This window comes from Xenopus tropicalis, chromosome 9, assembly GCF_000004195.4.
Source record: "Xenopus tropicalis strain Nigerian chromosome 9, UCB_Xtro_10.0, whole genome shotgun sequence".
NCBI lineage: Eukaryota > Metazoa > Chordata > Amphibia > Anura > Pipidae > Xenopus > Xenopus tropicalis.
This window is the reverse complement of record NC_030685.2, coordinates 58,798,318-59,012,606: the sequence shown is the minus strand read 5'-3', so window position 1 is coordinate 59,012,606 and position 214,289 is coordinate 58,798,318. Positions and strand designations below refer to the sequence as shown.

Sequence of the window (214,289 nt, the reverse complement as noted above, 5' to 3'; positions counted from 1 at the left end):
TGTATTAAGCTCTAAACATCTGCCCCTGTGTGTCTCACCCACATTATATTCATTCCTATAGGATTGTTAGAAGCGTATTTATCAAATGATGAATGAGTTCGAACATTGATAAATACAGTTTTAAGAATCCCACAGGAATGAATAGAGCATGGTGAGTTTTTTTATGTCTCTTTGGCATCATTTCCAGTGTTCTGCGTGTCCTCTGCATCCTATTCTTTAGGTGCAAGTGTGTTGCTCCTGTTGACGCAGGCAGTAGCTTCAGGGTTCTCATGTGTCAATAGGTGCAGCAGCTCCCTATTTAAAACTAACAGCAGGAAGGAATGAGCAGCACCGAGCACAACTACATAAAAGTGCAAGAAACATTTTCGCTTTCATCTAGAACACTGGATACGACACCAGGTCGACTTCAGTGCAATTGCATTGATTTGCGAAGACGTGCGCAGGCAGTTGCATTAATTTTGATGAAACTGACCCCTAGTCCTGCAACAGTGTTGGAATTCTGGGAAAAACATTGTAATGTGGGAAAAAAACATCAATTGTGATTGAAATTGCATTTTGTTCACTGTGCTTGCAGTTGTATATGATCCCTATTGTCTGTGCATGTGTTATTTACTTGAACTTTTGGTACTTACTGGGATGCTTGGGAGGAAGCTATTGAGTTGCTCATGCATTAAATATACATTGATTGAAAAATGAAATGAAACCATACATTTTTGAAAAGTACACATCTTGGCAAATCTAAAACGGGATTCTGCTGAATTTAATTTGGGTAAATATGTCTTTGTATGGCAAAGCTCAGATAAATGTAGTGATTTTTATTAAAAAAATTGTCTCAAAGCTTACAATTTACCCCATTACCCACATTTCGTAACTTTCCAGAATAAAACATCGTAAATAGGAACGCTACCGGCCTACTGAACAGTTTGATGCCAAGTATGTGCAGATTTAGAAAACTATGTGGTGTGCAATAGAAGCACCCGGTATGTGTATTATGTGCACAAGACCCCTGACATTAGGGAGACCCTATAAAACCATATATTTTCTGAAAGTACACAGCCTGACGAAACAAAAATGGGTACATCTGTCTTTCTACTCCAAATTACCAACCTACAAAGCTAAGCTAAATGTGGCAGTTTTTATTAAATTTCTTTGTCACAAAGCTTGCATTTAGTGATTTTGTTATTTCTAAAAATTGTCTCAAAGCTTGCAATTTACCCCATTATATACCCCACATTTTCTAATGTACCGACATAAAATAAATATGAACGCCAGCGATTTGCTGAATGGTTTGATGCCCAATATGCATAGATTTACCAAACTATGTGGCTTACAGAGGCACTCAATAAAAATAGTGCACATGAATTTTCATGTCCTTAAGCTTTCTACTGCAAATTACCAAACTGGAAGTGCAGGCAACAGCAGACATCTAGTTTGCACATGCGTACGTTGCCTAGGGGCCCCTGGGTGATCGTGACTGAAGAATGAGTGGGCAGCAAAGGAGGGGTGCAGCAGAATCTACAATGTGTGGCACTTAGATACTTTTATCCACAGAATGTAGATTCTATGTTCTCTGACACTTAAAGGGTTAAACTGGAGGTTTGCACCAGATCACATATAAAATACTTTTCTCACACAGCTATAGAAATAGCACCAGTACATCTAAAAGTTTTACTTTATGCAAATAAATAGTAACTTATGCAACAACAAAAAAAAGATTAGATTTTTCTTAAAAGCAGTTAGTTGCTTCGACTTGTCCTTAGGCTAATACCAGGCGAGGCGTAGGGCGGATATTTTCGGCAAGCGGAAAAGTACTTGCTGAAAATTCCACCCTACGCCTCCTACATGTGCCTGCACCCAAATGAATGAGATACGCTCGGGTGCAGGCACATGTAGCCAAAATACGCATAAAAACGCGAGATAATGCAAAGTCTTTTATATGTATATTGGCTACATGTGCCTGCACCCGAGCGTATGTCATTCCTTCGGGTGCAGGCACATGTAGGAGGCGTAGGGCGGAATTTTCGGCAATCACTTTTCCGCTTGCCGAAAATATCCACCCTACGCCTCGTCTGACATTAGCCTTATATTAAAACTCATACTAAAATAACAATGAACTGAATACCAGACAGCCTGCACGTTTAATCCACTTTAAGTTTGGAATAAACCAATGAGTGTCGAGATGAGCATAAATCAGATCCACAGAAGCATCTTCCAGTAGCATCTTCTCAGCTGAGGAAATCCTGTGCAGCAGAGATTATTTTTTCTTTATGCGATATTAATCCTAGACATTTCACTGGATTTTTCACTTCATTTTTTTCCACAGCAAAATTGTATTTTTGCTCAAAAAATATGAATCAAGAAAAATAAATGAAAAGTAATAAGTAGTAGAAAATGCCCTCCTAAATTTTACTTGCATTATGGTTTGTTTTGCTAGCTGAACAAACCTAATCACTGATTGGTTGCTGTGGGTTATGGCCCAGCTTTACATTTGCTCAATGTTGTTGAATGTCCTACAGTGAGGGGAAACAGAATCAGAGGTTATAAAACCTTTTTTTCAATGTGTGTATATACAAACAAAAGACCCATAGTATTTAATGAGACATTGGGCCATAGATCAGTTCCAACTAAACAACCCAACTAGATAGGGTATAAAGTTTAAAAATTAATGCTGACCCTATGCTTTATTTAATGGTATTGGTTTTATGATTTACACAGTATTTCAGGTGACAAGGACGTGTATCCGGTAGGAACTAGCAGGGCTGCTATTAATGATCATAGGCGCTGATGTCAAAATGCAAATATTGAGCTCTTTTTGTGAGTTATTTGTTGTTCTTGGATATTTGTTCTGAATTTTCGAAAGCATCCAAGAACATTTTGAGAACAGCCCTAGGGTTATGATTACATTGGAAAAGTAAATGAAAATTATCAACAACTGCTATGAATTCTTGAGTAGGAGGACAAATAAAATAATTTTCAAACAAGTGAACAACCATTTGCCAACTGGTTTAAAAGAGTTTAGACAGTTTTAAGCTCCAGAATTATCTAGAGGCAAGAATAACTGCTAAATAGGAACCTTGGAGCTACCCTGGTAATGCCAAGGTTCTTACAGAGGATTGCATCAGTAGGCAGAGCAGACTTGCGCCAAAAGAATTACAATCTCGTGCTATTTTAACACTAGAAGTAACTTAAATATCTATTAATTCCAAAAGGAGGTTGAACTCCTCAAGAAACACATTCAGTCAGTTTCTTAGGTTGAGGTATACTGGCTCTAATATTTGATGACTTTGTAGTAAAGTCTTATCAGCATGGACGTATTTAGGATTGGTGCTGCTCTAGGCACCGGACCTAAATACGTCGCTATGTTGTGCATGAAGTTTCTCATATAAAAAAACACAAATCGGGGGAGCATGCGCGTCATGGAATAGACAAGACGCACCTTACCTGAGCTCCGGTACGCAACTATCTATAACCTGCCCATACGCATCCATTTCGCAACCCTCAGGAAGCAGGTTACAGAGGGAGATAGCCCGCAAACATGGGAAAGAGAAAACCCAAAGAAACAGCGGGAACGATGTCTCCGTACATCAATAAATACTCGTCAATTGACAAACACGCAGTCTCCCAAGATGGCGGCGAACAGGAAGACGAGCTAACGCAAGTCCCAAATTCACCAGCCACCGCCTCAGAAGGGAACAGCAACAGCCCACCCAGCTCTACACAGCAGGTAAAAGACTCCCGGCCACAATATACAGCTGACGATACTGACCCAGTTACGGAGAAAGTCCTGACCCAGCACTTAAACACATTACACAATGCACTAACCGCTACCATCACCGATACAGTGGCACAGGCATTAGCCTTAGTCAAGGCTGAGATAGCTGAATTGGGAGACAGGACGGACAAGTAGAGACTGTTGTAGATGACCTAGTAACTGGTCATAATAACTTGATGGAGGAAAATAAAACCCTCCGTACAGAACTGAACCAAATAAAGCTACTATGCGAGGACCTGGAGAACAGAAATCGTCGGAGTAATATTCGGATAAGAGGCATACCAGAGGCCGTTAAACAAACGGACCTAAAGGCCTACCTCCGAAATTTATTCTCTACGTTAGTCCCAGAACTACCACCAGAAGCATGGCGCCTAGACAGAGCGCACAGAGCCCTGGGCACCCCACAAACAAACTCAAAACTACCAAAAGACGTCATCACAAAACTTCATTATTTTGAAAGCAAAGATAGAGTGATGACAGCTACCAGAATGCGACAAACGATTGAACACCAAGGAGCGACGCTACAATTATATAATGACATTTCCTCCATCACATTGGCTAAAAGAAGGGCACTACGCCCGCTTACCCAACAGCTCAGAGATAATAAAATCCTCTATCGTTGGGGATACCCCTTCAAACTCATCATCAACAAAGACAGCAGGCAATATACACTCTCTGATATCTCACAAAGTGGCCGGTTGCTGACAGCATTGGGCATAACGGAAACACTGCCCGCCACATCTCCCCCATCTTCCCCTAGACGGGACGTGATACAAACAATTTGGGAAAAATCTACCACAAAAAAGGCGACGAACACAAATAAACCCACATCTCCAATAGGAATTGGAAACCCATACGACTTACTGGCAACCTAAAGAACTATCTCCACGGAACAAATAAACAAACCGGATAAAACTCAGGACATTCTATGCACTACCTAACAACCAAGACACAACGGTGACCCCCAACTACTAGTGACTGTGGAAATCAATCCCTGCGTATACCCCTGGGAAGGAGCCCGAGAGGGGGAGAACAACCAAAGTTTCACGCATCAAAGCTAATTCAAAACGAACCAAACATGAGAACTCCCTCCCCACCACATAAGTGGCGATGGAACGGGATGAGTATATTGATGCCTAACCGTTTACTATATTTCTGTTTTACAGTTTTACTGTTAATGTTTTTAAGTTCATTATTATACTGTGACCTAATTACCAAAATTACTGGTACAAACTTGAACTATTTATCTTTAAGTACAAACATGAATGTAACTGTATATGATATATTCTGCACTGCCAAACAGGGTATCCGCATAAAGGTAAGGCCAATCGATTCCACCTCTTTTGCCAAACACACAAACAAACATCATAGCTACTTATTTTCTCAATAACAATGGTCAAACTACTATCCCTTAATGTAAAAGGATCGAACTCCCCAACCAAAAGAAAATTAATAATGACCGAACTTAGGAAACAACATGTAGATATCGCATTTCTCCAAGAAACACATCATGCAAGTGATGAGGCATGGCGGCTCCAAGATAGAAACTATCCCCATCATTTCTACGCCTCAAGCAAAACTAAGAAAGCAGGAGTAGCGATATTATTTAACAAAACTTTAACCTTTCAACACAGGCAAAAAGAGGTGGACCCGAACGGTCGATATATTATATTAGAAGGTATATTAGAAGGGGTACAGATAGTAATAGCTAACATATACGCACCAAATGTCAGGCAGATTCATTTCCTACAAAGAGTCCTCAATAAAATAGCCACATATCAAAACCACAAAGTTATATTGGGGGGAGACTTTAACATGGTCTTTTCCCAACTGAGAGATATCTTGAGACCCCATACAGCCCCACCCAACAAAGACACAGCGCTTTGTTCCCAAAACTTTAGGAAACTGATGAGAAGGGCTATGCTCCTAGATATATGGAGGATCAAACACCCAACCCAAAAGAACTATACCTTTTATTCCCACCCACACAAGACATACAGCCGAATTGACTATTTTTTTATATCACCCAGACTAAGCTCCCAAGACCTAAAGACACATATTGACCAGATTACATGGTCGGATCACGCCCCAATTCTATTAAACATACCACTACAAATAGACCGTAGCCCAGTAAACAGTTGGAGGCTCAATGAATCACTAGTAACTCATAGGGATACCCAACAAACTCTCAGAAAAAATTAAGGATTATTTCACACTGAACAAAGGCACCACATTAGACCCAGCTATACTTTGGGAGGCCCATAAAGCTTACATTAGAGGAGAATTTATCTCGCTAGCTAGTGCAGCCAAGAAAAGGAGAAACAACACCCTACAGGAACACAAAAAACGCCTCCACTATCTAGAACATAATTACTCCCAAAGACCTACTAAACGTCTCCTGCTAGACATTATCCAAACCCGCAACAACATAAAGGATATGATGCTCCATACAGTAGAAAAAGCGCTTAGATGGACACAACAAAAATACTACCAATATGCTAACAAATCACATACCTTACTGGCAAACAAACTAAGGGGAGAAAGAGCCAAAAACACTCCAACAGTAATACAACACAAAGGAAAACTAGAATCTAATCCAGGAAAGATAGTAGAATGCTTTAAGGAATTTTACAAACAGCTATATAACCTTCCCCCACATAAAACACCCCGGGAGACCCTAATCCAGTTTCTCCAAGACTCTAAATTACCAACATTAACCACGGCAGAACTAAGGGCTTTAAATGCTACAATAACAGCTGAGGAAATAGCAGAAGTGATTAAACACCTCCCCTCAAATAAGACCCCTGGCCCAGACGGTCTGACCTATAAATATTACAAACTATTCTCAAAGGAACTACTTCCCACTATGTTGGATCTTTTCAATGGTTACCTACAAGGTACTCCAATTCACAAGGAAACACTGAAATCCCACATTACGGTAATTCCGAAGGAAGGAAAAGATCCCACATCTTGCGCAAATTACAGGCCTATCTCCCTTCTGAATTCAGACCTAAAAATATTTACTAAAATTCTGGCAAATAGGCTGAATATAATCCTACCACGGCTAATTCACTTAGACCAAGTAGGGTTTGTGAAATATAGACAACCTGGAGATAACACCCGGCGGGTTATTGATCTCATTGATAGTCTAAATAGAAAAAGGGAAGAGGCTCTAATACTAAGCCTAGATGCCGAAAAGGCATTCGACCGTCTGGACTGGGGGTTCATGTTTGCCACTCTAGAGACCATGAAATTCCAAGGCCCATTTCTTCAAGCACTCAGAGCATTGTATTCCCACCCCACGGCAATAGTCAAGACAGCAGGTCTTCTCTCACAGCCACTATCCATAACAAATGGAACACGACAAGGCTGCCCATTATCCCCTCTTCTGTTTGTACTATGTATAGAACCCTTAGCTGCTCAGATACGACACAACCCAGATATCAAGGGAGTGACAATAAAACAAAAAGAATATAAGATATGTCTATACGCAGACGATGTACTTTTAACACTAACAAGGCCACTACTATCCCTCCCCAATCTACATCAAATAATAACTACATATGGGAAACTGTCAGGATACAAAATCAATAACGCTAAAACTGAAGCTCTCCCAATGCACATCCCAGCCTCGAAATTGAAACTGCTTCAACTTAACTTTAATTATAACTGGCGAAAAGACACGCTCAAATACTTAGGCATCCACCTTACGACCAACTATGATACCCTATATAAACACAACTTCACTCCAATGTGGAAACTTTTGATAACCGAACTTGACACTTGGCACAACTATAATCTCTCATGGTTTGGTAAAGTAACTGCATTAAAAATGAATCTATTACCTCGCCTATTATACCTCTTCGAAACCTTACCGATACCAGTACCCAAAAGTGCATTTAAACATTTTCAAAGTAAATGTCTCAGATTTATGTGGGGTAGGAAAAGGCACAGAATACGGATACAAGTGCTGCAAGCTAAACGTACACAAGGGGGCATAGGATTCCCTAACTTTTATAAATACTACTTAGCCACACATTTTAGACAACTAACCTACTGGAACCAAAAAATAGCACACACCAAATGGGCAGAAATTGAAATGCTGCAAATGAACCCAATACACCCTGCAGCCTTACTATGGTCCGAAGGACTGAAAGGGGACATAGGATCTTTACACAAACCAGCTCAGTTCAATCTTAAGCTATGGTTCGCAAAAGACAATTTATTAAAACCCCAATCAGCAACATCCCCGCTGACACCTTTTCTAAATAACCCAGGATTTAAATTAGGAATGGGAAAACATTTTATTAAAATCTGGGAACATACCAAAGCATTTCAAATTCAGCAACTATTTGATTGGAAAACACATAAGTTCATAGATAAGGCAGAATTGATACGACTCTATCAACTTCAGGGTCTGACAGATTATATGTACTACCAACTGCGACACTATGTTGGCTCCCTATGCCCAAGGCTGCTAAAATGAGATCTGACAATGTTTGAACATATATGCTCACGGTCAACATCACAAAAAGGCCTGATCTCTACACTATATAACATCCTCACGGATCAAGACATAGAAAACTCACCACATCCCTATATGCAACATTGGGACACAGAACTTGGCATCCATATAACACTAGAACAGTGGGAGAAGATCTGGAGAATAGCATCTAAAACCTCTATATGCACCACCCTAAAGGAGAACCTATACAAAGTGTTCCTTGAATGGTACCACACACCGTTTCTCCTCCAAAAACTTTTCCCAGGGACAACGTCCGCATGTTGGCGCTGCAACCATAACCCAGCTACGATATACCACATATTTTGGACTTGCCCAGTGATATCAGCCCTATGGGACAAAACCTCAGAAATCCTCTCCAAAATCACTTGCCTTTCCCTACAGAAGGATCCATTAACCTACCTTTTAGGACTACCATTACAAGGCATCGGCAAACGGGTACAAAAAGTAGTACAAAGTGTACTACTAGGAACGCGCTGCCCCATAGCAGCACACTGGAAATCTCCAACAATGCCACCCATACCCGAACTGATCAAAAAGATACAATTCATACGGAGTATGGACTATCTCACGGCTATATTACAGGATAAGGCATTACCCTTCGCAGAAGACTGGTTCCTATGGGACTCATATTATGGACAATTACACAACCATGTAGATACAATTTGACCTACAGCTTGGGCATAGAGTAGCATCAATAAGACCACAGACCCTGAGGTCGACCACTGCCACCTGTTGAATATGTACTAAGTAAAAATGCGGAACCCTTGGCAATATTACCCATAAATAACAAAAGCAAACGTCTACATATTCTGCTTTTCTTTTCTTTTTCTCCCCACTGCCTGAACCACATAGCTAACATAATTGTGGAGAACAAATGTACTTAATTAAACTTAAGAACGAATAATGTACCACTACAATGACTGTATAATGTCTTAACTTGTTTATTTTGAAAATAAAAAAATATATAGTTCAAAAAAAAAAAAAAACACATATCTATATAGGCACCCAGTGCCATATTATAAATGTGCCCCTGCTTGTGAGTTGTGATTTCTTACAGCCATGTGACTAATCAGGAGCCCAGCTCTGTCCTTACCTGCCTTGGGGGGAGGGAGGTAAGCACCGGGCCCCAATACAGGCTGCACCTACCTTCCGCCTCTGAGCCAAGCGCAAGGTAGTGGCCAGGTGGACACCTATGTCCCTGCCCCCCCCCCCCTTCTAGAATTGAGCACTGCCTAACGAAGGTCTCCGTTTTCCAAAAAGGAGTGCATATGCCTGCTGCTACTAACATAATGTACCCAAAGTGTGCAACGTGCAAAAAAGTGGCCGACTGCAGCCTATGTTGCTTGTGGCACAGGTTGCGAATGCAGCAATACATCATGAGGTGAGTGGGTGGAGGATGGGGTGGTGCAACTGCTGTGGGCAGTTCTGCATAAATTGCAGCACAGCAGATTATTCAAAAGTTGCCATGCCATAAAGGGTGGCAGCATACATAAGAAGACAGGTTAATTTATTACTCTAGGTGCTAAACTTCAAAGTTGCAACTAGCAGCAACTGGATATCACATAGTTTTACTATGTACCCGGACGACTCTCTCGAATTAACTCCACATCTTCACCCCTCTACTTCAGGAACTGCACCACACGAGGCATCATGCGGCATATATGGTGCCCAACAGTGCAGGAACTTTGGACAAAAGTAGCCGCGATATTAGCGCATGCTATTACGCACGTAAGCATTACTTTCTGAAAACTACTTTTCTGAAAACTACCATTTTCCTGAAAACTGGAGGATGCCCTCTAGGGCAATCATATACTTGAAAAAATCTTACTGCAAACTCCATCTTGTCACCACAGACAATCACCAACTGCAATTTTGTTTAGTAACGCCTACTCCTGGGAGGCGTTAAGTTTCACAGTAATTAGCACCACATTTTATGCTTTTAACGCTTCAAATATGTTTGTGAATTATGCGTTAGTAATATTTCTGTTCGATAATTACGTCAATGCGATGGAAATAACGTTTTGCGATAATGAGGATTTTTGCGCATGCGATATGAGTAGTAACACATGCGAAATGACTTTGATGAATCAATACTTAATTATCGAACACTTTTCAACGCATAAAACTATGCATTAAGCGTTAATGACCTAGTGAATCGGCCCCTATACACTGCACTTGCAGTTGTAAATAACTTTTAATAAATGTTTTCAAATGTAATGATTGCCAGCAAGGGTGTTGAGCAAATAGGATCCAGTGATACTATATAATATAGATTTCCAATAATTATTCAATTTCCCTTAATTATTAATTGGGTAGGTGTTCATGTAAAAGGGTAGTGTCTAAATAAAAAGAAATTCTTTGGGAAGATACAGTACCTGGCCTGAAAAATAAATAATTTGTGGGCAGTATTACAGGAATGATATTCATTATCTCTTTCCACCTTTGGACAAATAAAATATAGCCCTTCTTTCAAATATGACATAACTAAATTTATTTTAAAGCAATTGAGTCCGCAACAATCAAAAAAAGTTATAATCCATTAAAACCAACCCCATGTACAAAGCCTAATTGGCTTTGTACATGGGGTTTGTTTTAATGGATTATAATAAAGATGTCTAATTCTAACTTTTTTTGATTGTTGCGGACTCATTTGCTTTAAATTGTATTGTTTCCCTCTTTTGGTCACTAGAGGGCTGAGTCAGCATGTCTAAATAACTTTGTTTATAGTTTTTTTTTACTATTTACCTTTATTTGGCTGTTTTGCTACATATAACCAAATTCATAACTTTTGGAGACTCTATGATCATGCCAGTTTGATAAGCTTCAGAGAATTACTTGCCTTGAAATATTTTTACAATAATACATATAGTAGGTAGTGCACACACAGAAGGCAAAAGTGAAGTTCACGTTCACCTGAGGCAACTGATTCAATGGCTCCAGTAATAGAATATTAATTCAATAGGGGCCGAACATTTAAATAGTATTAAAAAAGGAGACTATTTATATGGTCAAACTAAGCCTAACTAATTGTAGCAAAACTAAATGTTAGGGACCCCCTAGTGATTATAATAGCTTACCTGATACCCCTATTTCCGTAGAAGCTCCTCATTACCATCTGCTAGGGCTTCTTCCATCTTCTCTTTGTTCTGCACAGTAGAGTGAAAGCCAAAAAGCCTTGTCACTGTACAGCACATGGGCCTGCTCTGGCCTGGAGAAAAGAAGACGAATACTGCAGCAAATTAACTTCTACAGAAATGCCACAGGCCAGAGCAATTTTTATCTAACAGGAGCACCAGCCAGGGGTTTCAGGTAAGAGATAATCACTGTAAAAAAGTGATTATACCTTTAGTTATCTTTTAATCGGAAATAAACTTTTCATAAACATGATAGCTGAACAAATAAATCAATGTGTGTTTTTTTTAATACTTTTTCATGTTTAAATATTTACCAGCAAAATAGCCTACAGTTCCCTCTGACTTTCCTAAAGGGATTCTGTCATGATTTTTATGGTATATTTTAATTCTACATTACACTGTTTACATAGCAAATAATTAATTCTACAATTTCAAATTCAATTCTTGAACCAACAAATGTATTTTTTTAGTTGTTATATTGGTGTGTAGGCGCCATCTCAGTGCATTGTGCCTCAGTCGGAGCTTTCTTAAAGAGCCACCACTACACATTAGAACTACTTTCACATAAGCTATTGTTTCTCCTGCTCAATATTACTAAAGGAGTCGCAAACCGAACTTGGATTTTTTACTACTAAGTGCTATTCTGTATCAGGTAGCTGCTATCTTGCTACCATTGTTCTGCTGATTGGCTGCTGGGAGGGGAAGGGAGGGGGTGATATCACTCCAACTTGCAGAGCACAAGTCACACTTTGGAACATTGGAAAATGAAGAAAAATATGGCTAGCCCCATGTAAAACGTCAAAATTAAATATAAAAAAATCTGTTTCTGTTAAAAAAAAATGGATTTCAATGCAGGATTCTGCTGGAGAAGCTCTATTAACTAATGATTTTTGGGAAAAAAACATGTTTTCCAATGACAGTATTCCTTTAATTTAAAAAGTAATAAAGAAGGAACATGTGAAAAACTTTAGTAGATATTGGGGATGGTTAAAATGTGAGATTATAGATTAAAATATAGGTTTTTGCGCCTGATTTTGGCCAATTGTGTTTTTTTTTTTTAAGGGCACCTCCATTCGTTTTCTTTACATCATTGGTTCTTGCACTGTGGGGCTGGCCAGTTATGTAATTACAATTTCGCACACTCTGAAACTGCAGGGGAGCCCAGTATGGTATATGCATAGGGTGGGGCATGGAGCTCTGAGGGGAGGTCCAGCCTGAGGGTAAGTGAGAGTCAGATTTGGCAAGGCCAGCCTAAATAAACAACTTATTTGTTGTTTTAATATTTTTAACAGCAATATTCTCATAAATATTTACTTTAAAAGGAAGGGGGGGGGGCTGATTTCTTTTTTGTCCGGCACAAGGAATTTCTGGTGCATTAAAAACTCAAAAATATTTAAACAATACAACACAGAAACTGGAGAGTTCCCCAGTGCTAGTGCTGCTTTGGAGGCCCCTAATGTCATTGAAAACTGTGTATCTTTAACCACCTTAGTGGTCCTATAGGTACATACATAGTAACCCACCTTGTTATGGAGAGACACTGCAACCCAGTATAATTAGGGGGAAGAAACTGAAAGGTCTACTGTAAGTGGTATATTCATAAAAAGGTGTTGGACCCTTGTATCTAAATTTCAACGCTATGGGGTCCCTTTCTCACTGTCATGAAATACGTTTAATGCTGTTTCTTATTAAATAGAGTTGACAATCTTGGCAAACAAGGGTGAATTTATATGACAAGCTCCCACTTCTAAACAATCTCTTGGTCTAGGAGGAAGTACAGTACAGTATTTTCTGAGAAAATGGAGATAAAGCTAGCATCTTGTCTCTTTATTTTAATGTAGGGGGGGTAATTTATTTAATACCTCCATTTCATGTATGCTTACTCCCTCCTACTGCAAAACCAATTGTGAGCACTTTGACAGGGTGTGGCAGCATCTTTTGCAATTCCTTGGATAGTGAATTTTCCTTTTTTGGAAATAGGGGATGCCATTTCAGAAAATGTGTATTGAGTTTTATTAGTGTTTATTGTCCAAATCCATTATATAGAGGGGCAATATGAACCCCAAACTCATTTTTTTATTAACACATCCATACCCATTATAAAAGCATTTAAAAATCCCAACTGTCAATCATATATTGCCTGCCCAGCCTCTATGCCTTAGGCATAGAGGTGGGGCTGGCAGTTACTTTCACTTTCAATTCAGAACTTCTTAGATGTTGCTGCAATCCTCACATTCCCCCTCCTTCCTCACAATCTAATTTTGTAACCAGTGCATATACATGGGCATCAGGTCCCCCCATACTGGCACAGAAAAAAGATTTTGGCAGGATGCAAAGCTTGCCTTAATAACAGTGTCCACAAAATGGCACCTGCCTGCTTGCTGCAATTGGGAATTCCAAGACTGAAGAAAATAAGATTAAACTAATTTATATGGTGTAAATTAGATTTATTTTGCTTGACAAACACAAGTGAAAACAATTATTTCTTAGGGTGACAGGCCCCCTTTAACCCTTTAAGTGCCAAGGGACGTAGATTCTACGTCCCAGGTACCAAGGGACCAAAGTGCCATGGGACGTAGAATCTACGTCCAATGGCACTGTCGGGTTTACAAGCGCTGCGCTCGCTTTTAAAGCAGCGCAGCGCTTGTAAACCCCTCAGATCCCCCTAGGCAACGAGCAATGAAGAACATACTCACCGATCCGGGTCCCCCAGCCGCACCGATCGCGTCGCCAGCCAATGACAGCAGTGGACACGCGTTGATGACGTGTCCACTGCTGTCCCTTTAAATAGCGCCGCCTACTGTCGGCTCCCTCACTCCTGCTGCGCACTTCGGACGAGATGGAGCTCCCCTGCTGCCTTCCTGCTGGATTGATCGCCCCTGATCGCCCCTGATCGTCTGCCTGCCTTGGGTAAGCTGAACTACAACTCTCTACCACTGTTTATTTTGCTTATTTCTATCTCAACTGTCTAAAAAATTTTTTTTTTTTTTTTTTGCATTTTTTCTTCTATCTTTGTCATTATTACACTTTTGTACACATACACACTTATTTACAACTTTCCCAAGCACACACAGACACTTACACACACACTTACACTTACACTTTTTTTTTTTTTTTTTTTTTTTCTTTCTTTCTTTTCTTTTCTTTCTGTCTTTGCTTTCTTTGGCAGTCTTTTTTTTTACTAAAACTTTATTTCTGATCTTGCTCTATAATTATCTGATTTATTTGGTTGCATTTTAGTGTTTTTTTGGCATTTTCATAATTGATTTCTGTTTTTGAATTATTCTATTGCACTGTAACTTTTTTTATTGCTATTTGGTGCTGAATTTGCAGTGACGTTGGTGGATCCAGGGCTCTGACCACCGATTTCATTGCAATTATTGTTCTTCTGTTGGTTTAGGTGGTTTTATTGGATTTTACGGTGTTTTATCTTTGCATTGTTCTTTATTGTGTGTTTAGTGCCCCCAAAAAGGTTGCTTTTGCAGTGACATTGGTGGATCCAGGGCTCTTACCGATTTCATTGCAACTATTGCAACTATTGCTTTTAGTGGTTTTATTCCATTTGATTTCAGTTGTTCTAGAAAGGTCCAGAGGTGCTAAGATTGTTCTGGTAGTTTCTATTGCCAAGGGTTAGGCTGATGCCACACGAGGCGTAGGGCTGATTTTTTCAGCAAGTGGAAAAACGCTTGCCGAAAATTCAGCCCTACGCCTGCTACTTGTTCCTGCACCCGAATGAATGGGATACGCTCGGGTGCAGGCACGTGTAGCCGATATACGCATGAAAACGCGAGACTTTGCATTCTCACGCGTTTTCATGCGTATATCGGCTACATGTGCCTGCACCCGAGCGTATCCCATTCATTCGGGTGCAGGCAAAAAAAAAGGGGTGCATAGAGTGCAGCCCCAATATTATGCATTTTCAGGTTTGGCGGCCATGTACTTATGTGCAACCAGACATAGGTATCGTTTTATTCAGGGGAACTTGCAGATTGATGGTTAGTAAGTTTTTGGTAGTTGCCATGGAGATTTTGGGGAGAAATCTAGGTTTTTTATCTGGTTTTTCCTTGATTTCTGACCAAAATCTAGGTTTGTATCTGGTTTTTCCTTGATTTCTGACCAAAGCGCTGACTTCTGCAAGGGACTGCGGCCACAATTTTCCATGTAGAAAGAGAAGAGTGGCGTCTCTGAATAGCTGAAGGTGTGCACTTTTCGTAAATATATAGATTGTGGGGGTTATCTCACAGGTAGGGGGGGTTAACACTGAAAAACTGCAGGTAGTGCACATAGAGCGCAGCCCCCAAAATTTCAACTGAAATTGCCCTTATGCATTGCCCCTGTTTTGGGGCATTTGGTGGCCACGTCTTTATGTGCACCCATACATATGGGGTATCGTTTTATTCAGGGGAACTTGCAAATTGAGGTTTAGTAAGTTTTTGGTAGTTGCCATGGAGATTTTGGGGAGAAATCTAGGTTTTTTATCTGGTTTTTCCTTGATTTCTGACCAAAATCTAGGTTTGTATCTGGTTTTTCCTTGATTTCTGACCAAAGCGCTGACTTCTGCAAGGGACTACGGCCGCAATTTTCCATGTAGAAAGAGAAGAGTGGCGTCTCTGAATAGCTGAAGGTGTGCACTTTTCGTAAATATATAGATTGTGGGGGTTATCTCACAGGTAGGGGGGGTTAACACTGAAAAACTGCAGGTAGTGCACATAGAGCGCAGCCCCCAAAATTTCAACTGAAATTGCCCTTATGCATTGCCCCTGTTTGGGGGCATTTGGTGGCCACGTCTTTATGTGCACCCATACATATGGGGTATCGTTTTATTCAGGGGAACTTGCAGATTGATGGTTAGTAAGTTTTTGGTAGTTGCCATGGAGATTTTGGGGAGAAATCTAGGTTTGTATCTGGTTTTTCCTTGATTTCTGACCAAAGCGCTAACTTCTGCAAGGGACTGCGGCCACAATTTTCCATGTAGAAAGAGGAGAGTGGCGTCTCTGAATAGCTGAAGGTGTGCACTTTTCAGAAATATATAGTTTGCGGGGGTTATTTCACAGGTATGGGGGTGTTTAGACTAAATAACTGCAGATAGAGCACAGCCCCCCCTTATGCATTGCCCCTGTTTGGGGGCATTTGGTGGCCACGTCTTTATGTGCACCCATACATATGGGGTATCGTTTTATTCAGGGGAACTTGCAAATTGAGGTTTAGTAAGTTTTTGGTAGTTGCCATGGAGATTTTGGGGAGAAATCTAGGTTTTTATCTGGTTTTTCCTTGATTTCTGACCAAAATCTAGGGTTGTATCTGGTTTTTCCTTGATTTCTGACCAAAGCGCTGACTTCTGCAAGGGACTGCGGCCACAATTTTCCATGTAGAAAGAGAAGAGTGGTGTCTCTGAATAGCTGAAGGTGTGCACTTTTCGTAAATATATAGATTGTGGGGGTATCTCACAGGTAGGGGGGGTTATCACTGAAAAACTGCAGGTAGTGCACATAGAGCGCAGCCCCCAAAATTTCAACTGAAATTCCCCTTATGCATTGCCCCTGTTTTGGGGCATTTGGTGGCCACGTCTTTATGTGCACCCATACATATGGGGTATCGTTTTATTCAGGGGAACTTGCAGATTGATGGTTAGTAAGTTTTTGGTAGTTGCCATGGAGATTTTGGGGAGAAATCTAGGTTTGTATCTGGTTTTTCCTTGATTTCTGACCAAAGCACTAACTTCTGCAAGGGACTGCGGCCACAATTTTCCATGTAGAAAGAGGAGAGTGGCGTCTCTGAATAGCTGAAGGTGTGCACTTTTCAGAAATATATAGTTTGCGGGGGTTATTTCACAGGTATGGGGGTGTTTAGACTAAATAACTGCAGATAGAGCACAGCCCCCCCTTATGCATTGCCCCTGTTTGGGGGCATTTGGTGGCCACGTCTTTATGTGCACCCATACATATGGGGTATCGTTTTATTCAGGGGAACTTGCAAATTGAGGTTTAGTAAGTTTTTGGTAGTTGCCATGGAGATTTTGGGGAGAAATCTAGGTTTTTATCTGGTTTTTCCTTGATTTCTGACCAAAATCTAGGGTTGTATCTGGTTTTTCCTTGATTTCTGACCAAAGCGCTGACTTCTGCAAGGGACTGCGGCCACAATTTTCCATGTAGAAAGAGAAGAGTGGTGTCTCTGAATAGCTGAAGGTGTGCACTTTTCGTAAATATATAGATTGTGGGGGTATCTCACAGGTAGGGGGGGTTATCACTGAAAAACTGCAGGTAGTGCACATAGAGCGCAGCCCCCAAAATTTCAACTGAAATTCCCCTTATGCATTGCCCCTGTTTTGGGGCATTTGGTGGCCACGTCTTTATGTGCACCCATACATATGGGGTATCGTTTTATTCAGAGGAACTTCCAGATTGATGGTTAGTAAGTTTTTGGTAGTTGCCATGGAGATTTTGGGGAGAAATCTAGGTTTGTATCTAGTTTTTCCTTGATTTCTGACCAAAGCGCTAACTTCTGCAAGGGACTGCGGCCACAATTTTCCATGTAGAAAGAGAAGAGTGGTGTCTCTGAATAGCTGAAGGTGTGCACTTTTTGTAAATATATAGATTGTGGGGGTTATCTCACAGGTAGGGGGGTTAACACTGAAAAACTGCAGGTAGTGCACATAGAGCGCAGCCCCCAAAATTTCAACTGAAATTGCCCTTATGCATTGCCCCTGTTTTGGGGCATTTGGTGGCCACGTCTTTATGTGCACCCATACATATGGGGTATCGTTTTATTCAGGGGAACTTGCAGATTGATGGTTAGTAAGTTTTTGGTAGTTGCCATGGAGATTTTGGGGAGAAATCTAGGTTTGTATCTAGTTTTTCCTTGATTTCTGACCAAAGCGCTGACTTCTGCAAGGGACTGCGGCCACAATTTTCCATGTAGAAAGAGAAGAGTGGTGTCTCTGAATAGCTGAAGGTTTGCACTTTTCGTAAATATATAGATTGTGGGGGTTATCTCACAGGTAGGGGGGCTTAACACTGAAAAACTGCAGGTAGTGCACATAGAGCGCAGCCCCCAAAATTTCAACTGAAATTGCCCTTATGCATTGCCCCTGTTTTGGGGCATTTGGTGGCCACGTCTTTATGTGCACCCATACATATGGGGTATCGTTTTATTCAGGGGAACTTGCAGATTGATGGTTAGTAAGTTTTTGGTAGTTGCCATGGAGATTTTGGGGAGAAATCTAGGTTTTTTATCTGGTTTTTCCTTGATTTCTGACCAAAGCGCTGACTTCTGCAAGGGACTGCGGCCACAATTTTCCATGTAGAAAGAGAAGAGTGGTGTCTCTGAATAGCTGAAGGTGTGCACTTTTCAGAAATATATAGTTTGTGGGGGTTATTTCACAGGTAGGGGGGGTTAACACTGAAAAACTGCAGGAAGTGCACATAGAGCGCAGCCCCCACATTTTTAGCTGTAATTGCCCTTGTGCATTGCCCCTGCTTTGGAGTGTTTGGTGCCCATGTCTTTATGTGCACCCATACATATGGGGCATCATTTTATTCAGGAGAAGTTTGTCTTTCAAATATGCCTTTGTTAGAAAATTTTTATGAGATTTTTTTTTGTCAAATCCACATTTGATCATGCGTCCAAGTTTACGTTTTAGAAAGAAAAAAAAAATGTCATAAAAAGTTCCAAATTTCACAATGCACTGACAAAAGGTATTTGGCTTTTGAGTGAAAACTACATTGCACCTAGAAACCTGAAGGTCTGTAGTTTCTAAAGATACCAAACATGAGGGGATATTTTAGATTTACATATAAGTTATGCTGCATTAACTGTTACAAGCGCTTTTCTGCTTTGTTCTGGTGTGATATTGTACTAAGTATTGCCTTAGTTTGGGGGTTACTTCTGGACAGGAACTGTGGGGTACCACCACATATTTGGTATCGTTGGAATTGGGAGTATCAGGGCTTTTACAAACAATAAAAAAAAGTGAGTAAAATTAACTTTTCTATGGAAAAAAACCTCAAAATATACAGAAATTTTTCATAATTTTATTTTTTTTTTACATATTTCACCCAAAATACACATCATATCTCCAGAAAAGTTATAAAATTTGGTATGTATGTCGAAGCCCAATTAGTGACGAAAAAAACGATATATAATTTCCCTAGTTTCGTGGAGGTTTTCCTACCAAAAAACATTGTTAAAGTGAATGAGTACAAAATGCTTAAAAAACGTCTGGCACTGGGGGGAACCGAAATGACGAATTCGGCTGGCACTTAAAGGGTTAAACCTTTCCAGATCAATGGCAGATGTCCCTTTTACAACTGGAAGATCGTTCTTTGCTTCATGGTTTTAGAGGTTTGCAGGTTTTTTTTATGCTGGCTTTTCTACATCAATACGAAAAAGTAAGTCTACAATTGCATTCATGCTTTAAAAAACATTCCTCTGGTGTACCATATTCACTGGGCCTTCACTTGGCGAATGACAACCTTGCCTTGGGCTCCAACGCTCACTGCCCTTGCTCTGCTTCTCAGGCTATGAATGCTGGTAGGTAATGTGGTTCCATTATTTTATTCAGCAGCAACTGCCAGACATTATCTAGAGCTACCCTTTAGGACTTCTTTTCTAGTAGTGGCAGTTAATCTATGAGCTGTTTCTACATTATTTTCCATTGTCTACATTTATCCATTTACTCAGTATGTAGTGTACTTGTTACTGCAGCTATGGTTCATAATCTCAATTTTATCTGCACTAAATCTTGTCTACTACTTGCTACCCAGTGATTTTGCATTCTTTTCATTTACAGTATTCTCAAATGTATCAGTTGTTGGATGAACTTTGGTTAAAAAATTTTTTGTTAAATGTTTGATGAATGGATGAACTTTGGTTAAATTTTTTTTTATTTAAATGTTTATTTTTGCTTATTTTAACAAAACAGCCAAAAGAACGGAAAAAATAAAAAGTAGAAATGCCTTTAAGGGTCATGGCACATTTTAAGATTTATGGGGCACATGTGAGGGACAAACTGCGGGCTAACACTGCAATTGCTGCAAGTAAAACCTATTGCTCAGGGCAATCTGGCTTAATCACAGCAAACTGGCTCCCTTTACTTTTCAAATCTTACTGCCATTACCCCAAGAATATTAGATAAAACCAAGGATACTAATCCAGTTAATGATCTGATACCTTTATCTGGTATATTGCTTAGAGTCAGAGGTTTTTATGTTTAGTTTTCAACAAAGAGAACTGAAGTGGACACAGTTCTGATACATAGTGGAGAGGCTGTAAATATTGCTAATAATAAGTCTTTCAATGTTGCTGGTTTGACAGTTCGAGGCAGTTCAAGGCTTGGAGGCAAGAAGGCAGAAATAATATGCATGAAATTCTAGAAGAACATTAGAAGCGGATTCACCCAAAATGTCAAAAAACCTAAAAGAAAGAATATGAAATTAGAGTCACAATCCAATTATTAGACACTTTAGACTGCATAAAGAGAAACAAATTATACAATAGTTTGCCATTTGCTGATTGCATATATGTGTATGATTCTCTTTATTCCAGTTGTACCATAGTAGAAAGGAGCTAAAATGCTTCAACTGTAATTTTGCCTTTCCATTGACTCCAATACATTTTTGGTGACATTTTGCAATTTTTTTTTAAATTCTTTGCTGTTTCATGACCTTTTACAAGAATAGACACCCCAAGTTTGCTCATCACTAGTGCAGGGTTTCATGTGAGCTTATAAATGGACTTATTCAGCAATATGTATATGCGGAGCGCATGTGTAAAGAAAAAAAAAATATACAATAGTGCAAAAGAGTATAAATAAAGGAGATCCTTCTCCAAAACGTAACTAAACAATGTATCAGTTTAAAAGTGAAAGTATGTGCTCATTAGATTACACTAACACCCAAGTGCAGTACTGCAAACTGCTTACCAGATGGCAGTATAGATGTAGCAGTCGAATTTATGTATCCAATATCGGCATCTGACTAGATAGATGAAAGTAGCATTCTTGATGAACCTCGCAACTGTATCCTCATGTGAAACGAATCTGATTGCAGAGCGTCGCTGTATCCTCAGTGAGGCACAAAAGGGAAGACGGCAACTGGTGCAATATTATTTATTATAAAAGCTCAAATAAAAGAATAAAACTTACAAACAACGAGGTATCACAAGCTCTTAAGATAGCCCAACGCGTTTCATGTACTTAGCGGTACACTTCCTCAGGAGCAGGTATCAATACCTGCTCCTGAGGAAGTGTACCGCTAAGTACATGAAACGCGTTGGGCTATCTTAAGAGCTTGTGATACCTCGTTGTTTGTAAGTTTTATTCTTTTATTTGAGCTTTTATAATAAATAATATTGCACCAGTTGCCGTCTTCCCTTTTGTGCCTCACTGAGGATACAGCGACGCTCTGCAATCAGATTCGTTTCACATGAGGATACAGTTGCGAGGTTCATCAAGAATGCTACTTTCATCTATCTAGTCAGATGCCGATATTGGATACATAAATTCGACTGCTACATCTATACTGCCATCTGGTAAGCAGTTTGCAGTACTGCACTTGGGTGTTAGTGTAATCTAATGAGCACATACTTTCACTTTTAAACTGATACATTGTTTAGTTACGTTTTGGAGAAGGATCTCCTTTATTTATACTCTTTTGCACTATTGTATATTTTTTTTTTCTTTACACATGCGCTCCGCATATACATATTGCTGAATTCGTTTTTGGGACCCAGTCAAAGGGGTTGATTTGAAGCGGAGCTGCAGGAAGTTTTCGACACACTTGATTGGACTTATTATTCACACAGGATTGGAGAACACATCAACTTTAGAGCGCTGAGGACTGTGGTATTGTGTATATATACCCTTACACAGAATTTTTTATAAATGGACTTAGTAGTTGATGCATGGATGGCAAAGAGGTGCAATTTTAAATCTGATTTTGTTTTATATATCTAAAAAAATTTGATTTTTTTAGATATATAAAACCAAATTAGGTTAGAGTTTGTCACTTTTAAAACTGCACCTCTTTGCCATCCAAGCATCAACTACTTAGTCCATTTATAAGCCCACGTGAGGTTAAGCACGTGCTTGGCCTTATAGCATGATAGAAAAACATCTAGTGGGTAATAAATTCAATCTAATGTACATGCTAGCAATAACTGGACCTCCAAATCAGAGATTTATAATTGCATATGAATGTCTTTGTTTAATTTTAAAACAATATACATTTACAGATGAAGAGAACAAGGTTGCTTATTGTTTTCTAATTTGGGTTATATTCTGTTTTCTGTATCGTGCAATATTTGCAGCTTTGGTCCACATACTTTTTTTCTAAGTCTTGTAGAAATGCTGTGGCCTTATCTTTGTCTTGCTGTAGGAAGTCCCTGTACACATACATTGACTTAAAGAAACTCAGTATTTTGGAGACTGTTAATGGAAATACATCATGGATGTCCCTGATCCTGAAAAATAAAAAATAAATCACCCAGAATTTTGAATACTTGTGATCTGTCTAGCTTCTTTAACACATAATTGGGCTGCATTTATCATACTATGTAACAGCACCCTAATACAGTGGTGTGAAAAACTATTTGCCCCCTTCCTGATTTCTTATTCTTTTGCATGTTTGTCACACAAAATGTTTCTGATCATCAAACACATTTAACTGTTAGTCAAAGATAACACAAGTAAACACAAAATGCAGTTTTTAAATGAGGGTTTTTATTATTTAGGGAGAAAAAAATCCAAACCTACATGGCCATGTGTGAAAAAGTAATTGCCCCCTGAACCTAATAACTGGTTGGGCCACCCTTAGCAGCAATAACTGCAATCAAGCGTTTGCGATAACTTGCAACGAGTCTTTTACAGCGCGCTGGAGGAATTTTGGCCCACTCATCTTTGCAGAATTGTTGTAATTCAGATTTATTTGAGGGTTTTCTAGCATGAACCGCCTTTTTAAGGTCATGCCACAACATCTCAATAGGATTCAGGTCAGGACTTTGACTAGGCCACTCCAAAGTCTTCATTTTGTTTTTCTTCAGCCATTCAGAGGTGGGTTTGCTGGTGTGTTTTGGGTCATTGTCCTGCTGCAGCACCCAAGATCGCTTCAGCTTGAGTTGACGAACAGATGGCCGGACATTCTCCTTCAGAATTTTTTGGTAGACAGTAGAATTCATGGTTCCATCTATCACAGCAAGCCTTCCAGGTCCTGAAGCAGCAAAACAACCCCAGACCATCACACTACCACCATCATATTTTACTGTTGGTATGATGTTCTTTTTCTGAAATGCTGTGTTACTTTTACGCCATATGTAACGGGACACGCAACTTCCAAAAAGTTAAACTTTTGTCTCGTCGGTCCACAAGGTATTTTGCCAAAAGTCTTGGCAATCATTGAGATGTTTTTTAGCAAAATTGAGACGAGCCATAATGTTCTTTTTGCTTAAAAGTGGTTTGCGCCTTGGAAATCTGCCATGCAGGCCGTTTTTGCCCAGTCTCTTTCTTATGGTGGAGTCGTGAACACTGACCTTAATAGAGGCAAGTGAGGCCTGCTGTTCTTTAGATGTTGTCCTGGGGTCTTTTGTGGCCTCTCGGATGAGTTGTCTCTGCGCTCTTGGGGTAATTTTGGTCGGCCGGCCACTCCTGGGAAGGTTCACCACTGTTCCATGTTTTGCCATTTGTGGATAATGGCGCTCACTGTGGTTCGCTGGAGTCCCAAAGCTTTAGAAATGGCTTTATAACCTTTACCAGACTGATAGATCTCAATTACTTTTGTTCTCATTTGTTCCTGAATTTCTTTGGATCTTGGCATGATGTCTAGCTTTTGAGGTGCTTTTGGGCTACTTCTCTGTGTCAGGTAGCTCCTATTTAAGTGATTTCTTGATTGAAACAGGTGTGGCAGTAATCAGGCCTGGGGGTGACTACAGAAATTGATATTGAAATTGAAAATTGAAATTGATAAACCACAGTTAAGTTATTTTTTAACAAGGGGGGCAATAACTTTTTCACACAGAGCCATGTAGATTTGGAGTTTTTTTTCTCCCTTAATAACGTAAACCTTCATTTTAAAACTGCATTTTGTGTTCAATTATGTTATCTTTGACTAATAGTTAACAGTTTTTGATGAGCAGAAACATTTAAGTGTGACAAACATGCAAAAGAATAAGAAATCAGGAAGGGGGCAAATAGTTTTTCACACCACTGTATGTGTTTATTCAGTTTAATGTTCCAATCAATAAGGTGCAAAATAATGCTTTTTGTGTAATAGTTTAGTTATAAAGGTATCACGGCATGAGAAAACTAGTTTTTATTGTAGAGATGCCCATTTAAATTTGGATTTGTATATGTGTGGATAATGGAGCAGTATAGGCTGTTAAAAATGGTTTTAAATAGGAAATTACAGCAATCAGACCTTAATAATTATAAGTCTTCACAGCCATGCATCAAATTATGTCATGCTATACTCCCTGGGCTGCAAGGCATTGCAGAATTCTAGTTTTTTTTCATTATCCACACAAATACAAATACAACCCCATCTTGATATTTGTACAGCAAAATAAAAACTTAGATCCTCTGTTTGAGCCAAACTTAAATTGGCATCTATACAATAAAATCAAGTCTGGTTTTCTAATACCAAGATACATAAGTAAATAAATAAATAAAACTTACACGGCTATGGAGGAAGGAAATGCAAGTTAGAACTTGGCTTCCTATCAAGGGCATAATTTTTGCCCACACTAAAAATAATTTCAGCTCCCTCAACACGATGAGCAGGACCCCTGATCACCTTGTGTTGTTCCTGTGTTTCACAGCTTCTACTCCCCCTGTTGTTACCCCACTGCTGCATTTGTTTAACTGTGTCTTTTCCCTGGAGCCACTGGTCTCTGAATTACAGTTTTTTTCATTTTTTTACTATTGTTTACTTATTTGAGAATTGAATTGTGGATTGGCAGGGGTTTTGAACAGCTCTGGTATTTTAGTTCTCTCAGGTTGGTTTAATATCTGAAAGACCTGTGACATTTTTTGTAGGGATTTCTTGTATGTTACAGTGTTAATATGTGAACACTTTCTGTGTATAACCAAGTCAAGTTAAAATTATTATTATAAAAATCCCCAACAGGCCATATTCAGTTTGAAAAAATTAACTCTTAGTTCAGTCCCAGTCCTATAGACATCAATGGCGTTTTCACATAATAAACCATTAAATTAAGTTTTCTCATCATTTTAAATCTGGCCTGATATCAGGGATAGGAAATAAATATCAAATTATATCATATAATCTCTATATTAACAATGTATTCTATTTAGCTTTATATTTTAATTATAGCTTCTATATTTGCATTTGTTTCTCACCTCTGCTTATCTGTAAATGGTAAGGCTCTGAATAATTCCGGATACATAGCCTTTATTTTATCAGCAACTTTCTTATCAATTTCCCAAAGAGTTTCACAAGCCTGTATCATGAGAATTTGAATTAATAAATATGGCTTAGCAATTAAAAATATATAAATATGTATATATGTTATATTTTGTTAATTATAGTTATATAATCGTTATTGAGAGCACTATTTCTAGGTTCTCAGCACATTCCCTTACTTTGGATTGTCCGTATGGGCCATTAAGTTCTGGACTTGGTGAGCAGGGCCTTTTGTGTAAGAATGGAAAAAAAGCTTAAAGAAAGAATGCTTTCATAAGGCCAGTGATGCTTATGATCCCTCATTTGCACAGCTACCAACAGCTGTTGTCTATCTGTTTGTCACTTATGCTGAGAGGTCCTGCATCAAGCAATGTCCAGTGCTATTCTGTGCATAAATCAGCTTCTGGTTTAAAATTTGTTATGAAAAATATTTGGGGTTTGACATGAGTTTTTCAGATAAGAGGATATCTATAATGTAGAAGGCTGTCCTGTGGCAAGTTGTTTAATTGTAGTGAGAATGATAGGAAGCTCTCTCTGAGCAAGGCACAGGGCAGGAAGGCTACCTGTCTGTGCGAGGAACTGCCAGACGGTCTGGGGGTCTTGCCTGCCACTGCAAGGAGCAGAGGGAGCCTTTGACCAAGAGACTGAGAGGCTGAGTCAATAAGAAATTGAGAAAAGCCATAATGCTGAGCAATCTCATAAAGGACTTTAGAGAATACAGGGGTGACCCCCAAACATTGGTGTTTTCTTTCTGGTACTCCACAAGATGCCCAGTTTAATGATGGAACTTATCAAATATGTAAAGTCAGTGCCCAGTAAGCAGAAGTTATGATTTGTGTTTTCTCTTAGTGAAATGGTCATCCCTGTGTTTGAATAAACTGCCTTAAAGAGAAGAAAGTGGGGCCGATTCACTAAGGTGCGATAAAACGTGCGCTATTTATAGCGTGCGGTAAAAATGTTATCGCGTCTTAATTTTCGTGACTTTTCGCACGATTCACTATAAGCATACTTGCGCTATTTTACGCGCGGTATTTCATGCGATAATTTTGTCGCGATAAATAGCGTGCACGGTATTTTTCGCATGCACGCTATTTATCGCAAGCGCTAATTGTCACGACATTACGCATGCGACAATCGGCAGCATAAAACTGCCGACATTTTGCCCTGGGAGAGCACAGAGTGCTAGAGAGGTGCTGTTTAAATGTTTATTTGCCCAAAAAAACTCCCAAAAACAATAAAAATCTAAGTAAGAAAAAAAAAAAGAAGTGCTAGAGATAATAAAATAGGGGGGGGGGGGCATTTAAGAATATTTAGCCAAATACTTAGGGGTCCGTTTGCTAAAGTGGCTTAAATTAAGTGGGAGATTTTAGACACAGAATAAATGGCAAATATGTTATGGGCACTTTATTAAATGGGGACAAATATAATATTGCAATTATTCTGGCAACAAAACATTTGATTGGCAGTTATCACACTCACCAGAAAATACGCTACGTACTAATTAACGCAAGTTTTACTATTCAGCAAAATGGGCTAAAGATTAAATTGTTGGCAGAATATTTGCAAACATTTAAACCATATAGCATATTGATGCTGTTACTGATAAATGTAAGAGTGTAGGGGAAACTACATGAAAGTATAGAATACCATATCAAGGAAGGAAAAATAATTAGACATTACTCAGTTCAAATGTAGAAAAATAAAAACTTTTAATTTAACAAATAAAGGGGAAAAAATAGAGAAAATAAAACTTAGGGCTTGCTGCCCTTGAGTTCTCGCATGTCCCTCTTTAGTTCGTCCACTTCCCCCCGGAGCTGGGCCAGCTCAGCCTGGATGTTGGCCTCCTGCACTGATGGTCCCTCGTCCGCAGGAGAACCTGGCGCCCAGCGCTTGGCCTGGGGGGAGTCCGGGGCCTGGGGGGAAACTGGGGGAGGAATCAAGGGGGGGTGTCCGGGGCCTCGGGGGCCGCTGGTCCTGGGGCCGGAGGTCGGGCCTCTGGGGCCGGTGGTTGGGCCTCTGGGGCCGGAGGTTGGGCCTCTGGGGCCGGTGGAGGTCGGGCCTCGGGGGCTGGTGGAGCCTGGTGGGCCAAAGGAGCCTGGAGGGCCTTTGGTTGTGCCTGGGAAAGAGGCGCCAGCTGAAGTTCTGTGAGATAGTATTGCAAGATGTTATTTTGTGTAATATATTATACATATATATATATATATATATATATATATATATATATATATAGATGTGTATATATATATATACAATACGAAGTGCTGGGAAGCTGCACACCATAAGGAACAATAATACCTGGGTGCCTGTGGCAAAACAAAATCTAGACAGGCATGGGGTGACAGCACACACAGGATTTTCACAAGGAGTCACGAAGATGTGAAATAATATTCAGAGGTTTATTGTGACCAATGTTTCAGTTCCTCACTGGCATTATGGTTGAACGTGATGGACGTATGTCTTTTTTCAACCCAACTTACTATGTTACTATGTTACTTTCGTCATCCCTGACATTTCTTACATTTGTACCTTTAGTTCAAATTACTTGCTAAATCTTTTACTGAACGTATACTGTAAAAGCATAATAAAGTAGAATAATTACCTTCCGCTATTTCAGCCACCAGGTCTGAATTCCTGCGCTTCAGGTCAGACCATAGGCGCTGGAGCTGGCGGAGGTCCACATCAAGGGCAAACCCAGCAAGCAAACCTTCTCTAAGCTCGCGCAGGATCGCCCTCTTCCTCTCATGGACCCCTAAGGGCCCCAGCGGCGGGCCGTCATATCCTGAGTGCAGGAGCATGGTGATAATATAGCCCCTCTCCCCTGGTAGCAGATAAGAAACCCCAGGCATGATCCTCTCTGTAGTGTGACTGCAGGCTCAATGACACAAAATGGCCCCAAGTCGCACATGTCACGAGATTACAAAATCGCCACAAAATGTCCGCAAATCGCGAGATTACAAAGTCGCGACGAAATGTATTTTGTGCGACTAAATATTTACCGCTATAGTACTGTATATTATCGCGACTAAATATTTACCGCTATAGTACTGTATATTATCGCGACAACATATTCACCGCTATATTACTGTATATTATCGCGACTAAATATTTACAGCGATAGTACTGTATATTAGTAGCGAAATTCCATACATGCCAAGACTTTAGTAAAACTTGTTTATTAATGACCTGCAGGAGGGCATAGAGAGTACTGTTTCTATTTTTGCTGATGACACAAAATTATGCAAAACTATAAGTTCCATGCAGGATGCTGCCGCTTTGCAGAGCGATTTGACAAAATTGGAAAACTGGGCAGCAAACTGGAAAATGAGGTTCAATGTTGGTAAGTGCAAAGTTATTCATTTTGGTAGAAATAATATAAACGCGAACTATCTACTGAATGGTAGTGTGTTGGGGGGATCCTTAATGGAGAAGGATCTGGGGGTTTTTGTTGATAACAAGTTGTCTAATTCCAGGCAGTGTCATTCTGTGGCTACTAAAGCAAATAAAGTCCTGTCTTGTATAAAAAAAAAAAAGGCATTGACTCAAGGGATGAAAACATAATTTTGCCTCTTTATAGGTCCCTGGTAAGGCCTCACCTTGAGTATGCAGTGCAGTTTTGGGCTCCAGTCCTTAAGAAGGATATTAATGAGCTGGAGAGAGTGCAGAGACGTGCAACTAAACTGGTTAAGGGGATGGAAGATTTAAACTATGAAGTTAGACTGTCGAGGTTGGGGTTGTTTTCTCTGGAAAAGAGGCTCTTGCAAGGGGACATGATTACTCTGTACAAGTACAGGGGATTATAGGCAGATGGGGGATGTTCTTTTTTCCCATAAAAACAATCAACGCACCAGAGGTCACCCCTTTAGATTAGAGGATCGGAGCTTCCATTTGAAGCAGCGTAGGTGGTTTTTCACGGTGAGGGCAGTGAGGTTGGGGAATGCCCTTCCTAGAGATGTGGTAATGGCAGATTCTGTTAATGCCTTTAAGAGGGGCCTGGATGAGTTCTTGATCAGAATATCCAAGGCTATTGTGATACTAATATCTACAGCTAGGGGCTGATTTACTAACCCACGAATCCGACCCGAATTGGAAAAGTTCCGACTTGAAAACGAACATTTTGCGACTTTTTCGTATGTTTTGCGATTTTTTCGGATTCTTTACGAATTTTTCGTTACCAATACGATTTTTGCGTAAAAACGCGAGTTTTTCGTATCCATTACGAAAGTTGCGTAAAAAGTTGCGAATTTTTCGTAGCGTTAAAACTTTTCGCGTAAGTTTTAACGCTACGAAAAATGCGCAACTTTTTACGCAACTTTCGTAATGGATACGAAAACTCGTGTTTTTACGCAAAAATCGTATTGGTAACGAAAAATTCGTAAAGAATCCGAAAAAATCGCAAAACATACGAAAAAATCGCAAAATACCGATCATTACGAAAAAAACGCAATCGGACTCCATTCGACCCGTTCGTGGGTAAGTAAATCAGCCCCTTAGTGTTGGTGGTTGTATGTGTGGTTTGTGTATGTGGGTGTATGGATTGGTTGGTGTGGGTTGTGTGTGCTGGGTTTACTTGGATGGGTTGAACTTGATGGTCTTTTTTCAACCCTATGTAACTATGTAACACATACTTGAATAAATAACACTGTAAGTCCATATTTTATTGCCAAAAACTCATTTACTGTACTTTCTATAATTTTTCGCCTGCCTGTAGTAGGTGTTAATTTTCGCATAGACCAATGCGATATTTAGCGCGCCTAAGTGTTTGTGAATCATGCGATCGTATTCTTTTCAGCGCAAATGGCGACTTAACGCACGCGATAATACTATGGTGAATCGCGCGCTAATTATCGCGACTTATTTAACGCAAAAAAGCGTGCAGTAAATTTTATCGCACTTTAGTGAATCGGGCCCAGTGTCTGTTGTGAATACCTCTACCTTACAGAAATAAGAAAGGAAGCAGTTGTCCAGTTCTCCTGCTGAAGGAACCCTGGCAAAATCCCTTGAGGGCCCCTTTAATAGTATTTCTAGATTATTTTTCAAAATGAAAAAGTTGCATAGGAAGAATTTGCACAGTATAAATGGGAGCACTAATGCATTAAGTAGGACTTACTGACATACTGTACATCAATCTGGTAACTGCTGTTTATCCTGTTTATTCTGTTTTTGCATCAACACAATAATAAAAAGTTTACCTATCAAAAGTGATATACAAACCCAAAATAATCATTAGATTACATGTAATGTAATGAAATAGAAGTCATAAAGTTTGCACTAGGTCTCTTGTTTGAAAGCAACATCTTTTGCTGTGGGTTACTAGATCTGGTGCAAACTTAATGACTTGTATTACATTACCATTGTATTTTTATATGACACGGAATTTCATAGAGCAGGGCTGCCCATCTAGTGGCCTGCAGGTAGATGTGCCCAAAACAAATATCCATGCTGAGGTTTTTTCAGATTCTTAGATTCAAAATGAAAAAATTATTTAAAGACCCAAGGAAAATGGAGTGGGAGATTCAAATCCGTTTGCTGCTATTTTATAGTAACCAAGCCAGTGACATCTAAAGGGTGTGCACATTTAGAAAGTTGCGTAATGTGAACTGTTTTACTGTTAATTTACAAATAAGTTTAACCACTGCATTTTTTCAATGAATGTATATTGGAAGGTTGTTTAGAATCCAGGTGTATTTTATTATGCAAAAGCAGTTTTTCATTGGACATCCCTATTAATAACGTACTTAACCAAAAAAATTGCTTTTTCTCACCTCGTTAAAGACAGCAGTTAGTTCCTTTGACTTGTCCTTATACTGAATCTCAAATACCAATGCGAAAGAATTTAAGGCCAAACAGCCTCCATTTTTAAGAACTCGAGCTGCTTCCTGTACAAATTTCTCTGGATTGAACCAATGGGCAGCAAGGCCCGCATTAATCAGATCCACTGAAGCATCTTCCAGAGGGAGTTCTTCGGCTTGGGCAATCCTATTGAAAAGAGATTCATTTTTCTTCAGTGGGACAGAATGTGGTATTAAATATGGACATTTCAGTGAATTTTTCACTGTAATTATTATGCCACTTGGCTAGCCTAGTTTTTTACATACATGTACTTATTACGCATTGAATATTAAAATCAGCCCTCTGTCCTGCCCTGATTTCATTTTTCTCTGTAATAATAAAACAGTACCTGTACTTTTTGGTAACTAGTCTGCATAAAGCCACATAGGTGTCAAAACAATTCTATTTAAAAAAAAAATTGATGCATGATAAAAAAAGCATGTGCGTTTTTAAAATTGTCATGTGCATCATTTTTTTGACGCATGCAACAATATTTTTGAGGTGCATGACAATTTGTTTTGACATATATAATTTTTCGCCATTTTGCTAATTTTTTTCGAGTTTTTCGGCGAAATGGGACAGATTTGCTCATCACTACTAACCACCTAAGGATATGCTTGTGTTACACACTTCCCTGAAACATTGTGTATGGGTGTGAATATGGTGTCAACTGTACAAAATAAACTTTGACTTTTGATTTCATATTTTTTGACATTTATGGGGTAGAAAGTACCAGAATTTTCCACTTAACTCCCAGTTCTCGATTTTGTTTAGCAGCACTAAAAATAAAAAAAGAAAGATGGGAAGATGTCCTACTGGTAAGAGATGTTTTCATGTGAATTAAATCTTCTGGCCACACATAATTGAGAGTCACTTATATCTATTCCAATCACTTTCTGAAAATGTGGAGCCAGAGCCTGTGTGGACCTCCCTGTTCCACAGCCAACATCAACTGCCAGCTCAAATGGCTTCCCTTTCTGTGTTGAAGAAAGCAGAATTATCAATTCATTGTCAGACATGAAATAAGAAACAAGCTGTTCTTAAATCACCATTTAGGAACTGGTTAGTGTTAATGCATTTCAAGCTGGGACAAGCAAGTTCTCAATCTAAAGGTCCAGCGGCAATGAACTTGGCAGCAGTAAAACCAAACTCCTTCATACTGTTTGGTCTCTATCATCTTAAGCCTGGCTATGATTTGCCATTTATTACTGTATAAATAAGTAAAAATTATTAAAACAGCTAAACATTTAAAAAAAGCAGGTGTGCATGTAAGTAGCTAAGTGTAGTGTCTAACTTTATAAGCTGTGAAAGCTTATTCTCTAGAAAGATACAGTGGACTGTGAATATATTGATTATCTATTTCCTTCTTTGTGTGGATAAAAATACAACTTCTTACCTTTTCTTCCAAATACGACATAACCACATTCAAAACTTTTGAAGATTCTGTTATCATGCCAGCTTGGTAAGTTTCAGAGAATTCCTTGTCTTGAAATATTTCTACAGCCATCTGTAAAAGGTTAAATATGTTTGAGATGAAGAGTTACAGTGTTGAAGCAGTGGAGAGATAATGATGAATAAATTAGGCCAGAAGTGGTGTAGTTTATGCTAGTGTTAATAATAACAATACTAACGATAACATGATTGCTCTCGCTTATGTTAACAGGGGATCAGTTTTGTGGACCTGTGAAGCTGGTCAGTAAAATCTTGACTATAAACGTTTAAAGTTGATAAAGAAGCCCATGTAAAATAAATATATGAATAATGAAATAAATAGTACCTCGGTGGAGATTTCGCTTGTGCAGATATTTCTCTAAATTCTAAAGGAGCACAAGGTGCTTTTATATAATCCTTTGTATACCCAAGAAGCACAAGGTAGAAATGTGATTTTCGGCTATTTGCTTATTTAGTGTGTTGCCGCTTACAGCAAAGCCCAGAGCTGTTTGTGGTTAGTACGGGTACTATGAGTGTACAACTTAAATTTTAATCTTTATTCAGTTACTTTTTAATTATTAGAGTAATTAGCAGTTTTTTATGCAATTTTTTAGGGGCATTTTCTTGGGGAAAAATTTAAGGGGTCGTTAACTAAATTGCACAAGAACAAAAAAGTTATCACAGTCAGTTGCACAACTGCCCATCCTTCTATCTGTTACTAATTGAGCATAGTGAATTCCAGGGGAACCCTGGAGCTACCACCACCTTGAAGTTGGGGGTAGTCCCATGGTTGCCACTTGGTCAGTTGCCATAGTGAACTTGCACTTAAAAGAATTGGGCAAACATCGTTTTGAAGGTAATCGCCAAAGGATGACACAGTTTGGGTGGCAAGTGTGCAGATTTAGTTGACTGTAATTGCTACAGGCCCTGCATTTTTTGGACGCAGTGGTGCTGGAATTATGGGGAAAATGAGGCATTGTGGGTAATAAACACAACAGTTGGGTCTGAAATGTGCATTTTGTACACTGAGGATGTAAATGACTCCTTTTATATTTCTGTCTTGGGCCTTGGGAGCCAATTCTTTTCTAAAAGAAATATACAAATATGCAAAGAATTTATAGTGTTGGATTCAGCATGATACAAAATCCTCTACAAAAGGTTTGCTGAATACCAAGTTGAATCCAAATATTCACATTTATATTTCAGATTAAATAAATAAAACAAAAATAGCATCAACTGTGGCCAAAAATGGTTGCATTCTACTTTCTATAGCTTTATAGAAAGTCACATGGCTCCCTATGTGCATGAGAGTGCCACAACATGGCCGCCTGAACCAGGATCTCCCTCCCGGTGTGAGCAGTCTAGCACTGTAGGGGCCTAAAAAGAAGACTAAAAGAGGGAGCTAACCAAGAACCCTCTTAGGTTTAACTGTTAAACTGAATAAAAGCATTGCATGAGACTTGAAGCTTGAATCATTTAGTGTGTTTGTTTTATAAATACTTACATTTTTAAATATTTACCAGCAAAACAGCCTACAAAGTGCCAACTGGTTTTTTTAATTTTAATAGGTAATGAAGAAGAAACATGGGAAAAGAAATGTTTGAAGAAGCTTCCAAAAATTCAGTAGATATTGGGAGTTTACAAAGTAATACAAATTAAAATATAGAATAGGATTATGTATAGCTGAGGGCATGGCACTCTAAGTAGAGGCCCATCTTGAGGGTAAGTCAGTTTTGGAAAGACTAGCCATAACAAGCAACTTATATATATATATATATATATATATATATATATATATATATATATCAATAAACAAACCAATGCGACAACTATGAAACTGGAGAACTTGAGTACTAGAGCACCTAGTACTGTTCATGCTGCTTTTGAATGTCCTTAAAGGAGAAAGAAAAGCAAAGTCACTTGGGGGTGCCAAAATGTTAGGCACCCCAAGTGACTTTAATCGCCTACCTTTTACCCCGGGCTGGTGCCCCTGTTAGGAGAGACCAGCACCAGCCCGGGGTAGCAGCGATCGCTTCCTCCTTCCTGGTTCCCTGCGTGCACATGCACAGTAGAGTGAAAAGCCGAACTTTAACAGAAAAGTCGGCTTTTCACTCTACTGCGCATGCGCCGACCGCTGGCATTTTCGGAAAGGGAAGGAGGAAGCGCTGCACTCCAGGTACCCCAGGCTGGTGCTGTTTTCTCCGTACAGGGGCACCAGCCCGGGGTACAAGGTAAGCGATTAAAGTCACTTAGGGGTGCCTAACATTTTGGCACCCCAAATGACTTTGCCTTTCCTTCTCCTTTAATAAGGACTGTGCAGCTCCAACCATTTCAGTGGTCCTTCATGGTTCTGTAGGAACACTACTAATGCAGTCACCCACAGGGGTATGTTCTAATAAAAAAGGTATTGGACCCTTGTATCTCATTATCTTAAATAAAGTTGGCAATCCTAATCTGGTTTGGCCTACATTAGAAGAAAGGAAAAAGTGAACAAGGATGGATTTATACAACAAAATCCCATTTCTGTCTAAAAAAAAAAGTTTTTTGCAGATAAAACATGAAACCCAAATTCTTTTTTTAATTAAAACATTCATACGTGTTATAAATGTATTTAAAAAACTGAGCTGTCAATCATATATTGTCATATATTGTCTGTCTCGCATCTATGGCTCAGGCAATTACTTAAATTTTCCATTTAGCACTTTAGATGTCATTGCATTTTTGTATCTTGTACATGGCCATCTGGTGCCAGATTGTGGAGCAGAAACAAGATTTTGGGACGATGCAAAGCTTGCCTTAATAACAGTGTTTACAAAATTCTAAAGGAGCACAAGGTGCTTTTATATAATCCTTTGTATACCCAAGAAGCACAAGGTAAAAATGTGATTTTCGGCTATTTGCTTATTTAGTGTGTTGCCGCTTACAGCAAAGCCCAGAGCTGTTTGCGGTTAGTACGGGTACTATGAGTGTAAATCTTAAAAACTAAATTTTAATCTTTATTCAGTTACTTTTTAATTATAAGAGTAATTTGACATGAGTGATAAGAAATACATCAGAATCTGATTTATTTGTTGTCAGTATCAGCAGTTTTTTATGCAATTTTTTTAGGGGCATTTCCTTGGGGAAAAATTTAAGGGGTCGTTAACTAAATTGCACAAGAACAAAAAAGTTATCACAGTCAGTTGCACAACTGCCCATCCTTCTATCTGTTACTAATTGAGCATAGTGAATTCCAGGGGAACCCTGGAGCTACCACCACCTTGAAGTTGGGGGTAGTCCCATGGTTGCCACTTGGTCAGTTGCCATAGTGAACTTGCACTTAAAAGAATTGGGCAAACATAGTTTTGAAGGTAATCGCCAAAGGAGATGACACAGTTTGGGTGGCAAGTGTGCAGATTTAGCTGACTGTAATTGCTACAGGCCTATCTGCCTTTTGTGGATGCAGTGGTCCTGGAATTATGGGGAAAATGAGGCATTGTGGGTAATAAACACAACAGTTGGGTCTGAAATGTGCATTTTGTACACTGAGGATGTAAATGACTCCTTTTATATTTCTGTCTTGGGCCTTGGAAACCAATTCTTTTCTAAAAGAAATAAACAAATATGCAAAGAATTTATAGTGTTGGATTCAGCATGATACAAAATCCTCTACAAAAGGTTTGCTGAATACCAAGTTGAATCCAAATATTCACATTTATATTTCAGATTAAATAAATAAAACAAAAATAGCATCTGTGGCCAAAAATGGTTGCATTCTACTTTCTATAGCTTTATAGAAAGTCACATGGCTCCCTATGTGCATGAGAGTGCCACAACATGGCCCCCTGAACCAGGATCTCCCTCCCGGTGTGGGCAGCCTAGCACTGTAGGGGCCTAAAAAGAAGACTAAAAGAGGGAGCTAACCAAGAACCCTCTTAGGTTTAACTGTTAAACTGAATATAAACATTGCATGATACTTGAAGCTTGAATCATTTAGTGTGTTTGTTTTATAAATACTTACATTTTTAAATATTTACCTGCAAAACAGCCTACAAAGTGCCAACTGGCTTTTTTGATTTTAATAGGTAATGGTCATCCCCTGCCCTCCTCTCAGAGCCTCCGTTTTTTTACACCATCCACACCCATTGCGCTCTCTCGTCTTAAACCTTTCTATCTAGCTGCTCCTTACCTCTGGAACTCTATCCCTGAATCTCTCCGTAGGGAAAACTCACCCACTCTCTTTAAGAAAAAGCTCAGCTGTTACCTTCTGGAGCACTAAAACACTATTTTGCCCAGTCCTGCGCTTAAGGGCAAATGCCCATACCTGGTGCACTCTTACCTTCCAGTTTGTGCCTGTATGTTACCCAACCACTCAGATTGTAAGCTCTACGGGGCAGGGACCTCCTTCCTACTGTGTCTCATACCACATGGCACTTATATATATATATATACATATATGTATTTATTGTATTTATTTATTATATCACTTGTCCTCCCTGTGTGTAATTTTGTATTCTGTAAGACTGTACAGCGCTGCGTACCCTTGTGGCGCTTTAGAAATAAAGTTATACATACATACATACATGAAGAAGAAACGTGGGAAAAGAAATGTTTGAAGAAGCTTCCAAACATTCAGTAGATATTGGGAGTTTAAAAAGTAATACAAATTAAAATATAGGATAGGATTATGTATAGCTGAGGGCATGGCACTCTAAGTAGGGGCCCATCTTGAGGGTAAGTCAGTTTTGGAAAGACTAGCCATAACAAGCAACTTATATATTATTATATATTTAGACAGGCATGGGGTGACGGCACACACAGGATTTTCACAAGGAGTCACGAAGATGTGAAATAATATTCAGTTCCTCACAGGAACTTACGTCATGGATACCACACCACAGTGAGAGACCAACAATTTAAGCCCAAAAAGGGCGGCAATGTTGTTGCTAGGCAACCCAAACAAGCAAAGAGAAAGGCTAAAGTGAAATGAAGCACAAATAGAAATCTTAATCATTTATATAGCTGATAAATGGCACTTCTTACACAGTGTGCCAGTAGAAGAATAAAATAAAATGAAGGTGTTGCTGGGCATTTAGTTGCACTGACCCCCAAGAGTAGCATAGACCCATATCCACAGCTCATGGCGCCCATACAGGTAAGAATGGCCGCGCTGTGCCCTATTATACGCTCTCAGTCTGATCAGCACATTTATCTGATACCTGATATAAACAAATTGCTGTATAATTTCATTAAAACTCAATAAAAAAACCAATACGACAACTATGAAACTGGAGAACTTGAGTACTAGAGCACCTAGTACTGTTCATGCTGCTTTTGAATGTCCTTAAAGGAGAAAGAAAGGCAAAGTTTTACCCCGGGCTGGTGCCTCTGTCAGGAGAGAACAGCACCAGCCTAGGGTAACTGCAGCGGAGCGCTCCCTCCTTCCTGGCTCTCTGAGCGCGCATATGCAGTAAAGTGAAAAGCCGAACTTTAACAGAAAAGTCGGCTTTTCACTCTACTGCGCATGCGACCGCTGGCATTTTCGGAAAGGGAAGGAGGAAGCGCTGCACTCCAGGTACCCCGGGCTGGTGCTGTTTTCTCCGTACAGGGGCACCAGCCCGGGGTACGATGTAAGCGATTAAAGTCACTTGGGGGTGCCTAACATTTTGGCACCCCAAGTGACTTTGCCTTTCCTTCTCCTTTAATAAGGACTATGCAGCTCCAACCATTTCAGTGGTCCTTCATGGTTCTGTAGGAACACTACTAATGCAGTCACCCACAGGGGTATGTTCTAATAAAAAAGGTATTGGACCCTTGTATCTCATTATCTTAAATAAAGTTGGCAATACTAATCTGGTTTGTCCTACATTAGAAGAAAGGAAAAAGTGAACGATGGATGGATTTATACAACAAAATCCCATTTCTGTCTAAAAAAAAAAGTTTTTTGCAAATAAAACATGAAACCCAAATTCTTTTTTTAATTAAAACATTCATACCTGTTATAAATGTATTTAAAAATTTGAGCTGTCAATCATATATTGTCATATATTGTCTGTCTCGCATCTTTGGCTCAGGCAATTACTTAAATTTTCCATTTAGCACTTCTTAGTCGATGTCATTGCATTTATGTATCCTGTACATGGCCATCTGGTGCCAGATTGTGGAGTGGAAACAAGATTTTGGGTTGATACAAAGCTTGCCTTAATAACAGTGTTTACAAAATGGCAGCTGCCTGCTTGCTGTGATTGTGTACTTGCAAGACTGAGGGAAACAATATTTATATTATTTATGTAGTGTACATAAAAGTTATTTTGCTCAATAATTTGATAAAAAATGTATTTGAAATTATTTCTTAATGTCCACTTTAAAAAAAAATGTTCCTCATGTATACCATATAACTGACCCTCATAAATGCACCAACACTTGTTTATTGGCAAATGCAGTTTATAAGGGTAGGTAAATGTGGTGCCATTTATCTGTACAGAAACAACTGAACATTATTTAGAGCCACCTTTAAAACTTCATTTTGCGATATCGGTCGCCTTGTGAATCCACCATACACGTACAGAATATAATGCGAAACCTCGTTTTGTGCGATAATATGGGTTCGTGTATGGTCAACTTTTAAACTTTTTTTCATTTTAAATATTCAAATAAACTTATTTCCATGAATATGGCATTTACTAAAAAGTCTGAACTGGAAAAGTACATGCGGCAAAAAGTCACCAAAAAGTTTTCAAATTGTCACACCGAAACCATTCCTTTTTCCATTTCTCAAACAAAAAAACAGCTTCAAAAATCCAAAAACCTTTAAAGTTTCGAAGCAAAGAAGGATCCTCCAGGGAATGGACATCTTCTATCTACATGATCTTGGCAAGTTTCAGCTGGTGAATTGTCGGATTCTGATTTTTAGCCATTTTGTCGCATAGTAAATATTAGCGCTAAAAAGTCGGAAAAAAGAAATCCTATGGCTACTAAATGGCTCCTAAACCTTGCTTAATACTTTGCTACCCAGTCTAACCAAGCTCTGATTCAGTACACAGTGGAGTCATTTTGCATCTGTCCCTATTCAGTTACAGTATTCACAAATATATCAACTGTTGGATAAAGTTTTTTGTCTACATTTTTACAAATTTGAACAAAATAACCGTAAGAATGAAATTTGCCTTTAGATTTTTCTATGGAATTACTGATCTTATATGATCTCAGGTTTTAATGTTTTTGTAAACAAAACACTGAAATACACATGGTACAGAACGGAGAGGCTGAAAATAACTTTTCTAAAATATTGTTAATAATTACAGTAGTTATAGTCTTCTAATGGTGCAGGTTTGACAGTTGAAGGCAGTTTAAGGCTTGGAGGCAAGAATACAGAAATAATGTACATGAAATTCTAGAGAATCGTCACAAGCTGATTCACCCAAAATATCTAAAAACCTGCAAAAAAAAAATATGAAATTGGAGTCACAATACAATTAATAGAAACTCGACGCTATATACAAAGACACGGATAAGACAAGAGTTTGCTATGTGCTGTATATTTGTGTATTTTAATCCAGTTGTACCATAGTGGAAAGGAGCTTCTCTTACAAGGTAGGGCAATGTATGTGCTACTGCAGAGCTAATAATGTTTTAACTGCAATATAATTTTGCCTTCCTTTGACTTCATTATATTTCTCCAATTTTTCTGCTGTTTCACAAACTTTTACATGAAGTGAAACACCCCAAGTTTGCTCATCGCTAAAAATATCAGTGTGTGCTTCATAAATGCTCCTTGTTCTTATGTCTATTGTGAATCTTATACTCCTTTGTAAAGTGACATGTAACAACATGCATTCTTCCATACATGCTTTGCAATGCCTAGGGGTCCATTATAAAAGGTTTTGGTTTATGCACAGGTTGTAGGTCAGGGAAAGTGAGCATAGCACATTCTTGGCCTGATAGCATGATAGAAAAAAATCTGGCGGGTGATAAATGAAATTTAATGTATGTGCTGGCAATAATTGGATCTTCAGATCAGAGATTTATGATTGCATAACAATGTTTTTGTTTCATTTAAAAAAAGAAATAAATTTCCAGAAGAAGAGAACCAGGTTGCTTATTGTTTTCTGGTTTGGGTTATTTGCTGTTTTCAGTATTGTGCAACATTTGCACCTTTGGTCTACGTACCTTTTCTTTAAATCTTGTAGAAATGCAGTGGCCTTATCTTTGTCTTGCTCTAGGAACTCATAGTACAAGCAAATTGTCTGAAGGAAACTCAGTATTTTGGGGACAGTTAATAGAAATACTTCACAGATGCTGCTAATCCTGGGAAAAAAGGGATCACGCAGTCTTGAGAATACTTGTGACCTGTCTAGCTTCTTTAACACATAAATGGACTGCATTTATCATACTGCAAATCAATACCTGCAAACAGCTAATGTGCATGTGCTTCTGTAAAATAATGTTTTTTTATTAGCTGTGATGGCATAGTTATATAGTATATATATATATAAAAGTAAGAGGGTTGTTTCAACTGTAGAGACTTCCAATGTCTTCCAAAGTAATCATTGAAGTTTGACTCAAACAGAGGATCTAAGTCTTTTTCCCTCAGCAACATGAGCAGTACCCATAATCACCCTTTGCTGTCCCTGTGCCATTGGTCTCTGATATATTGTTTTTTATTTTTTTACTATTGTTTACTTCTTTGAGAATTGAGTTGTTAATTGGCAGCGGTTTTTGAACAACTATGGTATTTTAGTTCTATGAGGTTGGTTTAACATCTGAAAGACCAATTAGGTTTTTTTTTAATGATTTCTTGTATGTTACGATGTGAATATGTAAATACAACTTTTTCTGTGTATAATCAGGCAAGTTAAAATGAAAACAGAATTTTGATATCCCTTTGCCATCTCCATGACCCAATATTTTGAGGCTACAGTCTCCAAAAATCCTAACCTAACTGTCTAAGGAGTGCTTTAGGCAGTCACATTGCCATACATTTTAATAAAGAAGAACAAGAGCAACTTCAGCTGCTCTGTAGTAACTGCCTCCTAGAGGTTTGGGAGCAATGTGGCATACTAGGGATAAGTTATGTGAAAACATTGGTGTAACAACCACTCATTCAAACAATCCACAATGGGCCAGATTCAGTTTGAAGAAAAACTTATTCCCTAAAATTCAGTTCCAGACTTGCCTATAGACATAAATTGAATTTTCATGTGATAAACCATGAGGAAGTTTTCTCATGAATTTAAATTTGGTGTGATATCTGGCATAGGAAATATAGATATCAAATGGTAAGCATATACACTCTATAATAACAACAAATACTATTTAACTTTATATTTAATTTACAGCTTACCTCTGCTTATCAGCAAATGGTATGGCTCTGAATAATTCTGGATACATAGCCTTCATTTCACCAACAACTTTCCTATTAAATTCCCAAATAGTTTCACAAGCCTGTATCATGATAATTTAAATTAAAAAAAATATGGGTTAGCAATGAAAATATATAGATATGTATATATGTTTATTTCACTAATTATAGTTATATACGTATATTATCTTTATTTGGCACAACATTCTTAGGTTCTCAGCACATTCTGTTAGTTTGAGATAAGTTTGATAAGACGTTATCTATTTGTTATGTATACTAAAGAAACATTGAAACCTTAAACGAACCCAGTAGGATTGTTTTGCCCCCATGTTGATTTATGCAGCTTAGTTACAATAAATACAAGTCACTGTTTTATTATTAGTCTTTCTCTTATTTTGCAGCTGAACAGTAAGAAAGAAAGTGGTTTTGCTTTAATTTTATATTATTCTTAGTTTCTTTTCCAAAATGAGAAAGTGTCACAGAAACCTATAGCAACCAACTAGAATTTTCTGGTCACTTGTGTGAAAGCAAACATCTGTTACTATGGGTTACTAGACATGGTGCAGACTTGTATTACATTACCATTGTATTTTCATACGATACAGCCTTGCATAGAGCAGGGCTGCTCAACTGGTGGTGCCCAAAACAAATCTCTTTGCTGACATTTTCTCAGATTCTTAGGGGAAGATTTATGATTGTTCAAAGCTACGGGCTCATGCAGGGTTTGGGGGTAAAAATACAACGTTAGTTGGGGTTTTTCCTGACCGAGTTCTCTTAAATAATAAAAAGTTTGTCAGTTTTCAGGTGCCAAACTTTTTATTATTTAAAAAAGCCTGAAAAAAACGCAACCAACAAGGTATTTTTGCCCGAAATCCTGCTTTGAGTTCCTTAAAGGAAAACTATACCCCCAGATAGTTTATGTCATATTAAGTGGCCTATTAAAGAATCTTACCAAACCAGAATATATATATATCAGTAAATATTAACCTTATACATCTCCCTTGAGCCACCATTTAGTGATGGGCTGTGTGCTTCTTCAGAGATCACCTGACCAGAAATAATGCAGCTCTTACTAACAGGAAGGTGTAAGAGTAAAAGAACTTTGTCTATTACTTGGCAAATGTGAGCTAACATGTATGTGTGCCCTTGGCATGTTTGTGTGCACCGCGTGTCATATAATCCCAGGGGGCAGGCCTTAGTCCTTAAAATGGTAATTTTCTATTTAGGATTACCCAATGATACATAATGCTACAAAAGTATATTTTTTTTATTAAAAATGGCTTATTTATATGAAGCAACTATTTTATGCAATATATTTTTATAGAGACCTACATTATTCGGGCATGTAGGTTTCCTTTATGAGACAATATAACGTGCCCCTTGGATTCAAATGGAAAATTATTTAAATCTAAATTATTTAGCTTTAAATTCCTTTGCTTCTCATTTTATAGTAGCTGTTTATAACCAAGCCAGTGACAGCCAGAGGGGCGTGCCCCTGCTTCAGTGTTAGTTTACAAATCTCTTAAAGCCACTGCATTTCAATGAATGTATTGGAAGGTTGCTTAGAATTCAGTTGTATTTTATTGTGCGAAAACAGTTTTTGACTGGACATCCCTATTAACATTAACTTATTTAACCAAAATGATTTTCTCCTTTCTCACCTCATTAAAAACAGAAGTTAGTTCCTCTGACTTTTCCTAATACTGAATCTCAAATTCCAATGAAAAAGAATGTAAGGCCAAACAGCCTCCATGTTTAAGAACTCGAGCTGCTTCCTGTATAAATTTCTCTGGATTGAACCAATGGGCAGCAAGGCCCGCATTAATCAGATCCACTGAAGCATCTTCCAGTGGGAGCTCTTCGGCTTGGGCAATCCTGCAGAGAAGTGTTTCATGATTATATGCTGGCACAAGAATATATTTTGGAATGTAAGGAACAACATTGGTTGAGAGGAAATGATGTAAAGACTTTGAGCTACTTTTTATACTTGGATTCAAAACACCTCTATATAATGTATATATTAAATATATTAAATGGAATGCATAATACCAGGTGACAAAACATGCCCAGAGTGAGAGAGAGATAGGTCTCCCATTCCCATAGGTGCTTGCACCTGCTGAACTGTACGGTGAAACAAGGGAGAGCATTGAGCTAAAAGGGGTAGTGTTGATGGGACTGCCAAGAGTGTGGAGGTGCAGTAGATGCCTTGGGAATCTATTGCGTAGCTCTTTGCCAAATATACTCAGTTTAGTGTCATCTTAAATATAGAAGTTCCAACACATTTTGATCTTGTATCAATCATGCCTTTTGGGATGTAATGAACATAACACTTATAGTAATCTGCAGTTATAATATTTACATGTATATTAGACAACAACAGCCATACTTATGTAGCCCAGAAGCTTATTCACTTATTTAATTGCACCAGTGCAAATACCAGTTGGAAACACTTAGCAATTAGTTTTGTTTATGCACTGCAAGTTAAAAGATTAAAGTAATGATATGATTGGTTGATATGGGTAACTGCACTGGGCACTTTCTAAAAAAAAAACTGTTAATGGCTTTAAGTATGAATGAAAATGATAAGAAAGATATGAAAATTACTCACTGGTAATAGATGTTGTTGTGTGAAGTACATTTTCTGGCCACATTTAACTGGGATTCACTTACATCTATTCCAATCACCTTCTCGAAATATGGAGCCAGAGTCTGAGTGGACCTCCCTGTCCCACAGCCAACATCAACTGCCAACTGAAATGGCTTCTCATTCTATAAAGAATAAAGCAAACGTATTCATTAATCATCAGCAGTTACAATAACAAACAAATTTTATTTCATGGCTGTCTATCTGATCACCATTTAAAGAAACTGGTTTCTGTTACTACATTTCAAGATGAGTTATACTTACCCTGTTTCCCCGAAAATAGGACATCCTCCAAAAGTAAGGCACCCCCCCGATTTTTCACCCCCCTCAGAAAATAAGGCACCCCCCAAAAATAAGACACCCACCCAAACAATGGAATAAATGTGTACTGTATTCTTCTTCATGGAAAAATAAGACATCCCCTGAAAATAAGACCTAGTGCATATTTTGGAGCTTAAAAAAATATAAGACAGTGTCTTATTTTCGGGGAAACACGGTACCATTTGAAGGGCTCATTAAAGACTCACAATTGTTTTTTTTTTTTAAAGTATTTACAAATGCATGCTGAGTTCAAAACACGTTTTTTTTTAGACAGCTATGTGGGTTTTTGTCAGTTCCAAGCATAACCCTTTATTCTACCAATTTACCGTATATACTCGAGTATAAGCCGAGTTTTTCAGCACTAAAAATGTGCTGAAAAAGTAACCCTCGGCTTATACTCGAGTATATGTGTCATGCATACCTGCAGCGCGCACTCAGACTCTGACTCTGGAGCTCGTTGGTCCCACCTCCCCCGAGAACGGAAGCGATTCCGTGTGAACCTGCACTTGCGTGCACTCTGACTCTGGCGCTCGTTGAACACGCACAAGTGGAGGGAGGGAGGTAGGTGTGCACGCAAGTGGAGGGAGGGAGGTATGAACGGACACAGAGGGAGGTATGTATGCACGCACGCAAGTGGAAGGAGGGAGGTATGAACGGACACAAGCAGAGGAAGGGAGGGTGGGTGCGCACAACGAGCGCGTTACATCTGCACATCCATCTGCACAACGAGCCAGATTAAGTAATTGGTACGATAACTTGTTATTTACAAAAATTAAATTTGTATTAAGTCCAAGAGTTATTTTGCCCTTGTAACTACTATTGTAGTACTATGGTGGGACTTGTACACTGGGGTCCAAGTACTTGATAATTAGTATGGTAGCTTCCTTAGCGTTCCCAAACTTGATTTTGTCTGCTGCTGTAGCATTTTTCTTTCCCTAAAGTTATCTATTTATTTGATTATTGAAACTTAGCTGTAGCGGTTGCATTTCCCACCCTAGGCTTATACTCAAGTCAATAAGTTTTTCCAGTTTTCTTAGGTAAAATTAGGTACCTCGGCTTATATTCGGATCGGCTTATGCTCGAGTATATACGGTATGAACGCATGTGAAGTGCAAGAAAATGCAGCATGTTGCGTCTAAAAAAATGCGGTGAAATGCGAATGCAGTAAAAAGCAACTCTGAATGCTTGTGAGTACAACCAGGCAGAGTATAATGAAATTAATAAGCAAATGCATTTAGGTGCGCCCAAACATGTCTAAAATGTGCATTGAATGCATAAAAACACTTGTGAGTATAAGCCCTTCCTTCTAATCAGCTAGGTGCTAAATGGGCACAGAATCACACCTATTAAAATGTATGTGTTCTATACTTTGTGCCAGAGTGGCATTTGCCAGCTGCTGTGCTCTTAAGTGCCACTGAGCCATGCACTAGCAGGCATGGCTTTTCATGTGAAAGCTCTTAACAAGGCATCTATTGTATCCTTCTTAAATATACAGATATTTGTATTATTCTGCTGGCACAGTCCTCAGACCAAAAACATTTTTCAGGGAAATAGGTTGAAGGTGTCCATTGCAGGTAGACATTGACCACTGGCTCTGCATTTTGTTGATGTGCAGCATGATGGCCCCCACAAACCTTTGTGCCTCCAGTGCGTGGTGCAATTGTCTGCATCTGACTGTGACTGGCACATTGCCACCACTATGTAAGGACAGCACATGACTAAAATGTGGGCATTTCTCACCTGCATGTAATGAGTTCTTGCCTTGTGCTGGATGTGCCAAAAAAAACAAAAACAAAACATGACCAATGCAGCTCACTTTACACTGGACTTCTGCTTGTCATAATTTCATGAATTTTGAGTGAATTTTGCACCCGTTAGTGCTAGGATGTCTATAATTTAACATAATGTACGTTTTGGGCCTAAAAAGTGTTGGAAACATATGGAGCAATATTAATGACGATGGTTAACTTTAAAAATGAGGATATTCAATATCTCTTTCTTCCTTAATCACTTACCTTTTTTTCCAAATATGACAAAACCAAATTCTTAATTTTTGGAGAATCTTCAATCATGCCAGCTTGATAAGCTTCAGAGAATTCCTTCTTATGAAATATATCTGCAGCCATCTACAAAAGGTTAACTATATTAAAACCAGAGATACAATGTTGACTTAATCCAGGGAAATTATTAACAAGGGGCAGTCATTTGTAAATATAACTACCAGTAACAGCAGTTTCTGTTTGTCCCTTTCTTATTCTGTGCCCTGGTGGTTCTGACTTTTGAAACAATTTAGTGAAGCAACTGGTTAACAGAAGTGTGAAGAAGCAGGTAACTTTAAACCACTGATTATTTGTAATGACTGTATATTTTGCTTAGAATTACATTTTCTTTTATTATGCAAAATTTTGGGGTTTACATATCTTTCAATTTAGGATTAAATGGCTCCCCCACACTCCAGGTAAAGTATGGCACCAGATGCTTGGGAAATTGGGTTTTACAGATAAGGGATTTTCCATAATTTGAATATCCATACATTAAGTCTATTAAAATATTATTGAACATTATTTAAACCCAATAGGATTATTATGCCTCTAATAAGGATTAATTATATATTAGATAGGCTTAAGTACAAGGCACTGTTTTATTATTACAGAGAAAAGGGTAATCATTTTTAAAAATGTAAATTACTTAATTAAAATAGAGTCTATGGATTATAACCTTCCTTTAATTTGGAGATTTTTGGATAGTGGGTTTCCAGATAATGATTTCATAATTGTGGGACCTGGGGTGGTTCCATGAAGCTTAGTTAAGATCAAGGACACGGTACTGTTTTATTGTTACAGAAAAAATGAAACATGTTTTAAAAATTGAATTATTATTCGCTTAAAATAGACTTATGGTAGATGGCTTTCCCTTAATTTATAACTCACAGGATAACAGGGTTCTAACAAGGGATCCCATATGTATATAGAATAAATGTGCAACTGATCTGACCAAAAATGCTTCAGACATAGAAAAAGTACTGATCAATGCACATTAACGTTTTTCTGTAAAGTGTAAGAATCTTAAAATAATCATATTTATAATATAATTACAAATATCTACATAGGAATAAATTATAAAAACAGAAAACTCTCTATATCATTCAGTAATAAGACCTTTATCTGAAAAAAACCCAGGTCCCAAACATTATGGATAATATGCACTATATAAGAAACAGTTGAAATGACACACACTAATATAAAACACATTGAAATAAAAAGTAACAACTAATTTAACAACTTCATTTGTATCTGTCCCTCAAAGAGATATAAGAAATAATTGTCCCACTACATAAAAAGATAGAAAGCACTACTCCGTGGCTCAAACAGCCTCATACCTCTCCTTTTTGATCCCGTGCCTGGTCTGTGTATCCTTCTAAAATTGAATCAGCACTGAACAGCACTCTGACTTATGTAGGTTTCTATTCGGGGTACAAGGTCCCACCTCTTCTGGGAGTGTCTTCTTCTGTCCTCACCTGGGTCCCATGCATCAAATTTGCCCCACAGGATTGTATTTGTGTCTCTTTTACTGAGTCAGACTCATATTGTTTGACCTTGGCTACAAGGTGTCACAACTGGTAGAACTGCTTTGACCTTCTAGAATCATCCTCTCTTCTCATGAAATCTTGATTATGACTACCAATAAAGCAAAGAATAACTACAGTACAGGTATTGGACCCATTATCCAGAATGCTTGGGACCTGTGTTTTTCCGGGTAAGGGATCTTTCCGTAATTTGGATCTCCATACCTTAAGTCTACTAAATGATTATTTAAACATTAAATAAACCCAATAGGAGTGTTTTGCTACCAATAAGAATTAATTGTATCTTAGTTGGGATCAAATACAAGGTACTGTTTTATTATTACAGAGTAAAAGGAAATCATTTTTAAAAATTAGAATTACAGGTATAGGACCCATTATCCAGAATGCTTGGAACCAAGGGTATTCTGGATAAGAGGTCTTTCCGTAATTTGGATCTCCATACCTTCTATTAAGTCTATTAAGTCTACTAAAAAATCAATAAACCATTAATCAAACCCAATAGGACTGTTTTGCCTCCAATAAGGATTAATTATATCTAAGTTGGGATCAAGTACAAGGTAATGTTTTATTATTACAGAGAAAAGGGAAATCAATCTTAAAAATCTGAATTATTGAATTAAAATGGAGTCTATGGAAGACAGGCTTTCCGTATTTCGGAGCTTTCTGGATAATGGGTTTCCTGGTAAGGTAACTAACTATTATAGTACAAAAGATTATGTATTTTGTTTTGTAACGAAAATATTTCTGATTCAAACTTACAATTTTATAAATACTGATTGATACAGGAGGTAAAGCTCTGCGCTTAATAGAGTTTATAATCTAAAAAGAGGGAATAGGAATAACAAGGCGCGGGGATGGAAAATAAGGGAGCAGGGAAATGAAGGATGTGGCATTGAGTATTGCAGATGCCTGTAGCATGTAGTGTATAGTGAAGGCTAAATATATCAGGCTAGATAAGAATAAACATTTCTGATCCCTCCGATATGCCATTCCACTGGGTTGAATGTAAATCGCCGGTGGGATGGCAAATGCGGCACCACAATTTCCCGAGATTGCGGAAGTTGCCTTGAGAGGAAACTTGAAATTGCGGTGCCGCATATTCCATCCCACCGGCGATTTACATTCAAGCCAGTGGAATGGCATATCGGGGAGATAAGTCGCCCGCAACAAGGGAGATTTGTCGCGCTCAACTAATCTCCCCGTCTTCCACAGCCATAAAAAGGATGAAAATCTCCCCATAGGTTGAGGCATTGTGCTACATTCCTTGAAAAGCAGCAGCGTTCCAATGAGATGTATTTATTTTGTTTATGTATTACTTAATACATAAAGAATAAAAGTCTAATGCCCTCTTCACATCTTCCAAGAATAATGCGGCAGATACTAGTGGTGAATTATGGAAAGCCTGCCTCCCATAGACTCCATTTTAATCAAATATTTAAGATTTTTAAAATTTCCTTTTTCATTGTTATAATAAAACAGTACCTGTACTTGATCCCAACTAAGATATATTTAATCCTTATAGTATGCAAAACAATCCTATTGGGTTAAATGTTTAATTGATTTTTTAACAGACTTAAGGTATGGAGGTCCAAATTACGGAAAGACCCCTTATCTGGAATACCATTGGTCCTGAGCATTCTGGATAACGAATCCCAGGGCCGCCATCAGGGGGGCACAGGGGGGACAGTTGTCCCGGGCCCGGGCATTTAAAAGGGGCCCGGCCGGGCTCTGTTACTGTTATAGCTGGTGTCCGCTGTGATGTCCCGAGCTCTCCGCTACATGTGCGCTTTTATAAGCTTGCGCCCTGTGCGTACTGACGTCACACGCACGGGGCGCAACCCTATAAAAGCGCACATGTAGCGGAGAGTTCGGGACATCACAGCGGACACCAGCGATAACAGTAACAGAGCTTGGCTGGGCCCCCTTTAAATGCCCGGGCCCAGGACAACTGACTGAGTTGATGCAGGGAAGTAGGAGCCGAAGGATGCTGGCGGCGGCGGGGGGAGAGGACTGGAGGATTCTTGGGGGGGCCCTGGGGGAAGGTGGAGGATTCTTGGGGGGGCCCTGGGGGAAGGTGGAGGATTCTTGGGGGGGGTCCTGGGGGAAGGTGGAGGATGCTTGGGGAGGGCCCTGGGGGAAGGTGGAGGATGCTTGGGGAGGGCCCTAGGTGAAGGTGGAGGATTCTTGGGGGGCCCTGGGGGAAGGTGGAGGATGCTTGGGGAGGGCCCTGGGGGAAGGTGGAGGATACTTGGGGGGGCCCTGGGGGAAGGTGGAGGATACTTGGGGAAAGGCCCTGGGGGAGGGGGGAAGGTGAAGGATGCTTGGGGGGGCCCTGGGGGAAGGAGGAGGGTGCTTGGGGGGGGGAGCTGGAGGATGCTTGGGGGGCCCTGGAAGAAGCAGGAGGATGCTGGGGGGAGCTGAAGAATGTTTGGGGGGCCCTGGAAGAAGCAGGAGGATGCTGGGTGGGGGCAACGGGAAGAAGCAGTAAGGAAGCAGCAGAGAGCAGGCTATTGTATGGGGACACTGGGGGAGGACCACCAATGTTTTAGGGGGCCCTGGGCTGGCTAGCAATGTTTTAGTGGGTCCCTGCCCTGGCACCAATGCAAAATGTAAACCTTGGCCACAAATGTTTTAGGGGGGCCCTGGCTACCAATGTTTTAGGGGGCCCTCGCTACCAATGCCTGTGTGTCCCTTGTATTGATGGGAGGGGCCATTGGGGGCATGGGAGGGTGGGGCCCAGAAAATTTTGTTGTGAGGGGCCCCGTGATTTCTGATGGCGGCCCTGACGAGTCCTATACCTGTATGTGCCATTGGGTACTCCAAAATAGAAAACTGCCATCTAAAGTACTAGAGACCGCCCTCTGGGACAGTATTTAGGTAGGGTGTGGAAAATGTAATACAAAAGGAAGAAAAAGAACTTACATGAAATATAATGTATATTAAATGCCAGGGCCTATTTGATTCTCAGTCCAGACATGCTTTGATCTTACTTTTGGAGGAATTAAGATTTATTTCCGCTAAGGAAATTTAGTAATAGTTATTGAATGAAATATGTGGAAAAAAATACAAATTCCTGTGCTTTTCTACACCTATCTCTTTTCACACAAATAGTAAATGTTTGCCAGCATTCTTTAGCATGGAAGTTCCCTTATATCCCTTGGACTTTTTTTACTTGGTTTTGTTTTCATACATTCTGAGGAGCTGCTTGTTTATTACACAGGGAGCATATGGTAGGCAGATTATGGCACATAGGCAGCATAGGGCAGGGAGGGTATGGCACACACATGCAGGGTAGGGCAGACAGAGCATGGCACACACAGACAGGGTAGGGCAGGCAGAGTATGGCACACACAGGCAGCATAGGTCAGGCAGAGTATGGCACACACAGACAGGGTAGGGTAGGCAGAGTATGGCACACACAGGCAGCATAGGACAGGCCGAGTATGGCACACACAGGCAGCATAGGTCAGGCAGAGTATGGCACACACAGACAGGGTAGGGCAGGCAGAGTTTGGCACACACAGGCAGCATAGGACAGGCAGAGTGCTGCCTGTGTGTGCCATACTCTGCCTGACCTATGCTGCCTGTGTGTTCCATACTCTGCCTGCCCTATGTTTCCTGTGGGAGGTGAACCTGGCAGGGGTTTGTTCTTGGGTTTTTTTTGGAAATAGCAATTAAATGGTCCCTAAGGTGTGTAATTATGTGCTGGGGGTTGCTGTACTATCCACTGGGGAGGAGGAGGAGGCATATGGATTTAAGGGTATATCTTAATATGACATAATATAATTCTTTCACATATGAGTGGCGGTTGATATCCCCACAGTAAGGACCAAGCATTTGAGTTTTTGCTGCACTACCACCATTGTGAAAAAATGGGTGTGGTTTAAGTGGGTGTAGTTTAAAAGGGGGAGTGGTCAAAACTGGCTTCCATTAGCGGCCCTCCACCATGTTTGCTAGAGAAATTCCGGCCCTCGGCACCGCAGAAGTTGGACAGCACTGATATCGATTACATACTGAGACCAACATGAAATATGTTTCTTAATAACATGTTTAGTATGGTTCCCTGGTATCTCCATCTCAGTGATTTTCTTAGGACAAATATAGACCTAGACTTCTTTCCAACACTATTCTCACTCTTAAAAAAGGAGTCTAGACTAGGATCTTTCTTAGTCTCCTGAATCTTCCTATGTTCGTGCCAAAATGTCTTTTAGGGCCCGATTCACTAAAGTGCGAATTAACGTGCGCTATTTTTAGCGCGCGCTAAAAATTTTACCGCTTCTTAATTTTGGCGACTTTTTGCACGATTCACTATTAGTACACTTGCGTTATTTTACGCGAGGTATTTCATGCGATATTCTTGTCGCGATAAATAACCTGCGCGGTATTTTCCATTTTGCGCATGCACTAATTGTCGCGACATTACGCGCGCGACAATCAGCAGCATAAAAATGGCGACATTTTGCCCTGGGAGAGCACAGAGTGCTAGAGAGGTGCTGTATAAATGTTTATTTGCAAAAAAAAACCCCAAAAACCAATAAAAATATAAGTAAGAAAAAAAAAGAAGTGCTAGAGATAATAAAATGGGGGGGGGGGCATTTAACAATATTTAGCCAAATACTTAGGGGTCCGTTTGCTACAGTGGCTTAAATTAAGTGGGAGATTTTAGACACAGAATAAATGGCAAATATGTTATGGGCACTTTATTAAACAGGAACAAATATAATATTGCAATTATTCTGGCAACAAAACATTGGATTGGCAGTTATCACACTCGCCAGAAAATACGCTACGTACTAATTAATGCAAGTTTTACTATTCAGCAAAATGGGCTAAAGACAAAATTGTTGCCAGAATATTTGCAAATATTTAAACCATATAGCATATTGATGCTGTTACTGATAAATGTAAGAGTGTAGGGGAAACTACATGAAAGTATAGGAAAAAGGAAGGAAAAATAATTAGACATTACTCAGTTCAAAAATCGAAAAATCAAACAACTTTTATTTTTACACTAAAATTCTTAAAATTTTTTTTTTAAAATCTGAAAAACTTCTGCCCATAAATAAGTCAACTTTCTGCTCCACTCTGGCCAACTGGGCCTTCATGGAGGCAAGGTCCTCTTGTATGGACCGATGAGTGAGGTCCAAGCTGGATGGTGATGTCTGGGTCCCCACTTCTTCGGTCGGAGGACTTGCCTCAACCCAGTCTTCGGCCAGGGGAGCAAAACTTGGCTCGGGTGCCTCAGGGGCCTCTTGGGCCTCAGGGGCCTGTTGGTCGGCCTCGGGTGGCTCGGGGGCCTGTTGGTCGGGCTCTGGGGCCTGTTGGTCGGCCTTGGGTGCCTCAGGGGCCTGTTGGGCCTCAGGGGCCTGTTGGGCCTGGAGAGCCTCTGCAGCCTGGTGTGCCTGGGGTTGGGCCTCTGGATGAGGCGCTACATCCAGCTGAAGGTCTGTGAGATAGTATTGCAAGATGTTAGTTAAATATATTATACATATATATATACATTCATACACAAAGGGCCACCATCATAAATAACGGGGCCCCTCACAACAACATTTTTTGGGCCCCCCTCCTCCCACGCCCCCAATGGCCCGTCCCCCTGTGAACCCTCACATCAATACAAAGGACACACAGACATTGTTAGCCAGGGCCCCCTAAAAGAGCTGTGAAGTTGTGGAATTCCCTCCCCGAATCAGTTGTGCTGGCTGATACATTATATAACTTTAAGAAGGGGCTGGATGGATTCTTAGCAAGTGAGGGAATACAGGGTTATGGGAGATAGCTCTTAGTACAAGTGAGGGAATACAGGGGTAGGGGAGATAGCTCTCAGTACAAGTGAGGGAACACAGGGTTATGGGAGATAGCTCTCAGTACAAGTGAGGGAATACAGGGGTATGGGAGATAGCTCTCAGTACAAGTGAGGGAATACAGGGGTATGGGAGATAGCTCTCAGTACAAGTGAGGGAATACAGGGGTATGGGAGATAGCTCTCAGTACAAGTGAGGGAATACAGGGTTATGGGAGATAGCTCTTAGTACAAGTTGATCCAGGGACTGGTCCGATTGCCATCTTGGAGTCAGGAAGGAATTTTTTCCCCTCTGAGGCAAATTAGAGAGGCTTCAGATGGGGTTTTTGCCTTCCTCTGGATAAACTAGTAGTTAGGCAGGTTATATATATAGGTATTATGGTTGAACGTGATGGACGTATGTCTTTTTTCAACCCAACTTACTATGTTACTATGTAATAATTTGCCTGGGTGCAGTATAAAGTAAGCAAGGACTTGATCCAAATAAAAATGTTTTGTTTTTTTTTTGCATCTAAGACCTGAGTGTGCAGCATATTCTTTCTAGTTTTGTACATATAGATATATATAGAATATACATTTCTTCAATTTTTAAAAGTTCAATAATTACCTTCCGCTATTTCAGCTATTAATTCTGGACTCCTGCGCTTCATATCCGACCATATCCGCTGGAGAGTCCTGAGGTCCATTTGGAGGGCATAGCGGTGTTGTAACCTCCGCATCAGCCTGCGGAGGATTGCCCTCTTTCTCTCGTGGACCCCTACCATCCCCAGCGGCTGCCTATCATAGGATGAGCGCTGGAGATAGCGGCAGATGTAGCGCCTCTCCACCAGTCGTAGCTCCGATACCCCAGGCATGTTCACTCTCTCAATCACAGCAGGCTCTGAAACAAAATGGCCGCAAGTCGCGCCTATCACGAGATTACAAATGGCGAATAGTCGCCAAAATATAACGTGTAGTGTATTTGTCGCGACAAAACGCGCAATATAATAAAGCGATTAAATATTTACTGCTATGGGGGGCGGAGCCGCATGCCGAGCTAGTAAGCAGCGTGGTGAGGTTGCTCCGCTGAAAGTCATCCTGAAACTACAACTTCGGACCCCGAGATCCACACCAAACTATCTCAGGGTGTTACCCCTAAACTCCTGGTGCCTCGAAGCCGAAAAGATGGGGAAACATACGCAGAAGACACGCTCAGACGCCGCTGCAAAACTAGAGCAGTATGCGCACACTATAATCCAAGATGGCGCCCGCAGCGCTCCTCCATCTCCCGACCGGCAGACGCAAGTGGAACAGGAGCCAAGTAACCCAAATGCCCTTACACCTAATGCACAGGACATCCTAAAGGCAATTGCAAATTGTCAAGCTACACTTACCGCCACGCTGACCACCAAGATAGAGGAGGTGAAGGTGGAGCTATCATTACTAAAACACAATGTCCAGAACATACGTGAAAGAACAGGTGCAATCGAGGGGCGGGTAAGCATCCTAGAGAATAGGACAACTCCACTTCCAAATGAACTCGCTCAGATACACAAAGCACTAAAGCAGGCCACTGAGCGCATGGAAGACATGGAGAACCGACAGAGGCGCTCCAATGTCAGAGTGGTGGGACTCCCCGAGAGGAGCGAGGGCCAAAACCCCGAGCAGTTTGCAGAGCAATGGTTCAAAGAAATGTTGGGAATGGACATATTTTTGCAGCAGTTTGTCGCTGAGAGGGCCCATCGGGTCCCTACAAGAGCCCCACCTCCAGGAGCACCTCCAAGGCCTTTTTTTATCAAGCTCCTAAACTACCGTGATCGGGACATCGCACTTCAGGCGGCGAGAAAGAAAGGAGACATACAATACCAAGGCACCCGAGTATCCTTGTACCCGGACTATTCTGCAGCACTCCAGCATCAACGTGGTACCTTCTATGGAGTCAAGAGGCGCCTATGAGACCTGGGAATCAACTACAGTATGAATTTTCCTGCCAAGTTGAGAGTCATGGATGGAGGCAGAGTCCACATCTTTGAACAACCTGCCGGGGCGGAACACTGGATCGAATCCCGCGCATCATCACCACAGCGCAACCCACAGCGACCCAGTCCAGTGCACTCTCCAAGGCAACAGGACACTTAGCAGCAATTCGATATGGTGCCGTAAGTAACCAGGCAGCTGGGCCGCCTAACTCTAAGAGCCCAGAAGCCACACATAAGACGCTGCTGGGGATACCGACAGCCTGCATTACTTTTTTGCCAGTACAATAGGTACCGCAACCACCGTACAGCAGGTGGAAAACGGGTACACTGAAGGGCCACGGCACTTAAAGTATACTCCACAAGGGGGCCCAAGCGAGGGAAACAGCGGAGTAGACCCTCAATTACCTTAATAGTTTGTATTTCACTTTGCCAGTTGAAAGCAACTGCAGAGAAACCAGTTCTTTAAAAGTTAAGTTGACACAGTTCACAGCCTGGTTGACTATCTGGCTATAGCTCCAGGCTCCTACTCCATGAAACCAGTTAAGGGATTAATGTATCTCCAGATGTTTTTTGGGGGGATACCGGGAGGGGGGACAGTTGGGGAGGGAATTGTACTCTCTCTTTCTTTGTTATTTCTTATTTATAAGACTGTATTCTATGTTGGTAGATGGGCGTCCACACTATGTATTTCTACAGTAAATGCGCCAGTCTGTGGGTTAGTAACTGTATGTAAAAGATGTGTACCATGGCAGGGCCGAATATCAAGCTAATCTCCTGGAACGTCAGGGGTATGAACGATAAAATCAAAAGGCCAGTAATATTAGATAACCTTAAAAGGCTGAAGGCTGACATAATATTACTCCAAGAAACGCATCTAGTGGGTCAAAGGGTAAGGGCTCTGAACAAGCGTTGGTTAAACCCCACATTCCACGCTGAATATTCCACATTCTCAAGGGGAGTGGCTATACTCTTTAGGAAAACAATTGCGTCCCAAGTAGACAGATATGGAAGGTTCATAATCCTAAAAGTCACGATAACCATGAAAACAATCATATTAGTTAACATATACTCTCCCCCACCTGGTGATTTAACTACACTGCAGACCATCCTAGAGAAAGTGGCAGAGCTGGGAGATTATCCCACCTTCTGGCTAGGTGACTTTAATGCAGTCCCTGACCCTGCAAAAGATAGATTAAAACCACTCATGGGAGAAACAAGTGCATTTGGTGATTGGTTGAGAGCCACAAACTTAACCGATATTTGGAGATGGCTGCACCCAACGCTACAGCAGTACTCATGTTATACAGTAACAACCTCTGCTCTTTCCCATATAGACCTGGCACTAGCCTCCCCGTCCGCCCTGCAGATGGTGGCTAGCACATCCTATGCCCCAAGAATATGCTCAGACCATGCTCCTCTTCAATTAGAATTGCGGCTGAGTGAAGGGAAAGGGCCAAGGCAGTGGAGACTACCTCCAAAATGGATCACACATTATTTTGTCCAAGGCGCCTTTAAATCCCAAATAAGAGAATTCTGGGAGATAAACGCAGAAACAGCCCCCCACGAAGTGGTATGGGACGCAAGCAAGGCCTACGCAAGGGGTGCATACATCTCACTAATTAAAGAGGCCAGACGCCAACAAGACTCCGAACTAGAAACTCTACGGGAAACTCAAGGGGAAGCCGAAAAGGCATATGTTAACGACCCGTCCGATACAAAAGGGGCAACCCTTGAGATTACCCAGCGAGACGTTAACTTAGCGTATATACATAAACACACTCAATGGGAACTCACAAGGGCTGCCTCCTGGTATGAAAAAGGTGACAAATGTGGTAAATTGCTAGCCATTCTTGCTAGGGAGCCTACGCAAATGACATCCATCCCAAGATTACTTACCCCTAACGGCCAAGAAGTGCTCACACAAGACCGAATCCAAGCTGAATTTGTTAGCTTCTACACTACCCTTTATCAGTCCAAAATAAACGACACACCCGAGACCCTAACCCAGTACCTAAGCGAAATACCAATCCCACAACTAAGTCACAGGGACGCTGAAGCCCTAAATAGAGAAATTACCCCAGATGAGGTCGCGGAGGCCATAGACAGTTTCCCCAATGGGAAGTCCCCCGGTCCTGACAGACTTCCCATTGAGTGGTACAAAGCAAACACAGAAATAGTAATACCACAACTATGTAATATGTTCAATAAAATCACGCAGGGAGCCCGTCTACCAGAGAGTGCCAAACTAGCCACTATTTCCCTAATCCTAAAGCAAGGGAAACCCCCGGAAAGCTGCGGATCTTATAGGCCAATCTCATTTTTAAATTCTGATATCAAAATACTGGCCAAAGTTTTAGCTAACAGGCTCAAGCAGGTCATAGAACTCCTAATACACCCTGACCAAACTGGCTTTATGCCAGGTAGGGCCACAGATGTTAACATCAGGCGCCTGTATACCAATATCTGGGCCAAACACGACAATATAGGGGAAAGAGTAGTGGTGGCTCTAGACACCGAAAAAGCGTTCAATACCATGGAGTGGCCGTATCTCTGGGCCCTACTTGCAAGATATGGGCTGGGACCTCAGTTTACCTCATGGGTAAAAGCCCTATATGACTCACCAGCTGCCAGGATCCTAATTAACGGGGAACTATCACAGACATTCCCCCTGGCACGGGGAACTAGGCAGGGATGCCCACTCTCGCCATTCCTGTTTGCACTGGCCATAGAGCCCCTGGCCATCAGAATACGCAACAATCCAGACATACAAGGTCTTAAACTGCGGAGAATAGAGGAGAAGATCCACTGCACGGCCCCCAACTTCAATGGGTCACCTCTTTCACTTACTTAGGCATAGTGATACACAGAGACTTAGCACAATTTGTAGAGCTGAACCTAACTCCTGTCCTGAAGTCCCTCAGATCCAAACTACACCTGGCCACATCAACATTCTAAAAATGGTCTGGTTACCAAAATTTCTGTATATATTCCACAACGCGCCAACTCTGCCTACAAAGAAATGGTTCAGGGAAATTGATGCATGTGTAAGAGAGTTTATTTGGGTGGGGGAACGACCAAGAATCAGTTTCCCAATGCTTCAGTCCCCGGATAAGAAAGGAGGCTTAGCCCTACCTAATTTTCAACTATACTTTTATGCAAGCCAACTGGTATATGCAAGGTGGTGGCTAAACCCAGATCCCAACAACCAAGCCACAGTATTAGAAGCTGCGGTAATCTCCTCATTTGAGGCGCTGGCTAACCAACTCTACAGAGGACTACCACCACTCTACCCCTAACTCCCCCAATGAAGACTGTTACTCAGGTCTTTGCCAGTATGGTAGGACTATTCCACCAAAAAGCAGGTAGCTGGTCTAAATAGACACCACTGTGGGGCAATAATGCCCTAGCACAATTCAAGTTCTTCCCAGATGCCAACCTCTGGGCCGCTGTAGGGGTAAAACACTTAAGTGATGTGGTTGAACAAAGAGCACTTAAGCAATTTGCCCAATTAAAACAGGAATTCGATTTGCAAAGTTATATGGTATTCAGGTACCTCCAGCTGAAACATGCATACCAGGTCCAATTTCTTAGGGAACCCCCTAACATAACGGAGAGTACTTTGGAACGGTATCTACATAGACCTGACCTCTCCAAACCACTCAGCTGGTTCTATGCTATACTTCTACAAAATAACTTTGATTCAGTAAACCACATTAAACTGAAATGGGCCCAGGACCTACATCAGCTAGATAGGGAAACCTGGGAAGACATACTTGAGCAAATTCCTGAAATAAATATAGCCACAAGGGACCGCTATATTCATGTTAAATTTCTTAACAGAGTCTATTTAACTCCCCACAGGCTGGCGCAAATGTACCAGGGTTACCCAGATGTGTGTGTGAAATGCAATCTAGCTCAGGGTAACTATTTACATGTGTTCTGGGACTGCCCTAAAATCCAACGTTTCTGAACTGAAATACTTACCTACCTCAGCTCTACACTGGAACTACCGAACATTCGGACAGCCACATTCTGCCTATTAGGCCACACTGAAGGCCTCACCATACCCCCCGGAGACAGACTATGTTTGCAACAACTTTTGCACTACGCCAGAAAAGCCATACTACTCACCTTGGAAGGCCACTGAGCCACCTACACTCAGATTCTGGACCAAGCTAGTAGACGATATACTGCCACGGCAAAAACTCACCTACCTTGCTCGAGGGTGTCCAACCAAGTTTGAGAAAGTCTGGAGCCGCTGGCTGGCGGACCCACGAACGCACAATATAGCAGACCAGAATGGCTAGCTTAAGGTATAAAAAGCTCTAACAATTAAACTGTATCTAACCTGCATAAATTGTGACCGAGTAATTATGGGCGCCCACCACAACCTTTATCTATCTTCTCTTTCTTTTCCTATTCTATCTCAAATTTTATTTTTGTGTAATGTTGTAAAAACCAATAAAGAAAAACTTACAAAAAAAAATATTTACTGCTATAGTACTGTATAATATTGCGACTAAATACTTGCCGCTATTGTACTGTATATTTTGGCGACTAAATATTTACCACTATTCTCCTGTATATTTTGGCGACTAAATTTTTACCACTATTGTACTGTATATTAGTAGCGAAATTCCATACATGCCAAGACTTTAGTGAATTTGAGTAAAAAGACACATACTTGAATAAATAAGACTGTAAGTCCATATTTTATTGCCAAAAACTCATTTACTGTACTTTTCTATAATTTTTCGCCTGCCTGTAGTAGGTGTTAATTTTAAGTAAAATTGAGTAAAAAGACACATACTTGAATAAATAACACTGTAAGTCCATATTTTATTGCCAAAAACTCATTTACTGTACTTTTCTATAATTTTTCGCCTGCCTGTAGTAGGTGTTAATTTTAAGTAAAATTCAGTAAAAAGACACATACTTGAATAAATAACACTGTAAGTCCATATTTTATTGCCAAAAACTCATTTACTGTACTTTTCTATAATTTTTCGCCTGCCTGTAGTAGGTGTTAATTTTAAGTAAAATTGAGTAAAAAGACACATACTTGAATAAATAACACTGTAAGTCCATATTTTATTGCCAAAAACTCATTTACTGTACTTTTCTATAATTTTTCACCTGCCTGTAGTAGGAGTTAATTTTCGCATAGCCGAATGCGATATTTAGCGTGCAAAAGTTATAGTGAATCATGCGATCATATTCTTTTCAGCGCGGAAATTAACGCATGCGGTAAAACTAGCGCGAGAAATACCACATGCGAAAATGGCGACTTATCGCACGCGATAATACTATGGTCAATCGCGTGCTAATTTTCGCATCTTTTTTACCGCAAAAAAGCGTGCAATAATTTTTATCGCACTTTAGTGAATCGGGCCCTTAATGTTTTATTTTTCTTGTAAATTAGTGGATTGAGTAATTTTTATTTGTTCTATTTGATAAATAAAAAAACTTTTTATGTTTAGGTCTGCCTAGAGACTTCTCTCTACTCTTATCCGCATTTCGATACATCTCTTCCCCTTTCCCTATTGATTTTTGGGTCATATAAGGTCTACCTAGTACTTTGTGATGTCTAGAGACTGGCATAAAGGTGTTCTTAAGTGCTCTTCCCTCAAATTCTTTCTCAACAAATCATGCATATCTTTCACAACTATTTCCCGATCATTAGATTGGGATACCAAATCTATTTGGTCCGCTCTATAATTGTCCCCCATATTAGGTAAAAATACAGAGAAACCTTTTCCTGCCACTCTTATAAACTCTTTTACTAGATGATCTTTGTCATATTTTTTCTCCCGGAATCTCCTATAAATATACCCACTCTGTTCTAAAAAATCAGAATCCTTAGTACAGTTTCTTCGTATTCTCATGAATTGTCCCCTAGGGTCATTATTAAGCCATATAGCCCTATGATGACTACTCCTCAATATATATGAACTCCTATCCACTTCCTTAAAAAAAGTTATGGTACACAATCTGTTTTTCTCCACGAATATTTCCAAATCAAGAAACTCTATATTAGATTTACTGCACTTATAAGAGAATCTTAAACCTTCTCCGTTATCGTTAAGATTCTTAAAGAAGATATCCACTGGAGAGATTCTAGCATCCCATATTATTAGTAGGTCGTCAATATAGCGACGATAGACTTTTAAAGCACGCGGGCGTTTCAAGCCCCGGATATGATTATCCTCCCAGTCCCCTAAATACAAATTTGCATAACTCGGGGCAAAACGAGTACCCATGGCGGTTACTCTACTTTGGAGGAAAAAATCTTTTCCAAATTTAAAATAATTATGTTGTAGTATAAATAGGATAGCCTCCTTTAGAAATTTTCTCTGTTTGCGTTCGGGAAAATGAAACTTATCCAGGATTCTCATTACCCTGAGATAGTGACGCCGCTGAGTGAGTCGTGTGAACAAGCGGCGCGGTACCTACATGCTGAACCACCCGATATTGAAAGTAAGTTCCCGGTCGGGACTCTGGTTTTATCTAGTTTTACTCCACAGAGGGATCTTCATCTGTGAAATCCTTTTAGCTAATGAATGGTATAATCTCAAGAATCTACACTCCCTGCTATTAGTTCCCCCCTTCTTTTTCCATACTTCACCACTGGAACTGGGTCGGTTACTATCATAACAGCTATAAGGAACCCCCTCATGTTGGGTTTATAATAATGTTTTTTTAATAATATTTTTTATATTTTTTAATACTATGGTCAATCGCGTGCTAATTTTCGCATCTTTTTTACCGCAAAAAAGCGTGCAATAATTTTTATCGCACTTTAGTGAATCGGGCCCTTAATGTTTTATTTTTCTTGTAAATTAGTGGATTGAGTAATTTTTATTTGTTCTATTTGATAAATAAAAAAACTTTTTATGTTTAGGTCTGCCTAGAGACTTCTCTCTACTCTTATCCGCATTTCGATACATCTCTTCCCCTTTCCCTATTGATTTTTGGGTCATATAAGGTCTACCTAGTACTTTGTGATGTCTAGAGACTGGCATAAAGGTGTTCTTAAGTGCTCTTCCCTCAAATTCTTTCTCAACAAATCATGCATATCTTTCACAACTATTTCCCGATCATTAGATTGGGATACCAAATCTATTTGGTCCGCTCTATAATTGTCCCCCATATTAGGTAAAAATACAGAGAAACCTTTTCCTGCCACTCTTATAAACTCTTTTACTAGATGATCTTTGTCATATTTTTTCTCCCGGAATCTCCTATAAATATACCCACTCTGTTCTAAAAAATCAGAATCCTTAGTACAGTTTCTTCGTATTCTCATGAATTGTCCCCTAGGGACATTATTAAGCCATATAGCCCTATGATGACTACTCCTCAATATATATGAACTCCTATCCACTTCCTTAAAAAAAGTTATGGTACACAATCTGTTTTTCTCCACGAATATTTCCAAATCAAGAAACTCTATATTAGATTTACTGCACTTATAAGAGAATCTTAAACCTTCTCCATTATCGTTAAGATTCTTAAAGAAGATATCCACTGGAGAGATTCTAGCATCCCATATTATTAGTAGTCAAGAATCTACACTCCCTGCTATTAGTTCCCCCCTTCTTTTTCCATACTTCACCACTGGAACTGGGTCGGTTACTATCATAACAGCTATAAGGAACCCCCTCATGTTGGGTTTATAATAATGTTTTTTTAATAATATTTTTTATTTTACTTTAATGAATTTCCAGATAAAACCACTAGCCACATTGGGGTGAATTGAATTTTAATTGAAATCATGTTGTAAGGATTCTAATAGAAGGGGTGATTTTGTTATTACGAATTCTCCAGATTACAGTCTGGGCTGTAATCATTGTCTGGTATCATTGAGTGAGACATTCGACTTTTAATCCTACTCTATCTATTTGGCTATATATGTGAATCAGCAAGATATTTGATTTTGAATTTCATTTTACTATCGTTTATGAATTAACATACCTATAATGTAGAATTGTTTGAGCGATAAATGGTCTATCTTACATCTGTATTTTTAAACCTTTTATCCTATTGTGTGAAATAAAATAAAGCTTTTTATGTTTTTTTGTAAAAGGCACGGGTTTTGAATTGATTTACTATGAGCGCCAACTCCCTGTGGTTAATTATTTATTAAGGCCCCCTTTAAAAAAATGTTCCTCATGTATACCATATAACTAACCCTCATAAATGCACCTACACTTGTTTATTGGCAAATGCAGTTTATTAGGGTAGGTAAATGTGGTGCCATTTTTCTGTACAGTAACAACTGAACCTTTAAAACTTCATTTCTATAGTACCCTACTTGCAATTAATCTATGGGCTAATTTATTTCTATGTTCTTTTCCATTTCCCAAATTTAGTCCATTTACTCAGCAGCTTTGGTTCAGAACTTTTTTTATCTGCACTATGGGGCAGGTTTACTTTAGGTGGCTATACATATTACAATTATGGTCGCAGGAAAGATTGCTCATACCCTTCACTACAGCTGAATCGTTAGATAACGAGGTAGAAACAATAGGAATTCTACCCCTCTCTGAGGATACAGCCCTAAACGCCTTCCTTTGCTCGGGTGCCTTCAACGCCACACTGATCAAAATTTCTGTCCTGCCCGATATCGGTCGCCTTGTGAATCCACCATACACGCACCGAATATCATGCGAAACCTTGTTTTGTGTGATAATATGGGTGCGTGTATGGCCAACCTTTAAACTTTTCTATTTTTTTTTTCCATTTTAAATATTCAAATAAACTTATTTCCATGTATATGGCGTTTACTAAAAAGTTTGAACTGGAAAAGTACATGCGGCAAAAAGTCACTGAAAAGTTTTTCAAATTGTCGCACCGAAACTACAACTTTTTCCGATTGTCGAACAAAAAAACAGCTTCACAAATCCGAAAACCTCTAAAGTTTTCGAAGCAAAGAAGGATCCTCCGGGGAAGGGACATCTGCCATCTACATGATCTTGGCAAGTTTCAACTGTTGAATTGTCGGATTCTGATTTTTAGCCCTTTGTCGCATAGTAAATGTTAGTGCTAAAAAGTCAGAAAAAAGAAATCCTATGGCTACTAAATGGCTCCTAAACCTTGGTTAATACTTTGCTACCCAGTCTAAACAAGCTCTGATTCAGTACACAGTGGAGTCATTTTGCATCTGTCCCTTTTCAGTTACAGTATTCACAAATATATCAGCTGTTGGATGAAGTTTTTTGTCTACATTTTTATTTTTGCAAAATTGAACAAAATAACGGTGAGAAAGGAAATTTGCCTTTCAGACCATTAGATTTTGATAAAAAACAAAGTTTCTATTGGAATTACTGATCTTATATGATCTGAGGTTTTAATGTTTTTGTAGAGAGGCTGAAAATAACATTTCTAAAATATTGTTAATAATTACAGTAATTATAGTCTTCTAATGGTGCAGGTTTGACAGTTGAAGGCAGTTTAAGGCTTGGAGGCAAGAATACAGAAATAATGTACATGAAATTCTAGAGAATCGTCACAAGCTGATTCACCCAAAATATCTAAAAACCTGCAAAAAAAAATATGAAACTGGAGTCACAATACAATTAATATAAACTCAATGCTATATACAAAGACACAGATAAGACAAGAGTTTGCTATGTGCTGATTGTATATTTGTGTATATTAATTCAGTTGTACCATAGTGGAAAGGAGCTTCTCTTACAAGGTAGGTCAATGTATGTGCTACCACAGAGCTAATAATGTTTTAACTGCAATATCATTTTGCCTTCTTTTGACTTCATTATATTTCTCCAATTTTTCTGCTGTTTCACAAACTTTTACATGAAGTGAAACACCTCAAGTTTGCTCATCGCTAAAAATATCAGTGTGTGCTACCTTCATAAATGCTCCTTGTTCTTATGTCTATTGTGAATCTTATACTCCTTTGTAAAGTGACATGTAACAACATGCATTCTTCCATACATGCTTTGCAATGCCTAGGGGTCCATTATAAAAGGTTTTGGTTTATGCACAGGTTGTAGGTCAGGGAAAGTGAGCATAGCACATTCTTGGCCTGATAGCATGATAGAAAAAAATCTGGTGGGTGATAAATGGAATTTAATGTATGTGCTGGCAATAATTGGATCTTCAAATCAGAGATTTATGATTCCATAACAATGTTTTTTTTTAATTTAAAAAAGAAATACATTTACGGAAGAATAGAACCAGGTGGCTTATTGTTTTCTGGTTTGGGTTATTTGCTGTTTTCAGTATTGTGCAACATTTGCACCTTTGGTCTACATACCTTTTCTCTAAATCTTGTAGAAATGCAGTGGCCTTATCTTTGTCTTGCTCTAGGAACTCCTTGTACAAGCAAATTGCCTGAAGGAAACTCAGTATTTCGGGGACAGTTAATAGAAATACTTCACAGATGCTGCTAATCCTGGAAAAAAAGGGATCACACAGTCTTGAGAATACTTGTGACCTGTCTATCTTCTTTAACACATAAATGGACAGTATTTATCATACAGCAAATCAATACCTACAAAAAGCTAATGTGCATGTGTTTCTGTGTTTTTTTTATTAGCTGTGATGGCATAGTTATATGGTACTGCATCTCAGTATGAGAAAACTAAGAGGGTTTTTCTACTGTAGAGACTTATAATGTCTTCCAAAGTAGGCATTGAAGTTTGACTCAAACAGAGGATCTAAGTCTTTACCCTCAGCACCATGAGCAGTGCCCATAATCACCCTGTGCTGTTCCTGTGCCATTGGTCTCTGATATATTGTTTTTTATTTTTTACTATTGTTTACTTACTTAAGAATTGAGTTGTCAATTGGCAGGAGTTTTTTTAACAACTATGGTATTTTAGTTCTATGAGGTTGGTATAACATCTGAAAGACCAATTCGGTTTTTTTTTATTATTTCTTGTATGTTACAGTGTGAATATGTAAATACAACTTTTTCTGTGAATAACCAGGCAAGTTAAAATTAAAACAGAATTTTGATATCCCTTTGCCATCTCCATGACCCAAAATTTAGAGGCTACAGTCCCCAAAAATCTTAACCTAACTGTCTAAGGAGTGCTTTAGGCAATCACGTTGCTGTACATTTTAATAAAGAAGAGCAATAGCAACTTCAGCTGCCTCTTAGAGGTTTGGGAGCAATGTGAGAAAAAGTGCATACTAGGGATAAGTTATGTGAAAACATTGTTGTAACAACTACTCATTCAAACAATCCACAATGGGCCAGATTCAGTTTTATGAGAAAAACGTATTCCCTAAAATTCAGTTCCACACTTTCCTTATAGACATAAATGGAGTTTTCATGTGATAAACCATGAGGAGATTTTCTCATGAATTTAAATCTGGCATAGGAAATTTAGATTATCAAATGTTAAGATTATATGCTCTATATTAACAACAAATACTATTTAACTTTATAATATAATTTACAGCTTACCTCTGCTTATCAGCAAATGGTATGGCTCTGAATAATTCTGGATACATAGCCTTCATTTCACCAACAACTTTCCTATTAAATTCCCAAATAGTTTCACAAGCCTGTATCATGATAATTTAAATTAAAAAAATATGGGTTAGCAATGAAAATATATAGATATGTATATATGTTTATTTCACTAATTATAGTTATATACGTATATTATCTTTATTTGGCACAACATTCTTAGGTTCTCAGCACATTCTGTTAGTTTGGGATAAGTTTGATAAGAGGTTATCTATTTGTTATGGATACTAAAGAAACATTGAAACCTTAAACGAACCCAGTAGGATTGTTACATAGCCTTCATTTCACCAACAACTTTCCTATTAAATTCATAAATAGTTTCACTGGCCTGTATCATGCGAATTTAGATAAAAAAAGATGGGTTAGCAATGAAAATATATAGATATGTATATATGATTTATTTGCTAATTATAGTTATATACATATATTATCTTTATTTGGCACAACATTCTTAGGTTCTCAGAACATTCCCTTAGTTTGGGTTGCCTCTATGGGCCATCAAGTTCTGCATTTGGTCAGCAGGACAAGAACACTTTGAAAAATCGTTTCCCTGTGACTTGGAAGATAAGTGGCCTTTTCTATAAAAATGGAGAGAAACTTGGGGAAAGAATGCATTCATAAGGCCAGTGATGCCTTATGAATTATGTGACAGCTTCACTAATTCTATTTGCGACATACAGTAGGTTTTTTCCAGATAAGAGGTTATCTACTTGTTATGTATACTAAAGAAACATTTAAACCTTAAACGAAGCCAGTAGGATTGTTTTGCCCCCATGTTGATTTATGCAGCTTAGTTACAATAAATACAAGGCACTGTTTTATTATTAGTATGGCCTGCTGGGGGAACCCTGACAAAGTCCCTTGTGGGCCCCTTAGAGTATGGAGCATTAACAGTGTAAATGGGAGAGCAAAAGCTAATGCATTAGGCAAGACTTAGAGATACATTAACCCAAAATAATAATTAGATTACATATAATGTAATAAAAAAAAAGTCAAAAAGTTTGCGCTTGGTCTAGAAACCCATAGCACTAGAATTTACTGGTCACTTGTGTGAAAGCAAACATCTGTTACTATGGGTTACTAGACATGGTGCAGACTTGTATTACATTAGCATTGTATTTTCATATGATACAGACTTGCATAGAGCAGGGCTGCTCAACTGGTGGTGCCCAAAACAAATCTCTTTGCTGACATTTTCTCAGATTCTTAGGCCAGATTTCTGATTGCTCAAAGCTACGGGCTCATGCAGGGTTTTGGGGTAAAAATACAACGTTAGTTGGGGTTTTTTCCTGAACGAGCTCTCTTAAATAATAAAAAGTTTGGCAGCCTGAAAAAACCCAACTAACAAGGTATTTTTGCCCAAAACCCTGCTTTGAGTTCCTTAAAGGAAAACTATACCCCCAGATAGTTCATGTAATATTAAGTGGCCTATTAATGAAACTTACCAAACTGGAATATATATATCAGTAAATATTACCCTTATACATCTCCCTTGAGCCACCATTTTATGATGGTCTGTGTGCTTCTCCAGAGATCACCTGACCAGAAAGAATTCAGCTCTAACTAACAGGAAGGTGTGAGAGTGAAATAACTTTGTCTATTACTTGGCAAATGTGATCTAACACATATGTGTGCTCTTGTCATGTTTGTGTGCACCGCGTATTGCCCGCGTATCGCCCAGAGGGCAGGCCTTAGTCAATTTTCTATTTTTTTCTGGCAATTTTCTATTTAGGATTACCCAGTGATACATAATGCTACAAAAGTATATTTTTTTTTATTAAAAATGGTTTATTTATATGAAGCATCTGTTTTATGCAATATATTTTTATAGAGACCTACATTATTCGGGCATGTAGGTTTCCTTTATGATTTTTTGAGACAAATGGTTCTAACAATCATAACTGTGCCCCTTGGATTCAAATGGAAAATTATTTAAATCTAAATTATTTAGCTTTAAATTCCTTTGCTTCTCATTTTATAGTAGCTGTTTATAACCAAGCCAGTGACAGCCAGAGGGGCGTGCCCCTGTAGAAAGTTGCATAATGTAAACTGCTTCAGTGTTAGTTTACAAATCTCTTAAAGCCACTGCATTTCGATGAATGTATTGGAAGGTTGGTTAGAATTCAGTTGTATTTTATTGTGCAAAAACAGTTTTTGACTGGACATCCCTATTAATATTAACTTACTTTTCTCCTTTCTCACCTCATTAAAAACAGCAGTTAGTTCCTCTGACTTTTCCTTATACTGAATCTCATATTCCAATGAAAAAGAATGTAAGGCCAAACAACCTCCATGTTTAAGAACTCGAGCTGCTTCCTGTACAAATTTCTCTGGATTGAACCAATGGGCAGCAAGGCCCGCATTAATCAGATCCACTGAAGCATCTTCCAGTGGGAGTTCTTCGGCTTGGGCAATCCTGCAGAGAAGAGTTTCATGATTATATGCTGGCACAAGAATATATTTTGAAATGTAAGGAACAACATTGGTTGAGAGGAAATGATGTAAAGACTTTGAGCTACTTTTTATACTTGGATTCAAAACACCTCTATATAATGTATATATTAAATAGTTGGAATGCATAATACCTGAGGTGACAAAACATGCCCAGAGTGAGAGAGAGATAGGTCTCCCATTCCCATAGGTGCTTGCACCTGCTGAACTGTATGGTGAAACAAGGGAGAGCATTGAGCTAAAAGGGGTAGTGCTGATGGGACTGCCAAGAGTGTGGAGGTGCAGTAGATGCCTTGGGAATCTATTGTGTAGCTCTTTGCCAAATCCAACTCATTTTGATCTTGTATCAATTATGCCTTTTGGGATGTAATGAACATAACACTTCTAGTAATCTGCAGTTATAATATTTACATAAATATTGGGCCCCTGATGAGCAGGTTCATTGGAGAGGGTGTGTTGTAGTTTCCAGGACCCTGCATTTTGCTGCTGTCCAGTCCTGCGCTTGACATAAGGCAACCTGAGGAACTTGCCTCAGATGACACTTACCCAAGGATAAAAAAATAAGAATGAATGGAGGGTGATTCTAAGCATTTTGTTGTCTGTCTGATGATTTGGAAAAATCTTGGGAGGCAAAATGGTTGGAATTGCCCCTTCTGCTATTACCATAAGGGGCAACGGCCATACTTATGTAGCCCAGAGACTTCACTTATTTATTTACACCAGCGCAAATACCAGTTGGAACCACTTAGCAATTAGTTTTGATTATCCAGCTGCAAGTTAAAAGATTAAAGTAATGATATGATTGGTTGATATGGGTAACTGCATTGGGCACTTTCTAAAAATAAAAACTATTAATGGCTAAAAGTATGAACAATGAAAATCATACGAAAGATATGAAAAATACTCACTGGTAATAGATGTTGTTGTGTGAAGTACATTTTCTGGCCACATTTAACTGGGATTCACTTACATCTATTCCAATCACCTTCTGGAAATATGGAGCCAGAGCCTGAGTGGACCTCCCTGTCCCACAGCCAACATCAACTGCCAACTGAAATGGCTTCTCATTCTATAAAGAATAAAGCAAACTTATTAATTAATCATCAGCAGTTACAATAGCAAACAAATTTTCTTTCATGGCTGTCTATCTGATCACCATTTAAAGAAACTGGTTTCTGTTACTACATTTCAAGATGAGTTATACTTACCATTTGAAGGGCTCATTAAAGACTCACACTCACAATTGTTTTTTTTAAAGTATTTACAAACGCATGCTGAGCTCAAAAAACGTTTTTTTTTTTTTTAAACACAGCTATGTGGGTTTTTGTCAGTTCCAAGCATAACCCTTTATTCTACTAAATTATGAACGCATGTGAAGTGCAAGAAAATGCAGCATGTTGCGTCTAAAAAAATGTGGTGAAATGCGAATGCACTAAAATGCAACTCTGAATGCTTGTGAGTACAACCAGGCAGAATATAATGAAATTAATAAGCAAATGCATTTAGGTGCGCTCAAACATGTCTAAAATGTGCATTGAATGCATAAAAAAAAACACTTGTGAGTATGAGCCCTTCCTTCTAATCAGCTAGGTGCTAAATGGGAATCACACCTATTAAAATGTATGTGTTCTATACTTTGTGCCAGAGTGGCATTTGCCAGCTGCTGTGCTCTTAAGTGCCACTGAGCCATGCACTAGCAGGCATGGCTTTTCATGTGAAAGCTCTTAACAAGGCATCTATCGGTAGCCTTCTTAAATGTACAGATATTTGTATTATTCTGCTGGCACAGTCCTCAGACCAAATACATTTTTCAGGGAAATAGGTTGAAGGTGTCCATTGCAGGTAGACATTGACCACTGGCTCTGCATTTTGTTGATGTGCAGCATGATGGCCCCCACAAACCTTTGTGCCTCCAGTGCGTGGTGCAATTGTCTGCATCTGACTGTGACTGGCACATTGCCACCACTATGTAAGGACAGCACATGACTAAAATGTGGGCATTTCTCACCTGCATGTAATGAGTTCTTGCCTAGTGCTGGATGTGCCAAAAAAAACAAAAACAAAACATGACCAATGCAGCTCACTTTACACTGGACTTCTGCTTGTCATAATTTCATGAATTTTGAGTGAATTTTGCACCCGTTAGTGCTAGGATGTCTATAATTTAACATAATGTACGTTTTGGGCCTAAAAAGTATTGGAAACATTTGGAGCAATATTAATGAAGACGGTGAACTTTAAAAATGAGGATATTCATTATCTCTTTCTTCTTTAATCACTTACCTTTTTTTCCAAATATGACAAAACCAAATTCTTAATTTTTGGAGAATCTTCAATCATGCCAGCTTGATAAGCTTCAGAGAATTCCTTCTTATGAAATATATTTGCAGCCATCTACAAAAGGTTAAATATATTAAAACCAGAGATACAATGTTGACTAAATCCAGGGAAATTATTAACAAGGGGCAGTCATTTGTAAATATACTGTAAGTACCAGAAACAGCAGTTTCTGTTTGTCCCTTTCTTATTCTCTGCCCTGGTTGACTTTTGAAACAATTTAGTTAATCAGCTGGTTAACAGAACTGGGAAGAAGCAGATAACTTTAAACCACTGATTATTTGTAATCACTGTATATTTTGCTTAGAATTACATTTTCTTTTATTATGCAAAATTGTATTTTGGAGTTTACATATCTTTTAATTTAGGATTAAATGGCTCCCCCACACAACGTGATGGATGTATGTCTTTTTTCAACCCAACTTACTATGTTACTATGTTACTACAGGTACAGGTATGGCACCAGATATCCAGAATGCTTGGGAAATTGGGTTTTACAGATAAGAGATTTTCCATAATTTGAATATCCATACATTAAGGGGCCCATTTACTTACTCACGAACCGGCCGAATGCGTCCGATTGCGTTTTTTTCGTAATGATCGGTATTTGGCGATTTTTTCGGAAAATTATCGCGACTTTTTTCGTTGCCATCCGAATGTTGCGCAAAATCTGGCGATTTTTTCGTAGCGTTAAAACTTGCGCGAAAAGTCGCGCCTTTATCGTAGCCATTCGGAAAGTTGCGCAAAATGTTGCTTCCAAAATCATGCTAAGTCTGAAAGTTTCGGCCGCCGCTTACGCTCAATACGAAAAAGTCGCGACAAGATACGAGCGAATCGTAATGGCTACGAAAAACTCGCGTTTTTTTGCGAAAATCGTATTGGTAACGAAAAAGTCGCGACAATTTCCGAAAAGTCGTAAAGGCGCCGAAAAAATCGCAAAAAATACGAAAAAGTCGCAAAATGTTTGTTTTCCAATCGGAATTTTTCCAATTCGGATTCAAATTCGTGTCTTAGTAAAGCAGCCCCTAAGTCTACTAAAATATCATTAAACATTATTTAAACCCAATAGGATTATTATGCCTCTAATAAGGATTAATTATATATTAGATAGGCTTAAGTACAAGGTACAGTTTTATTATTACAGAGAAAAGGGTAATCATTTTTAAAAATGTAAATTACTTAATTAAAATAGAGTCTATGAGTTATGACCTTCCTGTAATTTGTAGTTTTCTGGATAGTGGGTTTCCAGATAATGATTTCATAATTGTAATTGATAATAAATTTCATAATTGTATATGAAATGTGTGGGACCTGGGGTGGTTCCATGAAGCTTAGTTAAGATCAAGGACATGGTACTGTTTTATTGTTACAGAAAAAATGAAACATGTTTTAAAAATTGAATTATTATTCGCTTCAAATAGACTTATTGTAGATGGCTTCTAAAAATAATCATATTTATAATATAATTACAAATATCTACATAGGAATAAATTATAAAAGCAGAAAACTCTCTATATCATTCAATAATAAGACCCCTTATCTGAAAAAACCCAGGTCCCAAACATTATGGATAATATGCACTATATAAGAAACAGTTGAAATGACACACACGAATATAAAACACATTGATATAAAAATCAACAACTAATTTAACAACTTCATTAATATCTGTCCCTCAAACATGAGATATAAGAAATAATTGTCCCACTACATAAAAAGATAGAAAGCGGCTCAAACAGCCTCATACCTCTCCTTTTTGATCCCGTGCCTGGTCTGTGTATCCTTCTGAAATCAGTACTGGACAGCATTCTGGCTTATGTAGGTTGTTATTCGGGGTACTAGGTCCCACCTCTTCTGGGAGTGTCTTCTCTGTCCTCCCATGCATCACATTTTCCCTACTGGATTGTGTTTGTGTCTCTTTTACTGAGTCAGACTTATAGGGGCTGATTTACTAATCCACGAACGGTCCGAAGGCGTCCGAATGCGTTTTTTTCGTAATGATCGGTATTTTGCGATTTTTTCGTAAATTGTCGCGACTTTTTCGTAGCCGTTACGACTGTATCGCAAATTGTCGCGACTTTTTCGTAGCGTTACGACTTGCGCAAATTGTCGCGACTTTTTCGTAGCCTTCGCGCCGAGTACGAAAGTTTTGGATTCATTCAAGCTTCAGTATCGTGACTTTTCTTTGGCCAGGTTGGAGCTGCAGAGTGCCACTGAGTCCTATGGGAGGCTTCCAAAATCATGCTAAGTCTGAAAGTTTTGCCCGCCGTTTACGAGCGCTCAATACGAAAAAGTCGCGACAAGATACGAGCAAATCATAACGGCTACGAAAAAGTTGCGACAATTTACGATAAAGTCGTGACGGCGATGAAAAAAATTGCAAAAAATACAAAAAAGTCGCAAAATGTTCATTTCCAATCCGAATTTTTCCCATTCGGATCCGAATTCGTGGATTAGTAAATCAGCCCCCCATTGTTAGACCTTGGCTACAAGGTGTCACAACTGGTAGACCTGATTTAACCTGCAAGAATCGTCCTCTCTCCTCATGAAATCTTTCAGTAATTTGGATCTCCATACCTTAAGTCTACCAAAAGATTATTTAAACATTAAATAAACCCAATAGGAGTGTTTTGCTACCAATAAGAATGAATGATATCTTAGTTGGGATCAAATACAAGGTACTGTTTTATTATTACAGAGTAAAAGGAAATCATTTTAAAAAATTAGAATTATTTGCTTATTATGGAGTCTGTGGGAGACAGCCTTCTCATAATTTGGAACTTTCTGGATAATGGGTTTCCAGATAACAGATCCCACACCTGTACAAGAAAATTCTTCCCATAACTTTCAAAGCTTTTAATTCTTCTTTACCTTACTTCACTGCATTTGCAACTGCAGGGTTCATGAATTACCCCTAATAAGAAGAAGTACACCTATTGGTGTTGATTATAACTTTACTTGAATCAATGCCCAAATGTTGTTATTCAAAAGTTTTGGGCGAATAATAAATAACCTGCAAGGTTCAATGCATGACAACAGAGATTTGTTGTGGTGCGACTAATCTCCCCATCTCCCCATCTCCCCATCTCCCCGGCCCTAAATATATCAGACTAGATAAGGATAAACTTTTCTAAAGAAATGTGTTTTAAAAAGGATGAAATTCTCCCCATAGGTTTAGGCATCAGCAGCAGCGTTCCAATGAGATGTATTTATTTTGTTTATGTATTACTATTTAAGAATGAAAGTCTCATGCCCTCTGTTCACTTCTTCAAAGAAAAATGCGGCAGATACTAGTGGAGGCCGCCTTCTGTGTTGTTCGCTGGGAGCTAATAGGAAGCATGTAAATACCTGCATGTGCAGGTAGTCAGGCAGTTTCACGTAAGCCAGGAAAATGACTGACAGTGTCAAAAGTTGATGAGAGATCTTAGCTAAATGTTCTTTTTGGTTTTTGTTAGAGCAGTTTCTGTGAAATGTTGTAATTATAGGGATTAGGGAAGCAAGTTATAACCAGGGAGTACGCATGTCAGTCAGTTGTTTACTAAGCACTTGAGAAATTCAGAGCTAAAGGGAAACTATACCTCCGAACAATGTAGGTCTCTATAAAAATATATCACATAAAATAGCTCATGTGTAAAAACTAGCTTTATCTAAATAAACCATTTTCATAAAAATTTACTTTCTTAGTAGTACAGGTATTGAATCTGTTATCCAGAAACCTCTAAATTACGGAAAGCCTGCCTCCCATACACTCCATTTTAATCAAATATTTAAGATTTTTAAAATTCCCTTTTTCACTGTTATAAGAAAACAGTACCTTGTACTTGATCCCAACTAAGATATAATTAATCCTTATTGTATACAAAACAATCCTGTTGGGTTTAATTAATGATTTATTGATTTTTTAGCAGACTTAAGGTATGGAGATCCAAATTACGGAAAGACCCCTTATCCGGAATACCATTGGTCCTGAGCATTTTTAGCATGGAAGTTCCCTTATATCCCTTGGACTTTTTTTTACTTGGTTTTGTTTTCATACATTTTGAGGAGCTGCTTGTTTATTGTCTCTTTTGCAGTAAATCCACATCCAGACAGAATCAACAACACAGAAGCAATCTAGTAAATGAGAATATTGATGACTTAATAGGCAGTCAGCAGTCCTTCAGGTAATAAAAAAAAACAAAACAGCTTTTTACCTATTGATTCTTTATTGATTTGAGGTATCCCTGCAATGACTTGTCTCTCTACCAATAGCACACTTGTGATTCGTCAGAAGATGCGGGATGCTCAGTGCAACTATGCACAAGTGCAAAAAGTGTGTTTGGACACAAAGACATTTACGGAAATAAATGTACCGATTGGCAGCAGTTTAGCGTGACTTCACCCTTCTAATGTTTACTAATGTGACACAGTGTATTGGGTTTCATATAGCTGGAATTGCCTAAAAAAATTATTTTGAAGTTGAAGTTGTTGCTTTAACAATTTACAGTAAAAGAAATTATCATGATATGTTGGGTGAAGCTGCTAAAGTCTGTTATAAAGCAGCCAAAAGTTTTACTCTGGTGCTACAAACATAGTAGTTTATCTACTTTTAATATGACGTAGAGAGTGATATTCTGACAATTTGCAATTTGGCTTCATTTTTTCTTATTTGTGTTTTTAATTATTCGCTTTTTGTTCAGCAGCTCTCCAGTTTCAAGGAATTTCTCAGCTTTCTGGTTGCAAGGGTCCAAATAAACCTAGCAACTATGCAGTGGTTTGAATGAGAGACTGGAAGATAAGAGAGGGCCCAAATACACAATTAAGCAATAAAAATAAAAAACAATAAAATAGTCTTACAGAGCAATCATTTTTTTGCTAGTCTCCTCCATCTAAAACCCTGAAAAAATCACAAGAAGAAATCATTAAAAAATAAAAAAATTAAGACCAATTGACAAGTTAATTTGAAGGTGAACTGTCCCTTTAAAAATAGTGCACTGAATGCATGAAAGCATTCTGATCTGGTTCGAACTGTTGACTAGTGATGGGCAATTTGCAGCAAATTTGGCAAAGAAAATGGGAGGAATGTGGACTCAAGTGCACTTGTGTCTAAAGAATCAGGTAAATGCGGCACTCTCAGTTCAAACACTGGAATTGACATCATTTGTACTGGAAAAATGCAACTACTCCTTGCAACAACAATGCTGAAATGTTGGATGCTTACTGCACTTGTAGATGTAAAGAGGAATGTAGGGTGTCAGTTAACCAGATTACCTGGATTTACCTGGATTTTGAAACTCTGGGTAGTATAACAGAGAGACTTCCCAGAATCCATCACAATGAAAGGGGTTGAGAGGGTTTGTATTACATTGTATCACAGAAATGTAAGCTTTAAAAACATGAGAAATGAAAAGCACAACAAAACACAGATTATAAGTAACAAGGGATAATGTATTAGTAACAGGATTCCATTTGTCCCTATGATAAGTAGCCATGTGTGCCAAGTGATAAGGAGACACTGAGGATTTTGAAAGTGAATTAAGGCCATTTAACAAATCATTTATGACATCTGTTAGTTCACTGTTAGTTAAAGGAGAAGGAAAGGCTAAGTCACTTGGGGGTGCCAAAATGTTAGGCACCCCCAAGTGACTTAAATCGCCTACCTTTTACCCCGGGCTGGTGCCCCTGTTCGGAGAGAACTGCACCAGCCCGGGGTAGCTGCGAGAGCTTCCTGCTTCGCACACATGCGCACGCATGCACAGTAGAGTGAAAAAGCCAAACTTAAACTATAAAGTCAGCCTTTCACTTTACTGCACATGCGATTGTCCCGGGAATTTGCCGGCAGCGCGAATACGGAAGGAGGAAGCGCTTGCTACAGGTACCCCGGGCTGGTGCAATTTTCTCCTAACAAGGTAAGCAATTAAAGTGCCTAACATTTTGGCACCCCCAAGTGACTTAGCCTTTCCTTGTCCTATAAAGGGGTTGTTCACCTTTACATTAACTTTTATTATGTTATGTTATTATGGCTTATATCAGCACTACATAGGTAAGTAAGGTTCTGTGGACCTCATTCTAGTTAGCGAAAGATAGGAGAAGGCCAACTAGCTAAGCAGCTAAGGTTCTGCCAAGGAGGAAAAGGGGGATCAGCACCCCCAGACTAGGGATAGTTAAAGATACCACCAGACAGCCCATAGTCCAACAGTTAGTTATAACCTTCTGTTTTGTTTTTTTGTTATGATATAACTTTAATGTCATATTTATTGTGTAAAATGACTTTTGGTCATGAAAATTATTGAAAAAATTATTAAAAATTATAGTACAAAATAAAAGGACCGAATAATACAATATGTACATTTTAACAGTAGAACGCATCATATTCATCTGTGGTAGTCAGTTATTCATTATTTTATTAAAAGGGAGCATATTATAGGATAATCTTTACAGAGTTAACCATTGTTTCCATGTTTCCAGACAATCAAAAATGAACACAGAAGCAATCTAGTAAATGAGAATATTGATGACTTAATAGAAAGTCAGCAGTCCTTCAGGTAATAAAAAAAAACAAAAAAACAGCTTTTTACCTATTGATTCTTTATTGATTTGAGGTATCCCTGCAATGACTTGTCTCTCTACCAATAGCACACTTGTGATTCGTCAGAAGATGCGGGATGCTCAGTGGAAGAAGTGTGTTTGGACACAAAGACCTTTACGGCAATAAATGTACCGATTGGCAGCAGTTTAGCGTGACTTCACCCTTCTAATGTTTACTAATGTGACACAGTGTATTGTGTTTCATATAGCTGGAATTGCCTAAAAAAATTCTTGTGAAGTTGAAGTTGGAGCGATGTTGATGTTGTTGCTTTAACAATTTACAGTCAAAGAAATTATCATGATATGTTGGGTGAAGCTGCTAAAGTCTGTTATAAAGCAGCCAAAAGTTTTACTCTGGTGCTACAAACATAGTAGTTTATCTACTTTTAGTATGACGTAGAGAGTGATATTCTGACAATTTGCACCTGGGCTTCATTTTTTGTTATCTGTGTTTTTAATTATTCGCTTTTTGTTCAGCAGCTCTCCAGTTTCAAAGAATTTCTCAGCTTTCTGGTTGCAAGGGTCCAAATAAACCTAGCAACTATGCAGTGGTTTGAATGAGAGACTGGAAGATAAGAGAGGGCCCAAATACACAATTAAGCAATAAAAATAAAAAACAATAAAATAGTCTTACAGAGCAATCATTTTTTTTGCTAGTCACCTCTATCTAAAACCCTGAAAACATCACAAGAAGAAATCATTTAAAAATTAAGACCAATGGACAAGTTCATTTGAAGGTGAACTGTCCCTTTAAAAATAGTGCACTGAATGCATGAAAGCATTCTGATCTGGTTCGAACTGTTGACTAGTGATGGGCAATTTGCAGCAAATGTCAGTGTTTCGCCATTGGCGGAAAATTTGACACAGAAAATGGGAGGAATGTGGACAGGAATGTGGACTCAAGTGCACTTGTGTCTAAAGAATCAGATAAATGCAGCACTCTCAGTTCAAACACTGGAATTGACATCATTTGTACTGGAAAAATGCAACTACTTGCAACCACAATGCTTACTGTACTTGTAGATGTAAAGAGGAATGTGGGGTGTCAGTTAAACAGATTACCTGGATTTACCTGGATTCTGAAACTCTGGGTAGTATAACAGAGAGACTTCCCAGAATCCATCACAATGAAAGGGGTTGAGAGGGTTTGTATTACATTGTATCACAGAAATGTAAGCTTTAAAAACATGAGAAATGAAAAGCACAACAAAACACAGATTATAAGTAACAAGGGATAATGTATTAGTAACAGGATTCCATTTGTCCCTATGATAAGTAGCCATGTGTGCCAGGTGATAAGGAGACACTGAGGATTTTGAAAGTGAATTAAAGCCATTTAACAAATCATTTATGACATCTGTTAGTTCACTGTTAGTTAAAGGAGAAGGAAAGGCTAAGTCACTTGGGGGTGCCAAAATGTTTGGCACCCCCAAGTGACTTAAATCGCCTACCTTTTACCCCGGGCTGGTGCCCCTGTTCAGAGAGAACTGCACCAGCCCGGGGTAGCTGCGAGCGCTTCCTGCTTTGCTCACGCGCGCACACATGCACACGCATTCGCAGTAGAGTGAAAAAGCCAAACTTAAACTATAAAGTCAGCCTTTCACTCTACTGCACATGCGATTGTCCCGGGAATTTGCCGGCAGCGCGAATACGGAAGGAGGAAGCGCTCGCTACAGGTACCCCGGGCTGGTGCAATTTTCTCCTAACAAGGTAAGCGATTAAAGTGCCTAACATTTTGGCACCACCAAGTGACTTAGCCTTTCCTTGTCCTTTAAAGGGGTTGTTTACCTTTACATTAACTTTTATTATGTTATGTTATTATGGCTTATATCAACAAAATAAAAGGACCGAATAATACAATATGTACATTTTATCAGTAGAACGCATCATATTCATCTGTGGTAGTCAGTTCTTCATTATTTTATTAAAAGAGAGCATATTATAGGATAATCTTTACAGAGTTAACCATTGTTTCCATGTTTAAAGGGTTCCATTCTGCAGAGATGATATGCAGCCTGCAATTCCTACATTGCAAGGGTATTATCCATCGGTCAGGATAGACTTTTTTTTTATTTCTATAACATTCTACAGCAGAAGCTATACACAGGTTGCTTTGCAAATCAGCAGCTCTTGTCTTAATTTTGTAATTTCTTTATTCTCTAAATTGCAGAGACCACGAACCCCAGAACATCTTACTTGACCATGAAGGCCATGTTAAAATAAAGTTTACGGAGCAATACTATTGCTCCGTATACTTTATTTTTTCTGATGGATTCGTGCTGTCTGGGTGTCAGCAAATACGTTGAGCAAGACAGAGCTGACCGGTAAGTGCTCCCGTGATATCTATTTGTTGTAGGCCATGTTAAAATGTCAGATTTCGGTCTGGCAAAACAGAACATCTCTCTAGATGATACCACCACTGGCTGGGCCGGAACCCTGAAATATATGGCCCCAGAGGTAAGCCATTAAAATACAGTAAATTTACTAATTTATAAGAGAATGTGCCCAGGACAATAGAATAGAATCTATATTCCAGCTAATGCCTGTCAAAGAGATAGTGGTTCCACTGTTACGCAAATAATTATTTACAGCCACATTTTGATTTATATGGGCTGTTGTTTTTTTTAATCTGAGCCTTGGATACCTGACTGGCTAGATGATGACACATCTGGGAAAGGTTGGTAGCAACAGTAGGATAGAAATACTTAACATTCACAAATATACACTGTATTTTTCCTCCATTTCTGCTAAGTTGCTGGAATTCAAATAATTGTCCATTGATCCATTAGCTACTCAAAAAGAATCCGAAGCAACTACTTGGTGTGCGAAAAGATATCAGGTGGCAGCCATTTTATGAATCCATCGATTGGGTGTAACTGGAGGAGGAAAGATTACAACCCCCATTCTACCAAGAACAGTAAGTACATGGTTGGGGAATACAAATCAGGCCAAGGGTTTTTTTCCTATTAGGGGCAAATTGGCAGCAGCTTCAGATGGGAATTTTTAATCTTCTCCTTGAAGTTTAGTTGAAGTTAAATGAGCATAGTGTAGGACTTCATAGACATGTGCATTTTAAGCCACTTGTGTTGTCCTTGTTATTGTCCTGTTTGTCGTGTTTTGTGTTACAAGTGAGTTGGCATTTCGCTAAGGGGACCCAATGACAAATTATTCACATGGAATATCCCCTGGGGCGTTACACCCGGTGTGAATGGTGTGTGAATTGCCAGTATCAAGGTTGAAGCCTTGAAGTGGTGTTACTGCTCACAGGTATAAACGTGTGCTAATTCAACCAATGGTGAGACTATGAGTGAAGTAGTGTTTCATTGGTGCAATTTATTTGTCTTTGTTGAGGACCAGATGTTTTAGGTTCAAATTATTCCATTTGCATATACCATTATACCATACTGTTATACTGACATACAAACTAGTCACACCAACACACAACTTCTACACCATCCCATCAATTAGTAATCTCCTTTTTTCTCATTGGGACATGTAATGTGTTGTCAGGTGTTAAAACCAACCCATAAAATAACTTCATTTAAAAACAAAGAACTGAATAAATATCAACAAAATAAATTGTGAATCCAGATTATGACAAAATACAAATTTATTTAAACACGAAGTCATGATAATATTGAATATTGATCTTTTATTGAGAACAACAGAGGTTGAGGTGGTCTTACAACACCAAATAAGAGCCATGATGATAAGCGTTGTTCTATGCAGTGGTCCCCAACCAGTAGCTCGGGAGTAAAATGTGTGGCCTCAAAGCAGGTGCTTATTTTTTAATTCAGGGGCTTGGAATCAATAGTTATTGAATGAAATATGTGGAAAAAAACACGAATTCCTGCGCTTTTCTACACCCATCTCTTTTAACACAAATAGTAAATGTTGCCCAGCATTCTTTAGCATGGAACTTCCCTTATATCCCTTGGACTTTTTTTTACTTGGTTTTGTTTTCATACATTCTGAGGAGCTGTTTGTTTATTATCTCTTTTGCAGTAATTCCACATCCAGACAATCAAAAATGAACACAGAAGCAATCTAGTAAATGATAATATTGATGACTTAATAGAAAGTCAGCAGTCCTTCAGGTAATAAAATAAAACAAAAAAACAGCTTTTTACCTATTGATTCTTTATTGATTTGAGGTATCCCTGCAATGACTTGTCTCTCTACCAATAGCACACTTGTGATTCGTCAGAAGATGCGGGATGCTCAGTGGAAGAAGTGTGTTTGGACACAAAGACCTTTACGGCAATAAATGTACCGATTGGCAGCAGTTTAGCATGACTTCACCCTTCTAATGTTTATTAATGTGACACAGTGTATTGTGTTTCATATAGCTGGAATTGCCTAAAAAAATTCTTGTGAAGTTGAAGTTGGAGCGATGTTGATGTTGTTGCTTTAACAATTTACAGTCAAAGAAATTATCATGATATGTTGGGTGAAGCTGCTAAAGTCTGTTATAAAGCAGCCAAAAGTTTTACTCTGGTGCTACAAACATAGTAGTTTATCTACTTTTAGTATGACGTAGAGAGTGATATTCTGACAATTTGCACCTGGGCTTTATTTTTTCTTATTTGTGTTTTTAATTATTCGCTTTTTGTTCAGCAGCTCTCCAGTTTCAAGGAATTTCTCAGCTTTCTGGTTGCAAGGGTCCAAATAAACCTAGCAACTATGCAGAGGTTTGAATGAGAGACTGGAAGATAAGAGAGGGCCCAAATACACAATTAAGCAATAAAAATAAAAAACAATAAAATAGTTTTACAGAGCAATCATTTTTTTGCTAGTCACCTTTATCTAAAACCCTGAAAAAATCACAAGAGGAAATCATTAAAAAATTAAAAATTAAGACCAATGGACAAGTTCATTTGAAGGTGAACTGTCCCTTTAAAAATAGTGCACTGAATGCATGAAAGCATTCTGATCTGGTTCGAACTGTTGACTAGTGATGGGCAATTTGCAGCAAATGTCTGTGTTTCGCCATTGGCGGAAAATTTGACACAGAAAATGGGAAAAATGTGGACAGGAATGTGGACTCAAGTGCACTTGTGTCTAAAGAATCAGATAAATGCAGCACTCTCAGTTCAAACACTGGAATTGACATCATTTGTACTGGAAAAATGCAACTACTTGCAACCACAATGCTTACTGTACTTGTAGATGTAAAGAGGAATGTGGGGTGTCAGTTAAACAGATTACCTGGATTTACCTGGATTCTGAAACTCTGGGTAGTATAACAGAGAGACTTCCCAGAATCAATCACAATGAAAGGGGTTGAGAGGGTTTGTATTACATTGTATCACAGAAATGTAAGCTTTAAAAACATGAGAAATGAAAAGCACAACAAAACACAGATTATAAGTAACAAGGGATAATGTATTAGTAACAGGATTCCATTTGTCCCTATGATAAGTAGCCATGTGTGCCAGGTGATAAGGAGACACTGAGGATTTTGAAAGTGAATTAAAGCCATTTAACAAATCATTTATGACATCTGTTAGTTCACTGTTAGTTAAAGGAGAAGGAAAGGCTAAGTCACTTGGGGGTGCCAAAATGTTTGGCACCCCCAAGTGACTTAAATCGCCTACCTTTTACCCCGGGCTGGTGCCCCTGTTCAGAGAGAACTGCACCAGCCCGGGGTAGCTGCGAGCGCTTCCTGCTTTGCTCACGCGCGCACACATGCACACGCATTCGCAGTAGAGTGAAAAAGCCAAACTTAAACTATAAAGTCAGCCTTTCACTCTACTGCACATGCGATTGTCCCGGGAATTTGCCGGCAGCGCGAATACGGAAGGAGGAAGCGCTCGCTACAGGTACCCCGGGCTGGTGCAATTTTCTCCTAACAAGGTAAGCGATTAAAGTGCCTAACATTTTGGCACCACCAAGTGACTTAGCCTTTCCTTGTCCTTTAAAGGGGTTGTTTACCTTTACATTAACTTTTATTATGTTATGTTATTATGGCTTATATCAACAAAATAAAAGGACCGAATAATACAATATGTACATTTTATCAGTAGAACGCATCATATTCATCTGTGGTAGTCAGTTCTTCATTATTTTATTAAAAGAGAGCATATTATAGGATAATCTTTACAGAGTTAACCATTGTTTCCATGTTTAAAGGGTTCCATTCTGCAGAGATGATATGCAGCCTGCAATTCCTACATTGCAAGGGTATTATCCATCGGTCAGGATAGACTTTTTTTTTATTTCTATAACATTCTACAGCAGAAGCTATACACAGGTTGCTTTGCAAATCAGCAGCTCTTGTCTTAATTTTGTAATTTCTTTATTCTCTAAATTGCAGAGACCACGAACCCCAGAACATCTTACTTGACCATGAAGGCCATGTTAAAATAAAGTTTACGGAGCAATACTATTGCTCCGTATACTTTATTTTTTCTGATGGATTCGTGCTGTCTGGGTGTCAGCAAATACGTTGAGCAAGACAGAGCTGACCGGTAAGTGCTCCCGTGATATCTATTTGTTGTAGGCCATGTTAAAATGTCAGATTTCGGTCTGGCAAAACAGAACATCTCTCTAGATGATACCACCACTGGCTGGGCCGGAACCCTGAAATATATGGCCCCAGAGGTAAGCCATTAAAATACAGTAAATTTACTAATTTATAAGAGAATGTGCCCAGGACAATAGAATAGAATCTATATTCCAGCTAATGCCTGTCAAAGAGATAGTGGTTCCACTGTTACGCAAATAATTATTTACAGCCACATTTTGATTTATATGGGCTGTTGTTTTTTTTAATCTGAGCCTTGGATACCTGACTGGCTAGATGATGACACATCTGGGAAAGGTTGGTAGCAACAGTAGGATAGAAATACTTAACATTCACAAATATACACTGTATTTTTCCTCCATTTCTGCTAAGTTGCTGGAATTCAAATAATTGTCCATTGATCCATTAGCTACTCAAAAAGAATCCGAAGCAACTACTTGGTGTGCGAAAAGATATCAGGTGGCAGCCATTTTATGAATCCATCGATTGGGTGTAACTGGAGGAGGAAAGATTACAACCCCCATTCTACCAAGAACAGTAAGTACATGGTTGGGGAATACAAATCAGGCCAAGGGTTTTTTTCCTATTAGGGGCAAATTGGCAGCAGCTTCAGATGGGAATTTTTAATCTTCTCCTTGAAGTTTAGTTGAAGTTAAATGAGCATAGTGTAGGACTTCATAGACATGTGCATTTTAAGCCACTTGTGTTGTCCTTGTTATTGTCCTGTTTGTCGTGTTTTGTGTTACAAGTGAGTTGGCATTTCGCTAAGGGGACCCAATGACAAATTATTCACATGGAATATCCCCTGGGGCGTTACACCCGGTGTGAATGGTGTGTGAATTGCCAGTATCAAGGTTGAAGCCTTGAAGTGGTGTTACTGCTCACAGGTATAAACGTGTGCTAATTCAACCAATGGTGAGACTATGAGTGAAGTAGTGTTTCATTGGTGCAATTTATTTGTCTTTGTTGAGGACCAGATGTTTTAGGTTCAAATTATTCCATTTGCATATACCATTATACCATACTGTTATACTGACATACAAACTAGTCACACCAACACACAACTTCTACACCATCCCATCAATTAGTAATCTCCTTTTTTCTCATTGGGACATGTAATGTGTTGTCAGGTGTTAAAACCAACCCATAAAATAACTTCATTTAAAAACAAAGAACTGAATAAATATCAACAAAATAAATTGTGAATCCAGATTATGACAAAATACAAATTTATTTAAACACGAAGTCATGATAATATTGAATATTGATCTTTTATTGAGAACAACAGAGGTTGAGGTGGTCTTACAACACCAAATAAGAGCCATGATGATAAGCGTTGTTCTATGCAGTGGTCCCCAACCAGTAGCTCGGGAGTAAAATGTGTGGCCTCAAAGCAGGTGCTTATTTTTTAATTCAGGGGCTTGGAATCAATAGTTATTGAATGAAATATGTGGAAAAAAACACGAATTCCTGCGCTTTTCTACACCCATCTCTTTTAACACAAATAGTAAATGTTGCCCAGCATTCTTTAGCATGGAACTTCCCTTATATCCCTTGGACTTTTTTTTACTTGGTTTTGTTTTCATACATTCTGAGGAGCTGTTTGTTTATTATCTCTTTTGCAGTAATTCCACATCCAGACAATCAAAAATGAACACAGAAGCAATCTAGTAAATGATAATATTGATGACTTAATAGAAAGTCAGCAGTCCTTCAGGTAATAAAATAAAACAAAAAAACAGCTTTTTACCTATTGATTCTTTATTGATTTGAGGTATCCCTGCAATGACTTGTCTCTCTACCAATAGCACACTTGTGATTCGTCAGAAGATGCGGGATGCTCAGTGGAAGAAGTGTGTTTGGACACAAAGACCTTTACGGCAATAAATGTACCGATTGGCAGCAGTTTAGCATGACTTCACCCTTCTAATGTTTATTAATGTGACACAGTGTATTGTGTTTCATATAGCTGGAATTGCCTAAAAAAATTCTTGTGAAGTTGAAGTTGGAGCGATGTTGATGTTGTTGCTTTAACAATTTACAGTCAAAGAAATTATCATGATATGTTGGGTGAAGCTGCTAAAGTCTGTTATAAAGCAGCCAAAAGTTTTACTCTGGTGCTACAAACATAGTAGTTTATCTACTTTTAGTATGACGTAGAGAGTGATATTCTGACAATTTGCACCTGGGCTTTATTTTTTCTTATTTGTGTTTTTAATTATTCGCTTTTTGTTCAGCAGCTCTCCAGTTTCAAGGAATTTCTCAGCTTTCTGGTTGCAAGGGTCCAAATAAACCTAGCAACTATGCAGAGGTTTGAATGAGAGACTGGAAGATAAGAGAGGGCCCAAATACACAATTAAGCAATAAAAATAAAAAACAATAAAATAGTTTTACAGAGCAATCATTTTTTTGCTAGTCACCTTTATCTAAAACCCTGAAAAAATCACAAGAGGAAATCATTAAAAAATTAAAAATTAAGACCAATGGACAAGTTCATTTGAAGGTGAACTGTCCCTTTAAAAATAGTGCACTGAATGCATGAAAGCATTCTGATCTGGTTCGAACTGTTGACTAGTGATGGGCAATTTGCAGCAAATGTCTGTGTTTCGCCATTGGCGGAAAATTTGACACAGAAAATGGGAAAAATGTGGACAGGAATGTGGACTCAAGTGCACTTGTGTCTAAAGAATCAGATAAATGCAGCACTCTCAGTTCAAACACTGGAATTGACATCATTTGTACTGGAAAAATGCAACTACTTGCAACCACAATGCTTACTGTACTTGTAGATGTAAAGAGGAATGTAGGGTGTCAGTTAAACAGATTACCTGGATTTACCTGGATTCTGAAACTCTGGGTAGTATAACAGAGAGACTTCCCAGAATCCATCACAATGAAAGGGGTTGAGAGGGTTTGTATTACATTGTACAGGTATTGGACCCCTTATCCGGAAACCCGTTATCCAGAAAGCTCCGAATTACGGAATGCCCATCTCCCATAGACTCCATTTTAATCAAATAATTCAGAATTTTAAAACTGATTTCCTTTTTCTATGTAGAAATAAAACAGAACCTTGTACTTGATCCCAACTAAGATATAATTACCCCTTATTGGAGGCAAAACAATCATATTGGGTTTAATTAATGTTTTATTGATTTTTTAGTAGACTTAAGGTATTGAGATCCAAATTACGGAAAGACCCCTTATCCGGAATACCCTTGGTCCCGAGCATTCTGGATAATGGGTCCCATACCTGTATCACAGAAATGTAAGCTTTAAAAACATGAGAAATGAAAAGCACAACAAAACACAGATTATAAGTAACAAGGGATAATGTATTAGTAACAGGATTCCATTTGTCCCTATGATAAGTAGCCATGTGTGCCAGGTGATAAGGAGACACTGAGGATTTTGAAAGTGAATTAAAGCCATTTAACAAATCATTTATGACATCTGTTAGTTCACTGTTAGTTAAAGGAGAAGGAAAGGCTAAGTCACTTGGGGGTGCCAAAATGTTTGGCACCCCCAAGTGACTTAAATCGCCTACCTTTTACCCCGGGCTGGTGCCCCTGTTCGGAGAGAACTGCACCAGCCCGGGGTAGCTGCGAGCGCTTCCTGCTTTGCTCACGCGCGCACACATGCACACGCGCGCACACATGCACACACATGCGCAGTAGAGTGAAAAAGCCAAACTTAAACTATAAAGTCAGCCTTTCACTCTACTGCGCATGCGATTGTCCCGGGAATTTGCCGGCAGCGTGAATACGGAAGGAGGAAGCACTCGCTACAGGTACCCCGGGCTGGTGCAATTTTCTCCTAACAAGGTAAGCGATTAAAGTGCCTAACATTTTGGCACCACCAAGTGACTTAACCTTTCCTTGTCCTTTAAAGGGGTTGTTCACCTTTACATTAACTTTTATTATGTTATGTTAATATGGCTTATATCAACAAAATAAAAGGACCGAATAATACAATATGTACATTTTATCAGTAGAACGCATCATATTCATCTGTGGTAGTCAGTTGTTCATTATTTTATTAAAAGGGAGCATATTATAGGATAATCTTTACAGAGTTAACCATTGTTTCCATGTTTAAAGGGTTCCATTCTGCAGAGATGATATGCAGCCTGCAATTCCTACATTGCAAGGGGATTATCCATCGGTCAGGATAGACTTTTTTTTTATTTCTATAACATTCTACAGCAGAAGCTATACACAGGATGCTTTGCAAATCAGCAGCTCTTGTCCTAATTTTGTAATTCCTTTATTCTCTAAATTGCAGAGACCACGAACCCCAGAACATCTTACATGACCATAAAGGCCAGATTTCGGTCTGGCAAAACAGAACATCTTTCTAGATGATACCACCACTGGCTGGGCCGGAACCCTGAAATATATGGCCCCAGAGGTAAGCCATTAAAATACAGTAAATTTACTAATTTATAAGAGAATGTGTCCAGGACAATAGAATAGAATCTATAATCCAGCTAATGCCTGTCAAAGAGATAGTGGTTCCACTGTTACGCAAATAATTATTTACAGCCACATTTTGATTTATATGGGCTGTTGTTTTTTTTAATCTGTGAACTTCGCACCTCTATGTTGTGCAAGGCATTATCTCTTTTTACCTGTGGCTGGTATACCCATACAGCTCTTACTGGTCACATGCATTACTCACTGCACTCCATACACTCAGTCACCAGCTAAATCCTCTCAACTCTCTTGCTAATATTATCCCAGCAGACATTTTTAGAAGGTACCATTTCACAACTTTTTTCTTCCTTTTCAAGGCTTTTAATAACAACAATGAAAAGAAGCTCATTAAGTCCATCATCTCGGATGAGCCTGGGATACCTGACTGGCTAGATGATGACACATCTGGGAAAGGTTGGTAGCAACAGTAGGATAGAAGTACTTAACATTCACAAATATACACTGTATTTGTCTTCCATTTCTGCTAAGTTGCTGGAATTCAAATAATTGTCCATTGATCCATTAGCTACTCAAAAAGAATCCGAAGCAACTCCTTGGTGTGCGAAAAGATATCAGGTGGCACCCATTTTATGAATCCATCGATTGGGTGTAACTGGAGGAGGAAAGATTACAACCCCCATTCTACCAAGAACAGTAAGTACATGGTTGGGGAATACAAATCAAGACAAGGTTTTTTTTCCTAATTGGGGCAAATTGGCAGCAGCTTCAGATGGGAATTTTTAATCTTCTCCTTGAAGTTTAGTTGAAGTTAAATGAGCATAGGGTAGGACTTCATAGACATGTGCATTTTAAGCCACTTGTGTTGTCCTTGTTATTGTCCTGTTTGTCGTGTTTTGTGTTACAAGTGAGTTGGCATTTCACTAAGGGGACCCAATGGCAAATTATTCACATGGAATATCCCCGGGGGCGTTACACCCGGTGTGAATGGTGTGTGAATTGCCAGTATCAAGATTGAAGCCTTGAAGTGGTGTTACTGCTCACAGGTATAAACGTGTGCTAATTCAACCAATGGTGAGACTATGAGTGAAGTAGTGTTTCATTGGCGCAATTTATTTGTCTTTGTTGAGGACCAGATGTTTTAGGTTCAAATTATTTCATTTGCATATACCATTTTACCATACTGTTATACTGACATACAAACTAGTCACACCAACACACAACTTCTACACCTCCCCATCAATTAGTAATCTCCTTTTTTCTCATTGGGACATGTAATGTGTTGTCAGGTGTTAAAACCAACCCATAAAATAACTTCATTTAAAAACAAAGAACTAAATAAATATCAACAAAATAAATTGTGAATCCAGATTATGACAAAATGCAAATTTATTTAAACACAAAGTCATGATAATATTGAATATTGATCTTTCTTTGAGAACAACAGAGGTTGAGGCGGTCTTACAACACCAAATAAGAGCCATGATGATAAGCGTTGTTCTATGCAGTGGTCCCCAACCAGTAGCTCGGGAGTAAAATGTGTGGCCTCAAAGCAGGTGCTTATTTTTTAATTCAGGGGCTTGGAATCAATAGTTATTGAATGAAATATGTGGAAAAAAACACGAATTCCTGTGCTTTTCTACACCCATCTCTTTTAACACAAATAGTAAATGTTGCCCAGCATTCTTTAGCATGGAACTTCCCTTATATCCCTTGGACTTTTTTTTTACTTGGTTTTGTTTTCATACATTCTGAGGAGCTGCTTGTTTATTATCTCTTTTGCAGTAATTCCATATCCAGACAATCAAAAATGAACACAGAAGCAATCTAGTAAATGAGAATATTGATGACTTAATAGAAAGTCAGCAGTCCTTCAGGTAATAAAAAAAAACAAAAAAACAGCTTTTTACCTATTGATTCTTTATTGATTTGAGGTATCCCTGCAATGACTTGTCTCTCTACCAATAGCACACTTGTGATTCACATAGTTACATAGTTACATAGGGTTTAAAAAAGACCATTGTCCATCAAGTTCAACCCATCCGAGTAAACCCAGCACACAACCTATACTAACCAATCTATACACTCACATACATAAACTATATATATACAACCAGTAATACTAACTGTAGATATTAGTATCACAATAGCCCTGGATATTCTGCTTGTTCAAAAACTCATCCAGAAGATGCGGGATGCTCAGTGCAAGAAGTGTGTTTGGACACAAAGACCTTTACGGCAATAAATGTACCGATTGGCAGCAGTTTAGCGTGACTTCACCCTTCTAATGTTTATTAATGTGACACAGTGTATTGGGTTTCATATAGCTGGAATTGCCTAAAAAAATTCTTGTGAAGTTGAAGTTGGAGCGATGTTGATGTTTTTGTTGTTTTAACAATTTACAGTCAAAGAAATTATCATGATATGTTGGGTGAAGCTGCTAAAGTCTGTTATAAAGCAGCCAAAAGTTTTACTCTGATGCTACAAACATAGTAGTTTATCTACTTTTAGTATGACGTAGAGAGTGATATTCTGACAATTTGCACCTGGGCTTCATTTTTTGTTATTTGTGTTTTTAATTATTCGCTTTTTGTTCAGCAGTTCTCCAGTTTCAAAGAATTTCTCAGCTTTCTGGTTGCAAGGGTCCAAATAAACCTAGCAACTATGCAGTGGTTTGAATGAGAGACTGGAAGATAAGAGAGGGCCCAAATACACAATTAAGCAATAAAAATAAAAAACAATAAAATAGTTTTACAGAGCAATCATTTTTTTGCTAGTCACCTCTATCTAAAACCCTGAAAAAATCACAAGAAATCAGAAGAAAAAAAAAAAATCACAAGAACTCATTAAAAAATGAAAAAAATTAAAAATTAAGACCAATGGACAAGTTCATTTGAAGGAGAACTGTCCCTTTAAAAATAGTGCACTGAATGCATGAAAGCATTCTGACCTGGTTCGAACTCTTGACGGGTGATGGGCAATTTGCAGCAAATGTTTCGCCATTGGCGGAAAATTTGACACAGAATATGGGAGGAATGTGGACAGGAATGTGGACTCAAGTGCACTTGTGTCTAAAGAATCAGGTAAATGCGGCACTCTCAGTTCAAACACTGGAATTGACATCATTTGTACTGGAAAAATGCAACTACTCCTTGCAACAACAATGCTGAAATGTTGGATGCTTACTGCACTTGTAGATGTAAAGAGGAATGTGGGGTGTCAGTTAAACAGATTACCTGGATTTACCTGGATTCTGAAACTCTGGGTAGTATAACAGAGAGACTTCCCAGAATCCATCACAATGAAAGGGGTTGAGAGGGTTTGTATTACATTGTATCACAGAAATGTAAGCTTTAAAAACATGAGAAATGAAAAGCACAACAAAACACAGATTATAAGTAACAAGGGATAATGTATTAGTAACAGGATTCCATTTGTCCCTATGATAAGTAGCCATGTGTGCCAGGTGATAAGGAGACACTGAGGATTTTGAAAGTGAATTAAGGCCATTTAACAAATCATTTATGACAGTGCTGTCCAACTTCTACGGTGCCGAGGGCCGAAATTTTTCTACCATACGTGGTGGAGGGCCACTAATGGAAGCCAGTTTTGACCACTCCCCTTTCTGAAACCACACCCACTTCAAACCACACCTATTTTATCACAATGGTGGTAGCACAGCAAAACAAACTCCCACAACAAACCCCTGCCAGGTTCACCTCCCACAAGCAGCATAGGGCAAGCAGAGTATGGCACACACAGGCAGCACTCTGCCTGACCTATGCTGTCTGTGTGTGCGCCATACTCTGCCTGTCCTACCCTGCCTATGTGTACCATACTCTGCCTTCCCTATGCTGCCTCTGTGTGCCATACTCTGCCTGCCCTACCCTGCCTGTGTGTGCCATACTCTACCTGCCCTATGCTGGCTGTGTGTGCCATACTCTGCCTGCCCTACCCTGACTGTGTGTGCCATACTCTGCCTGCCCTACCCTGACTGTGTGTGCCATACTCTGCCTGCCCTACCCTTCCTGTGTGTGTCATACCCTCCCTGACCTATGCTGCCTATGTGTGCCATACTCTACCTGCCCTATGCTGGCTGTATGTGCCATACTCTGCCTACAGTACCTATGTCTGAGGTGTGAAGAAGTGAACAATGTGGATGATTACAGCCTGAGCCTGAGGTGTGAACACTGCAGGGGGTGAACAATGCAGGTATTAAAAGGTGTGAAAAACACAGGGGATTACATGTTTAAACAATACAGAGGGATTACAGCCTGAATCTGAGGTGAGAACCATGCAGGGGGGCAGGTATCAGTGATACTGATACCATTTAATGCTTACTCAAAGGTAAGCCATCAAAGCAGCCAGACAGGTGGGGGGCCACACAGAGGGGGGCCGCCAGTTGGACAGCACTGATTTATGACATCTGTTAGTTCACTGTTAGTTAAAGGAGAAGGAAAGGCTAAGTCACTTGGGAGTGCCAAAATGTTAGCCACCCCCAAGTGACTTAAATCGCCTACCTTTTACCCCGGGCTGGTGCCCCTGTTCGGAGAGAACTGTACCAGCCCGGGGTAGCTGCGAGCGCTTCCTGCTTCACTCGCGCGCGCACACATGTGCACGCATGCACAGTAGAGTGAAAAAGCCAAACTTAAACTATAAAGTCAGCCTTTCACTCTACTGCGCATGCAATTGTCCCGGGAATTTGCCGGCAGCGCGAATACGGAAGGAGGAAGCGCTCGCTACAGGTACAATTTTCTCCTAACAAGGTAAGCGATTAAAGTGCCTAACATTTTGGCACCCCCAAGTGACTTAGCCTTTCCTTGTCCTTTAAAGGGGTTGTTTACCTTTACATTAATTTTTATTATGTTATGTTATTATGGCTTATATCAGCACTACATAGGTAAGTAAGGTTCTGTGGACCTCATTCTAGTTAGCGAAAGATAGGAGAAGGCCAACTAGCTAAGCAGCTAAGGTTCTGCCAAGGAGGAAAAGGGGGATCAGCACCCCCAGACTAGGGATAGTTAAAGATACCACCAGACAGCCCATAGTCCAACAGTTAGTTATAACCTTCTGTTTTATTTTTTTGTTATGATATAACTTTAATGTCATATTTATTGTGTAAAATGACTTTTGGTCATGAAAATTATTGAAAAAATTATTAAAAATTATAGTACAAAATAAAAGGACCGAATAATACAATATGTACATTTTAACAGTGGAACGCATCATATTCATCTGTGGTAGTCAGTTATTCATTATTTTATTAAAATGGAGCATATTATAGGATAATATTTACAGCGTTAACCATTGTTTCCCTGTTTAACCCTTTTACTGCCAGCCATTTTGGTCAAAGCGGAACTTGTATTGCCAGACAGTTTTTGAACATTTTGCACTGTTTCACTTTAGGGGCCTTTCCTCGGGGGGACTTTTAGTTTACCCAGGAAAACAATATATCGTTTTTTTCAGAACAACCTAAGCTTTCAAAATATGGTAGAATTTTTGTGTAATTCTAATTCTGTAACAAGATATAGGCTTCTAAATGTCTAAAAATGCAAAAAATATCAAATTTTCCATAACATAATCACACATACTAGAAACAAAAATAATTTTATGCACGAATATACAACTGATTTGGAAAGTCCCATGTCTCCTGAACGTGCCAATACCAAATATATATAGCTTTATGGAGATTTCTCACTTGTATAGGTCAAAAACTCCCAGCAGTACACTACCAAATTTCCAAAGCACTGCTCCAGAAAGCTGCATACTTTAGATTTCAATGCCAAAAATTCCACTAACAGAAGTTTTATCCCAGAAAATTGTACATATTTGGAAAGAACAGATTCTGGGGAATACAGAATAGGCACAACTGTCTGTGTACTCCAAACTATCAAGTCGCAATGCTTTCCTAAAGTTATTGGTTTTTATGAAAATTTGTGATTTTTTTTAAAAATCGCTTCAAAGCTTCCAGTCTATAGTATCTTATCTCCTACAGGTCATAAAGTAACCAAATAAAACACCCCAAATTTGAACACCAGGGGTCCACTGAACAGTTTGATGCCCAATATGTATAGGTTTACCTAAGTATGTGGCATGTAGGGGCCCCAATGTGAACATACCCCCATATGTACTGTCATTTCTGTCATTTCAGCTCCTGCAAAATCAACACATGTACATCATTATATGTGGGATAAAGCTAGTAAACAGTACGCTCACCCCAGAAAGTCATATATTTTTGGAAAGTACACATTCCCCCGAATCTAAAATGGGTACCCATGTCTTTCTACTCCAAAGTACCAAGCCGCACAGCTTTTCTAAAGTTAGCAATTTTGATGACATTTCCAAAAATCCCCTCAAAGCTTCCACTTTGCAGCATCTTATATCCCACATAGCATTAGGCACCAAGATAAAACACCCTAAATATGAACTCCAGGGGTCCACTGAACAGTTTGATGCCCAATATGTTTAGGTTTACCTAAGTATGTGGCATGTAGGGGCCCCAATGTGAACATACCCCCATATGTACTGTAATTTCTGTCATTTCAGCTCCTGCAAAATCAACACATTTACATCATTATATGTGGGATAAAGCTAGTAAAAAGTACGCTCACCTCAGAAAGTCATATATTTTTGGAAAGTACACATTCCCCCGAATCTAAAATGGGTACCCATGTCTTTCTACTCCAAAGTACCAAGCCGCACAGCTTTTCTAAATTTAGCAATTTTGATGACATTTCCAAAAATCCCCTCAAAGCTTCCACTTTGCAGCATCTTATCTCCCACATAGCATTAGGTACCAAGATAAAACACCCTGAATTTGAACACCAAGGGTCCACTGAACAATTTGATGCCCAATATGTATAGGTTTACCTAAGTATGTGGCATGTAGGGGCCCCAATGTGAACATACCCCCATATGTACTGTAATTTCTGTCATTTCAGCTCCTGCAAAATTAACACATTTACATCATTATATGTGGGATAAAGCTAGTAAAAAGTACGCTCACCCCAGAAAGTCATATATTTTTGGAAAGTACACATTCTCCCGAATCTAACATGGGTACCCATGTCTTTCTACTCCAAAGTACCAAGCCGCACAGCTTTTCTAAAGTTAGCAATTTTGATGACATTTCCAAAAATCCCCTCAAAGCTTCCACTTTGCAGCATCTTATCTCCCACATAGCATTAGGTATCAAGATAAAACACCCTGATTTTGAACACCAGGGGTCCACTGAACAGTTTGACGCCCAATATGTATAGGTTTACCTAAGTATGTGGCATGTAGGGGCCCCAATGGGAACATACCCCCATATGATCTATCATTTCAGCTCCTGCAAAATCAACACATTTACATCCTTTATGTGGGATAATTCTACAAAAAAGTACGCTCACCCCAGAAAGCCATATATTTTTGGAAAGTACACATCCCCCCGAATCTATAATGGGTAAACATTTCTTTTTGCTCCAAAGTACCAAGCTGTAAAGCTTTCCTAAGTTTGCAGATGTATATGACATTTAGAAAATCGCATAAAAATGTTGCAATTTGCCGCATTTATCTCACAATTTCTTGATAAAGATCAGATAAAGGCAAATCACCCCAAATAGGAACACCTATGGTCTACTGAACAGTTTGATGCCCAATATGCATAGATATACCAAAGTCTGCGGTATGTACTGAACCCAAAATGAAAATAGCGCATGAGGATTTCTCGCCTGCCAGCACACAGAGCCCCCTGTCAGTGTATTATGTGCCAAAACTTCCCCTAACTATACAGTGACCCCCACAAAACCATATATTTTTGGAAAGTACACATTCTGACAAATCCAACAAGGGTAAAGAGTCCTTTCTACACCAAAGTACCAATCTGCAGAGCTTTCCTAAAGTTATTGGTTTTTATGACATTTCAGAAAATCACCTAAAAATGTTGCAATTTGCGCAATTTATCTCACACAATTTCTTGTGTACAAAGGCAAGTCACCCAAATAGGAACACCAGAGGTCTACTGAACAGTTTGATGCCCAATATGCATAGATATACCAAACTCTGTGGTATGTACTGACCCCAAAATGAAAATAGCGCATAAGGATTTCTCGCCTGCCAGCTCAGCTTTTGCACACAGAGCCCCCTGTCAGTGTATTATGTGCAGTAACCCCCCTAACTATACAGAGACCCCCACAAAACCATATATTTGTGGAAAGTACACATTCTGACAAATCCAACAAGGGTAAAGAGTCCTTTCTACACCAAAGTACCAATCTGCAGAGCTTTCCTAAAGTTATTGGTTTTTATGACATTTCAGAAAATCGCCTAAAAATGTTGCAATTTGCCGCATTTATCTCACACAATTTCTTGCGTACAAAGGCAAGTCACCCCAATTAGGAACACCAGAGGTCTACTGAACAGTTTGATGCCCAATATGCATAGATATACCAAAGTCTGCGGTATGTACTGACCCCAAAACGAAAATAGTGCATATGGATTTCTCGCCTGCCAACTCAGCTTTTGCACACAGAGCCCCCTGTCAGCGTATTATGTGCAGTAACCCCCCCTAACTATACACAGACCCCCAGAAAACCATAAATTTTTGGAAAGTACACATTCTAAAGAATTCAAAATAGGTAAAGTTATTTTTGTACACCAAAGTTACACCTGGCAAAGCTACGCTAAAAACAGATTAGGAACACATATACAGGGATAAAAATGCAATAAAACCACAAAAATTGTGCAAATCAGTGAAACAACAAAATAAGTCACATGACAGTGTAATTAGTGTTTAGAATATCTGATCCAATAGTCTCGCTGTCAAAATAAACAGTTTTTAGGTAAAAGAAACTAAAAACAAAGTGGTAAAATGAAAAAAAAAAAAAAAGTGTTTGTGTATACATGTGTGTACATGTGTAAAAGTTGTGTGACAGTGTGTAAGTGTGTATATGAGTGTAAATAAGCTCCTCGGCGAGATAGGAAGCAGGAAGCAGCAGACGCGATGCGATCGCGTCTGCTGCTTCCTGGAGGGTCCTGCGACACATTGGTTTGCAGGACCCTGATGACAGCCCTCCTGGCATGTTGCCCAGGGGGGCTGTCATCGATAGAAACTCTTTGCAGCGGCGGCACATGCTGCCGCTGCAGAGAGAAGACCTTAAATGCCAACGACGTAAGGGACACGTCGTTGGCGTTTAAGGCCTTTTACTGCCAGCACGTATGCCATACGTGCTTGGCAGTAAAAGAGTTAAAGGGTTCCATTCTGCAGAGATGATATGCAGCCTGCAATTCCTACACTGCAAGGGGATTATCCATCGGTCAGTATAGACTTTTTTTTTTATTTCTATAACATTCTACAGCAGAAGCTATACACAGGTTGCTTTGCAAATCAGCAGCTCTTGTCTTAATTTTGTAATTTCTTTATTCTCTAAATTGCAGAGACCACGAACCCCAGAACATCTTACTTGACCATGAAGGCCATGTTAAAATGTCAGATTTCGGTCTGGCAAAACAGAACATCTTTCTAGATGATACCACCACTACTGGCTGGGCCGGAACCCTGAAATATATGGCCCCAGAGGTAAGCCATTAAAATACAGTAAATTTACAAGTGTAAGAGAATGTGTCCAGGACAATAGAATAGAATCTATAATCCAGCTAATGCCTGTTAAAGAGATAGTGGTTCCACTGTTACGCAAATAATTATTTACAGCCACATTTTGATTTATATGGGCTGTTGTTTTTTTAATCTGTGAACTTGGCACCTCTATGTTGTGCAAGGCATTATCTCTTTTTACCTGTGGCTGGTATACCCATACAGCTCTTACTGGTCACATGCATTACTCACTGCACTCCATACACTCAGTCGCCAGCTAAATCCTCTCAACTCTCTTGCTAATATTATCCCAGCAGACATTTTTAGAAGGTACCATTTCACAACTGTTTTCTTCCTTTTCAAGGTTCTAGATCACAGGGAATATACTGCAGCAGTAGACTGGTGGTCATTTGGCATCACTGTCTGCAAAATGGAAACTGGAGAGACCCCTTTTAATAACAACAATGAAAAGAAGCTCATTAAGTCCATCATCTCGGATGAGCCTGGGATACCTGACTGGCTAGATGATGATTTAACACATCTGGGTTGGTAGCAACAGTAGGATAGAAGTACTAAACATTCACAAATATACACTGTTTTTGTCCTCCATTTCTGTTAAGTTGCTGGAATTCAAATAATTGTCCATTGATCCATTAGCTACTCAAAAAGAATCCGAAGCAACGCCTTGGCTGCGAAAAGATATCAAGTGGCAGCCATTTTATGAATCCATCGATTGGGTGTAACTGGAGGAGGAAAGATTACAACCTCCATTCTACCAAGAACAGTAAGTACATGGTTGGGGAATACAAATCAGGCCAAGGGTTTTTTCCCTATTTGGGGCAAATTGGCAGCAGCTTCAGATGGGGATTTTTAATCTTCTCCTTAGTTGAAGTTAAATGAGCATAGTGTAGGACTTCATAGACATGTGCATTTTAAGCCACTTGTGTTGTCCTTGTTATTGTCCTGTTTGTCATGTTTTGTGTTACAAGTGAGTTGGCATTTCACTAAGGGGACCCAATGGCAAATTATTCACATGGAATATCCCCTGGGGCGTGTGAATTGCCAGTAACAAGGTTTAAGCCTTGAAGTGGTGTTACTGCTCACAGGTATAAACGTGCTAATTCAACCAATGGTGAGACTGAGTGAAGTAGTGTTTCATTGGCACAATTTATTTGTCTTTGTTGAGGACCAGCTTTTTTAGGTTCAAATTATACCATTTGCATATACCATTATACCATACTGTTATACTGACATACAAACTAGTCACACCAACACACAACTTCTACACCTCCCCATCAATTAGTAATCTCCTTTTTTCTCATTGGGACATGTAATGTGTTGTCAGGTGTTAAAACCAACCCATAAAATAACTTCATTTAAAAACAAAGAACTGAATAAATATCAACAAAATAAATTGTGAATCCAGATTATGACATAATGCAAATTTATTTAAACACGAAGTCATGATAATATTGAATATTGATCTTTCATTGAGAACAACAGAGGTTGAGGCGGTCTTACAACACTAAATAAGAGCCATGATGATAAGCGTTGTTCTATGCAGTGGTCCCCAACCAGTAGCTCGGGAGTAAAATGTGTGGCCTCTAGGGATGAGCGAAAAAATTCGTCAGCGTCAGTTTCGCGGCGAACTTCTGCGTTTCGCCGCCGGCGAAATGTTTCGCGAAACGGCAGCAAAAATTCGCCGCGCGGCAAAATTTTTTGTCGCGCGCGGCCAAATTTGGTCGTGCGCGAGCAATTTTTGCCGCGAGCGCCCAATTTTAGTCGCGTGTGGGCAATTTTTGATGTGTGCGCCGATTTTTCCGCTGTGCGACAAAAAAAAAACGCGCAACAAACGGAAACGTCATTTTAGCCTTGCCCATTTCTTCCACATCAGCCAATTAGATTGGAGCCCTCCCACTGTCCATATAAGGAGGTGCAGAGGCGGCCATTACTCAGTGCGTTTTTGGTAGTGGATAGAGTAGGAGCTGAGGTGTGAGAGGTGTTGTCTGTTAGGTAGGATTTGTTAGAGCTTTCTGTGAGTCAGTGCAAGTGGAAGTTGTGGATTTCAGTTCACTGCTTTCCCTCTTCTGCTTGCCTGTTCCCCTGTGAGACCCAAGAGCCCTTGTTAGGGCTACGTTTGTCTGTCTTTGTTTGTGTGTGTGTATCCCTTGTGGGTGCACACTTCTGGGGTTTAGTCTTTTATTTATTTATCCCTACCTTCCCCCAAATATCCAACCCCCCCTATTTTTTTTTCTTTTTTAGTTGGTCCAGTATGACGGGCCGTGGGAGAGGGAGGAAGGGTGGGATGGGAGGCAAGGGTGGTGAGGGTGGGAAGAAGGGTGGTGTGGGTGGTGAGGGTGGGAGGAAGGGAGGTGTGGGTGGTGAGGGTGGGGTGGGAGGCAAGGGTGGTTTAGGTGGGAGAAGCCATGGTGCTGGCTGTGGGCAAGAGCCCAGCACACGTGCTATGCCCAGTCTGGGCAATATAGGGCAGCAGCCACAGCAGCAGTCACAGCAGCAGCAGCAGCTGCAACAGCAGCAGGTGGCAGGTCGCAGTGGGGCAACTGGCAGTCGCAAGACTTAGCCAGATTTCTTTGCCACCACTTCGCAGCAGTCGCAGCAGGCAGAGGCAGTTATGGACTGGCTCACCCAGGCTACCTCGTCTGCTGCAGACTCTAGTGAGCAGCAGGAGGTGGCATCACCTGCTAGCTCAGTGATAAGGGGCATGCTATCCCCCTTATTATTTGATCCTGAGGTGGACTTCAGCCCAGACACCCAGGATCTTTTTGATGATCAGACAGGTATGGGGGGGGCATTCCTGTCTGATGAGGAGGAGGTGTATGTGGCACAGCACACCACATCAGCTGTAGGGGATGTTGGGCAGGGTCCCCTAATGGCAGGGCAGCAGGCTGATGAGCCAGATGTGGATGTGGATGCAGGGTCTGATCTGGGGGAGGATGTTGAGGATGATGGGGACAGATCCTGGGTGCCGGCTCAGGAGGATAACAGCAGCAGTTCAGAGGGGGAGCTGTGTGTTGTTGTTAGTGATGCTGATGAAGAGCCGGCCCCAAAGAAGCAGAAGACCCCACCAACCACTGCTAGGGGGGGTAGGCAACAGGGCAGCACTGCACCTGGGTCCACAGGCTCTGGGCGTATGGGCAGGGACCTTCAGCCTTCAGGTCCCCAGCCCTCCACAGCAGGCAAGGTGGTGGCCCGCACTTCAGCAGTGTGGGCATTTTTTACGTGCCAGAGTCAGGACCCGTCAGTAGCAGTCTGTCACCTTTGCCGACAGAAAGTACGTAGGGGGCAGACAGGGTCACATATGGGAACATCAGCATTAAGTTCCCATATGAAACGTCATCACAGGATGACGTGGGAGCAGCACCAAAGTGGCAGGGCACCGGGTGGCAGCGGTGCTTCCTGTCCACCTCCTCCCATTCCCCAGGGAACAGGTGCTAGCTCCCCAATCCCTGTAGCAAGGGAAGAGGATTCTGAGGCTCACAGTAGGAGGCGGCCACTGTGCAGCTCTGCCTCTTCTGCAGCCCCCTCTGTCTCCTCCTCCTCCTTATTGCCATCTGCACAGCCCCTGTCCCGGCAGGTCTCCCTCCCCCAGTTCCTTGGCCGCAAGGCACCTCTTTCCTCCAGTGCAGAGGCTCAATGCCTGCCTGGCAAAACTTCTGGCAGTGCAGCTGCTGCCCTATCAGCTGGTTGATGCAGCCCCCTTCCGTCAGCTGATGGCCTGCGCTGCCCCTAACTGGCGGATCCCCAGCCGCCATTATTTTGCCAGGAAGGCCGTCCCTGCCCTCCACCAGCAGGTGGTGGATAATGTGTCCCTGTCCCTCGACTATGCTGTTGGGGGCAGGGTGCACTGCACCACAGACACCTGGACCAGCAGGCATGGGCAGGGGCGATACATTTCCTATACGGCCCACTGGGTCACCCTCATGAGTGCTGGGGAGGGTGCAGGCAGCAGGACTCCCCTCAGGCTAGAGGTGCCTCCCCGTGGGGTAAAGGGCAAACCCCACATGGCCACTTCCTTCTCCTCCTCCACTATGGATGAGCCACCCCTGAAGCGTCCCCGCACTTATGCTTCAGTGCAGTACAAGCGCTGCCAGGCTGTGCTGCAACTCCTCTGCCTTGGAGAGAGGAGTCATACTGCACCTGAGCTCCATGCCGCCTTCCAAACTCAGGTGCAGCGGTGGTTCACTCCCCGCCAGCTCCAAGCAGGGAATGTTGTGTGCGACAATGGTCGCAACCTGCTGGCCGCCCTCCATCTAGGCCGTCTGACCCACGTGCCTTGCTTCGCACATGTTCTCAACCTTGTGGTTCAGCACTTCCTGAAGAGCTACACAGGGTTGGGAGTTGTGCTGGAGAAGGCACGTAGGGTATGCGGCCACTTCCGCAGGTCCCCCACCGCCAGCGCGTCTTTGTCACGGATGCAGCGGCAACATAGTTTGCCACCCCACCGGCTGATCTGTGACCTGCCGACGCGCTGGAATTCTACCCTGCACATGGTGGAGCGCCTTGTAGAGCAGCGCTGGGCGGTCAGCAACTACCTGCTGGAGCACAGTGCCAGGGGTACTCAGGGGGCAAATTTGGGCTATTTTAGTACAGAGCAGTGGCAGCAGATGAGGCAGCTCTGCCGAGTACTTGCCCCCTTTGAGCAAGCCACACGCTTTGTTAGCAGGTACAATGCGTGTGTGAGCGACATTATACCCCTGGTTTTCCTCCTCAAGCGCACGTTGGATGGCCTGCTAGAGGAGGGTGACGTGCCTGAGGAGGAGGAGTGCAGGCCCCGTAGGCAGGTGGAAGGGGCTGCGAGGCATGATGAGGAGGACATGCCTAATGAGGAGGATGAAGGAGAGGAGGACTGGGTGCCTGCTGAGCAGGGGGAGCAGGGCCCACGCCACCCTACCACCCCAGCTGTTGTCCGCGGCTGGGAAGACACAGAGCAGGGGGAGGAGGCAGGAGATGACCTCTTCTACATGGCTGCCCATATGCAGACATGCCTCCGGAGTGATTCCCGGATCTGCGCCATTAAAGACCGGGAGGATTACTGGGTGGCTACAATGATTGACCCACGGTACAAGGAAAAGATGGCGCAGTTCCTTGTACCCAGCCAGAGAGAGAGGAGGGTGGGTCAATTGAAAAGGGCTCTGTGCGCCAAGCTGATGGAGGCCTTCCCCCTGCCTGACACTCAGGCCTCCACTACTCCACACATCCAGCAGAGACAGGAGTCTAGCAGCAGCAGCAGCAGCACAGCTAGAGGTGGTGGGAATCTAATGGATGTGTGGAGAAGCTTCTTCGAGCCTCGCCAGGCAGCAGCAGGCCTGGTTAGCACCCAAAGTCACCACCAACAACGGCTGGATAATATGGTGGCTGACTACATGGGGTCTGTGAGTGTGCAGGACGCCATGCACACTGATGATGACCCCATGAATTTTTGGGTGTCGAGGCTCGACCAGTGGCCAGAACTGGCACAATACGCTCTGGAGGTGCTGGCTTGCCCCCCTGCCAGTGTCCTGTCAGAGCGTGTCTTCAGTGCCGCAGGTGGGGTTGTCACGGAGAAGCGGACACGCCTATCCACTGGCAGCGTGGATAGGCTATCATTTATTAAAATGAATGAGGCATGGATAAGCGGGGATATCCATGTGCCCATTGCTGACATCAGGGACTAGCCTCCTCTCCTTCCTCCTCTCCTCCCAGATGTACCCTCCTCTCTCAATTGCTGCCTTATACTCCCCTAATAATTTAGCTGCTGCTGCTGCCACTATATCATCTCATATCATATTCTAATTTGTGGCCTATCAAGGGTCCTTACAATGTTGCTACTCTTTCTTAAATTCTAATTTCTTCTAATTTGGGGTCTGAAACGGCTCCTAATTATATTGTGGCTACTCCTGCAAAATATCATCTACTTTGGGGCTGGAAATGGCTCCTAATTATATTGTGGCTACTCCTACAAAATATTATCTACTTTGGGGCTGGAAATGGCTCCTAATTATAGCGTTGCTACTTCTGCTAAAATATGGACCAATGTCTTCTAATTTGTGGTCTGTTGTTTTCTAATAACCTGCTGCTGCCACAGTATCATCTAATTTCTTCTAATTATGGCCTATACTGGCTACTTGCAATGTTGCTACTTCGGCAAAATATCATCTACTATGGGGCCGGAAATGGCTCCTAATTATACCGTTGCGACTTCTGCTAAAATATGGACCAATGTCTTCTAATTTGTGGTCTGTTGTTTTCTAATAACCTGCTGCTGCTGCCACAGTATCGTCTAATTTCTTCTAATTATGGCCTATCAAGGCTACTTGCAATGTTGCTACTTCGGCAAAATATCATCTACTATGGGGCTGGAAATGGCTCCTAATTATACCGTTGCGACTTCTGCTAAAATATGGACCAATGTCTTCTAATTTGTGGTCTGTTGTTTTCTAATAACCTGCTGCTGCTGCTGCCACAGTATCATCTAATTTCTTCTAATTATGGCCTATACTGGCTACTTGCAATGTTGCTACTTCGGCAAAATATCATCTACTATGGGGCCAGAAATGGCTCCTAATTATACCGTTGCTACTTCTGCTAAAATATGGACCAATGTCTTCTAATTTGTGGTCTGTTGTTTTCTAATAACCTGCTGCTGCTGCCACAGTATCGTCTAATTTCTTCTAATTATGGCCTATCAAGGCTACTAGCAATGTTGCTACTTCAGCAAAATATCATCTACTATGGGGCTGGAAATGGCTCCTAATTATACCGTTGCGACTTCTGCTAAAATATGGACCAATGTCTTCTAATTTGTGGTCTGTTGTTTTCTAATAACCTGCTGCTGCTGCCACAGTATCGTCTAATTTCTTCTAATTATGGCCTATCAAGGCTACTAGCAATGTTGCTACTTCGGCAAAATATCATCTACTATGGGGCTGGAAATGGCTCCTAATTATATCGTTGCGACTTCTGCTAAAATATGGACCAATGTCTTCTAATTTGTGGTCTGTTGTTTTCTAATAACCTGCTGCTGCTGCCACAGTATCGTCTAATTTCTTCTAATTATGGCCTATACTGGCTACTAGCAATGTTGCTACTTCAGCAAAATATCATCTACTATGGGGCTGGAAATGGCTCCTAATTATACCGTTGCGACTTCTGCTAAAATATGGACCAATGTCTTCTAATTTGTGGTCTGTTGTTTTCTAATAACCTGCTGCTGCTGCCACAGTATCGTCTAATTTCTTCTAATTATGGCCTATCAAGGCTACTAGCAATGTTGCTACTTCGGCAAAATATTATCTACTATGGGGCTGGAAATGTCTCCTAATTATATTGTTGCGACTTCTGCTAAAATATGGACCAATGTCTTCTAATTTGTGGTCTGTTGTTTTCTAATAACCTGCTGCTGCTGCCACAGTATCGTCTAATTTCTTCTAATTATGGCCTATCAAGGCTACTAGCAATGTTGCTACTTCGGCAAAATATCATCTACTTTGGGGGCGGAAATGGCTCCTAATTATACCGTTGCAACTTCTGCTAAAATATGGACCAATGTCTTCTAATTTGTGGTCTGTTGTTTTCTAATAACCTGCTGCTGCTGCCACAGTATCGTCTAATTTCTTCTAATTATGGCCTATCAAGGCTACTAGCAATGTTGCTACTTCGGCAAAATATCATCTACTATGGGGCTGGAAATGGCTCCTAATTATATTGTTGCGACTTCTGCTAAAATATGGACCAATGTCTTCTAATTTGTGGTCTGTTGTTTTCTAATAACCTGCTGCTGCTGCTTGGTTGGTTTGAACCAAGATCAGCTGCTGGCGATAATTGCCATTTGAATTCTTAACTTGTGCTGAGGTAAACATCGTTGGTCTGTAGGCACAAGAATTTTCCGTGCTGCAATTTGCGCCGTCTGATCCCAAAAGCCTGTGCTGAGGTAAAACAGTGATGGTATATAGGCACAAGGTTTTAACCAAGATCAGCTGCTGGCGATAATTGCCATTTGATTTGAAAAGTGAGAGATCTATGCTGTTGTAATGGGAAGATCTTTTATTAGAGAACCGCCGTGGCATTGAAAAACTTATGCCGAGGTAAAAATCAGTGGTATGTAGGCAAAAAGCTTCAATTCCTAATATTTAATTTTATGTAAGCTCTAATTGGTAATTTAGTTTGGTCATTGGATGCTTTTGATTTTTACGGAGGAGGTGGGGGAGTTTGATGCATTGGTAAACTCCCTTCCCCCTCCTCCCCTTTTCGAATGTAGAAGCATTGTATTGCCAACTGCCTGTGCTGAGGTAAAAACGTTGGTATGAAAGCACAAGGCATAAAGTGATGATATTGTCTCTGCCTTCTAGGTGTTTAGTGATAACTGCTGTCGATCATTTTATAGGTGCTCAGTAACAGGCTGAGATTGACCATTGCGGCAGGAGTAACTGTACATTGAAACTTATTTAGTCCCTAGTGGACAATTATATGTGGAACATTTTGAAGCTAAGTAATTGCAATATTGATTGATGATGGCAAATAAATAAATAAATAAACAAACAATTAAAAAAAGAAATCAAATAAATAAATAATGAAAATAATTTACTTCACACAAGTTTATTATAAATAAGGATATATTTGGTGACATCTATAGAAATACATTTATAATACAATAATAATACAATAATTTACAATCCTTATGTTTTCATTCAGGGTGACCCCATTACTTCTAGTTTGGGGGGTGTAAGATTGGCAGCAGTTTCAGTTTCCCCATAAAAGTCAATGGGTGAAGTTTGGCTGTTGTTGACTTTAAGTCATTCAACAAATGTTGCTGTGTAATTCGGGGTGACCCCATGATTATGTTATTCAAGTTTGGGGGGTGTAGCTTCAAAGCTGTAAGAGTGGCACTAGTTTGAAAATCTTCCCTGTCAAAGTCAATGGGAAAATTGGGGGGTTCAGAGGGGCGCCACAAAAAGACGAGGGCGGGATCGCTTAGAAAAGCACAAGCAACCTGGTCCGCTATAGGGTGAGGAAGTGTGTGGAGTTTGGGTGTTGTACCCCTAAAACTGTAGGAGGAGTAGCGTTTAGAAAATGGGGGGCGCTAAGAATAAGAAGAAAAAGTGAAAGAATCAGCTGATGTCGAAGAACAACCCAACATAATAATAAAGTTCCTGCTGCTGCTGCCGCAATATCATCAAATTTCGTCTGGTTTGGGGTCTGTTAAGGCTCCTAATAATGTACTTGTATTGAAGGCTTGCATTTCATTATAATTAATTGAATTATTTAATGGAGGTGCAAGCCAAAAAAGCATAATGGTTCTGAGGCTCATTCAATACAATAGCAGAATAGTCAAAATTGTCACTTACGTGTCAAACTAGAGGCCTGTGCGTAAAAATTCACACGTGCACGTCAAAATATATGCTTGCGCGACCAAATGTACACCTACACGACGAAATATACGCTTGCGCGAACAAATGTACGTTTCGCGACGAAATATTCGTGCGCGCGACAAGCCCGGAGCGCGAAGAATTCAACACTCGCACGGTAATTTGCGCGCATGTGCGTTACGCGGCGCGCGCGTCAATAGGGTGTGTCCCTAGTATAAATACCTGGTGCCCTGCTCTGTGACCAGTAGGACTGGAAAACTTTGCAAGGCGTGGACATGGCTGGACCTGGGAACATGAATGAGGCGCAGCTGCGGTACTTTATATCCTTCCTGCACCGGGAGGGATATGACAATATCCCAGCAGGGACTCCTGGGATCCAATCCCTCCGCAGGGGGATTATTAGGAGACTGCGGCGGCGCCTCAGACGGGATCACCAGGTCAATCTTAGTGTCCACGTCTTGCAGCGTTTGTGGAGTGACGTCAAAAGACGTCACACAGAGCTTGTGGAAGAGCTGAGGGGAGAAGTGGAAGGTAGATTTTATTAAAAATTAATATAAAGATTTTTCTTCTAAATTACCACTCACTTGTTTCCTATTTAATTTGCTATTTTTGCCATAATTGCAGATTATTTAAATAGAGATTATCTCTTAATGGTGTTTCCCATCCCATAACTGCCATACTTATAGAGGCCCTACCCTATACCTGCCATGCTTATAGATACCCTGCCCCATACCTTCTGTAAGGTTTGGACCCACACATACACAGAGGCTTTTGCTATAGGCTTTATTTTACAAACTGTTAGGCTGCCAGCTCTGCTCACATGGCTATGACACCATAATGGCTCACATGACTGTCATACCATAGTGACTATGATACTATCTGGTTTGCTGGAAAGGGCGCCCTCTAATGTCAGCAGTGTTGCATAGCACTAAACATTAACAAAACATAACAAACATCTTAAAACAGGGTTGCTGTTGAACACTACACCTGCCATGCTTATAGATGCCCTGCCCCATACCTGCCATGCTTATAGATGTCCTGCCCCATACGTGCCATGCTTATAGATGCCCTGCCCCATACCTGCCATGCTTATAGATAATGGTTTTCCTGTAGTTACATGACACATCTCAGCCTGTATCATTTGTTCGGTACAAAAGCAAGTGCTGTTTTTCTCAAACTGAAATTCTTTCATTGACAGACGAATGGCTACAGGTGGAGCAGGGTGATAATGGGGCAGAGGCAGAGGCAGAGGCAGAGGCATCACCGGCTCCTGCACAGGATCCCCAGCTTGCCAATGATCAGGCAGAGCCAGCACCTCCAGCAGCACCACCAGCAGCGCCAGAAGCACCCCCAGGAGCACGGGATGCTGCCTCCCAAACAGGGGGGCCAAATTTATTTTTGGACCTCCTACAAGAGGTCCGCCAGGAGGTGGCCCTTATGAGACTCCACTCTTTGGGCTGCTGCTGAGGGAGAATGGCATAGCAATTGCATAGCAATAGAATGTAGTTGCCCCGAGTTTCTTAGCACAAGCATATCCCTTTGTGAGCAGTTTGGTTACTGCTGATTTCCACACATCAACCAATCAACGCACCAGAGGTCACCCCTTTAGATTAGAGAAACGGAGCTTCCATTTGAAGCAGCGTAGGTGGTTTTTCACGGTGAGGGCAGTGAGGTTGGGGAATGCCCTTCCTAGAGATGTGGTAATGGCAGATTCTGTTAATGCCTTTAAGAGGGGCCTGGATGAGTTCTTGAACAATCAGAATATCCAAGGCTATTGTGATACTAATATCTACAGTTAGTATTAGTGGTTGTATATATAGTTTATGTATGTGAGTGTATAAATTGGTAGGTGTGGGTTGTGTGTGCTGGGTTTACTTGGATGGGTTGAACTTGATGGACTCTGGTCTTTTTTAACTCTATGTAACTATGTAAGCTCAAATATTGGTGCTACTCCTAGGGCAGAGATTGTAATCAAGTCATTCTACTATACAGTATGTAACAAGTAGTATATACACAGCCAAAACGTCAACTTGACAGGTGGGCGGAGCTATGACGAAGACCGGTTAGCCCCGCCCACTGCGCATTATGGCCCCGCCCACTGCGCGGTGGCCATTTTGAGCCGCCATTTGGCCCCGCCCACTGCGCATTATGACCCCGCCCACTGCGCAGCGGCCATTTTGAGTCGCCATTTTGAGTAATACCCATAATGCCCCTGTGTTATGCTCCACCCATTGCGCAGCATTGCCCCTCCCACTGCGCAGCAGCCATTTTATGATAATGGTCCGCCATTTTGGGTGTTACCCACAATACCACGCGTTGGTAAGTTGGCGCCATTTTTTGAAATGGCAGCCCTCCCATACATGGTGCCTGTGTGAGCGCCACCATGTGGTTATAAAATGGTAATGCATTATAGATACATAATAACAAGAATATAAACCTCTATGTTAGCGGTACCTAGCGGTTATGATTAATATTACAGGATGATATCGAAGGCATGCCCAGACAAGTATTTTTGGAAATGGTACCGTGTCCGGACATGTTTTATAGCTGATTCCAACATGTCCAGGCTTGTTAGCGTGCTTTCATAGACATGCGCAGTCTTGTTTATGAAAGACCGCTTCAAGATTTATAGTTGCATACAGGAAAGTTTGTAGAAAAAACACACAGACTCACAGTTTTAAATTGACATAAATTATTTTTTTATTTAAGGAAGACAAAACATGAACATTTACCTTTACCATTAGAACATAGTAAATTCAGTAAAACATAACATTAATGCATTTTTAATTGTTGATATAATAAATATACAATCATATGAAAAGGTAAATACAATATCATACAATCAGAAAAATATACAATTATTAACATGTTTAAAAATTCAACCAATCAATAGATTGTATCAGAGCCCCAGAACGTTTTCTGGGTAATAAGTATCTGTTGGGCGTTATTGATTCAGTGGTACTTAAAGCTATATTACGTCTTACAGGGTGTTTAAAAGGCACCGGTGACTTATAGGTGTCTATAGATACATTTGCTGAATCAGACATTGTTTTTAATTGATTTAGATATTCTCTATGCAAACTATTCCCAACAACTGACGATGGTATATTCAACTGGGCTAGAATCTGTAGAAAAGTGGTCCAGCCATGAGGCATTTTACGTGCAGCAACATAATGGCTTTGGGTAACACAACGAACTAAATCCAGTATATTTGACCCTGGTATAGTAACGCTTTTATAAACAAGTTCCCCTTTTTCATTCCAATCCACAGTATGTTTAGACTGCGACATTTTACTGAGTAGCAATTCAGCATTTTTCCTAAAGCGGGGATTCACATTATTAATAACCTCCTGGGTCATAGCATCAGTTGTGCTAGATATATCAGCATTTCTAGGGTGATCTTGAGTTGTAGCTGTTGTAGATTCTCTAGGAGGCATTAAAAGTGTTAAACTTAGCTTTTCTCTCTCGTTCTGTTTAGCATGTACCAAGTACTTTTGTAAAATTGATGTATATCTATATACCTTTTCACCATCATTTAAATCTTTTCTTTGAAGAATATCAGCAATTTCAACATCGAGTTGGCTGGTAATAGACGATTGTTTATGTAAATTTCGCTCAGAGTTTTGCTGTAAACGGTCTAAATCCTGTTTAGGAACTAGGTACATTTTCTCAGCATGCTCCATTAGCGATTAGTAAAGAGCCCAGTTAGTAGCGGTAATGCAGCCGCCAGCAAAGGCCCTATGAAGCCCCCTGATTGCTTCACTAAGTGTCTCTTCTTAACAATGGAAGATTTTTTATTGCTTAGCGTTTTTATAATTTTACGCCACTTTTTAAGGACGCCAATCTGGTGTTTTGTTAATGGTATTTTCCCTTTAAGAGTGTTCAGTGCTATCTCACAAATGGTGGTGATCAAGTCATCTGATGCTGAACACAAAATTGCCTTTCTCTGATGAGGTGTAGCCATCATAAGAAGTTTTAAAGTTTGCCAATTGCGATGTATCCTCTTAGACATGTTAACAGAACATATAAAAACACATCTAATGACACGTCATTCTGAAATCACCTCTTTTTAGAGCCTTGCTTTTTAAAAATGTACACCAATGGCAGCTCAGGTGGAAAGAGACCAGCCCTTAATCTGTAATCTTCACGGGTTGTAGAGCGTAAATCTACAAGTAAATAGCCATAAGGTTTACTGGTGGCATCCTCAAAAGCCTCTAAAAAGAATTGCGATTTCCCAGGATACATTTGTCTAGCCAAAGTTGTAATCTGTAACTTATCCCTGGGGTTCTTAAATAGAACCATATATTTAGTATTTAAATTAATGGTTCTGCTTTTTTTACCTTGACAAAACACGTTTTGTACAAGGTACATGATGCTAAGATTTCTATGGTGTACGTACTTGGTGAATGCTTTCTCAATTTCAGAACTTTCGCTAGCAGCCTCCATGAGATCATCAACAACTGTTAAATTAATTTTATCAGATGGAAATAATACATCATCTGTAAAACTATTAGGTAAGCCTTCTATAAACTGTATATTGGGGAGTTTCTGCATCAATTCATCATAAAGCGACTGCCAACACGAATAAAACCAAATAATGTTATCAGGTTTATGCGATAATAGTGTATTAGCATTGTACAAAAGTTGTTTTACAAAAAAACTTTTTCCTGAATTAGATGGACCAGCTAATATACATGAAAAAGGGTGTTGCAACCTAGTGTCCATGTTTAGTAAAACCAAATGCTTCACTATTAAATCCGCCTGTCAGTCGTCTTTTATCATACACACACTTTTGTGTTTTCTGCAGGGGTCGGGTCTCTATCTGCCAAAGTTTTTTATTTCTAACAATACCGTTTTGACGAATCACAATCTTTTTTTGATAATCCGAATTTTGCGGATAGTCCAACACCAAATCCTTTAAACTATCAAAATTCATCAGCTGGATATTGCGGGCATTTAGGGTTATGCCTTTAACCTTTAATGACGTCTTACCCGTCGATAACTTATAGCCGTATGTTTTCGGCCCTGCAGATACAAATTCTGTAATGTAAGTATCAGGTGGTAACTCACTGGTTAGCTCCCCTAGATAGTCACCCAGAGGTGGGTTCCAATCACCAGGTTTGCTTACAAAAATAACAGAGTCAGTGTCATGATAAAGGCAACGCTCGTCCAATTTGTGCAAAAGATCGTACAACTCTAATCTAGCATATGCAGTTGTAAAACAGGCTATAAATATATTAGTGTTGCGTGAAAAAGTACCGCATTCCTTAGCATACTTCCAGTTAAGCATTACTGTGTCATCGTCTAGGAAATCTAGGGATGAAACCTCATACTGGGGTAAAAAGGCATATTTGAAAAGTACATCAGGATCAGTTATTATACATGTAGATGGCAAATTTGACTTTTGACCAAATTTCCCCCACAAAGAGTTCAGAAACAACTTTGCAATCTGTCTTTTTGCAGGGTTTTGCTCTATGTGTTCTTTACGCAGCAATACCCCTTCTTTTTCATAGTAATCGTCAATGTACTGTTGTTTTTTTTTCGCATCAGTACACCAACTGGGGTACCCTGAGGCTTCCTGCTTGTCACGGAGATGTACTTTTATATATTTCTCAAAAAGCTTATCAGTGGTGTTATCAAAGTGCCAGATTTCAAAAATCTCACCCAGTCTGTAGCCCATATCTAATGCCTTTTGAATTTCAATTGTGCACCATGTACCTGTTAAAGAACGATCCTCTCTGTTGTGTGAGCACGGCATCGTTTGGCATATACTGGCACATGTGCGACACAATGGAAACATTAGTTTTCCGTTCATTTTTACAGGGAGCACAGGAAAAAATAAGTCTTTAGGAGGATAGACTTTTACTTTAGCAATGCCAAAGTAATTATCAAAAGACTTAAAATTTTCACAAATAATTTTAGGGTGTCCCTTAGGATATTTTTTTGTTTTGTTCACAAAGGGATACAAACTTGTGAAATCATAATAGTGTATCTGCTCACCTGGTGCCGTTTTGTGGTACATCTTAATAGCATTTGTACGACCACCATAAAGGGCATCACGGGGCTGCAGTGGCTGAGGAAGGTTTTTTTCTAAAAGGAATGTCTTTAGATCAATGTCAGATTCTACCTGTGTATTCCAATCATGCTCCCACATCTCCCGGACCTCAAACCCCGCCGACTTTAGGTGGTGAATTTTGATTTGAGTTTTATGATTCAGTTGACCAAAAGTGGTTCCAGTTACTCTGTTAAAATCCTTTCCAGAGTAGCAAATATCACAGCCGTGATAAAAGCAGCCCTGGAATTCAAAAGCTACATGTTTACCGTTAATAAATGCATAGCCATCCAAGAAGTAATTGCCTACAGCTTTTTCACCACCATGTAAAGCATGCTGAATAGAAATGCCCTCTTTGTGAGCTGTGTACATCAGCCATTGTATTGCTGGTGTGGAGAAACGCTTCTGATTTTTGTTGTAGTTGTCAGGTGGTAAAATGGCAATGGTGTTTTTAGGTAAAAACTTTAATCTGTACATGGCCATACATACTGACGCCAGCGTAGTATATTCAAAAGGGTCAACTTCATATGTAATTTCAGTTGGCTCTACATTCTCATTTGAACTATATTTTGTCACTGTTTTTGTTGTCATCTCAATTACGCTATCTCTATAGCAGGCACAGGCCTGTTTCAGGATTTTAACATCCTGAATGCAGTACTTTTTAAGCTCGTATTGAAAATCAAACACATTGTTTTGGTTTGCTTCATACCAGGCTATAAAGTCAGCCTGTTCATCGGGCATCATATATTCATAACCATAAAATTCTTTGGATGGCATGGCACCTATATAATTTTGATTTTCTGCGGTATTAAAGAAATGAGGAAAAAAACCTTTACAATCCTGGAAACCTAATGCTTTAGGCAATTTACTGAGCTTCATTGGTAGGAAATTAAGAGAGTCTATAAACCTGATGCCTAAGTCAGTTACAGTTACACACAACAGTTTACCACCCTGAGTCAACAAATCTATTTTAATGTGCTCTTTCACCAATTGCTGTACCACGAAATATGAATCATACCGACCGGCATTATGAGCTGTGAATGTAAAACCACTAAATTTTTTATCTATGAATGTGGTGACAAAATCACTCAGACATGTGGGCCCTTGAAACTCCCAATACTCATCACCGTTAAGCGGTAGAGCATATATATAATTTGGGATATGAACGCCTGTTTCCTGCATGCATTCAAAATCATAAAAAATATATTTTTCTACAGCCTCAGCCTCAGGCTTGATTCGTCTCATGTAGCAGACATGACCATCATAGGTCTCTATGTTTGCGTAACAAACATTACATTTGAGACCCGGACATTTTGTGTGTTTTTCTCTAATGACATAATTACCGCATGAATCACAAAATATTTTAAGCCTACACTTTATTTTTCCTGCTGAGGCTAGACTTTTGTGTTGTTTTAAGCACTCTTTTGAACGACAAAATGTGCGACAACTGGGGCATCGGGGTATTTCAGATAATACCTCAGTGCAATCACGTCTAAGACACGATTTACAAAAGTAATGACAGGAGTGTTCATTTTTATGGTGGAATGGTGTGTGACAGTAGTCGCAAAAATGTTCATAGCCTAGGAATGCACTCATTTTTTTTAATTCCATAGTAGTGCTTACCCTCGTGGTATATAAAAATAACTTACTTAACTCTACAAGGCCCCGGTGTGTGGAAAACACGCCACTCTCCTTGGCTATGGTAGTATACCTTAATTGTAACATTGAGGTATTTTTCAAAAGCGGGTATATCACTAAAACTAACTAACTGGTCATCAGGTATTCCCAAGGCTTCATGAATTGCACGCGCTCTTTCCAACAATACAGAGTCTGCTGTGTCTTTTTCTGCTAAAATTGCACAAACACTACCAGCTAGACACAGGTTATTATTTTCATTGTTTAAGTCAAAAAGCCAGCGCCTTTTCTTAGCTATAATACGACTATAGGGTGTGGACCTCACACGCCTTCGAGATAACACTCCCCCAACTCTATTTTTGACAATCGACACGACTAGTCTTAATGTTCCATTTCCAAGAAGCTCAGCATTACTCTGTAATAATTTGGAAACATCATTCAAAAAGGATTCAGCATTTAAGCTGTCCTTGGATCTTTTGATAGAATACAAAGGATTGCTGAGGCCGTCACCATCAAGTCTCAACTGAATCAAATCATGATGCCCTATATCAGGCATCATACCATCTAATAAACCTTGGATAGCACCATGTACAGAATGAACAGCATCCTTAAATGATGGCATTTTCTCTAAATTTACAAATCTAAAATGTTCATAATATTCAAGAACATTAAATTTGTCGCGTGATTTTTGGAAACGATTAATATGTTCCAAATACACAGAATCTTCAAGGCCATTATTTTGGTCATGCGTTTCATTCTGTACAGATATTTCATTGGGTGTATTTGAAATGGCATTTTGATGGACCACTGGTGAGTATTGTATATGTGACTGCATTATTTCTTCGGCAGGTACGGTAGATGAACTACCAGGCATTACTGTATCGGGATTAACGTTGTGGTTTACAGTTGAGGCTATTCTAGATCCAGACACACTACAATAAGGTTTACAGTGCCGCCTTTTAACGGGGACTGTACGCCTTAATGATCTTAGTGTGTTTATAGCTTTTTTTACAGCCTTGGATCGATATTTTACATTTTTTTTGTGTTGTAGGTATCTAACACTTTTAGTTTTTAAACCTTTACCAATCATACATCTTAGACCACAACGAAACACATTGCTTACGGCATTGTATCTAGTTTTTAGTTTTGATGCCATTACAGACCTCATTCTCTCATTAGACATTGATAATAAACATTGAAATTCATTCAACACTGAATTAATAACGGACCTTAAACCCCAACAGACACTACACTGTGCTAAAAGCCATTTTACTGTGTCATGGGCATTATTGGTTGGTAATGGTGTAGGCACAAAAGAGTTGAGCAATGAGTGTGCATTATCGACAATAGTTTGTGGTAAACGTTCTACACCACGTCTAAATGCCTTATTCACATTGTAAAGTTTCTCACTCAATTCAGTAACTTTGGATAATAATTCATTCTCAGAGGGTAGGGCCAATAAGGCTGTAACATCTATTATTATATTCTTAATAGTACCCTGTAACTTGTGCCAAAAGTCAGTTTGGTGGGTGTACCATGTGTACCAGTTATGATTATTAAAGCTTTGCTTCTTAGCTGCTTTATTCAATAATGCCGTGTTAGTGTTTGCTATGGAATGGCCAAATCGTGGTTTTTTAGTTGTGACCTCTACAGGCTTTGATACATGACTCACAGATGGCTTAACACTTGGCGTTCTACATACATATAAATTATCACTATTTTGTTGCATAGTTGCTTGTTGTATTGGTGCTTTGCTTACAGACTCACCAACAACTTTACTGCTCCCCAGTGCCGACGTATGACTCTGTATCTTGATGGTTGCAAATGAGGATAATTGTGCTCTGGTATCTTTAGATGATGATGTAGATGCTGGCTCAAAATCGTAGGTGCGGTTGGTTGGCGCTTTCAGTACCTTATCATGTAGGGCTTTTGTTAAAGGTAATTTTGTATCTGTATGGAAACAAAAGAGATGTTATATGTTAAATAAAAAATATGTAATACATAGTAAAAATTTAGAGTTTATGTTTCGGCTTTACTCACCAAACCCTAATGTGTTAGGCTGTATAGGTATGTTTTCTACTGATGATAATACTCTGTGTTGAACAATATTCTCATTATGATTATTTTTAGCAGTCAACAACTTAGCAGCCCGTCTTCTTGTTAAGGATAGTTTTGAGACTATAGGGATAAAAAAACATGCTTACTATTTCATGCCGTGCAAAATGTATTAGCTAACTCAAACCGCTTATTTTCTCTGCTTACCGAAAACTGGTTTGTTGGATTGAGCTTCTAATGGTAAATGTATGTCTCCAGGCTGTGCGGATTCAAATGATCTGTGCACATCAACAAGCACGTGAATCACCTCTCTATGAGACGATTTGTGAGTACCTAAACAGTTGAATAATGAAATGTACGCTATAAGATATAACTAGTGACATATATAAATACAAAACACAGTAAAAACCGTCCAAAGGTTATATTAATTCTTATTACGGCATAAGGATTCATTTACATATATGACTAATACAGTTCGAATTTATTAATCTTTAGTAATGCTTACATACCGCCCCTCAACTGTCCGGAGGTCTGCCCGTCCTTGTTTTCAGCTAGTGTCTGACTGGTTTCATCCTGTCACAAAACAAGGATTAAAAACATTTGTGGCGTAGAAATCAACGTCATTTCCAGAATACATTTCCAGGATACTAATCATTTATACTATAACAAATAAATAGTACAATTTCCTCACTACGAGACTATGTAAAACCGTAACTACTATTTTAAAAGACAAAACAAAAAAAAAAAAAAATTGGGGCTATTAATTAGACTTATACCTTAACAATTAATACTGTATAAACAAAACTTTAATAATAACATTGAAGAAAGACACTAAAGAAAAACACTAAAATAAATTAAAAATCATGTAAAACTATATTAGAGATACTATTAATAGGCTGACAATACTAACTTAGGGGGAGTAGATAAGATAAGCGTCTATAGTAGATTTATCTTAGTATTTAGGTCAATAAATAAATGAATTAGTACTAAAAGAGACAGGAAAAAACAGTTTTCAAGAAAAATAAGAACGTTAGAATTATTTTACCTTAGTTATATTGACAGCGTCCATTCTTAGTCCGTCCGTGTGTATGCAGTCTTCTTATTCAGTTTTGTAATATACTGAAGATGTATATAGTTTCTCAGCACTTGAGTTGATCTTTTTTATACACCTATCTTTGTTCATCCCCCACTAGCCATTACACAGTCTTATCAGAAACAGATAACCAGCTCCATTAGCATATCCTGTAAGTCCTTTTTGTCCAGTAGGCTTTAAATTAGCATTTCCTGTAAAGCCTTTTGTCCACTAGACTTTAATGAATACACAATATAATTAAAATAATGAAAAAATTTTGTAATGTCTATAAAAGTTGATACTTTATTGAAACACAACCATGTGCATTTACAGAGTTCAAATCAGTTTTAACTTCAAAATGGTTTTAAATGCATGATACATACATTAGATTATTTTGTTACTGCCCTATTAGCTGTGTTTACAATACGTAGTACAACACTGTAAGCTTTTACATTGTACATTTTTAATTCTTAAACTACGCAAGTGTTTCCATACAAAACGTGAAACCAATTGATCGTTTTGTTTCAAATCATTGGTAAAATAACTCAGTACATTTTTAAACGATAAACCACTACAGATTTGATGAATAAAAAATATACAGAATTCCCCACACACAGCTGAGAGAGAACTTTGCAACTGTTCATTGTGAAATATAATTTTATCAGCATTTTTCTTTATGAAGCATAGAATTTCATCAGGGTACAATCCGCTCAGGGGTGATATTCCAAAAGAGTCAAAGAAAAGTACATGTCTTTTATGATCAATATAGACAGCTAGCCAGTGTTCACCAGGCAGTCTTGAATTGTGAGTGTTTATAATAAATGCAGCCGGTAAATCTTTCAGTTTGTGTATTGGTAAAAGATCACAGGGTAAAACTCCCGCAAATATATGCCTGGTGCAGGGGTCAGCAGTTAAAATCCGCGTTAGCTCCAATGTATTCATGGTTTTTTACTTAGAGAAAATCATACAGAACCTCACGTCTCTGGTTTACTTCAATAATATTATCAAACACTCCGTACACTATCATATTAACAGTCCTGTCCAAAGCTCTTGAAAAACGTATTTCAGCTCTTAGGTTGCCATTACGAATCAGAGAAAAATGGCTACTGCTTTCTTGGTCCGGAGTTAAATCAAAACCAAATAGAGTATAACCACCAAGAAATGACTCTCTGTCTATTAAAAAACCCGAATCAACGCTCTTTTTACCGGCTATTTGTACAAGTGACATATATTCCCTAATAGCGTTACCATTTTCAAACTCGGCGAGATAAGGCTTGCTGGGGATTTGAATTCCATCAACGTACAATGCGGCGAAACACACGTAGTTATGATAAAAGCATAACGGATTTCTATTATAAGCTCCAGAAAATGACTCATTATCAACAAAGCCTAATATTACCAATTTAGGAAGCTGTCCCAAAAACAGATTTTCTTGGTTGCAGACACGACTGCCTGCGGGTATGCTGAAAACTTTCATGCTAACACGATCAATAATGTATTTTGCATTACTTGTTAAAAGTCCTTGAGCATGCCCTATGCGCACTGCTGGTGATACCTGAACTCTTTTAACAAAAAGAGACGCGTTTAAAATTTGAACCTTAAATGGATCAACCTCTGACGACATTAAGCAAAAAAGATCCTTATTTCTGGTAAGTTTGATTTTCAGATCTAATCCACTCAATAATAATTTATCCTGTTGAAAAATGTCCCCGTGTAATATGCCTAGTAATTCAATAGTCTTTCCACGCTCCATCAACCGAGCACGTTTTGTGAAACCTTCATTATCTCCATCCAGAACACGGGTATGATGCTGGCCCGGTGTATCTTTGTAAAACAAACCAGCTGTGAACTGTGTGGATAAAGCATCCGTACTGTAATTAAGAATAGTCTCAATGTATGCCCGATAGGCGTACAAGTTGTTAGATTGCGATATGAGTCTGTCACCCAAGGTGACATCCAGCTGATTGAATAATGTTGCTATAGGATAATTGATTAAACTCACACGTGCACCATCAGCTGGTATTGTGTTATCATTTTTTAAGATTCGGCATGTGATGTAAAGCAGCGTATTGTTAAGGTCTAGGTAATGTTCACCACTACCGGCAATGTAAAACTCCAGCGGCGAGGTATCAGTAATAGCGGACAGCGGTTGAACTTCTACATAAAAGCTCTTTTCTACACTTGTTTGTGTGGGTGGGATTTCAAAAAGATCCAGTTCAGATTTTGCACATTCAACTGATGATGTATGGATAAATGCCATGATTTCGTTCAGAAATTTAGTTAGAGCTTAAAATATGTCACTTTTGTTCCGTTTCCCACAATGTTGTTTCTTACTGCCTTTGCATCTGCGCCTTTTATTTTGGTTTTGCGATACCCATGGCGGATGTGATGGGGCCCTTTTCCGTTTCTTAGTAGGTCTGTTTTTACCTATGTAGACTAAACCAGAACCAGCCTGTCCATCACTGGTTAATTTATTCATCACTGCTGTTGAAACTTTACCAAAAACATCTTTGGCTATATTTTTAGCCGCCGTTTTTACATGAGGTTTTACGATATCTATACCGCGTTTAAAGAGAGGAACTGCTTGGCGAATCAAAGCTCTAAATAATCCTCCAAGGCCCCTTCCATGCTGATAAGCAGTGCCATGAAAGCCAGCTATTCCGCTACCAGCTTGTGCCTTATAATATGAGCTGTAAATATGCGGCTCCCCATAGTTTTTAACAGCTACCATATTGTTTTTAATAGTAGGCCCGTCTCGGCCTAAAGTGAAGTTTAACGATGGCCTTCCCGTACTTAAATGACACGTTTCTGTTCTGATCACTCTTTATCTCGATTGTGATGTTATCGAAATGATGTTTACTGACAGGTAGGTAATCGGGCTTTATAAATTGCTGTGTAACAATCTCATTGTTACTGCCAGTTATGGGGACTGTACGAAGCAGAGGTGTGTAAAACTCACCAATCCTCTGAGGCCTGATAATATCAGTATATACAAAAAGTGTGTAAAAGCCTGCTTTTATATCCGCACATAATTGGCCGTTAATACTGTCATTGAAATTGTTAGAGTCAATACCTAAAATATGAGTCAGCTTGTCGCCGGCTAAGAAGCTGTGTGTCCCTTTTACAGTCACAATTCTTTCTAACTCATCGTAACGCAGCTTCACATCATAAGTAGGTGATTTGTAAGCTTCGATTTTATCGTTTATTGCTTTCACCAAATCTTTAACGCTGCTGTACAAACCTGGCTTCACATTTAGTTCTTTCAGGGGTCCACCGTGAATTCCAACATAGAATAGCCCTTCATCAGTCTCTAAAGTATTCCAGGTATGTGGGTACTGTATTTCTGTCAAACCGACCTCCCATTCACCGCGTAGCATAACCGGCTTGGATAATTTTACAGTATAGTTAGATATTTCATTTTGAGGAAATGTACTATGTGATGCGTTACTAGGCAGTGTAATATAGAATGCCTCCTCCTCCATTGTAGTATATTTTTAAACTGCCGTTAATTGTTTTTTTTCGATCCAGCTGTTGAATTTATCCGTGTATCCAAGCCACCGGACGTAATAAAAAATTTTACCTTTTACAAGCTTCTGCTTTAATATCTTCTCAATTCTGTAAACACGATTGTAATTTTCAGGTATTTTTTGAATTTCTTCACCATAAAATGTACCTTCGATTAGTTCGTCGTTGGTATCCTTCAAGCTATAAACCGGCTTAACGCCTCTAGTGTTTACCGCCGTAATGATAAAAATTTCATCTGTAAAGCTCTGTTCATAGCCTTTACTGAATATGTCTTTATATTTTGAAATTCTCACGTGATCACCAGGCTTGAGGATTGGTTTAATTTTTTTAGTTTTAAAGTAGTCAGAGTATATATTTCTCCAAACAGTAAGTGAATTAGCACTTGTTACATCGGTAGGTCTAGTATGTGTTGTGCTATGGACTGTATGGTTGTAGCTGTATGTTAGATCCTTTAAAACGTCTACATAACGGTATGTATTATTTGCTGTAAAATAGCGCCACATTTTTGATTTTAACGTTTTATTAAAACGTTCCACGATAGCTGCTTTTACAGTGTTGTTAGTTACAAAGTGGTCTACTTTGTATCTTTTAAATAATGCCTTTACACGACTGTTCAAAAATTCTTTGCCCCTGTCGGTTTGTAATTTTTGGGGTATACGGCCACTAATAAATATAGATTCAATAGCTTTTGAAACAGTGACTCCAGTTTTATTGGGTAACATAACTACCCATGCATATTTTGAAAGCACATCGATTACTGTGAGGATATATTTTAAACCATTATTATACTTTGCAAAATCAGTCATAGACACCAAATCAGCCTGCCATTGAGAATCTATATCTGAAACACAAATTCTGTTTCTCTTGAAATTCCGTCGTAAAGGTTTGTGCAATGTGTAAGGATCCTGTGTGGACAACCACTGTTTTACATCTCCTCGATTTATTCCTTTATTTTTTACATTTTGATACAAATTTTCCACACCACCAAAACTACCTATATTTTGCGGTGTATAGTATGCTTTTTTTAATACTTCATTAGTCATAATTAATATTGTTAGATAAAATTTAAACTTGCCGTCTCTCTCTTTTTAGAGCACCGGTAATTTGCTTATCTTATCACCACCATACCCAGTACACAGCAATGGGTCCTTAAGAGCTGTCTGTACTGTTTTAAGTTGAGGAAATCCCTTTTCACAAGTTTTGCAATTTGTTAATCCCCACTTTGAATCTCAGGGGATGCTCTTGTATATACTAAGATGTTTATCTTATCAACACCATACACGGCCCACAACAAAGGCTTCAGTAGAGGTTCCTGTATTATTTTAAGTTGAGGAAATGCTTTTCACAAGTTTTGAAATTTGTTAATTCTTTTACTTTGAATCCCTACTTTGAAATCCGATTGTGGACAACTTGTGAAGTTTGATCACGAACTATAATGTTTAGCAAGGTCATCATAAAGCCCCATATCCTGTGGCAAAAGAAATAAGGTTTACTCTACCACGTCTTATTACCAGCTGTATCAGCTCCTTGTCAAATTGGGAATGTTGTTTTATCTCTTATGAACTACTAGAGAATGGTAAGTGATTTTGTTAATCTAAAACTTAAAACTGAGAATATACTTTGTGCGTGTTGTTGTAAAACTGTGAGTCTGTGTGTTTTTTCTACAAACTTTCCTGTATGCAACTATAAATCTTGAAGCGGTCTTTCATAAACAAGACTGCGCATGTCTATGAAAGCACGCTAACAAGCCTGGACATGTTGGAATCAGCTATAAAACATGTCCGGACACGGTACCATTTCCAAAAATACTTGTCTGGGCATGCCTTCGATATCATCCTGTAATATTAATCATAACCGCTAGGTACCGCTAACATAGAGGTTTATATTCTTGTTATTATGTATCTATAATGCATTACCATTTTATAACCACATGGTGGCGCTCACACAGGCACCATGTATGGGAGGGCTGCCATTTCAAAAAATGGCGCCAACTTACCAACGCGTGGTATTGTGGGTAACACCCAAAATGGCGGACCATTATCATAAAATGGCTGCTGCGCAGTGGGAGGGGCAATGCTGCGCAATGGGTGGAGCATAACACAGGGGCATTATGGGTATTACTCAAAATGGCGACTCAAAATGGCCGCTGCGCAGTGGGCGGGGTCATAATGCGCAGTGGGCGGGGCCAAATGGCGTCTCAAAATGGCCACCGCGCAGTGGGCGGGGCCATAATGCGCAGTGGGCGGGGCTAACCGGTCTTCGTCATAGCTCCGCCCACCTGTCAAGTTGACGTTTTGGCTGTGTATATACTACTGTAACATGAACTGTGAAAGAACTGAACAGTGATTGTTACTGAACAGGACTAAACTGCTGGGGTGATCTATGAAAAAGAGTATCCCATTATTGGGCATGCATCCCTACAGAAGGATTGTGCTGAAATTGTTGTTTTTGGTCTTGTTACTGGCCAATTGATTCAAATTATATGTAGCATGAGGTTGAGGTTTATAGTGCATAAAAAGTAGGGGACATTTCACTATTCTGATACAGTTACACCCCAGTCCTTAATCATTAAATGGGGAGTGCCATAACTTTCTTTGAGAGAGGGGTGCAAGTCAGGCCTGCACTGGGTTACAAAATAGGCCCTGGAAATTCAAGTACACAGAGGATCAAACAGCCACCCCCAGCCCACTAAATAGTGACATGTATGGCATTTTTCAGCAGCCCCTTTGGCATATGCTAGAGAATTACTAGTGTGAAAATGCCTACATGCTGCACAGTGGTTTAATAAAGGCTACTATTAACATACTCTAGATTTAGGCACACCTGGGAAAAAGTAGTAATATTAGGAACCAAGGGATCCTTTCCCAAGGCTGAAGTAGAGCTGTCGCTACAGTATTATTCAACCCCGTACTAAACAGACAAATCAGTTGCCATGCAAACATTGGACCAGGAGGAGGAGGTTAATAATAACAGTAATATATTATATAAATTACCATATTGCAGTAATGATATCATCATCTTTTGCTCTGATGTTGCATTTAGCTCTATAATGTACTAAAAGAATATACAGATCAGAGGGTATAAGGTGGAGAATGTCTGGGTTCTCAGGCTGCGGGTTATCTTTTCTTTAGTACTAAAAGGTGCCACAAACTCTTCTAACGTTAATTAGAAACTGGCTTCAAGCATTGCAACTTGGTAATTTGGAGTAGAAAGACAGTTGTGCCTATTCTGGATTAACCAGAATCTGTTCTTTCCAAAAATGTAAAGTTTTATAGAGTAAACCTACTCTAAGTGGAATATTTGGCCTTGAAAACTAAAGTATGCAGATTTCTGGAGCAGTTAGTAGTGTACTGCTATGCTGACACCTAGGGCTTATTTATAAAATTGCAGATACAGCAGCTTTCTGATACCAGGTCATTCCGAAAAAAACCTGATGTCTGTTCTAATCTTAGAAAAGACAGGGTGCAAAACAGGATATTATTTAATACAGAAAATCTAAAGCTTAGATTATTAAATAATAAAATATAAGAAAACAACATATATTGGAATTAAATAAAAAAAAACAAGAGGGTAAGAAACTAAGAAAGTAAAACTATAGTTAAGTTAGAGTAACCTGCTACAAGATTCTACCTTGATGTGATGGCAGGCTTAAAGGACAAGGAAAGGCAAAGTCACTTGGGGGTGCCAAAATGTTAGACACCCCCAAGTGACTTAAATCGCTTACCTTGTACCCTGGGCTGGTGCCCCTGTTAGGAGAGAACAGCACCAGCCCGGGGTACCTGTTGAGAGCGCTTCCTCCTTCCGTCTTCGGTCGCGCACGCATGCGCAGTAGAGTGAATAGTGGAACTTTAACAGAGAAGTCGGCTTTTCACTCTACTGCGCATGCGCCTGTCGTTAGTCCTTGCAAAACAAAGGCCGAAGGAGGAAGCACTCGCTAAAGGTACCCTGGGCTGGTGCTGTTTTCTCCTAACAGGGGCACCAGCCTGGGGTACAAGGTAAGCGATTTAAGTCACTTGGGGGTTCCTAACATTTTGGCACCCCCAAGTGATTTAGCCTTTCCTTGTCCTTTAATAATCCTTTTGGCAAAAATATTTTGTCTTTTGAATAATGCACATGTGGTCTAAAACTTTTAACACAGTGTGTTGTAGATTGTAAGCTCTTTTGGGCAGGGCCCTCTTCACCTCTTGTATCGGTTATTGATTGCTTTATATGTTACTCTGTATGTCCAATGTATGTAACCCACTTATTGTACAGCTCTGCAAAATATGTTGGCGCTTTATAAATAAATGTTAATGTAATGTTTTTGGTCAACAGGTGGAGGGGGGTGCCCAAAAATATTACTTGTACAGGGTCCCAATATTTCTGATGGTGTTCTTGTTATTTCTTATGTTCTGCCCGTGCCCCGGTGTCCTCACCTCATTGATCTAAGGCTGAAGACATACAGAGCTACTTAGTAGCAGCTACTTGTCACAGCTACTAAAGGCCAGAAAATACCCTGCCATTGACAATGCTAAGAATTTCATCTGCTAAAACACACGTAGAGACAATTATAAGTAAATGATAAGCACTGTCTATTTTTGTAGCTGCTACTGGTAGCATTGTGTGTCTTCACCCATGAGGTAACCAGGGCAGTCCCTGCTACAGTACCACCTGTGGAAAAGCTTTATTTCGCCTTATGGCTAAACCCCCTGCCAGCTAGGATGGTTCTGATTTGCTGCCTACAAGAATTGTGCCCTACATGTTAGGATGGTGTTACAATCTTTATGTTACCTTCCAACATAGTACTATGCGCTTATCTGTTAGGTTACGCCAAATGACCACCCTAGAATGGTGTAACTCCTGTTGTGCTGCCTGCTAGGATGGTGTTACTCTTTATACGCCGCACCACTAGTAGATAGAGGGCAGTTGTGCTGTGCACACCATTTAGTTGTGTTCAGCCGTGATCAGTCCATCCTGCCTTCTATTCCCAATTAAGCACTGCTTTGTCTATTGATGCAAGGTTCTATGCAAACCGTGGAGCTACTGCCACCTCCTTACCAGGCAGTAGCTCCAGGGTTTTGCGTGTGCACTTATGAAGGAATTCTGGGGAAAACCAATGCATGTAGGAAAAACATGGTGACTGCATCTGAAAAATGATGCACCCTATAATCTCCAAGCCCCCTGGTGGCAGGAGTTTTTTTTTTTTTTCCTGGGCAGGAAACTTTAGGTGACTTCGGGAAAATGAAACGCCACTTTGACCATCCCACTGGTGATTCACTTTATTGCTTGTGGGAAGTTATTTCGGGGAAATTAGTCACCCGCGGTAGCCGAGATTTAACCTCAGGCGACTTATTTCCCTGTGTGTTACAGGTTATGGTATCCCTTTGCCTGGTGCCTGGGGTGCAGCATGTGCTTGGATTGCTCTGGGTTAAGGTGGCCACACACGTGGCGATCTGACGATCTTTCGTGCGACTATCAGTCGCACGAAACATCGTTAGATCCGCCACACACCGTTCAGGGCTGAAACAGCAGATAAGGAGGTAGAAACAATAGGATTTCTACCTCCTTCTGCCGATTCAGCCCTGACGGCAGATTTTGGTCAGGCGCCTTCTATGGCGCCCGATCAAAATCTTTTAACCGGTCCGATCGTACGCTGCAGGTTTCGTACGATATTATCGGTGCGTGTATGGCCAGCTTAAAAGAGATGCTGATCATAAATTAGATGTCTTTTCAAACAGTTACATTTATTTAATGCATTTACACTGTTAAAATAAGTAAACGCAAACAATTGACCAACACAACACACCCATGAAATGCAGGGCTCTTCCCTGTATTTACTAATCATATAAAATAAATATATATATCATTGTATATGACTAAATGTTGTATGTAACTGAATAAACACAGGGGAGATCCCTGCTTCGTGTGGCATGAGCCTTACATGCATCTAAATGACTTGCTTATTAGCCATGCAGGATTTTGCTTCAATATGTGGCCAGTATTAAAGGGGTTATGTGGCAACCCTAACTATTGCTCTAGACACAAGTGCTAAAGCACTCCCTTGCCTTACCACCTGCCATAGGGCAGATCATGCACAGATTAGGGATGGATAGGGAGCAGGAATACAACACTCTATTCATAGAGCACATGCAGGTCCCTCAATATTACTATTTCTTCCCTTCAGAGCTTGGCTGCACTCTAAAATTTCATTTTGTTAAGCCCAACTTGAAAAGTGCTTCCATAAAAATGAATTTTTAATATACCTCCGAGTGAGATTTTGATTGATGATGATGCTTCTTTGTTCAAAACAGACATGTTCATACATGCCAAAATTCCCCAATTTGCAGAGCTGTAGTGAAATCTATACAGCCACACACAAGGCACATCTCATCTACCTTCAAAGAGAATGTTTTAATAGGTGTCAATATATATAATTTCTTTATTGGTTCTACCAGTTAATATATATTTGAAACAAAATTGCCTAAGTAATTTTTTACCTATGTGCAGGGCATTCGGGGAACTCTGACTGCCATTCTAGGTAATTAATAAATCCCTCATTTACATCCGTGTGCCCAGGAAGTCATTTAACAGATCAATGATACAACTGTGAACATATGGGAACATGGCCATTGTATAATTAAGAGAAATGTGATTTCTTTATCATATATAGTGAGCCTATAAAGTCTGTTTTTATTATTATTATCATCACCACCACCACCACAATTAAGCAGTTTCTAAATGCTTCTTGTTACATTCTGATAAGGCATTGTATTCATTTACGTGTCTAGACGAATACAGACATAGAATAAAGAAGGTGTAGGAAGGCATGCACTCCTCAGAAATAGACCAGCTACTATTTTTTCATATAAGATTATACATTCTCCAGTGGAAAACCTTGATAGAAACCCAGAACCTAAATATCACTCTCATCCCCTGTAGGGCAAGTTGGGCTGAAGTGGCATTGCCCCTGGATACCAGTTGCCAGAGTGTGGCAGGCTAATGAGAAGGCAGCAGCTGCACTGCAATCAGTCAGACCGGCTGCCCTGCTGCATCCTTCAGCCCCGTCCCCACCTGTGTTGGTTTTAGCTGCTGCATGTGCAGCTCTGCAGGCAAACGCCAACAATCCACTGATTTCTCCACATTGGAATAATGAAGCAGCAGACTCAGAATGGAGAGAATCCTGTGCTAAAGAAGGAGGCTTCGGATGGCAAAGCAAAAGGTAGGCAAAATACAAGATATTTCTGTTCATACCAACATACATGCATATGCACTGTTCCATGGCAACATAAAGTAAGTGATATATAGGATCAAATCAGATCCTAATGGGAGAGGGGAAAATACTATAATATATGAACAAACTGAATTGCGGCTGTGGGAAGGTTCTATAACCAGAACAGTCTCCCTGCAGTAAGAATGGAATTCCTGCACGCTTTGGGGGACCCTGTCTGGTTAATGGGATTGCAAGCTCCTTGGGTTCTGCTGCGGTGATGTGCAGCAAATGGCACAGACAGTAGGCAGGTTAAAGGTTTTTTGTGCTAAATGCATTGAATTGGACAATTGAACTTCAGGCAGTAGTCCTATACATAATTACAGTGCATCAACTGTTGCTTTACTTGCAGTGAGACCCCTCTGATTACAAATTGCTTGGCTCTAAATACAACCATTAAGTGATGACTGTTTAGTCTTATACTGATTATAGCTATACAGTCGGGTAAAATGGAAGGTGGCTTGTTATACAGTATATATGTATATTATATATGATATTTTGTTATATATATATATATATATATATATATATATATATATATATATATATATATATATTGGATGGTAAGGATATTTTCTTTTTGAACTACAACTCCCAGCATGCTTTGAGAGCAGGAAGGCCCTGAGAATGAGGGTTGTCTATCCCTGTATGGACAGAGGATGTAGCACCTGTGTGTTGGTAATGGGGTGAATGATGCCTGTGTAGCAGTGTTCATGAAAGTGGAAGTAAAAGACTGAGGAGGGGGTTGAGGGGTTTAAAGACGTAACTGATGGAGTGTTGTCGTTGTGTGCGGGGGAGCTGCTGAGGGTGAGTAAGGAGAATTGACGTGATAATGCCAGGGGGGAGCAGTCCACTGTAACCTATATAGCTGCCAGTTGCCTATAGCGTCAGCATTGGGGGGGGGGGGGATGGGAGCTAGTGACTCTGTTCTATTTATATAGGAGAGAAAATAAAGGGAGGGGGTTACACAAGGAGAGAAGTGTCTGTTATTAGGACTGAGATATAGAAGAATTTACAAGAGGGAGACTAGGATCCAGGTCTGCAAAAGATGTAGGGAGAGAATGATATTGTTCATCCTGGGGTGAATGGCTGCTTAACTACAACACCCAGCATCCTCCTCTGAATAGTGTAGCTGCTGTCAGGGGACTGTGGGGTGCTGGATATAGAGGGAAGAACATCCCATAACTACTACTACAGAGAGTAACAGTTGGTAACCAGCAACAAAAATAGATTTGTTTATCTCAAACTATGCCAGGGTTTCAACTGTTGGATATTCAAGGGCTAAGAGCTTACAATCGGACTTCACAGTTCCATGTAACGATTAGTCGACACAAGTTCTTTAAAATAATGATCACTTTTAGCCACCACAGTACAGCTTATGTACAAATGCAGTGATATCTGAAAAGTGCAATTTACGGACCAAAAACCAACATGTTTTCTTTTTTTACCCAAAATGCAATATTTTCCCACAGTTTAGGAATTGATGCACTAAGGGAATCCTAGAATAACTTCCATGGTCCCATTTTCTTTTCAGGTCCATGTGTGTGATTTTCCTCTACCCCTCAGAGCAGGCTGGACAGAACATGGGTTTTTGATGCAAGATACTAAGGAGCATGTATAGTAGGGCTATATCACTTGAATGTTTAGGGAGCCCTCCATTAAACGCATGTTTTATGCTAACATTGCAGCCCTTGTAGCTGGATTTTCTAGATGTGTCCCTGAATTGCGATTTGGCAACATTAATACCTTAAATAGCATCTAAGCATTTTAATACTTTGCTTACTAGTATGTAAAAGCATCTAAGACTAAAAAACATAAAATACTGAGCCCCCTGCAAATCCCCCCCCCCCCCCCAAAAATGTCGGGGTCAACCAAGATTTCACACATTGCGTGCAAATTGGAGGCTCAACTGCAACCCCCCACTCATGGCCCACCTCCTGCCCCAGGCACTGGACTCTGCTTCCTTGATAGTTACACCACTGCAACATAATCAAACTTTAAAATTAAAACATATTCCCTCAATGAAATGTAGTGCTAGCGTTAATGGAAAGGTTTCTGTTGGGTGCAGGCATTTACATGCAATCATGGTGAACAAATACATCTTGTTTGGTGACTGTCTCATGTATGTGGTGTGAATATGTGTGTATTTGTGAATGTGTTTAGATGGGTAAATCAGCCCAGGAGTAAACACTGTAGGTATTTCATTATAGAACCAGAAACAAGGGTGCAGTTGAAAATCTGCAATGTAGATTTTTTGGTATCGGCAATCGGACAGGGTATCTGCATGTGTATAGGCTTGTGTATAGCCCATCTGCATAAGTAATGTAACCATAGACTTGCAACAGTTGCATGAGGATCTGACAAAAGTGTTTGAAGCAATTTTTTCTCTAAAGTGGCTAATGTTCTGAATTAATGTAAATTGCAAAGGTGTGCAGGAGAAATTGATGTAGTTTTCTAAAAATCTTTAAATTCCTTTTTAAAGTACTGGCTGAATATGATGTAGTCACTGGGCTACAGTGTCTCTTCCCTCAACCAGCATGCTTATACTGCCACCATTAGTGTCCCAGTTCTCTACAAATTTCTGTAATTTTTGATGCAGCCCATCATTTTGGAAACTCCCAGTGCAGGGCTGCAACCAGCACACTGATGTATTCCCCACTGGCTAAAGCTTGCCCCAGGCTCTTTTAAAATTACAGCAAACAGATGAGCTGTACTGGCACTGACCAAGGGACTGAACTGCCTGTTAACTAATGCCCATATTTACACAGCATTGCAGTCCATTATGAATAATGTTATACTTATGAATGGAGAAGAGGTTGGGCAATACTGCCCTGATTTTTACTGATTGCATCAAAGGGGGAAAGCAAGTATCTTCCCCTTTGTTGTGTTGTACCTACCAATATTTACATAGGACCTGAATACATTTGGGGCATATTTATTATAGTGTGTAAGTCACTTTTGTTTTCTAACTTGTAGGTGACTGTTCAAATCTAATTGCTGAGTGGTTGTTATGAGCAACATCACTGGTGATGTTGGTTTACACAATATAATAAATATGCCCTTTGGTGTTTCTTGCTATGGGACTAGTATTAAAAAAAATGTGTATGATTGGCTAAGTTTGCCCATGAGCCATAACAAATAGCAACCAATCAGAAGGTAGAATTTGCTGGTCACCTGTTTAAAAGCAAATAGCTTATTGGTTGCTATGGGTTACTGCTACTGGGCAGACAGTGCCTTTTATTACATATGGGTTTAAGAGTGTTAAGAGCAATATATTACGTTTTAAAAAGATTGACAGCACTGTTCCTTGATCATGAGAATTCATTTTCTAGGCCTCTGGGACACTGCAGTTCTCTGACTATGGAAAAAATGATTAGTTACCCTTTAAAGTGGTAAATTTTTTGAAGTAAATATTTTGTTCACCAGCTCTCCAATATGGAATTTTAGTAGGTGCCTTGCTGCTTGGGTCTCATTTACCCTAGCAACCAAGCAGTGGTTTGAAAGAGAAATTAAAAGATGAATGGGTAAGGGCCCGAATAGAAAAATAAGAAATAGTGATGTGTCGGTTGGCTGAAACCCACTGAATCCATGGGGCAAAAAAGTTCAGAATGCAAAACATATCTTTAGCAGGTTGTGGACAGGTGTCATTGGGAACTCTGCCCATAGCCTACCCCATCCTTGCATTAGCATGCCCCCATTCCCTCTGCCTGCAGTCAACTTATTTATTCACTTGTGTCTGTCTGGTATTCATCCTCTGGTAACACAGAAGCTCAAACAGCCCCCACCAGCCCAATAAATAGTGCCTGTCTATGGCATCTTACAACAGCCCCTCTGGCATTTGCCTGAATCCACAGATTGCCAATCATGCACTGGTGACAGCAGTGATGGCCAAGTTAGGTGTGCATTCATAAATAATGATAGTTCACTGGGAAAGGGTGGGTCATTAAGGTGTAGTTGACTTTTGTTGACAAGCACATCACTATTACATAACAATAAAATGTTAGCATTGCAGAGCATCAGTTTTTGGTTGTTGAGGTCAGTGAGTCACATAATTTAAAAACAACAGAAAATATCAGACCAATTGAAAAATTGCTAAGAAGAGAGAAGGAAGATGACTGGCACAATGAGTATAATGCAAGCGGGGCTTAGCCCCTGCGTGTTTATTAAAAGTGTAGCAGCAATGTTTCGGGGCGCACCCCTTTGTCAGGCCATACTATAAAATGCCTAAACTGAAAAGGTGATGCACCCATTTATAATCTAGTCAGGAATAAGCACTGGCACTCAAAGCAGGTACAAGCAGGGCAAGTTTATTGTGAACGTGTAACGTTTCGGAGCACAAAAGCCCCTTTGTCAAGCATACAGACAGGTGAAAGTAATTAGTACAATTAGCATAATCCCATCCCCACAAGGTGAATACAGTGGTAAAACAGCGCAAGCATCAAATAATTCAAGACGTATGTTTAATAAAGGTGATGATATCATAGGTAGTCCATCAGAAAGTCCAAAATTCGTGTCTCCTTAATAGGTAATGGAGTGAAATATCAAAGTTAAGATCCAATAGGCATAAATAGCAACATATTAGCTCAAAACAACAATGTTACCAGGGATTGACCAGAGAAAAAGTTTACATTTAAGCTGCAGCTCAGAAAGATACATTTTACATACATTACTTTATAAGCTGTTACTTTCACCTGTCTGTATGCTTGACAAAGGGACTTTTGTGCTCCGAAACATTGCACGTTCGCAATAAACTTGCAAGGGCTTGCCCTACTTGTACCTGCTTTGAGTGACAGTGCTTATTCCTGTCTATGATTGCCCAGGAGGGTCCGATCCCTCCAGCATTTGTGCACCAAGCTTCTCTTCACTGGAGTGCCAGGGTGTGTGGTTAAGACCTTCTCTTCTATTATGTACCCATTTATGATTTAGTCAGGTTGCAGTAAGTGGTGTAACAATCAAGCCCTTAGACATATGGCATATGGGGCTTGTTAATTTGCTGGTTTGTTTGGTATACAGGAAAGGTAGTGATGATAAAAAGCTGGAGGATCGAGGTCTGGACTGGGATTTAAAATAGGACCTGGCATTTCAGTACACAGAGGCCCACCAGCCCAATAAATAGCGACTGTCTATGGCATCTTACAGCAGCCCTTCAACAACAGCCAGTCCAGGCCTTTGAGAATCACTGTAACTGCTTTAACTTGGCTTATACAGGGTGGTAGCCATTTTAGTATCTTCTTACTGAATTGCCCAAGTACTGCTTCAGGAAACTTAAGTTATATGATTTTAGTCAGTGCCTTTTAATTGCATATGTAAGAGGTCATGGGAATACTGCAAGGTACAAGTAGTGTTTGTACTGTGTGATCAAATTGCACAAGACACACTTTTGTGACCATGGTTGTAGCCATGCTACAAAGCACACAAGGTTGTAATAAGACAAGCTTATGGAAGCATTGGTAAGTGAGGCGAGCCATATTGCAGGCGAGGAATTTTGATAAACTGTTGGAACAGACTAGATAATCTGCAGGCTGCAGGTCTTCTCTTGGCATTTTGGTGCACCACTGATCCTCACTTCAACACAGGTGGATCTTTTAAAACACTTTTGGTGGTACAAGTCTTGCCTCTACTGTGCTTCCTCGTGTTCTCAATCCTCACTGAAAATGAATTGGTCCTATACAGTGATGTCTAGAATAATGACTTCCCTCCAGATCTAAATCTGGTGTAGATCATTTGCCAACAAAACCCATTTCCTTTTTGTGAGCAGCCTTTCCTTTTTTCACTTCTTCCACATTTTTCCAGCTCTGCAGTTTTGAAGTGGGCACATTGCCAAGGACCGTGTTCTCTAATTAGGCTGGAAGCTGCTGTGATCCTGTGGAGCCGCATTGCTGGGATACACAGTGTCTTACAGAGGCTGAGCTTTATCCCCATGGAAACAGACTTTATCCTGTGTCCAACATTAGTGTATGTCCAGTCCTTCCCCACAATGGTTAACCTACATTCTTAACTGTCTGAAACAGTGCAGTCCAACTTTCTGATATTCAACATAGCAATTTTTTTCAAAGTTCACATAGCAATTTTTTTCAAAGTGATAATGTCACACAGGCTAGCAAGGCATACAATGCATTAAAGGCCAAAATCATACCACAGATATCTAGGTAGACACCTCAGAAATTGAATGACCACAAACTTTGCTTTGTCGCATCACATGACTTACTGTGTTGTTACTTACTGTAATTTTAGTTGCTTAATTATATGTCTTAATATGGTCATAAACTACTTTGTTACGAATACCCTTATATTTTACAATAGGGGGCACCTTATTCCCTTTATTATATTATTTTCCATATAACCCTTGATATTTATGACTGTCTAAATTTATTCTGCAATTCTTTTTGTTCTGTTTAAGATCCCTGTATTCATGAAGCTTTCCTTGAAGTGCCCAAGCAGATCATTAGCAAGACACTCTGTTCCCCTACTCCAGGTAACTCCAGATATTTTACAGATAAACACAGAATAACACGCACATTGCTGCAGGACTTAATTAAACCTTCTCAATTTTTAGGGAATATATGACCAAACTGTGTGTAATACATATAGAGGGAAACAGTGTTAGGGAGATGGTAGTATGTTTCTTCCAAGACGAAATGGTATGTTCGTTAACAAAAGTTGACAGTTTGAATAGTAATTCTTTGGGTTGGTAGTCACAGATCAAGCTCATTGACCTGAAAGTGCCCTTACAGAGGGGAACCTGCCAATATATGTTGGCAAATTCCATTTTTAACCTTCTACCATAAACCTATAGTTTACATTATTTATTTAAAGGGTATGTTTATCATTTGTTAATAAGGTTTCCAGCCTTTCTCTGTACAAGCGATACTGGTAGTTAAAATTCAGTTAAATGGTAGCAGGTTTGTTTTCTGTAGTGGGTAGGGAACTTACAGGAGACCTTCATTACAAGGTGGCTAACGTGGTATAGTGCACTGTGAGTTGAATAACCATTGGGCCAGAGATTATTTACCTAATTCAGTGTGTTCTATTTTTTCTCAGCTCTTCTGTCCTTACTCCCTCAATGTTATCACATTGTTGATGTAAGGTGGATACTGTCGCCATCATAGTGCTACCTTGTGACATCTGTGCAACTGCCCCTGCCTTACAGTATTTAGTAGAATTAAGCCTAAAGCAACTGGACTTTTTGAGTTGTCTTGAAAAAGTTTCACCACTCATCCGTGCGGCTTCTTCATTTCAGAGTGGTAGGGAATTCCCCAGCATTTAAACCCTTATGGGTAGTACGGTCACAGACATCCTGTGGAATATCAAGCCTGCCCAATCGACATCTAGCCTAAAATCGATTTTGGGCCAGATATTGATTGGGGTGGCCCGTCGGAAGGCCCCATACACAGGCATATAAGCTGCCGAATTGGTCTCAAGCACCCAAATCATGAACCTGTCCGTGATTGGTCACCTTTACAGAGAGGCACTGTCATGGTATGTTAAATGCCTGCTCAGGAATATTGTCGATATACTTAAGGGGGAGTTCATTTTTCAAATACTTTTTAGCCTTTCTGAACCTATTCCCTGAACTTTATTTAACGGATACATTTATTCCAGACATTGCTCTGCAGAAAAAATGTGTCAACTATCACAGCAAATTGTAACAGTTTAGAGAGCCTGCACCTGAACAATCCAAACAAAAAAGCAGCTACTAAAAAAAACAATGATCTGAATACAACTGAACTTAGTATTTGGAGGGTGAACTACCCTTTTAAGGCAATTGTGTATGGGGCCATTTTATTGTGTTGGTGGGAAACAGTGGCGTAACTAGAATACAGCACACCCAGGGGACCCACCACAACCTAGCTGTGGCAGGCAGGCGTGAGCAGGCATTTAGGGGAAGTGACAGGTAGGGGTGACTCTGTGCTCTGGGCCCCCAAAAGGTCTTTTTTTTTTTGCAGGTTGGGGGGTAGTGCCTTCAATTGCATTTCTAGCTGCATACAGAATACTTGAAACTGGCTGAGAATTCCCAGGGACCTTTTTTAAATGCAATTCAAATGCAAATCACTTGAATACATGCCTATTGAGAGAGGGCACCAGGCACTTTCAGGTAAATACTATTTAAGACAATTTTCAATATTTTTAGCCCATGGAGCTACAAAAGTCCGGACAGCAAATTACCATGTGCCATTGTACTTATGCATAGTGCAGAGAAGAGTCTGAATGATGCTTTTTCAAGCGTCTCACAAAAGTACCACGTGTACAGGCAATGCATGTGTCTTGTGTAATGCTTAGAGTTTCATTTAGGCTCTGTTCACCTCAGCACTAGGCAGTGCAGTATGCGCACATCCACTTCACATTGCTGGGAGATCCACACCCACAATTTTCTCCTAAACTCTCACAAACAAACCCTTTTTTACCTTTGCACTTGCATTTGTTAGTGTATGTGCTTTTTCTATTGTAAATCTGTGGTATATGTTTGGATATTATAAATATATTAATAATAATTCTGCTCTCAGGTCCTTATTTGCAGAGAAAAGTTTCCATTATACAAATGTTCCAATGTCAGCATCTTAGTGAATAATATCAGTATTTATTGATAGACAAGTCTAGCAAATCTAAAGTGATGTCAGAACATATCCCAACAGCAATGGAGCTGCAGGCCGGCACCTGTGGGCCACCAGAGTATTGAGACCTATCCATTTGCCGGCCCAGGTCTTTGTGGCCTTAGTGTAAATCTGCTCTGATATTTACCAGCTACTTTAAGCCTACAAGTTCCTGCAGTCTTTAGTAAAATGAAAAAACCTTGCATTGTGGGATTTTTCCATTGGGTTAGGAGGGTTTTTTTTATTCAGGCTTGTACAAATGTGCTAAAATATCTTACTGCAGCTTGGACACAATCCTGCATTTAAAATGGATTTTAATTATAAATTACAATCAGTTTCTATGAGCAACATGCTAAATACATGGCAGAGGGAAAAGTAACTTTAATATCTCTTGTAATATGTTAGCATCATCCACTGCCGCTATAGAAATGGAAACTCCTATGGTGCAAAGTAAGGTATCCATTCACATATGGGCAGAAAGTGGGAAATTGTGATCCACCAATATGCCCACAGCTCCAACACCTTTTTGTAGTATTTGCTTAGTACATTAATGAGAGGTACTGGTGTAATATAAATGGGACACTTGGGGAGGGGGAGTTGTGTCGCACAGCTACTTTGCGCCTGGTACTGCACATACTTACTGCTGATACCAGATCTGCTTGTTTGGCCATCTGGTTAATTGGCAGAATCTGCCCACGTGTAACTGAGGGGACCCAAGCAGTCCATTTGGGCAGTTACTGCCTATTTTAAAGAAATATTACATATGCACTTTCACATAGAAGCCACGTGTGTTTTTCCCAATTTCTTTTCTTAAATAACTGCTTGCGAGCAAGGCATCTCTTTTAAAGGATTAAAGTACTTTCAGTGCCAGGACTGAGGATTAGCATATGTTGCTCTACAGGCCTGGTGACCTGATTGTGTTGTTGTGGGAAAACTCAAGTCACCGCCCTGACTGAAGTGTTTAAACTGAACAGCTCTCATTCGAGATTGGAATGTCTGATCCGTGCCTTGAGCACAGCAGTTCAGGACTTTGCACTGTGTTTACCTCTCTGAGTGGCTTGCGTTAAAAGGAATTCTTGATTGCTGTGAGGTCAAGTTCTATGGGGATATCGTAGCTGCAGTACAGATTTACTTTCTCTCCTACCAGAATCCATGTGTTTAAAGGACTGGTTATGTGCCTTCTGCTGCCTGAGGCTGGGATGCCTAGAATACCCCAAAAATGAAAAGCAGCCATTAGTCAGGTAAGTCACAAAACTGACCTCATCATTTGACCTGCACTTTGTTGGACTTTTTACAACTTCTGACATTGTTCTCTCTTGTTACTGCTGCATTTGCTTTTCCTGTAGAGTAAATAGATTTTTTTTTTTTTTGCTATTTCTTAGTTATGAATGCTGTTGTCCTAATAAACCTGTTTGCTCAGCCATTTGAACAGGTAGTCGGGCAAACTCTAAGTAGAGAAATACAATGCAAGTTCAATTACTATTTTGATATCTGGTAGCAATTAAAATAATTTTTTCATTCCGTTTTTGTATAGTTTCTGTTTTGTAACTTCTAATCTACAAATATATGTTTTGGAACAATGAATATAATGACTTTAGGTACTTTTTTTAATTCTAACTTTGCAGTTTTAAATATGACCCACACAACATATCTCCAACCAGCTGATATGTGATGTGCTGTTTCAGGGTCTTGAAACCCTAGAATTACCTATTTTTTTATGAACACTTTATGGTACAAGTCCATGGCAAATAGCTGGGTGGTAATGGACATTTATATGCAGAACACTGAAGTAAAGTATCTTGGGTTACAGCATTCTACTCTTAGATACATATCCTTTCAGTGCTCAGGGGCTGGCTATAGAATGGATGGTGCCCATTGCAGGTTATTAATTTGGGCATCTTTAAAAAAAAATTGGGGAAGTGAGAAGGTACCACGCCAGTGCCAGGGAAACCTGTTCCTGACTATTTACTGTTGGGTATGTTTTTATAAACTGCCATTAGTTATGACCATTGGCTTGAAACAATGAAAAATAGAATTTATGAGTGGAAAATGCAGCAAATTTGTTTTTTTAAATATTTTTGTTGTGTTTGTGGCAATAAAAGGCACATGTAGCAAGTGTTATCTGTTATGCAACTGCTATGCAAGTTTAGACTTTATAAGGACGTTTAATTACCTTGTGGCCAACAAAAATGAAGTTCGTAATTCTAACAGGTCAGAACAGGATTATGATTTGTTCGTATTTTGGTATGCTTCCTCTTCCCTTATCTGTTTGTTGTTGTTGACCCAAGTTTAGCCATAGCACATTTATGCAAGACTTTTATAAAGGTCTCTGTGCTGCTTGTGGGCCTGTTTTTTTTAAAATCAAGCTCCTGGGTGTCAGTGTAAATATAAATAAGAAAAGCACTGCACTCTCAGGATTTGCACTACAACACTGAAGAAGGTTACATATATATGTGTGTCTATTTATATATAAAAATGTATGTATAATATGTGAGTTTGTATAAAACCCTTGCTATGTGCATTCATTTAGATTTTATTGCATATATAACACACAGCATTAAGATTTTAATGAATAGATATGGCAATGAAGGAAAAATGTCATTATATGAAATTAATATAGAATTACCGTTGAGGTATGTCTCTAGATATCATCTACGTAGGTTATTTCGTAAATATTTTATATCTATCACCATCCCATCCCCCCCCAAATAGTTCAGTATTCCTGCTAGGAAAGTGAAAATGTTGATAATCATTTATATAGCACAGTGTATGCTTCGTTACATACAAAACGAATGCAGCATTGTAGAGGAACAGCGGTAGGTCAGTTCCTGCTGACATGCCGTATAAAACTCCTTTCACTAATTGGCAGATGACTTATTGTTGGGATGTTGAGGAGTTGATGATCCAGATTTCTGGATCAAGAGGATAAGTAAAGGGGAATAAATACTGGCATCCAATTACTAAACATTATTAAAATCTTTAAAAGATTGATAAAATTGTCTATAACACATTGCCCATTAATGCTGCATTTTATTATGTGACATTAACACAGCACCAGTATTAACATCCTTAGAATGCTCCTAATATTCTTGTGATAGCTAATATCGGCATTAATTAGGTGGGTTTTTTTGAAGGTAAAGTTTCTTGTGTTTTATTTTTTGTGCTTAAATATTAAAAGACAACCGAATCAACAAAGAAATTATCTGTAAATTGTGGTGTTAATGTAATTGTCAATGTACAGGTATTGGACCCATTATCCAGAATGCTTGGGACCTGGGGGTTTTCCAAATAAGGGATCTTTCCGTAATTTGGATCTTCATACCTTAAATCTGGAAAAAAAATAATTTAAACAATAAATTAACCCAATAGGATTGTTTTGCCACCAATAAGAATTTATTATATCTAAGTTGGGATCAAGTACAAGGTACTGTTTTATTATTACAGAGAAAAAGGAAATATTTTTTAATAATGTGAATTATTTCCTTAAAGTGGAGTCTATGGGAAATGGTCTTTCAATAGTTCTGAACTTTCTGGATAACGGGTTTCCAGATAAGGAGCTCCACACCTGTATTACCAAATTCATTGTGATCATTTAAAATCAATTTTTCATTTTTAAAATGTTATTATTTATATTAATTATTTGTTTACTTATTTTTCGTTGTTGGAAATTGGTAAAAAAAAAAATCACATATAAACTGATATTTTGCTGTTTTTTCACATTTCGCCACTCTCTGGATGTCAGTAGAAATAGGAGTCAGTTTTGTCTTTAAATAGAAAAATGACCATGGCTGCTTAACTCTGGAGCTAGGCTCTAGTTAAACACGTAATCTCAGTCTAGTAAACCAGATCTGTCTGTAGTTTTCTTTTCTTTTTTTTGGCCCAAGTTATCACTTTAATAAATGGACCTCATTACTTGAGAACTTGAGTCTTATGAGCAAGTCACAAGAGGATTAGTTTTTTAATGATTAATAATGAGAACTGAGTAAATTGAGTGAGTAAATTCTTGGTAAATGTTGGGGTAGGGGGAAGTTAAGGAGGGTAAGCTGCTTAAGACATGTGTTGTTCTTTTCTGCTCTTACATGTTATTGTTTGTGGGGCAAATATGCAGTGTTGGCTATGTGTTAGCACCAGAAATGCAATTCAGCTACTTATGTACACATCTTTAAAAAAGAAACTAAAGCTTAACATAAGAAGTAGGCTAGAAATGTACATTATGTTTTAGGCTTCTGTACCAGCCCAAGGCAACTGCCACCCTATAGCAGTGCAGTTCTGTGCCTCCAAAAGATACCCCAGTACCTTTTCTTTTTCTTTGATTCATTGCATATGCATTGTGCTGCTACTTACTAAGGTTAGGGACCATCTCACAATATTCTGTTTATATAGAATATAAATGTCACAATACAAGGGTAAATAGCCCTGTAGCATCAGCATCTTAAACAGACAAACCTTATTTTATGTTTGCTAATTTGTGATGACCCCTAAGCTTAGCTTGTCAACAGCTGCCTAGAGCCCACTGAGCATGTGCCTGTCACTGACACTTCTGTCATTTTATTATTTCTGTAATAGAGATCCTTTAGGCTGGTGCAGTAAGTTCAGTATCTTAAATATGGTATGTATAGCCAAATTTGTTTTAGGGTGTTAAGCTGGTCACCCTGCAAGGTGACATGAACATAGCTATTACATTATCACTGCATCACAAACTCCTTCTAACATGCTTTTAAATGTGCCCCATTGGTAAATTGAGGCAATCCGCAAATGCCAACCTCTGTATAGCCCTAAAAATCCCATCCAGTTGTTTTGCAGTGATGCTGTTTGTTACATCTTTACTTTGGACAATAATGACTCAACAAATTTCCTCTAAGAAAGGAAAATGCAAAGGGAAAAGCAAATGTATTCATCTAAACTGCAGTAAGCTGATGTAGGTTGTACGTAATGCTTTTCAGCCTTTGTGAGAGTTTAACTGTGGTGCTTAACTTAACATGGTGGCCACACACTCACAAGTACCCTCAGCAGACTCACAAATGAATCTATTTAACCTATAAGACTAAGCAATATCAAAGAAGGCTTCCCTAATTGCTGTAAATAACCTAAACAGATTAACTTCAGAAATATTTCTGACAAAGAGATTTGTTTTTAGGGTTTAGTTCTCCTTAAGGGTAAAGTCTTATGGGAAGATTAGTCCCCCGCAATAAATCTCTACTAATGTGGGCAACTAATCTCTCCGAAGAGCCTGTCCACTGGCATTAAAGGTTATTGGCAATGGAAAGGCCTACGGATCGATTCAACTTTCCGAAGTCACGCCAAGTTTCCTGTTTGTGGGAAAACTGAAGCGACGCATATGCCTTTCTACTGTAGATTCCCTTTATTGCCAGTGGAAAGGCTTTTTTGGGGAGATTAGTCATCCACGATAGCAGAGAATTATTGCGGGTAACTAATCTTCCTGTGGGACATTAGCCTCAAGTGGCGTAGTGGCCTGTCTGCAACCCCAACAATTCATAACAATTGTGCCTCACAGCAATGGGGTTCTTGGCTTGATTGTTGTGGCCTTGCCTGTGTCTATAGGAATGGATGCAAATGAGTATGAGTACATTCTCTGTAAAATGCGAGGACCCTATATATATAAAGGCAAATAACAGTATTAATAGTAATGACATGATTATAAAAAAAATAATTGTCTGCCCTTGCTTCCAAAAGGTGTGTTCAAACACAGTCCTGTTGTAAAGGTCTTGTTTATTAGGCATATAATGCTGTGGCCTACACTGGTCTTACTTTGAGCTGTTCTTAAATGGCACATTAATCCCATAGATTCTATGGACATGTGGGTTTCCCCCCAACCCTTCTCTTTATGTTTTTACCTTTTATCACTCTAATGTTCTTGAAAAGGCCTCGTATTCTGACCTTTCTCATGACCCACCTCACCACATGTCTTCTTGCTAACTTTTCCACTCCAGTGGTGTTTGCCCTGGTCACTTGCATTCAAATTAACATTGTGTTGAAAGATGCCGCCCGTGTAGCCCACAATCTTTCAGCTATGCTCATACCATGTATAATTCAACAGAAGTTGGCGAAAAAACTGTGGTTTCCTAGTTGGAAATGAATTGTAACATTGTTATACGCACTATGCATAATATTATGTAGTATTGGTAGTTTTGCATTGACAAACATTGCACTGAAGCATGCTGCCTTTATCTGGGGAAATACCTCAGACTACAGCAAAATCAAACTGACTCATCTAGATCTCTCATATGAATGAATGCTTTACAGTACATGACAAGGTTTATAGTCTTTCTACTCATGGCAGTACTTTAAGAGAATACTGGTAATCAACATATCAAGCTAGGCTACATCAGAGCATCTGTTTTGTGTATTTATTGTGTGAGTATATTTAATAGTTTGTCATTATAACATAAAGTATAATGTGGTTTTAAGAAAGCAGTACTATAAGCAGAGATACAATCAGCTTTTATTGGGTTATTTTAGTGATTGATTTTGTTGTTCATGGGAGAAACCTGCATTTATGTTTTTTTGTAGCATTGATACACCACATAGTAAGGGGAATCACTTAATTCTTTTAATTTCTCTTACACCTTTGATGAAGGATAGCCAAAACTTGAAACAAAATCCTTTTCTGTTGTCCCATTGGAGTAATACTATTTGGTCTGCTTCATATCTACACTAGTGATTCCCAACCTGCGACTCCCATGTTGCTTGTCACCCTTTTTAATGTTGCTCCCGTGGCCTCAAAGCAGATGCTAATTTTAAAATTCCAGGTTTGGAGGAAAGTTTTGGAGGCATAAAGACACTGGTTTACTCTATGCAGAACCTCCTGCAGGCTACCAGTCTACATGGGGCTATCAAATAAATCCAAGCACAGCCCTTATTTAGCAGCCCCAGGTATATTTTTTATGCTTCTGTGGCTTCCCAACACTTTGTACATCTGAGTGTGGCTCATGGCTGAAAAAGCTTGGTGATCACTGATCTACACAGGAATTCAGCAAATAATAAACACTGTGGGTTCCAGTTTTGCCTATTAATCTTTTCTTTTAAGTATGGAAATTTGTATTGTTATATTTTAAATATGGCATGAACATACCGTAACTCTCTTGGACTTATTCATTCTGTGTTTTGCAAGCCCTAACCTGGTTCACTATCTTTCAGTGGTAATAATAATCAGTATAAAACCTATGCTGTAATTGATGATGATGAGAGAAACCTGTGGAGTTCCCCCCATGACTTGTCTCACACAGAGGCTGTGGATGATCGAATGCTGCAGAGTTGGATCCAGACAAGGAATCAGCTGGAGAAGGATTCTGAGGTGAGAGCTTGGAGAACAGAGTTTATTCTGGGCACCATTGGTCCTGTGGTATGATTTAAAGATGTATTTGTTCAACAAACTGACTAAAGGAGATAAAGCATTCTTGTTAGCCACATTATATTCATGAATATTGGGGGGGGGGGGGCATGTAAGCATTCAGATGCGCAAGTTAGGGAATGGCAGGAGATGCAGGCCTCAGTGAAGCCGACGATGCAGACAGGGCTGTCCTGCGTCTCTTGATGCCAGTTGAAAAAAACAAGCACAAGGATCATTTATCCCCGGGCACAATTGCTTCTTAGATGAGCATTAATGGGTGTGTTCTTGTGCCCCTTAGTGCTCTAGCACATGTATCCCAGGGAAAGGAAAGTGACCCCCAATTCCATGTTGCTGAGAAGACTCCATACTCTCTTATTGGATACTGACAACACAATGATCAAATGCACCATGAGAGTTTCTAATGCACCATGGGTTGTACCGAAGCACGAGTGTTGATACCCTGGTTCATGCTCAGGGCAAATAATGCTAATTTTGCAAATTATAGATTGCAGCTTACTGAGAGATTGTGTCCATCAACTTAGTGGTCTGGTCTTTGCATTGAAGCATCCTGCCATAATTAGTATCTGTTTTTGCATAATGGTGTAAAATGCACATTACATAACCACAGGCAGGTTTTTGTTGCACATTCGTGGTGCTGTGAGGCCATATTAGGTGAATGATAAATAGTGCCCTGTACAAAACATTTCATTATACCCACAACGATTACAAAGCTACAACAGAGTATTTGTAAGCAATAATTTCTCTTTTGACAGGGCAATATAATATCCATGTGACAATAACCTATGTCTATTATATTGCGAATAATACTCCCCATTGTTTATTTTAAGGCACAAAGTCACTTGTTTTAAGATTTAACAACTTTTGAGGTTTGGTACTTAGAGCTAGTGAGTGATACAAATGGGATTACAGATAACACATTTCTTAGTGTTCAGCAGCCATTGGACCCCTTATTGCATGTACAAGCCAGTGCTGTCGGCAAACTCTAATAACCTGTGCTACAGTCGTGTGATAGGCAAGGGATTACTGGGGTAGGAGCAGGTTACAATGAGCCAGGATTAGCCGACGACTTTGCATTCATTAGATACCAAATTCAGGATACAGACGAAAGAAGAAAAAGTCACAGGACTCTAAAATGGGACAGGCTTCTATTGTAGGGTAATCCAATTCTCAATGACCAATTAGCTCAAAGAACTTGTAGTGATTATATTTGTAACACTCTGCTATATGAACAGACATTCAGAAACTTACTGGAGTGCTTTGTTCCTTTCTGTGCTTAAAAAGCTGCAAATGGATTGGTAATTCTGTCTAAGGTTCAATTCTCAGGAGTTTTCACAGGGCCCACATGCGGGGGGGGGGGTTATATATATATATATATATATATATAATATATATCCTTGAGAAAGGTCCTAATAAGAACCAAAAGATCTGATTTTCTGTGCGTTTGTAATTATGGTGCACCGGTCTAAAAATAAATTTTATATATATATATATATATATATATATATATAAGAAGAAAAAGAAGCCGCTCTCTCAGGACTTAGGTGCAAAAATAAAAAGTAATTTATTGAGTAGACGAAGTTCGTCTACTCAATAAATTACTTTTTATTTTTGCACCTAAGTCCTGAGAGAGCGGCTTCTTTTTCTTCTTATCTCGGTTTCACTGTGAAGACTGCACCCAGGCGGATTTGAGATTTATACGTGAGTGCCAGTATTGCATTTTGACTATATATATATATATATATATATATATATATATATATATATATATATATATATATATATATATATATATATATATATATATATATATATATATATATATATATATATATATATATATATATATACAGTGGCTTGCAAAAGTATTCGGCCCCCTTGAACTTTTCCACATTTTGTCACATTACAGCCACAAACATGAATCAATTTTATTGGAATTCCATGTGAAAGACCAATACAAAGTGGGGTACACGTGAGAAGTGGAACGAAAATCATACATGATTCCAAACATTTTTTACAAATAAATAACTGCAAAGTGGGGTGTGCGTAATTATTCAGCCCCCTGAGTCAATACTTTGTAGAACCACCTTTTGCTGCAATTACAGCTGCCAGTCTTTTAGGGTATGTCTCTACCAGCTTTGCACATCTAGAGACTGAAATCCTTGCCCATTCTTCTTTGCAAAACAGCTCCAGCTCAGTCAGATTAGATGGACAGCGTTTGTGAACAGCAGTTTTCAGATCTTGCCAAAGATTCTCCATTGGATTTAGATCTGGACTTTGACTGGGCCATTCTAACACATGGATATGTTTTGTTTTAAACCATTCCATTGTTGCCCTGGCTTTATGTTTAGGTCGTTATCCTGCTGGAAGTTGAACCTCCGCCCCAGTCTCAAGTCTTTTGCAGACTCCAAGAGGTTTTCTTCCAAGATTGCCCTGTATTTGGCTCCATCCATCTTCCCATCAACTCTGACCAGCGTCCATGTCCCTGCTGATGAGAAGCACCCCCAGAGCATGATGCTGCCACCACCATATTTGACAGTGGGGATGGTGTGTTCAGAGTGATGTGCAGTGTTAGTTTTCCGCCAGACATGGCGTTTTGCATTTTGGCCAAAAAGTTCCATTTTGGTCTCATCTGACCAGAGCACCTTCTTACTGTTTGCTGTGTCCCCCACATGGCTTGTGGCAAACTGCAAATGGGACTTCTTATGGTTTTCTGTTAACAATGGCTTTCTTCTTGCCACTCTTCCATAAAGGCCAACTTTGTGCAGTGCACGACTAATAGTTGTCCTATGGACAGATTCCCCCACCTGAGCTGTAGATCTCTGCAGCTCGTCCAGAGTCACCATGGGCCTCTTGGCTGCATTTCTGATCAGCGCTCTCCTTGTTCGGCCTGTGAGTTTAGGTGGACGGCCTTGTCTTGGTAGGTTTACAGTTGTGCCATACTCCTTCCATTTCTGAATGATCGGTGGAACAGTGCTCCGTGGGATGTTCAAGGCTTTGGAAATCTTTTTGTAGCCTAAGCCTGCTTTAAATTTCTCAATAACTTTATCCCTGACCTGTCTGGTGTGTTCTTTGGACTTCATGGTGTTGTTGCTCCTAATATTCTCTTAGACAACCTCTGAGACCGTCACAGAGCAGCTGTATTTGTACAGACATTAGATTACACACAGGTGCACTCTATTTAGTCATTAGCACTCATCAGGCAATGTCTATGGGCAACTGACTGCACTCAGACCAAAGGGGGCTGAATAATTACGCACTCCCCACTTTGCAGTTATTTATTTGTAAAAAATGTTTGGAATCATGTATGATTTTTGTTCCACTTCTCACATGTACACCACTTTGTATTGGTCTTTCACGTGGAATTCCAATAAAATTGATTCATGTTTGTGGCTGTAATGTGACAAAATGTGGAAAAGTTCAAGGGGGCCGAATACTTTTGCAAGCCACTGTGTGTGTGTATATTACTGTATAAAAGGGCATAAGCCGGCGCTCACGTCTAGAAAAGACAATGCCTGGGTGCAGCGTCAAAATTGTAAGATTATTCACAGCACAAATGAAATCGCACTTGCAGGTCTTAATAGAAAAAAAGTGTGTTTATTCCAGAGTGGATCACCTCATACGTATGCAAATATACCAAAGGGATTCTGGGAACAAATTCCTTAGGCTAAAAAAAATCCCATTTACATGGGTTTATCCTATAAGCTAAAGCTCACCCACTGGGTTTCTGAAGAAAAAGCCTTCAAAATCCCAGTGGGTGAGCAAGTTCAACTGCTGTCTGGTATATGATACTACTGTAGAAAAGTTAACAATGCAAATAACGATAAGGAAACAGTATATGTAGCAATATTGTGTGCCAAAAAAGTGTATATGTATCGCCAGAATAAATGAATGCTTAGTGATGTCATCAGTTATAATCAGTACTTAATGATGTAATTTCTGTCACATGACTCACTGAAATAAATAATAATTAATGTACCCCTTTTGTAAAATATAAGGATTTTAGAAGTCACCTCTAAGTTCTATGACCCATATAAAAGCTTATATATCCTTATATTTTACACTTTGGGGTACATTATTTGCTATATAATATGTTTCTGATTTTAAATTGGGCCAAACTGTCCTTTACAACCTCAGAAATTGTCATTTATTATTCAAAGAAACACCCATGCTTTTACCTGAACATGCTATATTACAAATAGCTGGTGTAGTAGGTGGTCCACTTATTTGGCTACCATCTTAAGGCTGATGTCCCACAGAGCGAGTTAGTCACCCGAGATAGATCTCTGCTGCCGGGGTGACTTATCGTTTTGAAATGTCTTTCCACTGGTGGCCTGCGCATCGCTTTGGCTTTCTGAAGCCGCAAGAAGTTGCCTGCAGGCGAAAACTTCATGCAACATCGAAAAGCGAAGCAATGCATAGGCCTTTCCACCTGCAACTTCTATAAAAAGGGACTGTGAAATACAGGTAGTGTAAACAGCGGGGGGCAATGTGAGAAGAAAAGGGAGCACAAGGGGAAAGTGTAAAAGAGATTTGACTGTGTGGGGCAAAGGTGGCTGGTAGGGCCAGCACCAGGTAAACACTAGGAGCATGTGACTTTATGATCTATTCAGTATGTCCTGATGTCAGTTTTATGCACCTGTAAGGATATAACAGTTTGGGCTAAATGACTATAGTAGGTTATTCAGCCTCATTTTCTTTAACTATGTTTTGTTACTATGCAGGAATGGCAAAAACTCAACTATGAGATTTACACACTAAGACAGGCAAGGCGAGAGGTGAGGGCACGATGGAGGCGAATTCTTGAAGATTTGGGTAAGCATTGTTCCCAACTAACTTACTGTTTAACAATGGTAACCACCTGTATGAGAAGCACCAGCATATAGAGTCCTGCATACATCTTGCCTACCTACCTGCGTAGCTTCCCAGATAGTCAGGTGTGAAATACTATTTGTAAAAAATGGGAACCAAATAGCTTGTTCACATGTGTAGGACTTCCCAGATAGCCACATATGAGTATATTGGAAGCAGACTAGTAAAGCCTTGGAAGTAATGGACCATTAAAATGTAGAAGTTTATTGTATATCACTGCCTATTGTCTCCTGATGATGAACCTGAGATTTAGTTTCCCAAGACATTTGTTTTTATAACTTCTTCCTATGAATATTTGGGCTTTCTCTTTCCAAACAATAGACCTATAGCCTGGTTCTGTGGCCTCTTTGCTCAGCTGAAAGCCATGCCGTGGTCAGTAGACATGATAAGGATATTTATGAGGCTTCTACAGAGGAAAATTGCTGTACAGTAATTTTTACATTCCACATTCTAAAAGGTCAGATAGTAATGAGGATAGCAATGAGTCAGTAAAATGTACATTTTTGTATATCACTGTCCATGGTCTCATTATGTAATCTCAGATTTAGTTTCCGAAAATTTGTTTTAATAACTTCACCCCCCCCCCAAAAAAAACAATTGGGCATTCATTTAACTTCCCCTTTGTACCCTGCCCTAAAGGAGAATATTTTTATTTTGGCATTTGATCCACAATATCACAAAATCAAATAAGTGTTTATATTCATTCTTACTCAATAATGTGATGCTGAACTTTGCAAGGGACCTTGGTATTTGTTTGCTTTTCTTGATCATCTCGTTATTGTGTTTGGATACTATGTGAACACAAAATACATTTTAACAAAATGTCCATCCTGTGATACTTCTCTGTTGTTTCTTAACATAAGGCTTCCAAAAGGAGGCAGAAACACTGCTGTCTGTAACCAAGCAAAGCACAATCAGCAACCCAAAAAACATGAAGAGAGCAATGGAACTGCTTGTGAAACTGTCTGACAACACCACTATCTTCCCAGCCGGATGGGACCTTCCAGTGCGATATCTCTATATAATGGTAATTGAGAGCTTTCTGCTTACCTATTACCGATGGCTTCTATATGTACGGCTGGTAATATTTTCTATTTGTAATGTAGGATCGACTGATCTGTTTGGATGCAGTGGATGACTTTCTTAACATTGCCCAGAAGAAATACCCGAAAACAAAGATGGATATAAGTCAATAGATGAAGCAAAAACACAAGACCTTAATGAAGCCACAATTTGCCCACTCTCTGCTGGCTGCAAACATTTACCCTCTCCCCATGTCAAACTAAAATGTGATTTAATCATACACACAAATGAGAAACCTTAAGATTAACCCCCCTCCCCCGATTCCAGAGTATTTTGAATCTAACTTCACTCAGGTTGACCGGTCGGAAAAGGTGGTGTTTTTACTTTTCTTACAGCTGTTTGTAGGCTAATGCCAGACAGGGCTGATTCTCATCTTATCTGCAGGCCAAGAATCGGGCCCGTATGGTGTTTAAACCTAGGAAAGAGAGACCAAATCCTAACTGAAGCTGCTGCTGTATTAATTCCTTATATTGCGATATGTCAGTGTAAATAAAGCAACATCTGTGTGCATTAACTGATAATGACATGAGAAATTAAACTGGAAAGGGAAATGTAAACCCTCAAAAATAATCAAATTACTCTCTTGAATTTTTTTTCCCCAAATTTTCATGATATTAGCAATTTTGTCATTTCTAATATAATGAAATTAAAACAACACCATTTTGGTCTCTCTGACTGGTGTGACATTGGGAGAAAAGTTCCTGGGAAAAGTTCTCTAATGCTGTTCTGCTTAAAAAAAGAGTAGAGAATATCTTTTTCCTTTTTATTACTCTTCAATTCCATTTGTATATGTTATAGTTTACACGTCCTTAAGGACCCTTGTTCAGTGTTTTTAGAAAATGCTTTATATTTAGTATAGTATTAGTATATTTAGTACAAAGATTAAAAAAAAGTTAAAAATATTATCGTGGAGTTTCTCTACTCTTTTCTAAGCGGAGCAACATCAGTAGACTTTGCTCTCCTCCTACTAACATTTTCTCCCTACTCTCAAGCCATTCAGAAGACCTGACCAACAGGTGGCACTGTTGTTTTTAATTTGTTTATGTAATGTGAAAATTGCTAATATTCTGAAATCTAGAAAAAAAATTATAAATTGCAAAAGTGCTCAAGAAAGCACTCTTCCCAAATTTACATTAATTTGTTTTGAAGGTTTACATTTCCCTTAACTGCTGAAATCACTATTTATCTTCTAAATTTGAAAATAGCTAGGTCTTCCTGTAAAGACATAAGCCACCCAGTGCCCTCAATATAGGAATGGGAACTATAAAAGTTTTATTGTGTGTTGAATGGCCCCAGTATAAGAATGGGGGCTATAAAAGATTTATTCTGTATTGTACATGAGTCTGTAAATCTGTATAATAAAGTATTTAACATTTTGTGTTTCCTTATTTTTTTATCTGTAGATACATTAGAATTAAGGTTTGTTATGTGATTAGCAATTCTTTCAGCTATACTCGGTTCCACAAAACTTATGTATAAATGGCCCAGGGCTGGTGCAAATACATGCAAGTTATATGTCTTGGAGAAAGAGGCAATGATAGCAGGGAGAGGGCAGCGGTGTGGTAATCAGCAATGGGCAAGTATAGCAGGAGGTGCAGTTGGCAACACAAATACAGAAGTAGCTGAAGAAATATAGATGGGGAGAAGCACTGTTGTGGGTGGTAAGGAATAATAAATCATAAAAAACTGAAACTTTCTTAGGGTTTATTTACAATCCCAAACTCAAAGTACAAAACTACAAGCAAGTAAACACAAAGGTGCCTGCGCTTTTACATTTGTCTGGAAATATGCAGCTATTACCATTCTATTTGTTCATTTTGATCTGATATAGATTTGACTGGGAATAACCCTTATTTGCAGGACGTCTCTTGCAAGCTGCATGATCATACTCAACTGACTTACACAGAATGTATTACATGCATGTCTTTTCTGGTGACCTGGGCATTGCCATTGTAAGTGAAACCATTTACAACCACATTGGAGTAAAACAGTGCCAAAACTCGTGCATTTTCTAATGCAAATGTAAATTACAAGTAAAGAAATGAAAAATAATATAAATTCTGTTTACATGACGTGCTCTTAGCTACCTTCCAAAATGTTATTGTTTGCACTTGCACCTTGCTTCCTGCGGCTGTACTTTGCTGTGGAGCTTTCTGGCCACCCTCTTGGATCACTTCACTGGATTATGAGTGATAACATACAGGCATAGCAACTGGCCCAAGCCTTTAGCTTAAAGCAACTGCAAGTCTGGGGGTGGTTGGAGAACTCAACAGAAGTGGTGGTACTTTACCCAGGGCTCAACTACATTATGGATTAAACCTGTGAAGGAAGCATAAGTAAAGGCTATTGCATTATTTGTTTTGTTTTTTTTTGCATTAATTGGAAGCCTGTAACTTGGTGCTGCATAACTTCAGGGGATACTTGGCTGAGTAGCCAAGAATCAACCTTCACAGCATAAGGGACTTATAGTACATACTTTAGAAGGAAATATACTAGAGGTGCCAATGAAATCAGGAACACTTTTATTAACGGCCACAGCACAGCTTCTTTAATAGTACTTATTAATGCAAACAAGTTTTCCTCAACCATGAATGTTATTTACATAGTTAAGTAGGGTTGAAAAAAGACCAGGGTCTGTCATATTCAACCTTTCAAGTGAACCCAGTACACACAAACCTATACTGACCTATCTATGCACTCACATACATAAACCATATATATACCAACATCAATACTAACTGTAGATTTTAATATCACAATAGCCTTGGATACTATGCTGGTTCAAGAACTCATCCAGGCCCCTCTTAAAGGCATTAACAGAATCTGCCATTACCACATCTCTAGGAAGGGCATTCCACAACCTGTATGTATGTATGTATGTGAGTGTATAGATTGGTTAGTATAGGTTGTGTGCTGGGTTTACTCGGATGGGTTGAACTTGATGGACAATGGTCTTTTTTCAACCCTATAACTATGTAACCTCACTGCCCTCACCATGAAAAACCCCCCTACACTGCTTCAAATGGAAGCTCCATTCCTCTAATCTAAAGGGGTGGCCTCTGGTTTGTTGATTTTATGAGAAAAAAGAACACCACTATCTGTCTGTAATCCCCTCTAATGTACTTGTACAGAGTAATCATGTCCCCTCGCAAGCGCCTCTTTTCCAGAGAAAACAACCCCAACCTCAACAGTCTAACCTCATAGCTTAAATCTCCCATCCCCTTTACCAGTTTAGTTGCAGTCTCTGCACCAGGGCCGGAACTAGGAGTAGGCAGAAGAGGCAACTGCCTAGGGCGCAACAATTAGGGGGCGCCAGACATGAGCCTCTCCTGCCTACCCCTAGTCCTCCTCCTTTGTCATTGCCCCCACCGCTTGCCATTAGCAGTGGGGACAATGGAGCACTGACCGGGGAAGGGGGGCGAAGTGGCCGACTGGGTTGCCTAGGGCGCCCGGTTGTCTTGGCCCACCCCTGCTCTGCACTCTCTCCAGCTCATCAATATCCTTCTTAAGGACTGGAGCCCAAATACTTAAGGTGAGGCCAGGGCCCCTTTTTATGCAAGACAGCACTTTATTTGTTTTAGCAGCCACTGAATAACGTTTCCCAAGTTGCAGGGCCCAAATCTGCTGCCTGCCTTAAGTCAGGGCTGCCATACCTTGACAGACTTTCAGCACAGGGGTCAGCCTTGCGTTCAAGCCACTAAGCCCCATTTAATCTAACCCCCTCTTTCACTGGGTCCCTGTCTCATCGAGGTACTGCCAGGACTCTGGTCTCTTCCTTACTCCTCTTGGAGTATTAACTGCTTGACTAATTACAATTCCACTATCACCACCTACAGTGACCTCCACAGATCTAACCTATCTAACTCTTCTTGGTACTTTGCTGAAGTGGGCAACCTCCGGCTCCCTGGCATCATACACTGTCCCCTTTGATCAGGTACCCTGTTCTCTTCCTTCTTCTAAAGGGGATTCCACTAACCAACAGCACCACCTGGTGACTGAACCAAAAACAACACTATTTCCCTATAAAAAAAGCTCTTACATATTTGATAACTTAAAGCAAACATTATAGGCAACCAGTTAAAATAACAAAAAGGAAAAATCAGTGTTCTTGGACAGTAATTTTAATCAGCTGAAGAGACAAATGGACTGTAATTGCACTCAGAATCCAGTTATTATACAGCATGTAAAGGAATGGGAAGCAGAAGGTAAAGACAGTTATAAACTACATACTTTTAATTAATTTATTGCTTTCCCGGTATTTATATAACACTGACATATTTCTGCAGAGCTTTACAGAGATTATTCATCATTTGCATCAATCTAAGGTTCCTATCACATTCACACACAATGGTCCGTTTAGTCAATTAACCTGCCTGTATGTGGGAGGAAACCAAGGCAGACACAGGGAGAACCTGCAAACTCCTTGCACATAGTGTCCTCGCTGGAAATTAACTCAGGACCCTAGCACTGAAAGGCAGAAGATGACTTACATGTTAGCCTAATGATGGGTTTGCAGTGATTGTTTTAATGTTCGTTCTCTGGTGTCACTATGCTTTCCTCTTTAAACTTGTATGACCATTTTCTTTGTGATTTCTATCTACAAATAGACTAAGAAAGTCTTTGACTGTTCCTGCTGGCTGCTTCCATTCCTCAAGCATACAGGACTCTCCAGTTGGAAACTTGTATGCTCATCACTTCCAAACATGAAATCAAATCCATGTCTGCTCTCCTGCTGGCTTTGAACAGAGTTGGTGATACAGGGCAAGACTTTCTCTTTCTGCTCCCATCATGGTGCTTCCATCATTTCTGCCACGTAAAATGTTTTCACAAGAATTAATTAAACTACAGTGCCCACTCAATTTACTGGCTGCTGAACTCACAAGTCAAAGTTGGCATTATAAAAAAAAGAAGTTAAGTCCTCCCACAATGATTAGGGATTCTATAAGTAACCCTTAAGAAAAAGATACTTTAATACACATTCATTTTTTTCTATTGTTTACTAGACTTTAGGTCTGGTTTCAGCAGTAGCATCTGACTGGCTGCTCTCTGATCCTGCTGAAATCCCTGAGGTCTGTGGCCACTTTCTCTCCTCTCCGGGTTTCCACTTTACTCCTGTTGCAGAGAGGAGAGAGTGTGGAAACTTTGTGGGAAACCTGTACTTAGTTTAATAAATTATATTGTCAGGGTGTTTCAAGCAGAGTTAACAAAGCCCATTCCTTCTATTGTGACTGTTCCCACTGTATCATGCAAAACTGCCGAATGCAGGAAAGAAACAACATGCCATGTTTCACCAGCATTTTGTGGTTTAGTGCGGCGCTATGAGTACTATTACTATGGGATAGAAATGTGAGTTGAGTTACATATTCCCGTGCAGTGGAATCCATAAAAATAGCCACCATGTGGGGGTACATTGACAAACTCCTGTTAGTAAGAGCCCTTGTTATCAGCTATTCATGAGCCGATCTTACAGTGATTAAACTTCCTCTGAAGACAAGATCACTGTATAGTAGTGTACCGGCCCAGAAGGTTAGGCTCTAAGGCAGTTATCCCCAACCAGTAGCTCGTGAGCAACGTGTTGCTCCCCAACCCCTTGGATGTTGCTCCCAGTGGCCTCAAAGCAGGTGTTCATTTTTTGATTACTTGGCTTGGAGGCAAGTTTTGGTAGCATAAAACCCAGTGTAAAGACAAACAGAGCCTTTTTTAGGCTGCCAGTCCACATAGGGGTTTCCAAAAAGCCAGTCATAGCCCTTATTTGGCACCTCCAGGTACCTTTTTCATGCTTGTGTTGCTCCCCAACTCTTTTTACATTTGAATGTTGCTCACGGGTAAAAAAGGTTGGGGACCCCTGCTCTAAGGGGACCAGTACCCTTAGTGAAGTCGGGGACAGGGACCCTGTGAATGAGGTAAAGAAAAAACAGGTTAGATAAACTTTTAGCACTTTCTAGGAAAGTGAGAAAGTCAGTGTGTATCTAGGAAGAGCAGCTTTCTTGCTCCACCCAGGAGAGGAGAGTACAGGAGTAGTCTCCTAATAGGCTTACTTGCCTTAGATTAGGGACACAGAAGTGCCAGGGACTAGGCCAGTCTTTAACCCTGCCCACCCTCTTTATGAGAAGGGATAAACCGATGGACACCATACTTCTACTGCATACTTCTTATCTGCATTACCATCAGTTGTACTGCTGAATGTCTGTCTACCTGATAGGAGTATGAGTATCTTAACCCTGCACATACAGTGGCTTGCAAAAGTATTCGGCCCCCTTGAACTTTTCCACATTTTGTCACATTACAGCCACAAACATGAATCAATTTTATTGGAATTCCACGTGAAAGACCAATACAAAGTGGTGTACACGTGAGAAGTGGAACGACAATCATACATGATTCCAAACATTTTTTACAAATAAATAACTGCAAAGTGGGGTGTGCGTAATTATTCAGCCCCCTTTGGTCTGAGTGCAGTCAGTTGCCCATAGACATTGCCTGATGAGTGCTAATGACTAAATAGAGTGCACCTGTGTGTAATCTAATGTCAGTACAAATACAGCTGCTCTGTGACGGCCTCAGAGGTTATCTAAGAGAATATTGGGAGCAACAACACCATGAAGTCCAAAGAACACACCAGACAGGTCAGGGATAAAGTTATTGAGAAATTTAAAGCAGGCTTAGGCTACAAAAAGATTTCCAAAGCCTTGAACATCACATGGAGCACTGTTCAAGCGATCATTCAGAAATGGAAGGAGTATGGCACAACTGTAAACCTACCAAGACAAGGCCGTCCACCTAAACTCACAGGCCGAACAAGGAGAGCGCTGATCAGAAATGCAGCCAAGAGGCCCATGGTGACTCTGGACGAGCAGCAGAGATCTACAGCTCAGGTGGGGGAATCTGTCCATAGGACAACTATTAGTCGTGCACTGCACAAAGTTGGCCTTTATGGAAGAGTGGCAAGAAGAAAGCCATTGTTAACAGAAAACCATAAGAAGTCCCATTTGCAGTTTGCCACAAGCCATGTGGGGGACACAGCAAACATGTGGAAGAAGGTGCTCTGGTCAGATGAGACCAAAATGGAACTTTTTGGCCAAAATGCAAAACGCTATGTGTGGCGGAAAACTAACACTGCACATCACTCTGAACACACCATCCCCACTGTCACATATGGTGGTGGCAGCATCATGCTCTGGGGGTACTTCTCTTCAGCAGGGGCAGGGAAGCTGGTCAGAGTTGATGGGAAGATGGATGGAGCAAATACAGGGCAATCTTGGAAGAAAACCTCTTCTGCAAAAGACTTGAGACTGGGGCGGAGGTTCACCTTCCAGCAGGACAACGACCCTAAACATAAAGCCAGGGCAACAATGGAATGGTTTAAAACAAAACATATCCATGTGTTAGAATGGCCCAGTCAAAGTCCAGATCTAAATCCAATGGAGAATCTGTGGCAAGATCTGAAAACTGCTGTTCACAAACGCTGTCCATCTAATCTGACTGAGCTGGAGCTGTTTTGCAAAGAAGAATGGGCAAGGATTTCAGTCTCTAGATTTGCAAAACTGGTAGAGACATACCCTAAAAGCCTGGCAGCTGTAATTGCAGCAAAAGGTGGTTCTACAAAGTATTGACTCAGGGGGCTGAATAATTACGCACACCCCCCTTTGCAGTTATTTATTTGTAAAAAATGTTTGGAATCATGTATGATTTTCCTTCCACTTCTCACGTGTACACCACTTTGTATTGGTCTTTCACGTGGAATTCCAATAAAATTGATTCATGTTTGTGGCTGTAATGTGACGAAATGTGGAAAAGTTCAAGGGGGCCGAATACTTTTGCAAGCCACTGTATATGCTTTGTGTTGGACAACAAACAGTTGTCATTTGGTTCAGAAGAGCTCCTGGCGTCCATTCCAACATTTATTTAGCTTTGCACTACACAGTGGCAGTGGGCGGTATAGTTCTGCAACATAAGCACCTTCCATATAGCAGGTTGTTAAGTAGCTGTTGCTAATGGAGTAATTAAAATGAATATTATTATAGAGAATGTGCTAAATATTAGCCAATGTATTATGCATACTATCGATAATTTGCATTTACACTAGGTGGCGCACTTGGTCTGTCAGAGCTTCAAGGGAAATAAAATGTTAATGCTCTGCTTTTGAGTTGTATAGTAAGGAATGCCAAGGCTTTTGTTTGTGAATTTACAAATCAGTATATTACTTGGAAATAGAAGATTTGAAAAGGTAGAATTTATTTTTCAAACTTTTGTAAGTACCTGGGATTGCATTATTTTATACTAGGTGTACCTTTGCTATCTTCTTTGTTCAGTCCTAAGTGTGTCATGTAGTATGAGACACAATAGGAAGGAGGTCCCTGGCCCAAAGAGCTTACAGTCTAAGTGGGTGGGTACCATACAAGCATAAATTGGAGGGTAAAAGTGCGCAAGGTTTGGGGGTTGGCCCTTAGGTACAGGACTAGACAAATTATTAAGTAATTCTCTAGTGTTTCAGAAAGTAGAATCTGAGTATTTTCTTATGGTGATTGAGGGATGGAATTCCAGAGTTAAGGAGCGGCAAGGTAGAAAGACAAGAGAAGGCAGTGTGTATGGATGGTTAAAAATGACCGTGGCCCTGAGTGTCGCGGAGGAGATAGCCGAGAACATACAGCGAGCCAAGAAATATAGTGAGAGCAGGAGTATCCTAGCAGAAGAGTTTAAGATTGATCGCTAGTACAGTACATAATATATATGTATAAGAATAGGCACTTAAAAAACAAAACAGGTTAGTTGCTAATGGCTGTAGGTCTGTGGAATAAAACTATCCTTGCAAATAGAGCCACTGCTTGCACAAGGCCAGCAAGATGATACCGTGTTATTCCACCTTGCCCAATTATTGGGAGATGTTTGTTCATTTGATTTAGAGGAGAGCACAAGCAATTAATATATCCCTGGCAATAAATTGTTCCTGACCCAGAGTCAACACTTTGCTGCCCGTTAGGGGTCAGTTATGTTATCCTCCCATGTCTTTGCAGAAGAAAATATACCTTGTTGATCTAGAGAACTGAAGTGTGTAGAAACCAAACAACCTCCTTATGAGAGGCTTACATTTCAAAGGCTTGTCCTGTGACTGATTCCCTGTGCTTGGTGGGGGTTTGGGCAGCTTGGCCGATAGGGGAGAAGATGCTGAGCCCTTAAAGCTTGTAAAGTGGATCCCATAAGATAAAGAGCACTACCACCTCTTTGATGTGAATTATTATGCAACACAATCTATTTAACAAGTGGAAAGAATATTAGTTGCTCAGGATAAGGTTGAAGCCAAGAGAAGTTTTCAAAGCAAATAACCCTTGATGTTGTATATAATATCCTATTTAAGACTGTGTAAATTGCTTTGTTCCTCAGTATTTCATCCTGCTGCAAAGTGAAGGCTTAGTAACTAAGGCTTTCTTTCCACTTTAGCTTTTATTGCTGAAGGATCAAGAACCCTAAGTTATTAAACTAGGAAAACTTGGCAGTACATGATCTTGCTTTTGCATTGCTTGTTATCACTATTCCCAGGAGACTCACTGCAGTCGTCAGCTTCAAAGGAGAAGGAAAGGCTAAATCACTAGGGGATGCCAAATGCTAGGCAATCCCCAGTGATTTTAATCACTTACTTGAAACCCCTGGCCGGTACTCCTGTTAGGAGCCAGGGGGTTTCAGGTAAGTGATTACAATCACTGGGGAGTGCCTAACATTTGGCACCCCCCTTTCCTTCTCCTTTAATATCTCTAGATCCAAAATTAATTGTGAGCTCTACAGGCAATGTAAATCTAATGTGTAGACATGTATATCATTAGTATCCTTATATGAATACAATAGCATGCAAGTTAATACATGGTTTGCTCCTTTGGCGAGTCTCTCCCTCCATTTGCCCACCTTGGGTGGGTGATATTGTGCTAATGAATTGTGAAGTAATGAAGGTGATACAAAAAGCGAGAACTACATGAGATTCAGTTCTCGACTGCAAGCCTGGCTATAGACATCTGCCCAATTCTTAGCCAGATATCGGTCAGGGAGGCCTGCCGGAGAGCCCCATACAGGGGCAGGTAAGCTGCCAAATCAATCTAAAGGCCCCAAATTGCATCTTAAATCTGTCCATTTATATTGACTTTTACCCACCCGCCTAGCAGATGTTGGCTTTAACTTGTAAGTGACTTGGTTGAATAACAGTTCTGAATTTGTTGTCAGTTATAATTCTCTAGGATGGAAACCCCCTTTTCATGAAGTCAGTATATAGTGACTGCATTATTAAGAAAATATTCTTGCAGGGAGTGTTTGCCTAGCTTGAGCTAAATGGTACCCTGGTCTCTTAAATCCTTCCTAAAGATCATACAATTGAAAGAGATAGCAAAGAGAAGAAATGTAGTCATAAGTGATAGAAAAACATAACTTGAAATTAAAAGAAGGAAATTTACCTCCCTTTTATGTGCAAGATCTCCTTGCTAAAGAGAGTTGTGTGTGTTATAGCCTGAGGGACACAGGTAGGACCTTTCCGGTGAAAATACTTTTTTGAAAAAAGCACAATATACTGGCTGATTTTAGGGCCCTGTTTTAATATGTAGCTATGTTTCTGTGTGTGTGTCTGTCTGTAATGCATACCTAGGTGGGACTGTTGGTTAGAGTTAGACTGAATGCAGCATAGTGTTATTTATACACTACCTTGTGTGGATTTAGAGGTCCCACTGGGTTCCACCTGGAATTTACTTCCTTCTGTAAGGTTGGATTTGCTTGGAAGGGTTGAACTTAATGGTCTTTGGTCTTTGTTCAACCCAACATAACTATGTGACTATGTTGTTTTACAGTAAATGGAATTATTTCATTGTTTTTAGTGTACGAAAATACAATCTGTATTATTTGTTTCCCTGCTACCTAAAAATACCAATTACAGGTTCTGTGACTTTTCTCCCATTGGTACTAGCATTCATAGGCCGGGCACAAAGAACACAAGGGAAATGATTGAACCTGGTCACTCATAAATAACAGGACTGGGGCATAATGATGGGACCTTTCTTTTCCAAATAATATAACCTATTATTGTGTTATATATAGTGCAATACATTCCTATGATTTTTTCTCTCTACTTAAACAGTGCTCTTAGTTACACAATAATGGAAGCTGTAAACAACTTTCTGGTCTTTGTCAATAAATTATTTTCCTTCTAACCTGGCATTGTGGCCTTAGCCATGTCCCCAAACCAAATAGGTTATGCTCATATTTTTGGCAGCACGCTAAGGGCACCACTAATGCCCTAGGCTACAGCGTTACAAAGTTAGCATTTCTATACATTGCTTTAGGTTATTGACCCCCCTAGAAAATTTTCTGTGGACCCCCTTGGGGGTTTTGCCTTAAGACTTCATAAACTTCATGTTGACAATACACATTTGTCTCAGTTGTTTATTCCTTACTTTTTCTTTCTTATTGTTGGCAGGACTCTGAGGCTATCAAACAAAAGAACCTTCAGGACTAAAAAATAAAAGTTGGCAATAATTCCAGGACAGTTTGAACACGGCCAGTTCTAAATTTACACCACACGTTCCACAGTTCATCTGATTCATTTTAAAATGTTGCATGCAAATATACTTGGCCATATTAGGAGACAACAACCTCTGGTGGATCCCTAGGCTGGATTGGGATCCCTAGGATGTTTTAAATTAGGAATGGAGTATATTTATAAAACAGGAAACCACAAGATTGCAAATTATGCTATTATTTATCTACCATCTTTCTGTCTATCTATCCTCTATCATCTGTCTATCATCTATCTGTCATGCCTCTGTCAAATCAGATAATATTTTGCCTTGGCCTTCTGAAATGTGCTAATTAGCAGTCAGTACAGGTATGGGACCTGTTATCCAGAATTCTTGGAACCTGGGGCTCGTTATGCCTTAAGTCTACTAAAAAAATCAATTTAACATTATTTAAACCTAATAGGATTGTTTTGCCTCCAATAAAGTTTCACTATATCTTAGTTTGAATCAAGTACAAGGTACTGTTTTATTATTACAGAAAAAAAGGAAATCATTTTAAAAATGTTTAATTATTCAATTAATGCAGCTTTCTTGATAATGGTTTTCTGGACAATGCATCCCATAACCCAGTGTTTCATGAAAGGGTTAATTAATTAAATAGGAAAAACCTTTTATTCTTCAAATTAGGGATCCGCAACCTTTTTTCTATGAGCCACATTTAAACATAAAAAAAGTTGAGGAGCAACACAGGCATGAAAAAAAGCTCTGGGGTGCCAAATACAGGCTGTGATTGGCTATTGGTAGCCCCTATGTGGACTGGCAGCCTACAGGAGGCTTTGTTTGGCAGCAGACATGGTTTTTATGCAACAAAGCTTGTGTTTAGAACAAGAATTCAAAAATAAGTCGCTTTTTTGAAGCCACATGTTGCTCTAAATAAATAGGGAACCCTGCAGTCTGAGCAAAGCTACTCTAGAGAATGAGGAATAAAATAGGCTGCAGTCCTAGATATATATGCATAATATCTGTAGCTTATCATGAGAAAGGAGCTTCCTAAGGATGGTATCATGATCAACAGCTCCCCTCCCTTTTCTTGTCTTACACCCATTACCATCAGAATCTACATATAATAAAAAAAAATCCCTTCAGAGACTGAGGTGCAGCTGGTATGAATTACTCAGGCTCTCCCTCTGCATTCACCCCATAAGCTCCTCTGCCTTTAACTGTTTCCAGTAATGACAAACAGATGCTCTTTATTTTGTTCCATTGCTTCATCTAAAGTAATTTAACCCCTTCAGTAATAAGCAACCATGTTGCGTTTGCTGCACATTTCTGACAATAAAAAGTTAAACAGCAATTTCTTGTGCATTTGTTATTCATATTAGAAAACCACTTGAATACTGAAAACACATTACACTCAGGGAGGTCATATTAATTAAAAAAAAAATATTCTTAATTTTAGGGTAAAGCAATACTTTTTTATTTGAAGGAGCAGGAATTGTATGCAGTACACTTGACGCCACTCTTGCTTTATGCCATTTCCCTAATTTATCAACTTTAATGATCACAATGTGTCTCAGGAGTCAGTTGTTTCTTACCTTGGATCCCAGCATCCTGCAACATGTAATTTGATAAGTCTAAAGCACAGAGCAGATTTGTAAGTACCCTTCTCCCTGTCATGTTTTAGGTATCTTTCTGTATATCTCCATCCCTAAATAGGAACCTGACTGCTGTCTGCTGAGAAATCTATGTGGAAGGAACCACGAGTGCCTTTAAAATGTGAACTGGAGTCCTGTATGAAATGTACCAGCGATAAAGGGAAATAAGTTGCTATTTTTTTTATTACATCTGTTTTATGCAATGAAATCCCATGTTTGGTAAAAGAGAGGATACTTCCTTGAGCCAGATATTGGCAGTGTTGGGTATGGGCATTGCATCAGGAGGGTAATAATTGGATTGTGATAGAAGCCTCTTTCATCGCTTCCCACTTTAATAATGTCTGACATGTTAGGGTGGGCTGGGAACACCAGATATGCTGTTCTGTAATGGACACTCATAGTTTATGTAAACAGTGGATTCTTCCCAGGCTCTGTAACACTGACACCTACTCCTGATGACCTACCCTGGGTCCTCTCAGTTTTAAAACACGTTCTTTAATTCATATATTTCTTCATGTTTTGTAAAGTCTCATACTTTAGACCTATTGCATAAGAACACCAGAGAATATAGAATTCTGAAGGGTTGAACAATGATTTTTCAAAGGTTTGTATAATGTTTATTTATATTATCATAACTGATGAGTACAATTTTCTTTAAACGGGACCACTGCTGTGATTTAGAAAATGGCAATTTAATATTATTTCCTGGGCCCATCAGGGAATGAAGGTGTATCTGCTGTAATGACTGGAATGCCACACAAGGGTATCACGAGATGCTTCAAACTTTAGTGGGCAGCTAATCAGATGGACCTTCCCTACTTATATAACTTCTATTTACCATGACCCCAAGCTGCAAAGAAGGCCAGTAGCTGCTGGACCCTTTGTATCTACCTTCTAGTCATCAGAAAGTATCTTGAAGGAGCTAACCAGGCAGGTGAAGGTGTAAATGATGAGGGAGAAAGTTATGCAAAGGGCACTGAAAAGCAGATTCAGGTAAAATAAATAATAGCATAGAAAAGCAACATATTAAATGCCTTGGAAGTATAACCTATTTTAGATTGAGGCCTATTACTCTGTACAAGTACATTAGAGGGGATTATAGGCAGTTGGGGGATGTTCTTTTTTCCCATAAAAACAATCAACGCACCAGAGGTCACCCCTATAGATTAGAGGAACAGAGCTTCCATTTGAAGCAGCGTAGGTGGTTTTTCACGGTGAGGGCAGTCAGGTTGTGGAATGCCCTTCCTAGTGATGTGGTAATGGCAGATTCTGTTAATGCCTTTAAGAGGGGCCTGGATGAGTTCTTGATCAATCAGAATATCCAAGGCTATTGTGATACTAATATCTACAGTTAGTACTAGTGGTTGTATTTATAGTTTATGTATGTGAGTGTATAGATTGGTAGGTGTGGGTTAGGTGTGCTGGGTTTACTTGGATGGGTTGAACTTGATGGACACTGGTCTTTTTTCAACCCTATGTAACTATGTAACTATTTGCAGGAGAGGAAAATGTTACAGTTGTGTTGCAGTTGTGCCTTCATTTAAATCTCGTAACCATCATTTACAGCTATACCAACATAAAAGTGCAGCTTCTTGTTCATCTAATTATGAATTTGATGTGTTGTCTTTATGCAGTCACAATTCACAAAGCAAGGTAGTGGTAGTACTATATTTCCTTCAGCTACACAAGCATTTATATTATATAGTGAGGGTATGTAATAGGCAGTGGGTACTGAATCCCCAAGCACATTATACAGTGTAATAGTAAGTACTAGCCATACTACAGTAAGAGGCAGTGAGTCCTTCCCCCCCAAGCACACTATACATGGTTATTGGGAACTGGCACTTCCAGCACATTAATGGGCTTATTTATCAATTTTCTAGTTTGTAAATTCAAGTAGAATAAACTCACCTTTATTAATCTAGTAAACTGGCTTGATTAAAACTAATTTTTGAAAAGATAAGAGTGAAACTTTGGGTCCTTAACTAGAAATGTCCTTAATGTGACATTTCAAGAGTGGTTGGCGTAACTTATATGGGGGCAGTTGTATTGTGGGCAAATACATGCCTCTGATCCTGTTTTTTGCAATTTGCACCTTGCCACCCCATTCTGAGTAGTTAATGAGCCTTACCATCTGTAAGTAGACTACAAAGTCATCTGCGTAATGTTCCTATCACATGCACAGTTGCCTGGTGATGTAGAATAAACAATTACAACAAGATGAAATACTGGTTTAGAGAAACATTGCTCCGGGGTCCATCATATATTCAGAACAAGAAACTGCTGATAGATAAGAGCCATTTCACATCTGGTTGGATAATATTTTAACATCCATTAGGTTCCCATGGAAATAGTAAAGATAACATGAACTATTGCATGCCTGTGGTGGCCACACAAATATAAAGACAACAGTGACTGTAGAGTGGTCAAACATTGCACGGATGCTGACTGGGATATTTAGTATATTGTGTGAGACAGGCAGAAAGGTGGTCAGGCCAATAATATCAAGTCTGGCCACGTGACGTCATTGCTATGTGGTCTTTTTCCTATCCAGCTGTGAATCACAAGACCTTTGCTGCAGGTGACACAGCTGATAGAACAACTAAACATGCATGGCATGAAAAAGAACCGGATATTAAGTCAGTGTATGGTTACTTAGGTGCTCCTCTCTTCCCAATTCATAGGGCAAATATCACTTTATATATTATTGTAAGTATATAATTTATTAAGAGGAGTATTACAAGGAACCCCATTTAATGTTCTTGCCAAAGCTAAGAGATTTTTAACTGATATGTTATTTCACAATAAAAGCAAGCAATCATTTTATAATGACACAACTTCAGCAAAAAGTCTTTGAATGGGGTTTCCTCTTTACAACTGCCTTTATTTCCCACATAATTAATCAGAGGTATGAGAATAAACAGGACTCCACCTTGAGAACAACCTATGCCAATATGCTTAATTGAACATTTAAAGAAAAAATAAAGTGAATGCAGATGTATATGCTATCTATAGCTTGTTAGAAAGAAGCAGGTCAAAGAGCTACAATGACAAATGGTTACTAGTTGCTTAGAAGTTCTTTTTCCCATTAAACATCTGATGCATAAGAGCACAACTGGGTCAAATATAAGCCATGTATTTTGGTTCCTCTAAGTTAAGGGCAAGTCAGTCCAAAGGATTGCATCATCATTTGCATATGGCAGGGACAAACATATGGTATTCCTGCTGTTGTAAAATTTCCAAAATATAGCTGTAGATCAGCAAAAAACTCTGAATTGGTTATTACGGTTCTGTGTACGGTTCTGAAAAGCTAAATCAGGGCTGTTCAGCTTTAGGCCCATGGGTTAGATGTGGCCCTACCACTGATTTTCATGGCCCTAGTTTGCTCAGGGGCACTTCTCTGTATGTTATTATCATGTTAACATAAGCTGGCCCATATCAGCCCTCTAACATTGCACTGCTCCAAATGATGAATGTGAAAACCTAAGGGCTATTTATGGTTTTAAATATCAATGCCTTATATCTATCATCACCCCAAGAGTTGAGTAATGATGTATTGAAGTTCAAAACAAAATGCTCCCAACATTTTTCAGATTTATGTATTATATTGGCAAATAAGGGTGCTTAAAGCTTGTCCTGTAGTTGTCTCCTAACCAATATCTCCAGTGTGCCCACTGTCCTTGTGCTCCAGAACTAGCAACTACCTCTGAATAACATCTATCTTGTATGGATGCAACTCTGTGGGGGTCAAAGGATTCAAACTGCTATTTAACTAAATTAAAGTTTCAGCAAGTTCCGATTCTGCAACTTCATTTATGCTGGAATCTGTGGAAATATAAATACATGAATGAAACCATCCGTTTTAAACATTCAATAAAAGCTGACAGTTCAAATGCTTATGACCGCTTTACTGTATATACAGTTATTTCCCAATAATTAGAATTGTCAGAAATAATTATATTAAAACTCCATGCCGAAGTTGATGAAATGCTTTAGTGAGGTCCTTACTTGTGCAGTGAAATTGCTTGTCCCTGGGTAAACACTGAGCTGCCAATCTCCTACGCACATATATATATGAGCTAGTGAATCAAGTATAGCAGTACTACCAGGTGCTCTCTGGTAAGAGTGGCCATTCACTACATAGGCTTCCATGGTACAGTGGAAAGCAAAACATTTTATTACTGGTAATTACTGGCATATTACCCTACTTCTAAGTTAATCATCGTTAATAAATTGCTTTTCTTTTGAGGGTCCAGTGAGCCCTGAAACATAATAATTTCCCTTGCTTATCTACAAAGCAGCAGTATAGCAATATGTTGATTGGTTTTCATTCTAGTTGTGACATTAAACAATAAAATCAGAAGGTATGCCCTAAATCAGTGCTATCCAACTTATTACATGTAGTGGCTCAAGTATTTCTCATATGGCAAGTTTAAAGAACAGATAACATTAAAATCATGCTGTCATACAGTGAAGACTTTGCATTCTCACGCGTTTTCATGCGTATTTCAGCTAAATGTGCCTGCACCCGAGCGTATTCCATTCATTCGGGTGCAGGCACAAGTAGCAGGCATAGGGCTGAATTTTCGCCAAGCGTTTTTCCGCTTGCCGCAAATATCAGCCCTACGCCACGTGTGGCATCAGCCTTAAGCAGACTGGGTTCCATAAAAATCCTTTGGAGGCCACAGGCTTCCAGTTGGACAGTCCTGCCCTAAATAATCAGCTCCTCGTCCCTACACCCATGCAAACTGGTAAAAAGGTGTTGTTTGCCCTCAAGGCAACAACCATCATCAAATAGGGCTGTGTCTGATCACTACTGAGGCTGTAGGAAGTTGGATAATGCTAATAATGGGAAAAATCAAGTAAATAATAAGGCAGAAAGATTTTTTCTATTCAAAATTTAATTATATTTTATTCTTATTGCCTGCCAGCAAGCAATGCTTTTTCATGAAACGTAAAAGCAGTTTGCTTGCCAGAAAAGGGAACATGGTAAAAAAGTGGTTAATCAGCAGTGAGAGGAACCCAAAGGAGAAATGCCACAGCACTGACTAACTTGTCCAGCAGGGAGTTTTATGGCTATTTTAGGAAGTTTGCTGTCTCATATAGGGGTGTATCACAGGCGAGTTATAAAAACACTGGGATAGAAAATGACTTTGTAAAAGGAAACATTGTGCTCCCAAAAGAGAGAGAAAAGAGGCTTTTCGGTCTCTGGGGTCAAATGTGTAGGAGTGGGAAACAGTGGGTGCTGTTTTGTTGCACTCAGAAATAATGGAAACCTATAGAAAATATTTTTTTAATGGAAATGTATGGATCAGAAAGTTGAGAATGGGTAGACTGATAATGAAACAAATAAAAAGGCAAAATATTTAACATTATTTTTCTAGGCAGACAGTCATGCTGGCCACACCCTGGGATGTGTGACTGATCTAGCTGCATTACACAGTCTGTTGTTTTTAGTGCAATTAGTTCACATACATGGAGTGATCCCCCACTTGGTCAATCTGTTTCCATGCTGAAAGTCCAAAAGTTTGGTGGGAAATAGTATAAACTGTAAGATATTTTGGTGTATGTGTATATTATATTATTATATGATATACACTTGTTTTTGCAATAAATGTGTTAACGGCATTGCCGGTATATTGGTGTGCTTCTTCCCTTCACAAAGGTTTAATATATTATTCACATTAACTTGACATAGAGTGGATCAGATAGTGTTTGCTAGGGGGAAAATAAATGTTTTCATGTTATTTTATTCATAGAGCCCTAAACATTCCCCTTACAATAAAATGAACTAATGCAGCTCCTTTTGGCGAGGTTAGGAGAATGCAAAGTATTGTATGATGTCACAGGCACGACAGCCAATCACAGACCACTGGGGATCGAAATGAGCCAAGGACTGTGGGCTTAGGGGAGTTATTAAAATAAAACACATGTAACCACCCAACTAATCCCTGTAACTAGGCCTTGTAGTGAAAAGTAGAATCATTGTGTATGGGCTTTTTTTTCCATTTTTTAATTTATTGATAAATATATACAGGTATAGGACCTGTTATCCAGAATGCTTGGGACCAAGGGTATTCCGGATAATTAAACCCAATAGGATTATTTTACATCAAGTAAGGATTACTTTTATCTTAGTTGGGATCAAATACAAAGCACTGTTTTATTTTTACAGAGAAAAGGGAAATCAATTTTAAAAATCGAAATTATTTGATTAAAATGGGGTCTATGGGAGACAGGCTTTCCATAATTCAGAGCTTTCTGGATATCGGGTTTCCAGATAAGGGGTCCCATACCTGTATTGTGATTTACCTTTCAAAGCATTGCATTTCCAAATGGAACAACTTTTAAGTTTGAATACTTCTAACTGGTTACACACATGTACACAATCTATTTGTAAAGATTATAATGTGACAATATAAATCACTCTAGGTATGCAATTTGAAGAGATAAAGCCACTGAAAATGTAATGTATGTGTGTATGTATGTGAATAAGAAGGTAAAAACCTTCATTACATAAATTTCCATAGAGCAAAAATAAAAAAGCTTATTACAAGGGATACAGACGGGGAACTACTGAAAATGCAGGAAGAGTCGGGGGTTAAGCGAATAGAGAGAAAAGGGAGATTTTTAAATATTATGGTGTGGGACAGAGTTTAAAAGGGGGTGTTAATATTAGTGACTGGAGATATAGATCTAAAGCTATAGGCCAATAAAAGGAGCACCAAAGTCTAAAATATAATATATACAGGTATAGGACCCGTTATCCAGAATGCTCGGGACCAAGGGTATTCCGGATAAGGGGTCTTTCCGTAATTTGGATCTTCATACCTTAAGTCTACTAAAAAATCAATAAAACATTAATTAAATCCAGTAGGATTGTTTTGCATCCAATAAGGGGTAATTATATCTTAGCTGGGATCAAATACAAGGTACTGTTTTATTATTACAGAGAAAAAGGAAATCAATTTTAAAAATCCTAATTATTTGATTATAATGGAGTCTATGGGAGACAGGCTTTCCGTAATTCGGAGCTTTCTGGATAATGGGTTTCCGGATAAGGGGTCCGATACCTGTATAGAAGATGCTGTATTTTAAATTCAAAACTTATTGCACCAGCTAAAAGTTTAAGCATCCCTATAACCATAATGATCCAGGCCTTTAAGTTTGTTTACCGCAGCTCCCCATCTTGGATTTTGTTAGGTCATCTTTTGTGCAGTGTCAGAAACACTGCACATGCTCAGTATGCTCTGGGCTGCTGTTGAGAAGCTAAGCTTAGGGGTCACCAGAAATCATGAAAACGTTAGCAGAAAGTGAGGTTACATTATAAAGTTGACCCTACAGGGCTGATTATTCATTATTTCATTTGCAGAATATAAAGGTATCTTTGCTGCTATATTTTCCAAGTAATTCCCAATAAAGCTTGTACAGGTACTGTGAATTTATTGTATAAATATACAACATTATGTTTTGCCATGGGGTCCATAAACTCAGGTAACTGAAAGCAGCCCAGAATGAGCAGAACAGAACATTGTGGACTATTATTGAAAGATGGCTTCCTTGTGCCTCTGCAATAATGTAGTAATGTTATAAAGTTTAACACTATTTTAAGTCTAATTGGGGTCAGACCTAGAACCTAGAATCTGTAGGACAGATATGCCTCTGTACTAATGATGCTCTATTTGGCAAAATAGGTTTAAGGCTGGTTTAATTAAGATTTTTCCAGCAAAAATAGTTGTGTCATATCAGTTTGTATGTATACGCCCATATACTTGGATTGAGTTACCTAAACCACAGGATTTGTCACGAAAGTACCAGGCAAACAGTACTGATGTAATCCAGTTTTAAGGGCAGGGTATCTAACAAAGCAATGTATGTACTGCAGGACAGTATTAAGCTAGATAGCAAAATAAGTCAAATTTGTGCAAGGATCCCACATGTTGATTGGAATATTTCTATATTATTATCCAAAGATTATGAAAGATTATGAAATGTGTATTGCCTATGAGGAGTAACATAAATTATGGTGAATAGATATCCATATCAAATAGATATCCGTCTTTGCATTTTTGTCTTGAATATATGGACAATATGCAATGGTAATTTCTTCATTACAGACTTCTAACTTCCCCCTTGTCTGCCTCTGTATGTATATATGTTGTAGCTCAGATCATTCCCAGCTAAAGTCAGGTGATCCCAGTGGTGGCCAATAATAGAGCAAACATTTGGAAGTTTTAACCTTGAAAGCAAGCAAACTGAGGGCATTTTTAGAATCTTAATGCACAGAATGCATCAATGTCCAGCGCCGGATTTCAAATCTGGGTGCCCCCATTTGTGCCCTCAACTGCCCCTCCCCTGCCATGCTGCCACATGCGTGCATGCGCGGCCATTTAAACTCCGATATGGAGCAGTGGGGAGAAGTCCCCATTGCTCCCTTTGTGGTCTCGCCTTTGTGGCCTCGCCACAAATCTGGGCCTGTTAATGTCCTATATATATTGATGAGTGCAGAGGACCTTTTGTTGTTGTCTATATGAATTTTGTGGTCACAGCCTCATTTTGCCCAATGGTTTAAAATTTGTTGGTGAGCACAACTTTACGTTTTTTGCTTTTGGTTATACAAGAACAGTGGCCAGCTCCATGTTGTTGCTCCCATCATTCCTAGATACAGACAGGTAATGCCAGGGAGCCAATACATGGGCAACTATTTGGAGTTTTTAATCTTAAAAGCAAGTAAGTTGCAGGTAAAAACCAGTCCCTTTGTAAAATGTATAATGAAGCAGTAGAATTCTTAATGAATCAAATAAAAGTGAGTGTAGGACTGGCCAGTCTGGGGGTGATTTTGATGCAGTTGGGCAGCTTTATATTACATTACATTTACTGCATATACTAGAGTATAAGCCTAGTTTTTCAGCACCCAAAATGTGCTGAAAAAGTCACCATCGGCTTATACTCGAGTCGGGTGCTATGGGTCCCTCCAGACTAGCACCCTCTGTCCTTTGTGTGCAAATTAGGCCACCCGCAACCAGACCCTCCAGTGCCCTGGCCTAGGCTCCCACTAGCAATACTTATTTCCCCTTACATCTCCTCCGGGACTGGGTCTGCTGTCAGTTTGCCAATGTGCAATGAGCGTGGGGTAGTGCTCATATTGTTTTTGTCGACCCTCTTCTCCGCTTACAGAGCTAGTTTACTGTTTTTCTTTGAAATAAATATTGAATAACATATACCCCACTGATGCCTCAATTAATGTCATTTTATTGGTATTTATTTTGATTGTTAAAACTTAGCAGTAGCTGCTGCATTTCCCACCCTAGGCTTATACTCGAGTCAATAAGTTTTTCCAGTTTTGTTAAGTAAAATTAGGTACCTCGGCTTATATTCGGATCGGTTTATACTCGAGTATATACGGTATACTATATTTATATTGCACTATAAGGACAAAGAATCACTGTTTTGTTAAAAGGGGAGGGCAATTTGGTAGCTTAATACACAGAATGCGCACAGGGGCACATTTACTAAAACTCTAACATTTCTCATTTTTTTATTTTTAAAAATTTGAATAAACTTATTTTCACGAATGTCTGACATTTCCTTAAAAGTCTGAACTGAAAAAGTCTGTCCAGGAAAAAGTCACAAAAAAGTCACGAACATCTCAGAACATTTCAGAACATCTACTTTTTTATAATCGTTGCACAAAAAAAGAGCGTCAAAAATCCGAAACCTCTAAAGTTTTGAAGCAAAAGAAGGATCCTCGAAGGGTAGGGAAGGGACATCTGCCATTGACTTCTATATGGCAGGGTTTAAAAGGAATTTTTTTCAGATTCAGTGATGAGCGAATTTGTCCCATTTGGCTTCAGCGAAATATGTATTTGTAATATAGGTGTGGAGGTGCCATCTCAGTGCATTGTGCCTGAGTCTGAGCTTTCAGAAGGAGCCAGCGCTACACATTAGAACTGCTTTCAGGTAACCTAATGTTTTTCATACTTCCATGTAACTGGAGGAGTCCCAAGCTGGATTTCTTACTATTGAGTGCTATTCTGATATCTACTGGGAGCTGCTATCTTGCTCCCTTCCCATTGTTCTGCTGATCGGCTGCTGGGAGGAGTGTGACTGAAGTCTATCAGAGCACAGGTCACGTGGTTGTGGCACCCTGGGAAATGAAGAATATGGCTGTTTGAAAACAGATATCAATGCAAGATTCTGCTGGAGAAGCTCTATTAACTTATGCGTTTTGAAAAAAAACACGTTTTCCCATGACAGTATTCCTTTAAAGTTATCCAAACATTTAATAAGCCGTATGCATGTCAACATTTGACAACATGCATACTCCCTCTTGCTCTCGCTTCACAAATATATATAATTAAATCAGACAAAGCAAATCTTAAATCTTTTAGGTTCAATAAAGTTCATATAGTAGAGCTTATTACTATAGTGAAGAGTAGGAACAATGATGCACAGGCATTCAATATCTCCTTTACCGAATAGCCCCGTATTTATACAGTTCCTTTCTTCTCTCCATCAGCCTGTGGGCTACACAAAATATTTCATGTCCCATGGTTACAATCTGTCATTGTGTCATTCCACAATAGAAAACATATGGCTGCAGATTTACTAAAATGGAGACTAAGAAATATATACAATATATGGCACGTTTATTTATTTATTGGTGTACTTACATGTGTTAATGGTTAAAAAGCATATTCCATCAAATATTTTAAAGACAATTTCAAGCCAGGGGAGGAGGTTTTATGCTGACACTTAGAATGATAAAGTACTGTATTTGCAATATTAACTCTGTCTTGGAAAGGGTCCTCAGCAAATGAAAGGAAGACTAAAGTAAACAAAGCATGCAATGTTTTTGACATATCTGTTTTATATTAAATATAAGGTATTACTGAGGTATAAATAATTATAAAAAATGTTCATTGCTTAAAAACTTTCCATATAGTATGACCCAGAATTCGCCATACCTTGATAAGACTCTGAGCTGAACATGCAATGTATGAGTCTAGAAGGGCAAGCATCACATTTTCTTAGCGTATGAACAATTACTCTGCAGATATGAATAGAATGAGGGCTATTTTTTTTACCCCTTGGGGGACTCCCCTCGACACAGAAAAACCCACCCAACACCTGGTTGAGGGATAGTAGCTAAGGGGTCCTCTTAAACCATCATAAAACTGAATGATTAATAAGCTTCCACTGAGACACCACCTGCAGTCATTGGTTTTTCAAAGTATTATTTTACACAGATGCTCTTGTTCTCCATTAACACATCAGTTATGTCTCCTGGATTTCTATGGACCCTTTGTTATAGGTTGATTACTCTTTGCCCACTCTTCACTAAATTCCTTTCAGTACTGCTCACCAGCCTTATCCCATATGTTGAGATCCAAGTATACATAAAACATATTGGTGTTACTGTTTATACAATCACTAATATATTGCTTGTGTATCTCCCTACCTTTATAATGCTTTTTTATTTTTTGCATATCTAATTTTTAGATTAGTCGTCCAGGCAAAAGCCTTTTCTGCAATAATTCTCTACATTTAGACAAGTATTTTATTTACTTCTAATCCTATAGTTTAATTACACTACTTCTGCTCAGCTATTTCCATAGAGTGGTCCAATTACCCAAAATACAACGGATTATGGGCAGGTTATATTAAGAATATGATGCCATAGAAACAAGTCCATGGAATCCTTGGCAGACTTCAGCTCCTTCAAGCATCAAGACCTTTACGTTTACAACTGTAATATATAGAATTGTTATAGTGTTGTCTTAATGTAAACAATACTCTTTGTACCATATAACTTTACCCAGTGAATTCCTGCACTCCTTTTATGAGTATGGAGATAATGTAATGCATATTGCAAAGTTTGCATAAGATCTAATAACTGATAGCAATCAATCACATGTTCCCTTTCAAACAGGTGACCAGTAAATTGTACTTGCTGATTGGTAGCTATAGATTATGAGACGTAGAACTTTGTGACTTTTTTTCTTCTAACAAAGGGTTCTTGAAGCCACACCTTTGAAATAGTAGCCTGAAGTAGGAAACTCTCCCAGACAGGTCAGATTCAAAAGCAAACTAACTGAACAGTTATGTCCCATATGCCCCCCCCCTCAAGTCACTGATTGGTTACTGACTGCTAACAGCTTAGAGAGCTGTAAAGGAGGAAGTAGTGTTCTGGACATTATGTTAGACAACTGCCCGCTCCAGCCCTTAAAGATTACATTTTTGGCTAACTAACTATATTGAAAACATTTTTTATTTTGCGCCGTCTCTATATTTTACCCATATATATATCTATATTTGTCACTGAACTGCTTATTTAAACTAAGTCTACATTTCCGCAATGTCATCTCAGAGCACTGGGCATTCAACTCTAAATATATATAAGATTGCACCCTAGGAACCACTATAATAAATTATGTCTTGCTCTCACCATCACCTGTGACATGCTTTAGGTGGCCATGCTCACGCCAACTCTTGGGCCTTAAACTGGATATTTCTGCAACCTATTTGCTGCTTTGGCTTGATGTACTGGGGGGTTTATCGTGTTAGCACAAAACCTCTTTGCCGTATTTTTATTTTGAGTAGATTACAAGCACCATGCAACACAATTTCCATTTAAGATGCATGTTTAATGTACTTTAGTTTCATTCAATATCATAACATTTGTACTTTTTTAAATTTTTTTGACAAAGTGGGTTTTGGTTGAATGTTGGAAAGAACAGAAAAGTAAAATGGCATATTATATTCATAGCACAGCAATGCCAAAATTGGAAATCATTTGAAGAATACATGCACATGAGTTATCGAACAGATGGAAAGTTGGAAGTTGGAAGTTTATTTGGCGTTACCAAACAAAAATGCATTCCAGAGCGCCTATCCCAATGGACCAATCTGTCTACCTCCTGTCTTCTTTGTTCTGCTCCATTGGATGATTCAGGGAATTCATGTTTTCTGTTCTATCTCAGGAATATCTAGAAAACCTTTAGGTTGTATAATAGATCTATGAACATTACACATCTGCTTCCCATTGTGCCACTATCTGTTTTCACCATGGCAATAAAACACCTGGCACTTAATAAAGAACTTTTTTATGTTTCCCTCTACAGTTCTTCAGAATAAAGCTTCTCTCAGTGCACAAAGCCCTCTAAACCAATTTAAAAAGGGAATGACAATCCAGTAGACTACTGAGCATAAATCTTTAGAAACATGAAATATAATTTTATTTAGAATACTTTCTGCAATAATTTCCAATTATGGATACATTTTATTTTATTTCTTAGATCTTGGACCACTTTTAAACCAATTTGGTATCCCAATGTTCTTGCATTACCCATAATGCAAATCAACAACTGGGCTATGAAACATGGCATCCGGTCACAGATAGCAAAAACTGTGCTCTTACAAAATAAGCAAATATGGAGTCAATACAAGTAGGTACCTCCAGTCATCTCTAGGGTGGCATAAGGGCAGTGCAAACTTTCTGTTGTCATTTAACTGCATGCTATATACAAAGGATTATTATTTTGCTCCAAAAAAACAAGGGGACACTAATTCTGGTCTCACTTGTCCTTTTTTGATGCCAGCCTTACCACAACTGTATGCAACTTGCCTACTGATGCCCCTTATATGAGGGAATTAACTGCATACAGATACCATGCTGGTCCTCTTTACCCATTCTACAACTAGGGTAATCTAAAGTGGAATGTGTAGAACAGACATTTTAGGTTCAAGCCCGCCTTTTCTTTGGCTATGCCTCCCCATAGCTTAGAACAATGTTACAAATATATGTAAATAATTATAGCCATTGTTGAATAATTCCAAAATACCTAAAGCAATGTACACAGAGGTAAGGATCCACCTGCGTATGTGCATTTGTTCTGTGGTGCGGTTCTACACACTCACTGTATAGCAATGTGTAAGTACATTGCTCTCATATTTTTCAATGGGTTTGAAGATCAAGGATGAACAAAATAAAAAAAATAATATGGTCTTGTTCAGGGATGGATTGGCAATCTGTAGATTCTGGCAAATGCCAAAGGGGCTAGATGCCATAGACAGTCATTATTTATTAGGCAGGGGGGTCTGTTTGGGCCTCTGTGTACTGGAAATGCCAGGGTCTATTTTGAATCCCAGTCCTGACCTGGTCTTTTTTTTAGATTTTATTGCATTCAGTGTTGGTTTATTACATTCAGTGTTGGACAATAAGCTTGTGTTGTTGTTCGGTCAAAATTTAAAACCTCACCACACGGCAAATGGGCATAAACAGACAGATCTTAAATCTCAACTGATTTGTCTTTTACGCAGGTCTTTCAAGATATTCTATGGGCTTTTTAGTCCAATTTGGAAGTAAGACTTTTCATTTGTATCAATAGTATATGATTCTAACAAAAGTCATCAGAAAACCTTGGGCCACTTGGGTCAGTAGATGCACCATTACACAATGTATTGTGCTTCTTTACTGTTGCTGTGGGTCAAATTTTCAGATGAGCTCATGCTGTTGTGGGGCTTGGCTAGAGCTACTTTTCCATTTATTATCCACCATTCACTGAAGAATGGAGAGAAGCCTGAGAAGGAACCATGCACAGTCACTGCTGGAATTTGTTTGTTGGGTAACTCATAACAGATGGCTATAAATGTATTTTTTTCACAGTGTATTTTGGTTGATTAGTATTATATTGCATATTATATTATTGCATATTATACAACACCATTTACATTCCACTTTTTACAAAAAAATCAGTCTATTGAATCAGTTATTTGAGGGGAGATGGGCACATTTCCACAAGCAACAATGGCCAATGGAGTGCATGTAACTTGAAGAGCTGTACCATCATGAGGGAGTGCTCATCCCCAGAAAATCTAAAGCCTGCACAGAGGTAAGAGGTCTAAGCAGTTGGACAATGGGGCTACAAGTCATCAAAGTTTCTTTGCAACAATGGCACCCATTATCCATGTTAAGAGGTAAATAGAAAAACTCTGATGGCATTAAAAGAAAAATACATTTTACATAGATTGTTCATCATTGGCACGAGTCCCTGCATCATCAGGAGCTTACAATCTAGTCCCCAATCACATACTAGTATTAATTCCATCAGCAGCCAGTTAATTTGTCTTTATGCTTTTGGAGCAAGGGAGGAAACCATTGAAAAACCCACACAGACATAGGCCGAACATACAATTTTCTTGCACATAATAGGGTTGATTTACTAAGGTGCGTTAAAATGAGCGTTATTTATAGCATGCGGTAAAAATGTTATTGCGTCTTATTTTTTGCGTCTTAACACACGATTCACTAAAAGGATACTTGTGTTAATTTAGATGCGATGCTGATAACGTTATTTAAGACACGATATTTGACGCAACGCACGCTAATTAATGCAGCGCGCACAAATTGTCACCGCGTGCGAAAAAACGCACACCATATTAGCCTTACACGCCATTACTTTCGGAAAACTACTGTTCTGAAAATGCCCATTTCCCTGCAAACTGGAGGCTGCATCACTCTAGGGCCAAACATACTTGAATAAATCCCACTGCAAAGTCCATATTGTGTTGCCAAAAGCTCACGAACTGTACTTTTCTATAATTACCGCCTGCCCCAAGTAGGTCTTAATTTTCGCACAGACAAATGCGATATTTAGCGCATCTAAGTGTTTGTGAATCATGCGTTAGTATTATATCTGCGAGGTAATTAACACAATGCGTTAAAATTAACACATTTGGTTGCGCGCTACTTAACGCATGCAATATGCAACTTAATGCATGCGATAATACTTTAGAGAATTGCGCGTTTTTTTTTCACATCACTTTTAAAAAAAAAAGCATGCGATAACGCTTATCGACCTTTAGAGAATCAACCCTTATGTCTCAATGTCAAAGTTGTTATTGGAGTATTTCAGTGCTCTGGTCTTGGGTAACTTTCTTGTTCAAAACTATACCTGACATTGAAAATACTCTGAGAATGAGATTTGAGTTAAAGCAAGCATTGTAGATTCTGTGCATCCCTGAAGTAAACAATATTTTAGAGTAAACTTTTCCTTTAATACAGAAAAAACATGTCATTGTTTAATGGTGCCAGCGTTATCTCATGTGTTTGTTTTCCCACTGTGTTTACTGCAAGCTCTTGTATTCTGATGATATCAGCACCCATCTTTGTTTTATTTCTCATGGAGCAGCTGCCAAGCATTCTGATTGTGCAAGTGAGTCAGAGGTAAACTGGGGATGAACAGACATATACTGTATATACATATAAATACACACACACAACTCCTATGAGCTCAAGAAGAGCTGCCAGCTTTTATTATACCAATGTTCCCGCATTGCCCATCATGCAAACCAACAGCTGTGCTATAAAACATGGCAGCCAGATGGCAGAAACTGTGCGCTTATAAAACATGCAATATTGAAGAGGGTGCCAGTGTAAGTGTGTACCTCCTGGCAGATCTAGGGTGGCTTCAGTATAGAACACCTTTTCTGTTGTCAAAGATTCTGTAAGTAGAAAGTAGAGTCATCTCACAAATAATTCCCAAATTGGAATTAGGAATGAGTTCACATAAGGCATAGATTCCCAAGATGTGCAGGAGCGCTAAGCTTCCATTCTGAACTGAGTGTGTGTCTAGTGATGCTAGGGAACCATGGAACTACCACCACCTCAAAGGAGGCAGGAGCTCCAGGGTTCCCACAGCAGCCTGTGTCGATAGAGGCAGCATACTTGCTCCTAAAGAATTGGGTGCAGACGTCATTTTGACACTGATCACTGGAAGTGATTGCTGATGAAAATGTCATTATAATAGCGTCTGATTCGTGTCAATGTGCAAGCACAATTGTGCATGTATTTATGCATCTGCCACAACTGCATCAGGTGATTTTCCCCCTGCGGCTGCAATTATCCTGGAGTTTGGGGAAAACCCTGCATTATGTCCAAAATTGCACCCTGCATACTGCACTAGTGGTCAAAAATATACCCTATTATCCTTAACCTAAACTTTTTCTGGACAAATAAAAATACCTAGATTAAAGTGCACAAAAAGCTCACTGGTATTAATAATGAAATTATAAGAAGACCATAAATGTTACATTATTTATTTATTAAGATTCATTATGTGCCAGTTAGTTGGGCATGTTTAAAGTCAGCCTACCTGTGAGCTACCTGTTCAGCTCAAAAAAGAATAAGAACAGACTTGCCTGGCTCTGAGTATAAATAATATTATTTTGAACTTAATGGACTTGCTTCTTTAACCTCATCTATAAAGTTAAAAACCATGTTACAATGAGAAAAAGTCAGTAAATGTCTGTGAGACTTTATAGCTATAGTCTTGTAATTATTATAACTGAGTTTATAAAGAGCACAGGGAATAATATGTGGCAGAGCCCTGTGTTAGCACAAAGGTCATAACCAACGGATCAGTTGTATTTCCAATTTTTGTTTTTAGCCTGGTCTCTTTCCTAGCCGGCATACATGTTCCCCAAAGGCTGAATAGCAGCCAATGTCTCAATGATGTCACAGCTCCATCCAGGAACATGGAATGTTTTATCTGTGGAAAAACTCACAGCTTCAACTGAAAAAAGAGCTAGGAAGCACTGCAACCTCATTGCTGGCAGTAGGACTGGTGACCTGCTCTTACAGAATGTTGTGAAAAACATATTCATCTTCAGTTATGGCAGATATGTTTTATGAGAAAAAATACTGAAACTTCGCACTTACTAAAATAAAAAAAATAACACCTAACTTTCTTATTTCTTGCTGAAGAGACTTGTTCACACCCTGAAGAATCCTTTAGCTTTGAATTCCTAATTATTTGCTAAAAAGGGACCTAAAAAGCTGCATAATTTCAGTTATTTTTAAATTAACATAAAAATCCAAATTCCTTTTAAAAAACAAAAAAACATTAATTCACCTGTGGGGGCAGGTGCATCAGGGCCTCCTTTCTGGGGCATACATAGGGTTGCCACATTTTACCTTGGCAAAAACAGGGATGGTCCAATGACTTTGGGAGAGGGGCTGAGAAGTAATGTATTGGGGCGGGGCATTGACATTTAGGGAAGGATCAGTGACATATGGGGGTGGAACTGTGACTTCAGAGGTGGTTATTGGCCAGATTTTTGAAATCCAAACAGATGGCTGAGATCTGAATAGTCTTGAGAAAAATGTAACTGTTCATCTCAAAATCGGATAGGTGGCAACCTTATGCATACATGAGATTTAGGGATTATCCAAAGCTCGCCTAATGATAGTAAAATGGATCCTGATTATGGATTCAAAAAGACAATTTTAGTATAACTAATGTTTATTTTGCTTGATTAACTTGATAGGAGAGGAATTATTTTATATGTACCTTAGATTATAAGCTCCACCGGGGGCAGGGACTGAAGGGAATGATGTATAATCTCTGTAACACCCAGAAACTAAAACTGACCCTACTGTGTGTGTATTCTATAGGGGCCTTAGATTGTAAGCTCCACTGGGGGCAGGGACTGATGTTAATGATGTATAATCTCTGTAACACCCAGAAACTAAAACTCACCCTACTGTGTGTGAATGTGATAGGAACCTTAGATTGTAAGCTCCACTGGGGGCAGGGACTGATGTGAATGATGTATAATCTCTGTAACACCCAGAAACTAAAACTCACCCTACTGTGTGTGAATGTGATAGGGACCTTAGATTGTAAGCTCCACTGGGTGCAGGGACTGAAGTGAATGATGTATAATCTCTGTAACACCCATTAACTAAAACTGACCCTACTGTGTGTGAATGTGATAGGGACCTTAGATTGTAAGCTCCACTGTGGAATGTGAATGATGATTAATCTCTGTAAAGGTCTGTGGAAATGTTACATAAATAACAGGAAAAAAATAATACTTGGTGTGGACAAAAGCGATCACAAAAAAGAAAAGAAAAACAGCTTTGGATTCCTAAAGGCCCTAGGCCTCATGGGGGAGACAAGGACATTGTTTGTTTAGCTGATACCTGGAAGCTTTTGTCCCAGCGCATTAGTTGGCTGCATGTGCTGGAGGCAAACAGCAAGTTCCATGGTACATCTTGTTCTCTAACTAATAGTTCTGATAGGCAACAACAAAGAGGTGTCAGACTGACAACATAATCAGATGCATAGATATAGAACTTCTACATTATAATTAGGAAAAACATTATCATTGGAAGTGTTTTATTTATATTTATTTTATCATTATGCAGGGTGGGAACAAGTAGGGGTACAGAAAGAGTGAGTTTTACAGTTCTAGCAGAGGCTTGGTAACTGTATGATTATCTGCTAGCCAACTCTGGTACACTTTTTATGTGCATTATTAGACAGAATAAAGCTCATCTGCATACTTGTTCTTATGACTTTTCACAACTTGTATGTATAATATCAATTACATGGATAAGGTAATTTCTGCACACATACTGAACTATACACTCATACCATACTTTTCTATCTAAAGGAAAACACATGGAAGATAAACCATACTTCTAATGAAAGCATACATCTTTTCCTATTGAGGCAATTGCTTTTGCCTACACACAGGAATTCTAGACTGTATTTTTTTTACATTAACTTTAAACATCTACTTGCTAGAGAAACTGTTTCTTTGAAGTTGCAAATGAGATATTTCACACGTTGAACTTCTAAGTCACTTTTCAGAGCCCTGAGCATTACAGCCTACGTTTTGTCCACGGAGACCAGAGAGAGAAATTACCATGAGAAACAGAAAGGTTCTTCATGCTTGCAGAAACCATTTAAGGATAAATTCCTCTTGGGCTAGCTGCCTCCAAACATGATGCTAAAAGATAAATAAATACCAATTAACGTCAAGAATAATTGTTTGAATAAACCTGTGCGCAGACTTCATGACTCGGTGGCTACACAGAGCTGCTCATGTTCATGGTACCTTCAGATAAAAATAATGCTATTATACTGCAATAAAAATAAGCATTCTGAGTATAGATAATTATTTGTTTCTCAGTTTGTGCTTGTTTATTAAACATCGTCATCATTTATGGTATGTGAGGAGGTCCAGGAGGAAACTGTAGGTGGTGTCAGTCAGTGTCTGCTAAAGCTAGTGAAGTACTCTCCTTGAACAGAAAAGAGCATTGAACTGAGGGATCAAAGCATAGTTCTGTGTCTGCTAAGACCTGACCATGACTATGCAGAGCAGTTTTGGTTGCCGGCCTATCAGAACCTAAACTGGTGAGAGGAATGAAGCAAATGAGTTATGAAGAAGGACTATCAAATATGGATCTGCTTTCTCTGGACAAGAGGAGCTTGGGAGGGGACATTATGGAAACATCTATGGAGCATACTACATAGACCAGTGTTCCCCAACCAGTGGCTCGCAAGCAACATGTTGCTCCCCAACCCCTTGGATGTTGTTCCTCGTGGCCTCAAAGCAGATGCTTAGTTTTGAATTTCTGGTAAGGAGTTTTGGTTGCATAAAAACCAACTATAATGCCAAACAGAGCCTTCTGTAGGCTAGCAGTCCACATAGGGGATATAAAGTAGCCAATTGGAGCTCTTATTGCTACCTCCAGGAACCTTTTTCATGCTTGTGTTGCTCCCTAACACTTTTTCCATTTAAATGTGGCTCACGGGTATAAAAGGTTGGGGATCCCTGATATAGACCAACAGTGCCATACACAGTGCTATATCCATTTCTAATGTATCATTAACATTTCCTTTTAATTTTTTTACTTTTGTGGCCTTGTTTGGCATAGTTATGAGAATTTGCATTCTGCCTGTTTTTGAAAAGGCTTTTAATGTATTTAGTTTTTAGGTTTTCCTTTGGACCTCTATCCTGACCTAAATACTTTTCTGTTTGATCTCCCATTAGTATAAATTTACTCTATGGACTTGCAAATGACTTCAATGTTAGTTGTAGAGTTCTGACTCCCACCAAGTAAAAAAGCAGTCATAACGAGGCACGGGGAGAGACAAATGGCAAGGCTCTAGTAGGCTCTGTCTTTTGTTAAGTTACTGGAATTTGGAACAAGAAAGAACAGAGGATCATAAACCCTATCACTCCCACCCAATAATGTTTTCCCCTGTAGGGTAATCACTCAACTCATCCAGGGGGCCTGGAATCTAACATGTTGTGCAATCTCTGCATGGTATCTAAGAAATAAAAAAAAAATCTATATTTTTCTCATTTGAACAAAAGGCATTTTAACTCCTACAGAAAATGGTTTCCCTGATCCTTGTTTTTTTTTTTGGAGGAAACAGTTAAATCCACATACTACATAACTACATCTTCATATGTATTATACCTAAGAGTTTAGTGAATGTTAGTATTACAATGTATGATATTTTCTGTTGGAGGACTTCCCTGACCTCTGTAAATGTGTTACTAATTGGAGTTTACCTTGTTTTGTTACAAGGTATGTATCTTTCCTCTTTATGCTACCTTTTTGTCCAAAAGACCTACTGTAAAAATGATTATCCGCACAATTAAATACAGCAGGGGACATTGCTACTTTGTAAAAAGGTCTGTCCTCATGTTATTTAGGATGCTGCAAACCAATAATGGATGTTCATGGAAAAGAGTAGGTAAAGATTCAACAGAAACAGGGAAATCCATCTGAATATGTGATGTTGTTTACTCATATTTCTGTTGTGTAGCCCCTGGCATCTCATTATTAGTTGGGGAGCAACAGAAGCATGAAAAATGTTTATGGGGGTTCCAAATAAGGGCTGCGATTGGCTATTTGGTAGCCCCTATGTTGACTGGCAGCCTACATGGCACTCTATTTGGCAGTATATCTATTTTTTTTTAAATGGGAATTCAAAAATAAGGACCTGCTCTGAGGCCTTTGGGAGCAACATCCAAGGGGTTGGTGAGCAACATGTTGCTCATGAGCCATTGTTTGAGGATCACTGCACTACGGCCTCCAAAACTCTGGGATTAAGACTTTTTTTTATAAACACATATCGTAACTGTTTATCAGTCTATACCTAAGGGCCATGGTAGACGGGGAGACTAATCTCCCTGTCTGCCACAGGCCTTAAGCCTATACCTTTTGGGCCCCCCAGCAGTCAGCGAGTTTACCCTCTATAGTTGTATAGCTAATTCATATATCAATATTATCATGTTAGTTTGGTAAATAGAATACAGATTAAACCTCTCTATTCCATCTTTAAATACAATTTATGGACTAATAGCTGATTTGTATTTTTCCCCTAGAAAACAACTTTCTTTGAAGATTACGCTGTGAACATTACAGGGAGCAAGTCTTGGCTCAGACTGCCTGTTAGCCATGCTGTGTAAGACCAGACACATGGGTTTTATGATTTAGGATTAGATGAAAATCTCATCAGCCCCAGTACAAATGCTCCCCATAGCACAAATCTAGGACTGTAACTGAAATTGGATGAATAATGCACAGTCAGCTTTTTCTCAGTGTTTTTACAAGCTCTTGTCTCTATGTATGTGTCCTGGATAACTCTTCTCACTCTGCATTGTTATATTTGCCTCATTTTGTGTATCTAGTTAATGAGGTCTGTGCTTAGTTATACCAACTGATATTGCATGATCAGGGTTAAATGTTCTAGAACTACAGGTCTTTATCCTTAGAAAACCTGAATCCTAAAAAACATGCTGCAGCCAGCCAAGTTTATTTTACACAAATACCTTGGTGAAAACACAAGATTAAAGAGTAATGTAAAAAAAAAGAATAATAATAATTGTAGAGCTTTATATTCCTATACAAATGTACAATAACATACAGAAGCTACAGAAGAACAACTAAATCTGTGGGAACACTATCTTCCATGAGAATATACATAAAAAATATATCTTTATGCCAGACTTAACAAAACTAGCCAAGATCGCTTAGCATTAAAGGAGAAGGAAAGTCATTTTGGCATTTTACTGCCAGTAAATTTGCCACACTAGTGCCACCTAGAACAATGTATTTATTCTGCAGGAAGCTTTACCATACCTGAGTAGAGAGCCGAAGAAGCTTCCTCTGTTTGTTTAAGACAGCAGCTGCCATTTTAGCTTAGTCTTTATTGCTTCCTGCTTGGAGCTTAGCCCTTATAGCTCAGGTTACACATTCCTAAGGGTGGAGGGAGTAAGTTTTATGAATTCTTATGAGAGGGGGGAGCAGCAGAGAGAAGAGAACTGTGCAGACTCTGGCCCCAGGAATGAAGGATTTTTCTGAGAGAGGAAGTCAGATACCCTTAGAACATGTTTACAAAAAAGGAGACAAGAAATCCTGTGGTTTGTTTTTTAAAGAGGACTCAGTGCAGCGTTTCTGCGAGTGCTTATGGCTGTATTTACATAGAGCTTTCTGATAAAGCTAAATATAGATAAAGATAAATAGTTTTTCCCTTTCTTCTACTTTAAGGGGGGAAATTCACCTTCATAATAACTTTCATAGTAACTTCAAGTATTTGCTTATTCTGTTATTATTTCAGTTGGTCAATTAAATATTTTGCATTGCATTTAAATTAAGATTATATCAGAGCCAGGCCAAGTAGTACTAGTGCTCAAGGCAATACTATCGCACCCTGAATATGGTTACAATGCTTGCTTATCTCTATCAGTAAAATACATTTTCATGGCAAAACTCTTGGCCATGGGATAAGTTTTGTATTAACCCTTATGCTACCAGCATCTTTTGATCTAGCATCTCTGTGTTTAGGTTACTACAATCAAAGTGCAAACCCAACCTGTAGACTCTCTAATGCCAACAAAATGGATTTATCTTACATGGCATGTTTCATATATTTTACAGTATGTGGAGCTTTATGGGGTAGTTCACCTTTATGTTAACTTTTACCAAGTGATAGAATATCCTATTCTCAGCAACTTTTTAACTTGTCTTGATTTTTTTTAAATTATAAAATGATTTGATTATTTATTCTGCTTCTTTACAGCTTTTACATTTAAAAAGCGATATGGTTGTTGGGGGTTACTGACCCGAGCAACACTATTCATGTTCTGGGCTACAGATCTGTTTCTGATAAACACAGATGTTAACATGATAAACAAAATCACAGCAAACAGATTAGGCCAAATACTTTAATCACAAGTACAGATCACAGCTGATTTATAAAAGGTAGGCACTTTATCGCCAATATAACTAATGTTTTTATAGCAGAAATTAAAACCAGGGACTTTCCTTGGAATAGTAAGAAAATAATCAGGTCCAGAAAACCTGAGGTTTTGAGATTACAACATGGCCACACTTATTCCCTCCTCAAACTAGATTTGAAGAGCAAATAATGAGCTAATTAGAAAGTATATATATATATTTTTACTGATAGGTAACACTGTTTTTAATGCTGGTATTGAATCTGATCCGTTCAGCAGCAAAAAGAATGCGCAAAACAATATTAGAGTTATTTACCACTAGGGGGTTAGTAGCTGCTACTCCTTGGTTAGCATTCTATCTCTGAGGCATCTGAGCAAAAGTCAGTATGCCCACCACACCACACATCCTGAAACTTCCCTTATTGGCTTACCCTTTCATTATCTACTGGTGTGGCTTGTTAGTCCAGAGATCAATGGTTTACACCAGGGATGCCCAAACTTTTTCACTTGTGAGCCACATTCAGATGTAAAAAGTGTTGGGGAGCTACACAAGCATGAGAAAAGTTCCTTGGGGATGCCAAATAAGGGCTGTGATTGGCTATTTTGTAGCCCCATGTGGACTGCTGGCACTCTCTGTGCTTCCAAAACTTGCCTCCAAGCCATAAATGTAAAAATAGGCACCTATTTTGAGTCAACTCAGCTCACTTTTTTTATGGAAAAAAAATGGTCCAGCTTTATGCAGTTGACTTGAAATAAATGTGCTTGTTTTTTTTGTGTTTTTCTTCCACAGAAACAATGATAATGCATTTCTAGACAGCTCCAAGTACTCTGTGTGATATGCCACCCTCCAGGCTATAGCTCTGCAGCAGAGTAGACATGAAAACATCTGTGTGAGTGAATCCGTCCCATTTCGCTTTGCCAAATAATTCACAAAACGATTAAAAATTTGTGAAACACCTTTTTTTTCATGTAACAAATTTTTATGTGCTGAACATTTTTTAATTAGTGCCCTTACATGGGCCGATTAGCTGCTGAATCGGTCTATCGGCAGCTAGAATCGGCCCTTGTATGGCCACCTTTATTGTCTGTGCCACAGTTGCTTTAGGGCAAAGACATATGGAGATACCTAATAGCAGCTACTTGTCACAGCTACTAAGCACCAGAAAATCCTCTGCCATGGACAATACTGAGAATTGTCTCTGCTAAAACACACATAGAGACAATTATCAGTAAATGATCAGCATTTACTGTCTGTTTTAGTAGTTGTGACAAGTAGTTTCTGCTAGTAGCTCCATGTGTCTTCACCTGTAGGGCAAAGACACACGTGTCGATAAGTAGCTGCAACTGCAAAAGTCGTGGCGACTAAGCGTGGTGTATCTTCGCGAGTGATTAGTCACAGTAACTTATATTTTAACCTATGGTGGGAAAGTCGCTGTAATTAGTCACCACAACCATTTTTTTTAAAAGTTGCTCCGACTAATTGCCACGCGTGTCTTTGCCCTTGCAATAAATTCAGCATGGGCTATAAGGGCTGTGACACACGGGGAGATTAGTCACCGCGCGACAAATCTTCCTTGTAGCGGGTGACGCCGTAGTTTCCTCTCAAGGCAACTTTGGCAAATCGCGCCACCGCGTTTGCCATACAAGGAAGATTTGTTGTGCGGCAACTAAACTCCCTGTGTGTCACAGCCCTAAGTTGGTAGCCATATGATGGCTACTCGCTGGATCTTACTCCACTAAAAAAAACAGACCTAGCTTAGCAGCTTTATTCTCCATTCTGAATAATTTTTTTGTATGTACATGAGAAAAAAAATTCACAATGGTGGACAAAACTTCAACACACAAATGAATGAAAACCAATTTTGAGTTCAGCCACTGTTTGGCATTTTATTCTGCTTTTTAGCCAGTCTTGGGCATGGGCAACTAAACCAAAAAGTGGAGAGGAAACCACAGCTATGGGCCCTTTTGGAGTGTTGGGCAATAGGTCATATCCTATTAATACAATAAAATATTGAAGTAAAAGACATAATACAGGTACTGTACCTTGCCCTTAATATAATGTTGCTGAATAGGCAAGGGGACTAATAAAACTGGATGTGTGGGTGCTATACTCCAAAGAAGAAACCGGAAACATTGCTCATTACACAACAGATTCATACAATGAGCTGAAAACTCACACCTAATTTGAAGTATTGCAATAATGAAAATAAGACTAGCCTTTATCCCTCAATGCATAATTGCATTGTTGGGCAACACTTTACAAAATATATATTAAAACAGAAAGTGCAGAAACCAACAACAAAAATCATTAAAAGAGAAGAATGGGTTTCATTAGGGAAACAGACGGTCAGTATTTGGTTGGCTTTCATTTGGAAAAGGCTTGCTGAAAATGACTGCAATTAGTTTTGCCATCAATATAAATCATTTTCTGAAGAGCTTTTTTCCTGAGACCAAGAGGTCACTTATAAGAGGAAAAGAGTGTCTGCACATTCAGTAGTGATTCTAAAAAATAATTTCATAAAAGATTATATTCAACAACATTCTCTGTCAGGTTATGGAAAGATTTAAGCATTTGTCTGTAAATGCTACAACAGGCCCTTTCACTTAACCACAATTTGCTTTTGGAAAATGGTTTATTATATCTTGCTCAATCTTCCTACATTTAGGGCAGTTCCAGCCTTGCAGCTTCAGCTTTCCTATCAAAGGCTATTTACCCTTACCCTGTAACCTCCTTGTTTACCATGGCTCATACTCTCTTTCCAAAATATGTATGCTATTTTCTACCCAAATGTCTTTAACAAATGCTTGCAACAAGGTATCTTTAAAAGACCGTGTACATATTTTTGTAGCATACTGTATATGCAGAGTAGTGATCACTTATGGTTAGTCCATCATGGTAAGTCCATGCTGAGTTGAAAGAGAGGCAAAAATGATTGCCCTTTATTTATATAGCACCAACATGTTCCACAGTGCTTTACAAAGATTAGACATTATTCTCTGTCTAATTCCATTTTTCAGATTTTTACTCTGGTACACATTAGTGAGTCCTAACCTATTGACACATCACAGTGAATTGTCTTTCCTTGTCCTTTAACCTGTCTGTATGTATTAACGTGTGGGAGGAAACCAGAGTCCATAGAGCAAACCACACAGGCATGATGAGGAATATACATTCCCATTGCAGAATTGCAGATAGTATATTGGCTAGAATAGAACCTAGAGCCCCAGTAGGGCAAAGTATAAATGCTAAATGCTATAAAAAGTATGAGTTGCAAAATTAGCTGCTATGGGGCTGAGTTATCAATGTTCACATTTGTTTTTCTTTAATTATGTTTTTATTTAAAGTTTTTAGAAGTAACAAAACATTTAATTAAGTAACTGCATTCAAATATAGATTGCCAAGTGGGAAAAAGGAAAATAATGAAGGGTGCATTAATATGTGACCAAGGAAATAGGATCAAGTGTATCCAAAAGAAAAAAAAGTACTCTAAATCAGTATATAAAACAGATAATCATATTGCTATGGGTTGTTTTTTTCACATTTGGAGTCCAGTTCTACTGGTCATGGTAGATTGTTAATAATCTGTCAGCTTGGTGACTCCTGGGGGCCGACGTAGTTAGAAGGTGTCTTGGGGGATTGAGCTGTGAAAGTGCTCGTTCTGACTCATGTACAAGTAGGTTGCTCCGAAGAGATTCAGTAGTAGATTCAGTAAATACGGCTACTGCACTTTTTTTACACACAAGATTTTTTTGATGCAGCTGCGACATTTTTTGATGTGAATTTTTTCTCACTTGAATTTTTGGAGCAGTGTCGCAAAAAAAATCGGCAATGGTGAGATTTAGAATGTCACAATGAATCCTTGCCTTGCAGAAAAATTTGCTCATCGCTAGTGGAGAAATATATTCAGAAGTAAGCAATAACCCATGTGAGGAGGTTGTGATTATGGCTTCCTTAGCACTATGATTGCATATGTGAAGTAGCCAAGACATGCAACAGCTGTGGCCATATCTGTAAAAGCAGCTATCCCGCAGCCTGTAACTAACTAAACATTATGTAACAATATCATAATAATTCATCATTGGTTGGGTCACTTCTGCTATTCAGTTCCATTCCACCCTCTAGCAAATCCATTATATGGCACTAGTGATGATTTTCTAAGGGCTGCTGACCAAGATCTTTGTGTACGTGTGAAATTTGGGCTTAGTTACTCAGCACTGGGTGGGGTGGCTAATGCCATGGAAAATAAAGCTGACTATGTTGTGCTGAGGTCACTACCACCTACTCCTACAGTGTTTTAAGCAATAGTAGAAATCCTGTCAGTCTGTTATACAGCACAAGGGGTGGCATGATGGTGCAAACCGCATATTCCTTGTGCAACAGAAAAATATAATTTGTAATAAATGTATCACTTTTATATATTTTGCAAATAAGGATTTTTTTATTTTATATAACAGTATGTTTTTACAACATTTATATGCATGTTTGCAAATATTTTTAGAAATGGGCAAAACAATGATTTCTAATTTCTCTGTTCAGCAGGTAACAGTTCTATTTAAAATCTCTAATTTCATCTGTTTTATAATGTAACTTGTTTGGGGCCATGTATGGGGCCACAGTGAGGTTTGGATAACCAAGATATCAATGTTTCATTTGGCATTGAAAGTCAATATGCAACTGCAACTGTCCCACATGACCCTTTTTTGATAGGAATAATCTGCTCCTACCCCCTCTGCCCAAACTGTTAGGTGGCACGTATAAAGATCCTTGCATAAGGTTTGCTTCACTACTGGTACTGAGTGCTTCCCCTGATTGGAACTAATCCATTGCCACACAAATATCACTAACAGGGGTTCTACAATGTTAGCTCTTCACTTGCCTCTTCACCAAGTCCCAGTTTTGCCATCTCCAGTCTTTTGTACCCCAAAATCTTTAAGATAAAATTAAAACAGATCAGGTTCCCCCCACCCAGCTGGAGGGTCTGCACCCCTCTAGTTACAATACTGTTGAAAAAGTTTTATTGGGTGAACTTGTCATTGACAAAGGACAATGAAAGTGTGGGAGTTGCCAACAATTTGGGGGCAGTGGATGGGGCCTTAGAGAATGGAATATACCCCAGGCCACTCGCACCACCATTACTGGTTTTGTGTTAGTCATTGTAGACAATGGGGGGCACCAAAAAAGCTGGCACTCCTCCAATGCATATTGCACACAACTATAGAACATCACTCTGCAGTCCCTGGGACTAAAGGAGGAAGATGTTGGTATTACTACAAATTATGACAAGTTTCATAGGGATATTTTAATGAAATAAAACTGGGATGTTACCCTATGTCACTGCTATCAATAATGCAGATCATGATTCTATAGGATGAGTAAAGCCCATTCAACATCTGGCAATATATATCAATATCCCCTGGAGAAAATGTTCAAAGTACTCTCTTTGGCAAGCATTGTATTAGGGGGAGCAGCCAGAGAGAATAGAAGTTAGTAAAACTATATAATTATATTAATAAGATATTAGAGAAATGCTTTTCAGCCTAAACAGAATGAGGAAATTAGTTTTAGTAGCCCTGTAACTATCACAATCCTAAAACATATCAGTACTTATACTTAATATTTAATGAATGAAATTTTACACATTAAGTTTTCTTTTATTGAGAATTATTATGCAAGTTTTAAAGAAATGTTTGTATTTTTTTGGTTTACAGCCTGTATATGGTTTGTAACCTGTGCCTGGAGTTTGGCCCACATAAGCAATATACAGTAATCATAATTAAACATGTTAACATTCGGAGGCTGCTTATACCTATGTTTAATATGTCATTAGACTTTATTTTTGTTCTAAACAATTATGCTCATGTCTTAAATTTCAGGATATTGGATTTGCATCATCTTTTCTTAAAAGGATGCTATACTTTCCTGCAGTATTGTGCTCAGTACTGGGCAATGCCTTAGCTGATACAGATTATAGTAGTTCGATTACAGGTAAGCGACCTGTTATCCAGAATGCTCGAGAACTGTGTTTTTCCAGATAAGGGGTCTTTTCGTAAATTGGATCACTGAGTCTAATACAAAATAATTTAAACATTAAATAACACCAATACGATTCCCACAGCATGTCTTCAATAAGGATTAATTATATTTTAGTTTCGTTCAAGTACATTATTATTACAGAGATAAAGTGATTTATTTGATTAAAATTGAATATAAGGGAGATGGCCTTGGGGCTTTCTGTATAATGGGTTTATATTATTGTGTAGGTTTTGTTGCTAACTCTAAAGGTGGCCATACACGCACCGATATTATCGTACGAAACCTCGTTTCGTACGATAATCGGTGCGTGTATGGCATGTCAGCGAGCCGACCGATATCGCAGGAAGCTGCTGAAATCGGTCGGCTCGCCGATCGGCCAGGTTAGAAAATTTTGATCGGGCGCCATAGAAGGCGCCTGACCAAAATTCGCCCTTCAGAGCTGAATCGGCAGAAGGAGGTAGAAATCCTATTGTTTCTACCTCCTTACCTGCCGATTCAGCCCTGAATGGTGTGTGGCGGATCTGATGATGTTTCGTGCGACCGATGGTCGTACGAAACATCGTCAGATCGCCACGTGTATGGCCAGCTTAAGCCTAAACATCTCCATCTTGTGCTATATTGTCTGATCTACTGCTCACTGATTTCAATTCATTTTCCTAGGTAACAAGGCATCACCTCTTTACTGGCTTTATAGGGTATTTTGTACAGTAATACATCTATGGAAGGTTGTAACAGGCTAGAATGGAAGCTCTCATTTTGCTTAATCTATTATTCTCTAATAGAATATAACAGCATCAGCACTTTCACTGGGTTACATTCAGCAGTCTGCAGCCCTGTCAAAATATCTTTTCCTCTCCTAATCAGTGCCAGATTGGCAGAAGTTCCTTCTTTTTCATTACATTAAATAGCTTTCCTACAAGAAATGTTATAAACAACACAACTGCACAGTAACATCAACCAGATAAACAGCAGAATATGACCTATGCTATAACTTCCCATCCCCTCCATGGTGCAATGTATATTCAGTCTTTGTAGTTGGTTAGTCCACAATCCATCTCATATGACAATGCCTGCCCAGACAAGACTAATGCAGTGAGCTAAGCAAAAAATACTTCCATGTTTTATATATCGCATATGTACATAACATACAGCATTATCCCCCCTCAAGTTATAGGGCTATTTTTATTCAAATAAAGGCAACCATATCTGTCATATATCAAACGTTCCATCAGAAGTTGAGCTTCCAGGCAACGTATCATGTTACCATGCTGATTACAGACTGCCTCTGGCATATATCCAACGCCCTGGTTATGTTTTATGACCCTACCTTCCTTGCTGGTCTTGATGAAACCTCTCTTTATGAAAGGATTCAGCTTTATGAGGTTTATGTTCTCTGTGCCAAATCCTGTATCCGTTCATCAGCTCCTGCTGCTTCCACCCAACCCTATTAGGTTCATGGAAACTATCATCTCCTTCCAGGCTGTCAGCAACCTTTGTTTCCTTATTTAAAAAAAAAAAAAAATATTAAAAATATTGCAAATTCCATCCCTATAAAGTAATATCGCAATTTTTATCATAATAAAAAGCATCAGATTTGCTCAGCAGCCAATACGATATTTGTGACTAGTAAATACTACCTGATGGGTTGCTATATATAGCTACACCTGTTGCACCTTTATTACATAACCTCTCTTACTCCCTAAAAGTGTGGAAAAGGAAAGCCAAAAAAGAAATAGGAGATAAATCAGTGAAAGTAAAACAGCAGGAGGGTAAAGGGTAAGTAACAGTGGGAAAGAATACCCTTAAAGCTGATACATACTCACATTAGGAGCAGGTGCTGATTGGATACTAGTTACAAAATCAGTTCAGTCTTAGATTTTAAAGCAAACTGTGATTTTATTTAAAATATTTTGATTCTGAGAAGCTTGTTTAATCATATATACTGTCCCCCCCCAGTCATAGACCTGAGAGTATTTTCCAGATCTAACGGCTCTCTCATTCTATACTATTTCTGTTGTAAAGTATCTCATACAGGCAAAACGTATCTTTAAGTGATTTTACCTAAAGCACATAGAGAATGACACCAGGGGGCTGATTTACTTACCCACGAACGGGTCGAATGGAGTCCGATTGCGTTTTTTTCGTAATGATCGGTACTTTGCGATTTTTTCGTATGTTTTGCGATTTTTTCGGATTCTTTACGAATTTTTCGGATCCAATACGATTTTTGCGTAAAAACGCGAGTTTTCCTATCCATTACGAAAGTTGCGTAAAAAGTTGCGCATTTTGCGTAGCGTTAAAACTTACGCGAAAAGTTGCGCATTTTTCGCGTAAGTTTTAACGCTACGCAAAATGCGCAACTTTTTACGCAACTTTCGTAATGGATACGAAAAACTTGCGTTTTTACGCAAAAATCGTATTGGATCCGAAAAATTCGTACAGAATCCGAAAAAAATCGCAAAACATACGAAAAAGTAGCAAAATATTCGTTTTCAAGTCGGAACTTTTCCAATTCGGGTCGGATTCGTGGGTTAGTAAATCAGCCCCCAGGTGTTGGCAAACCACACCATACCAATTGCAAAAATAAAGAAAAAAATTGAAGAAGGTGTTTAATGGGAGTGGCAATAATAGTAAAGTGAAACATATATTGAAGTTTTCTGTGTGAGACCATAGAGTCCAAGGGCTCATCAACATAGGGTTCATCTACAAACCCCAGGGGTGCAAGAATGTGCCCTTTAGTGATCACTTACAAAGCATTTGCACTTCTGGGGCTGCTGCTCTCTGCACTGAGTGTTGGATGAAAAATAAAGAGAGCATCATCAGAAGGTGCAGTAAAAAAAAATTGGCAATTGTGGGTTGTTTTGTTTTTTTTGCATTTTTCACACTGTCTGGGACATTGTAAATGAGCCCTTATATGCTGCTAGGATGAAACAACAGATGGAAATATATGTTACTTTTCCATTTAGATATTAATTGATCTGGTGACTAAAGCAAATACAGACATGTAAGCTCCTCCACTTTCACCAGGATTTACCTTGGTTTTACAGTTCTCGGGCAAATTCAATGCGTACTTGTGCAGTGAACATTTAGGGGCCCATTTACTTACTCACGAACGGGCCGAATGCGTCCGATTGCGTTTTTTTCGTAATGATCGGTATTTTGCGATTTTTTCGGAAAATTATCGCGACTTTTTCGTTACCAATACGATTTTTGCGGAAAAACGCGAGTTTTTCGTAGCCATTCCAAAAGTTGCGATTTTTTCGTAGCGTTAAAACTTGCGCAAAAAGTTGCGATTTTTTCGTAGTGTTAAAACTTGCGCAAAACGTTGCGCCTTTTAAGTTTTAACGCTACGAAAAAAGCGCAACTTTTCGCGCAAGTTTTAACGCTACGAAAAAATCGCAACTTTCGGAATGGCTACGAAAAACTCGCGTTTTTTCGCGCAAATCGTATTGGTAACGAAAAAGTCGCGATAATTTCCGAAAAGTCGTAAAGGCGCCGAAAAAAATCGCAAAAAATACGAAAAAGTCGCAAAATGTTCGTTTTCCAATCGGAATTTTTCCAATTCAGTCGGAATTCGTGTCTTAGTAAATCAGCCCCATAGTACCATTAGATTCCCCATTGAGAGGCAAGGGTTAAAATTAATTTTAAATTTATTTTAAATGATATTAAATTGTTTTATATCCCTTTAGTCCTCTCACAAAATGTATAGTAGTAAAGCAATGCAATGTTCCTGAAGTACGTCTCTTTTATCTCACTTATGTCCCTACTTCCTTTATATATTTTTCTGGCCTGTGATAAGCAGGTTGCATAAGTTCCTTTTATAAACAACAAGTTCAGTACTCCATATTATAACAGATCAAAGCTGGGCATAGCATTTAGAGCTTTACTACACCTGGCATTTGCAACAAAAATGACAGTGCCAATGGTTTGTTTACATTACACTAGTAAGAGGTACAGCTCTGTATCCATGGTTAATATCAGGAAATACAGCAATGTATTTAAAAAAGTTAATAATTTCAGTAAATAATACAAAGGCAAGAACAATATGCATTTACCTTCATATAAGGGATCTTTGCAGAATTTTTGAATTTCCTGGATAATTCAACCAATTAATATATTGTATTTAATCAGTGTCGACTGGGATACCAGGGGCCCATTCCAAACTCTTCTCCTCACCTGTTTATTCTCCTAGTCTCTTTACTTACTATATTGGGTCATTTCATTTGTTTTAATATAAAATTAAGGAATGACCATGAAATAGGCCAAATTTTTACAAACAAAAGAACCCACCAATACATAGGCCTATCGGGAGTTTTTCTGTAATAAGCAATTACCAGTGAATTCAGTGGGCAACTAAGGAGACCGGGCAGTCTAAATCCTCATAACAGGATAGCACATATTGCAGTTAAACACCCACAAACTAAAACTGACCCTACTGTGTGTGGGAATCCAATACAGACCATAGATTGTAAGCCCCTCTGGGTGCAGGGACTAAAATAAACGGAGTATAATCTGTGTGAAGCACTGCGTAAAATGTTTTGGCACTATATAACAGATAATAATAAACAAAATTGCATAAATAATCATGTATGGCAGTTACACTGAAATTTCAGGGTTCCCCATTTGGTACCCCCTAGTCACTTTTATGATTTTAAGATGGGTTGTCTGAATTATAAGGAATTTAAAAGATCAAAAAATGTATAAGAGTGTACAAGCCATAAACTAAGATACAAGCCATAGGAGGGTATAGTGCCTGTGTAACAAAGCCATACAGAATATGATGATACACATTGTGGTCACATTGTTACCCACCCAACCAGTGGCCCCTGAGTCAGTGCAAATGAACCCATGCCCTGTGCAACCTGATGACTCTCCATGTCCTGTCAGCACAGTTAATAGCGTTCCTGGGAAAATTGTTGTGATAACATTTATATGTTGCTTAGTTACATAGAGCATTTACAATAAAATCCCTGGTTCAGTCACAGTGCTTGGTTTCTTAATTTCTGCAAATTATACATAGTGGGTAATTGAGAAATTGAGAATTGCTGATACTCATGAAGTCCTCGTCTGCTGGAAATGTCAGAGAGGTTTGCTACTTCTCTGGGTTTTGAGATCAGACCCAGGGATAAGTACTTAAATGCTGTGCAGTGTTTGGAGTGAAGCAGGCCTTAAACTGCACAGCCACTGGCACAACTCAGTTGTGCTTATTCAATGGTGGAAGCAGTTATTGACACCATTTATTAAATTGTATCCTCAGCCGCTCCTTGCACTCTGGTATAGATGAACTTATCATTGGTGTTTCTGTCCCATCTCCTGTTCCATATCACGTGCTAGTGTGCATATTGATGAGGGGGAACGCTGGTGCAACCGCCATCATCAATCTAGCTGCAGAATCAGGGTTCCCAAGCATCCAGGATCAATACGAATAGCTGAATTGCATTTTGATGAATCAGATGCATCAAAATGCAATGGCATTTTGATGCATCTGATGCAATTGCTTCAGGTGCATCTCCTTCTTGTGGTCACAATTATGATAGAATTATTCAGGGGAAATGCTGCAATGTGGGTAAAAAACATGGCAGCGTCTACAATTTTGCACCTATTTATTTTTGGCTTAATAGTCATCTTAGAAACCTGCTCCCAAAGCACCTCAAACATATCTTTAAACTGAACATCAATCAGAACCCTATTGGACCATCTACACCTCTGGAACTCGAAGCAGGATCTACTGCCCCTTTTTTGTTGGGCTTGTGTCATGCAATTTAGTTGGCATATCCGGTATTTCTCAACACTAGTACAGAATGCTCGGGACCTGGGGTTTTCCGGATAAGGGTTCTTTCCGTAATTCGGATCCCCTACCTTAAGTCTGCTAATATAATTATTTTAACAGTAATTAAACCCAGTAGGATTGTTTTGGCTCCAATAAGGATTAATTATATCTTAGTTGGGATCAATTACAAGGTACTGTTTTATTATTACAGAGAAAAGGGAATCATTTAACCATTAAATAAACCCAATAGGGCTGTTCTGCCCCCAATAAGGGGTAATTATATCTTAGTTGGCATCAAGTACAAGGTACTGTTTTATTATTACAGAGAAAAAGGAAACCATTTTTAAAAATGTGAATTATTAAATGATTAAAATGGAGCCTATGGCAGATGGTCTTTCCATAATTCGGAACTTTGTGGATAATGGGTTTCTGAATAAGGGGTCCGATACCTGTACTCCCATCCATAAGGATAATAATATCTAGACAACAGGTTGCTCACTTTGAAATATATTAATGTTTGGGCTGAGGGCAGATCAACTTGATATGACCCAGTTCAGTGTGGGCGTATCGGGGAGAGATCTGCTCTTCTTGCCACCTTAAATGCGAAGGTTACACATATTCAGCCCAACCTCCTATCCATACTTTCTTTATGTTACACTATAAGCCACTCTCACCTGCTAAAGGTCAATACAAAATGATTTTACCTATCTTACCCAAACCCATATGTATATCTCACCATCATTCTCTTTTTTGACTGTAAGCTTCAACAAGCATGTCCATTTTTACCTCTCAGTCTTTGAATATTTGTTATCTACATGTTTTAATGTCTATACACTTCTGCTATTGGTGGAGCTTTATACTGTACATATCTTATAACAATTATAATAATGATATTAGAATTTTACTGCTGGATCATTTATTTATAAATGATAGAATTTTAGAGATACTACTTTTACCCCACCACCCCTTGAAAGCCTTTTTGCTCATCATCATGCTTTGATGTCTACATAGAAATACAGATGTAAAGCTGATATAAGGAGTGTGTCAGGAGGGACTTTGCTGTTAGATGTCTAATTGATAGGTAGGCTGGAATATTTTGAGGCAAAGCTCATAACTCTTCCTTGACAATTCCCATCTGTCTGGTTCAGTGGGCAACATTCCCCAGATTCTGAGGTTAGTAAACATTGCACTGCGATGATCAGCTCTCCGGTATTAGAACGCACTGTGCACAATTTAGCCCACGCCCAGGTCTCTTCCTGACTGGAACACTTCTTGCTTTCAGACTTTGGTCAACATAAATGTAATTTGTAAGCTACTTTTAAAACAGGATTTAGCATGTCCTCTAATAAGTGAAAATGAGGTGTGCCAAAAAAATATTAGCGGAAACAAGATTCAGTCACTACATGACCAGAAATGCCACAACCCATGGTATGCACTAAAGCACTAACTAGAGGTTTCACACAAATAAGATAAAGTCACACACTAACACCCATCATTGCAAGACTCATTACAGAAAACTTAAAACAAAAGACACTTGTTGGATATGGATAAAAATCTTACACAAGCGTTGTCAACAAGGTAAAGGGCAAGGAATGACAATGGAACTACAAAGAACTAGAGGCCTAAGGCTATAGGCGTCTCTGCTGCTCTAAACTTCCCTTAAAGGCACGTTATCATAGATAATCATTATAATAATGTGTTAGTGTTCAATTGCTGGAGGGGCCACATTTAAGTATTAAGCAGATAATTACAATTGAGGAAAAAGGTCAGATTACTACATGCTGTTAAAATACTGTATCTGTATTTAGAATTGCCTCAGTCAGCTTGCATTCCCAGTTCTGGCGTTTCTCGAGAGTTTATGCCAAATGGTTTAAATATCATATGGTTTAAAGTATCAATAAACTTCATTAGGCTGATTAAAAAAAATACTGAAATGTTTTACATGCTGATGTTACCTTAGCAATTGATAGATAGATAGATAGATAGATAGATAGATAGATAGATAGATAGATAGATTGATAGATGGATAGATGATAGACAGACAGAAATGGTAGACTGATCAGGGGAATCAACTCTGACCTTAGAGTGGTGAGGTAGAAAAAAGGCTTTATAGAAGCATCTGATCTTCACAAAGGAATATAGCCTGATCTTCACAAGGGCATATAGCCTGATCTTCACAAGGGCATATAGCCTGATCTTCACAAAGGCATATAGCCTGATCTTCACAAGGGCATATAGCCTGATCTTTACAAAGGCATACAGTATAGCCTGATCTTATTCACCTATGTGATGCCATCAAACATACTTGATATACTGAATAGACTTTATACTGTTATTTTTTGCAGTATTTGTATTTGTCTAATGGGAAGAATTTGAGAGAAGAACAAAGCAATAGAGTAGCACAATTTATTAACCCCAGATGGGCATCTCATATAACTGAGAGTTGAGAACTGATTGTTGTGTACACTTAACGCCGGTGCACACTTATCAGTAATCCATGATGTTACATCCATGGAATGCAGCATACAAGGTTTACACCTTAATACATGGATAAACATCCGTTATACCCAGGGATTGCATTTGTATAGTATTTAGTGCTAGCTCTCCTCTTGGATAAAACTGGGCCACTAACAGGGGTAACTGACCCTAATGGGCACTGCAACCAGGGGCATTAACCTACTCTGGTCAAAGAAGGGGCCTGACTAATAACAAAATTCCCTAAGGCCTCAGATATCCAATGCCTTGAGTTAAGACCTTTGTAACAGGAACCTAATGGGCCCAAATTGCAAGGAGAGTAAGGTCCTTCTCTGACTGGCACTTACTGGCACACTAGCCTTATTGCTTTGGCTTCTTTTTTCCTATCACCCCTTACACAAACATATGGCATCAGCCTTGCTGTTTCAGGATAGTCTGCAGCCTGCCATCTGCAGGCTGGGGGTGATCTTTGAACAATGTATGTATGTATGTATATGTTTATTTATAAAGTGCTACTTATGTACGCAGCACTGTACATTAGAACTATAGATTAAAATAATAATAGATAAATACTAAGTATAACAATAAATACAAAGAAATACAAGTCACTGTCAAAACCTGTCACTTTTTCTTACGCAATATTGCCAAAATGTGTCCCTTTCTTTCTACTGCAACAGCTAAGCTACTCATCCATGCTCTCATCCTGTCACGACTGGACTACTGCAACCTGCTATTAACCAGCCTCCCTAACTCCCATCTTTCCCCCCTACAGTCTATATTAAATACTGCTGCCAGAATTCTCCTCCTCTCATCCAGGAGAGTTCAGGCCCTTCCCCTGCTAAAGTACTTATCGTGGCTTCCTATTAAAAAAAGAATATCTTACAAACTCCTTCTTCTAACCTTCAAAGCCCTCCATTCCTCTGCTCCTCACTACATCTCTTCCCTTGTGTCTCTGTACATTCCTGGTCGACTCCTTCGTTCCTCGCAGAGCAATCGCTTGGTTGCGCCCCCCACTACTACTGCAGTTTCCCGCCTTAAACCTTTCTGCCTTGCTGCCCCTTACATTTGGAATGCCCTCCCTGATTTCCTCTGGAGAGAATCCTCCCCCAGTCTTTTTAAAACTAAAGTTAAAGACTACCTTTGGGAGCACTCGCCCAGCACCTGATCTGGGAACTGGCACTTATATTGTAATGTCACCCACTGTGACCTACAGCACTTATATTTGCCTATTTGTGTCTGTTAGATTGTAAGCTCTACGGTGCAGGGACCTCCTTCCTCTTGTGTCCTCGACTCTTAACTTATTGCAGCTGTATTTATCTGTATTTATTGTTTATACTTTGTATTTATCTATTATCTTATTAACACCCCGTTTGTATTAATGTATTCTAGTGTACAGCGCTGCGTACATAAGTAGCGCTTTATAAAAAAAGATATACATACATACATATATACATACAATTGCAAAAAGTTAACAATCAAAGAGACAAGAGGATGGAGATGCCTGCCCTGTAGAGCTTACAATCTTCGTTTGTCTCCCTATTACATTATAAAAACCTATATGTGTCCTTTGCAGTAGTGATGACGCTATGCTTTGCTTCATTCTGTTTGTATGTCTTGTACACTTCCTCTCACTGACCTTTTGAAAATATTTATACAAAAACACTCATTCAGTTACCTGTAATCTTAATGCTACATTACAGAAGAAGCTGGCCTGTGAAGAAAGGCTTTCCATCCCCCATGTTTACCTAACAAGTGATGCCATCCCAGATGTGTTGGGAAGTCTTCTTTTATCTTTAAACTGATTAGATAACAATCCATCTGACAAACGGGAACAGCTGATGGTGTCTGTTTGATACCATGTTCAGGCCTGCCTGGCATAACCTGTAATAAATCTCATCCTCTCAACAGGGGTAATTAGCAGTGACTGACTGACTGTGTTCTACTGGAGGTGTTAAATGTGCCACTTATTGTATCAGGAGGCTTGCTGAAAGCTAAACCTCTCTGTGTTTTCATTTGCATGGTCTTCATTATCTAAAAACAACACTAATTGTGACTTCAGGCAAAACATTCCACTGGAATTTAGTAAATGAACTACTGTATTTCTACTGAACACTATAGGATTAGTAGTATACAGCTCCATACCATATTTGAGATTCGGTTAAAGTATTTCAATCAAAGGATTTAAATAGAACTGTACTGAAAAATGTTTTTCTCACCAAATTAAATCTGGGCAGAAATCTTTAGTCTCAGTGGAACCAAGATTGTAGAGAGTCAGCAATAGATGCAGAATTAAACAGCAATTAAAGTTGTATTTCAGATACTACGTTACAAGCTAATAGGATCTATTTGTGTTATTTGCCCTACTAATAAATAATGCAAGCATGAGATCTCTTATCCAGAAACCTGATATCTAAAAAGCTCCTAAATGACAGAAAGTGCATCTACAACAAGTCAGTTTTAATTAAATGAATCAGAATGTTTTAAATTATTTCCATTTTCTTTGTAATAATAAAACAGTACCTTGTACTTGATGGTAACTAAGTTGCATGAATCCATATTGGTAGCAAAGAAATTCTGTTTATTTAATGTTTAAATGTTTTTAAGTAGGCTTAAGGTATGGAGATACCATTACAGAAAATATCCTTATGCAGAAAACCCCAGGACCCATAAATTCTGCATAATTGATGCCATACTTGTAATACCTTTGTAAATCTAATGTTAACAGGGTTATCACATGTATACACATGTATTACATTTGAATATGACATAAGGTTTAGCAAAATATGGTGTTGCAAGACTACAGAAGGCCATAATCGGGCAAATTTAAGCTGCGATTCGAGTCCTTCATACCAATTTGGCAGCTTATCTGCCTGTGTACGGGGAACCCCAAAGGCTTCAGTCAATATCCGGAGGAAAACTGGCCAGGTGTCTTTCGGACCGGTTTGATTTTACCAGCGGATTGGGGACCATGTTGGGTCATTCATGTGGTCCTCGCTCCAAGGGCTGTTATAACCATTGTTGTAATTAGACCTCACCAGGAATACTGGGAAAACACATGGGAAAACACAATTTTTCAAAACACATCAGTTAATAGAACTTCTCCAGTGGAATCTACATTGCAATCTATTTTTGAAAAGCACTAACATGGGGTTAGCCATGTCCTTCATTTTCCAGCATGCCACATGCCACATGCAACTTGTGCTCTGATGAACTTCAGTCACACTTTAAGGTGGCCACCCCTTGCCCCTCTGCCCACACAGTGTAATTTAGAAATAAAAAGTACACCATACAAATTTTATTATTTGCGGATTGTAAATTATTTATCTTTTTTTTCAGCAGATCTCCAGTTTGGCATTTTAGCAGCTATCAGTTGCTAGGGTGTGATTTAACCTAGCAACCAAGCAGTGCATTGAAAGAGAGACAGGAATATGAACATAGGAAATATAAGGAATAACAATAAAATTATAGCCTCACAGAGCAATAGTTTTTGGCTCCTGGGGTCAGTGACCCCCATTTGAAAGTCAGAAGAAGAAGAAGGGAAATAATTCAAAAAACATAAAAAGACCAATTAAAAATTGCTAGGAATAGGCCATTCTATACCATACTAAAGGTTAACCTGAAGGTGAACCACCCCTTTAAGCTACTTAAAAGCTTTAAATCAAATAGGCTTGCTTTATGGCAGTCAAGGATTTATGCTTAGCTAAAGGTACAGTGTTAAGAAAAAAGTAAAAAATGTTAAAATAGGACACTATGGGAAATGTCATTGATTCATTTCTGAACTTTCAGAGTAATGGATTTCCAGATAACAGATCTCATACCTGTACTTTAGAAAAGAAAAACAATATATAGTGGTCTGTTGAGATCTGCCGGTATAAGGGTTTGTTTACTCAGTGCAGTGAGTTCAAAGCGCAAAACCTTAATACAAATCCCTATGTTTTTAATGTAATGCAACTTTCTTTCCCAGCATTACAGCATAATTGCATCCCCTGCAAACCTGATGCTGGAGGCCAAAGGACAGCAGTGGGCCAAGCCTTTCAGATGCCCACCTTGCCCCTCTGCCCATTCCCCCATGTGGGGAACATGCGCATGCACAGCAAAGAAGGAGAAAAATTGCTCGGTGACAGAGGAGGATGAGATCCTAAACTTTGAGTAGGCAGAAGAGGTATGTGCCTAGAACCCCCCCCCCCCACCATTGTGCCCTAGGCAAATGCCTCTTCTGCCAACCCCTAGTTCAAGTCCTGCATTTGGGTGCAATTTGTGCCAGCTTCATAAGGGGCATCGTTATCATTTATTTATATAGGACCAGCAAGTTACATAGTGCTTTACATTAATTTATAACAAAGTAAGGGGTCTTACAATAATTTACCAAACCAGGGTTACAGAGTAAAACATAGGATAAGCGGTCCCTACTCACAATCTGAGCTCTGTTAATTGATGTGATATCTATTGTAAAAAAAAAACAATCATAGCCCTGTACTTATCAGCTTCTCCATGCAGGAGTGAAGTACAGTGAGGTGTGTCTTAAGCTGGCCATACACGCACCGATAATATCGTACGAAACCTCGGTGATATCGGTCGACTCGCCAATTGGGCGGGTTAAAAGATTTGCCTTCAAGGCTGAATCGGCAGAAGGAGGTAGAAATCCTGTTGTTTCTACCTCCTTATCTGCCGTTTCAGTCCTGAACGGTTAGTGGCTGATTGAATGATCTTTCGTGCGACCAGTGGTCGCATGAAAGATCGGAAATCGCCACGTGTGGCCACCTTTAAGCCTGATGTTCCAAGGTAGGTAGAACCAGAAAACTGCTGCGGAACCTTTTAAGCAGAGAGCAAGTAGGCAAAAAGTTAGAATTCTGCCCTTTATTTCACCTTGTCCGATGCATGTATAATCCTAAATAAGCCCTATAATCTCTGTTTAACCAAAACTATCCTTTGCATTTAATCAAACATACATCATTAATCAAGCATTCATTTCATTAGCTGCAGTAATCACGCTGAGATTGTTTGTTGATGCTGTCATTTTTTATTGAAGGCATAATACACAAAGCACTCCAAAGTTTATTTATTCATTCACTGTTGTAAATAAAAAGCAGTAGATCTTGTTCTTTGTACTTTTGGAAGGCTGCTCAGACACACTCCCATCCTTACCCCCTGTCCAGTTTCAGCAGTTTACATTATAAATAAGTCAATACAATTTTGAAATGTTGAATAATATTAAAGGAGAACTAAAGGTTAAAGCAATGAAGGATGGCAATGTGTTGGGCACCCCCTGGTAAGGCAAATCACTAACCTTGCTGCAGAGGTTGCAAAGGTCAGAGTGCCATACAAATCACCCGGGACCAGGGTATATAGGGCTTTAGTAAATTGAGCAATAGTACAGCACTGCACAAGTGACTGCTCAGGGTGCTGAAGGCAAAACTTGGGAAATGGATCAATCATGGTGGCCTTGTGCCCTAGAAGCAATACCCCATATCAGTGTGATTTTTATGGAAGATTTGCTCAATATGAGTATGATTAAAATCAGAGCAATCTTCTTTTTTGTCATTTCCATTTATAGAACTAGGGCAGGTTAAGCCAGTCACAGACAACCTGAGAGTCTCAAGCTTGAAGGGAGACCAAACCTTGTTTTTACATTACATTTATCTTAAACAAATGTTAACAAAGGAGCATGTTAAGAGTCCAATTGCAGGCCTTTAACCACCATCATAAATAATATGAGAATTCCTAACTCATATTGTGCCCAGTACTAGTGTTGCAATGCCTGTTGTCTTCGTCCATTCATCTTTCTCAGAAGGCCCTATTCTTGAATTCAAAATAGGCCCTGGCATTTCAAGTACACAGAGGCCCAAACAGCCCCCCACCAGCCCAATAAATAGTGACTGTCTGCAGGGCCACCATCAGAAATCACGGGCCCCACACAACAAAATTTTCTGGGCCCTCCTCCTCCCACGCCCTGCCCCCCCCAGTGATCCCTCCCATCAGTACAAAGGACACACAAACATTGGTAGCCAGGGCCCCGTAATACATTGGTGCCCAACAGCAGTGCCCCCTAATACATTGGTGCCCAACAGCAGTGCCCCCCTAATTCATTGGTGCCCAGCAGCAGTGCCACCCTAATTCATTGGTGCCCAGCAGCAGTGCCCCCCTAATATATTGGTGCCCAGCAGCAGTGCCCCCCTAATATATTGGTGCCCAGCAGCAGTGCCCCCCTAATATATTGGTGCCCTGCAGCAGTGCCCCCCTAATATATGGGTGCCCTGCAGCAGCGCCCCCATAATACATTGGTGCCCTGCAGCAGTGCCCCCATAATACATTGGTGCCCAGCAGCAGTGCCCCCATAATACATTGGTGATCAGTGTGCCCTTCAGCCCCCCTAATACATTGGTGCCCAGCAGCAGTGCCCCCATAATACATTGGTGCCCAGCAGCAGTGCCCCCATAATACATTGGTGCCCTGCCGCAGTGCCCCCATAATACATTGGTGCCCTGCAGCAGTGCCCCCATAATACATTGGTGCCCAGCAGCAGTGCCCCCATAATACATTGGTGATCAGTGTGCCCTGCAGCCCCCCTAATACATTGGTGCCCAGCAGCAGTGCCCCCATAATACATTGGTGATCAGTGTGCCCTTCAGCCCCCCTAATACATTGGTGCCAAGAGCAGTGTCCCCCTAATACATTGGTGATCAGTGTGCCCTTCAGCCCCCCTAATACATTGGTGCCAAGAGCAGTGTCCCCCTAATACATTGGTGCCAAGAGCAGTGTCCCCCATAATACATTGGTGATCAGTGTGCCCTTCAGCCCCCCTAATACATTGGTGCCAAGAGCAGTGTCCCCCTAATACATTGGTGCCAAGAGCAGTGTCCCCCTAATACATTGGTGCCCAGCAGCAGTGCCCCCATAATACATTGGTGCCCAGCAGCAGTGCCCCCATAATACATTGGTGATCAGTGTGCCCTGCAGCCCCCCTAATACATTGGTGCCCAGCAGGAGTACCCCCATAATACATTGGTGATCAGTGTGCCCTTCAGCCCCCCTAATACATTGGTGCCAAGAGCAGTGTCCCCCTAATACATTGGTGATCAGTGTGCCCTTCAGCCCCCCTAATACATTGGTGCCAAGAGCAGTGTCCCCCTAATACATTGGTGCCAAGAGCAGTGTCCCCCATAATACATTGGTGATCAGTGTGCCCTTCAGCCCCCCTAATACATTGGTGCCAAGAGCAGTGTCCCCCTAATACATTGGTGCCAAGAGCAGTGTCCCCCTAATACATTGGTGGTCAGTGTGTCCCGCAGCCCCCCCTAATACATTGGCGACCTGCAGCAGTCCTCTTCGGCTTCTCCGATGGCTTCTCCGGTGGCTCCTCTGGCATCTTCGGCAGCATCTCCAGATCCTTCACGGGCGACGCCTCTGCACGTCTGTCTCCACGCGAATGGAGACAGGCCCTTTTATAAGGTTGCGCCCCATGCGTATGACGTCACCCGTACACGCGGAAGCAACCATCCAGATAACCAATGCCAAGGCCCGGATTTTATTAAAGGGGGCCCGAACGACTAAGAAAACTGTAGCACCGCCAGGCCCCCTTTAAAAGTAAAAATTACCTGGGCCCGGGACAGCTGTCCCCGCTGTGCCCCCCTGATGGCAGCCCCTCTGGCATTTGCCAGAACCCACAGATTGCCAGTCTGGGCCTGGTGGCTATCATAAATAAAGTAGTTAAAAGGATGTTTACATTCAGGTTAACGATAGGTATCTTATAGAATGACCTATTTTTTTAAAATTGGTCTTAATTTTTTATATATTATAGTTTTAAGTTACTTGCCTTCCTCTTCTGACTCTTTCCAGCTTTTAAAAGGGAGTCACTGTCCAGTCCAGATTTGCAGATGGCCAGGTAATATGGTAAAAATCTGCCAAACTGCCAGATCAAATCTGGATACGTGTGACCAGCTTTCATTTTATACAGCAGTGTAATTCATTAACTGCAGTATAAAATTTTAGGTCCTTTAGAAACAGGGCAGGGGATGTGTATGAAGAAGAGTATGAAGACTTTCTGATACTTCATTACTTTTAGTTAAACAATATGCAAATACAATAAATATGGTAAAATAATTTCCCTGAATGCAATTATGAAGAACTTTCAATGGCTTCAGCATTCACCTTTTATTCACTGCTTTCTTTATCATCACTCCATAAATCATATATGCTATTGAGTTTATGTGTTTAACAGAGTCGGGACAAATGCCTGATATTGTCTGGAACTCTTGGTAAGCATTTTAGTAATTTGTTTACCAGCTCATGAGTGCATTATTTCCAAGCTCAAACCAAGGAAGTACAATAGTATCTGTTACAGGGATCATTTATTTACAGTCTATACTCTTTCCCCCTGCCCCACCCCCTGCTACTGCTTGCTCCACCCAACTAAAGTTGCTAAATGTAATTCTGGAACATCATCAAGGCTGGAAGGGGGGGGGGGTGTAGGGGCTATGACACAATAGGGGTGGGACTATGACACAATTGGGGCAGGACTATTACACAGTTGGGGCGGATCGTGGGTGGATTCAGTCGTATGGAACTAGAAAATAGATGAGATTCCTCCAATGGCAGTCAAATTGGGGAGGATCTAGGCCTAAACATAAGGGCTGGGAGCAGAACAAAAGGGAATTACAAATCTACTGGCAAATATATTGCTGGTACATTTGTAATACCGGCCCCAGTAGGGATTTTACCAGCTAGGCCTGTGACCCAAACCACCGGTCAGTCAATAGCTTGCCCTATGTCCTGCCAGTCACTTGCTGAGGATTGCCTGCCATCTGCCGCTTACACCTCATTCTGGCCCTGCTATCTATTTAAAAGTTCATCAAAACAAATGTGCAGATCACACATAAATCCCCTGTATAATTAACTTGTCCCTATCTAAAGACTTAGGGCTCTGGCACACGGGGGAGATTAGTCACCCGCGACAAAACTCCCTGTTCGCTGGCGACTAATCTCCCCGAGTTGCCATGACCCGCCATCCCGCCGGCGAACATGTAAGTCGCCGGCGGGATGACACACGCGGCGGCGCGATTTCCCAAAATCGCCGGAAAAGACTTGCGAGTCTGTCCTTTAGACCAATTTGGCAGCTTATCTGCCCAAGTATGGGCACCAACGATGGGCCTACCTGACCGTCATCTGGCCTGAAATCGGCCAGATCTTTATCAGGCAGGTTTAATTTTCCATTGGATTGGGGACAGCATTGGCTTGTTGATGCGGTCCCCAACTGATGGCCAAATGATCGAATTAGCCTGATATCGCCCACCCATTGGTGGGCGTATTAGGAGAATATCCGCTTGCTTGGTGACCTTGCCAAACAAGCAGATCTTACATTGTATGGCCACCTTTAGGCTTGTTTATACAAAACTAGTCATCAATATTTAATTGAACTTTTGAAGAATAGACAGAAGACTTTTTGAGCAAAAGTTCTATATATCTGTTTTCCCCTTTTATGGTTCTTATACTGTCACTATTGACCCCTGTGGCATTGTTCTGCTGTGTTTACATCCTTAGTGAAAAACCAGAATGGATGACATTTAGTTAGCCGCAGTTTGACAACATTAGTAATGATAACAATAGCAAATAATGTAATCATACAGGGCAGAGCCATAAAACTATCTGCCTGGTTCCTAAACTGGGAACCCCAGAGTGGCCAGTACAGGATGAATAATACACTGTTGTATTAGTGAGTTAGCAAGGGAGAGGACAGGGGAAAAGATCACTACTGATACTTTCTGTGATAAGCAGAAATAATTAATAAAGTAATTGATGTGTCAGTATAACT

At 39.5% G+C, this 214,289-nt stretch overlaps 5 protein-coding genes across 10 annotated transcripts; 1 reads left to right on the top strand and 4 right to left on the bottom strand.

Annotated features, from left to right (window-relative positions):
* Positions 1–19,763: 19,763 nt before the first annotated feature.
* LOC100485096 (putative methyltransferase DDB_G0268948) lies at positions 19,764–34,484 on the bottom strand. Its single transcript, XM_031892870.1, has 7 exons — positions 33,449–34,484; positions 33,068–33,178; positions 32,488–32,648; positions 31,605–31,818; positions 25,779–25,879; positions 22,751–22,888; positions 19,764–20,842 (listed from the first exon to the last, which is right to left on the bottom strand). Exons 2-7 carry the CDS (start codon positions 33,176–33,178, stop codon positions 20,755–20,757), a joined length of 813 nt encoding a protein of 270 aa, XP_031748730.1. The 5' UTR covers positions 33,449–34,484; the 3' UTR covers positions 19,764–20,754.
* A 5,023-nt stretch (positions 34,485–39,507) lies between these two features.
* On the bottom strand, positions 39,508–48,875 carry LOC100498610 (uncharacterized methyltransferase-like C25B8.10). Its single transcript, XM_031892869.1, is given in 7 exon segments — positions 39,508–40,518; positions 41,251–41,388; positions 42,425–42,525; positions 44,104–44,317; positions 45,051–45,211; positions 47,423–47,533; positions 48,787–48,875. Coding segments are annotated over 6 exon segments (813 nt in total). The 5' UTR covers positions 48,787–48,875; the 3' UTR covers positions 39,508–40,430.
* A 17,088-nt stretch (positions 48,876–65,963) lies between these two features.
* LOC100498450 (uncharacterized methyltransferase-like C25B8.10) lies at positions 65,964–74,885 on the bottom strand. Its single transcript, XM_002931995.4, has 7 exons — positions 74,793–74,885; positions 72,992–73,102; positions 71,617–71,777; positions 70,460–70,673; positions 68,192–68,292; positions 67,034–67,171; positions 65,964–66,295 (listed from the first exon to the last, which is right to left on the bottom strand). Exons 2-7 carry the CDS (start codon positions 73,100–73,102, stop codon positions 66,208–66,210), a joined length of 813 nt encoding a protein of 270 aa, XP_002932041.3. The 5' UTR covers positions 74,793–74,885; the 3' UTR covers positions 65,964–66,207.
* Positions 74,886–77,118: 2,233 nt separating this feature from the next.
* mreg (melanoregulin) lies at positions 77,119–154,386 on the top strand. Of its 6 annotated transcripts, XM_031892665.1 has the most exons (22): positions 77,119–77,208; positions 79,493–79,569; positions 81,783–81,936; positions 82,402–82,529; positions 83,618–83,709; positions 85,929–86,082; positions 86,548–86,675; positions 87,764–87,855; positions 90,423–90,548; positions 90,931–91,027; positions 91,140–91,267; positions 92,357–92,448; positions 99,989–100,130; positions 100,510–100,690; positions 100,803–100,929; positions 130,768–131,047; positions 137,496–137,570; positions 140,834–140,927; positions 146,845–147,001; positions 151,780–151,870; positions 152,791–152,954; positions 153,034–154,386. In XM_031892665.1, exons 16-22 carry the CDS (start codon positions 130,978–130,980, stop codon positions 153,121–153,123), a joined length of 741 nt encoding a protein of 246 aa, XP_031748525.1. In that variant the 5' UTR covers positions 77,119–77,208; positions 79,493–79,569; positions 81,783–81,936; positions 82,402–82,529; positions 83,618–83,709; positions 85,929–86,082; positions 86,548–86,675; positions 87,764–87,855; positions 90,423–90,548; positions 90,931–91,027; positions 91,140–91,267; positions 92,357–92,448; positions 99,989–100,130; positions 100,510–100,690; positions 100,803–100,929; positions 130,768–130,977; the 3' UTR covers positions 153,124–154,386.
* LOC116407818 (uncharacterized protein F54H12.2-like) lies at positions 121,277–122,584 on the bottom strand. Its single transcript, XM_031893858.1, has one exon. The coding sequence runs from the start codon at positions 122,582–122,584 to the stop codon at positions 121,277–121,279; it is 1,308 nt and encodes a 435-aa protein (XP_031749718.1).
* Positions 154,387–214,289: the final 59,903 nt, after the last annotated feature.

What these genes read in the sequence shown, in the direction of transcription:
- LOC100485096 (XM_031892870.1), bottom strand. Translation starts at nt 33,178, where the DNA reads ATGGCTGTAGAAATATTTCAAGACAAGGAATTCTCTGAAACTTACCAA. An exon ending in TGTCGTATTTGGAAGAAAAG is followed by an intron (nt 32,649 to 33,067) that starts GTAAGAAGTTGT and finishes TCTTCAACACAG; the next exon opens with AAAGGGAAGCCATTTGAGCT. An exon ending in CATGAAAACATCTCTTACCA is followed by an intron (nt 31,819 to 32,487) that starts GTAGGACATCTT and finishes TCTTTTCAATAG; the next exon opens with GATTGCCCAAGCCGAAGAAC.
- LOC100498450 (XM_002931995.4), bottom strand. Translation starts at nt 73,102, where the DNA reads ATGGCTGCAAATATATTTCATAAGAAGGAATTCTCTGAAGCTTATCAA. An exon ending in TGTCATATTTGGAAAAAAAG is followed by an intron (nt 71,778 to 72,991) that starts GTAAGTGATTAA and finishes TATTCTTTATAG; the next exon opens with AATGAGAAGCCATTTCAGTT. An exon ending in CACAACAACATCTATTACCA is followed by an intron (nt 70,674 to 71,616) that starts GTGAGTATTTTT and finishes TCTTCTCTGCAG; the next exon opens with GATTGCCCAAGCCGAAGAAC.
- LOC116407818 (XM_031893858.1), bottom strand. Translation starts at nt 122,584, where the DNA reads ATGGCATTTATCCATACATCATCAGTTGAATGTGCAAAATCTGAACTG.
- mreg (XM_031892665.1), top strand. Translation starts at nt 130,978, where the DNA reads ATGAAGCAGCAGACTCAGAATGGAGAGAATCCTGTGCTAAAGAAGGAG. An exon ending in GAAAAGCAGCCATTAGTCAG is followed by an intron (nt 140,928 to 146,844) that starts GTAAGTCACAAA and finishes ACTATCTTTCAG; the next exon opens with TGGTAATAATAATCAGTATA. An exon ending in TGCGATATCTCTATATAATG is followed by an intron (nt 152,955 to 153,033) that starts GTAATTGAGAGC and finishes TTTGTAATGTAG; the next exon opens with GATCGACTGATCTGTTTGGA.